Source organism: Embiotoca jacksoni, unplaced genomic scaffold, assembly GCF_022577435.1.
Source record: "Embiotoca jacksoni isolate LCO1_2020_lvr unplaced genomic scaffold, fEmbJac1.0.p SCAF_7, whole genome shotgun sequence".
Taxonomy (NCBI): Eukaryota; Metazoa; Chordata; class Actinopteri; family Embiotocidae; genus Embiotoca; species Embiotoca jacksoni.
The window spans coordinates 20061312-20332336 of NW_027185425.1; the positions used below are offsets into that span (position 1 = coordinate 20061312).

General features: G+C 39.9%; 8 protein-coding genes across 10 annotated transcripts; 5 read left to right on the forward strand and 3 right to left on the reverse strand.

Moving 5' to 3' along the window:
- Positions 1-342: 342 nt before the first annotated feature.
- Positions 343-22149, forward strand: lrrc3b (leucine rich repeat containing 3B). The gene is made up of 2 exons (XM_069176508.1): positions 343-481; positions 15926-22149. The coding sequence occupies exon 2, from the start codon at positions 16063-16065 to the stop codon at positions 16843-16845; it is 783 nt and encodes a 260-aa protein (XP_069032609.1). The 5' UTR covers positions 343-481; positions 15926-16062; the 3' UTR covers positions 16846-22149.
- Positions 22150-56228: 34079 nt separating this feature from the next.
- Positions 56229-84964, forward strand: septin7a (septin 7a). Of its 2 annotated transcripts, XM_069176120.1 has the most exons (13): positions 56229-56318; positions 62589-62695; positions 69763-69863; positions 69954-70088; positions 74815-74932; positions 76864-76956; positions 77138-77234; positions 80210-80261; positions 80758-80883; positions 81269-81289; positions 82529-82664; positions 82753-82898; positions 83866-84964. In XM_069176120.1, the coding sequence occupies exons 1-13, from the start codon at positions 56309-56311 to the stop codon at positions 83900-83902; spliced, it is 1179 nt and encodes a 392-aa protein (XP_069032221.1). In that variant the 5' UTR covers positions 56229-56308; the 3' UTR covers positions 83903-84964. The 2 variants fall into 2 exon arrangements, with proteins under 2 accessions (XP_069032221.1, XP_069032222.1); XM_069176121.1 differs by lacking the exon at positions 81269-81289.
- Positions 84965-93570: 8606 nt separating this feature from the next.
- Positions 93571-121736, forward strand: eepd1 (endonuclease/exonuclease/phosphatase family domain containing 1). The gene is made up of 8 exons (XM_069175841.1): positions 93571-93796; positions 93908-94843; positions 109312-109363; positions 116046-116156; positions 117401-117535; positions 119423-119561; positions 119719-119913; positions 121294-121736. Exons 2-8 carry the CDS (start codon positions 93996-93998, stop codon positions 121482-121484), a joined length of 1671 nt encoding a protein of 556 aa, XP_069031942.1. The 5' UTR covers positions 93571-93796; positions 93908-93995; the 3' UTR covers positions 121485-121736.
- A 5384-nt stretch (positions 121737-127120) lies between these two features.
- On the reverse strand, positions 127121-139693 carry matcap2 (microtubule associated tyrosine carboxypeptidase 2). Its single transcript, XM_069175973.1, has 7 exons — positions 139337-139693; positions 137513-138183; positions 134231-134374; positions 131945-132077; positions 131427-131732; positions 131165-131262; positions 127121-130340 (listed from the first exon to the last, which is right to left on the reverse strand). Exons 1-7 carry the CDS (start codon positions 139359-139361, stop codon positions 130176-130178), a joined length of 1542 nt encoding a protein of 513 aa, XP_069032074.1. The 5' UTR covers positions 139362-139693; the 3' UTR covers positions 127121-130175.
- Positions 139694-145261: 5568 nt separating this feature from the next.
- anln (anillin, actin binding protein) lies at positions 145262-161042 on the forward strand. Its single transcript, XM_069175972.1, has 23 exons — positions 145262-145410; positions 147883-148033; positions 148129-148563; positions 149078-149385; positions 150365-150704; positions 151218-151408; positions 151511-151618; positions 151726-151837; positions 152509-152843; positions 153701-153843; positions 153948-154089; positions 154176-154311; positions 154725-154907; positions 155109-155235; positions 155459-155507; positions 155921-155974; positions 156346-156378; positions 156503-156521; positions 156783-156895; positions 157351-157437; positions 157552-157659; positions 159424-159596; positions 159693-161042. Exons 1-23 carry the CDS (start codon positions 145393-145395, stop codon positions 159805-159807), a joined length of 3480 nt encoding a protein of 1159 aa, XP_069032073.1. The 5' UTR covers positions 145262-145392; the 3' UTR covers positions 159808-161042.
- Positions 161043-166941: 5899 nt separating this feature from the next.
- Positions 166942-184544, forward strand: asns (asparagine synthetase). Its single transcript, XM_069175840.1, has 12 exons — positions 166942-167029; positions 169316-169571; positions 173502-173739; positions 173820-174005; positions 174108-174209; positions 175219-175346; positions 176171-176297; positions 177116-177222; positions 180426-180526; positions 181246-181327; positions 181449-181604; positions 182167-184544. Exons 2-12 carry the CDS (start codon positions 169323-169325, stop codon positions 182374-182376), a joined length of 1686 nt encoding a protein of 561 aa, XP_069031941.1. The 5' UTR covers positions 166942-167029; positions 169316-169322; the 3' UTR covers positions 182377-184544.
- A 390-nt stretch (positions 184545-184934) lies between these two features.
- tac1 (tachykinin precursor 1) lies at positions 184935-189838 on the reverse strand. Of its 2 annotated transcripts, XM_069175842.1 has the most exons (5): positions 189455-189835; positions 187777-187879; positions 187640-187663; positions 185588-185644; positions 184935-185501 (listed from the first exon to the last, which is right to left on the reverse strand). In XM_069175842.1, exons 1-5 carry the CDS (start codon positions 189569-189571, stop codon positions 185455-185457), a joined length of 348 nt encoding a protein of 115 aa, XP_069031943.1. In that variant the 5' UTR covers positions 189572-189835; the 3' UTR covers positions 184935-185454. The 2 variants fall into 2 exon arrangements, with proteins under 2 accessions (XP_069031943.1, XP_069031944.1); XM_069175843.1 differs by lacking the exon at positions 187640-187663 and having other exon boundaries at positions 189455-189838.
- Positions 189839-244352: 54514 nt separating this feature from the next.
- sdhaf3 (succinate dehydrogenase complex assembly factor 3) lies at positions 244353-260004 on the reverse strand. The gene is made up of 2 exons (XM_069176804.1): positions 259670-260004; positions 244353-245268 (listed from the first exon to the last, which is right to left on the reverse strand). The coding sequence occupies exons 1-2, from the start codon at positions 259844-259846 to the stop codon at positions 245074-245076; spliced, it is 372 nt and encodes a 123-aa protein (XP_069032905.1). The 5' UTR covers positions 259847-260004; the 3' UTR covers positions 244353-245073.
- Between the last annotated feature and the right edge of the window lie 11021 nt (positions 260005-271025).

Consider the following 271025-nt stretch of genomic DNA (forward strand, 5'->3'; position numbering starts at 1 on the left):
TACATGAAATTATGACTCTGATTCCTGAGAGTTGATTAAAAAAAACCAATATATAATTGTAAAAGTTTCTTATGTATTAAAAACGATATGTTTGTGTTTGTTATATTTGATTGCTCACTCTGAAAAGACTACAAACGATATGATTTGAATATTCAGTTAAATCTTCCTTCCTGCTGTAAATGGTGGATCACTAGTTGTTGATGTTCAAATTAATCTTAAAACCAATTTACATGATTGATCATTATACTGAAAGCTGGGACCGGAAGTGGGGTTCGTCTTTGCAGAGACTTCACACAGCGAACCCCTCCCTTTTCTCCCCATTCACTCCTGTGCAGTGTTTTATCCAGAGGTAAAAGATGCGAATTCACACTGCGACTCGTACATCCGAGCGGATAGTCCAGCAGGCGGGCTGCCTGCTCACTCTGGCTGCTCAGCTTCACGTGATGAGGAGCTTCTCCCCGGAGCAGTAGAGGACCTGCAGGTGAGGAGACTTGTGTCGCCTGTTGCTCCTGTCTCGGCTGTATCACTGTATGTTTGAGCCGTCTGTCTGCCACGGTTGCTCGTTTCATGAATGTTTGCATGGAAGAACTGTTCTTGATAGATTTCATTTATAATGTTGACAATGAATGATTTTAAATAAGTAGTTATATGCTTGTTAGTTAGTTGTTGGTTTTGTCTAATTGTACAATTATACCACACAAAGCTTTAATTTGGTGTCGGCAGTCCAGGTAGGCTGATGCGTGACGTTTTCACAGGGAACGTCGTGCCAGACGCCATTTTAAAAAAATAGAATTTCATTTTTATTTGTTTTTTATCGAAATACCACAGCATCTTAAATTGATGTCAGTATGTCATTCAAGAGAAGAGAAGCCACGTATTAATGCGGCGTACAAGGAAGCCGCATTTCTTTTTTTGCCGTTTGCATAATTTAAACTTTATTCCAGCTTCATCTGCAATTTCTTGCTATCTTTTCCCAGCAAAACGCACCTCGAAGGGCGGTAGCGGCCAGTGTGAACCATTCATAAAAGTTGAAATAATGTTTAAATAACCGCTGCTGAGTGTGTTCATTGTGTGCCGAATAATAAGGTCTCTCCTATAGATTTAGAATCTGTTTTTAAATCTGCAACTAGTTCAGCCATTGTTTGCCAGGGAAGACTGGCATATTCAATTTCTAAATTATTAAATAGAGTTTTGCGTGACGTTCTTCACATTTCGTCGCGGCCACAGGTTAAACAAATAGTAAGAAGGCTGAAAGGTAATTGTTAGGTTATCTGCTATTGTCTGCTCAGGTCATAGAACCGACAGGATGTGTTGGCAAAGCCTCGTATGTGATGTGACAGCGGAGCTTTCAAAGCATCACATTTATGCGGCAATGAACTAGTTGAGTTAGAGCAGAGGTTTTCCACATGTGAGGCCACAGCTGGATGATGAGGGGTTTCTCGGTGTATCCCTCCAGACTGCAGGTACATCCCGGTCATGGGGTGTTCTTGTTATTCATATCTTGATCGTCTGTTCAGACTATCACATTCACAAGGTGGTGACCAGACACCTGACTGACACGTCGGTATCTTGTAGCCTGCAGAGAGCGTTAACTGAAACTCAGTTAAAATGCCCCCAGAAAGGTCATTCAGCCCCTGACCAGCTACTTTTAGTTGTTGCGTTTCTTGTGGACCTAGTGTACCGATTTTAAAGTCTTATTTTAAAGTGGTTACTCTTAGGTTGGGAGACTCTATTTCAGCAAAGTGGCCTGAATCTGAGAATATTTGTCATATTTGTTCAGTTAATTTTAAATTATATTTTTATGTAAATTTCCCAGGTATGAAATGAGTAGACAGCTTCTTTCGTGCAGCCAGGAATAAAATCAAAATCACAAGTTATTTGCAGGGCTGGGTATCAATACTTTTTTGTTGTCATTGCATTGAGTACTGCTCCAAAATGCCAAGTGAAAAATGCCTATTAGTAATTTATTGATTTGATGTTTACCTATTTAAATCTACATATAGACTTGTTGTTGTTGTCTTTTAGAATCAAATGACACTAAATGAACTCAAAACACAAGATTTAGTTCACTGCATCTCACTGTCACTATATTTAGATGGTCTTTCCTTCAGGGAATTTAATTGTAGCTCAGTAGTGGATTTGGAGTTGATTGATGGGCGGCTTCATGTTGAGGTGACTGATTAACTCTAACAAGTCTATATTGTAGACAAATTTGTGATAAAGACGTAAAGTCGAAATGTCACTCTTGTGCTCAATAATTAAATCAAATTTATGAATGATTTATGTATTTTTGTGAAAGCATCTATTCAGCATGTTGGAAAGTTTATATAATACGAGATTCTGATTAGGATCAGCGTTTACAGACATTAAGCCTGTATTTAAGTTAGTATAGCTTCTTATCGCAAATATTTTCCTTTATCACTGACTAATGAGCAGTTCGAAGCTATCAAGATATCATATTGATAGATATCATATTGGTGCTGATATCGACGCCTTGCCACAAGATTGTTTACAAAATAGTCACATTTTTAACTGTTGTCACCTAAATCCCTGTTTGGGTGAGTTGCTTGTTGTTTTTCATCTTTATACATTAAAATAATCATAGTGAAGTCACAATATTGGCATAAATCATTTATTATAACCAGCTTCAGGGATGAATGTATCAATACCTTAAGTATAATGTACCTTTAAATCCCATCCTTCCTGCTTGTCAGTACATTTCCACACCAGCTGCAGGATGTGGTTCTCTTCTATTACAATCTGCCTCAATAGGTTAAACGATGCAGCTGAAGGTATTTTAATGAGGCCACAATGGTGTAATGTGACTGTTGAATGCATTGATTATTTCACATTTGACCACCACTAGCTGCTTCTCTGGGTACGGTAATTTATGAACTACTCCAAACGCATACTGTGTCCTCATCAGCACAGAAACAGAAATTATGCAAGGAATTTTGATAATCACATTTTTATTTATTTTGGAAGCTTTCTTTATTTTCAGTGATCTTAGTTTATATGTATTCCATCTATTTGGATGTACTCTTGTTTTTTAAAGCTGCATTTCTATTATATTTATTCAAATTTTTTGTTGTGGTTGTGGCCACTCGAGGGCAGCAGAACAAGCTGTAAACGCCACATTGACATCACCATATAAAGCTTACAAAAGTATTTGCTAATAGTTTTGCCAATATGTGCATCTGGCAGACATGGAGCAAAGTTAGCATTCATTTGGTGTCTTCTTTTCACCCCATCAACTTGTGAGGTGTACGTGTATATACCTTAGGGTCGGGCAATATCTACCAAGCTGGAATATGATGTTGACTACTAGCACAGGCTGTCTACCTGATGCTTGTTTTACCAAAGCTTTCTCTGGTTTAGTGTCATTTATTTTATGTTTCAGTTTACCTCATCTACAATTTCACATCAGACTCACAGAAGACCAACGCCCCCTTACACAGTTCATTTATCCACTGCAGCACAGAACCTGACCCTCTTAAATAATCTGAATAGTCTGGACCGACATGATTCAAGCTTGGTGGAGAATCACAAACTCTATAGCGTTAAAACATTTACAATGTTGAGTATGTCGTAAATGTGTAATTGACAGCACATTGAAATGAGGCTCGATTGAGCAAAGGATGTCTCGTCGTGCTAAATGCATGTTGCTTCAACCCCTCCTGCAATCTGGACTCCCACTGGGATGACTGTCAGTGATCGGCACATCGTCCGTCAGCCGAATCCTACATTATAGCAAATTTCCAAAAGCAAATACGTTCAAGAGGAAATGTATTTTAATTTACATCAGACTCACTTCTGGGAATCATATCTGCCTTAGTTCTTAATGGTCAACCATAGGACATCACCAGGTTGTCTTTGTTTTTAGTTTTTTGTTGTTGTTGTTGTTGGTAAGCAGGTAGTGGACAGATGGTTTAACAGAGCTTTTCACTGAAGAGTTCTCTCAAACAATGTTAATGACAGCAGTGAGAAAAAGACGGTAAAATAGTGGGCCGTAAAACCAAAACAATAAGCTCAGAGGTGCTAAAAGATCTGTAAAGAGAGTTGGTTTGACTGGCAAATTACATCTGGTAGTTTGGTTCATTGTTGATATAAAATCATCGATTAGTGCCACTTTAAAGAATAAATTACCTTGGTGTCGTCTACACATTACAAGCTGTGGGTTGATCAACTAGAGTGTAATCCCTTTGAAACCGAAAAGTTGATTGGTTGCGCAATGAACAGTATTTTTCCTTAAATGATACAATTCGTTTTCTTTTTGCATTCTCTTGCTAAAGGTTGAGAAACAGATATCTCCTGATATTTTGACCCTCACTCACAGAGGAGGCTATCTGACCTTTCCCGATCTAACCTGTAAGACCAGTGAAGCAGCTCTGCTGTGAGGTTGTGCAGGTTGTAGTGTGTCAGGTGTGCTAGCCTTGTTTTGTAATGAATGCTGCAGAAAAAGCTGTAGTGTGCAGAGTAAGTGCTCATCCATGCCACAAACATTCTGATTGCAAGCAATTTTGAGGCAGTTGGTAACAGCCCCATTTTCCTCAAATGTGCCTCTTTTGAAAGTAGAGCTATATGTCGGTCATCTATAACTGGGAGTGCATTGGAGAGGACTGAGTAGGAATCCAACCTCTATGCAGGTTTTTAGCAGTTTTAAGTGTTTTTTGATGACATCAATTCAGTTGCAAATTGAAAATTGAATGCAGCAATCCTACTTCCAGCCCAGCTGTCTTGTCATATTTTATGGTATTGTTGTCAAAAATGTCAGGCTTTATGGTTAAAGCTGCATTAAGTCATATTTACTTGGTTTTGAGTATGATTACCTTATTCTGTTTATATGATTAATGTGTTAGCCCATGAACACATCTAATGTAACTTTTATGTTATTGACACAAGGACAGCATTCACTCTCCTTGTACTCAAGCTGTTTTGGTCTCCACCCACCAGCCAGATATTTTGTTTCACTATGATTCCTGCTTAGTTATGAATTTAGTCTCTCTGGTGTTTGGCATTGGGTAGCATGTGCCATTTTTACAGATCTTCTTCACTGAAAATAGTTGCCTGCTGCTGGACTGTGAGAGCACGAGAGTGAAATAAACCAGTAAAGCTGTGAAATAAAAAACAATATTTTCTGAAAGTTTGTCATTACAGGTGATGATGATTTTTCATTTAAAACATCAAAAATGTATGTGCTAGGACCATGTTTGTTGTCATGATTGTCATGGCAGAGGCTGATTCCTTTGAGCTGCAGTTCTTGTAATGGCCACTAGATGCTACCTCCCAAGTACATGTCTGCATTGAAGTTGATTGCAAAACCTGCCAGTTTCTCATTGGAAATACATTTAGAAAATGCACAATTTCCTCCAAAAGAATCTACAAGCATAGATAATACCAGCGTCTCTGAAATTATTTCTTTATTCAGTCACATATCCTAGACTGAAATGTAACTTTAGAATCAGCTCCCAGTAAGAAACAATTTACTTTGCAGGTTAAAAGATAACTATATGTCTAAAACTTTACTAAATGTGATTGGTAAGAGAAAGTTCTTGTAAGACTATATTTCAATATTGTTTTCAAAATGCAGTTGAGGCAGTAGCTAAGGCTCCATTATATTTAAAATGAATTGCTTGTTGGATTCCGTAACAGTTTCTGAAAGTCAGTCACTCAGTTCCTGTTTTCAATGGTTGAATCTGACACGGACAATCTAAGAATTGTTTGAAGTCCAAAAGTCCAAAAACAGGAAGAAGGTTAAAAAACTTGACAGGCAAAAAAAGCTGGAAAGCTACAGCTGGGATAACACGAGACAATCTGACAGAGGGCAAGTGGAAGTAGACTGGTATACACTAGAGACCTTTTTCACAGTAGACATTTGTCTCATAGTAGGGAAAGCACAGGTGTACTAATGAAAGTTCACTTCCATTAACTGTCTTATTACATAATAACAGTGAACCAGCTTGCACAAAAGCAGGATGTGGCCTATGTGGAACGCAGACATAATTGATACTCCTTTGCTTTCCCGAGGGAGAATTTAAAATGTCTTCTGTAAGAAAAAGGTCTGTGATGTGGCCTTTACAATTTCGGAAATCAAAATCTTCTATAAGCCTCGAGTTCACGAGTTGACGTGTTTTTGGACGTTTTCAGAAATGGCAGAGGCCATGGAAATACATTTTTTATTGAATGTCAAGCTAGTAAATTTAGATTTTAGTCATGTAGATTTTGTCTTCATAACATAGATATTAGTCTTCATCTGAGGAAAATGTTGATCTTCCCAATGGTCGCATCTTTTCCCTCTGTGTCTTTGCATTTCCTGCATTACGTTACGCTAAGCATGTTGTTTCAACACATCATATATTATTAAATATAACATAATTTCTCCTTTCACAATAGAAAAATTCAAAAAATGTCCCTCATTGCATCACTGGAAAATGCAATCTGGTTGATTTCATTCAAAATGTATTTGACCCACGCTTTTTAGCCAAGTTTATCCCAGATTGTATCGCCTGACATCTTTTGACTAAAACATTGCCAAATAATTTCTTACTGGAAATATGAACTACCTATATAAACATGTACATTTTTAATCCCTTTTAGGACACCAATTTATCCTCCAAGAACGTATGCAAAGCCCTATTGGGTGTTTCACACCTCCAACAGTCTGAATCTTAAAATCCGGGTCTATCTAGTTTTGATAGAATTATCTAAAAGCAATTAAAACATTTAACTGCATGAGTGTAGTTCTGACATCCCTTGGTAGCCCTTTAATTACTCTCAAAAGCACTGTTCTTTCTCTGTGACAGGGACATTTAATTATTTTTTCCTTGCCAGCCTTGAATCATTTGTCACCGTAATTGACTGGTACATAATCAATGAATAATAGCGAGCAATTTCATAACCCAGGCCATGCATCTTTCAAAAACTGTAGAGAAAAACGTAACTATTGAGGAGGTGTTTCTCTAACCTGACACAGGAAATATCTCAATTGCACATTTACTGGAATTCTGAACTGGAAATTCTGTGTAGGAACAGCAGCTTCTTCTTACCTTTAAAAAAAAAAACCATTCAGTTTTAGTGCAATGAGACCAATCTGTATGTGTAAGACATCCAAGGGAAACTTTGTAGTAATTAAATTGGGCCGTAGATGGAGGATTTCAGATACTGAAATATGGAATAATTTTAAATACAGTAGATGTTTGAGCGTGTGCAGCCTGTATGTGACAAAGGGAGAGACCATATTCAGAAGGTGCCTCAAAGGGGGAAGAAGAGAACAGACCATTCCCTACTTCAAATCCAGAAGTATCTCTCAGGTGGCACAGCCCAGTATTTTTAATATCTAATATAAAAAGCACAGAGAGGGAACAGAGGCTGTAGAGGTTATACTACCTCACCTGCTGGCTTTTGAAGTTTTTCCAGCTGCATCTTTTCTGATCCACAAAGGGTTGGTTGGAGTTTTTATTTACTTTCAGTGGGGTCCAAGATCCTCACTGGGGTTGAGGTCAGGTGACTGTGGAGGAAAGTCTATGACAGTCAGCACTCCTTGGTTTTCTTTGGTTTTCAAGTAATGCTTTAAAACTGTGAGGTGTGTTTGGGCCCATTCTCATTATTAAGCTGCAGTACAAATCCTTTTTCATCTTTTTTTTTTATCTTTGGAGCGTGTCTCTGAAGAATGTAGCACTTCTTCTCCTTGGTCAGGGTGGAGTTCATTTGGTAAAATGGGCCAACAATGTCAGTGAAAATGCTGTATTCTGTTGGGAACTTGAGGCACCGTTATATTTACAACAGATGAACGATTGCTGTGTTCAAATGGAACTGGTGAGCTCTCGGTTGCAACATGGGAAGTCGTGTGCAGCGTACGCTTGGCGTTCAAGTGGTTAAGTCTTAACTAGAAGGCAACGGCAACATGGACGGCGTTTAAAAGCCACAGAAGTTAACAATTTAGCAAGCAAACAGCTGGATAACGTAATGCAGGAATTGCAAAGGCACAGAGGGAAACAATGTGAGCATTGGGAAGATCAACATTTTCCTCTGGCGTGGACAAACTCTACGTGACTAAAATGACAACACATTAACTTAACATCTAATGAAAAATGAATTTCCAGGGCCTTCGTCATTTCCATTAACATCAGCAAACACGTCAACTCGTGAACTTTAGGCTTATGGAAAAAAAAGTTCCGATGTCGTGAATACCACAAGAGGGACTGTTCATATGGACTCTTCTTGTGTACACTGTAAATATGGCCATATTTGAACGCATCATGAGAATCCAAGAACACTGTGCCCGCCCACCTATAGTGGAAACATGATTGCACCCAAAGCATGCCAGTCATACGAGACACGCCCTCAGATATACTGCTGGTCTAATAACTAATTAATTATGGAGTGGACACCACAACTCTGATCAGAAGGAGTGAGGGAAACTGAATTTAATAATTAGCAAATCCTGTAAACACATTTAATGGAAAATGGAGCAAACATATCAAATGTTGAAGCTGAATAAAATTGAATTTTTAATGTAGTGCCGTCTGAAGGCCCAAAGATGACAGCCATCCAACATTAATTTTTGGCCTTGTCCCTTGCATACAAGGACTTCTCTGGACTATCTTTTAATGATATTATGAACCATAGATGATGAAATCCCCAAATTCTTTGCAATTTTACATTGAAGAACATCATTGTTAGATTGTTGCACCATTGGCCCACGCAGTCTTCAACAAAGTGGTGAACCTCTCCTCAGCTTCACTGCTGAGAGACTGTGTCTCTCTGAAATACTCTTTTTATACCCAATAATGTTACCGACCTGACCAGTTGTGAAATGTTCCTCCAGCTGTTTTTTTTTTTTACCATTACACACATTTTCATGTCTTTGTTACCCCTGTCCAAACTTTTTGGAGATGGGTTGCTGGTATCAAATTCAAAATGAACATATATTTTTCATAGAACAATTCAACTTCTGTTTTAGTTTGATATTTTCTATTTGTTCTATTTTTAATTCAATATAGGTTAACATGATCATGCAAATCATTACATTCTGTTTTTATTTACATTTTACATTGTGTCCCAACACTTTGGAAGCAGGGTTATAGCAAATGACACCATAATGAAAAATATTTACTGACTTTGTATTTCATTAGTGGAGTCTATGGAGCCAGAGGCTTTTTGGAGCCACCAATCACCAACTGCCGTGAAGTGCAATGTCACTAAGGCCGCTATGGCCTTAGTGACATTGCACTTCACGGCATTTGCACATTGGCTTTCCTTTTCAGACATGGAAGTTACGTCCATTTTTATATACAATCTATGGTTTTGTCAGAATTAATGACGGCCAGATGATACAGGGCGCAGTCCATCTAAAACAAGTCTGCGGGAGTAAAAAGGGCTCAGCCTTATAGGACACCCGCATCTATTACCGCAATACCAGCCACTGCCAACTTCACTGTCCAGTCCAACAGACAACCAAATTTACTTTTACAAAATGTACCTCAAAGAATTACCTAATAATTTGGAGTGCTCTACTGCTTGTATTGTTTTTTTCCTAATGAAGATAGATCATCAATAACTAGATTTATTTTAGAAAAATTACTTAAAACAGCTGGCCATTGTAGTTTTTAACAAATGTCAAACAGTTGGAAATAGCTTATTTGCTGAGGACTATTTTCAGTTATGGATAAATAAACATTTCTTCCTCTTTAGTATTTAGTAGACTACGATGGTGTATATGTGAAATAAACTACAATGTGTGTGTATATGGTTATAAAGGAACATGTTAATCTGTGTAACACTGGGGCTCACCGGCGTTTTTTTTTTTTTTTTATGTTTTTGTGGACAACAATGAAAGTCAATGGTGCAGTGGAATAACAGACAAAAGTAATAAAATCCGTTCTTTGTTGGTTCGGGTAGGCATACGAGATTAGTTGACAATAAAAAAAATATATTTTCTATCTAACTCCATATTTAGAAACATATATCACAGGGGCATAGTTTGACATAATAAAGGTCTTAAAATTGATGTTATTCTCTTTACAAGCCTCAAGCAATTTTGGACCTTATTCTGGAACAAAGCTGTCGGTTAAACACAAAAATAAGACATCACACAGAAGCATATTCATGTCGTCTGAAAGGCCCTTAAAGCAAATGGCTCTAAATTCAGTTTGACAGCACAATATTTCTTTGACACGCTGGCTGTGTGGCTGTAATGATGTCAGTGTCGATCAGTCCATCACTTTGTTCAAGACTGAAGTGTCTCAACAACTATCCCAAGGATTGTCATGAAGTTCGGTACAGACAGTTTTGGTGTGAACAGGATGAGACCTAAAGACTTTTGTTTTGTCTGCCTCTTGTGCTACCATGAGATTGATGTGTGGTCTTGAGTGAAATGTTTTTACGGCTAATTCAATTCAATTCAATTTTATTTTATTCAAATAGTGCAAGATTCACAACACAGGTTGTCTCAAGGCATGTAACATAGAAAACTCCCTAAAACATAACTTTCACAACATTATAAAGAGAAACCCAACAATTCACACCAGTGATTGCTAAAGGAAAAAACATCCTTTTAACAGGAAGAAACCTCCGACAGTCCTTCCACCACACTAAGCGAGCAAGCAGAATAGAGAGGAAACGAAAAGTAAACAGAACTGTGGGAGAGAGAAGGCATAAAGTTATGAGATACAATGGTGGCACATGAATGCGTGGAGAGTGGAAGAGAGAGGAGATCAGTGCATCATTGAAGGTCCTCCAGCAACCTGGACCTCCAACGTCAGAACTAAGGGATGACTCACGGTCAACTGAGCCAGTCATCACGATAAGCTTTGTCAAATAGGAGTTTGCTGTTTTTGTGTAGAAACACTGCTGCTAGCCGCTGCATTGTCTGTTGGTTGTGACCCCAGTGCTGTGGAAACCAAACAACATGAGCTTTATGTCCTCTACCTCGTCCACACGCACCTCAATTTCTGTGTCAGGAAAATAAGACTTCTTCCGAAGAAGCACCCTTGGCTGATTTTAAATCAGCCAAGGGTGCTTCGCATTGACCATTTATTGTTGAATGTGGACGTATAGGAGGCAGGATATGAGGCTGATCTACGTATGTGTATTTCACCGTGGATTGTGATTTATAAAGGGAGCATTGGGTGCAGATGTGCTCGCGCATGGTTTTATAAATCTAAATATTATTTGGTGTACGCTTTTTTCGGCCTTTGTGTGTACTTACACTTTTAGTATGGATTCTTCGCAGTGTTTTATAAAGGACGCCACTGGCTTCCCATAAGGACCAAACAAACAGCTTTAATAGATTCAACACAAAACCTGTTTCCATACAACAACAGGTTTTTCCTCTCTTGACAGAGCAGCAGCTGGATGAAAAGCTTGATGTAGGCCTCGGAGCTACTGGTCCTCTGCTGCAAAAAAACAAACGATCCCTTGGCTCTCCTCTCATCGGCTGTTGTTAGACACTATTGTTGCTACCTCCACGCCAGCAAATAAATAGGAGTTGCCTCTAAAAGTGGTACAAAACTTTTCAGAACCTACATGTATTAATGCCGTATATATATTTTCGTCATCTTTAAAGCCCCTAAAAAACTCTGCTCTTGCCCCTCCATTTTACAAAGATGAAATTATTATTTAAAAAAATTTTTTTTTTTATCCCCCCCTCTTTTTACTGAATTCCAAATAAACTTAAAGAAATCAAAAAGCTCAAACGACAATAACCTTTCATGAACTAACAAAATGGACATGTAAAAATATTTAAAACTGCATTGATTGCCAGGAAAGAGTCGTGAAGGCCACTGAAAGTTTAGAAGACTGTGGCTGTGGTGCCGTTGTTTCTTTACGCTGTCCTTAGAGCTGCTGCAAGATTGTGACTCACACTGACAATACAAAGTGTATTAGATCATTGCGAGGTAGAATTAGTCATCTTTGTTAACTCATAGTAAATCATAATATTCCCCACCATGAGAAAGGTTAATGGAATGAGTGAAATACTGTATCTACAGATTTGCTGTTCTTCAGACTCAAACTGTGTACGATATATATACCACCATACAAAGTGCCCAAAGTTGATTGGTTCCAAAGTAATTGGACAGATACACATTACGTCAAACACTGTTATTATATTTAATATTAAGTGTAAAGTCCTTTGCAGCAAGTGAGTGCAGTTTTGGGGCCGCAGAGATCAGCAGACTCTTTGTATCATCCTGGTTAGGCTCTCCCAGACCTTCACTGCAGACTGCTTTCACTCCTACTTATTGTCGTTCTCTCTTTGGTTCCTCAGCAAGTGCATTGAAATCGGTGAATGATGATTGATTTTGCCCGTAAGTTTAGGATCTCTGACCTGCTGAAAGATTAAATGTGGTCCAGTGAGTTTTACTGCATTTGGTTGAATTTAAGGTCACAGAAGGCTTCTCTATACCGGTCTCCATTCATCCTATTCATTCTCTGTCAACACTATTTCAGTTTCCTTGGCAGCCATACCTTTACAAGGCATAGCAGAACACCATTGTTTTTGACAGATATACTTTCGTCTTTCCATCCCCTTGGAGGTTTTTGTGAACCGCAGCCGGAACTTTCTGGTTTTGAGTCTACTGATAGTTTTATTATTGTGCCGAATCTCTGGATGGTTGACAATGAAACAAGTCCACCTTCATCCACCCTGCAGAACATCCATGACCTGCTGTGCACTCACCAGGCTTTTTATTCATCATACAAATGCCTTTCTTCTCATCAAGACTTGAACTCTTTACAGCTTTTTCTTTTTTTTTTTTTTAAATTTTCTAGTTTAATCTTGTGTACCTATTTTTTTTTATTATTTTTTTTTTAGATTAAATCCAAGTGTTTTTTTTTTTCTCCAAACCAAATGTGTTTAATATCTCCGATAGACTTTGCCTACTTTTTGTCCTCATTATTATCCTTTGCACTTGTCACCTCTTTACTCTGACAGACAACTCTCTCTCTGTCTGAATAGCAAATCTGTGCCAGGTGTTAGCTCTCTTTTTCTTGAGCTAATATTGAAAATATTGAAACAACACAGGTGCCAAAGTAACATTTAGCCATATTTCCGTACTAGCGAGAAGCTAGTCTAAGCGCACGTCAAAGCATATTTGCAATTTGGTACAGCGCAAGTAACTTTTTTCTATGAACCCGGCTGCACCGAGGTGGTTGAAGCAGCACAACAAGGGGAGTGTTTGTAAAGTTACACCTGTGCAGTTGTGTCACTTTTGAGGTGAAATCATGCTTGCATTTCCGCTAGCTCAAACCAAGTGTAGGTGCCACGCAGCCGACCGGGGGCTATTTTTGTGGCTTTAGTGGACGAGAGCCCACATGAATAGACCTATCCAAAATCTCACTGACAGGTTTGATGGATGTCCTGCATATTTCATCCCACTTCCATACATAGTTAAAACAAGATTTTAATGCAACCTTCCGATCCAGTTAATCTTGTAAAAAATTAAGGGGACTGTTGTTTATTGAATTGGATGTGAATCAGGTCGTTGGCACACATCATGACGCAGGAGCTAATTTTAGCCGTATAATAATAAAAGGCCACTCAGGTTAACTACAAATGAAATGCAATTAAATTACACATGAAGGAGTACCAATTCAAAAACTTTTTCACCTCCTTATTTGGTATAGTAATCCACCCAGCTGTACAAAGCTGTATAGTGAGACACTGTGTCATTTATTACAAAAAGTCAATTGTACACACTCATAGCTTCCGATGCAATTTATTTATTAACCCCACAACATCACTGATTTTACAAGAACATTGGTCCTCATCAGTGTTAATAATACATGAATTGCATTGGGAGCTTTCAGTGCGTTTAATTAACTTGTGCTCACTTCTCATTGTTCCTGCAACTTATTTCAATATATTGGATGAGTTTTCTTTGTTCACTTTGACAATGAATTAGTAGTGAAATGGAAAACTAAGTTTTGAGTTGAATTATCCTGCGCTGGAGGAAGAATCTCAGTCATCAATGTCTATGATATGCAAATTTTAGTCTTGTCCTTTGTCTTGTGTCATTGAACAGCTCCCTACATTTGCAGCAGTTCTCGTAGTACCAGGGAAAGAGACATTTGTAATATTGGCTACCTCTTCCTAACCTAATTTAACATCAGCATCATACTTGTAGCACCATAAATCCAGTGATTACGAGCCTGAACTTTGGCTGGCGGTGGCAGTCTGCTCCTTAGTCAGCCATTATGAAATTGACAATACACTGTGCCACATTACCAACAAGTTGGTCACACCAGCGCTTCCAGTGCACCCTTTGGTTTGTGACCTGCCATTCTGAAGCCTAGAGTTCGGTATTTTGGTCCCGGTGCCATCTTGCTGTTTTGGAGCCAGAAGTGATCATATTTGGACAAGCTGGGATGTAGCGAGTGGTGAATCTGACTGGATCTAACTAGGAACCCGAGGACACTACACTTGCCCACCTATAGCAGAAGCCAGACTGCACCACAGGCCTGTCAACCAAACAAACATCCCCCTAAAAATACAGTTAATTAATGATGAAATTATTTTAAGATGGACCTCCAGAAAACCAAGAAGGAGTGACTTTAGTAAATGACATCATTATGACTTTGGCAAAAGTTCATTGACTTTATAATTCCTGAGAGAAGTTTAATGGGAGTCTCTTGAGCCTGAACCTTCTGGGAACCAACCCTTAGTGGCCTCACTTAGAGGCACTTCCGCATTGCCTCGCTTTTCAGATCTGGAGGCTATGTCCTCTTTAATATGCAGTTTATGATTTCTGCTGCATCTAGATTGATGAAAATAAAGGACTAAAGGTCCAATTACTTTTAAACCCTTGTAGTTTGTGCACTCTGTTTTAAAGGCACTATATCTCCTACACAGTTCTTTACACTGATGTAAACCTTCTCAAATAAAAGCTGTATACTTGGCACTTGAATGTAGTATCTATTATGATATTTAAAATTTTAATATGCCAGATCGTGAGCTAGAGAACTGAATGCCCCCCACCCCTCCACCCCACCACCTTATCTGTACACATGGACACACTTTACATCTGACTATCTATGTTATATAACAGCTGACTCGGATGTGGACACTCTACTGATACCTTTGTCGCAAGATTGAACCAGATTTTTTTTCTGACTACTTCTGGGGAGGAAAACAGTTTTATAATAATGAACATGAATATATAATCACAGTTTGAGATAGTATGGTGAACTTCACAGCAAACAGTTGCTTATTCATACATTTATTTGGATTCATTCTTGTGTCGCTCTGTTGTTCGTCTTGCGACTGCCAACAATTTTAAAAGAACAAATTCTGCAAAACAGGAGTTAAACAAAATGCCTGAAGCTAATTAACATTCAAACTGGAGGTCACATTACATGAAGTCCCCTCATGTATGCCTCTTACTGTACACCTGTTGGTGCTGGCTTTACAGATAAATTTAGAGGGTATATAATTTATATATTTTCACAATTGAAATGGCAACATGCCATAGTTTTGCAGACACCTTCAGCAGGTATGCATCCTCAGGGTAACAAATTCCATAGGATTTTTTTTAAATGCAACTCATCCCAAATCTGTTGAGATACTTCAGTCTGGACCAAAGTGTCTAAAACTGTCATGGAATCAGTTACTACATGGCAATAGATTTCCCTCCCAGATTGTCTGATATGGCAAGACAACTAAGTGTTAGTGAAGAACCCATCATTGAAAAGGCCAGCAAGTAAAGAAGCAGTCTATTTTCCCATGTGAGTACACAACTGACTTTAAAAGTATAGTTTTGCCAGTTGCTGAGCTTGTTGTTCCAACAAAAGCTTCTTTAACCGCATCTGAAAATTGAACAAATACAGGCTCCTGTAAAATTGTCAAGGAGGACTTTTGATGGTGATATCGACAAACAGAACAATTATAAAAATGTCAACTCTTACTTTCTGTGTTATCTCATTCCAGGACACGCCAAAGCATGATAACATCTGTTCACACACTCGTGGAGAGATTGTGAAGACCAGTTGCCACAATGCGATGTGTGTAAAGGACCAGTGGTGGTGTTGTGGCCCGAGGCGGGATGCTGCTGACGGTCAGTCAGTATGACTCTGCTGGACTTGTGGCTGTCGCGCTCAATCCCCATGTGCCTGCTCCTTCAGAGCCTTGTCCTCATGGCCCTGTGTTTCCCCTCGGCCAGCATGTGCCCAAAGGGCTGCATGTGCCTACGCGACCCCCACCTCCATGGTCTCAACGTTACCTGCATTCAGTCCCGCCTCAAAGAGATCCCCCCCAGCCTCCCGGTCGACACCGTCCTGCTGAGGTTGGACCACAACCAGATAGGTGCCGTCCCCGATCAAGCCTTCCATGGACTCCGGCTTTTGAGAGAGCTCAATCTCTCCTACAACGCAGTAGAGACTTTAGGGGAAGGTGCCTTCAGTGGCATAGAGGCAACTTTGCAGGTGCTGGACCTTTCCCACAACCGCATCACTAGCGTACACAAGGATGCCTTTGCCCGGCTGAAGGCCCGCATCATTGTGGACGATAACCCCTGGCATTGTGACTGTGCCCTCCAGCAGGCCATTGGCGGAATGGCACACAACCATGAGGCCGCCGCCCGGGTTCTCTGCAGGAGCTCGGAGCTTCGAGATCAGGAGGGACGACCCTTCTTGGCGGTGGACACTGACCTCTGTAACCTTGCCAAAAGGACCACAGACTACGCTATGCTGGTGACCATGTTTGGTTGGTTTGCCATGGTCATTTCATACGTGGTGTATTATGTACGTCAGAACCAGGAAGACGCCCGACGCCACCTGGAGTACCTCAAGTCTCTCCCCAGCAAGCCCAAGAAACCTGATGAGGGTGATGATATCAGCACTGTTGTCTGACAGCAGTGTCATCATGACTATATCCACCACAAACCTATCAAACACCAAAATGTTGATGTAATGGGACCCACATTTATAGTGTTTACTATTTCAAACTTTTAGGTGATGTGACCATCAAAACCTTTGTATTTTGGAAATGTTGTCATTTGTCGTTATCAGGGTATGTTCATGGCTGAGCGAAGATGAGATGAGAAGGGAGGCCATACCACTATTGTCTTTTCTACAAAAAAAAAAATAAATACTTTGAAAATTTGAATCTCAGGTTTAAATACAGTCATGGTAATCACTTTTTTAAATGGAAATTTGGAATATCTGGGGGATAAAAGTATTTGTAATATACAACACCCTTTATTCCATTTTCCAAAGCCCCCTTTTTGGAATCTCAAAGGAAACAAAGAAAGGTTTACATAAGAATTGAATGAACACTACATGTTTTTTGGGGGATTTTACTTACCCCATGATATCAAGTTTCAATTACAGTATCTGAATTAACAGTTACTGCAAATAAATCTTTAGCATTTTCTGAATCCACGGCCTCCTAATGATACTGCTTTTGGATTTGGTGTATGCCGATCTGGGATATAAAGTCGTCTTTACCACACAAAATTAGGTATCTACATATTACAATTCAGACACAACACATTTTTCACTGAAAGATTTAGTTAATCATTTGGCTATGAAGAATACGGGATTCTAAGGAAGCCCTTTTCTGCCAGGGGAAGAAAAAACAAACTAAACAAGGATTTTATAAAAACATGTCAAAAATGTCGGACTTTTGTGTATGGCACTCTCACTAACTCTCACTGATGGACCACTGCTGACTTTATATCTTGCAAGGCTACACCTTATCCCAGTTTCTGGACTAGAAAAAAAAGAAAAAAATTCATCACCAGATTAACAAAGTCCTAATCGGATTTTTAATTAAAGAATGTTCCGTTACACAATTGGAGAAACAATATTATGAGTGGAGATACCTGTGCAGCTATTGATCACTGATACACTCTGTGGAGGCAAACAGTCCAGTGGGTTTATGTTTTTTCAAAATGCATTGTGGATTTTTGGATATTTGGATCCAATAAAGGATTGATCATAAGCCTATTAAGTTAAATTGGCATGGCAGGTTCTTGGCGGCTATAGAGCACACGACTTCATTGTTGAGGGTTTATAAAGAAACCAAACGTGGCAACGTACCAACTGATGGTGAGTTTTTGTTAAAAAAAACTCGGACACTATTGCAACCACTGCCACAAAAATGAAAAGTTATAAATGTTGTTATTTTTACTAAATTATTTAGTAATGACATAAAACTTTATCTGTGACTTTGATTACACATTATTGATATACTTAATGAAAACAAAAATCACTGATGAATTCATACGTACTAAGATGATGTAAAGCTACAAAACTAGCCACGACATCTTGGTCATGTTTTACAGTCAGTACAGTCCAACTGCCAAAATCCATATTGAAGAAGCTGTGGACGAATCAGAAGGTTAATTTGCTCGCCTGAGCTGATTACTGGTACTCATGAATGTGGATTGTGATATGGAGTCACCGCAGTAAGAATCATACCAGATATAGAATGGAATATGTTTTGTCACTGAAAATGTTAATGAAAGTGAAAAATAATAAGTGGATTCACCCGTGATTCAGAATGTAAAGTGTTCTCCGTTTGGCCTGTGCCCCACTCTTCCATCAAATTCCGTAATCCTGCTCACAAACAAACAAACAAACAAACAAACCACATCCAAAACAAAACCTCCTTGGCAGCGGTAACTAAACTTGTGTGTAAGTGTAGTAACTTTCTAGATTAATTTAATAATTTAGTCCGTCATTTTAACATGAACTATCTCGTTATAAGAAATGATCTATCTAAATAATGAGAAACTGAGAAAATCAGCAATTGGCTGCCATTTCAAACTGCACAGGTCAGACTCGTCATACAGCAAGGCCATTGTGTGCTACTGTACAATAAAGATGAACATTGTCCTAATCTGTAAAATATTGTCCATGAACACACAATCTAGAAAAGTTGTTTTGTTGATATTTTTCAAGAACAGTTTTTCAGTACAGAAAGATTGTTTATTACAAGAAATTGATTAGTCTATGGTAGATTTAGACATTTTTTTTTTTATCAAACTTTAAAAATGTATTTATTATGTCACGCAATGTAATAACTTGAAATATACCCATAAAACTAATCCTGCCATAAGCATCCACACAGGGCTGCATATTTTAAGTATATGCCTGTGTTTGATTGTTTTTTGGGGTTAATTAAACTGCTATAAAATACTTTTGGTCATACCATGCCGAAATCTTGAATTTGAAAATCTGTACACGGGATGCTATGAATAACAATTTGCAATCAGTTTATGATGAGTACAGCATTTTAAGATTCCCCCATTCTGTCTTTATGGATAGACTAAAAACATCACTTTTTCCGAGCTGAGCCGTGCTCTGGAAGAGCCCATCACTTATAAGAAGAAGCCGATGGGGAAATAAGATGTCAGGGCATTTAGATAATGCAGGTAGATTGTGCCTGACCATTTCTGTTACTCGCCTGATCTGACAAGCCAACCTTCAAACCAATCTCACGCTATGATTTGCATCAGGGGGGTGTAACTGTTGGTATGAATGTCTTTCTGAAGCGACTGTCTGAAAATTTGTATCTCCGTATTTAAGTGATATTGCATCTCACCCTTCTCCCTGATGGTGTTTAATCCCCTTATCTTTTCAATGTGGTTGTTTGGAACAACAAATTTTTTTATTTTTTTTTTATTTTTTTATTTTTTTTTTTTTATGCAGCCGCGACAGTACATTGCACAAATATCTTTCTTTCTTGGATATTGTGACCCTTAGAAACAAACTCTTGCCTTTAGAAAAATGACCATTGAAAAGTTACCTCTAAATTTGTCCAAGAGCCTTTTTAGAATTTGGGAGGGCACAACCAGGGTCTTCTTTGCCTTTTTCAAAATATCTGTCAGTTTTGGCTGTTTAACATCAAATATAGAAACATTATTTTGATTGGAAACAAGGAATTCTGCTTAGTTTTAAGTATATTCATGCAAAACAAAACAAAAATATCAAACTAACTTGGTGTGGTTAGCTGCAAGCAAATGCTATCCAACGTATCCACTGGTTTCAAATGTGAATGATGACTATCTGAGCTACTACAACTGGGAGCTACAGTATATGATTGGTAATGAACTCTCATTGATGACGACCCTACATTGTAATGGGTAAGAGATTTTAGGTATTCCAAAACATTTTTAAAAAGGGGCCCTTAAAATGTTACCTGGCATGAGTGAATTCCTTCTTGACCTTGGAAAATGTGTTTGACAAAAATAAAAACAAATCTTCTACAACTTTTCCAGAGGTTTCCAGAAAGATTCAGGACCTGATACCGGATGCAGTCTTTAAACCAGCCACTGTCATTGAAATTAACTTTCATGTTGGACAATTCTGCACCTCACAATTTATGTCCAGTGCCACTGTAGAAAACAGTGTGACCTTTATGTGGCAAGATATGAAGAAATAGTTAGGTTTCTGAAGGCTTCCGACTTTAATGCCGAAATTTAGACTTTGCTTCCTTAGAGCTATCCTAAACTCCTGATCGTAACATTTGACAGATTATTAGTATTCACCCTTTTATTAACCCCAACCAGTAGCTTTATGTATACTTAATAAGCAAGGGTTTTAGTCGGTTAAGACTTCCCATACTCTAATGAGGTTTTGTTTTTTTTGTACCTTTCCTTACCGTAACTATACCATAGTCGCCATGTACAGATAGAGCAGAAAGCAAGAATACCAGGTTTTGCAGAAATGCCTCAATATTCAGTAGTACTGAAGGTACTCCGGTACTCCGGTTACATGATGACAACTAAACTCTCTCCATGACAACTGAACAAATTCCTACAGATAGAGACTGTGAGGTAAGCCTGAACAGTCTGGAGAGAGCAGTCAAAAACATGCTCTTCTGGAATCCAACGTTTCTGGTTCTGGTTTAACATTTGTGGACAGGCTGTTGCTGTGTTGTACTGTGTTTTGGTTCCTTCAGTGTATAAAGTCTACATTTGCTCCTATTGTCTTTTGCCAGCTGTTGTCAATCAGAGTCAGTCTTTGTATATTTGCACTGAGCTGAAGTAAGCACAAGACTAAATGTCAGTTTCAGTGGACTGTTTTTGATGTTTTGTGGTTAGTCGAGTCCTACAGTGTCTCTGGTGTTACTGATAATTGTTACTTCATTCCATTCTTCCAGACTGGTCCCTTTCAAAGGGAGGGCAGATTCTTCAAACGTGGGAATGGCAGTCAATATGATCATCTTGGTCATGACAAATCATCACAAACAACCCTATCTATTCAAGTCACGCTGCCAATGCATGCATCATTTCCCTTTAATAGCACTGTGTACAGTAATGTTCCCGGCAGTGGCTGAAGAGAAAATTGATGCTGTCTTTTCTCAAATGGCTTCCTTCTCATCACAGCCGCTGAAGCTCACTAAAACATAGGACCAGAGAATGCCACTGAAAAGCCAGATAAAAGACGAGATGGATATGTAAAGGTACAGGAAATTAGATGTTCACCAAAATAAATAATGGCTACTTAGATGAAATAAGATGAAAGAAGTCCTGCATATGCTTGGTCACACGGTGGATTGTAGGTGTTGCTGATATTTTGTGTATTTCTTTTTCGGTTCATGTTTTAACTGTTTGTCTCAGAATTTATAGAATAATGGTTGTTAAAATGACGTCTTAGGGGATATGCAATGAGAATATGTAGGTAGAGAATACATGTAAATAGGAATGTTGATGTTTTGTGAAATACTTGAAATCCCTTTAATTAGTTGTTCTTGGATGTGCTACAGCCCTTAGCCTTGTCTTGTCGAGGCAACCTCATAGACTCGTGACAGGATCAGGATAGTCTATAAAATGCATGTACAATGTAATGAAGCACAGTGTAGCCAAGGACCCGAGAGTATTTCTAAGTGCCTGAATACGTATCTCACATTTTATTTTTTTATTTTATGTCTTCTTTTTCCACCTCTGGTCTTAGTTTAAGATTCTCACTGTTTAGTGGATTTGTCGATTACAGTTTTTGCAACTTAGAAAAAAAACAGAATCAACCATGTTGATGTAAAGAGCTGTCAAAATAAACTGAATTTTACTGTACCATCTCACAGTTCTCCGTGCACAGGCAGAGCAGTGTGTGTGATAGACTGACTCACCCAGTGTTAGCACAGACTATCACGGTTATGTTGTAATGGCATGACATACAGAAAATGAAATAAAGGAGGTATGCATTGGTTTATGGTATATTTTCTTTCTCTGCTGCCATACACAATATGCCCAGCTGTGTGCAGTAAATGAGTAAAGCATTACAGTGATTCCAAGAGAATGCAGTGTCTAAATCTTTTCTGTTGCTAACGTTTATCAAAAAGTACCATAAAAAACAAATCTGTGGGTAAGTATCACATGACTAGTGCAATGGCTGATAAGATAATGCTCATCTTATCCAAAATCTAATTATCTAACACTTGTGTGCCCTGAAAAAACAATGAGGCAAATACAGAAAAATAAATGTTAGTCAGGATTGTTTCCAGACAGTGATTCCATTCTGTGGTGTTTTGTTTCTTTGTTAAAATCACCAAATTCCTTGTCCCAAGTGGTTCAAGCATTAGACATTTGCTAATTATATTTCAATTCCTAATCTCACAGTTGCTCAATGACTCTGGCTTTTTCTGCGATTTACTGTCTTTCCAAAACTTGGATGAGGGGGTTTGTATCAGGTTAGCTCCATGAGTTTAATCATTTCCACCCTGGCGGTCCCTGTTGGACCGGGCAGTATCTGTTACAAAGCAACCTGCTGCCATTTTTAGAAGATCACTAAGTCTGGGACATAAGTAAAGAGGTCACCTAGGACTACTATGATTCAAATGGATGCAGCATTGTCGTGCTTCATAACTGTTGCATCAAATGTGATGTAATAGGACTTGAGAATTCCTACAACAAATACGATAACATCAGTGAACCAGTGTTACTGACTCCTCCTTACAAAGCTGTTATCTACACCCTAATTGTTCGTTCTAAATAGAAAGATGCAAAAGTGTCCATTTTTGCTGGTGTTTTTCATATCTCAATATGGCCTGCTGATGGAGAGATAAAGGGCCCTATTTTAGTCCGCCTCGGCGCAGCAGGTCTGTGTGTCTGGGATTTTGGATAGGTATGTTAATGTGCGCTCTTGCCCACTGAAGCCGTGAAAACAGCCCTGTGCTGGTTTTAGACCTGGTTTGAACAGGCGGAGGTGCAATTTTGAAAGGAAAATTACACCGCACTGGCACATCCTTAAAGACAAAACCACCTGTTGCACCATTCCGGCCATCTGACTCCAGCCGGGTTCACCTTCGTCTATGAAAATTGCAAATTAGTGCAAGCACGGAAAAGTTGTCCGACTCTTACTGACTGAAAATATTGATGTTGTTTTGGGTACAAATTTCTAAAACCTAGCTTTTGGTGGAGCCACAAGACAACTATGTTAGTTCCCATTTAGAGAAAAGAAATACAAGAGTAACCACAAGTATGAATGATAGCAATTATTACTTTCCACCTTCCTGCATAATTATTGTATTAGTGTAATGATTCCGTTCATTTAAAATGAGCTACTATTGTTCTACTAATGCACATATGTGACTGTTCTGTATCACTTTGAAAAAGGAGAACAAAAGGGAAAAATGTATAGTATGTTGGCACATTTTGCTTTGATTTGATGGAACATTGTCTTATTACTCAGTAGGGAGAGACTAGGATGTGTTTTAACTTTATTTCAGCAACTTTTAACAACAAACAGAAAAGAAAGACAAATGCTCTTTTCTACTGCTTTACTACTCGGCCAACTCACTCAGCTGTGCAGCTCCAGCACCAACACAAACACTTGGGTCCAGAAATGTACAGCACACCAGTTCAGTAGAAACACAAACATGACCCACCGCCAAAAAGAGGCCGCACTAATACAAATTAGAAATTAACCTGCAATCTAAACCAAATTGAACAAAACACAGACAACCACACCAAGTACCCATTAACCTCGCACATCACGAATAAACTGCTCAGTTGAAACTGATGAAACACAGATGAACAGAGCTCTACGTTCAGTAACTGGACCCAAGTTGCAACTGCTGCAACTTTCACAGACACCTTAATCTGAAAATGATTTAAATTGGTCGTCCCTCCCTTTCAGCTACGTAGCCAAGATGGCGACCGCTGAATGTGAAAAGCGTGATGAGACTTACAGCAGCCTATAAATTTTGGCAATATAAACATGAAACGTATCAGTTTACGTAGACAAAAATTAAGGCATAAAACAACCACAAAAATTCATACATATTTTTGGGGGTATTTGTTACTGTTGATAAAACATTCTGAAAAGGTTACAAACAATATGGTTTTGATGGCTTAATCTGATGAAAATCAACACCAGATGTGCATGTAAATAAAAATTAGATGGGCTTTATTTGCACTAAAATCTCAACGTGACTGTCATAACAACTGATCAGCTCACTGTGATTATATTCAAATCAAACATTTGATGGTTCTTGTAGGCAGATCTTTTTCTTTAAGAAATGAGACTGCTATCCAGATCCTGTCCTTTTTGTTTGCATATTACAAATGGTAAAATATTACTTCATGAATAAAGCATAAGCAGATAGATACGAAGCTAATCAGCGCCGCATTCAAATGAAGACAATGAAAACGAGAGACGTTATTAAAGAGTTTTCAGAAGACCTCAGCTAAGTGGTTCAGTATTTCCTTTTACTGACGTCTCTGCTTCACAGCCTTCAGTCACTTCAAGCAGGAGAAAGGAACCAAACGCACAACTCAGACACAAGGACTTTAAGGCAAACGAAAGAACTTGACTTACAAATAAGTAATGAGGCAAAACAAAGTCCAGGAAACAGGGAAAAGAACATAGTAGGAAAAGCAAAACCCAAAACACGAGAAACGGGATGAGCCCATAACACAAGGAGAATCAGTACCAGGTAGCTTTAACCTAGATGTGGTGATGACTTCGACTTGCTCACTTGATAATCCAGCAACTGGGAGAGACTGAAGGATGTACAGAGATACGACCCTGGTGATTGTATGGTAACAGCAGCTTTTTGGATTATTTTTATTTATTTATTTATTTAATTTTATTTTTTTTTGGGGGGGGGGGGGGGGGGGTTGGGTGCTAATTAAATCTGAAGAGAACATCCTGATTTGATTTGCCTTCTTAAAGTTTTTTCTTTCAGGCTCTGCTTCAGCTTTAACAGGGTCACAATGACACTGACACCAGTCACAGTTTGAGTTGCTTCATGTCTTCTTTTTTTATACCTTTGTGTTCAATGGCCATGACTGGATAGTGCCTGCTATTATTGCACATCACAACACAGTATTGTTTTAGTCAGCAGTTAAGCCAATACAGGGTATAGTAAACTGCATGTAACCATGGCAACAACAGTGAAGCGTCACTCGACATTACCACTCCCCTTATTGGTGAAACAAACCATTCGTTGAACTGACAATGAGAAACATTTGATCACTTTGAAAAGCAATCGTTAATCACGGAGACGGTCTGAGAGGGAGAGATTTAATTATCAATTTATTGTGGACTTGGTCTGTGACATGGAAATGGAAGGGAATTGGTAATATTCATTGTTACACCTGTATTTGACAAGTCATGAAGATGGCTACTTGACTGCATTCAGCCCCACTATGAAAACCTTACCTCTGATCGTCTTATTTTAGGACACTGCCACTTGTCCTTTTACCAGCAACATGATTTTGTTTGGGCATTGGTTTTTGTTATATCTTGTTGTAACTACGAGTTCACGAGTTCCATTTGAATGCAGCACTAGTCTGTGATCTCCTGCCTGTTTTGTCAGTGTGTTGCGTTTCCCTGTTGTGTCCTTGTCCTGTTTGTACCTGCTTGGTTTTGTGTCTCTGTTTGTTCTTTATTGTCTTCGTTATAAATTTTTCCAGCCCAGTCAGGCTCAGTTTGTTTTTGTTTCTGCTGCCGTGCGTTTGTGTCCTCTATTCCTCTGTCAACTCATAACATTATCTTTGGCTAGTTGCTTCTCCCTGTTTCAAGTGTTTTGTTTATAGAGAGCAGAGCTGACCCTCTCGGGACTATGGCTCATAAGCACAAACTGATATCAGACTGGTATCAATCTTCTCACCTTCTCAATCTTCTGAGCGAATGTTAATAGTTTGAGGCAACTTGAAACATTGTTCATAGTTCAAAACAATGCATCAAAACAGTTAAATGTTAAAATTATATTTTACAGAATTCTACACATTGTCGAAATGATTATTCATGAGGAAACAGGACATTTCATTAAATCTTACTTCATCCTCAATCGGAAATTTAATTGAAAACAAGGTTTCCTGCTCCTTGTCACAAAGACACATCTATAGTATAAAATAAAATGAAATTTATTTTAAATTTATGATGTCCAAATTACATCATTTGAACAGAAAAGATCATTCTCTCTGCAGGTTTTGGACACGTTGACCTTCACACCGATGGGGCTATCCACCCTGTTCTCAGATTTAAGCTTCACTTTGGGTAGGACTCACTGCTTTCCCCTGAGGCAAAACTTGTCCACATTGTTTAAAATGTTCTGCTCTTTCTTTGCCTTTATTTTCTCTGAAATTAAGCACATAATCTTTATTCGTCCGCCAGCAAGATAAGGGTTTTGCTGCCAGCTCTCAGGAGAAAACTTCCCTCCTGTGTTTTAATCTTGTTCTGCCTCAAGACAGGAAACAGTGTAAGCTCTTCTATCTTTTTTTAATTGCACTTCAAAGTATTATTTTACATGAGACCCATGTAGAAACTTCATATTTCACCCAAGTACAACAACAGACACTTTCTGCTGGTCTTTTGGGATCACTTTATCTTGAGGTGGCTGTGGCTCACATGGTGGAGTGGGTTAGCCACTAATCAGAAGGTTGGTGGTTGAATCCCCGGCTCCTCCTCCTCCTGTCCACATGCCTAAGTATCCTTTGGGAAGACACTGAACCCCAAGTTGCCGCCGATGGTGTACCATCAGTGTGTGAATGTACTCCTGATGGCAGGCACTTTGCATGGCAGCTCAGTCTCATTAGTGTGTGAATGGGTGAATGTAAAAGCACTTTGAGACAGTAAAGGTGATGAAGTGCGATGCAAGTACAGACCTTTTATCTTCACGTAGACCTTAACTTGGACTTTGAAAGCTTTGCCAGAAAGTAAAAAAATAAATGCAATAAATGACAGGATAAGAAAAAGAAATCAAGGGTGGCTTTTGATGGCTCATACACACTTCCCAAATAATAGTGTTGTTTCCTCCTTTAAATGACCTGACCGTCCATTCAAACATCGACAAGAAACCGCACTTCACAGAATAAAATATGTGAACTATTTTTGGTCTTTTCACCGTGCCTTATGATAACAGATGCCTGTTTGTTCATTACAAGAAAGTCAAAATTTATATATATGTCTAGTTTGTGACAGAAATGTAAACCGACACTGAATGCTCAAATCTGCTTTAATCTGTCTGCCAAGCTGTCAAGTCGATCTCAATCAAACTGACTGACGTCTGTGCTGCTGCAAAGTTAGAAGGACAGCACTCAGTTCTTTCTCATCACTTATTTACACATTGATGTCAATGAATACGCAGCGCTACTGTTGCCATTCCCCTGGGTAAACATGATTTTGATGCAGTCAATTTGCGGTATCATTCTTCAAGTGATAGCGACATCTAATGGCTGCAGAAATTGCAGCGGGAGCAAAGAAGGACATCAGCTGTTACGTTCCCCGATGTTGGCAGAGGGAGGAGGTCAGGGTGGGTGGATGGACTGACTAAACATTAGACTCTAACATAAGAGACAGTTGTTTGTTTTCTGTTTCTAGCCAATCCTCACTGTTTTTTTTTAACCACAAGTGCTCCATTACCTTGCCTGTTTATTAATGTAACCCTGATGACAGAGTAGCATAATTATTTTAACCCAACCTCATGCAAAACCAAATCTTTTAACCAAGAATTGTCACGTTATAAAAGGGTAAGTTATTCTCTTTTTAACAGTGATTGTTAGCAGTTAATGATAAGATGGGTCGTATCATATGATGAGATGGGTCGTGTGTGTTATGCTTCATTGTGGGCAGAGCTCTAACAAATCAGTGTTGCGTGAGGAAGTCCTTTTAAAATGTAGACGGTTTTACAAAGTATCCACACCCAGGGGCGTGCATATGTTACATTACTTCATCACTGCTAGTGTTACACATTTTTATTCATAGTTCTAAAGTTTGGAACAGCAGCAGTGACAGTAAGAGTAAAGCAAGCAGGAATGGCTGAAGAGGTAGTATTAGCATGAATAATAGTCTCTAAAGTTGGAGTCATAGCAGAATTTTGTAATTGAGGTAGCTGCACTAACATCCATCCATTATCTATACCTGTATTTGAACAGGGTCACTGAAGGGCTGGAGCCTGTCCCAGCTAACCTTACATGTTTTGATGGTGGGAAGAACACGCAAACTCCACAGAGAAAGGCCGCCACCCCAGCTAAGGTTGGAACCAGGCCCTAGGAGAGGTTTGAGGTTGTGAGACGGCAGTGGTAACCACTGCACCACCATTCAGCCTTGCACTAACATTTGTAGCAGTAATAGAAGAAAGCTTGATTGAATTTGAGTTTTGCTTTTGGGCTTTCCACCCATGGTTAAAAAAAAAGAATAGTGAAGTAAATTAAGTTTTTGAGAATGGAAATTCTTGAATGGAATAAAATGTCAGCTGTCATCAAAATAATGGAAAAGCCGATAGTAATATTATCTTTTAGAAACATTTGTCGAGTCACCATTACCATTATCCCATTAGACTCATATTTCAAACTATGAGATCATTAAATATATATTATAGAAGTAAGTGTGTATCCTATATTACTGTGTTGCTGAGAAGCCCGACATGCACATTAAGTCACAGTAATTCCCTGACTGTGCAGTGATGTGACACTGAGGTCTGTCTCAGTCAGGTGGTGATAAAACAGTGTCAGGTCCTGTCAGCATGTCACCCCAACAATTCACAGGGCCACCATTCAACAGAATAGTGAGTGACACCAGCTGGCCTGCAGTGATTTCACAGAGGGAGCAGCAGTCCACTGACAAAATGAGACTGATTCTGAACACACATTACATTACATTCAGTATCACTGTGTTTCAGGCTCCCCAGTTTCACAACAGGGGAGATATCGCAGAACACAAGCTCAGTAGGAAAACACTCTGCTGCTGATTCCTTCTTGATTTAATGGAAATTAAAATTATACATAATGAGTATTATTGTGTTTGCCAACTGTGGTGAGCAACAGCGAAATTACAAAGAGAAGAATTGAGATGAAAACATAACGAAAATATACACAGTATGCCGAACAAGCTGCAATATAAAATCTAACAACAGAGGCATTTTTTATGTGCATGAAGCATTACTGAAAAACCATAAATAATCAGAGCACTAAACTCTGAAGTATCTTTATAGTGGACCAGAGAATAAGTGTCATTTAGCATGCAGTTTCGATGATGAAGACGCACTGGGGAAGCGGGTACTTCTGCAAGGGCTTGGTTAGTACTTAATGACACAATTTCGCCAGCTTAATGACAGTGAGGTGAAAGCAGTGAGGGCAGTCTGGAGGCTGCTTCATAACGCAGTGAAACCCGCTCTGCGCCTTGAAGCTGGATTTCCTCTAGACTCTCGAGGTCAGTGTCAACCACTTTCCTCCTGTGGGAGACAACTCTTTGAAGTGATCTCGGTCACTGTATGCTACATTCACTCTACTTTCTAAATGCCAACTATCTCACCCTTTACAAAAGTTATGTACTGTGTGTTCTCTTACCCTGGATTAATGACATTTTCATGGAACAAGTTAGAAGCCTTAATAGTGTTGCTTGTCTTGGTGTGTTGAAACATTCCAGACATGCTGAGTTTTTCACCTGCATGCACAGATTTTCCAGTTTCACAAATTGTCTCTGCAAGAGAATGGACCAAAAAATTATTAGATGAGCAACAACTTTCCCCAGCTGAATGAAGACAAAACTGAGATAATTATCTTTACCACAAAAAAAGGAAGTTCAGAAACTCATTTCAACTGATCAGAAATCTTGCTGTTTTGTCAGAGTTAAACTTTTAACAGCCACTTCAAGTTAACCACAAAGTCTGCCTTCTGTCATCTTAAAAACACATTGAGTTTCAGAGGATTCATATCCACGCAGGATTTAGAGAAACTAATCCAAGCATTCATTTCCAGAAGGTTAGATCACTGTAATAGTCTTTTCTCAGGCCTTACCTTAAAAAACTTGGTTCAACCGGCACCAAATGCAATGCAAGTGTCTATGCTATTTTCAGATTGATATTGTCCGACACATTTTCCCTTCCAGTACCCATGTTGTTGCAACAGCAAAGATACTTGCATCTATTTGTGCTTCCAGGGGAGTTGGTCTTTAAATGAGGGGTGGTCAGGTTTATTGGTCTCTTCAGACAGCAGAACACAACTGCACAATTGTCCAACAAAAACCTGCTCATAAGTCAATGGCTATTATTTTTCTGTTATTTATAGGCACATTATGAAGATGGTAATATGCACCGACATGCGAGGGTGCACAATGCGTTTTAAATCTGCTTGCTGCAAACTAGCCCGCATCCAATAAAGCTGTTTTGCCATAACCACTGGTATCAGAGATATCAGCACAAGATGCCCTTTGGTATCTAAGAAATACACACAAGATACCTTATGTCCTGTTGACGGGGCCGTTTAAGTACATAGAGGGGTACAGTCCACGTTGGGAGGAGGTCAGGGATCTTTGGATGGAACAAATCTAGGACCTTCACCTGAGAGACTAGTATGAGTCCATGAAAAAGTAAACATCAACATGTATTTCTTTGAAGTAAACCAGACCATCATCTTTTCCAAACACTTACCAAGTAGTTTTTCTGCTAAATCCTGACCAAGTAGTTTTGTTGTCCAAACCTATAACCAAACAATGACCATGTCACATTTAACCCCAACCCTGACTTGTTATTTACTGTAACTGTTCTTTGGTGCCTTAACATAAGGCACCTTGTGCGTCTATATAAGACATAAAGGGGATTCACAAGGCGCCATCCCATATGAATGCCATGCTGCCAAATGAGTGTTTGACCGAGCACAATAACAGGCGATAGTGAGTATACTGATATATTTACAGAATTTTAATTAGTATTACTGAGCCACATTTTTGTTTATATGCTATTTTATACATATAATGTATGCGTTGAATTGTATGCATTGGGTTTATGCATCAAATCATGCAGAGGTTATGTAGTCATTTGTGGATTAGTTGCACAGCACCAGGAGTGGTGTTCTAATATTTGAAATTTTCTGATAATTTGGGTCGATTAGATTACATTACATTACATTACATTACATTAGAGTGAATTTGTGAAAACAACTGTGGTGGTAACACGCAGCCTCAGTGCTGACAGGTGTCTGAGATGGGGAGGCCTGGCAAGATTTGCTGCAGTGACTCAGTGACCAGGCTGCTGAGATCCAGACCCTGGAGGGAGGGGGTTGCCCCTAAGAGAAAGATGCAGCCATCATCTCTTCCCAGGCCTGCAGGCTGTCCATTGACTGCAGTTGAGCTAAATCCTCAGATAAATATAGCAATGTCAGGGAGAGACAGTGACAATGAAAAGGACTCAGATGAAGAGCCTAATGTTATTGGATAATTGCAGGAAAAGTGTTCTGAATTAAGTGAAAAACACAATATAGCCATTCAAATAATTTCCACTTTAACTATTGGGTCAAATAAATTGTATGTCAATGTCTCTACAGAGAGCCCCGGATGCAGCCAAAGATGGTCGATGAGTTTAATGAGGAGGTAGATTGTGTAATTAGGGCCAGATGAGAAGGAGAATTCATAAGGACTTACACAAAGACAACCACGGTGTTAAGAGTATCCGATTAATTTACATTAGGCTACATATGTGACAGCAAATGTTACGGACATGAAACCGCCTGTAGAAACAAAAATTTTAAGAACATGCACCACAAAAAGTGTATCTTAGAACATTGTCCCATTTGTTCTTAATGTGTTGTCTCATGCAGACTGGACAACCGCAACCATAAAGTCCTAAAACACAATAATATGCTCCAAATAAATACATTATATTAATCAGATCAAATCTGCTGTGTGTGTGTGTCTTTTTTTATGATTTCACATACAATGACAATTCTCTCCATCCAGTGTTTTGGTAATTCATACAGCAACTTAAAATACAATGTGTTTGTATTGTTATTCAGCTACCTATTTCAATATTTTGGTACTGAGGCTATTGACATTGAAGATGGGTCACATCTATATGCACAATAATATAGTGCAAACATCCTGCTGTGAGACAGTGAAAAAGAAATCTCTCCATAATAATAACTTAACATGACAGGAAAACATGGGTGATTTTAGGAAACAGATCAGACTTTTACGAAGAATGAAATAAAAATATCCCGACAGCTGTGATGGAGCTCAATACTCAGCCTTAACCTGAGGACGGACGCTGTGGAACAATAACTTAACTGTGACGCTGTGACAGTGGACCTGTCTGAAGGGCAGGGAAGTAAAGGATGGTCCAGTGTGTTCTATGCTGACGGAGATACAAAAGGAACCGTTGTAGCTCCTTTCCTAAGCATTTGAGAATATGAACAGCTCTGACTATGGCTGCCACATACTTTGGGGTCATTTCATCCTTTCAGTAAAATTCCCAAGCAAAATTGACTGTTTTAAGGCCTGGAACACTGCTGCGTGATGTCATTTTATTTAGGCGTCCATATTAACAGATTATAGCAGTCACACTGTGTCTCTTGCGTCTCACGCCTCAAAGCTGCGGTGCGTCATCTTTAAAAATACAAGGTGGAACGCCTATTTTTCCCGCACAGATCCCACCTGAAATATACAGGGAAAGGTTCTGTGATTACATTTGTACTGCATAATCATTGCACAAATCTAGTGTCGGCTTAAATTTTATCATGATGACACTTGACAGGTGAAGGGCGGGTTTTCTTCACTGTTCTCTCGCCCTCCCTCTGTGCATCGCTCCTCTGTCTAGGTGTGAGTGCCTGTGTGGGAATCATCACTTGTCTGACCTCAAAAATACCATACTGATGGTGTTTATCAAGGAGAACTCACAGCTTTCTTTAGGAAGCACCGACTGGGGAAAGTGGAGGATTTATCTCCCACAGCAAAATGGCTCAAGTCAACTGCTGCTCTTTGCTAATTACTCACATTGGCTATTGGGTTCAACATGTGGCTTCTTAGTGGGCAAGGATCCATCAATGACTACCATGTTTGTTCAGAGGGACTGGTACATTTACACCAAAATATTGTTATATTACATAAATAAAACTTAGGGTGCTGGAGTTCAGAAACCAGAATGGAACACTTCATTGTTTTTGTGTAGCAGCCTTTATTCAGTGGACACAGTCAAAGTCTTACAGCTTTTAATACTTTCATGGTCACACTGAAAAAAGGGCTCTAAGATTCAGCGAGTGGCTTCAGATTTAGCTTGCCTCCTTCCATCTGACTGCATTTTGAGAGAGAGTATTGTGTTTTGACATGTCAATTATGAAGTCATTGTCTCCGAAGCAGTCTGTCTACAATAATAAATGAAGCAGAGTTCAGAGTCAGAGTGCCCAGTCTACCATACAAAAGGACAAAATGGACCATCTGGAAATGTGTTGATGATGTAATGAAGCGAACAATTTCTCCTCTCATAAATCATTACCTCCTGGTTAGATTACTTTCAGTATGATTCCTTCATAAAACAAATGTTGAGTTTAGGAATGACTTTAAAAACAATGAGAAGACTCAAGTCCTCTGCTCATTTGTAGAATTATCATAATGCATAAGTAAACAGAGATTATAATTTGCTGCTGCTTATTGAGATAGCAACTCATTCTTCTAATGTTGTGCATCTTGGTAAACTGCGGGTGTTCCTATTACTGCTCTAATCTCTATTGTCACGCATAAAATCCTACTGCCTTTTTTAAATGGGAATTTTATCATTTTTACATAAAACTGTTTTTTGCAGCTAATGATGCTAAATTGTCTTAAGTGCATTTAGACTGAAATAACATTGTCTTGTTAGAGCATTACCTTGTCGCTGCAGTAAACCGTTTATGAACCACTGACTTGCACTTTATGAGAAAAAATGTTTTACCTGCCTATTTATGCAATAATCCAATCAGCCAATGATGTGGAAACAGTGCAATCCATAAAATCCTCTAGATTCAGGAGTCAGGAGTTTAAGATTGTGTTCACATCAAACATCAGAATGGAGATACAGTAAAATGGGACCTCAGTGACTTTGATAGTTATATGATTGTTACTAACAGACGGGATGGTTCGAATGTTCCCGAACCTGCAGCTCTCCTGTCTTTTCAACACAACAGTCTCTGATGTTTGACAAATGAACGAATGGTGTGACAAACAAAAATGCATACAGTTCCCATCCAGCTCACAGGAGTAATGTGGGACCCAAACGCACAACATGAGGCAGGGAAAGACAAGCGTTACGAGATAGAGGCAACTGAGCATACATACGGAGAAAGGCAGAGTAAAAAATAAATAAAAATAAAATAAAGACTTCACTGAGTTCTGACTTTACAATCCAGCAAGTGAGGGTGACTGGATCAGAGGAGGTGAGAGGAGGTGAGGTGGGCGTGGCAGGCAGGAGGTCAGGCATAAACAGATGCTGTTTTTAATTGGAACTTGTGAGCTTTTGGTTACAACATGGGAAGTCTGTGAACTGTATGCTATGATATGCATTCAAGTGGTTAAGCCGTCAAAACACTGTTGCTAAGCAACGGCAATATGGATGGCGTCTAGAAGCCACAGAGGCTAAAAATGTAGCAAGGTAACAGGGCTAAAGTAATGATGGAAATGCAAAGGCATAGAGGGAAAAGATGAAGCTGTTGGGAAGATCAACATTTTCCTCAGATGTAGACTAATATCTAAGATATGAAGACAAACTCTACATGATTAAAATCACAATATATTAGTTTTAACATTCAATGAAAGATGAACTTCCATGGTGTCTGCCATCTCATTTACACCTTGTAAATGAGAGAGGTCAGGAGACCGTGCTGAGCAGAAAAGCAGCTCAAATGTACAACACGTCCATCATTGAGGCAGATGGTTTCAACAGCAGAGAACCATGTCAGGTTCCACTCCTGTCAGCTAAGAACAAAGGTCTGAGACTGTAGTGGGCCCAGGCTCATCAAATTGGACTGTTAAAGACTAGAAAACCTCTGGTCTGATGAATTTCCATTTCTGCTGAGGCTGCAGATGTAGTTTGACAATTTGGTGTCAACATCATGAATCCATGGAGACCACCCACGTGTGTCTGCAGTCCAGGGTGCTGCTGGTAGGCTAATCGTGAGGGAATTGTTTTGTTGCCACACATTTTACCTCAATTCATATCAATCATGGTTTCTGCCTTTCAGAGTATTGTTGCACACCATGTGTTTCCCCTTAAAGCTTCAGGTTACCATCTTCCAATGGCTGCTTCCAAGCAAGATGATGAACCAGCTTACAAAGCAAAACCCGTGTGAAACTGGTTTCATGAATAATATTAAGTTCAGTGACCTCCCCAGTCACCAGATCTGAACTCAGACGAGTCCCTGTCAGATGTGGTAGAAGAGGAGATTGACAGCATGAATGTGCAGCCATTCGTCACTGGTAAAATGTTCTCCTCTGGATAAAAAACTGTAAGTTCTTGTTGTATGCTATTGCCACTGAATTTGGCCGTCGCCATCTTGCTTTTTCGGAGCCAGAAGTGGCCATATTCAGATGAGCTGGGGAGGAGTGAGTGGTGGATGTAACTCGATCTGATTGGGACCTTGAGGACACTATTTTTCATAACAGGACAATGACAAAGTGGATCTCAACATCCACTGTGAACTTCGTGATCCAACACATATTGTTTATTCTTTCCCCTCCTTCTGAAAATAAATTGATGCATGCATGGCTCTTGCATGATGATGAAGTGTTTTTGTTCACATCCGTCATGGACTTTTGCATCTTCCTTCCACACAGTAAGACATTTTCTGCCTTATGTAAAGCTGAGGTGAGGTTGCCCCGTGGAAACATCTGTGTCAGGTCTGAGAAGCTGTGGCCACAATAACTCCCACAATGCTTCTGTTTTTACCTCTGCTGCTACAGTAGTTGTTTGTAATGTTACAAACATGCTTTCTCCTGCATAAGGTCACAGCTCTTGTTCTTGAATGCTGTAAAGTACGTAGGCTGATCTGGAGGAGCCTGTGCATGGCACGCCTGTGAAGACAATCTGTTTTTAGTCACTTTCACACCTGATGACTGTCGACGCTCACTTGTTTCTCTCACTCCTTTAACATTCATTTCCTCAACTCCCTTGAGGCTCCAGATAAACTCTGAGGTGCGAAACCTCATTAAGTGAAAAAAAAGAGAAAAACCAGAGAAACACTAGCCTGCTGTTGTATTAACCCGTCACACTTAGAAAAGGAAAACATTACATTTTATGTAAATGCACAATGCATGTGGCAATAAGACACCGTATGAATGAGGGCACTTTCAGAGAATGTGCAGCCAGAAATGTGATGAATCACCTCCTGACCCTTGAGGGATCAAACTGTGAGTGTCTGTGCAGTCTGCAGATGAGTCAGAGGAAGAAACGTGCACTTGCTCCTTTTATGGTTTCACAGTAATCAAAGTAATCTCATTCCACACAAACAGTACAGCAATGAAATCTGATCAAACACGTCTGATTTACATTTCTGAAAAACCCCAGCTAGTCAAGGCCTATGAATGAAGAAAAAAAAACATTGGAACTGTGCAAAAAAGTTTTTAAGAATTTGAATCTTTGACAGCTCTCTAAGGAGTGTTTCCCAATTGGTAAGTCTCCAGCTGATTTATGGACAGAGTAATCAAAGCAGACTTCCACTGAAAGCATCTTTGTTTTACTTGTGCTTTGTGAAAAGTGGATGCCTCATGCTGCTGTGGTGAAAGTTTATTTATTTGCTACTATCTTGAAGAATCTCTGACTTGCAGCCTCTTCTTGTGTAGGACCGTGTAGGTGGTTTCAAAGAAATCCCACTTCATCTGCAGAACTCACTGAGCATACAATGTTTTTTTATGTAGTTTTGACAGTGGAGGAGAGTCATGGGAAAAGTTCCAGGCTCTCTCAAACTTAATAAGATTTATAAAAAAAACAAGCTTTGAAAAAGAGGCTTTGTGAGAGGACCAGGTTTTGACAGTTGCTCTTCCAGTTACCACAACACTCCTGTTTCCATCCCTAACTTAGATGTTTAACTGTGTTAGTCATCAGCTACACTTCAGACCAGCAGTCTCCAGCCTTCCTCTGAGAGCTACTTTAATCAGTGTCTGAGGGCTACTCCTGTTTAGTAACATTTATTCACGTAGCCGAGCTCCACCCAAACCAGCTGAAGAAGCTGCTTTTATGTGAACAATAACAAATTATACAACAAGCAGTTCCGACCCAGCGATCTGATTGGTCCATTGTACATTTGGAGCGTGCTCAAATCAGCATAACAGCACACCCTGCTCATCACCAGAAATATTACTCCGCCTCCTCAATGGAAAAATATAACTGGAATTGAATTTCATATAATATGCAATATAATGTTGTTTTTACTTGTTAAAGGCTGTTAAATCTGACGCATTTGGCAAAATTGTGTCTTTTGGTCCATTTTTGCCGTTCCCAGCACCCGTACTGTAACACCACAGATAGTCGCGCACTCAAAAGCCTCGCTGCGGCTTTTTATTTAACATACAACACGGTGCTAAAATCTGAAAAATACATGACTCCATCGATATCTTTTTACAGCGGATATCTTACTTATAACAAGACGGAGCGAGCTAAGCAGTTTAGTGGTTCTATGTTCTGTATTTATTCAGTTTGAGAAACCATCTCTAGAAAGCAATAAAACGGACTAGATCTCATCTTTGTTGCTAGGTCGTTACTAAGGGTCGAAATCTAGAGTTTTCCCGTCGATTTAGAAACTCCTGCTCCTCCTGAAAGAAACACGTCTAAGTCAAAACCCGGTATAGTATACCTAGTATATGGCTGAAAACTAGAGGTCTTTTACTTTTAGTTTAATTTAATCGAGCAGTCATCTAAACACTTTATAGCTCTAGCCCTGCTGTAGCCAAAAATATTGTACTTATGTTATTTACCTCATTTATGAACACCTGTTTCTTTCCAGCTCAGTGTGAGAGTCTCTGCTGTGTTTCTGTCCTCTGATCTCTGTGTGTCTCATTCAGGGAGGAGCTCCACCTCAACTGCACTGACAGGGTGCAGAGCAGACACAGGTGAAGGGAGTGAGGGGAGACTGTCCACTCGTTAATCGATCGTGTTGATTGAAAGGTTAAAAAATAAATACATTTAAAAAAGCTCAAATGAATTGTCAAATATACATTCATTAATATACCTGAATGGCCTGCTCAATACATAGACCAATAAGTCCATGTTTGAGAAACACTGCATATTGCCGCTGCTTTCAACATTACAAACAGAAGAACTGAGAGAATTACTTGTGCTTGCTTTTATGTGTAACTTGGGCACATTGTTAGCTAATAGCTTGCACAATTAACCTGGAAATCAGTTTGTCTATAAGTTTCGAAGTTGTTTGCATGCTTGCTTACTAATTCAAGGGTTTTCTGTATTTTACTATACTCTATATTCCAACATACTTCAAGAAGACACTTTTTTCTTTGATAGCAGATTTGTACACTCTTCATTCTCTCAACCAGCTTCACGAGGTCGTCACATGGAGCTTTTCCAACAGTCTTGAAGGAGTTCACACAAATGGTGAGCTCCTGTTGGCTGCTTTTCCTTCACTCTGTGGTCCAACTCATCCTGAACCATCTCATTTGTACAAATTGTACATGTCTCCACAAAAGGGTTTAATTTTCACCAAGTACCACCACACTGCTGTTGGAAAGAGGCCATCACCATGTTCACTGTGTGCATGAAACAGAGGGCACAGAAATAGGTTGTTCATTCATATTTAGGTAAAATAACGAAACAAAGGCTTATATGTCTGTGAGAATACATTAAAAAGTAAGTGTACTAACATAGATAGATAGATAGATAGATAGATAGATAGATAGATAGATAGATAGATAGATAGATAGATAGATAGATAGATAGATAGATAGATAGATAGATAGATAGATAGATAGATAGATAGATAGATAGATAGATAGATAGATAGATAGATGAAGATTATGTGTACTACAGTATGTACTCTGTGTGAGACATTCCTCTTCTAGCTGTCTGTGTGTCTAGCTGCATGCGCACATGAGGTTAACATATTCTTTCACTCTACCTGCATGAAGACTCCTTTACTAATCCAGAAAATTAACCATTCCTTCCATTATCTATACACTCTTTATCCTGAACTGCGTCACGTGGGCTGGAGTATATCCCAGCTCACTTTGGGAGAAGGCGGGGTTACACCCTGGACAGGTCACCAGTCCATCACAGGGCCAACAGACAGACAGACGGAAACAAAGACCATTCACACTGTCATTCACACCTAAAGGCAATTTGTAGAACCACCAATTAACCTGAGGTGGATGTTTTTGGATGGTGGGAGGAAGCCAGAGAGAGACAGCCCACGCAGGCACATGGAGAACATGTAAACTCCACACAGAAAGGCCCAGGCCGGGACTCGAACTAGGAACCTTTTCACTGTGAGACGACAACGCTAACCATCTGGACCAGTGTCACCACCCCAGAAAATCATTATGGTGGAAATCACACTTTCTGCGTAAGGGGATCTCACAGATCTTAACAGGTCACTTTAACTGAAATTGACTCATATTCATGTTTTTTCTTTACCAAACATTGTGTGATGTCTTCATCTACTACGCATATCTCCATTGTGTGCATTCCCTGAGGCTCCCTGAGGTAATTCTCTCACATTGCTGTTGGGACCAATACCATGTGGCAACAGATGGGGTAACTCTGAGCTCTGCTTATCACATATGAACAAAGAGAAAAGACAACACACACAGACAATCACCACATGCAGGCGTCCCATCTGTTCTCCTCTCTGCTCATATGCAATTTTTCAGCTCTTTCTGGAGGCTGATAAATGGAGAAGCGGCACAGTAGCTCTAGCTTACGTGTCTCGATAGTAACGTCTAAAAGAAGAAGTATAATTCCAACCTCAGGGCTGGAAATCTTCACTTTTCAGTAATTGGACTTCCCATACTGAAGCACATCAGCCTGCAGATAAAAGAGAGGAGAAAGAAAAGACCATACATTTCCACCACAGTTTTGTGTGAGTTCAACTCTGAATCTCCTAGTCAACATGAAAAGGTTGTGTGTGTAATGGCAACACAGCTGTACTGTGGTGGATGGGAGATGAAGCAGAAACACACTTTCAGATGGAAATAAATAATGACAATGGCTTTTTTTTTTATGTCTAACTCGCAGGAACATCAAAGGGAGGAATGCTTGTGGAATGTTGTGCGAGATGTAATCCGTGCTGACAAATGTATTCATACATGCAGCATGAGTACATGGAATATACAGTATAATATCATTCTAGAACTCGATCTCAGGAACCTTATTGTTTACTAATAATCACAAAACAGCTATGATGTTTTACAATTATGAGCATTACAAGGCAGCACATCTGAATAAATTCATTTTAGTAAAAAGTTTATATTCTGTTGCTTTACATCTTTTTTGTGCAGGAATGTTTATTGCCCTAAGCAACCAAGCATTTGGCCATGTTATCGGATAAGAAAAAAAGATATTTAAAATGAGTCATTCAGGAACTAGTATCAAAAAACTGTAAACATCCCAATCTTTATTCAAGTTGTAGTAAAGAATTAGATGTCAGAGAACCTAAAATCACTCCCACGTTTGGGATGTGAAATATCCTCAATGACCAACAACTTTTGAGTGTACTTTTTTTTGTGCCCGTTTTGGTGCCAGTTAAAGAATATCAGTCTTGTCCCATTTAAATCCTAAAAGGACTTTGCTCACCCATTTATTAATGTCAGTGAGACAGGAAATTAAAGTGTGCAGTTCATTGGGGTCATTTGGTGAGACAGAGATGTACAACTGGGTATCATCAGCAAGAAATTCTAATTAACATCGTGATGGTTAATAAAGTGGTAGCACCCGCACTGAAAACAAAATCGGGCCACAGATGCTTCCTTGAGGAACACCATAGTTATCACTGTGAGCCTACATAGCACTGACAAACAAGTTAACCTACCAGTTAAACAAGACTTACCTCAAAGTAATGCAGTCAGAGACACAGAAGCAGGGTTTAAACAGCTTGGTTGGGGAAGTGGTCTAGAGTGGAAGACGCCATCCTACTGATTACTTCACTTACAACATCTTCTGACATCATATCAAAGGCTGACATATGGAGGCCAGAAGGAGTGAAAGACTTTATTTTGTTTTCCAAAATCATCTTTGAGAAACTGGCTTTTCTTTCTTTTCTGATTGCATTGTTGTATGATGTCAAAGTAAACCTGTATCCAATTTTTTTCAACAATTTCTTTTCAGCTGACAGATTACAGCAGTTATCCATCATCATATATGGATTCATTGTCTTGTCTTTTGCAGGAGCAACTGAATGTAGTGATCTTAATTTATCATCAAAATCATTAAAAGGATCATTGCCCGAACCAGTATAAGACAACGGTGGTAGAGCAGGTTGCTCACTGATCAAAAAGGTGGTGGTTCAATCCTTGGTTCCTCTTGTCCATGTGCTGAAATGTCCATGGGCAAGACACTGAACCTCAAGTTGCTTCTGATGGAAGGAGATCTCCTTGCATGGCAGGTCTGCCGCCATCAGTTAGTGAAAGTGTGAATGGTAAACAGTGTGAAGTGCTTTGCGACTGCAAAGGTCATGAAGTGCTATATAAGTGCAGACCATTTACCATTTGCCAGTGGAGGGCGGAGAAAAATCTGTCCAGAGACTGTTGCAATTAATATATAATAATGTAATTATTGACAGTAATTTAAAGTAAAAAGACACAAAAACAGTCAAGATGGGACCATGGAAATTAATCCATTGTGAGCATCTGTACTTCTAGTGATAACTAAATCCAGAGTATCTCCATGAATGTGCGTGGTATTTTGCACATGCTAGAACATGAAAGTAGAAAATTTTTGGATGGTAATACAACTGTAAAATAGACAAGTGATTGGTCTGTAATTCTGAATTAGTAATTCACTTTTTTTTTTTTTGTCAACTTTTAAAGGAGATTTAAGGAGATTTTTCTATTAGCAACACTATTGTCTTGAAATTAGGTTCATATGTTACTAAATTGTTCTTCCAGTTAGGTCAAAAGCAATTACTGTCTTGAATGTGTTTACAGGAAAATGTTTTTGAGTGAATGAATCAAAACAGGTAAAACTTCTCCAGGATCACCAGGGGGTGGTTGTGGGGGTTGGAGGGTGTACAAAGCACAGCTATCCCATCACACACCAAGATTCAGAGGCCCATCTACGGTTGGATTTAGGGCCTCTTTACACTTGACAAATTTAGGCTGCCTTTTTATAGTCATGAGAGAAACGTGGTAAAATCAACACTCCAAAGCTGTGTTCCTGGATCGCACTGTGATCCTGTGTTACAGCAGACCAGGATCTGTCCATAAGCTTAACCAAGAGCTGCCAGTGTCCAAATATAACCACAAAAAAACAGAATCACTACTAGTGGGTATTTTACTGGTTCCTTTTCAACAAATTAAATGTCCCGCTAGAAAAAATACATAAATTAGAAGAAGTAACATGGTCTTATTATATTAAATCCTATATTAAAATATTATTTCAAATTAAAAATAGCTTGTATAAATAATTGTTGATACAACTGCTCCTGTTGTGCGCAATTGGCACAACCCACAGTAATGCGAACAGAGCAAAAGGAAGCAATGGCTTTGGTAAGCACTCTAAGTTACTTCACACATAAAGAGAGCGCACATGAAATTATATTTCAAAATTTTGGGGAGCAGAGAGAAACTGCAATTCAGGCAAGAAGAAGCGGTGGGGAGCTACGAATTTGATGTCGCAAATAGAAACCCACATTTTTAGTGGCCGTGTCAGAGACCGCCATTGTGTCACAGCTCAGGTTATTTGTGCCAAATGTTTTCTCCCCAGATGTCTCAAAACATCACAAGTGACCTCGGTGTTGACAGTCTGACTCTGAGGCACAAATACACTATGCACACCAACGCGAATGTCAAAACCCCACCTGGTGGTGTTCCTGACCTCACACACCTTCTCCAGTCTTGGACAGTATTGTTCAGTAATACAGATGCTACTGATCAAGCGACATAACGTGGAATACTTATGCACAAAGGTAATTGTTATCCCAGCTTAATGTGCATTACTGCGCTACTTTTAAATGTAATTTCCAGGAGACAGGGTTGCTATCAGTTAACTTTGAGATTCAACTTTGTGAGTTTGTTTTGCTCCTCTACCCTTGGAGTAACCAGCCTCCCTGTACTGTGGACCTTTTGGGCCATTATTAACTGTACTGATGTCTCGAGCACAATGTGGAAAACCCTGTGTTTTGACTGATACACAAGGAGTCACCAACTGCCCTTTTTTTTTCTTATCATCAAGAGAAGAATTAGATTGGAAAAATATAATACATACAGAGATTGACTCTATCCTTCCTGATCCCACCACATCGGCCTCAACGTATGTGATCCCTCACTGGCCTTTTATGTAGCGAAGATATTTACTTGCCAAACAAGGTTGAAGGCTCTGGTGTTGGGGTAATTGGCACACCTATTTATTACAGAACAGTTGTTCGTGTCAACAGCTGCACTCAGTAGAGGTAATTAATTGCTAAATTATTATTATGGACTCCAAAACTAATAATCAATCAAAACTCAATGAGTAAATTCCTGTAGTCTATATGTCAGCAATAGCGATGCAAAAACGCTACCACCCAATTTCCTGAATATACACATTCTTATTAAATGTACCTATATATCAACAAAGCCCGTGAGCAGCAGGCTAATGATTTTAACAATATATTACTGAATGATGCAAATTGTAAGTGATAAATCAAAAGAACATTAGCCTGTGTGCCCTACTGATATCACTTCTGTTCACATGTTCTCTAAATATTTTATGATGGTGTTTGATATTCTTTTTTTTATGCTTTTGATGTCCATGTCCATAAAAGTAACCTGACATATGAAATACCAATTCTCTTAAAGATTCCCAATAAAGACATTGAGATCACATCTTTTTCTTTGGGATAACAGAAAGCCCGACGTGCGGTCTGTGGCCCCTGTGCCTGTCTCTTGAGGGTACGTATATCAAAATGTTGTGTGGCGTGAGATCACTGGTGGCTGCAGGCCTCCAGCTTTCCTTGGTCTGCTCGGGGACGAAGAGCCGCTTTCTTTTCCTTCCTAATGAGCTGCCAGTGGAGATGACAGGCAGCTCCTCCAACAACTCAAATCATTATTCTCTCATACATTCTGGCCACACTGCGCGCCGGTATAGTTCATGCATGAGAGCTTATGCACAGCCGCTTATCGAGCCCCCTGCTACAAAGGGACAGTAAATAGATACAGTGCATAAAATGAGCACAGAGGAAATCAACACGGAATTGGCAGTGACAATTGTTTGCTGCTGAACTGAGAGAGAGTTGATGAAAAACAGGGAGAAGCTCCCATTTGTTTTAACAATATGCCATTTCTAAATAATAGACCAGAAAAAACAAACAGGACATTTGCTCACGTTGAGTCATTTGCCAATATATTAGCACGCTGGGAAGGCATACGATCCCTTCAGTCTCAGCATGTGAGTTCCCACGTCTGAGAATTACAAATGGCTCTCCAGATGATGGAATTACAATTGTGTTAAGATGCAGAATAATAATTCAATTTCCTCAATTTGAAATTAGATTCCTGGAAAGACTAGTAGGAATACAGATAGCTTTTTTACGTGCAGTCATTTCACCTCAGTGAGGATATTAAATCTTATGGCAGTGGTCTCATGCACTTTACATTTCCATTCATGTCGTCACTCAGATTTTGGGCTTTTCAGCAAAATAATGAAGTATGAGGTCAGTGTTGTCTTATGTAACTATGTCATTTTTCACAAAATATTTCAGGCTCATGCTAGTAGTATTATGTTAGCCACACTGACACCGTGTGTGTGTGTTATGCCATAGTCTGGGCACATAGACTGAGCAGCAGGCCAGCGGGAGGGATCTCTGTCTCCAATCACACAATCACAACAAACTACAGGATATTCTGTTGGACATCAGGATACTGTGATGGTGCTGGACTTCTGTTGAATGTATATATATCTGTCTATTTATTTCCAAAGTGGTGAATATGATGCAGTTTGATTTTAACATTTTATAAATACACACATATACACAAACAGTACATGTACCCACATATAGAAATGATGATACGGAGCTCTATTAACAAAAGGAAAGCAAAAATGTCCTTTTTCTGTCACTGTACAACCACAACAGGTTGAAGCTGTGAATGCTGCTAATTGTTGGTATAATTCAAAGAGTCCTAGCATCTATTCTTCAACAGCTTTCACTGTGTACCACAACAGCTCAATCAATAGTACATAGAAATAACAGAGAGCAAGAGATACACAGGTGGCTCATATAAAGCCTTGTGTACATCAGCTGCCAGCTTCATATAATGTGATGTGACAAGCTCATTCTCCCCTTTTGCCACACTCCATTTCATTTGATTTTACAGCCGGCGGCTGTCTTGTACGTATATGCTGCTGAGTGATCCTGTTCAGGCTCAGTGGATTGATTTTACTGCTGCCTTGCGTAGGATGGTTCATGCCTGCTTTGCTTTGATAGTTTATTTTTTCCCCCCAAACACCCAGAATCCTGTGCAGCAATCTGTAGCTCTAAGCAGCCAGTCCTTGTTCCTTTCTTCATTTCAGTGTAATTAAATAAGCTACAGACGAAAATAATGAGATTTTTGCCACACCAGCAGCAACCTGTCAGTCAGTTCCTCTCTGTGGCCCAGAGCGAAACAACTCAACAAGTCGAAGATGGATTGCCATGAACAGTTACACTGACTGACACACCCTCACTCATGCAACTGCATTGTGCCCCTCTCTGATATCAAAGCTGCAATAAAATCATGTATTCTGTTAGACTTCACCCAATTTATAAATCATAAGATATCTTTGTACACTTTACGCCTCTCACATCTTTTATACAGACTCTTCAAGAAGTCGCAAGACCCCTTCACTCTTTGGATGCTTAATGGTGTATATGTAATATTAAATGGATAAATGGTCCCAACTAATCTACATGCAACAACCTATAATATAAAGTAAATACATGTTTTTAGATATTTTTGCAAACTACTAAATTGTGGTGGCGGGGCGTGGTTTGGCTGAGCTGCAGGAGGGCCTGATTGGAGGAGTGGTTCAGGGAACGGTGCCTGGGAGAGGCTTAATTGGCCGCAGCTGAAGTTGATCCCTGATTGTCCCTCTCTGGCTGGATAAAAGGGAGCAGCAGGACACCAGACGAGGGAGAGGACATGGAGTAGCAGGTTGGCTACGAGACAGGGAAGGACACAGAGATTGTGAATGTATATATTGTATGTTGCTGGTGTAATAAAACACCTTGGAGACCAGACTTCAGCTGACTATTGTCGTTCGTGCTGTGAGAACCCACCCGTGGCAAGAAGATGCATGCCACACTGGTGCCCATTGTGGGGCCCAGCGAGGAGATGGACGGACAGCGGAGGGGTATGCCGGCACAGCCGGTCAGCGCCCTAGGTCAGATGCTGGAGGAGATCATAGCCATGCAGAGGAGCCAGGCGGAGGCCAACGGACAGTTCCTGGGGGCGCTGCAGAGCCAGGCGGAGCGGCAGGCCCACGCACTGAAACAGCTCGTTGCACAATCTGCCACTGCCCCGCCGGCGGCGCTGGCAGGAGTGTGGCATGCATCTTCTTGCCACGGGTGGGTTCTCAGCACGAACAACAATAGTCAGCTGAAGTCTGGCGTCCAAGGTGTTTTATTACACCAGCAACATACAATATATATGCATTCACAATCTCTGTGTCCTTTCCTGTCTCGTAGCCAACCTGCTACTCCATGTCCTCTCCCTCGTCTGGTGTCCTGCTGCTCCCTTTTATCCAGCCAGAGAGGGACAATCAGGGATCAACTTCAGCTGCAGCCAATTAAGCCTCTCCCAGGCACCGTTCCCTGAACCACTCCTCCAATCAGGCCCTCCTGCAGCTCAGCCAAACCACGCCCCGCCACCACATACATTTTTCAGACTTTTTTTCTGAGAAATTTATAAAATGTTGTTCACTTTGCATGGTGATTGCTTTAATTATGCTGGGGGTGTGTTTTGAACTTGATTGGAGTTGAATTGAGTTTAACCCTTCTCAGCCAGCAGCTGACAGCAGACAGTTTGTGAGTGAAGTTTAGACAGAAAGAACAGATGTAGAAAATTCCTTTACTAAACGAGTTTATCTACACAGGTTAACCTTCATTGCTAACTGTACAAACCAGCACGTTTTACTATCACAGAACACACGGTGTCAAAATAAACTTTAAATTGTTTGTGGATCACATTGCTTCATGAGATGATCCTTCTAAAACAAAAGAGTTGTAATGCTCATCAGGACTGGACTGGGACAAAAACATTTGCATTTGGCAAATGTACAACAAAACTACTACAGAGCTGAGTAAAAAGTGCCATGAACAAGTGTGCTGTGTACTCAGTCACTCTTTACTGACTCCTGGCAGGATGATCAGAGGTGGATTATGTAACCAAAAAAGTTTGAAGGTGAATGATCAAGAGAGAAGCACCAAACAATATGAACTTACTGTAGAGAGCTAAAACCATAATAGTTACCATAGTGAAAATACATTTAAAGGATAACTTGCCAGTTGTTGGAAAAGCACAAACAAGTTATTTATCTCCTCTGGCCTTGATTCCGGCTGCAGCAACTGTATTAATTAAAATCCTTTGAAACGAGAGCAGGCTGTTTAACTGATAACTAAAGGAGTGTGACTGACAGTCTGCGTCACTGTCTCCTATGATTCTCCCCAAAAAAGTACTTTTATTGTGAAGGAAATCCTGATTTCATTTCAGTTACTTGTTTATCTTGTTGTTTTTTACCCGTTCATTGTTCATCTGTTTTTCTCAGTAAATTTGTTGTGAAGTGCTCTATAAATAAAGTTTATTACTGACATTATCACAAAGTATCCTTAATATGTTTTATGCACTCATTTACTTCAATGTTAAAATAAATAAAAAAAATGCAATTTATTCACCTTTGCAGCATTGAACCCGCTGTGCACCGTAACAACATGATGATCTGTAGCACACACTTGTTCATATAAGAAAACCTTGGAAAAATAAATGTAAATTGCAACTAATGCAAATACCCAATAGATGACACTGTTGACTAGTTTTTGTCCCAGGAGCTGGAACGAGTCTCCAACACCACATGTCCGTGTGTTTGTACGTTTGGAGTCGTGATTATCAAAGAAATCTGTACTCGTCACACAATCGTTGAATTAAAATATGTGTTCTTAATAATGGTATTAATATTCGGATAAATAGCATACCTCTCGTCTTAGGTTGCAAAAACGAGTGGCAATGTAGTTGGTTTCCTACAAGTCTCGCGATATGTTGCAGCCGGTATTCTCGATGGACAGCGTACGTAACTTTGCTCTGACGTTCTGCGTCAATCACGTGCAATTACGTCCGATAATATGCGTATGCGACTCGGTGCTCCCGCTGCGAGCGCTTCATAGAGCCGAGCGGAGCCCGAGAGAGGGAATGTCAAGCGGGGAAACAGTGGTCGTTGAAGCAGACGGAAACAGCGGCATGATGGGTGAGTTTCCTCCCACTTTTACACCTTTTACTGCGCTGTCCCGTTCGTGAAACCAGCTCCAGTCTCACGGTCACTTTTTGAATACTTTGGCTTTTGTTTAGCCGAAAGTTTTCTGTGTACGCGAAACGATGCGCTCGGAAATAAAGTCGGAACCCAGTCGGGACGAATCCCGCAGCGCTGCGTTGGCCTGGCCCCGGTTCACATCCATCTCTTCGGGTTTAACGTCTCTTTGTTTCTCGGCCAGCGGAGCCACACACCTCGGAAGCGGCTGTGGTCTTCCGGTAACGTTGTTGCAGCGTTGGCTTCAACTTCGGGACCGACTGAAGACCTGAAGTGAACCGAGCCGACACCGACCACCATGTGTTACTGTACTGTTCACACATTACGTCATTATCGGGAAAACTGTGGCTAAATGCTGGAAGTGCCTCGCGCTATCGATGTTTTGGTGTTTTCTGCCGAATTGAAACACGCACAACATATTTATCAGTAACGTCACGATAAATGACCCCTGAACGTTACATGGTGTGAGACGGCAATTAAGTTGAACGTTTAAGTTGAAGGTAAAAGCGCGTCTGGGTTTATGAATGAGGTTTGGTTGGAGGAGCACTCGTACGAGGATCAATGCTGCCGCCGCTTCATGCTTCATGTCTGCACGGCATTTCCTGTGTTTTTGTGGTGAGTGAGTTTGTACGTAGGACGCCTGTTGGTCACTGGGGAGGTGTAACGTGGTCCCGTCAACCCCCCCGGACACGTCAGGTACAGGACGGAGACTGGCAGCACGTCTAACCCGAAGTACGATTGAATCGGTGTAAGTGTGCAGAGGACGGAGTCAGTCTGCACTACCTGTCTCACTGATGTCAGGTGCATGTCTCCACTCAGCCACAGAAATACGTCTCCATGAGCAAGCTCATGTGGATCATTTACGCCATGATTAAATCCCCGTGCTTGCTCATTTTTTCGGGTGGGAGACAGACTCTGGTATTGTGACGTGTTTTGTGTTATTTGCCTAAATCCTTCAAACCGAGCCCACTACAGTTGAGCTCATAATCTATTTGAATGTGGTACTTATAGACTTGCTGCTGTTTATCTTTCTGTCCAGAAGAGACCGTATATAGCCCTGAACTCCAGGATGGAGATATAGCTTGCCTTTTACACAATGGGTAATTAAACATCTCTGCCCTCATGGGAATGAAATTGGAGCCAAGTGACATGTTGCGTGTGGTGTTTGCATAGTGACATTGACACAGCACAGATGGGCAGGTCAGGCCCTGTGCCAGACACAGAGTCAGATGGCACGGCAGTCAAATACCAGGGGGAAGTCTGCAGTGACAACGAGTTCAGTCTGGGTTTGTTTAAGTGTTTTCGAGGCACCGTGTCCCAGGGCATTAAAGACGGTTTATTAGTATCCTTTCTCTATATGCTGTAAGAGGCGTGTGCATAATCATTTGGTTATGTTTGTAGTCTGTTTAGTTCTCTTTCTGTGACTATAGATGAAGTCTTCGGTTTCCATTTACTTGCTCTATTGCATGTTACCATGTGTTATTGTCAGGGTAATGCTGGCGGCTTGATCGTATAATCTACAACAGGCTGTAAATTGTATTTAAGTTCATACGCGGGCCTTTTAGATTGGATATTATACCACAGACTCGTGGTTAAGATTCATTTTTAAAAACCATAGGCTAAGACATCATATGAACAATGGATACTTTGGGGATCATTTGCTCACTGCTGCAAACAAGGTGTCTGATCTTAGGCAAATAGAAATGATAATAGAAATCAGAATCAACATGATTTTAACTTTTTAATAAGTCTTATATTTTTATATGTGTGGCACAGTTGTGGCAATTAGAAGATATGTTCAAACAGTACTTCATTATTTTACTGACAGCCAATAATTCTGACACTAAATAAATATAAATGTGATTTTGAAAGCGGTCCTCCCTTCGTCAGGGCTTCAGGCTGCTCGCTAAGGAAACTACTAGAAAAGCTGCATTCATCACATCAGGAAGAGCAGCTAGACAGAGTGGGTGTCTTTTAGCTGCTAGTTTTATACTTTACCTGATGATAAAAAGTGATATGTGGCCCACCGCTTCAACACTATTATGCATGTAAAGGTTTGGTATCTGCCAAAAGAACCCAAGCAGTATTGTGTTGTGTTGTGTGATATGCAAGTAGAACAGCTGCGACATCCCACCAGTCAAACATGTGGCCCGCTCATAATCTGACACTTGAAGGGTGGAGAAAAATGGCATCTTCAAGTAGTGACAAGTCCTTTTATGAATCATGCGTGACAGTGGAGTCGTAGAGGAAGTGGTATCTGCTAGTCTGATGACACAAGTGCTATGAACAAGTAGTCTGACACCAAAGCGGCAAAAACTAGCAATGATGTACTAGAAGCACCATACACAGCTAAAAAACAAGAGGGGAGTACCATCAGCTATATTATCAAATATCTATCTGTACATGGGATTGAAAGGTGACTGCATGTGACAGGAACATGTGGCGTGCAGGTTTGCAGCTGAACTGAGTTCTCATTAAATAGGAACATTTTAATCAACCTGCAAAAGGCACTTAACAGATTTTACACGTTAACATGAGCGTCTGTACTATTCAGCCTGAAAAATAGTTTTTCTGGCTCCGCAGGGACTTTTCTAATATGTTCCTAGCTCAGGCTCTGAATTAGAGATTACAGATTTATATTTGGAAAACAGCTTTCAATAAATAGCCTGTTAACATAGTGTTTGGAAATGTGTAAAAAAGCCAAAAGCATAATCAAAACTTGCTATTGGAATCTCCATCTCTTGTAAAGTAGAACAAATCTAATTGAGGGCATTTGTGAACTGTGTGAATGAAGCCAAGTCGCATCAGCAGAGAGAGTTTGGAAGAGTTACAGTGTGGGATGATGCATGAACTGTGTGAGCTCTCCTGAGGTCGTGGGAAGGAGTTTGTCAGAAAGCTCTGCTCTCTCTCCACTCTGCTGCTAAACTCTAACACTGCCTCCGGGCTGGTTGGACCTCTTTTTAACACGAGCTTCCGGAGGGCTCACCGCATTGTTTCCGCTAATTTAGCAAAGTGCACCGTGCGTTTTACTGTCTGTGACTGCTGCATTGCCTTCCTGCATTGATTTCTGTGACAGTGGTATGTTACTGATTCCACCTTTGTGCTGCTTTACAACAAGTCATTTTGTCCCTTTGAATAACACCTGTCAGTATCAGGCAGGAATTTGTAATAAAACATGTTTTGCCTACTCTTCACATTGTCTTGGTTTTGTGTGGCTGTAATTACCACAAACAAGTCGCTGTTCCAGTTTGGCTCAGAGTTTGCCACCATGTCGTGTCCAAGGGTCGATCAGAAAGATCCAAAACTGCTCCTGTTGCGTGTGAACGGTACGTAGCACCATGACAGTCACGGAGCAGGAGGAAGCGGAGACCTTCTTCAGTGACTATTTGAAGTTTCATGAATTGATCATCATCAGCACTGGTTCAATGTTGCCACGCACATGAAACTTGAGCAGAGAGAGCGCATCAAAGTCTGTCAACATTTTGGGGAACAGAAAGGCGTGCCTGCGGTGATGCAGAACCCGAGCGCCATCTCACCACAGTTCAGGTGTTTTGCAGCAAATGGTTTCCTTTTAGTGAAACGTGTCTGGAGGACTGGTTGCGGGGCCCTGTGCTCCTGTCTGGAGGACTTGTTGAGGGGCCCTGTGCTCCTGTCTGGAGGACTTGTTGAGGGGCCCTGTGCTCGTGTCTGGAGGACTTGTTGAGGGGCCCTGTGCTCCTGTCTGGAGGACTTGTTGAGGGGCCCTGTGCTCCTGTCTGGAGGACTTGTTGAGGGGCCCTGTGCTCCTGTCTGGAGGACTTGTTGAGGGGCCCTGTGCTCCTGTCTGGAGGACTTGTTGAGGGGCCCTGTGCTCCTGTCTGGAGGACTTGTTGAGGGGCCCTGTGCTCCTGTCTGGAGGACTTGTTGAGGGGCCCTGTGCTCCTGTCTGGAGGACTTGTTGAGGGGCCCTGTGCTCCTGTCTGGAGGACTTGTTGAGGGGCCCTGTGCTCCTGTCTGGAGGACTTGTTGAGGGGCCCTGTGCTCCTGTCTGGAGGACTGGTTGCGGGGCCCTGTGCTCCTGTCTGGAGGACTTGTTGAGGGGCCCTGTGCTCCTGTCTGGAGGACTTGTTGAGGGGCCCTGTGCTCCTGTCTGGAGGACTTGTTGAGGGGCCCTGTGCTCCTGTCTGGAGGACTTGTTGAGGGGCCCTGTGCTCCTGTCTGGAGGACTTGTTGAGGGGCCCTGTGCTCCTGTCTGGAGGACTTGTTGAGGGGCCCTGTGCTCCTGTCTGGAGGACTTGTTGAGGGGCCCTGTGCTCCTGTCTGGAGGACTTGTTGAGGGGCCCTGTGCTCCTGTCTGGAGGACTTGTTGAGGGGCCCTGTGCTCCTGTCTGGAGGACTTGTTGAGGGGCCCTGTGCTCCTGTCTGGAGGACTTGTTGAGGGGCCCTGTGCTCCTGTCTGGAGGACTTGTTGAGGGGCCCTGTGCTCCTGTCTGGAGGACTTGTTGAGGGGCCCTGTGCTCCTGTCTGGAGGACTTGTTGAGGGGCCCTGTGCTCCTGTCTGGAGGACTTGTTGAGGGGCCCTGTGCTCGTGTCTGGAGGACTTGTTGAGGGGCCCTGTGCTCCTGTCTGGAGGACTTGTTGAGGGGCCCTGTGCTCCTGTCTGGAGGACTTGTTGAGGGGCCCTGTGCTCCTGTCTGGAGGACTTGTTGAGGGGCCCTGTGCTCCTGTCTGGAGGACTTGTTGAGGGGCCCTGTGCTCGTGTCTGGAGGACTTGTTGAGGGGCCCTGTGCTCGTGTCTGGAGGACTTGTTGAGGGGCCCTGTGCTCCTGTCTGGAGGACTTGTTGAGGGGCCCTGTGCTCCTGTCTGGAGGACTTGTTGAGGGGCCCTGTGCTCCTGTCTGGAGGACTTGTTGAGGGGCCCTGTGCTCCTGTCTGGAGGACTTGTTGAGGGGCCCTGTGCTCGTTTCCGTGGCAAAATTGCAGATGTGCAGAAGCGGCGCTCACAGAGTCGTGTGTACCTGCAGGTGCTGATGATGATCAAGCAGTGAAAGGTGGAATACTTATTCAGGAAGGCTACAGCTTCTTCCTGCTCCGTGCCCCATGCTGATACTTACTGCTCATGAGCAACAGGAACCGTTTCTGAACTTTTTGATCTCATACGTGATACCACTCCTGCAGCTGTTGGCACCTCAGCCACAGGAAGTGATGTGAAAGCACAGAGACAACTTTCAGTGCAACCAAGCACACATTTGAAATACCTTCTTATCACATGCGCAGTGTCTTTGTATTTTCTAGTATGCGTACCCCTTCACAACAGAGATGTGCTTATATTTGCAGCATTGCAAAAAATTTCTGGCTGAATGTCTGACTGCTCTGCTGTTCATCAACTGTCTACTGAACAGGAAGTGATGTGCAGGGCCAAGAGATGGAAGCCAGCCGTGTGTGCGTGTGCGCGTGTGTACGTGTGTGTGTGTGTGTGTGTGTGTGTGTGTGTGTGTGTGTGTGTGTGTGTGTGTGTGTGTGTGTGTGTGTGTGTGTGTGTGTAAATAGTTACAGTGGGATCAGTGTGATGACTGGAGGATGCATCATCTTAAGCATCACATTAACTGGTGACAGCTCCTGTAAACATACAGGAAATCACTTCCTTAGGAGACTGTCCAGTTGCTCTACTGTAGTTTGAGGATTATAAAATGTGCTTTTTATTCACCAAATGTCATTTAAATTGGGTAAACAAGATTATTAATCTGATCAGAAATTGGTTTCCAGCTACCTGACAAATTTTGATGCGTCATATTTTATTATAGTTATATTTCCTCTGTGTCTTCCTGAAAACCTGCAAATAAGGAAGCTAAGCATCGTGGAACCGAAATATATTTCTTCTTCTTTGCTGCAGATTTGAATCAATGTCATTTACTGTATAAGATAGTGCTTTATACAATTCATAAAAGTGTATTTATTTCTCCTTACCTTAGCAGAGGAGCTCATTTCTTCAAACCTCAACTAATGTTTGTACATGTATGGACTGATTGAACATGTCATTATGTGGTGATTGTCATAATTAGGGAAAGCCCTGTATTGTTGGAGCTTTAGTGTCTGTTAACACGCAGATGGAGACTTCTAAAAAAGACTGAAACTTGTGGTCCAGATTCATAACACATCTGTGTTTTATGTCTGTTAAAAGGCTATTCCAGACTTTTGTAGATGTTTCCATGGTGCTTGCAGTAAATCAGGGAGCCATATTGATATGCCTTGTCTTTATGTAAAGCAAATTTGCCAATTTATTCATTACTCTGCCAGAAGGCAGCAAATCTGCCAAACTATGAGAATTTCTGTTTCATTTAGAAATGTGCTTGTACTGATTCCTTTCTCTCGTTCTCTTGTATTTGGATTGGTTCCTGCCTCCCGGACCTCCCTGCTGTTCCCATGTCACTTCGTCTTGACAACCTGTCCTCTTTCCAACACAGCTGTAAGTACTCTGCTTATAAATGCAATTTATTTTGCCTTTTTTATTTTTGAAAATGAAGCCACTTGGATCAAGACACAACTTCAGTAAAAATCCTGATTTAAACTGGGGATTACACCCAGAAAGTGAAAGTCATTTAAAAAATGGTTTTAATTTAAGCCTTTAAAATTTTGAACTATTACAAATAGTTTCAAATACACATTTCAGACGAATCCATCTAATATCCGTTGAGATACTGTATTTTAGTCTGGACCAAAGCGGTGGCCTCTGGGATTAACAGACCAACAGCATCCGAGAGCTAAAGAAGCAGCTGCTTCACTCGGCACCGCTCACATAGACAATCAATAAGACTTTGAAAAAAATCTACACTATGCAAATCTTTATATATTTGGATTTGAAAGTTCTTTTCTGACCTTAGAAAATCTAAACCTATTGTGTACTCACCTGCTATTTTGGAGTTTTCAACACATTTTACACTCTTGAGAAAATGAGAACTACCCATTTACTGCAAAGTTCACTCAAGTAGACCTGGACCTTAAGTCTAGTGTTGATAAATATTATAATGTTGTATTGATAGATACTATTTAGCCTTGTTACACTACACATCCAATCAAAATTAGAGTAAAGCATCATTTGGATGGGATTAACCCTAATGGGGCAGGAGGAAGATAATATACTCCCTGTGGTCCCTGGTAGTTTAAGTCATTGCTCTGGATGGATGTTAACCTTCCCAACACTACAGGATGTGCTCTGTAATAAACATGGACCTTCAGCTGGACAAACCAAAACAGAAAGCAGATTAACAGGAATAACAAAATCAAAAAGCTTAAAAGTCTTAAAAAATGTTCTAAACTAGCAAATGGTACACTGTGACACAACCTGTGTTCGTTTCCCATTATGTTTGTGTTGTCTTTAGAGAAATGTTTCCTCTGTTTATTTTTGCTCTACAGCAACAGAAGAATCTGGAGGGCTATGTGGGCTTTGCGAATCTTCCCAACCAAGTGTACAGAAAATCTGTGAAGAGAGGTTTTGAGTTCACCCTGATGGTTGTGGGTGAGTACTTTTCTGTCTGTGACACAATCATCCATCTGATTGGAACCAGAACCAGAAACTGAAAGTTCACTGTTTTTCTTCTTGCCCACTCAAGAATGTCAGAGTTGTTGGTTCATGTAGATTCTCTCAGTGTAAAAACTCGTATCTCCTATAGATGTTCATGTGTTGAGCAGTATTGAATTTCATACAGATGTCATGGCTGAAAGCACGAACACATGACTGCCCAAATGCATCAGGGATGGTTTTAGTTAAGGAGGAGAAGTTGCATGTAAAACAAGACTCCAGGATGCCATACTTGAAGCAAATGGTTCCAATTCAGCAGGACATTCAGCCTGTGTGTGTCTCTGTCTCTCCGTCTCTCTCGCTCTCTCTCCCTCTCTCTCTCTCTCTCTCTCTCTCTCTCTCTCTCTCTCTCTCTCTCTGTTTTTCTGTTTCTGTCTCTCTGTCTCTCTGGGATTGTGTGGAGGGAGGAGGTTTCCTGTCATTCCATTCATGCAGCCAAAGTCAGAGCCTGAGCAGCTGATTCGAAGGGAGGCGCCCCCATCCAACCCTTCCTTTCTCTCTCGCTACCTGAGCAGGAAGCCGCCACAAACGCCTGCATCATGTCACATCCTGTCACTGGGTTCATGGCTGATAGTGCCTACTTACCTCCGAGACCTAAGAGTCTATCTCCATGGAAATAAGAGCCCCCTCCTCCCTTGTGGTCGCCCTGTCGCTCCCCCTGCTGTGCGACCTCTGGAACGAGTCTGTTATGTGGCAATTTAATGTGCAGCGTGTAATTAGAATAGCTGGGATATTGGTAAATAGTGTGGGCTTCTGCTTCATTATTTTAGTCATAGATGGGAGTGTTTAAAAAAAAAAAAAGTTAGTGGTCATGGAATTTATAGACACATTTTCCAGAAAGAGACAGTATGAAGTCGGCTACAAACAGGTTACTTGTTTTCACAGCATAGTTTGTTAGACATTACAGCATTAGAAAGGAAATTTAAACGTAAGTAGGGCAGAAACGGGCTTCTCACAGCTGCAGGAAAGTATGAACACATCAGGAATTAATACAGGTTTTTATTTTTTTGGTGGCTTTATTGTGGCAATATACCACATATATACCTCACACCCAATGCCCACATTTTATTGAACATCATCTTAGGACATCCAACATAAACTGAAATGTAAATGGACTGACAAAGTTTGTATGATCACATACAAACTCAAAAGATAAAAATAGACTTGTAATCCGGTATTTAATTAGGTTAGATGGAGTTTCACTGAGCCAGATTGATCAGAAACAAAGATTATTGCCGAGTCGGGTTAAACAGGTTGTTCAACATGCATTTATTTGTGTGTTTGGGAAGACTAAGCACATATTTTTGTTTCTCCCAAAAATCCTTTCTTAAAAGTGTAGGCAAAACAAAATAATTTATAATGAGCAACATTTTTTTTTATCAATTAATGAAGAAAATATTTGGCAGATCTACTAATGGTGAAAATAATAATTTGAAGCCCTCTTCACAATCTCACAGAATCTGAACATGAAATCTCTTTGTTTCTTACTCCACCGTCAAATTAACATTTCGTCTCGTGCTATTTGCCAATTTGTATTTTGTGTTGCCCTTTAATTCATGCATTGTTCATGTTTATATATATATTTTTATATATATATTTGTTGATAAATGCTGCGCAACCCTCGAGTGAAGATGAAATACATGACAGGAATGACAAAGTCAAATGTCAGGTGGGAAGTCACTTCTTTGAGGGTCCATAAGGGTGAAAGTACACATCAGTGCTCATGTTGATGTTAGGTGGAGGGGGGAGGGGGGTATATATCTATTGTTAGTGGATGAATGAAAGTGGGCCAGAGCCATTTGTTGGTCAAAGTCAATATTTGGCAGTGATTTCCATGTTGGCAGAAACTGACCTTGATGCCGGCTGCAGCCACAGCTCAGTCTGCTGGGTCCTGGTTGACGGGGAGTTCAATGAGCTCTGTTCTGTCATTTTTGGACAGCATGGCCTGACATTAAGAAGAGGGGGTTGTAGTATGAGGAGACCGGCTGGGGGAAAGTCAACAGATATGTATTTAACTCTTTTGTCAGACTTGTTAAACTTTTCCTGTCGCTGCCTTCATTTGAAGGGAAAGTCCCATTTATAAACACAGTGGTGGAGAGATGATGACTCCTTTCAGGCAACAATGTTGAGCACACAGAATTTCCCTTTCATGAACCTACAGATTACTTCATGTCACCTACATAATAGTAGCCCAGTTTCTTGGAAGCCCTGGCAAATGAATTTTGCTGTCTCCCTCTGAAAAGTCCAACTTTTCCTGCTTCCCCTCCACCAGCCTCTCGCATGCAGTGGGAAGTGCCTTTGAATAAACCCCCACGGTTTACACAGCTGCTGGAAATTTCCTTTAAAGGAAGTGAGCTGGCTGCTGAGTGAAGGGACGGGCCTCGGCTCGGCGGGAATGGCCTTCCATGAGTGGCCCTCCTCTGGTGCTGCAACAGGATGCTCAGTTTAATGACAGCGGTTGGCTTCCTTATTTATCCTGGTTCAGTTATACCTGGCATGAAGGGGTTAAATTAAACTCTTCAATAACCAGGAGTTTCATACATTCAGCCAGTTGGTTGAATAAATTCACAAACCGGTTTCTTTCAAGTTCATGAAGCATGTCACTGTATTTATGCTGCAGCAAACACGCGAGCCCTCAACAGGACACCAGCATTTCACAAAGTTTCCCCACAGTCAGACGCTTTTAAAAGTCTTTTTGTTGTTTGTAGAAACTGAGCTCATCTAAAAATTAGGGGTTGAATTCTCAATCGAGGAGACCCTGATTCAAACTTTAAACACTGAACCACAACTTTTAACCAAAGTAGTCTGTTTCCAAAAAAATCTGTCTCAAAATTACGCAACTGTACCAACAGATTGTGGAAGCATGATGAAAAAGAAGTGCAGAGCTGCACGATGCACGCCCAGTTTCTCCACCTTCGTTTCTCCGCTGTGCTGCTGAATGCACATGAAGTCAACTCAACTGCCTCCAGCAGGGTGAGCAACGCTTTGCTCAAAGTGCTGGCAGGCTTGTAGGAGAGGCGCTCTGAAACTCAATCGTATTTTTAATTACTGCATTATCACGTGGAAGCACACTTTTTAAAAATTTGGTTTAAACCGGATTTCACATCATGCTGCTCATTGTAAATATAATAAGTGACTAAAGTAAAGGTAAACAATTATGACACGGACTGTTGTTCTTCTACACCCTGACTGTCTCCCAAATACCTGAAGCCCTGCTACAAACTGGAAAAGAAGATGTGACTTTGACCAACTCTGGTTCAACTAATTATACAGAATCTATATGCATTCTTTAAAAATATCTTGTCTGCAATGGTTAGCATATAAAAGAGGATAAAATGTAAGATGAAGAAGAGGAAAGTGTCACGTAAACAAGTCTTGAGCTGGACTCAAACTGAGGAGGTTGTTGTTCATGTGCTACAGAAGGTGTACTGCATCTTATACATTGTTCTCAGACGTCTGTCTCGTATGTCTGACTGAAATAAATCCTCTATTCTAATCAATACAGCGGTGACGCTGCACCCTCACAGTCTCAACCTGACGTGTAGTTTTAGGCTTCAGGTCTATTTTTCTACAGTCGTGGTGTAATTGGTTTTGAGTGACCTTCACTCAGCGGCTGAGAGGCTCCTGTGTCGACAGACTCACTAACACTGCTGAACCTGCTGTGTAGACATGGTGACACCATGATGCTCCATCTAAATTCACACTTTAAACTTAACAGTAAACATACAATTTTGTTATGATGAAATTATGATTTAGCATAATATTGTTTTTGCTCTAAAATGAAACATGGTTTTCTTTCATATATCACATCGTGGCCAAGACTAATTTGTCACTTTATTCTGTACAAGTTCAGACAATTCTCTTTCCTGCTTCAAAGTTTGACATGTGAAGATTCTGTAAATATAAGTTAGTTTTTTATTCATCTTCTCTCCTCACACTGACACTCAGACCTGGATCTCACCGGCTCTTTGGTTCTTCTGTTCTTCTCTGAGATTCCATTTATTAAGCTGACACTTTTATCACATTCATTTCACCCACAGTTTACCCATGAGCCTTCAGTACAGCAGAGCTCTCCATTCCCCTTCAGTCTAGAAGAAATGTTTACAGCGGTCTTGTATGTTTCATCACAGTCCAGCTATAATCGCTGAAACCATTCTGTTGCGATTGCAAGATAAATGTGTCTCTACCCTCTTAGGAAAATATTTATGACTCTGAGAGTGCGCTGAGTGAAGGATCCTTTTGTGCGATGTTTTCTTCATCTTGCCGTCCTCCTCCGTCTTGGCTGAGTGTCTGAGTTGTGGCCCCGGCCATTTGTAAAGGTCAGGAGCAGCTCTCTGGCTCCGGTGCCAGGCCAGCATATGACCGCCTGTTCTCTCACACTGAGGCTTTTGTTCAGCAGCTCCTTGTTGCCCTCCACTCACCCCAGTCTTAACAGGCACACTGCTGATGCTATTAGTTTACCACAGTCATGCCCTCCAGCTCCAACGGACCCAAACTGAGCTGTACTCAAATTTGTGTCCATCAATACTTGTCAGAGCCAAGTGGCAACAACCGAAGAACTTTAAAGATCAACACCACTGAGGGTCGCCAGATGTTGTCCCAATACACTCCTATTCACAGAGCATCGACCCCGATCATAAAACAAGAAGTCAATACATTCTTTCCACAAGTCGTCAGTGTCATTAGCTAAATGAATTGCTTCTGGTCAGTGTGCTGGGGGTCATTATGAAAATCATTTTAAATTAGGCCTTAAACAGACGCAGGTGTGTTTGGGGCCGAACTGGTTTGATTGACAGTTCTGAAGTGGCTGTTTGGGGGAGGCAGGCAGAGACGGTGAACTTGGGTCACATGCACATTGTTTTGATTCAGTTGTGATGACTGGTGTTTTTTCATCCTTTTGTCAATGAAATATGATAAACATTTTCCACAGACAGTTCAGCTGTTCATGCACGAGTCATTGTGTTTATACGGGTTTATGCACAGTTGTGCGTGATCAGAATTGTGCAGTAGGTTTAAGCAGTGAAACAAATTCTACTGAAAACACCTGTGAGCTTGTAAATTGATGGGTATAAAAAAATGTGTCTCTTTCTTGTCTGCTCAGCACAACAGCAGCCTGTTTTTCTGTTCATTACAGGTCATGAAATTTCAGCTTTTTAATTAGTGAAAGTCAGGCAATGACTTAGTGGGAACCCTGTAGGTAAATGTTGTTTATTATCTTAATGCTTTCCAATTTAATTTAACTTTCCATGCAATTTTTTGCATTAAGTAGAATGTATACTATGCACCTCACCTATTGGCTATCATGCTTTTTTCAGACAATGCTGGTGGTTAGGAGAAATCATTTCTGCCGAAAGTAAACATCAGGGGCAACGAAAAGTGACGGTACATCACACAACAGAGACCACATCTGTAAGGAGGGACCTCGCTATCGGCCAATATGTAGTAACTAAATTAATGATCAGTCTAGTTACTACATGATGATTAGATGAGAATCATTAATCTCTGTCTTATTCAACGCATCTTATGACACCGGTTGATTGATCACATTTTACCATCAACCTCCAGTGTTTAATAAAGAGCTTTTAAATTCAAATTAAATGTATCTCAGATTGTCAAATCAACAGTGGGCCTGAATGAGAGGATAAAGCAAGCTGAAACTGATGTCCATAACAAAGAGTAAATTATAATGTCAAGTGTTGGATTTCTGCTTGTTGTTTTTGAATATGGAAAAACAACGGTGCTTTTAATTTGAGATTTTCCTGCTTTGTTAGAGTGAAAATAATCATGATGACTGTGTTTTGTTTTAAAATCTTCCTTCCCCTCTCCTCCCCTCCCATGATAGCCTGATTAGATCTTTGAAATGCAGACAGGAAAAGAAATATGGGAGGATATAACTTCCACGTTGTATCTTGTTATCGCTTGCCTGTTAAAAAAAAAAAAAAAAAGGTTATAGGGAGCAACTTCCTGTCCTAAAAGAGTTGTGAATCTGAAACATGTGAAGAATGTCAGACAGGAAAGGACTGCATTAGAAATACAGTTGATAAACATCTGGAAATTGTGTCATGTTGCACCTCAGTCTGGCATGAAAAGGAGGATTAGGAAACAAGTATAGCGTGAAATGCATCTCTCGAGTTGCTTCTCTTCTTCCCTCCCTCCTTCCCTCCCTCCCTCCCTCCCACTCACTCAGACCCTGTCTTTGTCTTGCAGGAGAATCTGGACTGGGGAAGTCGACGCTGATCAACTCGCTCTTTCTGACAGACTTGTACTCCCCTGAGTACCCAGGTCCTTCTCATAGAATCAAAAAAACTGTACAGGTAATTTTCAGTTTTTTTGTTCTTTAGTAATTTGACCCTTTCAAGCTCTGGTGATTTCTCCTTTCTGTTGACCCAGAAACTAAATAGTCCAATAAAGAGCCAAATATTTGTTTCTGTTAACTGAAACCTAATGTCGTCTTCTCCCTTCACTCTGACATTGGCCAGTTCAAGTGTCAGAGCCCGAGGCTGCTGTAACAGGTGTGCCCTCAGCTTTGTTATTCTCTCAGCATTACAGCCATCAACGGAATAGTTGCTGTGTGACATCTTGTTTTGTCAGGCTGCTGCACTGAGTTGTTGCCACACATGTGTTTGTGTTAGAGAGCAAAACCAGTTTATCTGCTTTAACAAAGTGAGTTTGTTTGCCGGAGGCAAAGATGTGTTATAATTCCAAGTAAGTTGACTTTAAATGATTTCCTGTTTAAAAAAAAAAAAAAAAAAAAAAAAACGACATTACATTTGTACACAAGAACCTGCCTGATGGTCCTCAAAATGATATGATGGAGGCTGTTTTGCAATCAGTCAAAAAGGAATATATTTAATCACGTAAGAAATACACCTTTAATATTTATAGAGCAATATTACTTTTACTGTTTACAAATGCTAAAGTATTTTGGCATTAAAACCTACATTTCCTATTAAACCAGGGATTCTAGGAAGAGATAACTATCACCTAGAATATTAGATAAAAGATCAAATATCCTCTGTGTGAATCACTGCTTCCAACACTGGACCAGAACCACTGGAGCAGCAAAGCTCTGCTTGGCCATGCAGACCTGCCAGCTAGTGTAGAGGAAATGTAGAAGAGAAGACACACAACATTTGTGGAACATGAATCCAAAACAGATGGAAAGAAGATGAAACAGATCCACCTTCTATCCAATCGATTAAATCTGCATACATACCCTCCCCTTCTCCTCAGAGTCAGAACTCAGACTCTTCCCACCGATAGCAGTATCGTCTTTGCAGATAACATCCAAAACCCTGCCTGACAATGACATAATAACACATTCCTTATAACCTCAGATCTCATAATCATGTCTCGATGTTTTGTAGGTGATTGTTGTATGCTCCTCTGTAGTGGTCGTAAGATTTACCAGATTTCAGAGAAATACAAGCTAAAGGCTGCAGTTAACTTGTATTATAATTCTACTCATATATTCCAAACCATGAATAAATGTCACAAAGTATTGATTGAGTAAGAAAAATTAGTGATACAATCCACAGAACATAGCTTTTTTATTTTTACACTTTGATTCCATTTTTGTTGGAACTGTAGACATATTGGCAAAATCTAGAATAAAGTTTCAATGGGCAAAGAGCTTTTTTCTAAATTTAAAAACTTCCCAAAATATGCAAATTACTTTCTTTTTCTGACCAACATTTTAAAACCGCCCAAATATTTGCTGATGTAGTGTTTGATTACCAAACAAACTCCATTGCATCCATTATATAACAGGTGTTGGACAAAGCCTGATACCTAATTTGTCAAAAGCAGCTGTTAGTGAGCCCTTATACGGCATTTCAGTATTTCATGTGTCTAAATGATAGTAAATCTTGTACAGATGGTTAATATGTGTACCGCCACACGCCCAAGCAGGAAGACAACTTCCTGGAATGATGCGCTGATAAAACAGGCTAGGCTGGCTGGCTGGCTGGCTGGCTGGCTGGCTGGTTGACTGTTTGACCAAAAGCAGCACTGAGGTCCAGAAGAACAAGTACAGAGACGAGTCCATTATCTGAGGCTATTAGAAGATGGTTAGTAACTTTCACCAGAGCTGTTTCTGTGCTCTGATGACTTTAAAAGCCTGCGGTACATAGCCGGTTACAATAGATAGGTTGATCTGATCTAATATGGAAGTATTAATTAAAGGGAAGACTTCCCTGAGGAGTTTAGTTGGGATGAGATCCAAGAGACGGGTAGATTAAATAATTGCCGTTAGCTCAGAGATCAACAGGAGAGAAATGTTCAAATTACAAATCTGGTCCCATGGTTGCTTCCAGGGCTGCTGTTGCTTAGCAACACATCAGTAACAGGAAGGGTCTGCCCGATTCCTGATAATGACAATTTTATTGGTGAAGAACTTAATGAAGTCATTACTGCTGAGAGCTGAAGGAATAGAGGGCTCAACAGAACTGGGACTCTTTGTCAGCCTGCTACAGTGCTGAAAAGAAACCTGGGGTTGTTCTTGTTGTCCTCTATTAATGATGAATAATATAAAGTTCTGGCCTTACGAAGAGCTTTCTTATATAATATTAGACTCTCCTTCCAGACAGGTGAAATTCTTCTAAATTAGTGGAACTCCATTTCCTTTCCAGCTTTCTAGTCGCTTGCCTAGCAGAGCGTAATTCTGAGTTGTACCATGGAGACAACTTCCTCTGGTTCATTAGTCTCTTCTTCAGAGGGGCGACATCATCTAGAGTTGTAGCAGAGATATTGCAGTGTTTTCTACCAGATGATCCACTAGTGTGGGACTAAGATCAACGTAGATGTCTTCCACTGCTTTAACACACGGCATCAAAGAGGATAAGCATGTAACTGCTTCCTTAAACTTGGCCACGGCATCATCTGACAGACATCTACTGTAGTGGGATTTATTCCCACATGCTGTGTAGTCCATTATTGTAACTTCAAATGTTAATAAGAAGTGGTCCGACAAAACAGGGTTTTGAGGAAATACAATTCAATTTTCAGTTTCCATGCCATACGACAGAACCAGATGGAGGGTGTGGTTACCACGGTGACGGGGTTTATTTACATTCAGAGAAAACCCTATAGAATCTAATAATGAGCTGAAAGTAGAACTGAGGCTGTCGTTGTCCACGTCAACATGAATGTTAAAGTCTCCCACTATCATCACTTTATCTGAACTCAGAGAATTCAGTTAGGAACTCTGAATAAGGACCAGGTGGGCGATAAACAACAACAAATAGAATTGTTTTTGTGTTTTCCAGTTTGGGTGTGAGAGATATAGACTAATGCAGCTTTAAAGTACATTATTGATATATTAGGTATCGTATGATGGCACTGAGGGTCAAAAAACACTACAACAATTTACAAAACGCAATGACAATTCACAAAACACTAAATCATTTTTTTAAATTCATTATCATTTCACAAAACGCAAGACATTTCACAAAGGGTCAAAACATTTTCATGTTGTTTTGACCCTCGGGGCTACTGTAGTATCTGTCCCAAACTCTGGCACTAGTCTGGCACTATACTCAGCCCTACTAACAATAACGTTTTTTTAATGTATTATTCCAATATTACCACTGTATGTGAGAATGATTCCTTACCAGACCTCTGTTTATAGTAGCAAATGTTAAAGCTCTTATAAGCCATCTATAGGTTGACACATTGTCATGATACATTAAGCAATAACAGACATCAAAGCTGCAGGTGCGACTGCCAAGACTGATGCCGCTACCAGGAGTGATTGTAAATGTGCCGCGTGTGGTTTATACCCTCAGTCTTCAAACTTTGATGCTGTTCACAGTGACAGAACTGAGGATAAGGGTTTGGCACTTTCCTCAAATAGAGCTCACTGTTGCATAGTTTCACTTGAGCTTCCTTTTGAAGAGTGAAACATGATACTGTTGGTGTAAACGGGCTCCTCTCGCCTCTCCACAGCCTGTAGGAGGGAGTTAGAAGTGTACAGTTTGGGTTTGTGTACAGAAAATCAGCTGCATGTTAAGGATCTTCCCTTCACCTGTTCCTTCTCATCTACTACTTTGCTCTAAATCTCCTCTAATCCCTTGCAGCACTCTGGTGCTCTGTCTGCCCTCATCCCACTGCTGCTTCCAATCTGTTTACCTGCCCATTACATCTCCTCAGCTCTTATTAAAAGTTTAAATGAGATTTGCTGCGTGCCTGCGTGCGTGCGTGCGTCCGTCCGTCCGTCCGTCCAGACTGACTGTTTGAAGAATCATTGAGGCCTTCAGTCTCATGGCTAAAATATATGCTCAAAAACAAACTGTATTGCTTGTTGTTTATGCTGGCCAGGACTGAGATAATTAATATGGAGAACAGAGGTCTCTTCTCCTTCTCTCTCTCTAGGAACCACAAACTAATTACAGTTCAAATAATTGTGGCCACTTTTTTTTTTTTTTTTCCCAAGCCCAGCTAAGGAATGTGATGAAACCCTGTGGAACGCTGTGTGTAATAGAATCCAGCTCACAAATTAAAAAAGGAGGAAAAAAATAGCGAGATGACCAGAGTGGCTGATGGAGAGGGTGTTAACTGGAGGTGATAAAAGATGGGTCAGATGTCTTTGTTGTTCCTGGTTAATCCCAGAACACAAGACGCAGACTTGGTGATTAGCCAGCAAACTGCCATATGCACCGAGCTCAGTCTTGTCCTGCCTTATAGATCAGAAACTCACTCCTGCTTCAGTGGCATAATACAATTTTTGAAATTCATAAAAGAAACAGCTTAAAAAGATTTCAACTAGAGGTGTGTTTGATATATATGTTGTTGCTCCATCCAGTCCAGTGTGCAAATAACATTTATAATTACCTTTTGACGTACGAGTTATTCTGAGGTAATATTTTTGGCCATGGTGCAATAGGATTGGGTAACAGTATAACTTTGCCTATGTGGGTAGCTATCAGGTCTTTTTAATATACTGGATCCTTAATATAATAGCCAATCGTGGGCAATTGGTGTGTTTAATTCACATTTCAAATTTGTGCATATAAAAAAAATTATTGGCATGTTGATAAAACAAAATGTCAGAGTGCAGTTTGCAAAGTAAGTGCTGAGAAAGCCTCATAATAACAATATTCTGCTTGTCATAGTGATTGACCAATGTGTATGCAGAAGCTCATGCAGTTTAGAGGGGTGGAGCGTAACCAAGGTTATTTCCTTTAGCTACAATTTACAGATTTCCCCTCAAAGCCTTCTGATGTTCTAATATAAGACTGACATTCATTAAAAAACAAGACATTTTAAGTTTTGAGGCCTATGTATGGTAAACACTGATGTGTTTTTGAATTTGAGCTGCAGATAAATACAATCAACAGGCAACTTGGATATGGAAACATAAATTCTGCTTTGTGTATAAACCAATATTGGACTTGCAGGAGACATCTTGTATTCAGTTAAACTTTTGAAATGGAAAATATTCATTGATTCTTTTTCAGTGACAGAGGAAGCATAGATGTCATTTTATTAATTTCAAACTATGTATTTCTTGTTTTCTTTCACGTAAAAAGACATGTTAGGCACAAATTATTATTGTAAGGAGAGTATTTTTATGTATACCATGCCTGAAGGGGATCTTTAATATTGAATGGCATGCAAAAGGTCTTAAAAGTGAATTTCTTTTGTTGAGCTCACTCGTGTTAGTGTCCGTCTGGTCTGCCCAGCCTCCCTGCAGCTCTGGAGATCAGAGGCCAGTAAAGACACAGCCAGCTCAGCTCAGCTCCAGTCCATGACAGAAACCGGTGGGTGGAGGTCACAGGGGTTAAAGTCTGATATGGAAGCTTTGCAGGGGAATATCTTTGCTGCGGCATTTTGTGTTGTAGACTGGCTAAAAGCTGGAGCAAAGTTGTAGCCAGGTAGTGCTGGCTAGGTGTAGTCTGAATGGGACGGATGAAGGAACTGTAAAAAGGGCAATTTTAATCAAATCATTGTGCAGCATTTTCTGATTTTAAATTGCTGTAGTGATGGTGTTGTCTTGTAAACAATTACAAATATTCTTACAGTTGAATTAACAAGATTGAAATGTCAAGTTTATCAGTGATGTACAGAATAAGGGGAGACAGTTGAACTGCAACTTCAAGGACACCTGCCAAAAATACGCAATTGCAGAGTAGGACTGCATTAACAGCCAGTTCATTACAACCAATACAATGTTGATATTTGACGTTTTAAAAAACATTTGATAATGATAAATCAGCCGATATAAATCGGCTTCTCTGTTGGTGCCACTCGGAGACACTCGGCACCAGACTCCTGTTGTGTGTCTGCTCTCTGACTCACTTTGTATTGTTTGCTAAGGTTTGTTGACTTCTTAAACCTGGTTTTGTCGTGTAACCAAGATGTGGTGTGTTGTGAGTGCAGCGCCGCCCCAGTCAGAGAGCACACTAAGGGTGCTGCTTCAGTCCACGGTATTGGCTTAGTTAACTCAAATGTGTCCGACCCTCAGGGAGAGTATTTCACAACTATCACTGTCACTGCTCTCCTAATTTGGATCTCGAATCATCAGCTTAAGAAAAATATATGTTCACGATCAAAGGCTTCTCGAGGCATGTTTTCTGGAGTGTGTGTGGAAACTGCTGTGAACCTGGACTGACCTCAGCCATATGACTGTTTCTCATAGCTTACAGTCTGTGAACTCTCTGAGTCACTGATGTAAGAGAATGACAGACAGACATGATCTGGTTTAGATCTGCTGATTATATCAACCTTTGTCTGCTGATCACGAGTTCTGCCTCCACCCCACGCTGATCCAAGGCCGGCCTCTTTTGGCCCCGCTGAGTGAGCTTTGTTTATTACGTTCTTCCACTGCACCTTCACCATCACCACCCTGTTTCCATCTCCGACTCTGCTCACATTCTAGATGTTGTGTTCCACATACTTCAGGCTGGCTGTGGTTAAAAGGGTTTGCAGATCTGTTTTGGTTCCGGTCTGCTGCCTGTATATTGATATATGTACAAGGAGCTTGTAAAGAAGTACATAGCTGAAGTCACTCGTCATGCCTCCATTTGAAAAGTATTTTACATAACATGTCATCAGTCTAGAATCCCTTCATAATATGTACTTTAGAAGCTCATACTTGACACAAAACATTAAAACCTGCAGAAATAGCTGTGTAGAGTTTACTGGTATGTTTTTGGATGTACCTGTTGTCATTTAGGGGTAGCAACATGGGACATTTCCTTACACAGCACCTAATCTAAACATTTAAATCTGATGGTAAATAGGATTTATTAATATATAGGCTTAAACATTTGACTGTAACTTAAACTGTTTCCAACAAGTAAAGAGACTTTGTTATACAGCCATCTTGTAATTAAATGCACATATCCTGACTGATTTCTGTCGACATTGTTTGTGGTTGCAGGTTGAACAGTCGAAGGTTCTGGTGAAGGAGGGAGGAGTGCATCTTTTGCTCACCATTGTTGACACCCCCGGCTTCGGTGATGCGGTCGACAACAGTAACTGGTGAGCTAAGCCATCTGTCAAGACAAATTATCGGAGACTAAAACTGTCACACTGTGCTTGACATTGATGTGGATGATCTGTGGTCCTCAGCTGGCAGCCGGTCATCGATCACATCGATAGTAAGTTTGAGGATTACCTCAACGCAGAGTCACGGGTCAACAGACGGATGATGCCGGACAACAGAGTACACTGCTGCCTGTATTTCATCGCCCCATCTGGACATGGGTAGGTACCACGGGCATCCTGCTGATCACTCAATTTCTGAAAGGTTTTGAAGCATGTCTTTAAGATAGAAGAACTTTACACACTGGCCTTCAATAGAATACAGCAGTGCATGTCAGGTTTTGTATCAGACAAACATGGCATGAGATGGCAAACATCTGGTTTTGAGTTGAAAACTGCTCATTAACAAGGCTGGAGTAAAAGTAGTTTCAGTCATGGAGGAATGCTGACAGTTTCTAAAGTCACAAAAAGTCCTTAGACGTTATGTTGAGGTTCCTGACTTGACGCATGCGAGATTGACAGCTTAAACTACACTGGAATGCGTTTGATCACTTTGCAGCTGCACTTTTGCAATTTGTTTGCCATATAATAAACAGTGTTGAGAACCGTTAGAGCTGGAATAAAGTGAGACTTTTTCCCACTGCAGTCTTTCAAACAATGACTTATCATATAGTAGCTGCGCACTAAACTTCAACACTTTTATGTCACCAACCAAATTGGTTTGGTAGTCGCTGGCATCAAAAAATGCTTTCGGTCATTTGGTACCAAATGTTGATACCAGCGCTACATCCACACCTCCACCTTTTGATTTAAAAAGCGCTGCCAGTGAGCCACAGCAGTACTTTCCTGAAAACTAAAGATCTATAATATGATGTTGAATATTTTAAAATTTTTAACTTAAATTGGATTTTATAAAATTTCTGTCAAAAGAAGTACTATCAGGTATCGGTAGTGGCATCAATTTTTGTTTGGCCTTATGGTTGGCTGCTTGTAGTATTTCAGTGTAGCTTTTTTGAGCACAGCAGGTACAGACACACTCAACGATGTCCACTGCGATGCGCTCTACAACCCCTGCTGCTGCACACAGTGCAGGTTGGCTCTTTATTAAAGTTTATTAATATCCAATGTGTTGCTTGTCCAAAACGCACCACATTCACCAGTGCACATCCTCGGTTCCCCAGAAATATACACTCCAGGTTTAAAGCAAACATTGGCTTCATTCAGAGTTACCAATTATCAAATTTGTGATCAAAAGAACCTCATTTAGTTTTAGTGGTTAAGAGTCACCAATGAATAGAAGTTATATTTATGAATGATTTGTCCAAGAAAATGTAAGTAGGAGAAAAAGAAAAGAATGCGGGCCTCGGTTACAACCTCCCTGTTGGAGAGACCTGCTGTACTGGATGAAAAATTCCCCAAACTGACCGAAAGACAAGTATTTCAGGCCGAGTCAGCTCTGCCTACAGCCGGCTACCAGGCAGGACTAACATTGGTGTAATCTGCCCTGATCTCACTGACCTGGAGACTTCGTTCCTCTCTGTGTCTTGGCTGTGGCTGCTGACTCCCACATGTCCGGCCACACTGTGCCGCCTACAACCAAAGGTGTTTTTTACAACACGTCGACTGTTGAGCCCGTTGGCCCACACAGACCCAGTGTGGGATACTGACTGCAGCCTTGTTGACTCTCTTGGCAAATGAAAAGCACCACATGGATCCATTCATTTTCAACATCTGCCCTGGCGTAGTGTGTGTGCGTTTATGTGTTTGTATGTGTTACATCAGAATATGAAAATAGCATTTTAACAAGTGCTAAATTCATAGAAAGTCTGAAGGCTGGTTGTGTTTGTTAAAGCTCAGTTTGTCGGGGATATGGAGTAAAGCTGTGAAAAGCCTGTGAAAACATTTGCATAATCTGTTCTGTTGCTCTGAAAGATTAAATCTGATTAGATAGTTTTCATGCTGTAAAAGGCTGTCATTGAACTGGGATTTTTGAAGTTACTCCAGCATGAAGCTGGACAAATGCAGGTGTACTGTAAATGTCCCAATAACCAGACCAACATCACGCACCTCAAAAATCAACTTCATCTTTACTCTTTTGATCACATTGAATTAAATATTTGACCTTTGACCACCAAATTCATCAATAAGTCCAAGTGAATGTTTGCACCAAATTAAAGGAACTTCTCTTAACATGTTCCTGAAAGGAACTACAGGCTGTAAAGGTAAATAGGATATGCGGCGCCAACCCAAAGTAAAGAAAAAATAATCAAAAACTCGGTCATAACTTAATTTAAACTTTAAACCCGTTGAATAACTCTTTCTGTTCTTGGTGTCCTGAAGCTTTCTGCCCTGCACAGTTTATACAGCCAATGATCAGCGGGTGCCAATATATCAATGATCCAATACTATGGTTGGCCACATGGGGCGCATACCAAGCACACAGTCCAATAATTTACATTTTCTCATGGTAAGGAACCTTATTTTGCCTTTTCTATTATTTGGCTCCCACAATATATGTTTGTATGTGTTGAGATTTGGTCTAAGAGCCTTATGTCACACAACAGACATACTGTAAGTTAAGATTTGGTCTAAGAGCCTTGTGTCACATAACAGACATACTGTAAGTTAAGATTTGGTCTAAGAGCCTTGTGTCACATAACAGACATACTGTAAGTTGAGTTTAGTCAACATCGCCTCCCTTAAATCCACCCAAGCCAAACATTTGTTCACAGCTAAAGTCTCAGATGGAAACAATAGTATGATCGTACAGTAACATTAAATAAACTGTTATGAATATGGAAACGGCTTTTTACACTTTCAGCAACTTTGAACTGTCTTTGAAGTCGGGCAGATAAATATTACATGAGCAGACACAGCTCAGAGTTTGGATTGGATGTTCTCTAAACCCCTTCAGTATCAGATGACACCACCTCACTTCATCAGTGAAAAGCTTTAGGCACTAAAAGTGAAGTGAGGATGCTTTCCAAATAAATGTAATTTATTTGTCATTTAGCTTCAAACCGAACTGCAGAAAATCTAAGTCAGATCAGTATTTGGTTTGAGCACGTTGTTCCAACACGTCGGAGAACTTCTCATATCTGTGATTGTTATGGGTAGAGATGAATGTTGTGTTGTCAAACTAAACATATAGCGTTCTGTACAAAGACAATGTCAGAGGAAACCTCGTCCCATGGACTGTTTGAGCTCAAGGACTGACTTTGTTATTGTTGGTGTGAATATTTCAGTCATTACAAAAATGGAACCTTTTTTCCCATTTTTATTTCAGGGCTTAATAGATGGTGATAGTAGAGAGACAACAGGAATCAGTGCAAGAGCCACTCTGTGTCACAGACTTCACCAATTTTTGGCCGCAATCAGACAAATGTACAAGTTCTCCAAAAGAGTGTGAGCAATGCTTGAATTAGTGTTCAATCTTGCTATCACAAAACAGAATTTTATAAGAGGATGAAATATATTTTGTAAGGGTGTAACAATCTGTCAGTCTGGATCGATTTAATGATCAGTAATCTAAAATCATCAATACATCCATCCATTTCATTTTACTTTTTATTTTGAAATTCCCGTGGCTGTGCTGGTGTCTGAGCACCAGGCTGATGATAAAATACAGCCAAGAAAAAGACAAGAATATTTACTCACCTCTTGGGAATAAGTCGACGTGGAAATATTTAGGATTGCAGAGAAAAGACATGTTAACAGACAAATCGCATGATAAATGTCATTACAAGATCAAATAGTCAGGAACCATAAACCATAAATCTCGCCGCAAACTTGGAGAACAGCAGCTTTGTCGAGATGAGGTTTTTGTGAGCTGCTGCGTACTCTGCAGCTGAATTATGAAGTCCCATTGAGATGGCACTTCAGTGAAGCTTGCATACAGTCGCCTCTAAAAACGTTCATGAGATTGAGGTTTACACAAACAAAAAAAATTCTGTCTTGACGGATACACAAATGGGAACTTATGGTTCTTTCAATTGTCTTGTAAAGGATGTAAAAATGTGAAAGCTTAATATCCATAAACAGCTGAGCACCCAGATAAAACCCTGGAAATCCAGGATGAAGAAGCATACTATAGATGTGCATGGTTCATGTTTAGTGTTGAAAGACTGTCAAAGGCTTCATAAGTTAACTGACAACAACAAAAAAACAGTTCAATATAAGAAATATGTCACTTTATAGTTTCAACAGGAGCTCTATTTTTATTATTTTGAATAAAGACAATAGATTGCTTTTCATTTTAATGTCTGGACACTTAACCAATAAAATTGTCAAGTCATATTTTAGATGCTTTTTGTGAATAATAAGTAACTAATTCTGTTAATATAATATTGTCTCATTGTGATTGCAGGCCTCTGAATTGAATCAAATTGAATTGTATCATTGCAGATTAATGTCAGCAAATAACGTGCTTGTCCAAAGAATCGATACAATATTATATTGTGATGATTAATGACATGATTAAGACCTCTGATAGTTTGTACCGACTTCATTAAAAGTGCAACATGCCTCCATCGAGTGTCCAGAAAAATAGAAACCGCTGTATCACACATAGTCTGATGACTGTGCTGCAAGTACAGAGCTGGAGTTGAATGGTTCCTTTAAATATGAAGCAGCTACCGGCCTGTAGAAACCGTCAGTGTGTGTGAGAGACCACAGGACATACCGGACATACAGGACATACAGGACTTACAGGATACAGGACATACTGCTCAGAGCCGTATGAACTGTAGATGCCCTGACGTCAACACAGACACAATCTGAAAAGCAAACAGTCCAAACAGACCGATGTATGCAGCTGTTTGCTCCAACCACATGTGCAGTTTGAGGTCCATCATCCCTCCAACTCTGCCTAAACCACAGCTGCTCACTCCAACCTTAAACCTGCCTCATCACCCCTTTAACCTTCACGTCTCTTTCCTTTCTTCTCCAGACTGAAGCCTCTCGATATTGAATTCATGAAACGGTTACATGAAAAAGTAAACATCATTCCCCTCATCGCCAAAGCTGACACAATGACTCCCGAAGAGTGCCAACAGTTCAAGAAACAGGTGTGTGTGTCTGTGTCGCTTCTTGCCCCAATGCAGGTTTCTGTTTGACGAGCAACTAATAATTGTTTAGTGGGAGTCGACGTTAAAAAATGTGTTGACGCATATAAATGATTCAATGAGCTTGCTTACTTTTTTTTTTTTATTTTTTTTTTATTTTTTTTTTTTTTTATCTTCAATGACGTGTGTGTGTGTGTGTGTGTGTGTGTGTGTGTGTGTGTGTGTGTGTGTGTGTGTGTGTAAGAGAGATGGAGAACTTTTTGCCAGTTCTTTTGGTGAAGACGTACTAAATGAACAAAGGAGGAAGCAGGAGGCTCTTTGTGATCCTATACAGACATTCAGTTCCAGGCGCATAAAGATAATTTAAAAATAAGATCAACAACTGAGCCAAAGGCACTTTCTCAGTTTATGGGGCTCAGATTTTGTAGAATAATTTAATTTCGTCTTTCAGAGCGGAGGGGAAAGCCTCAAATAGGAAAACACTTGATACAGATTGTTGGCACGGATTTAAAGTGGGTCCTTTATCTGTGATCCAAAGGCATAAAGTATTGTTTTGAACATGTTGCCAAAGAATGAGCAGTAAATGTGATCCTAAAAAATTATGTAAAACATCATTGAGACCGAACACACAGATCTCAGGCCCTAAATTAAGAAACCATTGGAAGGTTTTCTGCATCTTAGAAATGACATCAGACCAGGATTTCTGTGTAGGAAACAATGAGATAAGGATCCAAATGTTATATGTTATATATATTCTGAGGTAATAAAGAGCCAATGAAGTATTTTGAATTGCGTTTTCCCAAGCTGAGTTATGTTCCACAGCATATGGGTTTCATTAATTATTTGATGGCTTAAATTTAATGTTTCCCAATAATCTCATCTGATCACAGTTGCTGGGTATCGAATTCTAATATTTGAGTCCTGATGAAAACGTGTGTCTATTACAGAGTACTGAATACTGTCATGTATCTATAACTGGTATTTAAAGCTGGATCAAACTCTTCGAGGGTGTTCAGACCAAAAAAAGCATTGCATTTCAAGAAATTCACCAATGTTCATGGGGGAGTGTTGTTTCAGGGACTGTTGAGACAATAAAGTGTAATCGAGGCAGTTTGAGTTCGAGATTCATGAGTTTTCTCCTCTCAGCGGCTTAATGTGGATTCATGCTCTGTCCAAACCGCATGTCGGCGAGTCAGAAAGCTTCGGAAAGCCCCGACCTGGACACTTTTTAGATATCAGATAGTGAGTGCCTGCGTGGGCCGTTATCTGTAACTTTCCTAAACTGAAGATCTGTCATTCACAACCACTTCACGCTGTGATTGGCCGGCTGTATGGAGGTGGGTGTGATGCCAGGTTCAGTCTCCCCCTCCATCCCCCTCTTTATGAACACCAGCACAGTTCTTATACTGTACAGCTGCTTGTGTTACTCTCTTAAAGGTTTGGCTTATTTTGTCAAATCCAAGTAAAAGTTGCGTAAAAAAATATGTTTAATAATTTGAAGCTTTGTACTCAGTCTGGTGTTTCACACTTTACCCAGCAATAATAAGAACAAATCTAATCCACTGCTTCAATGTTGTATAATTAATGACCGATTAAGTCCCATAACAGAATCCAGGGAGTTGGTATGAAGACCTCTCTTTGTGCTGTTTGCTCTTTCAGGCTGGAATATCTCAGGAACCAGGACGAGTTAAAGTGACGCATGTTTGTTTGAAGTGTATCATGTCATTGTATTACATGCAGTAGATGAGATCTGTATTAATGTAGTAGTGCGTGTGTGTGTGCTGGATAAACGGGTAGAATCCTCTTCCTGTGTGTATTGACTGACCCCCACTGTGACTATTGATGTTTCTGCACATGTTTGTCCTACGTTGATCTCACTTATCTACACCCCTCCACGTGTTGATTCATCACATCACCTTTCCTCTCTGTTGTAGATCATAACCGAAATCCAGGAGCACAAAATCAAAACCTACGAGTTCCCAGAGACAGACGATGAGGAGGAGATGAAGATCGTCAGGAAGATCAAGGTCGGTTCTTCCCTCCATGACGCTTTTGTTGTTGTTGTTGCACCAAACGGTTTTTAATGCCGTGATTGTAATATACTGCATACATGCAGTGCCTCTGTGCAGCACATCTACAGCCTGAGTGTATTTTTAGTTGCAGTGTGTGAGCTATGCAACAGTTGTGCCTCCTCCCTCCTCTCTGCAGGATCGTTTACCCTTGGCTGTAGTCGGTAGTAACACCATTATCGAGGTCAACGGCAAGCGAGTCCGCGGGAGGCAGTACCCCTGGGGTGTGGCTGAAGGTGAGAGGTCAAAGGTCAATTTGTCCCAGCCTGTGAATTGATCACCTAATACGGAATTTTCATCTCACATAAACATGCAAACACGCTAATATTTCCACGTTTTTTGGGGATCGTTGGGCAAGAAACATATTTACATGCCAAACACTACATAACTACCGTTTAACCACAGTACACATAATGTGATGATGGCACCGCATCACACCAAATCACTTTCTTTGAAAGGTTGTCCAATTATTTTTGACCACAAGTGCTATTATGAAGCAACGTTTTGATCAGCAGGTCCTCATTGTCGATATCTTGTACAGGCACATGCACACACATGCAAACATTAGTAGAATCCAACACGTTTAGAGAGCGGCACTGAGAAGGTGAAGTGCATCAAGACATGAAAGACCAAGAAGTCCAACAGGTGACCAAATGGCTGAAAACATCTCGTCACTTAATGGAAAAATCAGTCTGACCACGAGGTCTCGCTCATAGTATCACTTGATACTTGAGTGTCACATGTTTGTCTGCAGATGCAGTTGTCTAGTTGTCATGGAAATGTTGTTGAAGGAAGTATGGAAAGAAACAAAACGATTAACTAAACGTTTTAAGACAAAATAGATGAGATCAACTTTCACCTTCTGACCTTGTAAACCAAGATTAAGAATGTGTTTACAGTCGGATGAGTTGCTGGTGAAGCAGGTTGGTCAAGACATCACAATGTGATTCAGAGGGAAACTGGTTTTTATCTTAAATATTGGCCATGTCTTTATTTTACTTACTGTCTCATTATTCCACTGATTAAATGTTAGCAGCGACACTCCCAAACATGTACAAGTTTTAAAATATTCCCAAAAAATGCAGCTGCTGTGCAGCTTTTAATGAGGAAGTTTAAATGTTGTTCGATCCAGGAAAATACAAAAATAAAAACTCCAGAGTAAAGCAGCAAAAGTTGATCATTAACTGACTGGTTGGTTAACAGAAAATGAATCAACTATCCCAAAAGTTAATTATTACTTTACATTTTTAAAGCAAAAATTAGGGACTAAAATATGAGAATTTACTGCTTCTCAGACAGAAGGATCCAAAAAGGAATCTGATGATGTCACTCTGAGGTCACAGACATTCTTCTCAGGACTTTTCAGTGTGGCGGCTCCTAAATGCCAATAACATGTTTATTGTTGATGAATGTCAAATAATAAACATTATGTCGCTCGTTTATTTAATTTTCAGCCATATATTGTTTCAACTCACCTCGCAACAGAAGTTCCTCTTTGTTCTTCTGCCCGTTAAACTGGAAACTCTAAACGTTAAACTCCAATCATGTTTTACCACGTGAAGAAAACACAAACGCAATCAACACTTATGAAATGACAAACAAAAAAAAACCAGTGAGATATTGAGCCAGCGGTGAGAAACTGCACATTTTTCTGCTCAGCACAGGATATGAGCGTCCTGTTTGACCTGACGCAGGAAGTTGCAGGCACTTTGTGGCGAGAAGTATCAAACATGACAACTTAAAGCGATGAGAAGAACGTGAATGTGGCCGAGCTCAGACGTGTTTACTGTAAGAGATGAATTAGAGGCAGTAAAGGAAACATTCCTGATCATAAAGATCCTTTTGTTGTCACAGTAAACGACAGCGCGGCTGATTGGATGACTTGTAGGAGTGCTACTATGAAACTGGTTTACCGCCAGGGTTTGCCGTCCGCTGGGAGTGAGTTTTGGAATACCAAAAATGTTTTTGGCTCCATGTCAGCATAAATATGGAGACGGGCGCGGTAGAGAGAGAGAGAGACAGAGAGAGAGAAGCCAAGGTCCCTGAGAAACTATGCAGTCACTGTTGCACAGAGAAACCTCAGAGGACTGTGGTGAGCTTCACTCTCTGGGAGAAAACGCAGCATGTGGTGCCACATGCTGGCAGTTTGTGGTACTGCAGCCATCCACACTGAACTTACCTTCTGGAATACTTTGTATATCATATGTAAATATATAATGAGAAGCTTAAGAACATGCATCCTGTTAATATTCATTTTTACTTTCATATTGTCATTATATTACTATTATGCTGCATGTATTTAACTTTTTGTCAGATTAATTTGGATTGTTTTCATTCACTGAGACTTTTTTGTTTTACTGTCTTTTATGCCTCTGCTACAAAAATAGCGCTCCAACCAAGTTTTTATTTTTCATTAGTCTGTCAATTCATTTTCTGACACGAATAATTTTGTCTGTAAAATTTTTAATGGAAAAAAAAATGTTCATCATGTTTTCCAACTCCAAGGTGACTTTTTAAAATATCTTGTTTTGTTGGACCAACTCAGATAATCAGTTTACAGTGAATCTGAAATACTAAACGTCTTCACATTTTAAAGGTGAATATTTAGCCATTTTGCTTAAAAACATAGTTGCCAGTTAAGGAACTAACTTAAAGAATTCATCGGGATTCATTTTTATAGCTCAGTGATGAAACATCGTGGTCAGTCCAACTTATTCAGAAGAGAAAACAAAGACAAGTAGAGAATATTTACCAAAAGTCTCCAAAACGTACCAGAAGTCTCCACCGTAAACATCCATCAGAGTTCACAGACTGACATAGTGGTTGAACTTTGACCTCCTGTACTTACTGTAGGTGTGAGCTCAGACACTTTTCCTCTGGAATTAAAGCTTGTTAGAAACATTACAGGCACTCTCATCTGAAGTTGACATTGTGAAGATAATCTGGTTTAACTGTCGGTCGGTCTGATCCTGTGGCTGCTTGATTGTTGCTCCACTCACATCTCAACAATTACTTTGCTGAAAAGTGCTGTTATAGCTGATAAAACGGTTAGAAAATAAAAACAGGCTGTTAAAACGTGGTGTAAATTATTATCTGCATTGTTTAATAGAATTGTCCGTTACATATGTTTATCATCCCTCCAGGGATCATATTACTTCCATGTGTAACAGTGTCAGGAGCAACAATATAAACTGAATGTCTCTTCTTACAGTGGAAAATGGAGAGCACTGTGACTTTACAATCCTCAGGAATATGCTCATCAGGTGAGTAAAAGCACACATCGTCATGCTGGGATCAGTGTTAGTGCCTTAATGTTCATATTGTCCCACTACCTGTACAATGTTCTCCTGAGGTCCAATATGTTTCACTTTAGACCTGCAGCTCTGCTGATATATCATTTTGGGGTTTCTGTTTATTTTCTTTTTTATTAATTCTCGTGTAAATTTCTTTATCCATAAAAAGCAAATGTGGTGTTTTGTCAAAAGTACTTTTAACAGATAGAAGTCATGTTGTTTTGTATATTTAGAAGTGATTTTACAGTGATGTAGGTCCTAGAGATGAATTGAAGCTGAAAGAAACCTCAGACAGCTGTGATGAAGGGAACATTGCCAAAATGTTAAATGAATAAAGTGACGTGTTTTATTTTGAATTAAAGGTACATAAGTTTATTCTGCTGTTCAAAACGGTGTTAATAAACACTGGAAATATTTAGTGGATGTCACAAAATACTACAATTTGTTTGTTTGTGTTGTTTTCCAGGACCCACATGCAGGACCTGAAGGATGTGACGAACAATGTTCACTATGAAAACTATCGCAGCAGGAAACTGGCTGCTGTCACCTACAACGGTGTGGACAACAACAAGAACAAAGGACAACTGACCAAGTGAGTTCCCCTGAACCGTGACCTCCGCTTCACCTTTCACATCGATAGTGTGAACTGCTGGTTTCATGTTGCTGATGTGGCTGCTGGACACTGAACGGCTCACTCACTGTTTAACTGTGGAGGAGACCGCAGGTCAAAGGTCACCGTCTGCAGCGATTAACCGACAGATTAAAAGTTCGCAAGCTGTCGCTAAAGCAGCCCAAACCTTTAAAGCCGTTCTCGCCCCCCCCAAACCAGGCGGCACTAACCTCCCACTAACTGACCGCCGGTATCACTGGTAGCTAATCGGACTCCTCATCCATCACTGCACTCATCACTGCACTCATTAAGAGCTAATGCATGGTTTACAGCTGCATGCTAAGTGTCTGCATTTGTTTGTTTTTAGACCTGACACGGCTGACGGCATGTAAGTGTTAACTCATCTTCTTCATAATCTTTCTCTAAAGACACTTCTGCTCCTCTTTCTGACCACTTCTCATAGTTTTTACCTGTTTTAACTGCAATGTGTAATTCATTTGTTTGTTTTTCAAACATTTGTGTTAAATGTGGTGATCCTCCTTCGCTATAGTTTTTCATCGTTTCATACCAGAGACAGTAATCCCATCAAAAATGTCTGAAGGTATCTTATAACTGCGTTTCTTGGGAGTCCTGCCCCCTGTGGGCACCGGGGGTATTACAGTTATGACCTGCTTTTACATGATTCATCTCATCAGGCGTTTCTGAGTGTCTTTTAGAAATCCTCTGGCTTTGCTTTTCAATTACATTTTACATTTCTCAACTAATCTTACAGCGAGACATGAAATCTTGGGATCTGAAACTCATTTAGTGGTGATATTACATATATATTTTATATGTATTTATAAGACGAAGAGCCTCCAGTGATGTTGGCAGCTCTGACTCCCTCGGTGACAGACACTCACACCTCTGGCCCGGCTGTGGAAGTCCAGACAAAAATATTCTATTTCTGTTATCCATCTAATTTCTGAGCACCCGTTTGTTTTCAGCTCAGTGAGAGTTTCTGCTCTCTGTGTCTCACTCAGCTCCACCTCTGCTGCAGAGCAGACAGGTGAAGGAGATGGAGATCCAGATCCATTTAATCGATCGCGTTGATAGAACAGGTCCAAAAATATATCAGTAAATCAAATGAAATCAATATACCGCCCAAGTAATTGTATGTATGGGAAACGCTGCATATTGTTCAGACCTTCAGCAAGCTGCTGGTAGCTGGTGAGTGACGGGTTGGAGACCCGTTGTACCGTGTTCACCTTGTAGTCCTGCGTCTCTCTGGGATGTGTAGTTGTGGGAGCTCTGATATCTTCAACCTGGCTTTATTATCATGGGACACAAAGTGAGTCAGATGTTAATGTCATTAGCATCCATTTAGCCACGCTAACAGCCTAGCTACAAAGTCCTAATAAATGGTCTGATTGGTCAATTTGTTTCTGGAAACCTTCATGCTTCCATCAGCTCTCATCCATTCTCAGCTACTGTGAATGAGTTTAACAAGCTAATTCTGCATTCCTACAATGTAAAAGCTTTTCTTCGTCTCCTGAACCCGCCTCTTCCTGTCAGAAAGGCTTTTCTAAATGTCTCTGTGGCCCTTCACACGCTGGCTGTCTGTATGAACCCTGGTTCGTGTCTTCAGGAGTCCTCTAGCCCAGATGGAGGAGGAGCGGCGGGACCATGTGACCAAGATGAGGAAGATGGAACATGAAATGGAACAAGTGTTTGAGATGAAGGTCAAAGAGAAGCTGCAGAAGCTCAAAGACTCGGAGGTGGAGGTAAGCTGAGGAGGCTGGTTTCTTATGTATGTTGTGTTCCTTTGGACGTCCTCAGCTGACCTCTGACTATCCTTCGGTATCCTTGCAGCTCCAGAGGCGTCACGAGCAGATGAGGAAGAACCTGGAGTCCCAGCACAAAGAGCTGGAGGAGAAGCGTCGTCAGCACGAGGAGGAGAAGGCCAGCTGGGAGGCCCAGCAGAGGATTCTGGAGCAGCAGAAACTGGACGCCTCCAGGTAAACTCACCACCGCACACAACACGAAGCTTTACGTGATCCAAAGACACTGAAGATGCTTTTTAAACATACAGTAACTTTCAGCTTGAGTCTCACTTTCCTTACAGAAATCACAAAATGCTAAAAATAGAAACGGAAATGTTCTATTTTGCTTTATTTGTATTTATCTGTAATAATTCTTTGATTCAAAATTCCAGAATTTTAAATAGAATGCCTTCAAATGGAAGCCGAGGCAGTGATCCTCATTTCATAAATGTGACAGCACGGTAATTGGAAGAGGTTTCAACATTCAAGTCTGAATTTAATTTTCCAAATGAAAGTCAAACGCAGCAGCACAAGGTCAAATAAAGTTCATTCAGTCTCTTTCTGCTCTGCACACAACAAGCGGCTGTTTGGAAAAGTATGTTTTTGACTAAATGTGTGCCAGCTGCTCATTTAACAGTGCAGGAGTGTGGATGCTGTCTGTCCACCGTCCACCTGTCCACCATCCACCTGTCCACCTCCAGCTGCAGTTCACATGTAGCCCTCATTTCATATAAAAACGTTGGCAGTGGATGTAACAGATCCAAAAGAAGAGAGAGGTCTCAAACAAAAAGAGCTTCTGTACTTCTGCAGCTTCTGACTCGCTACTCCAAATTATTAAAACATGATTAAAATTCTGTTCAATTGGATCGAAATATGGCTAAGTGCCTTTGAACAATCACATATCAAAGATTTAAAGAATCACCTAAATTTAAAGTCTGGCTTTGGAGAGATTATATTTAAGAAATGCTGTATCAGGTGCTTGTAGAACTGGTGAGTCAGACACAGAACAGATCAACAGGGAGCCAATAAATGATTTGCTGATTCCCCAATACGAGCCGTGATGTGAGGAACAACCCCTGCCAGACTAATCCGACTGCTTTTGGAAAAAGAAAGTAGTTTCTTTGAGATGTTTGACTCGTTTTCTCTCCTCCTGTTTATCTAGGACCTTGGAAAAGAACAAAAAGAAGAAGATATTTTAAGAACTCTGGAGCATCTTCCCAATATTAAAGTGTATTATTATCTGCCAACCTGCCAGCTTTGATTGTCAGAACATCTGTCGATCAACTACATCTGCTGTTTGACCATATTACTGTGTAATAATCAAGTAAAGGCCGGGGGGAGGGGGGGGCAGCACTGTCTGGCTCTGAATCGAACCTCTGCACTGATTCAGTGTACTCTGTTTCTGGGTCACTTCTTATTAAAACAAGTACAGTTACATAGAAAGCACAACTGCTTTTCCTTCTTGATAAAATGAGGCAGCGTTCAGAGTCCAGTCATTATTTCCTCTTTTCTTCTTCTACTTCGGGAATGTTAGATGCTGCACTGTTCTCTTTTGCATCCTTTTAATGCCAAATAAAACCCAGAATAAGAGGTTGGCCTTTGACTTGCTGCACACTGGCAGACAGCATCAGGCTGCAGCTCACCTCAGGCACTGTTTTTTTTTATATATGAATATCTCAGTTCACTTATTTAGGTATCACTTGATTATCTCCCAAGACATGCAACTCCAGCTCCTCCGATGTAAAGTGTCTAACCATGAACTGCAGTGTTAAACTTCAACTGTGTGATATTTTCTTACTTTTTTCTTTTGTATGGACCCTGGTATAGTAATTGTTCCATTTTGTTTTTGAGTATCATAGCCAGAGGTTTCCAGACCTGCTCTTGGAAACCACGTATGTATTCCTGACTTCACTCATGCTGAGTGTAACAAATCAAAGAAAAACTGCTCATGAGGTTCTTCACCATGAATTTAATTGAACTCCTTGTGCAGATTCTGTGTAAAAATGTTTTCCAACAGAACCAGATGTTTGGAGGGCGGATGGACAGACCTGTGTTCGATGGGGATGGATGTGAAAGCTGCAGCTGAGCTGCTTCAGTCAAACAACAGCTGACTGGATCTCTGTAGCTTTCTTTACATCACATCTAGCACTGGTTGTACTGCAGCTCTAATTTGTAATGTCTTGTTTTTATTGTACAAAATCACATAATAAAACTGTGATGGGGAAAAAAAACCGAATCAACAATGCAACTGCCTAATGTGATTAAAACCAGAGGTATTAATGGTTTTCTATCCAGGAACAGCCTCCTCCCTCATTGAAGGCTTTCCACTGACGGTGGAACAAGAACATCTGTGAGATACTTCCACTGATGTTCGGAGAGAAGACGTGTCCCAGTGAAACCACAAGGAGAAGGCCTCCTCTAAACTGTTGCCACACATTTAAGCTCTGCATTAAGATTTCTCTTTATGGAAACTAAGGATTGAAATGAAAGCAATGTCCTCTCACTAAACTACTCACCAATTCGAAGCGGGTTTTTTTAGCATGCAGTGTTTTCATACCATCACTATGTACTGTTGATGTGCAATATTTTCCCACAATGCAAAGCTCAAGGAAATGGATGAGTGGCTTACAGCTAGAGGTGGAAATAACAAATAAATGTGGATAGTGGTAAAAGCTCTAGAAAGCCATCAAAGACAGAAAAAAAACGATTAGATTATTGAAATATATTTTGTGTTTTAAAGCATTTTAGCCATTATTTGATGGGTGCAGTATGAAATAGGGGGAAAGAGAAAACGGGAGAATGACATGCAGTTAAAGGTCTGACTGGCCAGGAATTAAACTCACTGCTGACCTTTGAACCCACGTGGTGTGTCCTGACCACTCAGCTCTGGGGTCATCAAACATGTTGCAGTCTGTTACGTTTATCTTACACTGTCATTATACTTTAATTATATTTTTATATCTGGTGGGGCACATATTGTATAATTTTTACATAATTGTATAGCGCAAGTATAGTAACGCATAGCACATATTGTTTTTAATTTTATTTACTTACATTTGATATTCAGTTAGTTTGCTGTAACCCAAGACCAAAGGTGTTTGGACCAGGGTGTCAATAAACTTTTTAACAATATGACAAAGCATGGGAGCAATAAACAATAACTAGCACTTGAGATCCTTCAAAATGTCTTAAACAAAAACAAACAGGAAATGCATCAGCAAAAAGGTTCAAAAGAGAATGTAGACATTCAAGAGTAACTCAACTTTGAGGCATAACTGGGATTTTAAATGAATTGTGAAGTTTGAATTGTGGCCTGCAGGTGGCAGCACCAACTGCCTCCTGCCGACAGGTTCAGCTTTCCAAGCCTTTAATCAGCCTTATCATATTCTCTCTGAACTTTAACCATGACCCAGCTGTTTTTGTCAGGATACATTTCTAGTTTTGCTGAGCAAAGGACTCGCCATCAGCTTGTGTTGTCATAAACTTTGACCCACTGAAAGGATTTTCCTTTTTACCCTCCTGCACATTGTCATTCTGCCTGAGCAGAGCAGGTTAGAGGCTGTATCAAGAACGCAGTGCAGCTTGGTCTGATGACGCTGAAGGTCTTGGTGGAAAGTAAGCAAAAGGTTTATAACAGTTGGATTCATATCAGTTTTAATACCTTGGGGTTGGTGGTTAGTTTGTTTCAAGCCGGACTCTGAGACAGTCATCGGTTCTTAAAGGAGGTTTTCTTCGGGAGTCGTTGGGTCACAGAGACTAAGGTTAGGTTAGGTTAGGTTAGGTTAGGTTAGGTTAGGTAGTTACTTTATTAATCCCCGAGGGGAAATTTTTTTCGCGACAGCAGCATACAGAAGCAATAAGATAATAATAGAATAATAGAAAAGCAATAAAATACCAGTAAATAGCAGTAAAAATATAAAATGCACAGTATATACAGTACAGTATATATCTATAACAGGACGTTCCTCCGGCAGCTTCTTGAGTTCTTGGAGGGTGCAGTGGTCACTATGAGGCTTCTTAAGTTAGTTCTTCTGGGTCTTTGTTAGTGGGCTTTAGAGGTTCTTCTCAATGTTCTTTAAGTTTGGAGGTCACTGGGAACTTAGTTCTCGGAGTCCTAAAGGTGTTTAAGAGATTAATTTTAGGATCTCAGGGCCAGAGGGTTTTCAGGTGATCCTAAAAGTATCCAAAGAAAAAGTTCTCTGGAAAGGGTTGTAGGGGATTCTTTGCTTGACCTTGGTCGTCACACCTTTCTCTGGTATCTGTCTTTATGCTTAGATAGAACGTCCTCTTCACGTCCTCGTCACGTCCTCGTCACTGAACACACGGTCATATCTACTCATCTTTTGTTTGCCAGCCAAAAGGCTACAGCAGGACTGGAGGATGAACGGGTCTTTGCACAGATTGTTGTTCTTGTCAGCATAGAAAAACCAGACTACATTTAGATCTTTCTGGAGCACTTCCTGCTGAAACCTTATTCACAAGAATAGTGTTGCTAGGTAACAGCTTTGGCCCAGGTTCACTGATTTCAGAAAACACTGCAACTGGAGATGAATGTAAGATCATTTAGGAAGTTAGTCAATCAAAGTATTGCATTTAAATCACATCTTCCCAGAGACAGCAAAGATATTGATCTACAACTTCATGTTCAATACATTTATGTGTCATGTCCACATCAGATGGAGATGGCAGACTTTTAATTTTTAAGAAAAAAAATGTTGAAACCATTTATTGATTTAACCTTAAATGCGTCTTTCCCTGTGGTTTGTTTGAACAAAAGCTGGACCCTTTGAACTCTAAGCTGCTGTGTGCACTTTAAAACACACACTCACACTCACACACACTTACACACACGTGCGCTCTTTCTCTCTTTCTCTCTTTCTCTCTCTCTCTCTCTCTGTATCTCTCTCTCTGTCTCTCTGTCTCTCTGTCTCTCTCTGTCTCTCTGTCTCTCTCTGTCTCTCTCTGCTGTCCTGTAGCATCACGCCACAACCTTACCAGTCTGACAGCTGCTCTGTCCTTATTGATTGGCCGGCCTTCCCCTCAGGTCAACCAAGGGAAGACACTCTGAGCCAATAACAAAGGTGTACACTCAGACCTGGTGTTTCAGCCCACATGACCAGACAGGAAGTGGTCACTCATCTACTTCTGTGTTTGGCCCTAAAAAGAGGCAGGCCCTGCCAGCATTACATGGGTCAGTCTGTCCTGGTATCTGTAATAACTTGCTCTACTTCCCTGATCCTCTATTTGCGTTGTACCTACACTATCGCTGCCCAACTCTACCCTTCATTAGATGAAACTGGGACTTTATGTTGGGTTAATTGTGTTTCTGGGTGAAGTCCTACCCGGAGCAGAATGATTAGACTATTTAGAAATGTGCCACTGACACCAACAACACTCATTCTCATGATGTTTTTTATACACTCACCAAAAGAACACGTTATTCTGGTATTAAATTGAAAGCCATAGAATCGGGAGACGATTAAACTACAACTATTTCTTCAGATTTTTAAGACTTTCATTGCTTTTAAAGTGAATCTGCTAATAGTTGACATATTTACATTTACATTAAGTGTTTCTAAAAACTTATTTTGATCATTTTCACCCTCTAACATCCACATATTCTTATTTATTTAATACCTTTATTCAGGATTTAAACTCTTCCAAATTCAATAATAATGAGACATTAAATTCATTTTTTAAACATATTGGCATGCTGCTGTTTCAGCTGATATCTCAGAGCCAATAATCTAATAAGCTAATAACTAGTTAAACAGGCTAAGAAAAAATAAACTCTCATCAAGTGTCCAAAAATGGAAGCGTTCATCCTCTGGGGAACATGATTACGTTTTGCTAATGTCATTGTAGAGTGCTTCCTGGGTATTATGTATATATATATATATATATATATATATATATATATATATTACATTGTAGCACCAGAGGAAAATTCCCTCATAACTTTGTGACTGTGGACCAAGAATATCCACAGTAAGTTTTCTCTTCATCAAAGTGTTGGATTGTCGAGCTTTTATGATCTGAAGCCACAATTTATTCAACAGGGAGGTTTCCAAAAGTTATTCACGACCCAGTCATCAGTCTCCTCTTTATTTGTGCAACAGCATTCACAGAGGACAAAACAAACACAGCAAGAGGAAACTTGTTTAGTGACTGGTCACTATCAGATCCTCTCCCACCTTTGCACATGTCTAGTGGGGCCAAGATGAGCGACTGAAAGGACCCACAGCATTAGTAATGTTAGACAACAGACAGTAGAAGATACCATCAGAGAACAGGAATCCTAAACAGCACTCAGCTTCTTTGGATTTATATCACTGTGAAATCTAAATGCTCTTAACTGATGTGGAAGATTCAGAATCATTCTTCTTTTCCATTTGACCATTTTAGGCATGTTTAGCCTCCAGTTTTTTAAGCCTTTCTTTGAGTTTTACCGTGGATCATATCTGTGCTTAAGATCTTCTGCTTAATCCATGTTGCGTAAGAGACGAGGTCAGGCAGAGGTGGCAATGTCCAGTATGTACTGGATGCCATGGGGCATCCTGCCTGTGAATAGATCTGTGATGTTAACAGTGGATTATCCTCCGACTACCAAAGAATCCTGTTACACAGCTGACTGTTTGCACCAACTGTCTCCGCCAGTAAAAAGATCCATGTCACTGGTTCCTAATTAAACATTACACCCATTTGAAGGACTAAACAAGGTGCCCTGTGACATACTTTGCATTTGTCATTACATAACTGTCTGAGTAGGACACAGTGCTGACCATGAAACCTTTAATTCAACTAATTATCCTCAATTCATATATCAGGCAAAACTGCTGGTGGCCCAAAGAATGCCTGAAAGATCCCAGGAACCACCTCTAGGACTCCTGTATTCTTCTGAGAAACCACCAAATGTATGTAAAGAACGCCTAGAATCCTCCCAGCAACTTCTCAAAGTCCTCAAAAAGGACTCATGGAGCTTATTTAAGGAACTCTGGAACCACAGAACAGTCTCTGGACCCCTTTCAAAAACTCTTGGAATCCTCCTGTGGGCCCAGAGCTTCCCAAACCCTCTGGAAAAAAAATCCAAAGAACTAATGTATTCAGCACTAATGTACTACAACATTTTAATGATTTACTATATCCCTCATTTAGGTTTGGACATGTCTTAACCCACACAAGAACCTCTGTTAACACATCATGAAATCCTCTCTAGGTTGCTTGGAAAGCCTTGAGAGCCTCAGGATGCTCTAAGAGGGGCTCAAGTGATCGACCCTTCATGAAAACCCCAGAGTCCTTTTGGAGCCCTCATGAATCCATGGAACCCTCATAGGGAACCCTCATAGGGACTTCATAAAACCTCTCACTGGAACCTGTAGAGAACCCATAGACCTGTGACCTCATAGACCTCAGTGATGAGGGCCTGACGAGGGTCCAGTAAAGGGCCGGTGAGGTTTTGATGAGGGTCCGGTGAGGTTTTGATGAGGGTCCGGTGAGGGTCCGGTGAGGTTTTGATGAGGGTCCAGTGAGGCTCCGGTGATGTTTTGATGAAGGTCCGATGAGGTTTTGATGAGGGTCTGATGAGGGTCTGCTGAGGGTCTGATGAGGGGGTCAGGATCTGGTGAGGGTCCGGTGAGGGTCTGATGAGGGGGTCAGGGTCCGGTCAGGGTCCGGTCAGGGTCTGATGAGGGGGTCAGGGTCCGGTCAGGGTCCGGTCAGGGTCTGATGAGGGGGTCAGGGTCCGGTCAGGATCCGGTGAGGGTCTGATGAGGGGGTCAGGGTCCGGTCAGGATCCGGTGAGGGTCCGGTGAGGGTCTGATGAGGGGGTCAGGGTCCGGTCAGGGTCTGATGAGGGGGTCAGGGTCCGGTCAGGATCCGGTGAGGGTCTGATGAGGGGGTCAGGGTCCGGTCAGGATCCGGTGAGGGTCCGGTGAGGGTCTGATGAGGGGGTCAGGGTCCGGTCAGGGTCTGATGAGGGGGTCAGGGTCCGGTCAGGGTCTGGTCAGGGTCTGATGAGGGGGTCAGGGTCCGGTCAGGATCCGATGAGGGGGTCAGGGTCCGGTCAGGGTCCGGTCAGGGTCTGATGAGGGGGTCAGGGTCCAGTCAGGATCTGGTGAGGGTCCGGTGAGGGTCTGGCCCTGGAACCCTTTCAATCCCTCTGGAATCCTCACCATGGGGTCACAAGAACAATCTTGGGCCCACAATCCAAAAGTTCTTTGAAACCAAAGACAAAAATACAAACCCAGACTTCAGGTCCATTGTCATGCTCATAAGAACCTCCACGTGCACGTCAAGAACCATTGTAATCTTCATAAGGACCCTCGTGATCTCACAATGACCCCCATGAATCATTTAGGACTCAGTCAAACCCTTTTTAAACCCTCTGATCTCTAACAACATGAGGAATGTTCTCCTGGGGAACCCCTCCACCAACTGGCCTCTGAATCACACTTATTTGATATGCTGGTGTGGCTTGTTTATAATAGCTGTTACATTAACATACATCAACATGAAATAATGTTGTCTCAGCATTGAAGTCAACAATGGTACACATATTCATCAGAATCAGAGTGGCTTCATATGTAACAGTCTCATTGTGTTCATTATTTCCATTTGGAACGTATGAATTTAAAGCAATCAGACTTGTAATCAGAAAATTAACCTTCCAATCTTTTCATTAGTTTTTTTCAACTCTATTATATTTGAGAGGGAGAAAAAAAAAATCAATTGATGATTACAGGCTTTGTTGATAAAGAATGAAACCAAAGCAAGTGTCTAATCTAAAATTATAATGCAATGCTAATCCAACCAGACAGGATCAGACAGGAAGACCAGAGTGTTAATTACATCCTTGCATTAATGGAGGCCACAGTCGAACATGAAATACTTTGACCACGTGCAGCATCCTGGTCCAGTTCGAGGCTGATGTATCCGATGCACGCTTATTTCAGATTTTCATTTGTACACATACATGTTTTATTTTTTTCACTTCATTCAAATACCTTAAATGCAAGAAAATCTTACATATAACTCCAAAACAGACAACAGGTCATAGTCGGGATCTTTTTATTTCACCAGGTATGTTACACATACAACAAACCTCTTGGTGTGTGCACACTTTTACTGTGTGATAGATGACATGACAAATAAACAGACTGTTTAAATATATTTGAGAGAAACTATGACTTTAAACTAATGAAAGGATAAAAATAAAAAATAAAAAACAATAAACAGAGTAAAGCTGAGAGTCCAAATCTAGAAGAGCCAACATAAAGCTGCTGTTGAATATGTGAATGTGTTCAAATGAACAGAGAAGTTAGAGCAGAGTATTAAGATAGGGGCCAAACCACCACCAAAGTCATGATTTTTTAAGTCATGGATAATAGATTTATGTCTAAAGAAACTGTATGCTACAATTTGACCGTCAGTCTCCCTTTATATATTTAAAATTTGGTGATTTGCTTTACAGTAGTTATGATGTCTGATGCTGCATTGGAAAAATCTGTATCAATGAAGGGTGATAATTTAACCAATAATAAAACATGTTGATACACTATAAAAAAAAAATCCGTTCTTTTTCCTCATTGACAGAAAACATTTGGTTGATACTTGAAGCCACGCCCCCTACTGCTGCAGACGGAGGAAGCATTAAACTAGAAAGAACGATTCTGGTTTCAAAATAAAAGACGGGTTTAGAAATGATTTACTGTAGTTATCTTCAACTGTGGACTCGCAACAAAGAAAAGAAGTGCAGAAAACACATACTTTAATCACATTATAGATATGTCATATCATATTTTGTAGCATTGATCAAAACCAATTCTGGTTGCCTGTTATGGAAAAATCAAATGTGGTGAAACCAAATGTAAATCAAATTTTAATTATTTTTTTTAAATCGACATGGTTTAAATAGAAAATAGATACATTCGAGTTTTACAAAAATAATAAAACAATTCCTAATAAATAGAGAGTATTACTTTTGGGATACAATTAAACAGTCTGGCCTTGAAGTTTACAGAAAACACACATACACAGGTCAACATGTATTCTTTTACTCACACCACCCACTGAAGCACAAACTGGTGCCCTCCACCATTGCGCTTAAAACATACCCACTAGAGCAGAGGGAAAGCAGAAGAAGGAAGAACACATTACTGAGGCCCTCAAAACATGTGGTTGTCCAAACTGGGCATTCACTAAACCCAAGAAAAGGAACAAAACAGACAGCGTGGAAACAGACACCAAACGAAACAGTCCTTCCTTACGTTCCAGGATTGTCTGAAAACCAACCAACACCTGCACACTTCAGTAACACTCATCCACCCCCCAAAAGACAAAACATCCAGGCATAAGCAGAGCAATGTAGGTCCACAGTTCAGCGCAGCAAGGAATCTTCAGACTTGTACATTAAGGAAACAAAACATTTCACAAGTGCAGGGCACAACACAGGAAAGCCAACTTCTCAGGACAGGACTTTGCAGTCCATCTGAACACAAGGGGCACTTATTGGAGAACAACAACACACATTTTGGCCAGGGAGGACGAATAGTTTGAAAGAACATACAAGATACAAGATTGGCTACAGTTTTATATTTTTAACTTTTTAAAAAAAAATTTTTTTTTTTTAATCATTTATCTACACGTTTATTATTTATATAGCCTACAATGCATTACATATTTTTTCATTTCTCGTGTGTTTTTTGGATATTATTATATTATGGATATTTTGCATAAATATGCTAATTATTTGTTGATTTTTATTGGCTCGCGTGAGTCACCGGCACTTCCTACTTTTACTTTGACGACTGAAACGAAGGTTTCCGGTATGGACTTGTGTGACTTGACGCAAGTTGTGAGCAATGGTTTGTATTGATGTGAGCGCAGGCGTCTCCCCGTCAGATGAGTGTGTGGAGGCCGAACTGTGGCCGATCACAGCGCAGCGCCGGAGGGCAAAGTTTACTGTGGAGTCTGTAGATCGAGGTCTTATCTCCCACTCAGGACACACACACACAGGATCCAGCTGCACGGAGAGCAGTGACACGTCGTGCCGGTGGGAGCAGCATGTAGCCCGGCCCGAGGACAGCTGCTGGATGGTTCGTATGCTCAATATCGTCTTATTAAAAAGAAAACAGTGACGATTGCTCGCTGGGATGTTTAAACCTGTGTGACTTTCAACTTCTCTGTTTTCCATGTTTGTGTTTCAGCCTGCTCTCCCTCTTTGTCGGCCCTCTGTCTGCCCCCTACGATAACCCTGCTAAAGTGATCCGAGCCCCCCGGTGACCCGCTGGAGCCATGGGTGGGAGTCTGGGCTGTCATCGCTCCATCCCAAAGGACCCCACAGATTTCAGCTGCGGCAAGCGAAAATTCAGCGCTGCGTGCAACTTCGGCCACATCCTGGTCAACCAGGAGCGGCTGAACATCAACACAGCCACCGAGGAGGAACTCATGACTCTACCGGGAGTCAACCGCACTGTTGCGCAGAATATTGTGGAGTACCGGGACTGTATCGGCGGATATAAAAAGGTGGAGGACCTGGCTCTGGTGAGCGGGATCGGGGCCACCAAACTGGAGGTGATCAAACTGGAAATATGCGTCTCCAGCAGGACCAGTTCATCGCAGCACTCTCCCTCCTCGCTACGCAAAGACCTGGATCACCAGTCCTGCACCGGGATGAACATTAACACCGCCACACCGGCGCAGCTCATGAGCATCCGCGGCATCACGGAGAAGATAGCCAAAAACATCGTTGCCTACCGGGCAGAGCACGGCCCGTTCAAAAGCATCGAGGACCTGGTGAGGGTGAACCACATCAACAGCTCCCTGCTGGACAAAATCCGCTTCCAGGTGTTCGTGGAGCGCTCCAGGGCGCCCTCCACCAACACCAACGGAGGGATAACCTGCACCACCAAATCTCACCCGAGCCCGACCTCATTTAGTCTCAGGAGCGACGACCTGGACCTCCCACCGGGAGGACCGAGCCAGATCATCTCTATGAGGCCGAACGTGGAGCCCCCGCTTGGGTTGCGGGACGGGAAGCCCGTGGTCCGCGTGGCCACCTGGAGCCTGCAGGGCTGCACCTGCGATAAGGCCAACAACCCGGGAGTCAAAGAGGTGGTGTGCATGACCCTGCTGGAGAATGAGTGAGTACAACTTTCACAGCTCATGGCCGCCTCTACTTCTTCATGACACCTGAAGTGGGACAGTGTTTAGGTGGATAGTAATGAACAGAACATAAAAGGGATGTATCACGGTGATAGTCCCAGATGGTTTACTTTAGAGGTGTTGGAGGGCAAAAATCAGGTACTCAAAGTCTTGGAAAGCCACTGTTTAACATAAAAACCTAATTATTCTTAGTTTATTAACAAAGACGAGGAAAAAAAAAGATGTGACTAACGTATTAAACAAAAAATTCTAAATGTATTATCAGGCCATGAGTTCTCAAATCATTTTTTTGCAAATGTACTAAACAACCATCAACATGAATTAAAGTTACTAGAAGAAAAAGTAAATCAACATGTGAAGAATGTAAATGTGTATCTGCTCAGTACAGAGCAGAGACTGCAGATGGAAATCAGATTTTTGCTAAATCTGGTACAGATCATCTCTTTCTGAGATTCATGTATTCTGTACATGGTCCACACTATAAATACTTAAACTTAATATAGTTTCCTTGATAGAAAAAGTTTAAATATAAAAAAGAAAGGGGGTCCACAGTTTGTTACTGGGGCTTCATATTGTTTTTAATATAAACAATCCATAACCTTAATCCAAGAAGTGGTATTTTCAAGTGAAACTATCTTTAGAAAAGTGCATCAGTAGACTGTATAACGTGTGTTTACCTTCGTAAATGTAAGAGAACATTATAAACTCTACCAGAAGTCAACAATCCACAACGATATGAAATGTATCTGAAGAGCAGAATGAGCACCTCGATTTGACGAGTTAAGGTTACTGGTTGGGTTTTTTTTGCACTGAGTGCAACATTGCAGCCGACAGAAGGAGAACAGGTCACAGTGAATTCAGGTTAATTTGACCTGATGAACTCAAAGAGCAGCATCTCAGTGACAGGATGCTCAGTTAGTGAACAATGAGATTAATTAAATGGGATTCTGCATGTATTGTGTGACGATAACCTGCACAGATCACTTTGTGTAAAAAGTCTATTAGCTCAGGCCTGCAGTGGCACAGCAGGAAGTCACAGCTAATATATGGAGATGTATTGTCCTCCTTCATAGAATCTGTTACATCTGTCAGAGACGCTGCCAATTGTAGGGATTACTTTGCCTGAAACAAAAACTGGACTAAAGGCATTTTGATTCCTTTCTGTCTGTACAAAGCAGTGCTGAAATATAATATGAATATGTGGATATCCACCCAGAACAAGCCAGTTATTGTTTTTGTCCTCATGAGATGTTGCATATCATTTCAGTCAGGCACCTGTGCAAGAAAATACATTAAGATTTGACTTCTGCTCTTTTTTATATCCTCAGTCCTCTGGGTACTGTGGAGCCTTGTGCAGCTACATTCAGTTGTCTCCTAACAGATGTCCCTCATTTGATTGAGATGATTCAATCTGTAAAAGAAAGATGCTTCAGTAGCTGCTAGCAGGAACTTTTTAAACCACCCTTTTTTTTTTTTTTTTTTTTACCAATTTGCTGCGTTCTTTCTTTATTTTTGTCCTTAACTTTATTCACAAGAAAAATACTATTGGTTATCAACTAAGTAAAGTAGGGCTGCAACGAATGATTCACGTATTTAAATGTCTTCATTTGTTTGACCAACAGACCAAGATCTTCTATTCACCATCATGTATGACAACACAGGAAAACCACCATTTGAAAAAGTGGAAACAGTGAATTGAAAAAATGACTGGAAGGATTAATTGATCATCCAGATATTTGCCAATTTATTTTGAATGATCTAAGTTCTACAGCAAATCAAATTAACCCTCACCTTTGTAAGACTTATTATTATTATTATTATTATTAAGAGTGTTTTTACATCGGTCACTTTTTGCGGTATCTGATAGAGACAGTTGGAAGTGTGCTGTCCTCCACATTCAACCGTCTCCTCGGTGACAGCACAACAGACCACACTTTGATCTTTAGACACAAGTGGCATACAGTTGGAAGCATACTGACACCTGCCGTTGATGTCGCACTGAGGTATTTGTTGGTCTTAGTTCATTAACTGCTGCCTGCATCGCGCTGCATCCCTGATCTCTCCAAGAACTCTGGTCCTTCGACTGTCTCTGTGACATCGTTTTATTCTCAACAAAATTCCTTACACAGACGATGATAGCGGTATCACCTTTCAGACAGCCTCTTCTCTGATGCTTTCTTTGTGTTGAGGAGAATGTGATTGACTCTGTCTCCGTTTTGCGAACTTCCACTTTCGTAGGTTTTATTTTTGGGGTAAAATGAATGAACAAAGCCGGCAGATATTTCCGCAGGTTATGCATTCAAATGTCGTGTTTGTCATTATGCTCACAACGATCCTCTTTGGAAGCAGCTCCTGCTGTTACAACATCATAAAGTTGTAGAGGGTTTGCCTTTATATCATCCAGTAGGTAGGAAATGGGTGCAGCGAATGGATCATCCGTAACAGTCCACCGCGCCCAGAGCAAACAGCCTGAGGCACAGCGTCAAACGTCCTGTGTGTTTTGATAAGTGCTGTCTGATTAGCTTTGGCGCCATCTTTCTCCGTAGCTGCCTCCCTTCCACTTTCAGTCCAACCCACCAGCCCTATTATAAATTTCCACCACTTCCTTTCCTCATGCCTCGCACTTCCTGTGTTCCCAATGCAACAGCGGACAGTCCTGATGGTGTTACTGTGGGATCATTGTTATGTTGGAACAGTCGGCAGGAGGAGGATGCTGCGGAGGAGATATGATGTGTTTGCATCATGCTCGGGCTCCACTGTGTCAGCAATCACAAGACTCAGGCTGAGTTTACACACTTCCTGGCTTCCCTCCAAGCACAAGCTACTAGAGTTCAATGAACTCCCACTTACTGAAGGATACAGAGCACACTGCGCTGAGCCGCCACAGCCTCCCCGGCCTGTAGATCCAAGCCGACTGAGACTCACTGGACTCAGAACAAATTTGCCCGCTGCTGCTGTCAAATCCTCTTTCTGAGACAGCATGAACAAATGTTCAGGTTTTTTATTTTTGTTTGTTTGTTCTTTGTCAGTATGTGTCTCTTTCCTTGTGACGGTGGACACTCAGTTTTTGAAACATTCTCCTGCATCTAATTTGTCTTGTAGTACAGCTAGAAAATCACAAATAGTTTCATCACACAACTCCCCGAGCGTTGTGCCAAATTATACTTTCTTCACATCGGCTGGACATGGAAATGATTCAATTCTGTTTTCACAGAAAATGTCTTAATTGGCCTTAATTCCAAAGCTCCCAGGATCACAGACACACAAACGCCTTCACCACATTCAGGTGGTGATTCTTGAAGGGTCTGATTAGGATGCCTCCTGGGTGCCTTCTGTTGGAGGTTTTTCTTTAGGGCTGTTCCACTGGTGGGAGACGACTGTAGATCCAGAACGTTTATGAGGAATTAAACATCTCTTCTGTTCTGGAAACATCGTGGATCCTCCAGGAGGAGCTGGAAAACGTTGCTGGAAAGAATTACGTCACGACTAACTTGCTCAACCTGCTGCGGCTGCAACCTGAACCCGGATGAGCTGATCCTCCGGGATCCTCTGGATGTCATATGTGTTGCTTGTAGACTCATATAATGACTTCAACTTTTTCATGACAGTGCTTTGGGATTGGGAAACTGCTACTTCATAAAAACTGAATACATGATGGCAAGTAGGACCACAAAATGTTTTATTGCGCACACATTAAACAAGTAAGATACGTGTAAAATGGGGAACTTTAGTGAGACATTGGATTCTAATTCGCCCAGCTTCAGTTGCTAGTTTGACAAAAGTTTGCTACCAAAACTGAAATAAGGCTAACTTTTGCATTTCCAGACTTGGAGACAAGTGTTTGAAATGATTTGGAAAGCATGAGGAAGCTCCTGCTGCTCAGCCTAATGACTTTTTTTTTTTTTTTTTTTTTTTTTTTTTTTTTTTTTTTAATTATTGCAAGTTTTGACATGAGTCAAGGAGAATTGAGTTTTGCATTCAGATCATGTAGCTGGAATATCAGTGTCACTTTTATGACCAGAACTGACCTTGAGTTGTTTTAACTTTCCTTTTTTCTTATCGAAAGACAAAACGGTCTAATACCATGTTACAGTTGCTTTTGTTTGGGTTATTTTTGAGTAATTGACAGATTGTAATTTTGACACTTTATAGGCTCTCTGATTCATGGAGCACTGAACCTCATCTGCAGTTATACTGACTCAAAGTCAGGTCAAAAAAAAAATCCAGATGAAGAAAACCTTTAAAATGCTCTTCTTCTCCAGCCCGTCACATCTCATATCAGCACCATTTCGTCATGCTGTTAGCAGAGATGGCTGGGATAGCACAGCCTGCTGTGTTTACACTACAGCCAGTAAAGGTAATCATATGATAATGAGTTGTTGGTGATGGTCCTGGTCTTGGTTCATCATATTATCATCTAATCAGATCTGTTTCTGCTATTTATTCAGCTTACCATCACTTTACAGAGAAGCGAATGCTTCTAATACCACCAGAGACAGTCGCAATGTATTCTATTAATACAGGCTCATTTATCGAAAACACACTTCTGATTTCTTAGATCTTGCAGTTCTCTTTTTGAAAAGTCTATTTTATTCTGTTATTTAACTCAAATCAAATGGCATGTTTTTGTTGATACAGCATTCAGACTGTATTATGCAGTGTTTAGTGTTTTCTATCAGTGATTAATCTCCTGGTTCCCCCGGCAAGAACAAGATGTTGGGCCCACCCACGTGTGCATTTCTATTGTTTCCTCAGATACCAAGAAACCAATCGGTGCTCTAGAGCTGAAATTATAATTTGATTAATCAACTAGTTAATAGTTTCAATCACTCACCAGTGCTACTTTCTCAAAGGTGATATTTCCATTTACCGGTACATTATAATAAACTCAACCTCTTGAGTTTTGGACTGTTGGTCAGACAAAAAAAAGCAATAGGAATATGTTGATATGTTGTTTTTCTATTTTATACATTGCACGGTTAATCTATTATAAACAAGGAAAATATTCAAAGCCCACTTTGCCCAACATTTTCTGTGTGATAGTTACTTGACACATCGGAAAACAGAAGTAGAAGGTATTTGATAAAACACAGAATTACAACAAATGAAGTCCATTCAAATCTTAAACAATGAGATGTTAAAGCTACACTTTGACACATGACAGAGGACTTGTCATAAAGAGCTTATTGTGGTGCAGATGTTGGACTAATTTGAGCGAGTAAATCTGGCTGTTGGAGTCCCAGGACCTTTATAGCCAATTCAACAGTTTTATTTGAGATGTATTTGTATAAATCAGTTGTATCACTGTTCTATCAGTAGAAACACAGTTTTGAACAACACAAATTTGCTGTTTTGCCAATTGTCCTTATCGACTCCAGCAACCTTCGGCTTCAACTGGGTAAAACGTGCACTGCCAATGATATATATATATATTTTTTTTTCTTTTTTTTTTTTTTTCTTTCCACAAATCTTAATTTCTTTGTGTAATGTTTATTAACCATTCTTTCATATACTTAAAAGGTGTGATGAAGAAAGAAATAGTGACAAGTGCTACATAAGTTTTATTGGTAGATGTGTTTCCTCTGTTGCTAACCCTGTCCTGGCAAACACACGAGATTTAAACGGATTTTCAGTTTAACTTGTGCTTGTGGTAATAGCTGGTGTTCATTACCTGTGATATTATTTGTTTATCAGATGACAGACAGTGCACATCTATGCTTGTATGTACAGAGTGGCGTTGCAGATTTCCTGTTTACTTCAGTGTACACAGGTCCAGTGTCTGTGCAGCTGAACGATGCACCAACATCTGTGCTCTGACCAGAAGCTCTGGATTATGAGATAGGCAGGCACAGTGTTTGGGAGCAGCAGCACACTCGCCTTTAATCCTCTCACAGACAGACAAGACTATCAGGAAAACACGAAACGTGATGCGCATCGACATTTTCTGTGATGTTAGTGACCTAGACATGACTGAGATTCACGGAGGGAATCCAGAGAGCGTCTGGCCTGCAGGGCGCTGAGGTCATGAGGATGGGGTGCTCTGCGCTGGGCTCACAGGGGTGTCGGGTGCTCATGTGGAAATTTCCACTGGCACAGCATTTGATTGTGGGTGGACAGTGAGTTAGTGGCATTGCCCAGCAGGCTCTGCCAACCAGGCCTCACACAGGCCAGTAAAGTGCTCTCAGCCCGCTTTCTTCTGCTAAACAAAGCTGGATCGGGATTGTTTGTCTCCTGAAGCAGCATTTTAACACTGAACAGCATCTCACACTGACTTACTGTGGTCAGTAGTGTACCTGCCTTTTTCATCTCTTTAAGCTACGAACAGATTATTGACAGTTCGGGCATATAAAGACCTGCGACCTCCGGTGTGTGTGTGTGTGTGTGTGTGTGTGTGTGTGTGTGTGTGTGTGTGTGTGTGTGTGTGTGTGTGTGTGTGTGTGTGTGTGTGTGTGTGTGCGTGTGTGTGGTAACTAACCTTTACTGTCCAGAACAACTCTGCGGTGATGAGGAGGCAGAGATTGTGTTGTAAAGTTACATGAACTGGTCCTGTCTTTCCTCTCCTGAATCAGGGAAAACCGTGCTCAACATTTGGAAAGCTGTTATACTGAAACGTATCTGGATGCTTTATGGCTGATTACAGAAACTTAATTGCGGCTGTCAACACACACTTCACAGTGACTGCAGCTATGTGCTGCTAACAGGGAAGGCTCAGTAACACACGTTCCTGTAAGTTATTTATAAAGTCTCTGCCAAAGCACAACTTCAAGTGTTTTCTCTTTCTGCTACTAAACGGCTAATAAAAACGTGGTTGACAAAGACATTTCTCATTGACCAACGCTTAGTTCACTACATGGGGGCAGCCCGAGTAATTTATGTGTGTTTATTGTTGTGTTTGTTAGTTGCTGAAATCCTGTCATTTTGGCACATTGTGACGCACCAGAGGAACTACAAACTAGAGAGGAACAATAACCGTGAGTGGAAGTTAAAACCGTGAATCCTCTCTGGAGGACTGATATGTACAGTACTGGATTCATCTTCCCTGTCGGCTCTCCATCACACCGTGTGCTCTTTGAGTGTGCTGTGCTGAACTGTGGCGTTCACCCTCGTTCTCATTCAGATCTGGAAAATCCTCAGAGGCGTTATTTATGTTCAAGGTCGTCTCTGTCGCTGCCGCGTGCCACTTGCGGTTATGTAACATCGTCTGCCCTCAGATTTGCCTTAATCTGACAAACGCTCCAGCAGACATCTTGTTTTGCTTCATGCTGCTCTGTTTGTGTCCACACAGCAGGAGCAGATTTAGAGAGCTGTTTGACATCATTGACGGTTTCTGTTGTCACAGCGAGACTGAACGATTCGACTCGCTGCCACAGAATCTCTATGCAAGCATTGTTTGTATTTTTACACTTATGTGTTTGTGCCTCATTTCTTCTCAAGTCGTATTTGTGTGAGGATTATCTCCTGTACACACAGCTGATTCTGCTGACCTCTCAGGGCTTTAAAGTGCAGTCAAAGCACTAGCTCTATCACTGACTCAGCACTCCCCTCTGTGTCCTGATAACACAGCTGAACCTCAGGTCAGCTCAGGGTGGGCTGGCTTTGAGTCCGTGCCAGTGGAAGTGGGAGGATCAGGATCTTAACCAGCAGGAGTGGAGCAGCGTCTCAGAGTGACGGAGAGGAAGGGGGTATTGTCTGTGTGACTGCAGGCCTGTTTGTTCTGAAAACAGAAGGCGACGAAGTTACTGCTTGTGATCTCACCAACGCTGCGTTACATAATGTGAGGCTGCTCGGCCGTCCCGGTTGCGGCAGGATGGCTGAGCCGGAGGCACGGATGGATTTGTGGGAAAACTGGAATGGGGATTATTCATACTGGTGGTGCATTTGTGAATAGAGTGGCAGTACTGTTGTTATGTTAAAAATATCTGTAGGTGTGACAGTTTCACCTTTTCTCCTCTGTCTCAGGATACATTGGATGATGTCCTCTGAATTAGGGATTGGCCTTTCAAGCAAAAATACTAATCGAAAATCGCTCTGAACTATTCAACTATTAATCGATGATTTACTGCCACAACCTCCCGGTCCAATGCCTGCCTGCACACACACACACACACACACACACACACACACACACACACACACACACACACACACACACACACACACACCTAAAGAGAAGGACAGACTGACTGGCGCTCAGTCTGGCGCCGTAAACTCGGGCTCAGCAAATGCTATCCAATTATAAAACCCTCGTGTTGGACAGATGAGAAGCATGTCTTTGCTTTAATCTTCGTGCCGCTCGTCCAACATTAAACTCACTTCGTCTGGCTATTAAATATTGATCATTGGATGGGCCGTTTGCTTGGTGCTTCACGGTGGTGAATTTATATGCTAGTTTCACCAGCTGAGTTTGCACTGCACCTCATCTTCATTTATGTTTTGAAGGAGTTCTACACACTTTTTGATGTCGTCTTTTTATGTTCGTTCTGTTCGCACCCGTGGGCAATGTGTTCTTCTTCTCCTTAAGTTGTTTAAAAGTGGCCAGCAGACAGCTTTTAGGTGAATTATCGCCACCTTCTGACATCCCATCCCGAGTTACTTCTTTGACCAGTGTTAGATGCTGAAATGAAACACAAATCTGCAAAGTTGCAAATTGTATTGTCCTCATGCTATGCAAAAAGGACGCGGCCTCCATGGTGTGTGCGTGACGGCTGACTCGCTGTGTGTGTATTGTCTGCTGCGGTGCTGTTACTGCCAGTCCAATCCTTCTCCATTGACTTCTCCCTGGATAATGGCCATCAGTAATAGAAATGTTTCAGGTCCAACAAGTGAAGAGTTGTAACCAAAAAGCAGGGTTGTGATTTGTGTGTACCCACGTTCAGATTAGCACACTAACAGACAGAGAGAGAGGGAGTGCACCACAAAACCTCTGCCCTTCACCTGCTCAAATATTTCCGTCATAAAGTCTACACTGGGTTACTGCTATGATCGTATAATACTCCCGGGATCACAAATCTTTTCCCGGTCCATTTTTACTGCGAGATGCGTGCTTACTCTCTAGATGACGCACGGCATTGAGACATCACATGAGCATCTCAAGCAGGTTGTGTAGCTGCTGTAACCGGAATGAAAACCAGGATGTGCCACCGACATGCCACTCAGGCAGTGTGTCCCACCCTTCGGCTGTAAAAAAGCAACAGACTGAGCGTGTGTTTTTTTCTTCACATGGGAGTCAGTAACAGGTCACGTTCACATACTGTGAAGGCTCTTCTGGAGTGTTGATGGAGGCCTATTTCTAGCAATTAGCAAAAGAGCCAAATCTAAAAATCATTGGGGAGATTTGGGCCTGATATCTAATTAATACATTATTTTCAGATGGACGGTGAGAAAACTAAAAAGAAGGAGTGACTTTAGCAAACGATGCCAAACTGACGTGGAAAAAAATTTACTGACGCTGTATTTCATAAGGGAAGTTGAATGGGAGTCTATGGAGCCGCAGCCTTTTTGAAGCCTAGAGGTCTAGAGGTCCTCGGTGCTATTGCAGGCTAAGGCACTTCTGCATTGGCCTCATTTTTCATACCTAGAAGCTACATCTACTTGTAGTCTATGAGTCTAGTCAATAAAAAGATGTTCCAATAGTGCAGCTTGTGCTCAGAAATTTCCCAATAAACCTTAAATCTAATTATTTAAACTTGCCAAAATGGCCTGATTTATATACTGCTCATAAAACTTGAAGACAACTTTTTGCCATTCATTGTTGTTTACAACTGACTTTATCTGCTGTCCTGTTAATCAGTTTGATTTGTTGTTACATGCAGCAAAAATCTCAAATAATGTAAATGCTACTGCATAACATATTACCTCATCTGGTCTCAGAATTTCATTTTACTCACTTCAAGCATGCCGCCTTAAAAGATGAACCCTCCAAGTTTTCAGGACAGCATTACCTATACATTTTGGATCCTTCCTACCCTCTTGTCATTTAATATGGGATGAACACATACACTGTAAAAACAAAACAAAAAAGAACTTTGTTGCTGCCATACTGGCAGACTTTAGTCTTTTAATATAATCTAAAGTGTGAGTGAGTTTCTGGAAAACATGAAATCAAAAGTAGTTTACAAAGCACGTATTGAGTAAGAGCAGGTGACATCTATGACAAATTGAAAGTTATGTCTTCTTCAGAGTTGTTGCTTTTAAAGTTGTTTTGCTGGATTTTCCCATTTTTGCGTGACTGCAGCATTAAATCCACCAAATCAGAAACACCGGAATAATGCTGTGCAGCTTTCCACACATCTCGATCCACTTTCACCCAAGCCTCTTCTGTCTTTCTCCACTACCTGTGATCTGCTGAATATGTGTCAACAGCTGCTTTACTTGATTCTAATTCCTGTAACAGTTATTGAGGAAGTGTCCAGGCCAAGAAATAAGATTCCCATAACCAGAAAGAGCCCAAAACGTGGCTGTAGTAAATCAGCTTCCAAAGCCTGATTCCATCAATGAGATGCTGAGATGCTTCGTGGGTTCTGTCAACATCCTTTAGTAATACATCTTTAATAATAGAGTTGTTACCCGAGGGGTCAGCTGTTTCTGGGAAACCTACCAATGAAACTGTAATGAGAATTGTTATCAGTAGATAGAAAGAGCCACACATACCTGCCTATATTCTTCTTCTGTGACATGGTCGTAAGGTGACACGTGTTGATATTTTAGGACACAATGCTGTTTCCAAAGCCCTTAAGCACCTGTTCACTTTCCCGTAAAGTCACACCAGTAATAACACTGCAGCAGTAACATTGTTGCATCACTTTCAACATGGACCAAGCCTGGATGAGTGCAGTCACATAGTTACACACGTCGATGGACGTAGAACGTCGTATGGTGTGCTTACCAATCACAACAGCTGAGGAGCTAATGCTTCAAAAAGTTCAACTTCATCCCAGAGATTATTCAGAAGCAGCAGCTTTGACTGCAAAGAGAAACTGTATATGTAAGTGAATATATTTTGTTCGAAACCTCTCTGCTGCTTGTTCTTTCTACAGATGCACTCGGTGCGTGCGAAGGTCCTCATCTGACTCACATCAAATGGCACAATACCACTGTTGTAACATTAACCCTTCTCCCTGGAGAAACTGAAAGCTGGCGTGCGTGATACTGTTTGGTCGTGTGGTTGGACAAAGGCACATTTTATATCACTTTCGACATGGAGCAATGTAGGATTTATATAGTCACCATGACAACTACACAATATTTTTACATCCCGTTTGTCTTCCAATCACACTACAAATAGTGTTTCTACAATTTTTTCTATTTTTTGGGGGGGGAAAACAACAAAGTGAAAATATGATGTAAAAATGTCCTGAAAATTGGTGTGAGATCAAAGAGCTGCGCTCTTCCTACTGAGAACGAGATAACCAGACAGCTTCAGAAACCCGTAAGCGTCGCATACATGACATAACGTCCTGACTGTCCAATCAACCATCTCAGATGCCAAGTCTTGTGCACATGCCCTCGCTCATTCTCTAATGCTTTGACATGCCTGAATAAAGACCGAAGGACATTAACGTGAGGTCACCTGGAGCGAGGTGATATGGGCAAAATCAAATATGACAACATTTTTGACCAAATACCTCGATATCAATACTGCAAAGATATTATACAGACGACTATTCATACTCTCACACAATACTTACACAATGAGATTTTTGATGAATAAATCATCACATTAATGTGGACCTAATGCTAGTTGATCACCAAGATCCCCCAGCTGCTTTCCATTGGTGCCAACATAACCATGTAGCTTAATGGAACCATAATGTTCTCATACATTTTAGGGAACGTTCTCTATTATCCAGTAATGTCAGATGCGAGATCCTGCATAGTGCCCTCTGCTGTCGGCATGTGTGTCTGGTGTGTGTTGGTCAAACATCAAATGCCATGGTGCTGATGACAGAGGTCTCTGCCATCTTGCCTGTCTGACCTTAATGCTGCGTAACTAAAACAACATGGCGGCCATTCCACAAGTATATACAGAGGTCGTGTCGTGGCTGAATTTGCCCACGTCGACTTCACATGTTGTAACTCCTAATGTTCTCTATGTTTACACTACGCATAAAGCTGGTGCAGGTCTCCGAGCCTCTGTGGAACATGAATATACGTGAATAGGAGTCAGCCTGGAGGAGTAATAGAGCTGCTATAATGCCCAGCTGCAGCAGTAACACTTCACTAATACCAAAGACTGTTATGCAATGTGATTTTCTGTTTGGCTGATTTAGGATTAGTAGGTTAGAAGTGAACGAGGTCAAAGCATTGCCACCAACTTCATTTCATCGTGTTGCACCACAGAGAATCCGTTTCACGTAGGGTATCACAGACTGAGCTGTGTGTGTGTGTGTGTGTGTGTGTGTGTGTGTGTGTGTGTGTGTGTGTGTGTGTTAGAAATATGGTGTGTGTAACTCAATTCAGCAGCAATGTCTCTCTCTGATATAATAAGCAGCTCAGATTAAGCTCTGAAAGATTATGGGTGTCAACTAGCAGGATTTTAGAAAACTATTTGATTTCCTTCCTGCTGCTAAATAAGATTTTCTTCATGTGCGGAGGCTGTGTATAAAAGACGTAAATCCAAATGAAATTCTGGTGAATGCTCTTCTCCTTTCCTGATACTGGATTGCAAAGCAGCTCCTCTTCAGAGCCGAATGAAGGCAGAGGTGAAAGTGCCGGTGCCTCTCTGAATTCTATTGCTTTTTATTATCATGACTGTTAGTCTCAAAAATAATTTTAAAAGTAAACAGATACTTTTTTATTGAGTTGTAAGGTGCCTCCTTCACAGTGCAATAATGTGTTGGCATGTTGAATTCAGGACAGCAGTCCAAAGTGCCTGAGTCAGAGTTTTCTCAGCTCACTGCCAGTATTTAAATAACTGTGAGTCTGACCTGAGGAAACATGCTGTTTATTAACTGGAGAAGCCAGTTTGGGTTGTGCCATTTTGGTGTGTTGTGTCAACACCATTTGACTTTTTGTCCCAGGCAGTGCAGTATATCATTATTGTGTGCATGATAATAGAATGAAGTCCTGCTTTTGGCATATTGTATCATTAGTGTTTGTGTTAAACATACAGTATTAATACAACATCTTATCAAAATGCAACACTTCCATCTTGTTTCCTTTAACACTTACTGTGAGTTCCCTCACTAGGGTGTGATTTAAAAGCACCCTAGTGTTGTTTCCTCAAAGGGCCAGTTGACTGGAATTACAACACACTATTTCTTGAATCCCTTGAATCGTCACAGTGAGAGGTTTATCAGAGGTTTATTCAGAGAAGCAGGAGGCAGTTCCTACAGAATAGTTCCTTTTTATAACAGAAATGTTTATTGCTGTGAGCGCCACAGATGAACATTGTTGTATTTGGGTGGACACAGACAGAGACTGATATCTTAAAGCAAAATAAAACTAGCTCCAACTCTGCATGGTTGGATACCGCTAGAATACGTTTGATGTTTTTGGTGTCCATCGTTGACGCTGAGCATTCATCTGTCGTGTCTCAGCTCTTCCTGTCCTAGATCAAACAGCGTAGGTGGTACTCACACATTTTTTTCCTCCAAGTTTATGAATTTTAATATTGTACAAATACAGTCATGGATGAATTTGTTGGTACATTTAAAAGCTCAGTGACAAACGCTTTATTCCTCCTGGGAAGTAATTACATGAAAAGCAGTTTCCTCGTGTATACCTGCAGCCGGTGGTGGTCTGTTATAGAGTAAAGCAAAGAAAGATAAATTATTCCTTTTTCTATAAAGATTATTCTAAAACTGGCTTAACAGATTTGTTGGTACCCCAAGAAATAATTTGGGAAGAATACGGTTATAGTGATATTTTAAACTAGCTGTTTTTTTTTAAACAGTCTTTAATCTTGTAATGAGTCATTCAAAATGGGAAGAAATGGTTACTCTGCTGTTTTACAGGAAAATGGACCACAGATTGAGCAGAATGATGGTGGTAATGGTAGACAGAGGACAAAGGAAAACATAATTGTGACGGACCAGTCTGGTATGAGCTCATGCTGGTTAATGTTAACAAACACATCTTGCACCTCTACATGGCTAACTTTCACAAGCCTCTTTAGTCCGTTGAAAAAAACAAGTAAAACAAGAACAAACACCTTTCAAGGAGACATGGTTTTGTTTGCTGATTGCAGTCACCCTTCTTCCCCTCAGACAGGTCCTATAATAAGGATGGTTTAAAGTAGGTTTTAGGTAAAAGAGGAAAGTGTCCTGTAATGATCCTGCCACTGGAACAGCAACAGCCTAATTTCAAAACCATTATATAACGATCATTATATTCCCAGCTTTCATACCAACCGTTGACGTACCACTTTATGTATTTGGTGTTTGTGGATGTCACTTGTCACAATGTGAATATGTGAATGTAAAACTCCTGATTTCTCTCGTTGCAGCATCAAGTTACTGGCGGTGCAGGACCTCCTGGAGCGGGAGGCTCTAGATAAGGTAAAGAATGGTTTGAACTACAGCTGTTGGTGCTGATGCTTGCTTTGATTTGCAGGGTTGTACTGTAAATGAGATGACTCACCACTCAGCGTAATGCACTCAGGAATTTCCTGATCATTTATTGTGTTGCTGCTCGGAAAATTGCCCTCCTTCCCTTCGCTCTCTCGTTCTATGTCTCTTTGTCTCGTGTAAATGTCTTCTATTTCTAGGCCCGCATTTAGGTTTGAACTGTGTTAGCGCTCTTCTGTGCCTTCATTACTATAAATAAGGCAGTGGTTGCTATGGGTTGGAGGGTGGCTGCTACATCAGTGTCGGGAACCAGGAGACATTGGATCCATCTTCAATTCAGATTCCTTTTTAAAAATGAGAAATAAATCATTTTGCAAAACTAGTGGCTCAGTTTACCAGACAGGTGGACAGGTGGACAGATGGACAGATGGACAATTAGACAGTTGGACAGGTACACAGGTGGACAGGTAGACAGGTGAACAGGTGGACAACAACTTGTTGGCACCTCATGTACATGAATGAGATCAAATCCTACAAATCCTCCAGACTTTCCAAATGTTACTGGAGGGATGTAGATATTCATACTTTTCAGCCTTGTGCGTAGTTTAGTTTCTTACTTTATTCATCATGAACTGAAAATATAAATACCGGTTCACTCTTTGTGAAATCAGTGGTGCTTGAAAAGTATGACATATGATGGGTATTCTGTGAACTCTTGTAACATGCTAGTAGCGAGAAGATGCAAGCACTAATCACTTACAATAGCTTCCTTAGCTTTTTCCTGTTTTGTCTGCAATGTGCCATTTAGCTCTTCCCCCTGGCATTTCTATTCACTAAAGGGTCACTGAATGCTGCCTTGCCAGATGGTTACTAACTCTTAGAAGCATGTTTAGCTCCCTTGCTTATTGGATATTTAGTTAGTAATGATGTATTTGTACGATTGACTTCTCATAACTGATGACACCCCATTCCTCTAAACAATTACGGTCTGATAGGGGAGTTTCTATAAATAATAACAGCTCCTAAACTACTGCTGGCTTCTAGAAAATCCTGATCGCAGCAATGAATTGATTTCAATGCAAAATGTTGTCTTTGTGTGTGACTGAGCCTGAAGACATGAAATTTTGGGACCCCAATCTGTCAATATGGATGAGACATCAGTGAACACAAAATAGAATCACTAATACATGAAGATCATCATCTCCTCCTCTCACTGAGCAGAGATGTAGGGCGACTGTATTAATGCACAGACATCAGCACATCCGTAAAATATCAGAGTTCAACGGGCCGCTGTGAGCGGTGGCTGCTCCTGTTCAGCCTCCACACTTCTTCACACGGGTAATGTCACTTTCTGTTGTGGCTACCAAATGGATCCTTGGCAGAGAAATGGGAGCTCAGTGGAAAGGGAAGTAGGTCAGCAGCAGAGTATTTTGGACCGCGAGAGGGAGGTGGTGGGAGGATGAGTTACCTCTGGACAAGTGCTAGCCCACATCGCAGCGTTTTCACTGCTGCCAGCCTCCTACACTGATTCTCGGCCTGTTTCCCATCTCTTCTGTCTTATCTTAGTCATTAGGACCCTCTCTGTTCTACCTCTACCACTAAAGTGTTTCTTCTCCTGCTGAGTGAATAAGTAATGTTTTCTATTCCCACTTGGATCTATCGCGTCACTGGGTGCAGTGCAGCTTGCCAAAGTAGCTTTTTTCCTTAAGTGTCACACTTTCAAACTCGGAAAATGTATTTGTTTTTGCCCTTAAAAGGCAAATTTCTAGTGGATTTTGAATGACAGGTAATATATATTCATATCATTCCTGTGATTTGTTTTACGTGTTTCCCCTGATCCAAACTTCGTTTTACAATAAAGCTTCATAGTTTCTCTACAATTTAATCAATCTGGTTAGTTCTACAATAAAGAGCTGCCATACAGTCTGTCAAAGGTTTCTGTTTCAGTGGAGATTTTATTGACACATTATCATTTTGATTATATTTTATAAGATCTTACATACTGCAAGAAAAACAGTCTTTGTAAACTGTAATTACACAATATTTAGTGGCATTAAAATGTCATTCTAAAGATTAGAATGACATCACTTAAGAAATAGCACATACATGCAGTATTAGAAACTGATAACTGTCAACGGTTATTGTAGTCATAATGTAATATTGTACAATTTATTCAATCCCTCCCTTCTTTACCACGTAAAAAAGTTCAACTCAGCTGGAGCCAAACTTTATTTTGTTTGCACCGCTGCACCTCCTGCAATAAGTCTACCTCTATTAATAACTGAGCATGGCATGTATGTTTTTAATGAAAATGGGCTGCATTCCCCCGTAAGGAGCACAAGTTATGTTCGACTATAACTGGAAAAGGGAATGATTAGTTTATGTAATGTGTCACATTAGCCTCTGGGGACTTTTAAATCCCATACGATGGACTTCCTTCACTTGAAGTTGAATTTAGACCTGCAGTATTGCGAAGTCTCCTTTACAGCCATGCATTTACTGCAGTGAAGTACATTTACCCAAATAAAGTACAGTTTTGAGGTATGTACTAAAGTACTTGATGGTTTGTATTGTGATTGAACATTCACTTGTGTGGTCTCCAGGAAGACTATTTGCTAACTTTGTAGTGGCTTAAAATTTAAGTGTAGTTTTTGCAGCCTGCTTATCCCACATAACTGCAACTGAACCGACTCATAACTTACCTGTATATCACTTTGACAAAATACACATTATGATGATTTATGTCATAAGAAAGTGGCTTAACTAACTTACAATGGATCCTCCACTGCTTCCACGTGGTAAATGGCCACTTTGTAAGACAGCATTTCAGAGTAAAATGTTTGCTGGGCATGTGTTGGGATTACTCACACAGTGTGTGCCTGTTTTAGACTGTTGTCCTCACTCTGTTTTGTTGCTAAGGAACCGTCTGTCTGTGTCTCTGTTTTCATCGTCATTATTAGTCACTCTGTTGAAGTCCTCCGTGGTTACTGTCCAAGAGTACAAACAGACTGGGCTAGACTTCTGCTTTGTAAATAGCTCTAAAACATACACGCACTCATTTTTGTTTTGTAGATGCTGGAAACTCCAGACACTGAAATGCCACTTGGTTCAGTGTTGTAGCTCATGAGCAGCTCAGCTCTTCTGCTCATGCTTCAGACAGAGTGGCCATGAGTGGTGTTCACCAGAGGAAAGAAAAGAAACCTCCTTCTTTAGCATCTTTCAGCTCATTGTTTTGGTTTTACCGGCCACAACTTCGTCATCAGTTTCATTTCCAGCTGCGGCAGGAAGCTCTTTTTAATCAACAAGCTCTGAACACTTCCCATGAGCTATCTGTCCAACACCAAACGGCAGACAGATGCAGTTAGTGACTAGCTAGTGAAAAAAGGTGGAGTCAAAGAATCAAATATTTGTCTTGGGTGTTTATTAAAGTAGAGCTGACATCAAGCAAAACATTTTCTTCAAGTCACTAGGTGTCTGACCCATGTACGAACATTTTGGAGACAGGTAGAAATGTTGAAACATGGTGAGATGGTGAATTCAAGTCAGGTTAAAGACCTAAAATGTGATAGGCATTGGCCTACATATAATGATGCATCTCACACATTTAATTTCACTTAATATCACATTTTAGCCCATAGATTTAATTTATCATAAACATTCAAACTAGCTGTGTAGTTTGTACTATTGAGCCTTATATCTTCCATAAGCCCCTTTCAATTGTAAAAGGTAAAGGCAAATTTACTTCCACTCAAGAGGCTTATTTCATCAGCGCTGTCTCACCATCACATTCCCCACCCCTGGAGCTGGACCGACTCTCATGGGACACACAACTGTTGTTACAATGCAGAATGATGCTGGGATGTGGCAGGCGGCAGGATTAAAAAAAAGCTAGACTGCCTTTCCCTGATATTAAGCCTGAATATAGCAAGTGTTTTTCATCACACGTTAATATGGCTAACTGATTAAATTGTCCTAATTGGTAGTAGAAATTTATAATAACATCAAATAGCATTGAAGAATTGTAGAACATCTATATCGTACTTTGACTTCTGTCAGAAAAACTCCTTTTCTACCTCTTTCTCTCTGCTATTAACATTATTCACTGAAGAAGCACTGAGCAGCATGGCTAATTTTATATGCATCGACATTCATAAGGTGCTTTGTTTTGACTATTTATGCTTTAATGTGAGGAATATCCAGCTGATCTAAGGTGGACTGTAATTTATAAAGGGAATCTTACATGCACACAAACACTGTTAATGTGGACCATACACACTGTTTAATAGATGAAGCACCTGGCCTTGTCCAGGTTTCACAGAAGAACTCTCAGCTCTGCCAGGTGATTGCTGGGCTTTCTGCCAGGACCTCAACTGCATGCTGCGCCCACACTTTGGTCCTCACAGGGTGAATTATGAGGGTGTTTTGTGTTTTGGCAAAGTAGTACTTGTGAGCAATTCACCTTTATGCCTTACAGGCTCAGTGGCCCCCGGGGACTGGCACTGAAAGTAAAACCTGCTGAGGGGTTTCTAACCTCTTGTTAGTTTGAAATTGCTCTTGTAACAATACCATGACTTCCTCAGTGATGGGCCAGTGAAAGCAGCATGTACTTCACCCTGAACGTAGTGCTGTGTATCTCACTGCAGCCTGACAGAGCTGTGGTCCCACTAGGTATAAGGCACTAGGCAGCATAATTGAATTGAAATTGAATAGGTGACTGGATTAACTTTGTTACAGTGCTTCATTGTTATAACATTGAACACAATTTTTGAATGAAGTGCAAATTTGCTTGGAATTTAAAGTCCAATACCAACTGAGCTGGATAAGGTGTTGATAACCGCTTTTGTGGCCCGTCCAAAAGATAAAATCAAGTTCTAACACCTTTATATTTAGTTTAGATTTTACTCAGCTGGAAGGTGACCCCACCCGGCTTCTTCCTGCAAACTCAGGCAAGGTCAATAAAAGATAGAGGTTATAACAATAACAAGCATGGCAGTGGAGCCCATCCACCCGGACAGCAGCTCCCCGCCTAACTCATTTCTATATTGAGATCGGTTTAAATTGCGGTTTAATTGAGATAATAAGAATGCATTCTAATACCAGGTGTAGATGTATAATCCCATTGATTACATATCAGTGGTCAGATTCAGATCACATGTTGCTGCTAATGGGGCAAAAGATTCGGTCATCCACGGCCGCACATTATTCACTGTTCATTTTACCTTGCATTTTACTGGACACTTTTATATATAGACTATCATTATAAAAAGTGTGTGAAGGGGGACAAGGACAATAGCGCTGCACAGAGTAACCAACCTACAGAATGATGAAGGAATGCAGCTCCACAGAGCAGATTGCGCGCGCGTGTGTGTGTGTGTGTGTGTGTGTGTGTGTGTGTGTGTGTGTGTGTGTGTGTGTGTGTGTGTGTATGTGTGTGTGTGTGTGTGTGTGTGTGTGTGTGGATGGGGTCCCTTTGACTCCGTCTAGCTGCACACACAGGGGAGTCCTTCCTCCTCCTCCTCCTCCTCCTCCTCCTCCTGAGGCTCTAATTTTAGACACGCTGGCTGTCTGTCAGGTCAGAGCAGCAATCTGAAGCTTTAAGGGCATGTTCATATGTGCAGCTATTCTTTTCTACAGCTTCTGTTATTTCCACACCGAGTTACCTTTGTACGTTCTTCCGGATATTTGACCACTCCTGCATTAGCCGGTTTTCAGTTATGTCGACGTAAGAGGCTTCCTCTTTCTCACTCTATTTCCTCTGTGAGATTAAGCTATCTGAGTTCATTGAACTTTGTATTGTTTCTTCATGACTGTTAGACTGTCGAGCAAAACATGTTTTTGCTGACGACCGTTTAATCCGCCCTCAGGAATGAATAAAAAGCAGAAAAAAATGCCATGCTGGTGTTGAATTATCAGATTAACGAGATATTTTATAAATTATTATTATGCCCGAAGGTGCTGAATTGTTATCTTAACAGGACTGATAATACGTCTCAGAGAGAGCTGCTCTGAAAGCAGTATAACTGTCATCTATAGTTTTACCAAGATGTTCTTATTGTTAATACCAAGAATCCCGTTATTACTTGGTCATGTAAACTGTATTGACTTTTCATGGCACAGGTAAATAAAATCTATTGCACATTTACAGTCTAGCTTCTGTTCCATCACCCACAAGCCTACATGTGTCTCTGCATTGTAATGTGTTATTTTGTTTTTATTATTTTGTGAACAACAATAATAACAAGGTGTAAAATGTATATGAGCCGGCACAAGCGCCCTCGTTATTGATTTGACCAGTGTCGTAGATTTTCAGACTTCATGGAAAACCCGCTAGATATTAAATTCCTTAAGCATGGCTAGCTTAATTTGTAAGATGTTAAATAGTACCCTTCATCAAGTGTGGCTTATGGCTGCAATTTAAGTATTTACTTTATGTTTGTTTACAGTGAGGAACTCTTCATAAATTTAGCTGCTAGCTCCTGTTTATATATTTAGTTAACACTGAATTTCAAGTGATATCTTTCTTTAGGCTAATTTACTGCTGCTGCTTAAATTAAACTCCATAAAAATGGTGGTTCTTCTTCCCAGAGGAGTTTGCAAAACAAACATTATTAAAACCAAGTTTTGTATCTGCACAGTTTTAATGAAATGTCCTTTCTGTTTTTGTGTGTTGCAGTTCTGTGTGGAGTTAAACCAAGGAACGCTGGCCAGCGTACGGAAGTGGAAATGGCCACGGGGGCTTTGGAAAAGTATTGTGTCTGAAAAACCCACCGGACACTCCAGCAAGGTATGGCAGCCATTTTTAATCACACTGATATCTTACTTGATTTCAAAAACAAACACCGAATGTCATAGTACACAAAACTACTGCTGCAACGCTAAATTTAAAGTCAATTCGTCTGCTGTTATGTTCTGCTCTCATGAACCATGAAGTCTCCGGAGTAAAACCAGGTGTGGTGGATACTTGCAGCTCCAGAAGGTTGTTTATTTTGTCCAAATATCTGCTTAGACATCAGGAAGACGCTGAGCACACAGCAGATAGTTGTGTTTGTTCAGAGCGAGCCAGTAGATAAAAACTTGATATAAACTTGAGTGGAGTCAGTGCATGTGACTGCAGTCACATAAACGGATGGTTGAAATAAAAGCAAAGGGATTTTAAACGCCAACTATAAGTACATTCTGACAGCATGACATAACCAGAGGATAGTACAACTAAAAGAGTACTATCAATTATCTCTTCTAATTCTCAGTTAAAGAGTGCATGAGCATATTTGTTCAAATGTCAATCTTTACAATATTCATGATCATAAAGAACATTCATGTACATTTAAAGCTGCAGTAAAATCTACTGATCATGTGCAGGTGGATTTTTAAGCACTTTGATCGATTTTCTAAAACAGCCCATTGAGGAGACTGAGCTTATGCTGTTACTATTATTTTCTGAATATTTATTTATTCATTTATTTGTTTGTTTGATGATTCATTTGTTTGTTTGTTTGTTTGTTTAATCATTTTTGTTGTTTCTTTATGCATTTGTTTGTCCATTTGTTGGTTTAATCATTCGCTTGTTTGTTTATTTGGTTTTGTTTGTTTGTTTATCCATGTGTTTGTTTATTTTGTGTATTAATGTGTGAATGGGTGAATGGAAAACAGTGTAAAAAGCGCTTTGAGACCGATAAGGCGATAAAGCGTTTTACAAGTGCAGAACATTTACCATTTACCTTTTACCATTTACCTTTTACCTTTCCATGTACATCTGTCATCTGTGTGTGAAATGAGGCCTCCTGACCCAGAGTCCTCATGTTACCCAACAGTGCATTACTTCAAGGCTCATACAGTACTGGAGAAATGAATCCTATCAAGCCAACATCAAAGCATCCAGGAAGCATTTGCGTTTCAATAAATGTCTCGAATTCAAAGTTAAGCAACAAGGCTAGAGAGTTCATATTGATGTACTCAGAAATAGTTAAACTTTCACTGTTAATTAGTAAAAGTGCTCAGAACCATTTCCCCACCTTTCTCTGTCTGCAGGGAGTGAGCTACTCTGGTTTTCTGTGGGACATCTCAGCAGGTATTGAACTGAAGGATGCTGTAGCCATGGACTCTCCTGTTGTCAATGGCAACGGGAATCATACATACCCTCGACTCTTCCTGGCTCACTTTTCAGTAAGTAACCATTCATTCAATTACATGAAGTATTTTTGCTCATATATTGTGCAGATATAGACCTTTTAATGAAAGACCAGACAGTGTATTATCCTGTCAGTGTGACTGTCAATCAAAATAATAACCAAGGTTTGCTTTTTTGCTTTTTATGTTGCGACGATAAAAATACCGCACATATATGTGTATATATATATATATATATATATATATATATATATATATATACAAAAAAAATAACTGAGCAAGAAACATAGGAAGTCGAGGGCTTGTACAAAGACCTCACTTGAAATCTCAACATATTTCATGAGCAACTTCATCAATTAGGCTGAATCTGCTTCACTGTTTTACATAGCAAGAGCTCCTGTCTATAGCTCAGCAGTCTGTACAGTTGGCTCTCTTTGCTGTTTGTTACGTAATTTATAAAGGTTGCCAACTCTCACGCTTCTGGAGTGAAACACCGGACTGAAGCTCTGCCTCACTCTCACACTGCCCAAACTAATCTTATGTCAGATAAGTAGAGGCATCAAAGCTTTTCTTTCATATATAAAAACAGTTAGGTTAAACAGGCTTTTTCTGCTCAAGGGACAAAGTCTGAACATCAGGTTGTTTTCATATTTCTGCACCAAACATCGATCCTTAAACAAAAGACACAACTTGTGCTTATAAATTGCCAAAGGCTCACACAAAAACCTCTCTGGAACAGGTTATTAATGAGACTCATCAATAATGGATGTAATCCAGGCTCGTTAACAGGAACAATAGTTGTGTTTGTTGCTTGAGGCTGTTTGTAGGAGTTTAAACAGCAGTAAAATCATATGTTTTATATATTTGAGCATGTGGTACAATAGCAGTGACTTCATTGATAAAACACCTGTATACCTCAGAAAGGTGGGCTGCCACACACAGTCCCAGTTTTTTTAGTTGGACCCTAAACGTTTGTTACACAGGGGTCATCTGCAGGTGGAGCCCTGCTCCATCTCAGCTGTGGGGACATTTTTTATTTCATTTTAATAAAAGTCTATATAAACTCTAACTATATATAGGACATTAAATCTCAAATCATTAAAGTAACTAATGAAATATGGCAACAGTAACCATGACAACACATTTTATTGTATCATATGTTGCTGTAATTAGATACATTATCATCATCCATGAACAGGATTTCCAGTGTTTCCAAAATAAAGTAATACGAAGGTTTTAAGAATAGCACAAACAGCCGATTTGAGCTGATAATTATTATTGAATTATTTGAATACCAAAGCACCAGCACCAAATTACCGCTTTCCAATTGGCTGCTGTTTAACACATTCCCATTGCACAGCTTTATTCCTTCCCGGGAGAGTAATGATGTTCCAACCGTCCAGTTAAATCTCTTATTTCACGGTCTCTGGCATTATTTTTGATGACATAACAGAATAATCATCCACATTAAAATACAGGTAAGACCATTAACCTATACATTAACTGGTAGGAGCAGTAAGGGACCTGGGCAGTGTATAGGGGGCGCTAACCCAAAACAGTTTCAGTACCACTGGTCGAAACTTCGTTAACGTTCATTCTGATTGGAAAAAAAAACAGTTTTAATAAAATATCACAACTCACTGTCAAATTATTAACTTTTCTTGGGACCTTTCGACACAAATTTTTTTTGAGATGTGGGTTCAACTCAGGAAAAAGTTTGTTGTTAATATTCTGTAGCATTATTTCTTAAAACAATCAGAAAAAGCACCTTTAAAAATACAAAACATTTTAAAAACACAACATATTCAAATGTACCTTCTCAAACTGAACAGCATTCAGACACACTCTTCTTCATAACTGAGTCTTTTTTTCTTTAGTTGCCAGTTGGTTGTTACAATTCAAATGACTGACTTCTCCTTCTAGGTTGGTTCGTACGAGCTGACAGTGGTGAACGTCCACATCCAGGCTCTGGCCCCACCGGGGGAGTCCAACGGCAAAAACCACAACTCAGATGAAAACAAGAGTCAGCGCCTCTCCCCCAGCATCCAGGAAACACTCAAAGGTCAGTTCTGTCAGGTTCGACCAGCTGAGCTCAGCTCTTTCACACCACAGATGTGGGCAGGTTCACACGTTTTGATGGATCACAACTCTCAGACAGATCGCCATGTCCTGTACATCTTACATCTGTTCAACCCTGTTTACCATATCTTTCTCTGTAGGTGAGAGGGAGTTGGTAGTATTGGGGGACTTTGGCTCTCCTCCTCAGAGCTCAGAGCTGGACATACTGAGAAAGGAGAAGCTCTGTGCTCTGGTACCATCCACCCAGTTCACCAATATCAGCACCCGCTCCCCACAGGGCACCCACTGCCTGGATAACATCTGGGTCAGCCGCTCCCTCAAGAAGATCTACTCAGGTAGCTGCATAATAACATTGATTTTTGACAGTGGAATTTTAAAATGCCACGTTAGCCCTAACAAGTCAAGTCTCAAGTCTGTTAATAGACACCAAACTATGTTAAATTCAAAGTCAAAATAATTTAAAAAAAATTTACATCAAGTCTTAGTTGAAAAAAATCTGTCAAGTCTCAAGTTTTTTAATTGAGACAAGTTATAACAAAAGAATCTGGGTGAAAAGTTAAGTATTAAGTCATTGGAGAAAAACTGAATTTGAATCGTAAGGCAAAGTAAATTTAGACAAGTCTTCAAGTCAGCTTATCTGACAAAAGTCAAAGTTCAGTCTGGAGTGATATCAGTCAAGTCCATCGGTCAGTTGAGACAAGTTTAGTGCAACTCTGAAGTTTTTACATACAAGTTTAAGTAAATTCTTGAGTCACTGAGTCAAATCAAATGTGAGTCTCAGGTCAAAGTCAATTAAGACAAGTCTAGTTAAGCTATTTGAAAATTCTGTTAAATGAGAGTCTAAATTGTCATAGATTAAAAAAAGGATTAATGTGTAGTCTTATGAAACAAATCAGAGATGAGTCCAAATCAAGTCTTTAGTCATTTAAAATAAAAAAAAAAAGCCCAAATCACTCCTCAAGTCAGAACCAATCAAGATAAGTCTAAAATGAGTGAGTAATGTAAAACAAGTCCAAGTAGGTCTTTTGCTAAAGTCTGTTGAAACAAGTCAATCTAAATCAAGTCTCAAAGTCAAATATAAAATCAAAGTCATTCAATACAAGTGTAAGTTGAGTCTGAAGTTAAACAAATCTGTAATGTGATTGTGTGTCCAGATGCAAGCTTCTAGGATTATGAACAGAAATAACGGGACCAGCAACCTCTGTATTCTGCAGCGTAAAATTATTGTTGTTGTCAAAGGAGGCTGGTGGCTTTAAGGAGAGCTTAGATGAGTATAACAGCATAGTTCCCCATTGTAAATTACTGTCTGTTAAATTGGTAATAATGCTGTAAATATAGCAGACATTTAAACTGATACAGAGTTTTTAAAATACATTTACATTGCTACTGACCTCTTCACAGCTGTGCATGTGAGCTTCTGTGCCCGTACAGCTGCCTGCTTCTCTGAAGTCCCAACCCTTATCTACTGCACAACTTCCAACCTCAGTGAACTAAGTCTCACTTGAACTCGTTGCTCTTGAGATCATTGCAGCAATTTTGAAACAAAGATAGTGATAAAAGAGATTCAGTTGCACTTTGGACTAATTCTTGGCCCCGTGCCAGTTGGATGTCAGCTGTAGCAGCTTCTGTTTGAATCCTTTGGTACATTGTCTGTGTTGCTTGCAGTCCCACATGTTTGCTGACGTTTCCTCTCCCTGTGTCCTTTCTTCTGACAGGCCACTCCGTGGTGTTACGGGAGGGACTAACTAACCCCTGGATCCCAGATAACTGGTCGTGGGGTGGTGTGGCATCAGATCACTGCCCTGTGATGGCTGAGTTTTACGCAGATCCAATTAGTAAGGAGCTGAACCGGCCTGGCATGGCAGTGGTGGACAGGGAAGACATTATGCCCAAACATGAGCGGTGACAACAGACACAGTAGAGACAGCAGCGAGGACATCAGACGGACTTTGACCCCCCTGGATCCTGCTTTGTCTTGGTTTGCTGTGGAGTTTCCTGGTTAATGTGAAGAAGTGCCAAGATTGCCTTTTGGGTTTCAATTTATCAATGTATAATAGTAACTGATAAGTCATCAAGCCATACAAAATGTTCAGACATATGATGTACTTTAAAAAGAAATGTGCCAAACATTTTCTATATGTATATAAAATAAAGAGAAATTGATAGATGTTTCAGCTCTCTGCACTCTTATTAATGGAAATATGTGCATAATCTAATCATAATTATAATCTAAATGAGTGAGCTCTGTAGAGACGCTGCTGTCAGAGGGAGATAAGATCTCAGCTGTGGGACTCATGAAGGCTGCACTCTTAAATTATGTAAGGCGGCCTCTGAGCGCATGTGTGAGCTGCCATCTTCCTCTGTGATGGAAATGAAGTGGCAGGGCGAGGTGCGACCAGAGGACACCACGGCCTCCTCCACTGCTCATTCACCAGCTCCACTAATGAAGGGGGGAAAGGATTTCATTATCTGTTCATTATTCTTTTTATATTAATCAGATATACAGACAAATGAAGAAAACTATCAAATAAACACATGCATCGTATTAATTTCCAACACAGAAAGTGATATTAATAAGTGCATTTATCTGGAAATACATACAGGGTTTGTTTATTTGTGTCCGGAGTTTGTTTGTTTTAAATTTGTATAAAAAACACATGAACCAATGGTGGGTAATTCCAGCTGCTTGGTGAATGCAGACATGTTCGTGGCTCAGTGAGACTGTACTCACACAAAGTGATGCTTTGAGCTAAATGCAGATGTCAGCATGCTCACAATAATCAATAATAAATCTCAAAGTAATTAGGTTTAACTGGTACAGTATTTATTATATTCACAGTTTTGTGAGTTAGCATGCTAACATTTGCAAAATCACAATAAAAACAAATCAAATTTCAGCTGAAGCTGAAGGGAAGCTCGTTACTTTTGTTATAACAGCCCCTAAAAGGCTTATATGAGATCATTTTTGAGGATTACTTTTGCTTTAGCTCACAAAAGGTTCTGTATTATCCCAAAATTAAAAAAAAATAATTTGAATTTCATTCCCTCCAACAAAAGAGAAAGGCTAAGCTCTATATGATATAGTATAATGAACTTAATAATGTATTAGACCACTGCTGGTTGTGATTAGAGTTCGAGTCAGTGTACCCTGAGGTGTGACTGCTCAGGTACTGATCTACTGCATTTAGAGAGAAACTGGTTGAGCTCTGTCACTTACTGCTGCTGAGACAGACTGGAGCTGTGATTATTGATTATGAATGCAGACATGGTTTGTCACTGTAACTGCGACTGTCCATCGCTGTGCTCTGGTCGTTGTGATTATAGCTACGACACATTTGTTGATAACGGTTGAAACGCTGATTTAAAACACACAACCAAATCCACTGTTCAGTTATTTTAGGGTTTGCCATTGGTCAGCAACAGAATAATTGCCTCCTAAGACAATTGGCTAATATCATAGATTGTATATAAAAATAGACTTCGTTTCTGAGTCTAAAAGCAGCAGGTTTTGTGGAAGGGCCTTAGGGTGCAGTACCACCAAGGGCCACTAGGGGCTGACTCCACAAAACTTCAGAGTCCATAGACTCCTATTCTACTTCACGGTGAGTTGCAACCTGGCTAATATTCTCCTGTGAATTAGAATATCTGTATTAGTGCCTTCATTTGTAATGAATGACCCCATGACATTAGTGAAGTGGGAGTATCATAATGGAGTCGCTTTTTACTTCATAAATGTCCACGTGTTGAGATTCAATCAAAACCTGGAAACAGGAATGAGGCTGAACCTAAATGGGATAATACAAGTCATGTTAATAGATCTCATGAAGATGGAGGCACAATGCCAGCAGACAGTTACCTGGGCCAAGAAAAGCTGCAGCGGGGAAATGAGTAATATCACCTAGCATTTGCCAACATTGTTATATACTTTAGCAAGTATTCTTTTGAGGGCCACAACAGCCAGTTCTTCAAGAAATACCTCACACAGCCATTCAGAAATCTGCAGAGAAATTTGAACTAAAGCTGGCTAGATAGACATGAACAGCAAGAATACTGTATATCTAAACAATTTGAAACACGGTTTGAGGAACCTGGCACTGATGGCTATAATACTGACAAAACACCGGCCCTGGATAGCAACAAAATTACTGATTTGTTATGGAGATGTCTAATGGTAGGTGCATGATTTAGTTTTTCCCTCTATTGCCTATAATACATTTATTGTATTTGGAGATTGAGGCACAAGTTTAGATTGTCTGCGCTCATTCATGTAACATGAGGTTTATGGAACAGAATACTGCTGATTTATTAGTCCGGGTGTTAACAACTAGCAGCATGAGTTGTTTTTTGGTAGTTGGACTGCAGATTGGTTTAGAAATCAGGTCATTGCTGGTGTCACCTGTCCCGTCTTCATCGCTCTACTTTCCATATTGTTTTTGGAAAAACCCATTTCTGCATCTGATGCCCTCAGAGTTTACCCATCCCTCTCCGTTACCTACTCCAGCTGCTCTCTGCTCACCTGCCCCCTCACATTTCCCCACATCCTTTTCCCCAACAGACACCTGCACTCAAGCCCTGCTAGCTCAGGACTGCAGCCCTGCTCATCATCTGTTACAGCTCAAGGAGCCCCCTAGTGGATAAATGAGGACATGATGCATCTTCTAGTCTGCACATATTACACACAGTTTAAAGATAATAAATGTTTACTGATATTTTTAACATTCCACATTTGCCAAGACATGTTTTATTAAGTTTGATCAGAAGAATAAATGTGGCCTCTTGTGTCAAGGTAAATATGATGTATTATATGTATTAAGCAGTGGGTGGAAACAAGGTAGAATTAGTTCAATAAAGAAAAAAGAAAAAATATGAATACACATTTAATAGAAAGAAAATTGTGCATGAAAATATGGCTTTAGTCGTCTCAGTATAATTTTGTTGAGTTCATGTAAACTGAAACAAATGGAGCTCTTAAACGACCATCTTGTCCTGACCAACAAGAGCTTCTCCTGCTTTTAAGCAGGTGGGCTTAGTTAGTGTTGTTCCTTTTCTACAAATCTTATGTTCAAGAGAGTCCTCTTTATTGAAACAAAAGTGTAGTTTAGGTGTTGAGAACTGGACACAAAGTAGAACACATTATTGAAGGGCCTAACCGTTTTAATTCATGAGTGTATTAACCAAAATACTGAACTATTGTTTTAAAGCTAAAGATGTCCAACTATTCAGTCAGCAGCACTTTGACTGTTTCTTAAAATCATTGAAGTGCTAAATTATTCACCGTCCTCACGTCCTCAGTTGTGGCTGCAATATGCAGAGTAGCACAGTTACTGGCGCTCAACATAAATGTAACTTAAACAATATTTTACAGTAAATAGTTCTCTGCAAACATCCTTTCGCTCCTTATTATAAGGTATGCAGACATGCTGGCACTTTAGAACCAGGAGCATGAGAGAGGCCCAACACTGATAAGAGATCAGAAAAACAAATATAGACAAGCATGTTAAAGGGAAAGGCTGTAAGACCATCTCCAAGCAGCTCAATGTTGTTATTATTCAAAGAATTCAGTTGAATCAAATATCAAAAGCAAAGTCAAATTTTTGGAACATTAAATAAATAATCATGGAAGTCAATTACTTAGACCATCAGGGTTAGATCTTTTTTCTTTGGGAAGGTACCAGAAAATTCCTCCATGACTGTGGCTCTGTCAGTGGGTTGGAGACTTGATACTATCATTGTAACAACGGGCTACATATCAATATTACATTTCATAACCTTTGACACTGATCAGTTTTGCACATCTGAAAGTCTCAAGATTAAAATAGACTGTGAACTTCCCTTTCACTACCTTTAGTGTCCACTGTGTTCATCAGACCAGAATCAATTCTACGCAGGTGTGTGTGTGTGTGTGTGTGTGTGTGTGTGTGTGTGTGTGTGTGTGTGTGTGTGTGTGTGTGTGTGTGTGTGTGTGTGTGTGTGTGTGTGTACTGACACCCATTGTCCTGCAAGTCACTGTTTGTAGCTGTCAGTCTCCACTCTGTGGCCCTCAGTAGTTTCCAGTTTCACAGTGAAAGCAGATGCTGATGAATGAGGAGTGTGACACGTCTGGAGAGGTCTCAGGGAGGCGTCCAGTGTGTTGGGACAGATTTGGTTACTGCAGTCACTCAGATTACGGGTCAGCGCGTTTAGTTAAAGAGCCTCTCGTCATTGATATCTGACATGTGAGGGGAGCCCCAGTTATTTAGCCTATATTCCGTAAGCATTATTTACTGTACTTCATCAGCTGGCATTAGGCTAATACAAAAACATCTGTTTGGTATTTTTCTCCACCCACTTAAATGTAAAATCTGTAACTTTTCCACACTAGAATGTCTAAAAGCAACTAGATCTATGTTTGATATTTTATTAAATTGCATACTTTACATTGCTAATTGTTTTCAACAGTATTCACTCACGGAAATCTGTGATTCAAATAAAGATAAGAGTGTTTTTCATTAGGTTATCTGTCAATAGCGTCATATCCATCAACACCTCTTATACAACTTCTAGGGAAACCCTGGAAAGACCAGATGATATGTCACAAAGTGAAGAAGGGACTGGAAGAAATAGCCAAGATTAGCTAGACACTCTATTGTATTATACAACAAGTACCTGTGATCCCACTTCATGACATCATCAAACTCTGATCGTCTGATTGTCTTTTGTTGTTGTTTTGACCTCATTTTTACGGCCTCATTTTGATAAAAGCCAAATCAGAATTCTTACATTCACAATATTTTTGGATAATGACCCTTAAAAAGGTGCCCTCCACAAATCTCTAATTATTCATTTTGAATATCCATTATTTTACCAGAAAAAAGAAAACATTACAATCTGTGAAACTGTATATATTTATGGAGCTCAACACTATTTATTCTTTCCTATTCAATCATTTATCTGGTGGCCCTCCCAGATTTACCTCATGATACACTTGAACTTATTTCAACAAGAGGGACATGCATGTATATCCCTCATTAAAGCTACATTACGTTTCTAGAAATAGAGCTAGAAATTTGAAAAAATATTCACCAATGTTGTCTTTATGGTTGGCAGAGGTGTACAAACTAAATTGCTACTCGTCACTTTAATCATAGTTATTAATTAGGACGTACATGAAGCACGGTGATGGCAGACAAAAAACAGATCTATTCGGAGCAATGAGGAGGCTGTAACCTTCTATATATCAAGACATGACATACCACATTTACATCATATTTCTTGATGTGCTAAATTCTCTACATAACATTTACATAAAAGAAATGAATTGTATTTGGCTTTAAGCTCCCTATTTAAACATCGTATTGCTCTGGACTTACTTTGGCTTCAAGTACTTCTGTGAGAAACCTTGAAATTATTATTGGCAAGGCATGAATTTAAGATTTTTTTTTTTTCCCCTGGGCACAAAGCCTTATTGGCCAGACTTCATCATATCTCAAAGACTTTGGTTTAACATAATAGCCCAATAAAATTATTTAAATGCCCTCTGATTATTAATATTGGTAGTAGTATACTATAGGTATTATTGTTACCATTTTTACAATAACAACCAGTTCAACAGTGTTCAAATACAATTTTGAATTAATTTTTTTTTACAACCCTTTCTATACATTTTAAGTGTTCTTGTTGTATTAATATACAGTTGTATAAAGATTGATAGACATAACAAATAATTCCTCAAATGATAATAATACATTTGTGCAAACATGCATAGAAAACAAATGACTTCTGATAACCAAACAGTGTGGTACTGATAATTCCAAACAACTAGTTTGGAAGATATGAAGCACACACCAACTCTTTAAGGGAGTTTACTTTATTGAAAGAAAAAAAAAAAGAAAAAATTAGAAAACATCACATAAAAACGCCATGCTATTGAATTGTACCATTTATCAAAGTTAAACCACAAGGCATTTGTTTTGTTTTTTGAACATAACCAGTCTGTATAAATGATACCAACACAGTAACCACACGTATCAGTGCAATTAAAAAGGTAGATAAAAGGTAAGAAAGTGCAAATAGTCAAACAGGGCTTCAGGGCAGTGAACTTGGACCACTAAGGTTTCATTAAGCATACTGAGGAAAACACCTTCCAAACGTCACAGTATTACAAATGACTTTTACTGGAGGCCTGTGTGTCAGCGCTGATGAAGCATTTACACCAGCATCAGTTCACCTCTGCCTCATGAGAGGCAGCAGTAGTGATCATCATCCACATTTTCCAGTCTGTCTCTTCACCAACGGCTTTAATGTCACGTAGTACGAAATAAAGACGCTAATCTAAAAGAAACAAAGTGCAGGAATCTATTTATCTTCACTAAAGACAGATATGAAACACTAGATGAGTACAGATCAAAGGTACATCAGATCTGTGCGTTTTTAATCGCTTATGCTAAAACTAGAGGATGTTCTATGGCTCAAAATGATGCATGAGCCCCAAAAAACATTAAGCATTCAGGTTTTCTGAAAGAATTTAATCATTATTAGATTAAAAAAAAAAAAAGCCTTTGGAACAGATTTTAGATCAGAGACGACTGATGTACTGGTACAGCTGATATTTTCAACCTGTTTAGTTTATCACCAAAACATCAAGACTGTCACTTCTTTAAAAAAAGAAAAAGAAGTGTGGCCAGCCTGCAATTCGTCAACATTAATCAAATAATTAATCAAATTACTGCAACCCACTTCACAAAATATAAAGCAGCTTGTGTAATTGACAACAACCTCATTGAAGGGGCATTTCCACCGACGCTGACCCTCTTCTGTTCTGGTTCATGAACCTATTTAAACTCTTCTGCATGTTTCCACCAAAAACTAAATAAATAGATAAATAGGAATAGTTGGGCCAGGGACTCTGACCGTCACGACATCAGCCGTGAGAGGTTCTTATTTAAAAAGGTAACTTGTCTGTGAATATCTCATATTTCAACTATACATACTGCCAGTGATGCAAATTCACGACAATTGTTCAATAAAAGGTTTGAATGGATTTGCGTCAACTCATTCCTCCAAAAAATGAAATAATGATGAACTTGTTCTTCTCCCTCAATCAACAAAGGAGATTTTGTCTGTTAGCTGCTGTGACGCTGCTGCCTTCTTACACCAACTCTACAACACACACAAAAACTCCCTCTCTCTCCTGGGAACCTTGTTTCAGTGAGTTTACATCGTTCTTCAGATTCTTGTCTTTGTCATTTCTGTTGTTTCTCATATAACACCGAGTAACTGGACACACACACAAAACACTTTGTGGGTCTGTTCCACTTCTATAAAATGCGATAAAGCTCAGAAAAATCTATCTCCATCCAAAAATAAAGGTTTGAAAAAAATGTATTAACACGCAAATGAATCGCTCAAAAAAACACCCCATGTGTGTAGACATTCTTAGATTCCTAGATTTCCCATCTGTCATGTTAGTTCAGAGAAATAATGTTACTTTCTAAAAACTGTGTTGTGATTATGTGTTCAGCAAAGCTTGCTAGAATAATATAATAATCCAGCTAATGTGCATTTTCCAACTAATACAACAGGAGGCAGCTGTTGAGGTTTCTTCCTGTAGTCAAAGGGTTGTTTCAATCTGGAATAACATGTTACAGTAGTTCTGGTATCTACATATATATATATCGGTTGATAAATAGCTTGTAGATCAGAAACAGCCTCCCCAGTACAGTTTGTACATCTCAATAAGCACTATCAACCGTTCAGTATGCATCCTGATCAAATACTTAGGATCAGTTTCAAGTTTAAGTGTCTTGGTGAGCAGTGAGATCATAATTAAGCTTTCGATGAATGTAGAGCCAGCAGTAATGCGGCGTCGTACCAAACCGAAGGAAGACGTCCTGAGCAGATGCCAAAGTCAATCTCTCGTACATCCCAACGCTCACCGGCTGTCATGAGATTTAAGTAGAGACCAAAAGAATGAGACTCCGGATACAAGTGACCAAAATGAGTTTACTCTGCAGCGTGGCTGGTCTGGTCATACAACCTGACCACAGATAAATGGCAGAAAATAATTCATGTTTGTTTATGTAATGTGTTCTTATTTACAGACAGCGTAGTCATATTTCTAAAGTTTTAGATATTAATATAGGCTTCCAGTTAGGCTCATTGAGGTCGTTGTGAGATACTAAAACTCTTTTGAAGGACACAGATGAAGTCTAGCTACTGAGGAAAATCCTGCCAAGCATGAAGGTGAGTATCCAACCTCAAACCAAAGGGACTGAAAAAAAGAAGTTAAAAGAAGTTGGCACCAAATGCTCAGTAAATGTAACGCAAGTGTAACGTTTGGGCAATCCAGGTCATGTATTGGCAACAAAAATGAACAACTACATCCACCTCTAAAAACAACAATTTGATTTGATTTTTTTGTAACTAACTAGTTACTAGTTCCTTTAACATATAAGCAACATCAGTTCAATGTAACATATCAGTCTAACAAAACTCTACACTACACGCATTACATCATGCTGCACACGTCTCCAACTCTGCACGCTGGTGATGTTGGGGTTGGATGCATGCAGGCCGTGGCCGGCTGTGGTTTTACTCAGGACTGTGCAGTGGAAGAGGACTAAGGTCCGATGATGGTCTTGAGCTCCTCGTCCGTCAGCTGGTTGACCGCCATGATTTTGGTCAGCTGCTCTGCATAGCTCGCCTGGTCCTGCATGAAGTGTGGGATGCGAACGTTCTCCATCTGAGCAATGGCTGTCAGGCGGTCCACGTCTTCAAAGGACACCTGAGCCCACAGAAAAACAGAAGAGATGGACTGAGCAGCAGAAACACGAGTTCAAAAGAGCCTGGTGACAAGTAGGATTGTCTGACTTGTGTTATTGCGTGCAGCTTTCTTGAGAACAGCTGGGGGGAAAAAAATATGATCATATCTAATTTAACTTTACTGACACTCTTTTTTGGTTCTTCTTAGAATATTTGTATTGTAACCCACCAAGTTAGAAGCAGATGGGACTAACGTTTGTCAGGATATGTGAAGGACAAACAGACAGATTCCTTGAATTATATACAGTAAGATAGGTGATGAACATCGGAACATTATAATTTACTAGATCTTTGATTAATTTGATCACTTTTGACATCACGTTGCAGCTGGAATGAGCACCTGGTTTAATCACTGCGTTCAGCTCCTTTGAAGCAGAAGAACATGACGTTCCCTCGTCAGAGTGGTGATATAAGCCTCCTTCAGCTCTGCTTTCCTTTTACTATGTCTGAACTGCAGCCATCCTCTGTGCAGTGTTATTTCATGTGACTGAATGTCACAATGGTACTTTTCTGTTACTGTGATACTAAAAGGAAGACACCACGAACAAATGCACCTGCAGACAAGCAGACTTTGTATAGATCTCCAGATCCCAGTGAAGTGCGTATCACGGCCCCAAAGTAGTAGCAGGGAGAAGTACGAGATTTAGATGAAGTCTGGTAAATCTGTTTAATTCAGGTTGTGAATGACAACATACACCAAACATCTAATGAAGAAGAAGCTCGCCTGCCAATAATCCAGAGATACTGATAATATCACCTCAGACAGAAATGATTAAAATGCCTCACCTTTCCAAGAGCCATCAGCAGTGGGAAGTTGATCTTGTCTCTGTATCTCAGAATCTTCAGGATGCCATCCAGATAGACCTGATCTTTACTGAAGCATCCTGCAATGTGAGAGGTCGGAAAAGAAGACTTTTCAAGTTTGAGAAGTATGAATATGTGTTACATTTTGAAGGTTATTCTAAATGTATCATGTGAACTAATTCAGTGGCTCCATGTGTCAGCAGACTTTCATTTGAATCTTGACTGTCTCTACTAAGACAGTGACCTGGCTGTGCCGTGTCGGTCTGGCCTCTCTTGGCTCGGACGCAGTAGTCCCAGCGGGTATTGGGGTCCTGTACGAAGCGTCCCAGATTGTGGAAGAGCTGAGAGAAGGACATGTGGCTGGCCTGATAGACGGTGTAGTAGAGCAGGGCAGCGCGCCACAGTGTGGGGTCCTTCCTGAACAGGACACTGTGAATGCTGGCCAGGCCCTCCTCTGTGGGGTTCAGAGGTTTCAGGTTGTGTTTCTTTCTGCCCGAGCTGCTGCTCCACGGCTGGTGGCAGTTGTTGATGCCACGGAAGTAATGTGTGCCTGGTGGACAGAGGAGCAATAGATATATATTTGTATTCAAGTTTAAATTCAAAACAGCTTCATTGGTGTCTTTTAGTAAGGACTGGAGGGAATCGTATGGATTCTGATGAACTGCATTACAGTCAAATTCAGTCAAACTTGAATGATTTCCCATTTGGCTGCTGAACCGCAGAAACCTCACGCTAAGAAGTTTGTAAAGTTACTGTACCCACCGATCTCATGCCTCAGCATGCCCTCCAGCCAATGCTCTCGGGCACTGGAGATGTTGACGGTCAGTGTGGGTCTGCTGTTCACCACTGTCATGGAGGCCCTGGACAGGAGGTCATCCGTTACGTGGACGACTATCTATCAACACAGGTAGAAGCATTACAGCAAGAATGAGGAGTGGCGCCATCTTCCTTTATTTACAGCATTATTGTCTCATCACTGTTACAAACATATTTGTGTTTGTGAGGATCAGTGTTACTTTTCTGATGTCTGTTTATTTTATATTGATGTTTCTGGTGTATTTTCCTTTGACCTGTCTCATCTATAAAGTACTTTATAAAAGCTATGCAAGAAAATAACAAACACTTTACAATTCAATTTGGCATAGGACAACGACAACACAAGCTCACCTTCAAAAATCACCACCTAAAAGCAAAGAGAAGTGTCCTCAGCAGGAAATATCTAACAGACCCAAGAACTGTCCACATCTAGATCATGAGATTTCAACGAGATGAGTGACATGAAGGGAAGATACAGGTTTACAGTGAATAGGCCTAAAAGTTAGAGAATCATATTAGCTGTGATGAATTCAGAACTCCAGCTCACAAACATTCATGGACCAAACCGATATATGATGGTGCATTCATGGACCAAACCGATATATGATGGTGCATTCATGGACCAAACCGATATATGATGGTGCATTCATGGTCACGTTTGCCTGGAAAATCATTTGGCTGAATGCCTACTTAATAAAAGAAACACTGCAGTGGCCCAAAAGTTATTGGGGACTATTAAGCATTAGACATGCTAAGTATTACAAACATACCTTTATTTATTATGGTGGTATTATTATTATTAAACTATATTTATTTATTTAAATAAATCATTGTAATAAATATCCAACTTTCACACAGAAGTTACTGTTACACATGATTAAAACAAAACATCTTATAGAGATTTGCATGTTTGACCCCATAAACAATAACTGACCCCTGGTACCACTGGATACAGTTTATTTGCTGCATGGCCGGATATCAGAGGATGACTGGACTCTGGAAGGACATCTCGGCTTGGCAAGATTGCCGCGGTAACTTATCCTGCAAAGTTAACCTGGTTCATAGAAGGTTATATTCGAGATATCGGAGCAAAACATATAAAAGTATCACCTAATGACCAATCAATTCTCTTGAAAATTTGTTATCACCAATCGTAGAAGATCCCGTCGAGCTCGGTGTTCACAGACCGACAAACCTCTGCGTCTTTCTCCGGTGATGTTTATGAGATATAGATTCATTTCAGTGTGTTTTTTACTGACATCATCCTCTAACACTGACTGACTGAAGCACTAAATCTTTACCCTTGTTGTACTAAGATATGACAGTAAACCTACCTACCACTTTGAATTATGTTTTCATTATTATTTCTTATTTAATTATGTCTGAAGGGGAGTTTCCGCTTTGTTGAGTGAGTTGAACTTGCTTCGTAGTACACCCCTCTGGTCATTGTTAACAATGAATACTTTATGAATATATAGAGTTCATACAACTGTATACGTCCACAACAAACTAACGAGCAGCAGGAGGAAAGCAGCAGTGAATTGAGGACACTGCTTTCTATATGGACTGGCTTACTTATCTCCAGCCACTGATATTTGCAACCATACTGGCACTGTTTCTCAGTCATTGCTCACTGGGACACTTAATGAGAAGCTTTTCATACAAATATGATTTCCTATTTCTTGTAGTTACGCTGCAAACTCTGGAAACTCGATATGTTGCTCCGCGAGAAAAATACTCCGACTCAAATGTTCAACCAACGCAGTTCACTCCTTTGTATTTTCTTTCCACTGACTGGTCTGATTAAACCCACTGCCGATCATGAAGGCGGGTGTGTGTATACGTGTTGTGTATTCAGTGGAACATTATTAACATGGTGATGTAACATGCATTTGTTTGGTTACATAAACACATCTAACTGCAGGATGACTTCAGCGAAGTGGCAGGTTTTTGCCAAGGTCTTATATTCCCTGGAGCACATTCACTTTAATGACTCGTCTGCTGCTTTGCAATGATGACGTACAAATCCACCATGACACACTGCGCACGATGAAATACCACACTCCTGCACATTACAGCAACTTCATGACGTTTTCCCTGTGAAACGTGCTCTGCAGTGAGAACGGTTTCAACTGTGTTAATAACTCCACCAGCATAAGAACGTATAAATAAAAAGCAACGCATCTCCTTTCTTCTTTGCTCATCCAGATTCAGAGGTGCCGGTCGTCTTACCTCCCCCGTGCAGCCTTCCTTCTCCATGTATTTCTTGATGCTGTGCGAGATGCGACTCTTGGAGAGGAGGCTGCCGCCTGTAACCTGCTCAAACTTCTCATAGCTGCCATATCTCTGCAGAGCGAGCTCCATGATGTGCACCGCCTGCAAGGGATGAGGAACTCATTGTGTTAAGCCACCGGTGACTGATGACTATCTTTGACACTTGCGTTAGACAGGCAGTACTTGGCAGTCATGTTATGTAACCGGTGGCACCAGGTTGTTTTCTGCTGTCTGCTCACTGACTGGAAGAAGACTTAACAAGAGAGGCTCGGTGAGTTGGGTGGTGCCAGGTCTTTTCTGTGAAGGCCAGAGAGGACGAACTCTTGTGAATCCAGCAGTTCATCCCTCTGAACAAACGTACGTACTTGTTATTCTTGTCAACGAGATATTTTAGAAACACCTCTAGGTCAGTCTTTTAAATTTGGTGCAAATGTTCTCTTGGATTGAACTGATTAGAATTTATTTATTTATGCCTCTAATTCAATCATTCTAATTAGGACAAAATTCAACACAAACATCTATTCAAAGGTCTATTTACTGTAAATTCATAATTTACTGCCAAAACACTTTGTAGTTCATTATTCAACATCATAACTAAGAACAGAAGGAAAAGTTATGACAATATTTAACATTTTGTTGGATACTGAATTGGTGACACTAATGAAACAACACTAACTTGAGACTTTGGTAAATCTATGGGTTTTTCTGCTGTTGGATTGAGGAGGTGTTTGAGGCATTCATATTTTATAATTTGACTTCTTTGGAGCCAAATTCCTCCACGGTCTTCACTACATCTTTACTAAGTCTGGACAAACATGGATGTAAACTGCAACTTCACTGGTTGGTGGAGGCATACAACCGGGTGGTGCTAATTCTAGTTGTTTTTTATGAATTGTTTCATTTGGACACTTTTTCTATTTCAGCCCATTTTGGGCGATCATTTAGAGTAGGACTAAGATGGAGCTTGATGGTTGGTTGTATCCACGTGTGGATTTATTAGTGTCTTTCAGTATTCACTGTAACAATATGGAGTGCTGTGACCTGTGATTTGATTCACCTATAGTTTTTTTGTTCGAAGATTATGTTATTAGCCTCCTTTCTAGGATGAATATACATAACTGTTTAGGCTGACTATAATGAATGTTGTCTGCTATATGCTTTTTTGATGATGGAGAGATTTATTCAGACACTCCAAAGGTGCTCCAACTATAACATCAAGCAAAGAAAAAATAGACAATCAGATATTTATCAAACTACCAGTTAAGCCGGCTTTATATTCTGTCCTAATGTACTTCTGGCATGCTCAAAGAAATTCCTCCCTCCAACACCTTTCCAACGGTGAATTGGGGGGCTGCATCAGACCATTTCTGAAATATTCTCAAACCTACAATCTGACAATTGATGAATTATAATTGATCAAAGTGTCTCATAATCTAGTTCTGACAAACCAAAATCCAGCTGCAAGTCAAACAATTTATTTGGAAGAGAAAACAAGGGCGATCAGTAAAACTAAATTGTGTCATAATCTCTTTTCATTGTTACGCTGGTGACACCCACATTTACCTTCTCCTACAGTTGAATGTGTAGACATTGACCCATACTGGATTTTTTTTTAGGCCATCACTAATATCCATATTACTTAAAACTTTTAAAATCTCTTAGAAAAATACATCAGTTTATAGTAATGGTTTTAAATGCAGTTGTAAAAAAAACACTCTTCATATGGATCATTACTATTAGTATTTTTAAAAGGACTTAAGATTCACCCTCCAAATAAACCAAAAACTTGGAGTCATTTGGTCTAACCCGAGCCCATCTGAGTAAAGGGTTGCTTTGATTACAGTCCAGCTAATAATCTGACCTTAAATGCAGAAACTAATTCTATCTGACAAGGGTGTCATTAATTTTTTTTTAAAAAGAAATATCGATGCCACCAGATTTTGATAGATTTAGTCCTGTTATAGGATTTAGACAGGTTTATATAATGAAGGTTTTTTTTTTTTTAACAAAAGTCTTGCCTCACTTCTTTTAACTTTAAAAGGCTGTTGTCCTGTCTAGCTCTATTTTACAGTCGACATGTACAATGAATTAACTCATGCTGAATTTTATACTGAAATTTACTCTACTGACTCCATTAGTATCCTTCATTTTCCTTGACAAATACCTTAAATACTGTAAGACAAAGGTGATTCAAGTGGCAGTCCAAGAAATTAGAACAAAAAGTAAATGTCACAAACTAGGCCAGACTCTTGGAAAAGAAACATGAGCATCCTGCAGAGGATTATCTTACTGTGTTTCCTTTTGAGCTCACATCCTTTTTACTTGTTTTACTATCTGAAACAGCCTGCAACACAACACCACAGAGCTGCTCCTGTTCCCCTTCACTGGAAATACGTCCGATCTCACACACACTTCACCACATTCATTTGTGGTGAGTTTGGCCGGCTTTTGACCCCCTGAGGAAGTTTTAAACTAGTTCTCCAGTATTTCCTGGGATGTATTTATTTGTTTCCCAAACGAATTGATCCCAGTCATTTCCCAAGCCGGCTCCATCAAATCACCTGATATAACCTGACACTAAACAGCTTTGGCAGCAAGTCTTTGCAATCCCAGCATCCAACTTGACTGCTTTAATGTGGCATGAGCTTGCTGATCTCAAACCAGCCAGCTCAGCACCAACCTCGTGCACTGGGGACGTTGATGTTGTAGTAGTGATAAATGACCTGTCACTGCTCTGGCTCGGACTTTTGTGGGCTTTTGCACTGGCATTGACTGCTTGTGCTTTGCATGCAAGCGAGGAAGTTTCAGCTTTTGGAGTTTCTCTAACCCAGTTTTTACTTTAATACCAAACTTGTCATACTGTCAGAGTCTTTCCGAGACCTAGGATGAGTCTGTTTAATCTGGTCAGCAGCGGGATTGGCCTTATGATCTTCAGTTGCTTCGTTACACATTGTTTTCACCATATATTTTAATGTTTGGACACACTGAGTATGTCAAGTCATCTCAAGTCAAAGGGCTTTAAGTCCAAAACAAGTCACTGGTGTTCATGTCCAGGTTGAGTCTAAAGTCATCAAATTCATGACTGAAGTGTGATTCAAGTCCAAGTCAAGTGACTCCTGTCCACACACCATTACCGATCACAGCCAAAGCCTTCTATTTTGAGACTCTTTCTTATTGCTGTTGGGACTATGTTCCCACATCATGAATCAGTGGGTATTGTAAAATCAAACACAGCCTTACCTGTGTCAGGAAGCAATCTGAGGCGTTGTTATGGCGTGACAGCACAAGTGGAGAAACAGGGTTGCTGTACTCAAACTGTGGATTGTAGTCGAAGTCAGACTTAAAAAACTTGGCCTTCTCTTTCTCAACATTAGACGGCTTGATAGCTGTAAGGATGCAGAGCTTCTTGGCATTTTCCACTTCCTGTGGGTTTGCTGCTTTGTGCAAAGAGGGAAGTTTAGTGCGAGGTGAGTTGGGAGCACACATCTTCCTGACATCTTTGCTGACAGCACGAGGGTTGAGGCCCATCGTGCTGCCCACTACTGCGATGGTCCGTGCAGGCCTAAGGAGACCGGAGCTTCCTGAGAGGACGTGGTTCGTCTGTGCTGGTTTACTGCCACCTTCTGAAGCACGAACTTTTTTGGGAGCAATGCCTGGACGTTTTTTTTTTGTAAATGTGGCGGCGTATTTCACTGTCTTTGGCCTCTTGTGCAAGGCCTGCTTTTGGCTCTTCTTCTCCTCGTCCTCAACCTGCAGCAGGACGTTGTAGCTGTTGGAGCCAGTGCTTAGGAGGTCTTTGAGAACATTGGAAGAAATCTTTTCCAGGTACACTTGGTCTGGACTCACTGCTTTGTCAGCAGAGTTCAAGATGTACTGTTTGGACATTTCTACCTCTGGCCAGTGGAGTCTTTCTGAAAAAAGGAAGAGACCAGTAATCAGCTTCATGTGTACACCCCTTATAGATCACTAGACCGACTAATCCTCTTATCAAGGCAGGATAAAATTAGATCTATTCAGATGCCAAGCGAAAAACAATCAAGGCAATAAATGTAGCTATGATAAATACAATAAATGTAAAGCTTCCAATTACTGTGGTTAACGCAACTCTCCATTGAAAGCTATGTAACAACTGTCTTTTTCCACTTTTCACTTTTCAATCATGCTGATGTGTTCTGACTCGAATGCACATAGCTGGACTTGTCTTGAACTGCTGTTATGTCAGCAGTCTATGGTGATACACGAGTCAGTTTAATAAGTATATATGTATATAATATCCTGCTTTCACAGAGGAAATGATTGTCATCGTGTCTCCAGAGACTGGTGGTGCAGAGTGCAGGTCTCTGCGTTTTCCACTAAGGTAACCTGGGTATCATCCCGGTCAAAGCAGGCTCTCTGTATGGACAGCAGCACTGAGGCAGAATCACAACCACAGACAGGACAGACTAATGACCTCAGCTGCACAGCAATGACTGGAGGAGGGAATCGTACAAATCGGATCTTCATTGGCTTGTTCAGCCATCAAATCAAACACTATTACCCAACATTATTTAATTCAATTTCCTCTAAACTTATAGGTCACTATCACATCATACTGGAAACAACAAAGTAACCAGCCCGGCACTGCATGCAGTAGATCCTGGGTGTGAAGATTTTGGAAAGTTGATTTCAGACATTTTCAAGCCGGATATTAAACATAGAATAAAACGTATTAATATGACAGCAAACAGTCCTGATCTCCATCTCATCCACCACAATCACTCAAAATATATACTGATGGTGAAATGCATCGAGGCAACACTGAGTAAGCCCTCCATCTGAGAGGGCTGCAGTCAGCACCACTACAAAACGATGCAGGAGGCCTATGTAATGCAAGAGAAATAGAAATAATGAATACATTCATTTTCGATTTTTGTTTGAGTCCGTTGCCCTTTTCATACTATTGGATTCATTTCATATTTCAACTTTAGTGACCCACCTTTAATTAATGCTCGTTACATTCAAATACTATCACTACTATCAGGGCATTAGTGTCCCCGATAAGTTATAAGACAAATTCAGCATTACCTGTTACTTTTATTGACTCCAGCATCCTCTGTAAAGGTGTAAAGGTGTTTGGAAACTTCCGACTGCCTCGATGCTGCTCGAGAAATAAACAAATCCTCTCAGCGAAGTCAAACAAGCTAAATTAGCCGGCTAATGTCCAAACAGACGCGCGGCGGTGATGCCGGGTTACCAGGAGCGGCTTGGTGCGCAACTACTATATTATATTATATTATATATCGGTCCATTTTTGTAAAAGCCTGAGCTGACATTAGACGTGCCACCGACACGGAGTTGCAGCCCGAGTGGTCTCTACAGCTCCAGCCAAACGAGCGAAAGTAAGGAGGACACGCGAGCAAGCTGTGTGACAGACTCCGCAGTTACTGATCCGCTGCCATGGTTACGTCGGTAACTACGCACGTCTAAACACGACGCTCGCGGGAAATGAAGTCCTGCTGAGAGAACGCGAGATTTATTTATTGTTTGGTCCTGTTTGGAGATTCTTATATAATTGTGTAATTTAGCACTAGTTCATTTTTAGTTGGATAAGATCTTGACATTTGACGCCAAGATTGTATTCAATCAGGTGCCATCAATTTTGACTGATGGCACCTGATGGCTTTTTTTCCCACCACAAACTTTAAAGAACATGATGACAGTCACAATAAACTAAAAATCGAAGCAAGTTTTTGTGCTGAGACCATTTGTAAAATGACTTATGATAAACTAGTTATACTACTATCAAATTCAAATGTGAAACAAAGAAGGTGGCTTTAAACAATGGCCATACGTATCTTTCACAAGTTAACTTTAAAGAACACAGGTTGATATGCGTGAACAATATTAGTTGAGTCAGGACTTCCAGGGAACTGTGCTTACTTTTCGCAATAATAATCAGTGGCACTTTAATGTCATTATTGACATTCACATTATTAATCTATTCATTTACTGATAGGCTGATTTAAGTCATCTTTGTCCTTGGCCCCGTTTTAACCCATAACTACCACTTATTTTGAATTTTATTGGTTGTATATTCTATCTATCTATCTATCTATCTATCTATCTATCTATCTATCTATCTATCTATCTATCTATCTATCTATCTATCTATCTATCTATCTATTATCTATTATCTATCTATTATCTATCTATCTATCTATCTATCTATCTATCTATCTATCTATCTATCTATCTATCTATCTATCTATCTATCTATATATTATCTATTATCTATCTATCTATCTATTATTTATCTATCTATCTATCTATCTATCTATCTATCTATCTATCTATCTATCTATCTATCTATCTATCTATCTATCTATCTATCTATCTATCTATCTATCTATCTATCTATCTATCTATTATCTATTATCTATCTATTATCTATCTATCTATCTATCTATCTATCTATCTATCTATCTATCTATCTATCTATCTATCTATATATTATCTATTATCTATCTATCTATCTATTATCTATCTATCTATCTATCTATCTATCTATCTATCTATCTATCTATCTATCTATCTATCTATCTATCTATCATCTATCTATCTATCTATCTATCTATCTATCTATCTATCTATCTATCTATCTATCTATCTATCTATCTATCTATCTATCTATCTATCTATCTATCTATCTATCTATCTATCTATCTATCTATCTATCTATCTATCTATCTATCTATCTATTATCTATCTATCTATCTATCTATCTATCTATCTATCTATCTATCTATCTATCTATCTATCTATCTATCTATCTATCTATCTATCTATCTATCTATCTATCTATATATTATCTATTATCTATCTATTATCTATCTATCTATCTATCTATCTATCTATCTATCTATCTATCTATCTATCTATCTATCTATCTATCTATCTATCTATCTATCATCTATCTATCTATCTATCTATCTATCTATCTATCTATTATCTATTATCTATCTATTATCTATCTATCTATCTATCTATCTATCTATCTATCTATCTATCTATCTATCTATCTATCTATCTATCTATCTATCTATTATCTATTATCTATCTATTATCTATCTATCTATCTATCTATCTATCTATCTATCTATCTATCTATCTATCTATCTATCTATCTATATATTATCTATTATCTATCTATCTATCTATTATCTATCTATCTATCTATCTATCTATCTATCTATCTATCTATCTATCTATCTATCATCTATCTATCTATCTATCTATCTATCTATCTATCTATCTATCTATCTATCTATCTATTATCTATTATCTATCTATTATCTATCTATCTATCTATCTATCTATCTATCTATCTATCTATCTATCTATCTATCTATCTATCTATCTATCTATCTATCTATCTATCTATCTATCTATCTATCTATCTATCTATCTATCTATCTATCTATCTATCTATCTATCTATCTATCTATCTATCTATCTATCTATCTATCTATCTATCTATCTATCTATCTATCTATCTATCTATCTATCTATCTATCTATCTATCTATCTATCTATCTATCTATCTATCTATCTATCTATCTATCTATCTATCTATCTATCTATCTATCTATCTATCTATCTATCTATCTATCTATCTATCTATCTATCTATCTATCTATCTATCTATCTATCTATCTATCTATCTATCTATCTATCTATCTATCTATCTATCTATCTATCTATCTATCTATCTATCTATCTATCTATCTATCTATCTATCTATCTATCTATCTATCTATCTATCTATCTATCTATCTATCTATCTATCTATCTATCTATCTATCTATCTATCTATCTATCTATCTATCTATCTATCTATCTATCTATCTATCTATCTATCTATCTATCTATCTATCTATCTATCTATCTATCTATCTATCTATCTATCTATCTATCTATCTATCTATCTATCTATCTATCTATCTATCTATCTATCTATCTATCTATCTATCTATCTATCTATCTATCTATCTATCTATCTATCTATCTATCTATCTATCTATCTATCTATCTATCTATCTATCTATCTATCTATCTATCTATCTATCTATCTATCTATCTATCTATCTATCTATCTATCTATCTATCTATCTATCTATCTATCTATCTATCTATCTATCTATCTATCTATCTATCTATCTATCTATCTATCTATCTATCTATCTATCTATCTATCTATCTATCTATCTATCTATCTATCTATCTATCTATCTATCTATCTATCTATCTATCTATCTATCTATCTATCTATCTATCTATCTATCTATCTATCTATCTATCTATCTATCTATCTATCTATCTATCTATCTATCTATCTATCTATCTATCTATCTATCTATCTATCTATCTATCTATCTATCTATCTATCTATCTATCTATCTATCTATCTATCTATCTATCTATCTATCTATCTATCTATCTATCTATCTATCTATCTATCTATCTATCTATCTATCTATCTATCTATCTATCTATCTATCTATCTATCTATCTATCTATCTATCTATCTATCTATCTATCTATCTATCTATCTATCTATCTATCTATCTATCTATCTATCTATCTATCTATCTATCTATCTATCTATCTATCTATCTATCTATCTATCTATCTATCTATCTATCTATCTATCTATCTATCTATCTATCTATCTATCTATCTATCTATCTATCTATCTATCTATCTATCTATCTATCTATCTATCTATCTATCTATCTATCTATCTATCTATCTATCTATCTATCTATCTATCTATCTATCTATCTATCTATCTATCTATCTATCTATCTATCTATCTATCTATCTATCTATCTATCTATCTATCTATCTATCTATCTATCTATCTATCTATCTATCTATCTATCTATCTATCTATCTATCTATCTATCTATCTATCTATCTATCTATCTATCTATCTATCTATCTATCTATCTATCTATCTATCTATCTATCTATCTATCTATCTATCTATCTATCTATCTATCTATCTATCTATCTATCTATCTATCTATCTATCTATCTATCTATCTATCTATCTATCTATCTATCTATCTATCTATCTATCTATCTATCTATCTATCTATCTATCTATCTATCTATCTATCTATCTATCTATCTATCTATCTATCTATCTATCTATCTATCTATCTATCTATCTATCTATCTATCTATCTATCTATCTATCTATCTATCTATCTATCTATCTATCTATCTATCTATCTATCTATCTATCTATCTATCTATCTATCTATCTATCTATCTATCTATCTATCTATCTATCTATCTATCTATCTATCTATCTATCTATCTATCTATCTATCTATCTATCTATCTATCTATCTATCTATCTATCTATCTATCTATCTATCTATCTATCTATCTATCTATCTATCTATCTATCTATCTATCTATCTATCTATCTATCTATCTATCTATCTATCTATCTATCTATCTATCTATCTATCTATCTATCTATCTATCTATCTATCTATCTATCTATCTATCTATCTATCTATCTATCTATCTATCTATCTATCTATCTATCTATCTATCTATCTATCTATCTATCTATCTATCTATCTATCTATCTATCTATCTATCTATCTATCTATCTATCTATCTATCTATCTATCTATCTATCTATCTATCTATCTATCTATCTATCTATCTATCTATCTATCTATCTATCTATCTATCTATCTATCTATCTATCTATCTATCTATCTATCTATCTATCTATCTATCTATCTATCTATCTATCTATCTATCTATCTATCTATCTATCTATCTATCTATCTATCTATCTATCTATCTATCTATCTATCTATCTATCTATCTATCTATCTATCTATCTATCTATCTATCTATCTATCTATCTATCTATCTATCTATCTATCTATCTATCTATCTATCTATCTATCTATCTATCTATCTATCTATCTATCTATCTATCTATCTATCTATCTATCTATCTATCTATCTATCTATCTATCTATCTATCTATCTATCTATCTATCTATCTATCTATCTATCTATCTATCTATCTATCTATCTATCTATCTATCTATCTATCTATTATCTATTATCTATCTATTATCTATCTATCTATCTATCTATCTATCTATCTATCTATCTATCTATCTATATATTATCTATTATCTATCTATCTATCTATCTATCTATCTATCTATCTATCTATCTATCTATCATCTATCTATCTATCTATCTATCTATCTATCTATCATCTATCTATCATCTATCTATCTATCTATCTATCTATCTATCTATCTATCTATCTATCTATCTATCTATTATCTATTATCTATCTATTATCTATCTATCTATCTATCTATCTATCTATCTATCTATCTATCTATCTATCTATCTATCTATCTATCTATATATTATCTATTATCTATTATCTATCTATCTATCTATCTATCTATCTATCTATCTATCTATCTATCTATCTATCTATCTATCTATCATCTATCTATCTATCTATCTATCTATCTATCTATCTATCTATCTATCTATCTATCTATCTATCTATCTATCTATCTATCTGTGCAGGTTTGAACCACTTGTTTTCAGTGTGTCTGTGCAGATTAGTAGCCATCTCGGTCATGGACTATCTCAGAGTAACAGATGTTATTGTACTTGTTTTCATCATTTGCATACAAAGATGACTGATGAATAATAAAAAAGCAGTTCGGTAGAAGGATGTTTATTATAGTCAACGCTTCTTTTTGTAAAGTGACAACCTACTTTCACATACCAGGGTTTTGATTGGTTGACCAAGCGCGAAGCCCGTTTCCTTGATTCTCATTGGTTCTCAGGCGACTCGTTAAGTGTTGGAGTCTGCGCAGTAGGCGCAGCGGTAAGATTCAAATTTGAACAGAAGTTGTTTTGTGTGTCGAGCGAGAAGAGGAGCCGAGGAGAGGAACGCTGAGTGCCGCTCAGCTCGCATTTGTACGCCCTGTTTGTGTACACGTATCAGTGGACAAGACTTTTAAAATCCTAACTTGTAGAAATATTGCCTTCGTTGATATAAACCGTCCAAAATGGATCCGTTTACTGAGGTGAGTCACCGAGCTAACTTTACTTACTCGCTAACGCAAAGTGTTGTCGAAATAGCTGCGTTAACGTCCCGTGCTCATGCTAACATAACTAACGTAACATCGGCTGTTTTTATCATCTTATTTGAAACGTAAGACACAAGCAACGTCTTTGCCTCCATAATACGTTTAAGTAAGCTGACGTTACCGCACAAAAATGTAGTCACGTGTTAATTCGTTGCGTCATCGGTCGCCAGCAACCACAAATCTATCACAAAAAACATGGAGCTCCTCATTTCATCTCGTCAAGTCAGTCATAAATAAGTAGTTGTCTTAATGTTTGAACCGTCCGTAAATAACTTGGCCGGGCTGATAATTGACAAGATCCTGATATGTACTTATATTTACTGTAAGCTTAATGCAGCGAAAAACAGCACAAACTATGAAAGGTGTCAAGTAAAACTTCTTTGGCTCCTTTTAAGGCAAAGTTTCAGCACTGACAATTTACCAGCTCTCGGTCTCTTTTTACACTCCTGCTGTAGTTGGAAGATATAATTAGAAACGAGTCTGGGTTCTTCTTCCTCCAACAAACTGGCCAATAGAGTTGGACATTTGAAACGCGTGAAGGAGTGGCTCAATCCGGAGGAATGCCGTTGAAAGTGATTCCAGTTTTCCACCCTGCCTCTGAAATAGTGCAGGCAGTGTTGGCCTGCTGCTGGTATGTGTTGTGGCTTGCACAGTTAACGTACAGCACAATAAAGCAGGCTGTGAGAGGCTAAGTGGAGGGGAGGTTGCACTGGAAAAAAGAGGAAGGAAAAAAAGGGTGTGCCAGCCAACAGAAGCCTTTTTCATCTCTGGTGGTGAAGGATTGTTTTGTCTGTCTTAGACTCGTATTCTGCTTGTTGAAGTAGTCCATGCTGAGGGAGAGAGAAACTATGTCGTTTTCCTTTTTGCACATACTTTTTTTTTCTTGGATATCCACCATTTATCTGGGAAGATGCACCATATTTGGCATTTTTGTCAGCCACAGACTAATTGCAAGTTTCACAGCAAAAAAAAGAAAGAAAAGTAGATTTATAAGGAGAGCCATGTCTGACGAAAGTGAGGAGTTGCAGTACCAAAATATACACACAATTAGAGTTTATACAAATGTCCCATCCATTTGTAGCTTCCCTTAAAAGTAGTTGTAAAACTTTGGGAATATATTTTTCTCTTTCTCTCTTCCAGCCTTTTGGTTTTGTCGACACAAAAATGTGTTGGCTCACAAACATTTTCATTGAACACCAATTTCAGTGCCACCGTTTCACCTCAATTTGTTTTAAGTCTGGTTGAAAACAAGCGTCTCAACTGTTCCCTTCAAGTTTCAGATTGTGAAAAATATTTAGGATGTACTTGAATTGATTCTGACATCAACAACAAAGAAACATGTTTTTATCAAATTTAGGGTTTGAAAAATTTTGAGTGAGCAGTTTTTATCATTCTCGACAAATTGAAATATTTACCAGCAGCATCCGCGGCATGTCAGGATATCAGTAGTTGTTGGATTAAAAACTCCTATTGAAAAAATACTTGTGTAAGAGGTCAACATTAATGCTAATGCATGTAGCCAAATACGACCACATCAGAAATCAAAAGTATTTATGGTTGCATTGGAGGAGCGCACTTGGAGACAGAGTGAAAAGCCAGCTGTGATGTTTGAATGTGTGGATATCATTTTTCATACTTTCAGTCTGTCCTGGAAAATATTTATTGTTTTGCACTTTTGGTTGCACTTAACTGTTCATATAAAAGTGATAAAAAATAGCTCCTTGAGTCATGTGTCTCTGCACAGCTGGCCAGTCACAGTATGAAGTAGGTGTGAATGTCACATTGTCGGTTTTATGCAGCCCTCCTAATTTTCTGGTCGGTGCAATAACTGAGATGTCGGTACACCCGGCTGATCTGGAAGAAATACCTTCAACGACTAATGGAGAAAATGTGTCACCTTTTCATGAGAGAAGTTGAATGGGAGATTATGGAGCCAGAGCCTTTTTGGAGATGACCCCGAGTGGCCTTTGGCAGTATTGCACTTTATGACACTTGTGTATTGGCTTCACTTGTCAGACCCAGAAGTCTATTGTTGAAGAACTGCCTTTAACACTTGGCCTTAGTGGCAATCTAGCAGGTTCAGTCCTTCAGTTATTACTGTTGATGTAGCTGAAGAGCAGATATCCTGTATTACTGTAACTGTATAACTTGAATAAAAAGCCTCCTGCTGTGCACATGTGGTCGTAGCAATACAATGCAATCTAAAATATTAGCCTAGCTATGCATTTGTGCTCCTTCTAATATGACATGTTTAGACTGTCGTTTCTAAGTCTTTACTTTGTGGTTTTGTTGGATTCTGCTGTACCTGATACAGTAAACCACTCTGATGTGATGTTTTTATTTTGGTCCATCTTCAATATGTGTACTGCAGTCATCGTAGTAACAAATCAACTCTGTTTGTCAAACAAGAAACTGTTGGAGCGGACCCGAGCTCGAAGAGAAAACCTGCAGAAGAAAATGGCCGAGAGACCAAATGCAGCAAACAGGCAGATGGTCAAAAGGCCCAGAGAGCCACTGGTTGACACCAACAGTGTGATCAGTGAGTCTGTTATGGATAAAGGTATGACCACGTTTGTTGAATTGCTGTCCTGTCAGTTTAGCCACCGAGTTGCAGCCCCTTGTAGTTGCTTATATTTCTCCATCACTTTCTTTCAGTTCCACAGGTATCCTCCAAGCCTTGCCCCTCAAAGCGCAGGTGCTCTGGGGAAACCGTCCAGCCCTCCACCGGCGAGGAAAACCAGGAGCCAATGGTGATACAAGTTGTGGCTCCTATGCTCTCAGATCCTCCCACAGACAAGAAACCCCCGGTGGGCCCTGCCAGCGTCCGACTTTCCTCCTCCAAGGAAAAGACTTCCACCGCGCCTGATGTCCAGTTTCAGCCAAAGCAGCTGAAAGCTGATCAACCAGAGCCGGAGAAGGTGTGTGTCCCTCCTGCTGCTGATCCTCTCAGCAGTAGGAAAGCACATATGGAAGCTGCCAGTTCAGCCCTGCAGAGCAACAAGGAAGACTTGGTTGAAGGTCCGTCTCTATCTGCTGATGGCATGAAATCACGCCTGCAGAAGCTCGCGGAGCAGAGAAAGTGTTGGGATGGTATGTGAATTGTGTGCTTAGATTGTCAAATGAAAATATTTTAAATTGCTTTTTAATGTTCAACGTGGAACCAAATAGGGAACCAAAATAACAAAACACAGTTTTAGCATCTACGATATCCGACTGACAAGGATTTAAATGCAATACAACTAACAGTAACAGGATTTTTGTTATAAATGTTTCCTAAATGCTGTAAAAGTCAGTATCTTTTTAAGCTCGGTCCCAGTATACAGTTGTTGGGTCAATTTGTATGTATTAGGTCGTTAATAAAAATAACTGGGGGAGCGTGTGGTGATCTACCAGTCACACCATCGCTGGTATCGTAGCCAGAAAGAGTCAGATGTCAAAGGAAGAAACGGATGATGTGCTGGAAGGAAAATGTTCCCACTTTCCACCTCAGCTTTTCTCTGTACTTTTAATTAGATTTTTGCATTGCAGGTTTCCTGATTTCACAGGATTAGGGGACTGTGGCATAGTTTGTCTGACCAAATGATACATGTTCCGACTTTTACAGGCACTTCTGGTGCAGTTGAGGACTGCACTCCTCTGTCCTCGATGAAGACACGAGACGTCCCACCTGCCGTCCCCACGTTTTCCTCAGAAACTCCAGTAGGGAGGAGAGGCAGACTGGCTAATCTGGCTGCCACCATCGGATCCTGGGAAGACGATCTTAACCATGCTAACATCCCAAAGGAGAAGCCTGCTACCACATCTGGCCCCAAATATACTGCCAGAGATGCCACAGTGACTTCCAGTAGTAAACTGAGTGCTACAGCGACAACTTCAACTGCAAACAGCAAGTCCACGTCCAACTCTAATCAGGTAGGTTTACTAAGTTTTGTCTTCTTCTACAGCAGAATGGTTTGTATCGCTGTACAATCTTTTCTTCAGGCTTATTCAACCTGCAAGACAAATATGGCCCTTGGCATTTTTGTCTATGGCCTGCAAGAGGTTGCCCTCATGATAAATAAGTCCAAGGTATGAATCGGGGAGATAATTTAATACCGACAAATCCGGATGGAACTCTCCAACATACTGAAGGCGTGGAGGTATACGTGATTACTTTTAAAGACGTAATGAAGCATTTTTTCAACGAGCTGTTAAGCATACTAACAAATTTATCCACGGATGTATGATCAGTCTATAGTTTTGAATCACCTAATTAATGCTAACTTGTGAAAATGTATAGCCTAAAGCTTTTTTTTTTTTTTTTAAATTTAAATTTTTAATAGGCCAATTTACTGTTAGTCTGGATACTGTTTTGCTGTTTTCACTTAAAAAAAATAAAAAATAATAATAATAATGGTTATTGACATAAGGTGATATAAGCACCTTCTGTCTGCTTGGAATTGTTTTTGATAATCTCATGAACAGAGTCTTAGTTAATCTGATTGATACTGTTTCACTATCTTCATCTAATTATGTCTGTGGATATGGAGCTGTTAATAAAACACCTCGTATCTCCTTGGTGTTTTCGATGTAATGTTTTGCACTTTTCTATCAAGTCTTGTAACTACAGCCTGACAATTGTTTTGTATGAACTTGCTTCTGTCTGGAATGGATCAAATTAAAGGATCTGCATCACTAGTTTATTCCTTGTGGGAATATATCTGTTCACATTACAGGGCAAGAGTTATTTTTCGCCAATAATTGACAAAATATTCTGTGTGGCTCTCGAGACCAACGATGTTTTCATATCTTGCTGTTGATGTTTACTAGCCAGCCACCAGGGAACCCCAATTAGTGATATTTTGAATATTCTTTATGAATAAATGGACGTGCTATTTCTGTGTCTTTTCAGCAGGCTGTTTATTCTCCAGTAAAGTCCAGCCGAGTGTTTCTCCCGAGCCCTCAGAAGGCTGACATCCCTGCATCAAAACCTACACCTCAGTCAGTGACGAGTGTTCAGAAGATCTCAGAGGGGAAGATCTCCATCCAGGAAACAGCCCTCCAAGCCAATCCCCAGAAGGCCGGTTCCTCCTGCTCCTCCTCATCATCAGTGCCTCAAAGTCCCCTCAGGAAGCAGCCCCTCTCCAAGGGTCTCAACCTCACTTCCAGCCCCCAAAAGCCAGAGCTTCGTGCCAAGCCCACCATTGCTGGCCCATCGGTGCCCCAGGGAAAGGCCACGACTGGAACTCCTGGTAAGTCAGGTTGCAGTTCATTTTTCAGTTATTTTACAAAACTGGATATCTAGTAGTAATTTCATGATAGTTTATCGAAGTTTTTTTTTTTTTTTTTTTTTTTTTTTTTTTTTTTTTTTTTTTTAAGTAAATGTGGCAAAACTATCAGTAGATAATGTGCCGAGCTGTGCATTTTTTGAAAAAAGTAGTATTTTGTATCGAATGCTTTATATTAGTGAAGAAACAACAGAGAAAATTGATCCACCCAAAAACACAGGGAACTGAACATCTTGTACACAACTGCATGATGGGGAAGGAAAAAAAAAGCCCCATGTTTTAATTTATTTGCAATAAAAGCGTTCCTACATTGCAGCTTTGTTCATCAATGATCCTTAATATTGTTTAAATACAACCGTTTATTTTTTTAGACATATAAACAAAGTGGTACTGCTACATATATATGTTAAGTGTACAATGTTGAACTCATTTCCCTCCAAATGAAAAAGTATATTTTCTCTCCTCTGTTCTGAACAGTCGTAAAATCTTTCCTGGGGCGTTTTGAAGAGCGATGCCAGCAGCGCAACAACCAAAGTTCCCCCGCTGGAGTCACCACGCAGGCCAAGACTCCCACCGGAACACCAAACACCAAACTGGTACAGGACAGACTCCGAGCCGCCCAGGCTGCCAACACAACCACTGCTGGTCTCACTCAGAGACAGAAGCTGGTAGGTTCATGTTACAGATGCTGTAGTGTGTCCTCTTATTGTTGTGGTCCTTTTAACATCAAAATAGCAAAATCAGATTAACAGAAATCTCCCTCATTTCAGGAGCGAGAGTCTGAGCTGGCTCAAATTCGCAGCCGCTTCCAAAAAGGGATCAGTATGTGGAAAAACAAAGAGGAGGGGGAAGAAACTAAGACAAACACAGACGATAAGGTTCAACAACAACCATTTAACACACAAATGACAAAGTGATGTCACAATATATAGTCCCGTTTCCCATCATATACTAGATTGTAATGAACAAATAATCTGCTTTTTAGGAACAGCATGAGAAGCCTGTGGAGTGTGAGGAAGCGTCATGTGAGCCGAAGGATGAACCTTCAGCCTTGTCTGATGAGAGAGCTGATAAACTCACCAAATACACTCCTCCAGGTACGCCGTGATATTCACAACCAGCAGGCCTTCCTTACTGCATGATTTACATCTTGGTCATAACTTGCCATTTTCAGCGTGTAGATGGCTGCTTTAAGGTTGTTGTAGTTGTTTCCTGTTGCCATGATGATTTTGCAAACAGTAAATCACAGATAGTGGAAAGAGATGAAAATGCCGACTGAAGTAGTGAAAAGCAGGTTCATGCCAATATTCTACATGTGATTTAGCTGAAAGGTTTGGACAGGCTGACTAACCAAACTCAGTCCTTCTAAATCAGAGTTTACAGTCTACCTAAACATGTACTGAAGTCTATATATCCACCTGTACAAAGCATATTTCAGCATCTTTTAAATAACCCACTACCAATAAGCCTGTCGTAGCTACATTAGGAGCAGGTCCTCCTCCACAGAGCCCATCCTGTTTGAGTGACCCGTTTAACTCAACCCAAAGACGGTGAACCTTTTGCGTTCTTGGTGGACACCGTGGATTATCTTTGTTCAGAAGTATCTGGAACCTCACCATTAAATTTATTCCGGACACTTGTTTGTAGTTTCCACCATTGTGTGACAATGTAATTGCCAATATGAGCTTTAGTTGTGATGTCCACATGAAATCCTTGAATGTCAAAGTAGTAAAAGACAACGGCTCATAACACTGATTATGTCAAGCAGCAGGTCATGGGTTGATGGTCTCCCCTCCGGCCTCAACGTCCAGCCCCCTGAGGGAGGTCGCCCATCCTGTACAAAAGATGACTAATGACGACAAAGAAAAGGAGGTTGTCAAGGAGACGGAAATGAACGTGGACCTGTCCATCAACTCTGCAGTCATCAACGAGCTGTTCGATGGAGTTCTGGAGCAGAGTGAAGCTCTGAATGATGATGATGAGGAGGAGGAGGAAGATCAGGACGGGGAGGAAGATGCTTTGAATATCTCCTCCATGTCCCTCCTCACTCCGCTGGCAGAGACTGTGGCTGCCGTGGTGAACAGTCCAGACAGGAGAATGATGGTAGGCTGACATCACGCTTCTTTTAGGGAAGGTTCATGATTTTCAAATTGGAATGAAATCATAAAAGGGTCGAACTGTTTATGCAACTATTGCCTCGTCTTAAAAAAATATATATTTTCCCTTGTTTTTTTACCAGCAGTTTGTCAACTGCCATTTAATAACAAAAGAAGAACATTTAACTCCTAGAGATTGTTTAAAACATCCACAGTCAATCCACACAGCCTCCCCCTGCAGTCACTTCCTCTACCCGTCTAACCTGCCGTCACCACGCTCACTGACAGATGATTTTTACTGAACCAAAATAGTTTTCATGTTGCTCCATGGGGAAAGAATCTACAGTTTTTGCATTGATTGATTGATTGATCTTTTCTTCCCTCTACCCTGCCACGAATCAAACAGGAGAGGTCACAGACTGCAGCCTTGGTTCCATATCGTACTTCAAATGGCCAGAAAAATCCTCTGTTGATCCATTACTCTAGAAATTAGCAAATAATCATGATAAAAACATACAATAGAAATTGATTACTGTGGAATTCTGTAAACTTAGTTACTACGAAGTGTCTCAAATGTGTGGTGCTGTCGGATGAGCTGCTCCAGTACAAACAGGAGAAACACTGCTTCAGCTGTCAAAGGGCTCGCTGTGTGAAACTCCTTCAACATATACATGCGGTGCGATGTAAACCGTTCCAGGTATCATCTAGCGTATCATCAGTACCACCGCTCCACACGGTCGGTCTGTCCACAGATCAACCATCACTGGCTTTGTCACCAGACCAAATCTGTTTGATGCAAACGACAGACTTGAAACGCAGCGATGAACTGCTTAACGACGACCTTTTCTTCATGTCTTTGTGCAGACGTCAACTCCGGCCAGCTCCTTCATTGTGAAGAACAACACTCCAGATCCCAAACCTAGCAAGTTCCAGAGAGCCAACATTTTACGGACCTCTTCCTCAGTTAGTGTGGAGGCCTCGGACGAGGACCACAAACTGCTCTATAGGTAAGTGCTCCTATGTAGCACGCAAATGCACTGAAGTCCCCTGTTCTTAATGTCTCATTGGATGTACGGTGTAATATGAAGCTGTCTGTTGTTGCGTGCGTCAGCGTCGACGCATACAGATCCACCAGGGTGAAGGAGACGGAGAGACCAAATGTCAAGCAGGTTATTGTGAGAAATAAGGATGTTTCTCAAAGAGCAGAGGAGCCAGCAGGATCCAGTCTCTTCAGCGTCAAACAGAAGATGAAGGTTTGGAATAAAAACATTTCCTTTACATTTATACCAGAGTCGTTGCCCGTCTGGAAAGTGTCAGTAAAGTGTTTCTCTGTTTGTAGTTTCTGAGCGGTGAGCTGAACCTCCAGCAGACGGTTATCCATCAGGCCAGCCAGGCGCTCAACTGCTGCACAGACGAAGAACACGGCAAAGGATCTCCGGTGGAGGCGGAGGCAGAGAGGCTGCTGCTGGTGGCAAGTGAGTTCATCCACACTTCTTAAAGCTTTAACAAATATTATTATTATTATAATATTAATATTTCCTGCTGATGCCTTACTGTCATTTTTGTTGTTGTTATTATTGTAATTAAACATATTGTTTTCTTTTTTCTTTGTTTGGTCTTATAATCAACAAAAATTGTATCACCAACACGCAGCAATTTGAAAGTGAAGAATGAATCATCTTATAAGATTTGAGATCACAAATATAATAGATGCTAGAGCTTAAAGTGCTAATCCGTTCAAGATGTTTGTTTAGGCTGTTTAAGTTGAGTTACAGACGTCTACCGTGTACAAACACTGAAGCCTCAATACAACCTCACTCTCGGGGATTTGGCGACTCCTTGTGGTAGCATCAAGGACTTGACTCTCTTACCTTTTTAACATCCTTAGCGGAGAGGAGGGAAGCGTTGAAGGCAGAGTTGGACCATCTGAAAGGAGACCCAACAGGACAGAAGAAGGCTCCTTCAGTTTCAGAGCCTCCTGGCATGTCAGCCTCCAAAGGCTCCGTCACCCTGCAGGAGCTCCGCCTGCCGCTCAAGGCCGACTTTGTCTGCTCCACTGCCAACAAACCAGGTAGAAGCGCAGTTTACAATTTAAATAGCACCATGTTTAATGTTTTGTCAGTAATGCAAATCATTTTATTCTTCTTGTTGTGCTTTCAATAGACTGCTATTGGTTTTCAAACCGATAAAACAAGTGTTTGTAATGGAGACTTTCCTCTGAATTTATTTCCCTCATGTTGCCTGATATCATTCTGTCCTTCGATTATTTCAGAGTCAACCAAACATTCCTTCTTCATCATGATTCGAGCTGGAGCAGAGCACACTGTGGCCACTCCGTTAGCCAGCACACACCGTGGCCTGAGTGGAGACACCCTCACCTTCCCCACCAAGTTCACCTTGTAAGTCAAACACCGTCGGTACCAAAGGACCCGCTGTTGTTTCTGATCCCGTCCCTGTTGTCCTGCTCAGTCGGGATGTTTCATCTGGTTTGTTAAATCTACATCCTCATTTAAATGTGCCCGTTCCATTTAGTCTTGCTTTCAATAACTCGAGTAACTCTTGTTTCTAATGATCATTTAATTTGAATGGTGAACTTGACAAGAAATACTTCTTCAATTTCAGATCTGACGTCTCCAGTAACTTTGAAGTTGATATAGAGGTGTACTGTTTGGTAAGTGTCCCATAATGGTGTCGTAACAGGGCAGAAATAGTGTTGCTGCATTCATATCTGAGCCACCGTGGCAAAAACATACATCTTTAGCTCACGTAAACCATCCTTCAGAATCGAATTTTAAACTGTAATTTCTGTGGAAAGATGCTGATTTCATCATCTAATTTTTGGTGGATTGTAAATCAATGTAGAAATACTGAAATCGGATGTTTTTGCTATTGAGGTTGCATTTGAATTAAACAATTTACATTTTCAAACAATTTTTTTTTTTTTTTTTTTTTTTTTTTTTTTTAAAGGGACAACCTTAATGTTTACTGACTTGTAAAATATTTCTTGTTTGAATGTTAAATCTTTCTTTTTCATGTTGGATTGGTATCGACAAACTCTGACTGATTCACATCGATCTCTTTTAGGTTCAGAAACGGGAGGATTGCAGTGAGAAGAAGAAGAAACCCAGCAAGTCAAAGGTAAATCCACACGTTTATTATTTTCACCAAATATAAAACACATTGTCAGTAAATGATGGGCCGTGCTTAAAGCGTGTGTGTGTGTGTCCAGATAATGTGGAGACAGGTTCATGAGGTCAACTGTTTGTGTATGTCGGTATGAGCAGTTTTTGTATCCGCACCTCGGTGGTGGGTGAGCACTGTGGCAGGCCGGCGGCAAACATCTCTACTGCAACCGTTTCTCTGCACAAGTTCGGGTGTTCGTATCATCGAGTGAAGAAGAATGTTTACTGACGAGCAACACGTGTCCTCCGGGTTTATTGTGTTCTCACCTGCCCATTACCTTTTAAAGCAAACATTAAAATGGTTTATTTTTGCTTCTATATTTCAAGGCTATCACTCCAAAGAGATTCCTCGCTATCAGTGTAAGTATTTTAAAATTGTTTTCTTTTGCCCAATCAAACCTTTTTTCCTGAGAAATTCATGACAAAAGGAACTCGTTCTGTCAGAAACTTGTTTATTCATTTGTTCTTTTATCTTCTCTTCCAGAAAAGTGCACAGACACCAGGTATGTTACACTTTAGAGTCAATCTATATGATTTAGTGCTTTTAACAAGGACTATCAAAACTGAAGCAGCAGACTCCTTCTTGATTTTTATTCACTAGCAAACTTGCCAATAGTTTTGCATTAAATATAGTGACTCCTTTACCCGGCAACCTCAGGGTCTTTTTCTCAGACTTGACAATCATCCAGCTGTTCTCGGGCTGATTTGTACTGCTTGATGTGTAAAGATTATTTCTCTATATATTTCATTCTCTCTTCCTGTAGTTTTGGCCAGTCCAGGAGGACCCAATGCCGTTCGCACCAGTAACTTCGTCCTGGTCGGATCACACAAACTCACTCTGCTCTCTGTTGGGAAGAACAAGTTTTCTTTGGAGAAGGTACAGAAACCATTAATGCCAGATACTCCTTTCAGGTTGTTGTTTTTTTTCAAATTCTCACTTCGAGGTCTTCTACATTTGATATGTGGCTGGCCGTTGAAGATATAACATCCTTGACAATAAATGTCTTGCTTGTTTGTATGTGCAGACGCTTTCGAGACTGATGTTTTTCTTTTAGATCAAATATGAAGGAAGTGAAAGAGAAGTGCTCTGTTGCATGTTTCCTGACAAGGTTACTACTTACCCTGTTGTCTTTCTTTGGTTGTGTTTGTGTGGGAATGGGTGAGACAGTGTTGAAGTGATCACAGATCTGTTTTCACGTGGGAACTCTTTTGTGCCTTTCAGCAACCAGATTTTTGCTTTGTAACCGTTTATGATGTATCTTGTTTACTTTAATATTTCTGAAACGACTGATGTCCGACCTGTTCATTAACTGACTGTACTTGGGATTCAAGGTACCCTTCTTGTGTCCTCTGGAGGGCCACGTCTATCTCAAGATGCAGTGTGAAGTGGGCTCGAAGGTGGAGGAGAAGGGCTTCCTGGTGAGTGCATGTCGATCAAAACACCACCACAGATGAACTAATGCAGAGGCAGGCCCTGATTTGCTGATGATATATTTTTGAAAGTGTTATGGACTTGTTTTTGTTTCACCATAGACGATGTTTGAAGATGTAAGTGGATTTGGAGCTTGGCACAGAAGATGGTGTGTGCTCTCAGGATACTGCATCTCCTACTGGACCTACCCAGATGATGAAAAGCGGAAGGTAACCTTAACAAAGCTGTCGCCATACAGTTGCCTTGTTCATTCAGTTATGGGCTGACGGTTCTTGCATGTGTGGATATTAGATTTTGTTTGTAATATTACTCGATGCTGAAAGATATTTATATGTAGCATGTTTGCCTTAAATGGGACCGTTTAGACTCCATGAGGGTATTTTTCCAGTCAGTGGTAGTTGCTTGGAGTCTTGTCATGATCAGATGTGAGTAGTCGGCTGCTGCTGAGATGGTGCAAGGATTTACTTTTCAGGTAAAGTTGTTTACCTTGTTGACATGTTGGTGAGCTGGTCACAAACCTGACAGTATAAAGGCCAGTTCACCCTGTGACTGTAGGTTCTGTTTGGACCTGCAGTCGAACTGATCCGCTGTCCAAATCATGCAGAATCTCCTCGTGTTTCTTTAAGATTCTGGTGGTTTCAATGTAAATCAGAGTTGTTGTTTTTTGGGGTTTTTTTTATGACTGAGCCTTTATATAGATTTATTCTACTGCCAGGAGTGCAAAAAAGTTTAACATTTTAATGTAATATTGAACATTTAACAAAAATAACTCGATGTGGATTATTTTCTTCTTTTACTTGCTGCTCTGCAAGCATGCAATGTCACAGCAACACATTTTTGTCTGTCTTTCTCGTAGCACTACACCTCACAGAAGCAGTTGTTTAAGGTTATACTCCCTCTTGTGGTAGGAAACATGAAATAAGTCTCGTCTTCATCTGGATCATTTGGAGCACAGTGGCATATGCAGCTCTTCGGAGTCATTTTGTATACATTCATCATTTTTTATTGTCCTGTTAATGAGGGGTTGTTACACTTGTATATTAGATGAACCAGTCACAACCCAGTAGTAACAGCTGATGGATTGATTGATTAGACCGGGCTCATGTTGAAAACAGCTTTTATTGTCCTGCTTAAAAACATGCAGCTGGCCGCTTCGCTCCGATCAACAGTGTTCTACCTCTTTACCCGAAAAATAGGTTTCTGGGTTTTAGCTGTATGTTTAATATAATATTCCTGCTGAATGATTAAATGTGCTACGATGAGTTTGAATGTTTTTGGCTGAATGTGATCTCAGGATGCTGCTGTATACCTCTGGACAGGTATTAACTGAGAGACTACAGTGGACTCGTCAATGAATGCCAGAGTTTCAGTTCCACTGGCAGCCACACATTAATAATCCATAAGAGAAGCACCACTATGTCTGACAGCTGAGGAGGTGTTTGGCCCAACGAGCTGTTTTCTTTAGCTTCTCCACACTTTCAATCAGTTTTGATAGAATCAGATTTTTTTATTTCATCAACCCAAAGAACATTTTTACAAAAATCTTCTTTATCTTTTCAAATTTTTTTTAATTTTTTTTTGTGAACTGTAGCATAACCTGTTTTTCGGTCTTACCAGGAGGTTGATTCACTGCTGTTGATTTGAATGTGTCTGATGGACCTTTGCTGTGTTTGAGCCTCATTCGTATCCTCCGCTCTCGTGGACACCTCTTTACTTCATCGTGACAAACACCTCCATCTCCGTCTCGATGGCAACTGTCCATTAACTCTGCGATTAGCGTGAGCAGGTTGGTTGTGGGCGACCTTTGTACCGAGCAGGACCGCAGCGACGTTGTGCATCTCTCACTGGGTTTAAAAGGGAATGTGATATTTTTCAGTGGCGTGTGAAGTGAAAAAAAGAGACACAACTGTCTTTCTATATCGAGATTAGCTGATAAAGACACCGACCGTCCTGACATGTTCTTCTTCTGTTAGAATCCCATCGGTCGCATCAACCTGGCGAACTGCACCAGTAAGACGGTGGCACCGGCCAACAGAGAGTTTTGTGCCCGACCAAACACATTTGAGCTCATCACAGTCCGACCTCAGAGAGAAAATGACAAAGAGACACTCGTCAGTCAGTGCAAGAACACCATGTGTGTCACCAAGTAAGTTTCTACCGCTTATACTTGCGCATATTAATACACGTACACGCCCTGCGCACCTGTTAAAGGTTGTTCTGCATCGCTCGTTTTTCTGTGCAGAAACTGGCTGAGTGCCGACACGAAGGACGAGAGGAATCTGTGGATGAAGAAACTGAACCAGATTGTGGTTGACCTGCGGATGTGGCAACCAGAAGCCTCTTCCATGCAGCTGTAATCCCCCTGCTCTCCGGCTATCTTTTCAGTGACACATGCAATTACTAAGTGCAATACAGGATCACAATTGTTAGACATTTTTACTTGTGGATATTCGACAGGAGATGAGTGACCAAACCCGTAAGTTACAGATCAGAGGACGTGAATAAAGCCATACATACGAGACATTTCAGGACAGTATTTTGTGCAGGAGTTTGGGTTTGGCACTATTTTATACATTTCTAACCTGGGTTGATACTCCTATATTTTTGAGTTTTGTCGAGTTGCCACCTTTTTATGTCAATACCAATATTTAATGTGCATGACGAACAACGCTAGTCTTGAAATAAGTTGCTTTCAGTGCTGAAATCAATATATAAATGGTGTTGAAGATGTATACTATATTGAAGCACCACACTTTTATCACATTTTATCCTGCATGAGAGTACTGAACAGCACTGACTCTTCTGGTAAGTTTGTACTTTGTGTGTTAGCTTTTATAATTTGTGGCAAGACTTTTAGATTCTTTAAGGCCGTGCGTGGAATTTTCAGACCATTTCTGCCATATTTTGTTATATTTGCAATGTTTTGTCTTTGTTTTTGTAAATGTTTTAGTGTGGAAGGTTTGGGTTGATTGGGGAAAAGTCTGTCACATATTCTGCACTTGATTGTGACCAATGCCAATTTAAAACCAGTACTGTTACTCCATTGTGAAAATCTGACAACTACACTATTTATTTTCTTGTTGCATGCATGCATATGCATAACATGACCGTTCAATATCTTGTAAACACATGGCTCATCGACACAAAGGAAGCCGTTTTGTTGGGTGTCTCTGGCTCTGATGTGTTGTACCTGCTTCATGCTTCAGAGCCTTGAAAAGAAGTCGGCCTGCTGTTATATCATCTGAAATATATGATGTTACAGCAGATGGAAAACAATTTAGACCACATATTTGGCCACGTAATGCCCCCCTCGTTATGTCTACAGAGTGTGTAACAGACTTTAGGTGTTGGTGACTGTCTTTTAATTTGTCTACATTTTTTAATCTTGCTGCCAATGATTACAAATTGAAAAAACCCTCCAGAAAATGTCCTGTTGTTTTGTTATTTTCATCATGAGTGGGCGGGAAATATACCAGTGCTGTAATCAGCTCAAACAGACCAAAATGACCAAGGTTACGGAGTCTTTCTTTAAAAAAATAATTTGAATGTAACATTAAAAGGAATCGAGAATTGTTTTGAGAACTGTTATCTATTTAAATGTCATGCTATGCTACTATTTACTATAAAATGAAGGTATAGATTTCTGCCTTTGTTTATTGTTAACTATAAAGCTAAAGAGCCTTCAAAACCCTGTGAATCACAAAAAAGACGTTATTAGTCAGGTGTTCCTGGACCTGTCCTGCATTTTAAAGTTAAAGTGGCCACGCTCCTGTTGGTGTGCTGCTTGTGATGAGAAGTTGGCCTTCGCTCATAACCTCAACCCTGGTGGCAGTGCTCTGGGGAACATGTGATGGTGTACGACCCTCTTTAAATGTAGTGCAGATGGTTTGTGAGCAGGTCTATTTCTAAACAAATCACACAACAGAAAGGAGTTTAGATGAAGATCTACAACTGTTAAAAACTACAATGCAGCCTGTTTTTAAAGCTGCAACTCAAAATGAACAGTATTGGATAGTTTACTAACAAATTCACATCAGGCTAAGTTAAGAAACTTTTAACAGAGCGGTGTTGGACCATGTTTCTGCTGCACCGACGTACCGATGACCCTGCAGGCTCTAAAGATGATGCAGTAAAAGGTGATTTCTGTTTGTTAAATCTTTATTAGCCTGCAGCCCACTATGACTGGATAATGTGAATCTTAACGGCATTCACGAGTCCCCATTTAGTTCGTTTAATGCACACAATGAAAATACAGATGCATGTGTTCTACATTATTCAGCTAATTGACAGGTGGCAGTTAATCACCAAAATTACTGCAATGTGTCAGAAATGTATTGTTTTAATATGCAGTTATGTCACATTATAGCCAAACAGACTGTTGGTACCTGAAATACCTACAGAGGGGGATTCAGACACTCTTCCCTCTGGACCTCCTGCCTTCAATATGCTATAAGGATCAGGGGTATCGTTGAACATCATCTGAAACCCCTTCTTAATCAGAAGACACCTTTTTTACAGAAGACATTGGGACTTGACACAGTTGGTAATGTGCAGGTGTCATAATTATGGCTCAGTTCCAGACAAATGGACGGATAGATGGGTGGATCGAAAAGACAAAGAAATACAATAAACAAGTCAAATTTGAACCCATCAATAAATAAGTAGATAAATAAAATAAAATGTACATATGAGATTATTATTGCACTAAGTAAAACACAGTTCCTTAATACCCTGGAGGTCCTGACAGCTAATGCACAGTTCAACAGAATGTGAAGAGAGCAGCACAGTACACACTACTGCCACGACGACCTTCTTTTCTAACCAGCCCGGTGTCCTTGTCAGCCATGCTGCCACCCCAGCAGACTGCAGCATAAAGAAGGACACTGGTAGAATATATACAGTATTTAACTGCAGACATCAAAGGACCCAAGTCTGCTCAAGGAAAACAGCTTCTCAGCCCCTTTTCTGTAGATGGCATCTGTGTTCAGTGACCAGTCCAGTTTGTTATCCAGATGCACAAGTATTTGCAGGTCTGTACTGCCTCAAAGTTCTCCCCTCAGATGGTGATTGGCTGAAGGGGGCTGAGACCTGCTAAAATCCACAATCGTCTCCTTCGTCTTTGAGCTGTTCAGAAGGAGACACTTTTTGTCTCTCCAGTCAGTGAAGGCCCTCGTCAGGCCCCCGTGTTCCCCTTCATGCCCACTCTTAATACACGCCGCAATAGCAGTGTCATCAGAACATGTCTGGGTGTGGCAGGACTCTGAGTCGTACTTAAAGTCGGGAACAGGAATGGTGCTAGGACAGTTTCCTGAGGACTCGGAGCCCCAGCGCTGCTTACTAATGACCCACAGACACGGCTCACCTGCCTGACAAACTGGTCGTCCTGTCAGGTCTGAGATCCAGGAAGTGAAGGACGGATCCGCACCCATCTATTCAAGTATGTCTTCAAGTATGGAGGGCTGAAAGGTGACAACGTGTCCCAGAGAGCAATGACCGAATACTTTTGCCTTCACACAGGTGGAGGAGACACATCTGGAGGAGCATCTGCCTGAGATGAGAATTTCTAATCACATCATAATACCATTGTTTGCTGTTGTTGTTGCACTCTCTTCTGTATGGAGAAGTAACTGGAGAGGTTGTGTAGAGTTGTGTATGTCCTGTGGGTGACTTACCTCGGGGTTTCTTTGACAGGTTTACATTTGAGGATCGGCGGAGGGAGAAGTTACAAGCTGTGGTACAACTATCTCCAAGAGCACTGCAGCCTATGTTGTGTTTATGGTTGAGATCATATTACAGAATCATGCAAGAGCTCGGTAGATGTGAACAGATTATTATATGGATCTGTCAGTGGCCACTGTTCAGATAATGGAACTATCTGGTCTGATAAATGCATCCAATTTAAGCTTCACAAAAGGACATTGAAGCCATGGAAATCTTTCTGATTGAAATATGTGATTTTTCGGGAGTTTATTTGCAAACAGCGGGATAATAAAGAACCAGAAAAGATTAAATAGAAGGGAACTGAAGTTTATTAAACATACTAATAATAGAAAATTGGTGAAACTTCACTTCAAACTGAAATGTTTCAGGTTTGTTACAACAGTGTTAAAGAGGTGAAGACACGGCAATGTTAAATACTGTTTTATGTGTTTCAACCTAAAAAAAATTGTGAACAAGTTGCGTTCAAAGACAATTCAAAATGTTATCTTGATTACATGTGGCCTGTTGGGTAAAGCCTTGTGCTGGTTTGTTAGTTAGATGTGTCCATTTATTTAACATCTTAGGTAGTTGATTGAAATCATTGCAGCTTATTGAAATGGTGTGTTGTGTAAACTTTAGTCTTGTTTAATTTAAATATGTTCATTTAATTAACTTTTGTGGTTCTTTGAACTTAAACATCCGTTTTAACACAACTAATGTGACCTCTTGTGTAAAGTTTTTGTTGTTTATTTCTTTAGTTTGAAGAGTCAGTTCCTCTCTGAACATGAACAAGCTAAAGTTGCTCCTCTCAGAGCAACCAGTTGGTACAAAGACAACAGATGAGGCGGCTCTCGGTTGCTTTGTAAGATTATAAGTAAGCAGGGAACTGACTTCAATGATAATCTTCACTATAATAAAAAGTAACAACTTACCTTAACTTCAAATAAATTAAAATACTAAAGTTTCCATCAACATAACATCACAAGTCGGTCCAGTTTCCATATTAACTGCTGAGGGATAATGGAGTTGAATGCTGAACTAAAGTCTACGAACAACATTCTCACGTAGGAGTCACTGGTGTCCAGGTGGGCGAGGGCTGAGTGGAGGAGGGAGGACACGGCATCCTCGGTGGACCGGTTGGCTCCATATGCACATGGATATGGTCCAGAGATGGAGGGAGGGGGGGTTTTATTTGCTGCATGACTCGTCTTTCAAAGCACTTCATGATGGTGGAGGTTAGTGCAACAGGGCAGAATTCATTAAAGCAGGATGGGGATGACTTCTTGGGCACAGGTATAATGGTGGTGGCTTTGAAGCACGTGGGGACGACAGGCTGGCTCAGAGAGGTGTGAAAGATGTCTGTCAGGACACCCTGAGCTCCTCCTCACATTCTTTCATGAGGGTCACATCATCATCATCATCATCATCATTTTTGGAAGCACAGTCTTAAGTTCTGCGCGGGTTGAAATCCCCGGCGAGAATGAGAAGTCCGTCTGGGTGAGCTGTCTGGTTCACTGATGGCCTGATACAGTTCACCGAGTGCCTCATTTCTGTCCTTGTTGGTGAGGTTGTGGGGGAATGTACACATCGACCACCAGAAAGACTGTGAATTCCCTCTGGAGGTAGAACGGTCTGCATTTTACGAACATACACTCCACCGGCGGTGAACAGTGTCCACAGACAGCCACAGCATCCCGACACCAAGTGTCGTTCATGTCGACAGCTGCTTCCTTTCACACCGCTCACGGAGCCTCCTCTTCGGGTCGGGAGCAGCAGTCGAGGCCGGTGGACAGGCGATATGAATAACTATGTTTAATACAAAAATCAAATCAACCATAAATTAACAACCAAAGAAATAAAGAATGTGGGTCCAAACTGCACTCTCAGGGAGGCTGGTGGAAAGTAAGATGTACAACAATTAAGCACCAGTGCGAACAAACTAATTGGAGCTAAACCAAACTGTTCAACAGCACTACAATATGCTGAAACTTAAAGAAACTCAAACAAAACATGCATAAAGACTGCCACCATTTTGTTCTCCGTGGCAGCCCAAATACAGCCACACTGGAAGGAAATGAAACAGAGAAACAGCCCAAACAATTTTGTATTAGAACAAACTAAAACCTAACAAATGGTGGAAAAAGAGCAGTGGCTGGCTTCTCTTAGAAGTATCTGGTAAAAGAACTTCCAGGCCTGAAACAAAGTCCTTCCCCTCGGTTGGAAACATGCAGGTACCTGGAGGCAAAATCACCACCAAAGGAAGGCCGGCCTCAGCTTGAGCTCAGGGTGCAGGAAAGAGGCCCAGGTGAGCTTCCTGCCTCCTTTCACAGCCTCTGTCCTCCCTTCATAGCCTCTGTCCTCACTGTCCTCCCTTCACAGCCTCTGTCCTCCCTTCACAGCCTCTGTCCTCCCTTCATAGCCTCTGTCCTCCCTTCACAGCCTCTGTCCTCCCTTCATAGCCTCTGTCCTCCCTTCACAGCCTCTGTCCTCCCTTCACAGCCTCTGTCCTCCCTTCATAGCCTCTGTCCTCACTGTCCTCCCTTCATAGCCTCTGTCCTCCCTTCACAGCCTCTGTCCTCCCTTCATAGCCTCTGTCCTCCCTTCACAGCCTCTGTCCTCCCTTCATAGCCTCTGTCCTCCCTTCACAGCCTCTGTCCTCCCTTCATAGCCTCTGTCCTCCCTTCACAGCCTCTGTCCTCCCTTCATAGCCTCTGTCCTCCCTTCACAGCCTCTGTCCTCCCTTCACAGCCTCTGTCCTCCCTTCATAGCCTCTGTCCTCACTGTCCTCCCTTCATAGCCTCTGTCCTCCCTTCACAGCCTCTGTCCTCCCTTCATAGCCTCTGTCCTCCCTTCACAGCCTCTGTCCTCCCTTCATAGCCTCTGTCCTCCCTTCACAGCCTCTGTCCTCCCTTCATAGCCTCTGTCCTCCCTCTGTCCTCCCTTCACAGCCTCTGTCCTCCCTTCCTTCCTGGGTCCTAGTGCCAGACTGGTATCTGCCTGTTCACACGTGTAGTGTGAACTTGGAAAGGGAGAAAGTACAGACAGGTGGACATGACCTTTAAAATGAAACTCTGCACAAAAGCTGATGCTATAAATGTGCAAAAAAGGGGTTTAATGGGGAACTTATAGTAAAAGAGATACACTCCACTTTTCATTTTAAGTTCACTTTAAAGCCCACTTAAAAACAACAACAAAAAACATCTTTGGGCAGCAGGATCAGCTGACACAAGGTTAAACATATAGGTGAGCTGCTAAACCAAGTCAAACTACTATTTTGTGACATACTTTATATGGAGACAAGCCACCTCTGTGTGATGCAATAAGACGGACTGTTGCATGCAGACACGCGGTTAACAGTGTAAACTGCCGATATTCAAATAATCTGTGCAAATAGCCTTCAAAATAAAAGTTCTTTCACCATATCTTTGTAAACTTTTTCTAGGGTATGAGCAAAAACAAAGACCTTACAATTTAATTTCAAGTGAAATGTAACATGTATATATACTCATTGCACTGGGACAAGTTTCCATTTAAAAAAACAAACAAACATTGCTTGCTTGCACATGGCTGTAGCGAGCTGCAGCACAAACACGATCAGATAATTATGTTCATTAAATACACTGCTTCTGTATGTCTACCGAGCATTGTTGACAGCTGCGTTTTTATTATTTTCTCTCGATTTTTACAAGACATCTTTATTAATGGCTCCATTGCTATTGCTCCCGGGTTAGTGCACTTTTATTCTGAAAAGTAATTTCAGTTCCGGTTACGGACTGATCGTGTCGCTCGTCTTCGCTTTACTTGCACATCGGTTGCATCAGTTCAGTCAAGAGTCATTCATACGGTCTTCGTCGGTACGGGAATCATTTAAAGAACACGGTAGGTGGATTAACTCCAACTACATGTCTCTGTCCTAAATTATTTGACATTCTCGTGAGGGGACCGACATGGTGTCTCTCTCTTGGCTATAGTTAGTAGCAAAATGTGGCTTGAAAGACTCTCATTTTAAAGTTTCCCTGAACATATGTTAACCTAAAAGTACCCACGTGTTTAACGGACGACCACTTCTTAATGAGTGAAGGTGTAAATGAAAGTTCGGTGTGAGTTTTAACCGCCATGTGCATCAGAGCTCAGAGGAAATGTGGCAGGATGTGCCACTCACGTTGCTAACCTCGACGCCCTGAAAGGGTGGATGATGGTGGGAATAAAGGTTGCACCAGTCAGACATTAAATCAAAAAGCGACACGTGGTCTATGCCGATTAAAATAATATAACGTAATCATGAATGAGAACTGCCTAACTGCGTTGTGAGTTGATAGCTATTACTTCTAGCGAAGCTAATTCTTGAATTAGTCGGATTTTGAATGGAGTATGGTGTAAAGTGCCCTCGTGGTTAGAGCACCGACACTAATGTTAGTCAGATGAACTGCACTGAACAGCTCTTACTACATCTGAGTGCTCTTCAACGGGCCACTGTGAATTAGTCTGAGCTTTGTACTTTGACTCGGCTATTTTATTGTTGGGTATTAATGTTTGATCTTTTGTTAATAAGCCCATTATTGGTGAAATCAAACACTTCTGCAGAACATCTTTAGAAACGATGACACAAAATGTTTAAGTCGCCTAAATAAAACAACAATTATTAACTTCATCCAGCGGCACAGTCAGTAGTTATCTAATCTATCAGCACATGCTTCACATGCTTCACATGCATCAGATGAATTGCGCCTCGCCGCCAGCAGCGGGGCGGAGACGAACAGCTGCAGTCAGCTCGGCCACTTCTGAGCAGCTTCAGTCTGAACTAGACTGAACAGGAAGTCACAGACAAACTCCTCCTAATAAAAGGGTTTCAAACTCGCATGTCACTTTTTATGTAGTCTCATATTGTTTTATTTATGACACAGGAGACCATTAATATATTGCACACGTAATCTGTGATCTTTGTTTACGGTTCAACCTCCAGTTTACATGAATTCTCATGTAAATCAGCATCTTATCAGTTAGTAGCTGTAGATAAATCAGATGAGCTGACAGGTCCCTCTGAAATGACATAAAGAAACCTAAAACATGAATGAATAGTAAAATCCTGGAAAAAAAAAATACAAGACAACTTTCATTACTCACAAGACAGTCACATCTGTACAGATGTTATTGTTCAGAATTCTCACATCCCATTTACCAGATGTTTTTTTTAGTTGTTAAATACTTTAGTTATAGAAATAAGTCAAATGTTAAACAATAGACTAAACTGTGATATATTGTGTGCAGTTTATTGATCAATAATTTGAATGTATTGATCCTCTCTGACTGATAAACGTCACCATCATCTACTACATTTATTCTGTTCACAGAATAAACCTTCAAAATCAGACAAATGCCATCTGAATCTCTCCTTTTAAACAAAAATAAAAGGTTTTGTAAAATGTCATATTTTTGAGGGAATATTTAAACCAATCAGTTGTGAGATCAGCTGAGAGCCAGCCGTTTCCCATCATGCCTTGATGCTGCACAGTTGAAGGGGAGCAACTGTGGCGTCTGGCTCCAAAAACTGCAGCCACTTGATTCCGGGACTTTATCGTTGCCAACGTTTAGGCGGGCGCAAAATCGAGTAGAAAAAAACGAAACAAAAAACAAAGCTGAACAGAACTGGCATGTATTCCACGGCGGACATCGGTGGTCAAGTCTGCGCAGGCCTGGCTCATCCTAAATACGCCTAATTACATCAACAGTGCTGCCTTCATGGAGAGTGGGAATTTTGCCAAACCTGGTGGCCGGATTATTAACCGCACTGTAATACAGAACAGGGTGTCTTGAGTTAGACTAATGCAACTGTGATGGATCCTGTTAAAATGTCAGCCGCCTCTGTCTTTGCACAACGTCAGTGTTTATAAAAGCTCATTGTGGCGCTCCTTCATCAAACTGTATTCTAGTTGCCAGTCATGTTCTTCATTTTAATATCAGTATTTTTGGAAATCTAAAGCTATCGAACAGTTCAGGATTTTTATGAAAATGTATGTTTTTGACAAATGATGCAAAGAAGTAGTTCTTGGCACTGGACTCCATGTACCTTGTACATATCTACACTTCAGATTCTTTTATTGTATACTTCTAACTTGGATACTAATCGATGATCTCTGCCTCTTTTTTCCTATGAATCCTCCACAGCTTTGAAATGTGCGGTATTTGGGCTTTGTTTGGGAGTGATGAGTGCCTGTCAGTTCAGTGCACCAGTGCCATGAAGATCGCCCACAGAGGCCCCGACGCCTTCCGCTTCGAGAACGTCAACGGCTTCACCAACTGCTGCTTTGGCTTCCACCGGCTGGCCATCGTGGACCAGCTCTATGGGATGCAGCCTTTGCGCATCAAGAAGTTTCCTTTCTTGTGGCTCTGCTACAATGGAGAGATTTACAACCACCACACAGTAAGACATGAAACAAACTATTCTAATCTTTACCCCAAGAAGTTGTCCTTTCACCAAACACTGTGCCCGCTGGTGGCAAGCGTTTCTCTCGACTTGGGTGCCCCACCCAGATAGATTCTCTCTTTGTCTTTGTCTCGCTCTGTGTCTTTGTCTCGCTCTCTGCATTATTACATCATTCACAACCAATTATTACAACCGTGTTTTCAGAAAAGTTGGGACACTGTAGAAAATGTAAATAAAAACAGAATGCAAGCATTTGCAAATCATGTGAACCCATATTTGACTGACAACATTTCAAATGTTGAAACTGAAAAATGTTGTTTTCTGAAAAATATTAACTTATTTTGAATTCGATGCCAGAAACACATCTCAAAAAAGTTGGGACAAGGGCACGTTTCCCACTGTGTTGCATCACTTCTTCTTTTTACAACACTGTGAATGTTTGGGAGTTGAGGAGACCAGTTTCTGGAGTTTTGGAAGTAAAATGTGGTCCCATTCTTACCTGATATAAGATTTCAGCAGATCTACAGTTCGGGATCTCTTCTTTGGAGAGTTTTAACCTTCATTTGTGGACGCAGCGATGAACTGTGTTCACAGACGATGGTTTTCACAAGTGTTCCTGAGCCCATGCAGTGATTTCCACTCCAGAATAGTGCGTTTTTAATGCAGTGCTGCCTGAAGGCCCGAAGATCACCACCATCCAATATTGGTTTCCAGCCTTGTCCCTTGTGTTCAGAGATTTCTCCAGATTCTCTGAATCTTTTAATGATATTATGAACCGTAGACGATGAAATCCACTAATTCTTTGTGGTTTTACGTTGAGGAACATTATTCTTCGATTTTGCACCATTTTCCCACACAGTCTTTTACAAAGTGGTGAAAATCTCCCCATCTGCACTGCTGAGACTCCGCCTCTCTGAAATGCTTTTTTTTTTATACTCAATCATGTTACTGATCTGTTGCCAATTCATCTAATTAGGTGAGACGTTCCACCACGTGTTTTTTTTTAGTTTTTTTTTTTAGCTGTACACAACTTCTCATTTATTAACCCTGTCCCAACTTTTTGGAGAAGTGTTGCTGGCATCAAATTCAAAATGAGCATATTTTTTTCAAAAAACAATAAAATTATATATTGTCTTTGGTCTATTAGCAATTAAAAATGGGTCTATGGGATTTGCAAATCATTGCGTTCTGTTTTTATTTCCATTTTCCACAGCGTCCCAACTTTTTTGGAAACATGGTTGTATAATAATGTGTATAATATGATTCATCTCATTCTACCATTGCCATCTGATAATGATCCAGTGTTTTGCTGCGTAGTCAGATGTCTCTACGCAGCTCATTTTTTCATTGCAGCCACCATTAATCTGACTGATTTATTGTTGTGACTTGATTTCAAACTTGCACTGATTCCTCTCTCTGAATGATGATCTCGGATACTCGTCATTTTTTTACTTTTTATTAACTCACCATGTTTGACAGCAGTTCTCAGCTAATTGACAGATTTTCTTCCAGCTTCACTTCTGCAGGAAAGTTGTCGTGAGTGTCTATGAACTGTTTTTTCACTCATGATTGTTTTTACTCTTTGGAAGCAAAACATGTTTGACAATCTGCAGGTTAAATTAGGCTAACCACACACTTTTACTGCTGATTGACTCTGAAAGACGAACTATAAACAGACTTGAAACTCCTGCTCACCTACCAACATTAATGCTGGGAACAACCTGCAATGAACACCAAGCAGTCAATTATTAGACAACACCCTCTTTTTCAGACCTTCCAGTCTGGTGTGGTCTCTCACCCCAGTGGAAGACATCCGTCTCTCAGCAGAGCTCCGGGATCGGCTCATTTCGTTGTCACAGTGGAAAAGCACATTATGTGACTGCTTGTGCCCAAACGACCTTGAAGATTAAATCTGTGATGCCAACATCTGCTCCAAGTCTCACCGTCCAAAATGTCATTTTAGATAATGGTGAAAACAAAGACGAGAAATGTATAAAAGACAAAAAGACAGGAAGTGAAGAGACTGTTTGATCAGACTGACTACTGCTAAAACATGTCTAGTGCAGAATAGCGTCGCAACGGTCTTTCACAGTATGATGGCAATCTCCGAAAATATCATGGGATATGGTATTTCACAATTATTTTTGTTGTTATTATTATTAAATTTGAAGAGTAAAAAGTCTCCCTTTTGTTAGTTTTCGTCACGGAGCCCTTGATGTTAAAAAGCAACGTCACCCCAGCAAGAAGTGCTGAGATGCTTTTTCACACCTTGATGTAGCGTTCCACTTTATACGGGAGATTCAAGCATCACAGTCTCACCATGACACATTACGAGTGTCCTCAGTTCAGTGTCAAGCTGTCCGACAGCTGTTGAGACATCAACCTGCCGGTGATGCAGGACGAAAAGTCAGTTTGGCTGAAAGGTGTTTTATTGGAACCTTTTGGTGTACAATAGTGAGGTTAAACAATAGTGAGTTAAACAATAGTGAGTTAAACAATAGTCAGGTTGAACAATAGTGAGGTTAAACAATAGTGAGGTTAAACAATAGTGAGTTAAACAATAGTGAGTTAAACAACAGAGAGGTTAAACAATAGTGAGTTAAACAACAGAGAGGTTAAACAATAGCGAGGTTAAACAATAGTGAGTTAAACAATAGTGAGTTAAACAATAGTGAGTTAAACAATAGTGAGTTAAACAACAGAGAGGTTAAACAGTAGTGAGTTAAACAACAGAGAGGTTAAACAGTAGTGAGGCTAAACAATAAGGAGGTTAAACAGTAGTGAGGTTAAACAATAGTGAGTTAAACAGTAGTGAGGTTAAACAATAAGGAGGTTAAACGGAAAGGAAACAGGGATTTTTTTTGGGGGGTCAGTTGGTGAGAAATCTTGCATTGCCAGACCGTCTCCTCTCTGAAAGGTCTTGTTGAATCTGCTATCATTCAAAGACAAACCAACAAAACCTGTGACTCTGCGATGTTTAGAAATTCTTTGACGTGTTAGAAATGTAAAAGAACGACCTCAATTGTGACGAGATGACTGATACTCTTTTGAAACCTTTCGCTGATCAAACAGGATAGTGTTAAAATATTTTAAACAGCGAGGTCAACCACATGTCGTTGCTACTCATTAGAAACAGCAACAGGGAAAGAGAGGAAGGAAAGAAGTCAAATGCAGCTGTTGGATTGTGGCACAGCTGTCGCAGGACTGTCAGACTGCCAGTGGACTCAAACCAACAGGCACATATTGAGGTTTTGGTGTTCTAGCAGGGAAGTCAAATTCAACAAGTTTTGTTAGACATTTTATCTTAACAACCAGTTGATTGATTGCCATTAAATTTAGTACAGGGAATCATTGGTTTTCTGTTAGATGACTTTCATGTTGCACCACCATCCAGTCACACTATCAGTTTGTCCTTTTGGTTTATTATCATATACTTGTAAGACTAATTAAAAACACTAATGTCCCACAAGCCTTAGCTGTCCATCAAGTTTAGTGCTAATTAGCAGATGGTGACATTATAAAATGGGAACAGAGATGGTGAAGATGGTAGACATCACGCCTTCTAAACATTAGCTGACGTTGTCATTGTGAGCATGACGACAGCCTCAGAGCTGCTCATGTGGTTTGTCCTGCCAATATCAGCATGTTGTTGTATTTCATATTACTCCATAATATATATGAATCTACATTCAAATTGGAGGGACTTTAAATGTTTGAATTTTTTTTTACAGTTCAAAATCTGAAAAAAAAAGAAAAAAAGAAATGACTTAAGGAACGTCAAAAATGATGAGATGACCTTTGGTCTCCGTGAGAATACGATGTGGAGAAAACGCTGCACACACCAGCATGACGTGAAACTTGTCTGTAGCCGTGTTTCTCGTGATGAAGTGGTCTGACGTATTTTGTCTGTGCTGTTTGTTCTTTCAGCTGAAGAAGCAGTTTGAGTTTGATTTCCAGACTAACGTGGACGGTGAGGTTTTGCTCCATCTGTATGAACGCTTTGGCATCAAGAAGATGGCTTCTCTCCTGGATGGTGTCTTTGCTTTCATTCTGCTCGACACCGCAAACAGAAAAGTCCATCTGGGAAGAGATACATACGGCGTCCGGCCTTTGTTCAAATTCCTGACGGACGATGGATTCCTGGCAGTCTGCTCGGAGGCCAAAGGTAATGGTTATTCCCACCTTTGTGAATCTGACTATTTTATAAGCTTGTTAATATTGCTGAACTTATTATTCTCTTCACAGGCCTGACAGACATCACCCATGCAATGGCCACCCCTGCCAACATCATCCCGTTTCTCCCCGGGCACTTTGAGGTCTTTGATTTGAACTCAAACGGCAAAATTCAGTCTCTTCAGATGGAGGAGTTTCACTGCTGCACACAGGAGCCGGCTCATGCGGAATATGACACTGTGGAACGAGTGCCTACAAGTAAGAAAATGGTTACCACTTTATTCACTGTTTACCACTTTATTCACTGTTTACACTTGGAGAGCTTGTTGTCAGACATGAAAAAAATGTATGTCCACGCAGGTTTTGACGAGGAAACTGTGAAAAGCAACATCAGAAACCTGTTTGAAAATGCGGTGAGGAAACGTCTCATGGCTCACAGGAGAATCGGTTGTCTTCTGTCAGGTAACTTCTGCCATCTACACATAAAACCAGCTTCTGTGGTGTTTCATTAAACAGTGACGTGACTTATACAGCAACGCCTTGTTTGGTTGGTACAGCTTGGATGACTGATGAAGTTAAAGGCAAGTTTTAGGCAGAAGCAGATCATTAAGGGCAAGCTAACTGCCCGTGTGAAAGGATTATTTTATCCAAACATAACAACATATAATATTCGCTCAATTAGAAATGACGTGATTTATTCATTTAATTGCTCATTCCTACTGGCAAATATGTTAATGTGCTGTATGTAAAATTTTGGGATTTACTATTGAAAATCAGTTGTTTTTTTTATTGCCAATTATTGTTTTTAGGAAAATATGTGCTCAATTTTGAATTTAATGCCAGCAACACGTTTCAAACAGTTGGCACCGGTGCATGTTTACCCGTGTTACATCACCTCTTCTTTTAACAACACAAAAGCAGTGATCAGGGCTGAAACACGATCGATGTGCAAGATATCCAGAAAGTTGCTCACATCCAGGCGGAGAGATGCAAAGTTTCCAACAACTAAGCTGGAAGTTCATGTGTCGGTGCTCCAGTAGGAAAGCAGCCTGCAGTCCACATACACAATCAACTAAATTATACAAACATGGCTTAACATTTAAAAGTGACCATGAACCAGCTGATAGTTTTGGGTGCGTTCAATAATTCAATGTAAAATGGTCACAGCTTCATGTTCAGACACTCAGTTTGAGTTTCATATCAGTCAGAGCCCCGTTCAGCATGAAGCAGTATAGATAACAGATGGACGGACGGACGGAGCGCTCAGCCGGGGGGGGGGGGGGGGGGGCTGCAGGTAAACTACTGCACAGCTACAATACTGTCAAAGAAAAAGTCCTGTTTAAAATGCTGCTGCTGTTTGCTACTCAAGAATGTTCATTTATAAAGCGTACATGACGTGGTGGTGTTTTGGTTGTGAGGGAAACACCGTGCATCGCATCAATGATGCTCCTTCATGTTGTGTGATCATCAGGTGGTTTAGACTCCAGTTTGGTTGCTGCTACGCTGGTGAAACTGGCACAAGAGGAGAAGCTGAAGTATCCCATCCAAACATTTTCCATCGGGTCAGATGACAGTCCGGACATCATCGCTGCTCGCAAGGTCAGTTCTTCAGGTCATGTAACGCATGCCTTCATGGTAATGCTGAGAGTCTGGGGTTAGTTATACTGGAATGGGACTTCACATTTTTATTTTCCCTGCATTTCATGACATGAAGTGTTTATGGCTTGCTGTGTTTTTATTCCTCAGTGTTGTCGATATGTTCATCGTTCCCATTCTTGTGAACACGATGTCTCAGGAGTGCCTTTACAAAATATTTTCATGTACATCATTTAAGAATTCAACAGCTAATTATGACATCATTTCAAACAAATATACAATAGGATGAAATGAAGTGATGACATTTTAAACCTGAAACTTCTAATGTCAACTTCACTGTGACATCAAACTGTTCTGCTGTAACTCAGGACCAGAAGGGGAGGATGGGGCTGCATTCCACATTTGGTTGGATACTGAATCAGTGACATTAATCTTGGTGACTGTACAGATCTTCTGTGCTGTTTGAAGCTCCCACGATTTCATTCTTTATTAGCCAAGCATGTGAACATGTACAAGGAATTGGACGCCGTGTTTGTTTCTGTCAATGACTTTACACACTAATGCAGTAAACCTAAAGCAGAACAAAAGCAACACAGCGTAAAGTCAAATCAACTTTATTTATATATTTGTAAGAACAAACTTAATACCTTTTATTAAATTCCTTTCATGTCTTCCCATTCTGATGAGGGTTGTAGCTGTGCATCACTTGCATGCAACAGGAGCAGTCTTTGAACTTACCGATCCATCCTAGTATGACTTAGCAGGTTGGTGGAGGCAGGAACTGAGAGGCAGCAGTCGGAGTCATCCGTTGGTTTGAACTTTGTCAGGTGGCAGCCCACATCGGCAGTGAACACCACGAAGTGAACTTCACGGCAGAGGAAGGCATCCAAGCTGTGGAGGAAGTCATTTTCCACCTGGAGACCTACGACATCACCACTATACGCGCCTCTGTTGGTGAGAACTGCAGGAAATCTATTGCATAAAGAAACGACAAAAATAGGGTGAAAACAATTATGGAAAATTGCAATTGTGGCCAATGGAAAATGTTTTATTAATAATTTGAACAAGTAATTTGGATTAAGTTAATTATGAAGTTGTGTTTCTTTTTTCACTTGCATACCAAGTGCTATACGTAACATTCAGTGCTTGAATAAAAGCATTTATACCTTTTACAGTATGTTCAGCTCAGATTCTACAGCGGTAGTTTAGGGTTTTAGTGCCAATTTGTACTTGCAGTATTTTGCTTAAAAAAAACTGCATTACACTCTGGGTTTAAATCCATGATTGTAATATTTACAGACAACTAATTCTGAAAAGTCAGGAAGAAGTTCAGGCACATGGTATTATACAATAATACTTGCCAAACGTTGTAAAACAATACGAGGCTTTTTCTTTTGGCTTGGAAGTTGTTTGTATTAGACATTTCATTATCATCCAGACTGTCTGAAAATTGGAGTTCTGTACAGTTTTGCTGACTGATGTGTTAACTGATGTGACAAATATATGTCGGAGAATGCTGCATCGGCAAATTCCTTTTCCTCCTGACTGGCTTGTTTGAATTGCCGTTAAATCCAGTGAGATTAGTTCAGAGAGGCCAGGTTTGGTAACATCTCATCTGTTTTCACGCTTTGAAACATACAATTGAGCATACAGCCACCTTTCGGCGAGTCCTTTCATTCGCTGTCGTCTTTGGGACGAAGTGTCGTGGTGGGTTTGTATCAGGGTGTGCTCTTTCTTTTCTCATGAACTACAATCTCTTTCTTCCACTGCAGGTATGTTCCTGATTTCAAAGTACATCAGGGAGAAGACGGACAGTGTGGTGATCTTCTCTGGAGAAGGGTCTGATGAGCTGACTCAGGGATACATCTACTTCCACAAGGCAGGTGCTGCAGTAACCGCTCCCTCTCACACTGGAGGGTAACCGGGCACATTTTAGGACCGATTACCCCTTTTGACAATCGCAGACGCATTCCTAATTCGAGGCTGGTCTGCTGCGATTATCTTCCCAAATGGTCTTGTTGTGCAAGGCGTTTACAGACATCATCTTCAAGTATTCCCAATTTTAAACTCCTGTACTGTAAAAGGAACATTGAGGGAATATTCAGCAGAATAACAGTAAGCTGACCGGGAAGCGTCACCATCCCGACAAGCCTAGAGCACAGTAATACTTCTAGAGAACAGCATCTCTGTGGCAGACTGTGTAAAAATGACAACATTTATAATGATCAGAGCCCCCCCCCCTCTCCCTGAGTAATAAAAAAATACACATTTACAAATCACATATAAGCCATGCTGATTTTTTTCTTCTCAGCTGACACTTCATCCACAGTTTTTTTTTTACTCCTTTTTCATTTTTGGGTGCAAAACATTAGTCTGGTGTTATAGTCTGCTCACATGAGGTGTACCCAGCCACTCTGAAAGGAAACCTTTCAGAGTCTGGTGGAGAACGTCCTCCTCTGCCCCTGCAGCAGGTGGTGGAGAGGGTGGTCAGGATGATCCAATATGGATAATAGTTTCCTCAGCGTCCTCCTCTCCACCACCTTTTCCAGGCTGTCCAGTTTGTAGCCAAAGATGGAGCCGGCCTTCTTAACCAGTTTGTTAAGTCTGTTGGTGTCTCCGGCTCCAATGCTGCCCCCCCCCCCCCCCCCACACACACCCACACACCCCCACCCACACACCTCTCCCCCCAAATATTGCATCTGCTGACTTGGCTGCAGCTCTCTCTTAACCCAGCTACGTGATATGCTGAATCAGCAGGTCTGTGCGGGCTTTGCATTCTGCCTGAGATGAGGCGAGGATCAACCAGTCATCCAAGTATGTCAGTGTCCTCACGCGTCTCCCCTCTCTGAGGACTCGCTGCTGTCTCGACACATTTGGAGCAGCTGCACGATGCTCTGGACCATCCGAACAGTGGACGAGTGGACACACTGTTCCTCTCCTGCTGTAAAGCGCAGACATTTCCTGAGTCGTTGCAGAATAGGAACGTGGAAATATGCGTCCATCAAATCTATGGATGTCCTAGGACGCCTAGCTGGATACATTTCAACATCGGTTTGATGGGAACTAGAAAATAAGAAGAGAAAAATCCCTTCTCTGCCTCCAACTGAAGAACTGTTGTTATTGCGCTCATGATTCAGGAGCGAGATATCTGCAAGATTACAAAAGTGGAGGTTGTCGGGAAAACTGAAATGCCCAACCGCTCCTCAGTGTTCTGTCCAGGTGGGAGAGGTCCGCATATATCATATATGGGTCATATAATTAGAACAAATAAAAAGATTTGTACTTAGCTCGGTGCAACTTTTCACTCAAAGAAAAAACGGAGCTGTTTAATCTGTAGAATACTGATTCATGGATCGTCAGCGATGCAATTTCAGTTTTAAAAGTGAAAAGGTTACGCTGCCTTTCGTTCTTCCTGTCATCAATAAAGGACAGCCATCTTGTTTGATTTACTTTTATTGGAATTGTCAAAGTGCGTGTGGGCCTGGTGTTGGTGTTCGCTGAGCTCCACATGGCAGCCAGTCGATTGTCCCGTACAGAGTGAGCTCAGGAAGGCACATTAAAACCACAATTACCACATTGTACAAGATTCAAAAAAAATCACACCATGTCTGCCAGTTTTAATGAGGAAATATGCAAGAAATTTTGATTTAAAACATCAGAAATGATCCACAGGATGTCACAAAACATCAACGCTGCTATTTCTTTCTGTGTTTCGTTCCAGAGACATGTCCTCGGGGTAGCATGCTAACCGCTAGTCCGGCCCATCCTGTCCTCTAATACCACTTTGTACCACAAGATGGTGCAGTGACTCACTGCAGCTTCCAGTCAGGGAGTCCAACATATGGAAGAAGTGGTTTATTCTAATGCCATAACAGAAGTAGAACATAAGTTAGCATTAATGCTGCTCTCCACCACTGGAGACGCTCAATCTGCAATGTTCCTTCTAGTTTGGTGAGTAAACAGCTGTTAAAGGCAGCTGGCAGTATAACATCAGGATGTTCTGACTCAGGCACACTGAGACAAACCACTGAGCTGAGGGCCAACTGCCTGAAACTACAGTGACTTACTATCACATCCAAACATCCAAAATGAAATCCAATTCTTACAAATGACATATAAAGATGAACTCCGCCGGCTGATAAACAACAACTGGTGCACTGCAACAGCGTTGTAGGTGGAACGAGTATGTCGACACTGTTCGGATCCCAGGAAGTACTCCACTGTCTTCACTGTCCTGTATGTGATTGAGGTGCCACATGACAATAAGAAGTTGAAGCCAAAACTGTGATGGCCAACATTTCAAAGTTGAAGAACACAAAAAGAAACAAGAGTAAAGTTCAGTTATTTGACTGAAGTCTGCTCTGCGGCAGTAAAACCATGTTGGGAAAATCATTTTACTTATTTAAGAAGTGGAAGTCACTAAACGTCCTGAAGGGAGCGTGTATACGACAGCAGCTGGAAATCGTGTCTTTGCTGACCCCAGTGGATACATGTCTTACTTTGCTGCAGTGATGGAGAGCAACACTTTAGGGTTTTTTGCTACATTTGCCTTTATTTGAAAGCACATTGTAACATGCAACTTATGGCTTGTGGTGAATTAATTTTGGGGATGCAGTCACATTTGGACTCCGTGGACTTGAGAGCATATAGGCAGAACATGTCTTACTAAAAACTGAAATTAAATCTTAATTAAATATTACATTTTTGCATTAAAAAAAAAAAAAAATCTCATTTGAATCACAATTTGAACTAGTAGTGTTTAACTTGAATAATTGCATTGAGAAAGAGATTTTTTGGGGGAAAATTAATTTCCATAGACTTAAAACTAAATGTTAAATTCTGAAATTGAATTCTTGGTAATACAAGACTGAATATCAGCCTGAACCAAGTCACCTGTCTTCAACCTGGAAAACGTAACGCTGCCAAGTGCAGACTTGTGTCATGTGAGGAGCGATACAGGAATGCCGTGAGGTCAGACCTGTTAAGATTGATCGAGAAAGACCGACGTGTCATACCGTCATCGGATTAACATGAAAAGATTGTTTCAAAACAGAAGGTGACAGAAGTGTTTTCCTCCTCCAGGCTCCAAGTCCGAAAGTAGCGGCCGAGGACAGCATTCGTCTGATGAAGGAGCTTTACCTGTTTGATGTTCTCCGTGCTGATCGCACCACCGCTGCACACGGGTAACACCCCCCCCCCCCCCCCCACACCACCGCAGCCATCTCCTAAACATCAGGCTGGAAACACTCCAAAAGCAAAATATGCCCTCCATCATGGCCATACGACATAAATCAGTAAAAGACATGTAGACCGTTCACTGCTAGAAAATGTTCTCTGCAAATTTGACCTGCAGTTACTTTGGATTTTTTTGTGGGATTCAACCATTTTAAATATTAATTGTCACTCAATAATTTCGTGTTGATGAAAATAACAAAATGAACACTCCTGCCTTTCTCATTCTGATCTGTTCCATGAATGCATTACTTTTTGATTTGATTCAATAAGGCAGTTAATTAATTGGGCAGAACAACACAGACATGATGACCTCCGATCAGAAATGACACGAATGAATGTTGTGTGACAGCTGTCAGAAATGACAGTTTTCAGTAGCTTCCATCTTTAATTTGACCAATGGAAAAAAAAAAGTCTTCATGAAGAGACTCAACAGTAAAGTTAATAACTCATTATAATTAGAGCAACATGTTTAATATTGCGCCTGCAGTATCAGTCTGCAGAAATAAAGATCAAACAAGGTAACACTTATTATTATTATGTAAATAAATGACAGTTGATAACAATGGAGAGATGCTTGGATAGATTACTGTGATCTTTTGATTAATTATGGTCTTTGTCATCCATTTCTTTTGTGTCTGCTCATCTGGTGATTCTTTCTATTTTTCAGTCTGGAGCTCAGAGTGCCTTTCCTGGACCACAGATTCACGGCATACTACCTCTCCCTGCCAGAGGAGATGAGGATCCCGAAGGTCAGCTGATCTGTGCAGCTACCGTAGCCTTAATCTCACTGTAGAAAACATAACGTGATCTCTGGAGGACGTGTTCATGCATTGCTTGGTAATATAAGTTTTATATGTCTTGTGAAAGCAGCATGACGTGGAGAAGTACCTTTTGAGGGACTCCTTCAAAGGTCTCAACTTGATCCCTGATGACATCCTGTGGAGGCGCAAAGAAGCCTTCAGTGATGGCATGATGTCTCTGAAGAAGTCCTGGTACACCTGCCTGCAGGAGCATCTGGAGTCCATGGTACGGGTGATGTAGGAGCGGGACCGAAAAGTACATTTGAAATGGTCTTTATTAATGTAGAGCCTTTTTAACTTCACGCTCTACAAAGCACCTTACAATGTTTTCCATTTACCCATTCACACACACACACACACACACACACACACACACACACACACACACACACACTTATTTACATTTAGTTGTACTGTAAGGTGAAGTTCTTCCATACTGGCTTCAATCCCCCCCCCCCCCCCCCCCCCCCCCCCCGAGGTTGTTGCTGCTGGTATTGATCCAGTTGGTTTAATTCCAAACCTCAACATATAAAAAAGGACATAATTTATGTCTCACTGATGCCCACAGTTATTACATCCTTACACCCATATGGCTAAGAATGATGTGGGTAGGTCTGCAGGCAGTCTGTGGACTCTCTGCAGGTAAAAAGTCAAATATTGTTTTTAATACATACTTATCCAGCTCGTATAGAAAACTATTTTATGTGCGGCCCCGAGGAGTCCAAGCCTGCGGGCTGAAACAGTCGGTGCTGCCGTCTCCCAGATTGTGAGCTGCCGTGTGTTCTCAGGTGAACGATGACCAGATGGAGAAGGCTCACAAGACGTTCCCTCACAACCCTCCACGCACCAAAGAGGCCTACTACTTCAGACAGGTGTTTGAGAAGAACTACCCGGGCCGAGCTGAGTGGCTCCCCCACTACTGGATGCCAAGATGGATCAACGCCACCGACCCATCAGCCCGGACCCTCTCCATCTATAAAGCTGAAAAAGACCAGTGATTGATCAAAACATCAAAACATCTGGGTGCCTGCGTGTGTCCGTTAGCAATAATTCAAACTGTTCTAAATGTTTGAAACTTGCATTTCCTTTTTTTAGTTTCCCATTTTAACGTTCCTCTCTTGACATTGATTAATCCTCCAGAAACTCACCTCTGTTCATCTGAATTACATGTTTATAAGGTTTCCCCAAGAAAATGTTGATCTTATGTCTAAAGTGGCTTAGATGTACAGCAACTCTACAATTTTGCCTTCGTTCAGTATGTGTGGATGTAGTAATATGCACCCCCCCCCCCCCCCCCCCCACACACACACACACACACACACACACACACCTCACACACACACTCAAAGCAACTTGACAGGATTGGCTCCTTAGATATGTGACACATGAAATTCTGGCCGTGTTATTGTTATTGCTGCCCATATTTATGTCTTCATAGACACGTTAACAATGTAGTTTTCACTGGAGAGGGTGTGTGGGTCTGTGATGGGGGTCTGTAATGGGGTGTGTGTGTCTGTAATGGGGTGTGTGTGTCTGTAATGGGGTGTGTGTGTCTGTAATGGGGTGTGTGTGTCTGTAATGGGGTGTGTGGGTCTGTAATGGTGTGTGTGTCTAATGGGGGGTCTGTAATGGGGTGTGTGTGTGTGTGTGTGTGTGTGTGTGTAATGGGGTGTGTGTGTGTGTGTGTAGTAATGGAGTTTGTCAGACAGGAGATGGCGCTGTACTTTGGGAGTTCTGGTCACTTATAAAAGAATAGTACAGTTGTCTTCTTACTGTCCACAGCTGCCTGTAGCGTCAAATCCTCGTCCCCATTTGAAAGCACCAAGGCTGATGCATGTACACCAGCTGCAGCTTGGTGGGACTTACCAAAGGCGCTTTCAAAATATGTCAATGAAAGTCTCTGCTTTTGTATGGAATATAAAAATCAAACCTTGATGTTAAGCGGTGGAGTGGAAAGTGCAGGCCGGCAGCTTCATCCCTATTTGCTGCATATGTTCAGCACGAGGACTGGAAGAGAATACACTTTGAGTTAAAACAGGGCTGGGTTGTGTTAACAGCTATATTGATGTATTATAGGCATATCTGTTTCATGAATGAGACAGAAGACTAAAAAGCGCACATAAAAGCATGTCAGATTATGACTTCCTGGAATCACATGAAGAGGCAGAGAGCAAAATAACACGTTGAAGCAACCGGTTTGTCATTGTTTGGGCTGAGTTTGTCTTGATAAAGATTCTGTTCATGCCCTCTTTATTCATAATGGATTTCTTATTAGAAGCCACGCTTGAACTGCTGCTTTCAATATGGGATGAACTCCTTCTCTGGACCCAGTGCCTAGTCCACAGATACAACAAACACCAATTAATGCAGTTCAAGCCACCAATTTGCAATATTATTCATAAAACCTGTGGCCCCCCCCCCCCCAAAAAAGTTGAAAACGCTGGATGCTGCGATTCAATCTTTGTCAGTGAAATCAAGTCAATAGTTCTGAAGTCTGTTTGAGACTAATGAGAGAAATAGAAAAGCTGCACGCAGTTAAACATCAAAACAAACCGCATGTCGGCTGATTGGCAAAAACAGTCCGATCCGGTTTCCGGTGAAGTGGTCTGATCATGAGAATTAGGCGACGAGTCTCATCGGAAATGAGTCCGTGGCTCTTTAAGATAAGACTCACCAAACATGTTAAAACCCTGGCGGAAGTGATCATGTATGTTACGGCTGCTTTGTGACTGCAGATACAAACACGTGCAGGGAGCTGGAGGAGGTCGAGGCTGCAGATCGTTGTTTTTACAGCGAAATCTGACAAACTCCATCAAAGTCCATAAATGAATACTCGTGTAGTAGTTTCGATCAGACTGATGTGTCTGATGTTTTATTTAATGGACCAGGAGACCGATGATCGATCAGTTAACACGTCATCATCATCACCTGCATGGAGTTTGGTATCCTGCCATGATGGTCAACGGTCCTGTTGCGCAGGCTTTTCTGATGTCAAAATAAATCACTCATTTTTATTTTTAAGGGGCACAAAACTGATTGTGGGCTGCTGTGTTGATGCTGTCTGCTGCTTCAGCTCTGCTCTGGAGATGTTGGGCGATGACCGAGTCTGCAAACCGTTTATTGTTGGGAGTTTGGTGATCAACAAATAAAGTGAATTTCCAGATAATTGACTGTATTTCTTCACCCCTGGTTCAGTTTTTAGGATGTGAGATTGAACTGCGTGAAGGGAACCGTACTGCAACATTAAGAACAAATATATTATTAGTAGCTCAAAAGAGTTTATTGCCAGACTTTTGTATCGGGCTGCATTATATTTTCAGTTGTGTAGTTTTGTTCTCTCCAGAACTGAACCATTACCTGTTTCTCACTTTCTAGAAATAGCGTTATTATGCTACATGCTCACTGCAACTAAACCAGATTCACCTCCCATGCGCTGTTGCAGTACCTCTGTTTGACCACTAGAGTCCACCCTTCCTTCACACGTAAAGATTCACTGAGCAGCACCAGGTTCTTTTTTTTTTTTTCTCACAAGGAATTCACGACTTGCAAACTGAAGTTCAACGAGTAAAGAAAATCATTTTAATACTTGTCAAATCACTAAAACACAACGGTAACCTGTCATATCACCATATTTGCGGGTGGAGAACATGACAGCTCTTCTAAAAGTCACCAGAAAGCCAAAATGAGGACATGCCCCAAAATATTGAATTCATAGAACAATCAGTTGCAATTGAAGAGTTATGAGGCACTGTGCAGTGACTTTGGCCGTGCAGTTTCCACCGTGGGGTATAGCTTTGCTTTGATGGTCCACAACAACATTTGTCTTTGTGGAAAACGCTGATAGAAACACCGGAACATCTAAAATGACAGTTTTCCCTTCTCTCGGCCCGGTCTTCCTTCTGCTGGGACAAACGAAAGTGGAACAGGTGCAGCACTGCTACATCACTACAATATGGAAACAGAATCATTTTATTGAACTAACAGCTATAAACAGTTTGGAGAAAACAAAGCCAGTGGCGGGTATCCTTCTAGTGGGTGAGGACTGGTGAGATGAGAAGCAGGCAGGTGACGAGTGCTCAGCGGCGCTTGTCGTACGTCTGTATTGTGTTCCACTCGAAGGACTCTGCAGAGACAAGAAGTCTTACTTTACAAACCATTCTGGGATCTTACAAAGAAAGTAAAAAAAGAATTTCCTAAAATTGAACTTACCCGGGTCCTCTTGGCTTCTTTTTCCCATCAGTCCAACAAAAGAGTTGACTTTATGTCCTTTAGAGGGAAGATATTTATATTTGAGAATCAGAGGAAAGTAGCATTGGCCTAAATTGAGATTTAACCAATCAACTTGGGGCGCGGAGCGTCGTCCAATTAGGAATTAGTGATTTAGTCTAACCATGTGTAATCTGCGTGTCATTCTGGGATGCAAACTCTTCTCCAGGTCTTCTAAACAGCCACATTTACACAAACGATAGCACGGATATAACCAGGCAACGCATGGGACCCAAACGCAACTCCAGTCCGACACTGGGACCTGTCAGGTTTGCAGAGATGTAAATGTGATCAGCAGCTGGATCACAGACTGACTGGGGCCCCTGTCAATCACAGTAATGGACTGTAATATGATCATGAGGAAAGGGGGGGGGGGGGCTGGAGGGGCGGCAGTTTTTGATTGGGGTGTTATAAAACTAGAGAGCCCTGAGGGGAAAACACTCCATTACAAATATCAATATGTGCATTACGCTGATGAGTTAAGTAATGAACGCCCCGGTCAGTCGGAAGTGCAGAAATAACGTAAAGCCTTGTTTCCTTATTTACATCTCTCATCTATATCTTTACATCTCCAAGTGTAGAAGGCATCTTTGTTGTATGTGCAGGGGGAGATGTGGAACTCCCTCTGTCCATCACAAGCATAAACAATCCAATTTGACCCTCATATGTCCTTGATGCATCGGTCCCAGTCCTCTCCCTCTCTCTAACGATGACGGACTTATAGTTGTGTCTGCATAAGAAGAATAAATTAAACATATATTTACTTATGTGTTGAATCACTGAGTGGGTGACTAATTCAGAAGAAGGAAAAAAAAAGAGCCTGACAGAGAAAAAGGGAAAATCCCCTCCTCCTCGTTTCTTTAGCGTCTGCGCTCTTTATCTCGTCCCTCTTCGTCACACACAGACGTCTTCACTGGACCAACTTTCTTACTGACAAATGAATGTGTTCAAAAGAAGAGAAAAACACTCTGACGTCCAGTAATCTGGGGTGCCTGTCAATGAATGAAACCCTGTGAAACTGTTAGCTCTTCCCTCGGCCGCTCTTTCTTCACCGCTGACATCAAGAATCTGCTCAGTTTGTAAAACCGGGGGCGAAATATGAGAGAATTTGCCTTCTTCCCCCCCTGCGCTGTCTTTTTGGAACAAAAAGCATCCAATTGGCCTGAAAGCTTCCACATTCATCCGGTGTATTCAGCCCCCACGACACCTGCGCCCCCCATACAGAATTCTTACTGCTTTTAATGTCAGTCAAAGTGCTAATCTTACAGGAAGCCCACAAGTTCATCTGGTCTTCAGGAACACCGCAGGCCGACGTCACGGTCAGGACACTTATGTGCTTTGTGACGAAGCTTTTTCAGGAAACTCACTGGGGTTTTAGAGGGTCTATTTTACTGACCAAGACACAGAAGCGGAGACGTAGCTGTCGCTTAGTTCCCTGACGTCATGTCCTCTGTATTTTTGTATTTGTTTTGTTTTCTTGTGTTTGAATTTGATGACTTCTAAGCCAACAAAAAATGTAAGTGTGACAAGGGCTGTGCAATAAACTTGCAGAAAATATAACTGAATTCATAAATATATATATTAAACCTTGTGTTTGGTATCTTGGGAGTCACAGCCTCCCCAGTATTTCTAAAAACATGGCAATTGCTCTGCACAGGACAATTTTAAAGAACCATTGAAGAGCCTTCAGTGTAGCACAACTCCTGCAGTAAAGCATGGCGGGTACCGGGCGGTGTTCACCGAGCTGCGATGACGGATCCAGACGTGAAAGTATGAGGTAATGAAGACAACTATTTCCTGGAGGATGAAGAGGTGACAGTAATGATCATGTTGTATCATCACTTCTCTTTTTGTTCCAGTAAGTTTGAAGGATTTCTACTCAGTTTGAATGACATGCAAGCTGCATGGACACCACAAGCTGCGGGGAGACGGAGGCACCGACTTTGAGGTAAGAAAAGGAAAATGAAGAAACTGATATGACTCGACTGTACTTACGTTTGCGGGTGATCTGTCCATTTGCTGTGGGGGTGTGGGGGTGGGGGACAAAAAAAAAAAAGCAAGCGGGTTGTTCGAACAAACGATCAGTCTACAAAAGAAAAGGAAAACTGTACAGTACCGAGAACAAATCTTACCCATAGAGCGCTTCCCCATCAGTCCAATGAACTGATGTGGCCGCGGCTTTCTCCTCATCCTCAGGAGCATTTCTGTCAATTGGTCATTTGAAAGCCAGCCGTCCTAGTGGGGGGAAATCTCAATGACTGTTCATGGAGACAGCAAACTGGGGTGTGGCACAGCGGATTACTGTATAGTTCCTTTATCAAGTATATCTATCTGTATATATCACCTCGTACCAAAACTGCCTTATAAATGTTTGTATCTGGACGATGTTATAAAACTGTACCTGAATGTGGCTGTTATATACGATATTTTCAATTCTACTCGCTTTCTTCACACTAATGAGGGAAAAGGACCTAATTCTGTTTGGTATGAATGCCATTATCCTAAAACATCCTGAAACACATCTGAAAAGCCCTCATCCACCCCACACCCTCCTACACACACATATACGCCACACTGAGTAATAATTCATACACGGCTTGAATTTGGAACTTTTATTCCATCTCAGGATATATTTTGAACATATGCATTAGTCAGACGAAGATGTGGACCTGGGGGGCACTAATGTCTTACACACTAAGCTGTAATGATTTATTGTGGACTCATTCATCTTCAAAATGGCCTCAGCCTACATTTTAGGCTACTGGAGGAGCGGTTTGGCACGCCTCCAGCTCGCAATGTCAAACGCAGGACGTGTGTTTCATGTCAATGGAGCTAGTTTGACCTCCAGCTCCTACTACAGTATACGCTGCACTTAAGGCTTTATTTAATTTCCGATTGGCTGGCTGCGCTGAGCACTGCAACCATCTCTATCTTCATGCTGAGTATTACTGAGCCCTAACATCTCATTTCCTCTAAGTGTATTGAGATGGTTTCACATCATCTTGTTCTCAGACTTTTCTCAGATTGATTGGCTGTATTCTGTGTATCTGAAGATACTGGAAACATTCATTAAACTTGGTTCAATGTGCTGTAAACAGATGGGATCATCTCACACTGCCATGTATTCCTAGTTTCAGCCTGCAGCCTTCAATCCATTCACATGCAGTGTGGACTGTTTTTTTTTCATTAAGAGATCTGGATCAATTCATCTTTCTGGCTATGGCACTGTGTAATCTACTCTTCAGTCTACTTAGTTGGTGCAAATTATTAATGTGCCATTCCAAATTATGGACAGTGGAGGGAACAAGGAAGAGTAAAAAGAACCTACACCCCACCAAACCCACTTCTTTAAAACAGTCAGAAAGCATCTGGATGAATGTCAAATTGAAAACGTGCACTTTATCCCATATTATCTTATTATTATGTGTTGGCAGGTTTGATAGTAAATAGAACAGTGCAGGATTTAATTTACTGAAGTGAAATGGACCTCTACATGAATTAAACAAATGGCAAAACATACATTTGGTTTTAGCTGAATGCTTGTAACAAATGGCCCGCTATTGATTTGATTTTGGGATTTAATTAACTTTAGTGGCCTAAATTGACGTCTCTGTAATAAATCATAAACATATATATATATTTTTTTTTTTTTAAAAACCATACTTTGAGTTTCATCACACTGATTTACCTCATTTTAGCCTTCTTAATTTTTCTACTCTAGTTGCAGAGAAAGAACAATTCTTACCATTTCATGCCCGGTGCAAAACCTACAAATAGGTTGATTAAAGAACTTTTACTGGAGGTAAGTACCTGAATTTGATTACTGCTTGTCCAGTAGTCGGTCTCTTCTTTTGGTTCGTTTTCTTCGCAAAAAACTTGGGCGACGGCGAAAAAAGCCATCAGAACTGGTAAAAGCAGAAACTTCATGATGTCGCTGCTGTTTTTCGACGCAGTAAAATTCACTCAGACTGATATTACACGAAAACAACTGTCGACAGTAGAAGCTGTAAAAGAAACGAGGAACTGAAGCACGTTCGAGGCGCGAGCAGTCGTTGTACTGTGCGTGTGCTCACAATGCAACAGTTAGTCCATAGCGCGCGTGTGAGTCAGAGCGCGCTGTCGGGCTGTCTCCAAAAGCTGTCCGCGCGCTCAGTCGATGCAGCAACTTCTTGGCTCGTGTGCCCTCCTGTCCAAAGCACCTCACACATGCGCCCCTATATACCAGTCTGAGCAGTGTTGCTTAGTAACGCCATTACAGTAGTGGGATTACTCGTGCCTCGTCACGAGTATCCAACATGATGTAGTTATAGTTAACAATAAAAGCACCGTGGTCTTCTGGAGCTATAAACTGTGTGCGTTACCAGATATTCTCCACCATAACTCTGTTGTTGTAATTTGATTTAATCAGCAATACAGAAAGTCATTGTGACGCCATAATCTGCGACTCATTAATACTCATACCTTATAAATGAATCACATTGTAAACCCCACTGAGATGTCTTGTTGAATGGGCATCATGGAGCCTAAGGATTGATTTGTTTTAAGCTTACCAACGCTTTATTTTGTTGTAGCTTTCTAAACGTAGATACAGATGTAATAAACTTGTATCCACACTCAGATGACAACGTAACTCTCACGTAAGCGTATGATGACGCACTTAGCTTTGCTTCGTTTTTACACAACTGCATTAAAGTTTGTAACTATATATTCTTATATTGAATATACCTACTTACTTGTTTTTATATTGATTTTGGGGACAGGCTACCTTGGTGTCCCATATTTACTGTATTCCCACAGTTCCATGAGGACACTGTATTGAAACGTCTCATGAAAGCCTGGATGAAAAGGAGCAGGAGTGTGACCGACCTGGAGCTGCCACTGATTTCCATTAGAAACGCTGCTGGGTTTTTTTGAGAGTCATATGTTCAGCATGAACAGAGGACTACACTTACACTAAGTTCAGTGTCAGGCACCTGAAGGAGTGCTTTATTTGCTCAAGTGCCTTTATTCCATAAACAATAGGTTCATTTCATTTAACCATATGCTATTTGGCAAATGCAAATATTTTTGCTCTGCTCAGTTAGTCAATGGTGCAACAAAAAACTGTGATTAAACCATTTTACACAAACAGGAGTACTTTTAAGGTTTTTTTTTTTGTAGATTTTGTTATTTTTCTGATAATTAACATGACCATGATTCCATTTTTCATTTGGCCTGGTTGTAGAAAGTGAGAGATTTTTGTTGAACTTTGTGATGAAGGCAAAGGGACTGTGGTTAGGTTTGCAGTATATTCACTAACTATCCCTGCTGAGCAGGGCTCTGTGGTCACAGAGCCACTCAGGACTGGAATTTAATCATCCTCACAACTGTGACAGCTCATCCAATTAACAGAAGGAAGGGGGAGGTGAGGAGAGAGAGCTGGAGAGAGAGAGAGAGAGAGAGAGGTGGTGATGCTGTTGAAACCATGGGAGGGAGTTACCGAAGAGGGGGAGGTTCAAGAACGAAGAAAAGAGGAGGGGAAAAGAGCCGTGCACCCAGATAAACAGATAGGCAGATTACATGGGGAGATGTGGACTAATAGGACATCAGTCCACTGAGACTGAGCAGTGTCTGCAACTGTTACTGCTGCCTATCTGCTGGATTGTGTAGTAGGTCACAGTAGATGCTCCTCTTAACTTCAGCAAGGGATCCAGCAGCAATTGGAGCACTGACATGCTGATATGATGCATGAATATATTAGAGCATAAGTTAATTTTGTGCATGGAATGAATCCAAAGCAGATCATTTGGAAAGGACGACTGAGTCAAAGCAACACTGTGCCAGTAGTTAATGCATGAGTGACACGAAGGAGAAAGTCCCTGCTGTAAACAGGGATCCTACCCAACAACCAATTTATATTTCAATTTAAAATAACTTAGAAGATGCTAAATCAAAAGAGAGTTCTTAAAATATTACTATTTAATGATCTTCCATGAAAATTTCCATTGAAGAAAAAATTATTTCTGTTATTTTTGGTTAAACTGCAACACTTGCCAATTATGTAACATATTATAAGACACTGTCAAAGATGAAAGACACAACTGTAAATACTGTCTGGCAATTAATGTGGTAATAATTTAATCTTGTTACATTGATACATATTCCAACACTATGAGACTTAACACAAAAAAAAAAAAATCGGAAAGTTCACCCTTGTTCACTCTTTGCAAATAAAGATGCTGTGATAATTCTAATGGGCCGACACATGTTGATTATCTCTGTGGATGTCACGCTCATCACATAAATCTCAACATGAGCGCATGCAGGGTTTTTTTTAATTTCAGCACGAGAACTGATGGCAGTAAAAGATATGAGGTAAAACAAGAGCTCTGTCTTATAAAACCTGCCTCATAAAAGGTTACAGTGCTCTGACCTGAAGGATATGGCAGGTTGCTTGTAATTCCCTCCCAGTAGAACCTAAAGGAGCATTTCAGTGCCTCACGAATAGCATTTACATTACAGAAAATATTTGTATGACGGTGTCAGATCTGCCACTTCAAAAGTTAACCTTTGGTTTAGTCAATAACACTACTTCCATTTTGATTTTGTATGAGAAAATGAATCACATAATTTCAATCAGTAGTTGCATTGTGGGGAGGGTTACTTTTGAAATGTAACAAGTTAAAGATTACTAGTGACCTTCTTAAATATGGAATAAGTGATTTAACTCTTTTAATTACAGTTGAACTTCAGCAAAATAGAGTAACATTGTATTTATTAATTATTTTTCTTGCCAGAATTTTTAACTGGACAATAAAGCTGAAAAGTCCTAAAAACTAAATGCAGGCCTTGTAAACCTCACAACAGTACTCAACACTGATTACTGTCAAAAGTTCCCAATAGAAAATTCCCAGTATGTAGACCACAACTGACTGCAGTAAAGGAAACATTTTTCCATAACCTCAAACCAAATCTATATTCTGTTTTTTTGTTTGGCACTAGTTTCTACATGACTCTTTTTAAATACCTCTCCAATGGCCAACCGCCGGCATTGTTGCTCGGAGCAGCGAAAGCAAGCAAAGCAACAGAATGAATGCTACATTCTACTTTCAGATTTTTATTGTAAGCTTTTAAATACTATATTAAGATGTAACCTCCTGACCAACATTTTGAATAGTAACTATAATTTGACTAGATATTTTTTCTTCAGTAAATGTAACTGATTACAGTTACATTTATTTTGTAATTTTGTGATTAAACCAGTGGTCCCCCACTTGTTTGACCTGTGAAAAAAAGATGCCTTTTTAAGGTTTCTTGTTACGTTTCAGATGTTTATAAACTTCCCACATGGTTCCATTAAAATAACTGTCTGAACCCTACATTATCAAATGTGTTTGTTTAAATTGCTAATATAAGAGAAATGTCTCAAATATATATATATATCAATTTCTCTTGAGGATTTTTGTAATTTTTTTTGTAATTTTTTATCATCTTTGTTCTTCTCTCCTATCCCATAATTCATTTGACAATCCCTTTTGTTTATCCTGTGACCCTTCGGAGGGGCTCAACCTCAAGTTTGTGAACCACTGGACTATAAATATACTTGACTAAAGAAAAGTATGGAGTAGTTAGGTAGCACAGTATAATGCTATAGAAGATAAATCAATCTATTAATGTCATAAAGAATAACGTATCAGTTACAGAAACATGTTACTGTGGAAATAGTAATAATTATATTGGGATACTTTCTTTACAGTTCACTGATTTTATTTATTTACATTAAGTAAGATTTGAATGCAGGACCCCCTCCCCCCACACACACACACCCACACACACACACACACACACACTCCTGTCACCTCCCTGCTGGGTACCTTTAAATAAAGGCAACAGTGCCGTGACCAATATTGGCATCAACTTTCCGCCTTTACTTCTGAGAGTGAACGGTTATTATTTGCACTGTAATAAGCAGCGCTTGAAAACACAGCAGGTCTTATCTTAGTTAAGATATTAAGATATGACTATTGTAAAATTCTATATGAAAATACACATTTGTGTAATTTCCTCTATGTATTCTCATGTTGAACATTCATGATAAAAAAATGAAGGTACATTATTTTTCTTTCCTGTTTTATCAACTTTTGTACCACTTGTAATCTGAAGAGTGGATTCATTCATTGTTAGTCAGAGATCTGTGTCTACCAGTATTTACCTGCAGGTGCAGTAACAGTTGGCTCCACAATAACAGATTCTGTACTGGTAAGTATAGTATAAATTTCAGCACTGGTCACATGTCAGGAAACCATGAACATAACACATTTCTAGTTTATGACAACACAAACAATGTTGTTTTCTTGAGGAAAAACTCAAAAGTCCCCGACCACTCCAGTAGGTGAAAGACAGATTAAATAAAGGGACAATTATTGTGGTTTTAAGTCCATATGACATGTATTTTGTTATCAGTTGAAAACGTCTGCAGTCCAATATTTCTAACTAAAGTATGTCCTCACTATAAGCAAGCCGACTGAACAAGCATTAGGAAAGTAAACTGAATGCTTGTTTCAAGCACTTGATGGCTGCACTGTTTTACACAGTTTTAGGCTTATTCTCACTCAGCAGTTGCACACACTGTTAATAATAATAATATTTTATTATTTACTTTATTTGTATAGCACCTTTCATACAAGAAATCCAGCTCACTGTGCTTTACAGTAAACAAATGACATGCTTCACATCAAAACAGATATAGAGGAACATTAAAACATGTTAAAATTCAATTATAAAATTAACAAAAATAAATAAAATACACAAGAACAGATATAATTGATAAAATAAAGTAGAGTCATAAATATAGAATAAAGCAAATGCATTTTCAAGGCGCAGTATAGCGCAGGTGTGGCAAGTGCAAAAGAGCCTCAGACGTAGCTAGTTAAAGGCTAAAGTAAAGACATGTTTTCAGCTTCCATTTAAAAGTATTAATTGAGCTAGCTTCCTTTATAGCTATAGGTTGTGTGTTCCCCATCCTCGAAGCAGAACAAAAGCATAACATGACAAAAGCCGCATTCCTCATTTTCTTTTGGCTGTTGCTGGGAAACTCCACAAAGCCAGCAGCAAATGATTGCAGGCACATAGTTAACCAGAGATTTAGCAATTTAACATTTTTCTGAGCCCATTAAAAGCTTTGCATGTGTGGAGGAGGACCTTAAAATCAATCCTTTATGTTACAGGTAGCCAGTGCAAAGCAACGAGAACGGGACTGATGTGCTCTCTCCTCTTGATCCTGGTTTATAGCTGAGCTGCAGAGTTATAAATGAGCTGAAGTCTCTCTATTGTTTTCCTTGGAAGAACTGTAAACAATGCATTACAGTAGACCAGTCAGCTAGAAAAGAAAGCATGACTCAGGTTTTAAGCATCTGTCTGATTTATATATGGGTGTACCTTGGCTATATTCTCAGGTGAAAAGATTAGGTTCTTGTCACCTTGCTAATGTAGGCCTTGAAAGTTAGATCTAAGTCTAAGATAACACCAAGACTTCCATCCATCCATCCATCCATCCATCCATCCATTATCTATACCCGCTTTATCCTGAACAGGGTCACGGGGCGGCTGCAGCCTATCGCAGCTCACTTTGGGCGAAGGCAGGGTTCACCTCTCCACAGGGCCGACACTTATAGGCAGACAGAAACAAAGATCATTCACGTCTGTCTAATTTGTAGAATCACCATTAACTTGACCGTCTTTGACGGTGGGAGGAAGCCGGAGTACCCGAAAAGAGAACCCACACAGGCACAGGGAGAACGTGCAAACTTAAACATTGTCTCCTGCATTTGACATTTATAAAACTATTCACATTTTAGTGATGATCAGTATAATTAGTCTCCTGTCGGTGGCCTCTCAGTACTTTGATTAAATGAACCAGTGAAGTGCTTTACTCCTGTGGTTTGCACACTGGGTTGCAGGGGACCTCCCAGCAAAAGATGAATCACATTTCAACAGTATTTCATTTCCTTGATGTTGATTGAATTACATCCCAATGAAAACAAATATCAGTCAGATTTAACCTGGTATAGGAGCACAACATGTGAGTGTGTGTGGTTCACTGGATTGTAGTGATCAAATTTGTGCCCTGCTGCTGGTGGGGCCAAAGTGGGTTAGGATACTGCACTTGTGAAATGTTCTATGGCCTGCAAAAGGCTGCCGGGCAATTATGTGATATAATGAATAAAACTAAGTTATAAATCTGAGATACTTTAAGATATCTGTAAGCAAGTTGGAGTTTGTATGTTTATTTCTAAACAATCTATGTGGGTAACCTTGGCAACAGGATAACGTGAGGGCCGGCAGGATCACGGAAACTCCATGTTTGTGTTCGTTAGTGACATATGTGCTGGGATTGACTGCAGCAGGATTACACCTGCTCCTCATCTGCAGAAGAGAAACATATGTGAGCTAAACTAACAGCTTTAAAATGTCTCTTTCTAAACTAAAGAGACGTATAGTTAATTTTCAGGTGAGTCAAATGAATTTGATAGAATCTTCAACAGGCCCATTTACTGTTGGACTGATGGATACTGTTCTGCTGTGTTCATCTTGCATTTAACATTTCTACTGTTTTAAATCGGTTTTAAAAGGACCTTATGACTGCTTGTATTGTTTTAATATCACTTATTGTTCAAATCTGATGAACCTGTCAGAAAAAAAAAATCCCTCATAACTCTTTAGTGTTTTATATGTAATTTTTTTACACTTATGTATTTATCCCACGAACCATGTGTTTCCAATGTTTGTGTATGACTGGCCAAGTGAAAGAAAAGGGTTGCATGTGTCGACTTTAATCTTATGTTACTGTCAGGGTTATTTGTAGCCATTAATTTACAAAATACTCTGTGTGGTCTCCAAACCCCAGTGATCTTCCTATTTGGCTCGCTTGCTATTGAAGTTGAATAGCTCTGGCCTGGAGATTTTGAAAACTAGATTTCAATGAAGTTTTCACTATTTTTCACATTGCTGACATTGTTGGACCCGATCTGAAACAGAACTGTGGAAAACCTACCCAATGTCAAAGAACAAACATTTATTTATAGAATCAGACTTAAAAGCTCCAGACTGGGTCAAAAGGCAGTCAAACGTGTATCAAAAAGAACCAGAGGATAATTGCAGCAATGAGACAAAACATTAGGACCACTCAGGGGAGGATAAAACTCATTGTCTTGTAACATCAGTGTGTGTCCAGTGAACGCTTGGCTGTTGTAGCCAATAGGTTGGACTCAGGAATTGGAGCGGTGTAACCTTGTGCAATATTTGGAGCAGGTTTGATTGTTGGGAAATAATTATAAGTGATAATTATAAATATTCATTAATTATTAATACTGGTTAATACAAGGGCACCACCTTAGCATCATGGACCAATAACCAAACTGTAAATTTAGTGTTAAAAGGTGTGTGTGTTTTCACTTTTAAGTGTCCATACCTGAATCAGCACTGACCTCCAGATCCAGCTGTTATTACAATACATTTGTAATAACGCTTAAAGTTTAAAATACATATTAACATTAGTAAATTGAATGGATGATAAATATAATCCTTGGTTAACAAATTCACTGATAACAGCAACATCAATAAATCTAAAAAAATAAATGTCTGTTAATAAACCTTTAATCAATCAAACTCATCCAACCTACAGTCATGTCCTGTCAACATGTACAAGCAAACATTTTGGCACCTATGTCTCGCTGTGTGTGTGTGTGTGTGTGTGTGTGTGTGTGTGTGTGTGTGTGTGTGTGTGTGTGTGTGTGTGTGTGTGTGTGTGTGTGAATAGCGGATATGCCCGTGTGGGTACATACAAGATGACGGACGTAAGTATTTGCATACAGTCAAGGTAGCAGGTCGATGATGATTTTATTAGCTGGTGTGTAGCAGTACTGAGATAAATCGCATGGAAAGATGGCTAATTTGTGGCACCCATGGCCTTCCATGATAAACTGTACTAACACGCCATCTGTGGTTTGATTGTAAAAAAGAAAGAAAGAAAAATAGCAAGTGTCCAGCACGCAGTGGGCTTCAGGCGCTGCGTAAAGCATGGTAATTATACTTTTATTAGGCAGGAACACACCTGTCTGAGTCACAGCCCTGGTCGTCTAACAGATGAAAATATAATATAGATTACTGGCTTCAATGCAGTGGTGGAGGATCAAACGAGATGTGCTCAGAGCAATACACACTGTATATCACTACAACAAAACACAATAACTACAGGACCCTTTGATTTATGGTTTGGTTTGGCTTATGACATAAAGCTTCATAAAATCCGAATACAACACCTGTGTCTACCCAGACAAAAGAAGCTTCTTCCTTGATGTCGCTTTAAATAAGCGTTGTGTGCATGAAAGTCCGTTCTGTGTAGCAGTGGAGTTTCTCCTTGGGCTCAAAGGTCATAATGGGCCGTGATGCTGCTCCGTCTGCAGGTTAAATGGCGGCTTACCCTCGTTGTGGCAGTGGGGGAAACAGCGATGTCAACTGTGGGCAAAAAGGGAATAGTTCTCCGTCCGGCAGCAGTTATTCCTCGACTCTCGTGAAGAAACAATGATTCCTGTCGTCCTTTGGCAGCTTCTGTGTCAGTTACATCCTCAACAGTCTGTTACTCGCCAGCGAATAAGGACTGTGGCCGAGGCTGAGGGAAAAAACAAAGCCAGAACATTTGCTGGATGTCTGCTGTGACCTCTGTTGGAATTGGTCCCCTGAGCTCCATCTGGATACTCACACTTGGGGGGGAGGCCGGCGTGAAGGGAATATTGATAACTGACTGTCGTAGATAAAGAAAACTACTTTCATCACAGACATTGATCATTTCATTTGCTGCACAGGATAGGTATCAATTGCTTCTCTTTGAATGTGTCTTTAAGAGGAAAACACTCTGTGGTATTTTAAAACAGAAATTGACAAAAAGGTGATGAGGAAAACTGAAGAGCAAATATGTTGTGTATGAGCACACTAATCATGATCCTGCCTTCAGAGGAACATTCAAAAATGATGATGGTTAAACTAATGTACAACAATATCTCTTGGTGAAACTAGGTTACTTGGTGAGAACAGTCGCAACGAGTTTATGCTGACTTGAGTTGACAAAACTAAACTACTAAATTGTTGCCGTCTTTCCTGTAACTCTGTTGTCATTTCCGACCTGTCAATCCCACCTGCCCTGCTTTCCAGCCAGCTGCATTACCTAATTTACCATGCCTTCTGCTTATCTGCTTCCACCTGACTCATTAATTTCTCAGTATACACAACATACTTCCAGTCCACCAATTACACTTTTCCAGACTGTCCCTATACGAGTTGAGTCTTAGCTTTCCAGCATTACCTGTTTGTGTTCTCCCTGTTCTTTGATTCTGCTTGAAAACCAGGACATGCCTGCTCCCTCTGCTTCATTTGCCGGCCAGGTTCCCTTTAACTGTTTTGGTCCTGGTAAACTTGTTTCCACTTTTTCATGTGGGGTTTAGTGTTGTCCTTTTGCGTTTACATATTTAGATATTCTACCATCCACTCAAAAATGTAACACTTAATTCACATCTACACACTTCTTCTTAAGTCTCACTGCATATCTGCAGATTCTTCACTCTTACATTTGCATGAGATTTAGCAGCAATCATATACTGTCCCCAAACACCCAAAAACACGCTCATAAGCCGTGACATTTGTGTGACTGATGTGATGCAAAGTGAAGTGGCTGTGCTTGGCCATCAAGAGCTAGGTGAGGGGTTTATTTCAAGAATGAGAGGCGTTTGAACAAATCAATGCCCAATTATCATTTGTACTTCACATCGTCAACTTCAGTTAGCTATTGTTACCCGTTGAATGTCAAGTGCTCTGACAGAACAGAGGCATGAATGCTGCGGTGGGGGAATGAAATATGTGGGTCTTCCTGAAGTGGTAAAAACAATTACAACAACTTCTTTTTACCTCTATCACAAGTGGATACACACATAAATCAGAGTGGACATAAAAAAGGATTTCATGTTTGAAGGTTGTGAAGACCTTTTAACTTCCTGGATGCTGCAAGAATGAGTCACACAATGTGACATCTGTAGGAATCCAGTTTGCCACACAACACAGACACACACACACACACACACACACACACACACACACACACACACACACACACACACACACACACACACACACACACACACACACACACACACACACACACACACGCGCGCGCGCACGCCCGCTCGCGCGGGACACGTCAGCTGTACTTGGCAGCTCTGCGGGAAACTCTCATTGCTGACACAAGACCAGAAAGATGCTCCTGGGTTTGTCCTGTTTATGAATGCAGCTACAGGCCTTCATTAAACTTCATCTAAATGTTTCCATTTCTGTGGGTTTAAATGAGGTTTGCAGAAGGCCGTGTCAATTTATTGATCTCATGTTTTACCGTACTGCACATTTGACTGTTTTATTGTTTTGGGTTGCAAGTTGAAATTCATCATTCTCTGCGCTGGGGTCTGAACAAACAGCACTGTTGACAGGTGATTGTGTCCATTCCTCAAATTCTCTGCGTAAGAACCGAGTCTCTGAAATCATCATACCAATATTTCTGGATAAAAACTGCAATGATGAGAATAAACATAATGACAATGAAAAAGGATGTACAAAAATCGTAATCAGTTTAAGTTGATATAATGTCAGCACAAAGCAAAGCAAATCAATTTAAAGTTTTAAAGCCCAGTCTGTGATATATGTTTCCAGACCCACAAAAACACATCAAAACTTGCTAAATATTTCCATCATTTACTTCAGTTTAAAACACCCAATTTTCTGTTTACGGCAACAACATTTAACTCTGCAGGCACCCTGACCAGCCAAAATGGCCAAATGAAGCTGACTTTCTGCTTGGTCACACAGTGTGTTCCAACACACCAACAAGCTGGAGGTCATGCTATCCATCTTTCATAGCCTGTTAGTTATTATTCTACAACAAATAATAACCCCACCCACATACCCGCAACCGTATAGGTAGTGAAGATTAAAGGAAAGCTTAGAACACATTGTCTTGTTAAATGGATAAGGAGAGGCACTGGGTTGGGGGCTTGTCGGGTAGTTTGAATGTAGCTGTATTGTTTTAAAGTGCTTGGTTTTTGGGTTGCATTGTACAACCCTGTTTCAAAAGAAGTTGGGACGCTGTGTTAAATGTAAATAAAACAGAATGCAATCATTTGCATTCCACTGACCACTGTGCCTGAGGTGAAAGATAATTTTTCTCAAGTGGCCATACATTTTGTTGGACTTTTGCCTAAAACTAGGAAAGGTAATGAGTTTTTGTTGACCATAATGGATGTTGCTATTTGTTTGCCTGAAACTATTTCACAAAGGAACATTAAAGCTAGAAGGCCCTAGGAGGCTTCTTCTCTAAATTTTAGTTACCAAAACAGGTGCAACATGACTGGGGAACTGATTTTCCCTGGAGTCGTTCAGGATGTTATGTCTGAGCATTGCTTTTCACAGTTAGTCTCATCCACATATCATCCCCATTCCCAAGAAGCCTTGCAACAAACCTATCATCATCATAGAGATATTAAATATGAAAGACCTACAGTATTCCATTTCCTGGAGATTTGTATGTTGCCTTTCCATTTTTGCAATGAAAAATTCTATGAGTGAATCTACTGGATTCACCCCTTCTGAACAGTTTTTTGGCCATGAGGTTAGGGGTCCCCTGAAGCTATTCAAAGAAGATTTACTTCAGCTTAAGCCAGGTGAAACAATGCTGCAGCATGTTACTTAGTTTAAAGATTGGTTTTGGTCCACTAGTGAGGTGACCAGGAATAATCTTCACTTAGCTCAGAAATTTCCAGTTCGATTGTACAGCTGTTGAGGGGCACTTTTCCGTTGGGGACCAGGTACTTGCTTTAGTGTCACAGCAAGCATCTGTTCTGAGTGCCTTATTCTGGGGCCCCAATACAGCAGGTCTGGCCATAATATGGATTACTGTAATAGTTAAATAGAAATATTCACTGTATACCAAGACTATCTCAACACAACACAACTGAGTCTAAAATGTATTAAGAAGACAAGAAATTCCACCAGTTAACTTGTCAAAGCTCACCTGTTAACTGAAAAATATTCAACCTGACGACCTCATGAAACTGGTTAAAATATGCCCATAGTGTGCAAAGCTGTCATCATGGTAAATACTGGATACTTTGAAGAATCAAAAATAGGATTTTTTTTTTTTGTCTTATTTTGATTGTGACATAATTATTTGTGTGATATTTCAGTTTGATGCCATTAGTTTCATTCTACTATGTAGAAAATACTTAGAATAAAGAAAAACCTTTTAATGAGTTTGATTGCCACTGAATATCAGCCTATTTCACATAGAAATCAAAACTAGGCATCAAGGTAAAATTAATCTATGCAGCGTGACTCAAAGTCTCTTGTGAATTTCCAGCAAGTCTGAATGACAGCACCAGAGGGAAGTCACTCGGTTGTTTCTACAAGTAATGACGTAAAGGACAAAGCCCAGACATTATCAATCACACTCAGACAGGGAAATACGCAGGCATTCTCCTGGCACTATCTACACCACAGAAGAGGAAAGGGAGGGTGTGGCCCTAATTCACCACTCTGTTCCTATAACAGTATTTGACAATCACTTATCTTTATCCTTCTGTAAAAGAAGCCAATGAAGCAGTTTTACCTCCTGACGCATTTCTCAGTATCTAACCCTATCAGGTCAGGATGAAATACAGGCTGCATACCAAGAAGACTGTGTGTGGGTAATTAATTCAATAATACTGCTGCAGCTGGCTACAAGGCTCTCCAGAATAAATGGTTTTGCTCCATGCTGCCAAAGCATTTATAAAATTGTCATCTACAGTAGGATTTGAATTAACTTTTTAGATTGGGAGTGTCCTGCTTACTCACATTTTATCCATCTCTTACTATATTCATTCACAAAGTCTGCATACTTGGCAGCTGGATGGATGGATGGATGGGTGGATGGATGGGTGAATGGGTGGATGGATGGGGTGAATGGATGGATGGATGGATGGATGGATGAATGGGTGGATGGATGGATGAATGGGTGGATGGATGGGGTGAATGGATGGATGGATGGATGGATGGATGGATGAATGGATGGATGGATGGATGGATGGATGGATGGATGGATGGATGGATGGATGGATGGATGGATGGATGGATGGATGGATGGATGGATGGATGGATGGATGGGTGAATGAATGGATGGATGGATGGATGGATGGATGGATGGGGTGGATGGATGGATGGATGGATGGATGGATGGGGTGAATGAATGGATGGATGGATGGGGTGAATGAATGGATGGATGGATGGATGGGTGAATGGATGGATGGATGGATGGATGGATGGATGGATGGATGGATGGATGGATGGATGGATGGGTGAATGGATGGATGGATGGATGGATGGATGGATGGATGGATGGATGGATGGATGGATGGAATGGATGGATGAATGGATGGTTGGAGGGGGTGGATGGATGGGGTGGATGGATGGGGTGGATGGATGGATGCATGGAAGGATGTAACTTTATCATACTTCAACTACGAACTTTGTTTTTGTTCTGGTTGGCTGGATGTCTGTTCAATAAATCCATCTTGACCAATAGATTTTCATGTATGTCACATATTCTTCACCTGTGACACCACTTATAACACCTCATGGCAATTTCCCCTCGGCCCCTCTGCTCTCTCATCTCTCAGGCTGAATTTACACCAAATCAAATCAGGAGATACTAGAAAATCAGCAGTTCTCCCATTCATTCAAACGGGTAGTGTGTTTGTGCTGTGTTGCATACTGAAGGTGAGTATGTGGTAGCACCCAAAGCACTCCTCAGCGTAGACTGCCTCTCCACAAGTGGCCTCAGTTTCTTTAATTCATTTTTCATTTTTGTAAGACTGGCAGTTTGAATTTTAGATTTCTTTTAATGCTAACAATAATAAAGGAAAGAAAGAAAAAATATTGAATTCCCTAATTGGGTTCTGTGGTTCTCCTTTTGTGAATAATCTTCCCTCCCTAGCAGCTGCAGTCCCTCCTAAATTCATTATTTTGTTACTTCAATGAAACTTTTGGGTTACTTTATAAACACGACTGTCTTGCTTCAGTAATGAGTCTGTGGATCGTCTGCAATTTTCCAGAATCATATTTAAGATCTGTGTAAAAAGTCTTTGTTGGGGCACATGTCCCACATGGTGGCTAATACAATCCCATTTTTCAAAAAAGTTGGGATGCTGGGAAAAGGAAAATAAAAACTGAATGTCATGATTTTGAAATCACATAAACCCATATTTAATGGAATATAGAAACAAGACGGCATGTAAAATGTTGTTTTTAAGCTGTGGTCATAGGGGTCACAAGGGGTGCAAAAAAAATAAAATAAAAATGCAATGCATAAAATAAACTGAACCAGACTAAAAATTTTGACAAAAGGCAACCAGATATCACTTGGTGGTGGCCAGTCATGTAAGCTGCTAATCAGACTGGATGCTGGCCACTGTACACAGCTTCACAATTTAATAAATATATCATCAATACTGTAGGAAAGCAATTGTTCCAATGTTAAACTCCTCTGGCAGCAGGATAAGAGACAAAATAGACCTAGGAAGGGGGTCAATGATGCTGGAAGAGTGTGAGAGCTGAAGGAAAATATACTATTATACGCAGAATGAAAAAAATTATGATAACTTGTTCTGGAACAGTTACACATCCACACAATCTTATATGAAGGTGCCCCATTGCCTGATTTGGTGTGTTCACAGCCTTAGACAACGTATACACCTGCAATGCAGCTCTTGGTGCCACATTCCTGTGTTTGTTTCTGACCTGGTGCTTCCACATGTGACGGCCACAGTACAGCTAGTTCATTAGTTTTTGATGTTTTCCTCCAATAAACTTTTGACCTGCCAGATCTCTGCCAGCTCTTCTTTTATTTTTTTGTTACCAGAAAGAATCTGATTCAGCTGAGCACACCTGAACTGTACAGAAAGTAGCAGCTCAAATAATTACTCTGACCTGAACCGATCAGGTCCTGAAGATTGAATTAGCCATCAAACGCACTAAATGTTCAGACATGACGTGAAAATAGCCTACGACGTGACTTTCTAACAGATGGCCCATTACGCTTCGGTAAGCCAAGACGTCTCATGTCTCATTTTGTTAAATGCCTTTTGCTTAAACCACTCTCTCCTCATCTTTATGTTTGTGTTGTGCAAATTTACTTGGATATATTCGTGAAGCAAGTGCTCATATAGACCAGGGAAGTGAGATCCAATTACAAGTGGTTGCATGGGATGGATGTGGAGACACATGAAATGCCAGGTGTGAACAAGCTGGCAACTTGTGATCCGAAAACACCAGAATGGATCAGGATGGATTGATAATGCCAGGTGAAAACAGGGTCAAGGTTTCGACACTTTCACACCTCTCTTTTTCTCCACTGTCTCTTCTCCACCATCCCTTCCCCCGCAATTACCAGAAACTGCAGACTGTCAGACAATCTCATCACATCTGAACAAGTTAAGAAACAACTTACAAAGCAGGTCCAGCTAGAATCAAATGCTCTCAACAGCTCTGTGGGGTCCGAATATACATATTAAACATTGATACTATAATAAAGACTTCTGGCTTTGTTTCTGAACCAAGGAAGTCCCAGCACTTTGAATGACTACAGGCCTTTTGCACTGACTTTCCATATAATGAAGACTTTGCACCTGTTTCTGCTTGTGCTGGCCCGGCTAAAACCTGTCGTGAACACTTCTTTGAGGGCACTATGTAAAACCTGATGGAACTGTCCTGGCTCCATATCTGTTCAAACTTTACACTACAGACTTTAAAAATAACAGAAGGTCATGCCACATACAAAAAGTGCTCAAACAGTGTAATTGTTAAATGTGGGACAGGGGGAGAGGATGGTGAGTGCAGAGATGCGATTGAAGACAGGGACCATTTACAATGTAATGTGTGTAAAACTAAAAAGTTGTTGTTGGACTTCAGAAGGAAGAAGACCTCATTAAACCTTGACTCCATCTGAGGGATGGATATTGGTATGGTACAGTTCTATGATTACATTACATTTCATTTAGCTGACACTTTTATCCAAAGCGACTTACAATAAGTGCATTTCAACCATGAGGGTACAAAACACAGAACAACAGGAATAAAAAAAATACAATTTCTTCAAGAAAGCCAAACTACAAAGTTCTATCAGTAAGTGTCATTTTAAGTTCTACTAAAGTTCTACTATTCAAGGTAAAGTCTGAAGAGGTGTGTTTTTAGTTTACGGTGGAAGATGTTCAGAGTTTCTGCTGTCCTGATGTCGTTGGGGAGCTCATTCCACCATTTAGGAGCCAGGACAGCAAACAGTCATGATTTTGTAGAGTGTTTAGCTCAGTGAGGAGCAACAAGCTGATTGGTAGAAGCAGAGCGGAGGGAGCGGGCTGAGATGTAAGGTTGGACCATGTCCTGGATGATACCTAAGAGTGTTCCTTGATAATAAATGGACTGGACAAGCAATACGAAGCACATCCACAAGAAGGACGTGAGACAACTTTACTTTCTTAGAAGATTGACATCAATCAACGTGTGATGAGGAATGTTGTCCTCATGCAGGTGAACTGTAACGAGAACTGTTGTTGAATGCAGCTGAAGGCCTGACTCCTCTCTCAGCTTCAGCGACATCAGAGTCACAGGATATAAGGCTACTGCTGTCTTTTGTTCTCCATCTTGTCTCCTGTGGAAAGATATGCAGGTATGTAGTTGCAATGATCACTCTTTATGCCAAAGTGGAAACGGCATACTTAATATGTCCCCGCTTCGTCTGACAGTGTCTGGGATTATTTTTGGAAACCCCATTATTGTTTGGCCATCTTGACCACACACTGGTCCTTTGTTGTTCCTTTTTTTGTGGTAAACCAACTGGGCTGTATATTCATTTAATTATCAATAATTTTGGTATTTAGTCCTTTTCTTTAAGGGAACCAGTGTGTCATGTTGTTGGGAGGCTATACACTAGTTTTGAATTGTAGAAACGAATGAATCTATTTTACTGTAGTAATAATCAAATCAGTATGTGCTATCTTGGTCAATTATGAACAAAATACAAATGATTATTCTGCGCTAAATTTGAATTTAACACGTTATATGCACCAGAAATTAGTTGACAGCTTTCTGTCCTTCCTCTTTGCGGACATCCACCCACCCATCATTGCAAGTACAGAACTGCTTTTTATTTTTCCTTTTGGTAAAGAAGGATATGTGCAACTTGCCCTTTTCTTTATGCATCTACAGGCCAAGGCTTCTCTCTGGGGTATTTTGCCTTGAATACTGAAGAGATTTCTTCCAATACTTGATTAAAGACACTTTCTGGTTCCAGAGCAGTTCTTGTCAAGGGATTATGTTCACATTTAATAAAAAAAAAAAAAATACTATTTGCAAAAGGCCACAAGAAGACTGGAGTTCCAGAGGTGTCATTCCTGAGGTTGTTTGGTAGTTTGAAGCTTAGCCTGCAACTCTCAATCAGTGAGCATTATATGAACAATTTCAATGTTAATGCTCATATGTTTTAAGCTGTAATTATATTTTATGTCTGAAATTGTTTCCTGTTATTTAAAAACAAACAAACAGTAATGTCTCGTTGTTTCATCATTCCCGATCGACTTTTGCCAGATCAGGACATTGTCATACACATGCTAAATAGATTATCCAGAACAGTTATCCAGTTAACTATAAAAAACAGATTAGTTAAGTATGTTAAACAGAAATTATTTAAAGAGGCAAACATATGGATGAGAATATTGTAGTCGTACTATGTGCATAGTGTTCATATCAGCATTTATCAAAAATAGATTTGAAAATACTATATGCAAATATGTACTTCCTGTGTGAAGGCCCTTTAACTTTTAGCAGCGGGTGACCTGACGCTGCTCTCTGATTGAGTCTTTTACATTTTCCAAAGACACTTCAACTTTTGTTGGTGGTCTGTTAGTATTGTTTTTATTTTTTTGACCTCGTGTCACTGGACAATTTCTGATGCTGTTTCTCATCCACACCTTCCATTACCTCTTTCTCCTGACTCTTGATTTGCTCAGCAGCTCGTTAGTTGGCTCTGGAAAAGCCAGATAAAATAGAACTGCTGAGTTTCATCTTAAATTAGCAGTCAAAATGAAAGTAAATTAGACAAATTTCTGATCAATTTCGGTTATTTCCCACCCAATTCCGGTTTTAGCATGGCCACTTCTGGATTAAGCCCCGTCCTCTCAGAGTGCAGATACGAATACAGATACTTTAGTTGGTTCAGCAGATACAGATGCAGATAATGGCATACTCACTCGTCCTTAATTTAAAGCTTTAGAAAAGCTGTCATAACCTTGTCCAATCTATTCCTCACCACAACTTTAAAATAGGTGAATGGTCCCTCTCCCATTGAGCCCGGAAGATGAAGTGCCAATGATTTCCAAAACCCACATTTTTATTCATCAGACCACAGGACAGTTTTACACTTCACTTCTATCTTAAATAAGCTCGGGCCCAGAGGAGGTGTCAGCGTTTCTCGATCATGCTTATATATGGTTTGCACTGTAAAGTTTTAACCAGCATTTGTGGATGCAGCAACAAAATATTCACAGACAATGGTTAAAGTTGTAGTTGTTACCTCAACAGGCAAGGTGATGTGAGCTCCCCCAGTCTGTGCAGGTTGATGGCAGAGATCCTTTCTTGGGTGGAGCACCATCTTGGATCTTAGGGGACCCTCAATGCGTTGGCAGAAAGGATGTCCAAGGAGGGCCCGCTCGAGTATGAGTTGGGCCTCTCCCCAGTAACAGCCGCGCTGATATGGCAGCACTTCGACTGACCTGTGGGGGACCTATTCCCGTAAAGCTAAAACAGTTTGTGCCCCTTCTGGTTCTCTTTGGGGGCAAGATATGCTCCTTCTGCAGGGGTGGTTGCATTTGCTCATGCTGAGTGGTACCACTACTGTACAAGTTCCCACCACTGAGGCTGATGGTGCCTCTTCTTCACATAATCCTGATACAGTGCCTTTTGATGATTGTGGGGGCGCCATAGACCCTGATCATCAGATTGGTATGTGGTTGGCCATAGCGAAGTTATGGCCAGACCTGAAACTTCCCACAGCCCTGGTTCAAGCGGAAGGGTCCATTCATGCACGTCCCGTTCTGGGATGGAAAACCCCTTTGTGTATGGAATTCAAGGGTGTGTTCCCTTGTAGATGAATTCAACTTTTAATTTGTAAGATCACAAGACATACCATAAGTAGTTCAACAGAAAAACTATTTTCAACTTTAAAAGATATGCAGCTATAGGCAAAAGAAGAATAGGCTACCAAGTGCTTCATTAACCTGTTTAATAGTCCTTGACATGTGACTTCTTTTTACTCAGCAGAAAAGCCAAATAATTCTCGTCACCTTCACAGCGTAACATTTGATGTTGGAAAGATTTAAGCTTTCCAGGACAATTAAAGATACATTATTTGTAATAGTGTCTAATTGGTTCAGTTTTTACCTTGTGAATATTGTCAATGAATTACTGTCACACCTGTGAACTCAAATTGTAATGATGCTTTAGTGCTTACGTATGAATAATTGTTCCCAGGTGGAATTTTACCGCTGTGTATTAGTAATCGTCAGACTTTTTAAATGTAGCTTATTCAAATTGAACACGAGTGGTCAAGAATAAAGTTTAAAAAGAGAAATCGTACATTTTTAATCAGGTCTTCAGTTCAAAATTCTTGAGGGAAGAAAAGAAGTGTCCAATGAAATGATTCATGCTTGACTAGCACTCCTGTCATTTGCTTTTTTTTATAAGTGCATGAATAAAAACTGAGTTGCACTATAATGGGCCTCCTTTGTTCTTAGAAGCTGCTCACTCCTCAGAAACTTGCATTTTTAATGTAGTTGTTTTTGGATAAGCAATCAGGTCCCAACCAAACAAGCCTAGAGTAGAATTGTATTTGGTGTAATACGTATATTGGTCAGATTCACTTTGTTTGATTTCGGTGGAAGTAGCTGCATAAGTTTGGTGATGATTCATGTGTGATTTCCGTGATTTGTCTCATAATCCAATGTCAGTTTCTAAGTTTCCAATTCTCTCTTCCAATATCTCTCTTGGTAATACAACGTAATTTAAAAAATAATTTTCTCTGTAAATTGAAATTGCATCAGCTGTCAGCTCTTCATCCCATTTCAGATGCACTTAGGCGTCCCTCTGTCTCTGAATTTGACATTTCTGTGAACTAAGAACAATAGTTTGGTTGGTGTTTTTCTACAGTCTATAATGTGAAAAAGTATCATAGATATCAAAGTAATTCATTACAGCCTCAAACAAAGTAGGTTCACACAAAGTAGATTATTTAACAGTTAACTGCACTTAAGGTGCTCAATATTTACAAGTGTAGAATATCTATGAAAGTTACAAGAATATGGGTGATATTTACAATTAAAGACTTCTCTTTACATGTCTAAATCAGAATTGTTCTTCTTAGTTAATCTAGTACCACAAATTCGACATAAAACATTCATACATAAAAGCTAAAGGTGACTCCTTCTTGGCAGCAGTGGAGTTGACCAATGGCTCTCAGCTTGGATATAATTGGCTGCAGCAACACGCTGGTCCAATCTGGCAGTGGACCTAGAGGAAGCCAAGATGGCGTGGTGTGGAGAGTTGGTAGATATAGGTAGAGCAGCTCCTCATAGTGTGTGTATATTTATGTAGCTTCTAGTGTAACAGTGCTGCAGTGAACATCACTGTACTGTCAGATGCACAGAGCACAGCGCAATGGAGACACTGTGGTGGCACTAACATCTCTTGGGCCTCGGGCCCTTGGTACCTACGAGAATGATGATAGAAGGATAAGAGGGAGATGGTGGGGCACGGAAAATGACAGCAAACAGATGCGAAGGATGAGCCGGTATTTATAGACGCATGTCAGGAAGGGGAGAGTTTGAAGTGTGGTCCTGCAACTGAAATTCATCAAATTATCTCCAATAGTAACATTAACATGGTAAACAAGGCTGCAAAAGCTAATTTATATACTGTACATTAAGACTTATCAGAGATGGCCTACCATTGCTGCAAATAGTTTTATGCACTCTATGACCTTCTCACAAACAATTAATTTGAACTGACCAACCACAAGACTCTTTTACAAACACACCCACACACACAGACACTGTGTACTCCTGGCATCAGCAATTTGACCTGGGTAATCACATCACTAGTGGCCAGCTTCAAGCACAGTTTACACCTGGCATGGCATCATCATGAAAATATGAAGTAGCCTACAAAGACACAGGAACATGAACAGAAGCTAGAGGAGTTGAAGCAAAAGGCATTTAACAAAATGAGACATCCTTACTCACTAAAGCCTCATTTTAATGCTCTATTAGAAAATATGAAGTATTTCATGTTTGTAAATGTCTGAACATAGTTCAGTGAGTTTTTAATTCACAACTTGAATCATTAGGACCCTATCTGTTGATAACAAACAAACCTGCTAAAATGTGACAATAGCACGTGGAAGCATCGGGTCAGATGTGAACACAGGAACGTGGCGCCGACAACTGCATTTGTTTTTATTGCTTATTCAGAACATATCAGCTGAATAAGCGGTCTTCATATGTGGCCCAGGATGCACTTCGTATATACTTTTAATTCATAAGAAAAAAAAAGGGCTTTAGGTATAAACTGTGTAAAGTCTGCTTATATTCCAAAGTCAAAATAATCAAAATAGGGGAAAGCACTAAGTAGTAGGCGGAGAGGTCTGACATCACATCTGAATAGCTCCATAAATGCTTCCAGAACATCAACATCTACAGTAAATGGCAATGACCTCCACCACTCTGATCTTTACCCAAGTGGGCGATTGCTGACAGTGATACGGAAAATGGAGTGGAAAGGAACATTTCTCAACTTCAATAACAAAACAGCAGCTTTTCCTCTGGGTCTGCCACATCATCTAGATTTAAACAGCTCACTACTGTCAGTGCGTATTCAAGGCTGCGCTCCTTCCATCAGTGTAACCTTGAAGGGTGCTCTGCTTCCACACTCCTAATGTCAATACTACACAGTACCCAAATAAGAAAAACATACACACTTGTCATTTTACAAAGTCCGCGCAGCCTCGATCCCTGTTCTCATAAATAGAACAAGGTGACTGTATCCAGAACAAAAACACATTCATCCAGGGACGCTTCAAAAGGTCACGTCTTCAAACAGAAGTATATTCAGTTTAGGATACATGCAGAATAAGGCTGTAGTAATTTGACCAAACCATTCAAAAATAGACAAAATCAATGATGCAACATAGTCTAACTCATGGCCAAACAAACTGAGTACTGGAAATATTTCTTAATCTCATGAAAAGTTAATACCTGCACAACCATTAGATGACTTAAATACTTTTCACCTTAAGATCATCAACAGGATGTGATAAATTGACTTATCAGTCCACAGAGGCAATGTTCAGTTTTGTTAAAATATGCATAATGAATGGCTCTTTATCCAAGGAAGCGACTTTTCACAGGACATTCATATTTATATAAAACAGGAGCAGACACCCCAATAAAATTTGTCATTATTTAGAACTGGAAATGGTGAACTCCATGAATGCTGATCTTTACTGGTCATCACAAAATATAGAATTTTATTTTGAGTTAACAAACTACTTGCATTTGTTGTACATCATTTGAGTAGATTGTGACCGGGCCACCAAACAGGGCCTCGGACGACAAGAACCCAACAACACCACCCACAGAATATCCTCATGTGCAAGCTCTTTAAGAAAGAGGGAGCAGACACACGTTTCTAGTTTCAAATGGAACTCTTTATTGAAAAGTGAGTAAATGCATGGTTGCTCCAATTAGAGCAAAAACATTTAAAGCCAAGTTAAGAGTTTCCTTATTCCAAAAAGGTGTTTTAATATCACTATTACACTGCTCACATTAACAGCACATGGGAGAGTGCCAGAGATGCTTACAGGACGGTGGAGTGAAAAGTTAGTTCCCCGAGTGCTTCACCACCACCAGTATGGATAACACAGGTACACAGTTGCTTGCACTCACACTGCAAGGCAATAACACAAAGGTTAAGGAGACACAGTAATCATGGCATGCAGGAGATAACCCAGGTTAAAAAAAAAAGGAGACTTCCACGGAGCGACCAATCACCTCCGAAGATATAGCAGCCCAACCTTCCTGTTACTTGGCAACAGAATCAGCAACCTGCAACAGTTGGTTTACAAAATAACAATCGAGAACTCTCCCTCTGAGGATGAGGAATGAATGTACTTGGCCCAGATAGTGCTTGAGCACGCACCCACACACACGAATACAAAACAATGATCGAGAAGGCCAGTTATTTTAAATGGGCCAGAACCAAAATGAAATGAATCAAGTAGGCGATCACGCGATAATGCACACTCCGCTGCATACTGCTCCTCACCCAGCCCTCTGGTCCAGTCTTCGTACCTGAGCCTGCCCACCCACTCTTTCACTCACCTGCCAACACATTCAGCCTCTCCCTGACTCCCATGTTCAGCATTCACTTAACAGTTGTGCAGTAAAATCCTTTACTTTCACTATTGAGTCATGTTCTGCTTTTGGGTCCTCATCTCCATTACACATACACTATTGTTAAATATTGTTGGAACATATGTGGGAACAAATTACGTCATGGCTAGGAATTCCAGTAAATTACATGCAGATCTTAAGTCCCTGTGCTACACAATTGAGCCTGGGAAGACGTTTTACTATTTATGGCCCTATTCCAACTCTTACCAACGTTTTAGTCGACTCTCCAATCTCCACCTTTTAAAACCTCCGTTCTGCTGCAGGATATGACTTCATCTTAAACTTTGATTACTTTTGGACTAATTCAAGCCTGTACAGAGCAGACTGTGTACATCCCAACAGAAGGGACATAAATCAGTCTCCTACTACCACATCCACTTCTAATATCGTGGCTCCTGCCACTAGGTGCTCTGACAATGTCTCCCAAGCTTCTGCAAGCTCCTTCAAAATGGTAATGGTAAATGTCAGATCGCTACTAAAAAAAAGCCTTCATTGTGAATGATATCACAAGCGCTCATAGGCTTGATTGTAATCTCACTGAAACTTGGCTTGACAAACTGGTAACAAAGAACTGATAGAGGCTTCACCATCTAACTTTTCATTTTCACAGTGTAGCAGGTCTAACAATAAAGGTGGTGTTGCTGAAATCTATTCAGATACTTTATCATGTAAAAGGGTTGTAGTCTTTTCATCTAAATTTGATGAACTTTTATCTAAAATCACAATTGAGTGTGATTCCCTATCTCTGGAGATTTTAACATTCATATTGATAGCGTCGCTGACCGTTTTGTGAACTAGTTTACTGTTATACTATCAACTTTTGAGTTTAAACAGAACACTGCCGAGCCTACTCATAACCAGCGTCACACTTTTGACCTGGTTATTTCCAAAGGGATTGCTATAACGATAAGTGCTCTCAAGATGTTGGGATTTCAGATAACTTTTGCATTTTTTTGATGTTGCTCGGATGACCAAACATGTACCTAAATTAAAATTTGTCAAAAAAAATGCACCAATTGTGCAGAAACAGTTGATATACTAATTTTGCAAGGAGTAGTGGGTCACATTATGGCTTTAATCTGTCTTCTTTGTCTTTGTGTGACAGTTTGGTCAACAGTTTTAAGTATTCAGTAACACAAATTATGAATTGCATTATATCTAGTTAGTTTCTGGTAAAACCAAAGCACCCTGGAGGACTGTGGAAAGAGATATGGCACTAAAAAGAACCTGCTGCAAATCTGAGGCCAATAAGACCACATCACAGGTTGATTATAATATATATAAGGACCTGCTTCGTAAATATACCAAAGACATCAAGGAGTATTACTTCTCTCAAATTATTGCAGAAAACCAAATAAATTCAACAATTTTCTTTTTTACTTATTTGAAAAAGATGACTCTTGAGCCTTTTGTTTTTGAAAAAAAAAAAAAAGTTTGAATAGATCACTCCTATTTTATCCTCTCACCACTGACTCAGTAAAACAAAGGATTGATTTTACAATACTTCTAGTTGTTTTTAAATCTATAAATGGCCTACATCCCTCCTAAGTTGCTCACTGAGTAGACCAGGATACATTCTAAATCTGCTTATGGTGCCTTCAGTGATTATGGTCATACCCTCTGGAATTCTTTAACACATGAACTAAGGTCTGTGACCACAGTGTCTTCTTTCACAACCAGACTAAAAACATTTTTTTGCAGGCTTCAATTTAGGTTTAAATTGTGTTGCTGTTGAGTAAAACTTGTTTTAAAATAGTATTATTATTGTTATTTTCCACCAAAAATTCCTTCCTATGTTGTGTTTTTATCATATATGTTTTTATGTGATCTTATATGTTTTTGGTAATACTGTCCTGTCTTGTATGTTTATATTTTCTGTATTCCTTTTTGGCATGTTGCTTGATGCACATTGAGTCTATGCCTGTTGTACGAAATATGCTGTATTGGACTTTCAGACGTCTTGTTTTTGTAGACAAAGGTGCCAAAAATAGCAGGGGATTCATGTATGTTTTCTTGCCATAGCAATTATCCTGTTGTGGAGAGAATGTGACTCGTAAGAGCTCTTAGTGTCAGCACACAATGTACCAAAGGCTGTAATTGTAATAAATTTAGTGTAGCTCCGCAGCAGAAATTGCAGTAGGACTATCTACGGTCTCAATCCGATCTCTAAGACAGGAATACAATAGTGCAAGATCTGTTTGCCTTTACAAAAGCTGTAGAAATGTGTCGAGATCTTTTTTGTCCATAACGACAGTTTCATATTTTCATGTGGCACAAAAAGCAGCTTACCAATTTGTATGTATTAAACAGTATGTGATTAACAACAAAAACTGAGGTGCATTGCAAAGACAAGTGCGTCATTTAGCTTGTGTGCAGAGGGATGAGGAAACTCAGTACACATTACCTAAAGGCTGAAATTATGGGAGCATCCAGGGCAATTGGGTTTAACAATGTCAGAATTAATTTCCGAATTTTGTGGAGGGTGCAAACCCCAAATGTAAAATGTTTTTAAAGGTAAGAGGGATTTAGGTTAATAGGCTATAAAATAGACTAAAACTGTTCAAATCTACTTTAAACCCTCTCCATCCTGGAGGTCCCTTATACCAGACTGTATCTGTTAATAAAAACATAACCCCTCACTATTTTTAGAAAGTTGACAAGCGTGGCAAATCTGGCCCCTGGTACTAAGGCAACTAATTGTTATGATTCATTTGTGTTTCATACAATTTTGAAGTTGAAGTTGAGATGTTTTACTAAAACTGCCCATCTTTGAGAGTTTTGAAATTTCACTCTGGTCTGCTCATGGTGACAGAGAGATTTGTTGTATTTTAAAAGTTCAAAGGCCAAAATGAAGTGTAAGAGACTTGATCTCTGAAATATTGCGTTGTGCCTATCACAAGGCTGTGTTTTAATAACAGACACGGCCTAGTCATGGTACAGGGACCTCCAGAGTGGAAAGGGTTAAGGGGATACCATTCTACCATTCAGTAGCCTGGTTCCACGAGCCTCTTGCTCACAGCTTTAGTCTTAACTGTGATAATAGCCTGGAAACCCTGTTCGCATCAACGTTCACACAACCACTGTACTGGGTGGACTAATCAGCGACCAGTGTTGGTGGTAAAGTACAATGATGTTGAAATCAAGCGTTATTTTTTGTACATGTAGTGGCAGTGGTGGTAGAGTTTTGCGGCATTTTGTGGTCAATGCCAATTGGTTAAAAGCTGCTCCGAGGGTTTTAAAATGAACTTGTTGTCTACGCCTAGTAGGATGCAATGATTGGAACAAATTTCCTATGGCGGGTAGCGAGACCCATATACTCATGCAGTGAATTTAAGCGTGGTAACAGCAGTTGGAGCGCAAATGCAATTTTTTCCAAGGACCCACTTTTGGATTAATCCAACTCTGCTAATGGCAAAAAATGCGCTTTTATTTTAATTTTATGGCACATTAACTGTTGTAGAAGTAATCTCCTCTTCCATGATGTTTCTACTTTCCAATTCAATTCAACTCAATTTTATTTATATAGTGCCAAATCACAACACAGGTTATTTCATGACACTTAACACATTAAAGTCCTTACAGCAGATCTTTACAACATTATAAAGAGGAACCAACAATTCAACAATTCCCAAATAAGCTAAGAGGGAAAAAACCAGAACCTGCTTCAACCGGTTGGAGTGAGAAGAGAGCAGAGAGAGAAAAGGACAGCAGAGAGATCCAAGACATGAACTGTTGGTGGGGACGACAATCACAGAACACCAATCCATCAGAAAGGCACCAAAGCCTTTCCTTAGTGAAATAGAATACGCAACATTAAATCATAATCAACAACATTTATTTGACATTACACTATAGATGGTATAGTATAGATGTGATGCTGACTGACTTGCCTGCACAGGAACAAAAGACTTTCAAAGGTACAATTCCACTGACTGTCAAGTACTTAAAAAATAAAATCATACTCTATTTTTTGTTTTGCATAATCATCATTTAGACTAAACTATTGGTCAATATTAATGTGCTGAATCTAAGGTCAATGGAAGCACGAGCACTTTACTTGCCACATAAACTCTTATCCTGACGTCACGTAAATAACTTACATCTGGTGAATGTATTGTGCATTTATTTAATCTAAACACGAAGGCAACACTTTATTGTGACTTCTGTGATTGATTGTATTTAACGAGGTGCAGGTGGTCTTTATTGATTATGGCTCATGAGCTCATATTTAAGAGATGCCAGAGCTAATTTAATAATTTCAATAAATACAGTTTAAATTGTACTGAATCTAATTAAAAGAAAAAAAATTGTTCATGAGTTGTTTTTAGACTGAGCCTAAGCTTGAGAGAATATCATGATGTCTACCAAATCAGGTTTGTTTTTCTATGTTCTGCTTGTCACGTACACCAGGTGATGGTTAACCATCCATGGATGATGAATCTATGATTTAATTGCCATCATAATAAGCCACCAAATGATAAATCCATAATTGACAAGGACAGTAATTTCCGTTGTTAAGTAATAAACATTTGTGGACAATAGATAACCAGAAACTGACATCCCCTCTCCCCCCTGTACTCTTTTATAAATAATTTTGCAGGATCCAAACTCAACTATAAACTCAGCCTGTATTTGAATAGTAAACCTCTGTTGCTACCTTCTGCTCCCTTCATTAAAAAGTAGCTGCACAGGTCAGGAAATGAACTTTTTTTTAGTCAACATAGAGGAGGAAATGCTCTGGGAGCCAACATCAATATATGTCTGTGGTCCCCACTGAAGGCCCACTGCTTACACCATTCACACACAACAGTTTATTAAGGGAAAATCCTTTTCCTAATAATACTCTTAAATGGGAGTCACCTCATCAAACATGGTTACTGTATAATATGCCAGTTAAACACTAAAATAATTCCTACAAATAAAACCAATAAAAACCCAAACCTGAAGAGGATTTCAAACTGTGTTCAGTTGTATTTTAGCTCAGGGTGAAAAAAATCAGCCCTCAAAATCATTTGAATGAGACCAGATCAGGCGATGTGCTGCAGCCTCAAAGAACCAAGAATGCATTGCAGGTGGGTTTTTTGCAAACTGAGCATCATCCAGTTTTTATACTGTTTACCTTGAGACCTCCATGTCATAGGATACTTCTTCAACTCCCTGTTATATATAGGGAGTTGATGAAGTTTGAAGTTGATGAAGACTTTGCTGGGTTTATAAAGAGGCAACTGTATGTGTTAGCAGTAACAATTTTTTAAGATGGTGATATGCTTTGCAAAAACAATGTCGGACTCCGTAGTTTTCTCTGGACCCCTTCCTAACCGGACCAGTGATGATATGTTCAGCCGTACGTCTTCACTTCACCGCTGGTTGTCGAGGTGGTGTCCCGCTAACAATGTGGGCTTCATTGACAATTGGAATAGTTTCTGGGGAAAACCTGGTCTGATCCGGAGAGACGGCATCCATCCTACTTTGGATGGTGCAGCTCTTCTTTCTAGAAACATGGCCATGTCTCTTAACATCCCTAAAACCTGACATCCAGGGTGTTAGGATGTCCAAATTACTCATTAAAAACCTGCAGTTGATCCAAAATGCTGCAGCAAGAGTACTGACGGGATTTAGCAAGAGAGATCATATTTCTTCAGTTTTATCTTCTCTTCACTGGCTTCCTGTGAAATCAAGAATAGAATTTAAAATTCTCTTGATGACTTACAAAGCTCTACATGACCAGGCTCCATCATATCTTAGAGATCTTATAGAACCATATAATCCCAGCAGAACACTTCTCTCTCAGTACGCTGGTCTACTTGTGGTTCCTGGACTTTCCAGAAGTAGAATGGGAGGCGGAGCTTCAGTTTTCAGGCTCCTCCCCTGTGGAACCAACCAGCTCCCAGTTTGTGTTGGAGGAGCAGAAACCCTCTCTAGCTTTAAGATTAGACTCAAAACGTTCCTTTGTGATAAAGCCTATAGTTAGGACTGGCTCAGGTAGACCTGAACCAACCCTTAGTTATGCTGTTATAGGCCGAGGCTGCTGGGGGACCTCGTTACATGCTGAGCTTCTTTTCTTTCCTCCTACTCTTTAACTGACTCATACCTCACCATCCTTTTCTCTCCCATAGCTTTTTTTTTTTTATTATCTGTTGTCTCCATTCAGTTCCTTCGCTCGTGTAGTTTCTGTTCTTTCTTTTGCAGATGTCCCGTCATGGAGCTGCATGTCTCTGCTCTGTGATTGTCGTCTCCACCAACAGTTCTTCTCTTCTATCTCTATTCTGTCCTTTTCTCTCTCTGCTCTCCTCTCACTCCAACCGGTCGAGGCAGATGTTCTCCACCTCTGATCCTGGTTCTGTTAACAGATGTTCTCCACCTCTGATCCTGGTTCTGTCGGAGGTTTCTTCCTGTTCAGAGGGAGTTTTCCTTCCCTCTGTTGGAGGTTTTTCTCCCTTAAAGAGGAGTTTTTTCCCTCCTAGCTTATGTGGGAATTGTTGAATTGTTGAATTGTTGGTTTCTCTCTATAATATTGTGAAGTCTTGTTGTGAGGACTTTAATGTGTTAAGTGCCATGAAATAACCTGTGTTGTGACTTGGTACGATATAAATAAAATTGAATTGAATTGAATTATAATGTGTTTATAGTGCAGCCCCAATGTGGTAAAAGGATTATAATGACATAATTCAACATTTACATTTGAAAATGCAAGAAAACATAACAAAGCAAGTAAAAATAATCCTTTTTAAAGTATACCCTGAAGCTTAAAGTATTTGTGTTTAAGATGATGTCATTCCCTTTTTCTATAAAAAACAAAAAACAACCTTGTTGTTTAGCATTACTAAGTCGTCTTAGGAAATCTTCATTTTGAAGTGTACTTTTTTACAAGTGTTTCTCAGTTATTCATTCAATAGCGGAATGCTTAACTTCCTACATCGGTTTTCTCTGGGTGTTCTGGCTTTCTCACAGTCCAAAGACGTACATGATAGGCTGTTCCAAATTGGCCGTAGATGTGAATGTGAGTGTCGATGGTTATCTGTCCAGGGTGTACGCTGCCCAAAGTCGCCCAAAGTCGCCTTGGATAGGCTGCAGCTCTAGTGACCTTCTACAGGAAGAAGATGCAGATACAGGGACAGATTATGACTGGAAAGAAAAGGTTGCCCCATATCAGACTGAATGTTGAAATTCAATGTATTTGCAAAAATGATACCTGGTTTTCTACTAATGCTCTTTTGAAGCCGTGTGATACAATTAGTTACAACTTTATTCAAACCATCAGTTTTGCTGCTTCGAAACAGCAGGTATCTACAAATAAATCCTTTCACTAGGACATCTTTACATCTATTTACATCACAAATGAACTTCCTCCGCAGAGTAGGTACATAATTATACATTTTTTGTATAAATTTCTATTCTGATTTGGTATGACTGTTCACATAACGCTCTGGTGCGGATCGGAACTCATCTTGACAGACCTCAGCTGCACACTTCCAATAACATGAACACGTTAATTATAACTGTTTCTAAAAAACTTGAGGCACTGTGCAAACTGTAAATAAAAACAAAATGTGATCATTAGTAAATCATGTAAACCAGTATTTAAGACAACATATCAAATATTGAAACTGAGATTTTATTGGTTTTTGAATACTGTGTGCTTATTTTGAATTTGATTTAAAAACAAAAAGCTCATACAGGGTCAGCAAAAACTGGAAAAGTTTTGTCATACTAAAAAAAACAACACCTAGTTAAACAGCTCACAACTTATGAGATGGATTGGAAACAGGTCAGGAATATGATTAAATATTATTATTATTTTTTTTTTTTTAAATTTCACCACTCTGTGGAAGACTGGGAAATAGTGCGATAATCTAAGAAAAATGTTCCTCAATGTAAAATTGCAAATACTGTACTTTGGGGGTTTCATCATCGACGGTTCATAAAATCATTAAAAGATTCAGAGAATCTGGAGAAATCTTTGTAGGCAAGGGACAAGGCTGAAAACCCAGACTGGGTGGCTCTCAGGCAGCACTGCATTAAAATAAGACTCAAATCTGTTGTCAAAATAATTGCATTAGCTCAGAAACACTTCTGAAAAACATTGTCTTCAGGGAAGGCCTTGCTTATTTCCCTATTTCATGAGGGAAATATGTATAGAATATTTGATTATAACTGCCTGCCTGAAGTACTGCCAGGCTTTAATTGTGTGTGGTAAACTGAGATGTCATACATTCATTAATCATTATTAGTTTGTGTATTTAGCAAGTGCAGCTCATTGCAAATCTCAATACCATATCCTGGTTCCAGAAATCTGGACAAACCCCTGTCCCAGTTTTGGGAACTTGTATCGGCTGGAGTTTTCCAATAGAAGACAACATCATGCATGTAAATTACAAAATTTGGCTGCACCAGATATTCATCCATCCATCACTAAATTGCAATGAAAGTTCTTTATGACCACCAGCTAGTTTACAGCCAGTTACTTATTATATCAAGTTGCATCAGTAAAAGTTAACAGTCTAAGCAAGTACACACTTTAAGTACACACAATACACACAATATCCTTGGTAAATAGGTATTAGTTGCTATTTATTTTTATTGAATTGGTTGAATAGTATAAATATGGTTAAAACCAAATATAAGCTCAAAAACAACACCAATCAGCCATAACATTAAAACTACTGCCAGGTGAAGCATTAAGTACAATACATTATAATGATAAGTTCCAGTGTTGTATGGAGAGCAGTGATTATTATTTTTTCCCACCCATTTAAATTAATTGAGTTGACAAAATATGAGGAACATCTCTCTGTATAACCCGCTGCACATCAACAGCACTTCAAACTGCTACCTCCAAAATGACCATTAAATTAAATCAACACCCCTCTTAATCCGTTTAAATAACAACTAAACGATACACTCCTCATGAGAGGAAGACTAATTGCTCGGCTGTTGTATTATACTTCATGCTTCACCTGTCACTAATGTTGTGGCTGATTGGTGTATATTCTACTGTGCATGTAAACATATTTACTGACAGGTTTGACAGACAATTGTACTGTAATCTGTCACCACAAAAATTTCGTGGGACACTATTTATAAATTCTTGGTGCCTTTATCAAACATCTGTTCCACAGAGTCATGTGGTGTCAATGTAAAAAATGTATTCATTCCTTTTTTCCTGAAGCAGGAAAAGCAGAGTTGTATATTCATCAGTCAGGTGGAAAGGGATTTGAATTTCCAAACCTGGCTGCTCTCCACTCAATGTGCAGTTTGCTGTTATAAAGTCATTCCCAGACAGAAAGTCCAAGTATCTGCTATTGTATTGTGGAGCTGTACATCGGTGTAAAATGCCAAATCTTGCTTTCCAATCTCTGCTCAGACGTGTAGATCACTGACATTAAAGGGTCAGATTAACTGCTTTTCCTGAGATCCAAAACAGTTATTGGGAATCTTATTATCCAATTTCAGACTTTGTTGGTGTCTTGTGGGATAGATGATCGAATGTGACCTTTGCATGGACTCCTCCAGAGCTAATCCATTGTGTGGACCCACAGCACCTGTGGGAATTGATCAATTATCAGAGCGATGTAAAAGGGGCCTTCTTCTGTCACAGATGTGTTCACGCTGCTGGAATATGGAACGTAGAAGATCAATGGGGAGATGCTGCTTTGAATCCTGTATTGGTTATTATTCCAGATAAAAAATAAAAAGACTGATTTAGAACCAGTTAGCAGACTATTTACTACTACTATACATGAGTTATATATTATCTTTTGAAATGTATTTTTGCTCATTTCTCCAGTTAGCTAATGTGGATCAAGTATTTAAAAGTTATGAGCACACTTAGTCTGACACACCAAAACACATTGGGACCTATTTTTGTTCCCGACGCATGTCGAGGCGCAGCGGTAGTTTGGGGTGCTTTTTTTTTTGGCTTGTGGATTAACGGGTATGTTTTTCTTTATCATTTTAGTTTAGTATCTATGTCCCCGCTTGGGAAAACAAAAGGCCAAGTCTGAATTGCAGAAACAGCGCCAAAATCCCATCAGGCTTTGCTGCTCTTACCGAGGTGCTAATGGCACACTCAGTTCTAAGTTAGCGCTTATCTGATCTGTTTGGGTTTATTTTGAGTTGTACTTCATAAATTATCAGTTTGGGTAATGGATCAAATGAGTATGTGAATATGACAGAGACCTACGGGCACAGTGGCTGCTATTTAGCAAAGGTTACATATTCTTGTCTGAATTCTTGTCAGCTACAATAATGTTGTTTATGGCCTGGGTCTGATCATCATCTATCCATCCATATGCATGCTTTCCCCCAGAATCGTGCTCCAGCTTCTCCAGGGGATCCAGAGGTCTCCCAAATTAGTAAAATCATTTGACTTGTTTTGGGTCTGCCCCAATGTCTCCTTTCAGCTGCATGTGAAACTCCTCAACTGTGTGTTTGAATGTTTGTCTCTGTAAAATATCAGAAAACTATTCTAAAAACTACTGAAAACTCAAACCACTTAAGCAGAGCAGTAAAGACACAATGCTATATTTTTCTATGGAAAGCAGCGTCCTTTCATCACTGCTACCTCCTTCACAATGAAACCAATAAACTGACCTGAAGCTTCCTTCATTTAATGTTTGCTGTGTGACAGCATGATCTCTTGAAGATCCTTCAGGGAATTTGTGATGAAACTCTCCACACTCATACTTTTGACCAATGGTGTGAATGAGTAAGAGATGTGTGATAACACAATATTCTAACTGGACAGAGAAAAAAAGCCAAATCTAACATGCCGCATCATTGTTAGGCTCTAAAACTTGAAAATAGTGTGTTGTGGTGTGTGTCAGTATGTGAACTTATATTGAATGTGATGCTGCCTGGCGCTCTGGTGCAGCGCGTCACTGTGGAAAGCTGGCGGAAACATGCCCAGATGAAATGTCATGCCTTTTCATGAAGATGTCACTCAGAAGACTGACTCTATTCTCCCCGCTGCCTCTTCGCATTAGGCTCCTGATTACTGTTAGACTGACTGACCCTTCCTACCATTCATTCTCTTTGCATTTGAGAAACACAAATACAGTATTAAAGCCCTTCTTTGTCTCACATTGGGGATAAGAGATTGTTCATCAACCAGTAGTAATGAGACCTGTGTAAGCAGGATAGGATCTTACAATAAGGAAGGACCAACTTTACCACCTGATCACAATCACGCCTTTATAGAAATCTGACACAGGAAGCTTTTTAAATAATCATGAGGTGTATGAGTTGAAACCTCATACAAGTCTGACCATAAACAAATGTTTTATTTAAAATGTCCTCACTGCATTGAGCTCCATCTGCATTGTCTAAAACAAAAAGGGTTTTGACATTTGGCTTATTAACAGTATGATGTATATTTTTCAATCACAAAGTGTGATATAATGCTTCAGAAACAACATCATGTGAAGTGTGATTTATCTTTGACAAGTACATGTCTGTGTTATGGGGCAGTAGGACATTAGTTGGATCATTCAGCAAGGCTGCATAAACATGTAGCTGTTGATGAGTAATCTGTAGCATTACCACCTGTCTATTATTTAGTGAACATCATATTACTCTCTTTAAAGTTGCGTTTAGAGTAATTACATTTGTAGCATTTTCAGATTTGCCAGTTGTTTCAATAAAAAATAATTTCGCTTGTCATCTACCAAAGTGAAACCATTTTATAGAGCCGACTACAGGCATACTGACCTTGTTTTGACACAACTAAACTGATTTTCTATGCTAATGACAAAATAAACCTCACTGATCTTATTTACATTCTTCACCAGATAGCCAGAGGCTGGTAAAGGCTGCTCATTTGGACTCAAACTCTGAAGTAAGATACCACACTTGTACTGTTTTGCTTGTTTGCGTGAACCGAGCAAATCGTTCTGGGTCTCATCTCTCCCAAGCATTGACTCAGGCCCGGGTTTATTTTTATTTATGCCGGCTTGTGTGTTGGTGAGTGTGTGTTCACTACGTTTTGATGTCAATTTAGAATCTGATGTTAATCTATTTCATTGTTGATTGTTTTGTTTGCCTATTGAAAAGGACACAATTTTGTGTTTTGTGTGTTTATTTTTGATAACGTTATAAAAGTATATTAATCATTTCTTATTTCTAACAGATTTGAGTGGGATGTTGATTATTCCTTTTGCTGAAGTTATTTAAACTTAAGTAAGTTTGATGCACTTATTTCATGGTAAGAGTTTAAATGCTTCAGGGTTTATTCAAGGTGTATCGATGTCCTAAGTTCATTTCAATTTCCAACTTGACATTTATTTCTAAAATCCTTGAAAAAGTTGTTGCACATCAACTTTGTGATCATTTACAAAGGAATGATCTGTTTGAAGATTTTCAGTCAGGCTTTAGAGTTCATCATAGCACAGAAACAGCTCTGGTGAAAGTTACGACCTTTTATTAGCCTCAGATAATGGACTCGTCTCTGTACTTGTTCTTCTGGATCTCAGCGCTGCTTTTGATACGATTGATCATACGATCTTATTACAGAGATTAGAAGACGTTATGAGGATTAAAGGAACTGCATCAGACTGGTTCAAATCCTACTTATCAGATAGATTCCAGTTTGTCCATGTCAACAATGAATCTTCCAGACAAACAAGAGTTAGTTATGGAGTTCCACAAGGCTCAGTGTTAGGCCCAATACTTTTTACTTTGTACATGCTTCCATTAGGAGATGTCATCAGGAAGCACTGCATCAACTTCCATTGTTATGCAGATGACACTCAGCTATATCTTTCTATAAAACCAGATGAAACTAATCAGTTAGTAAAACTTGAAGCCTGTCTAAAAGACATAAAGGCCTGGATGACCAAAAACTTCCTGCTTCTAAATTCAGACAAAACAGAAGTTATTGTACTTGGTCCTAAACACCTCAGAAACTCTTTCTGTAATCACTTAGTTACTCTAGATGATGTTGTCTTGGTCTCCAGCAAAACCTTGGAGTCATCTTTGATGAGGATTTGTCCTTTAGACACCATATAAAGCAAATCTCCAGAACTGCCTTCTTTCATCTACGTAATATTAATAAAATCAGGAAAATCCTTCTTCAGCGTGATGCAGAAAAACTCATTCATGTGTTTGTTACTTCTAGGCTAGATTATTATAATTCCTTGTTGTTAGAACGTCCAAATTACTCATTAAAAGCCTGCAGTTGATCCAAAATGCTGCAGCAAGAGTACTGACGGGATTTAGCAAGAGAGATCATATTTCTTCAGTTTTATCTTCTCTTCACTGGCTTCCTGTGAAATCAAGAATAGAATTTAAAAATTCTATTGATGACTTACAAAGCTCTACATGACCAGGCTCCATCATATCTTAGAGATCTTATAGAACCATATAATCCCAGCAGAGCACTTCTCTCTCAGTACGCTGGTCTACTTGTGGTTTCTAGAGTTTCCAGAAGTAGAATGGGAGGCGGAGCTTCAGTTTTCAGGCTCCTCCCCTGTGGAACCAACCAGCTCCCAGTTTGTGTTGGAGGGGCAGAAACCCTCTCTAGCTTTAAGATTAGACTCAAAACGTTCCTTTTTGATAAAGCCTATAGTTAGGGCTGACTCAGGTAGACCTGAACCAACTCTTAGTTATGCTGTTATAGGCCGAGGCTGCTGGGGGACTTCGTTACATGCTGAGCTTCTTTTCTTTCCTCCTACTCTTTAACTGACTCATACCTCACCATCTTTTTCTCTCCCATAGTTTCTTCTGATCGTCTGTTGTCTCCATTCAGTTCCTTCACTCGTGTAGTTTCTGTTCTTTCTTTTCCAGATGTCCCGTCATGGAGCTGCATGTCTCTGCTCTGTGATTGTCGTCTCCACCAACAGTTCTTCTCTTCTATCTCTATTCTGTCCTTTTCTCTCTCTGCTCTCCTCTCACTCCAACCGGTCGAGGCAGATGTTCTCCACCTCTGATCCTGGTTCTGTTAACAGATGTTCTCCACCTCTGATCCTGGTTCTGTCGGAGGTTTCTTCCTGTTCAGAAGGAGTTTTTCTTCCCTCTGTTGGAGGTTTTTCTCCCTTAAAGAGGAGGTTTTTTTCCCTCCTAGCTTATGTGGGAATTGTTGAATTGTTGGGTTTCTCTGTATAATATTGTAAAGTTCAACTGTAAGGACTTTAGTGTGTTAAGTGCCATGAAATAACCTGTGTTGTGATTTGGCACGATATAAATAAAATTGAATTGAATAAGTTGTGTTACCAAAAAGGTGATAGAAAGTTCAAAAAATACTGAAAGCTTTAGAAAAAAATAAAAAAAAATAAAAGTCATTGAATAAATGACAAACATACAGAAAAGAAATCTGAAGACCGACATTGAAAAGCAAATAATATTGCAAAAAAAAAAAAATCTAAATATTGATTTTGTTTATATAAAATCCTATTTTCTATGCCTAACTGTATTGTCACTGTTCCAACCCTTATTCACTTTAACCATCAATAGATAGTAAAGATCAAATGGTTCACCACAAATTATAAACTCATGAGTTACTAATTCTTGGTTAGTTTTGATGCTGCAGAGTTTGGTTCAGTGGCCAAAATGTTTGCTTCTAATTTATCATGATTAATAAATCTTAATCATTGATGATATACTCATCTTAGTTAATGCTTTAATTAATGTGTTGTTCATACATGACATTGTGAATAAAAGACTTTTGACTAATGTTGCAGGATTTAATCCATGAATCCTTGATAATTCACACGCCCTTCAGTGAAGTATTCCATTTACTTTTTATAATCTTCAAACGTGTGTGGAGTTGATCTTTAAGTACAATTAAGGACAGCATATTTTTACTTGGCAGGGTTTACCACCCAATAAAAATATATTGGTAAATATAATATCACACTCTTTGGTGGAAGTGTCTCTCTGGCACTTCAATTTATGCCTAGTTGTTGCTTTGATGTACAAGTATGTCCTTGGGGGGACATGCAGGAGACATGTCAAAATATGATATGTCAAAATGATAAAAATGTTGGTTTGAAAATGTGTTTTTTTACTAAACAGATGCCATCTGTGATAAACATGGTCCTATTCCTTAAGGCATCAATATCAAAGTGTAGATGGGTGCATCATGAGTCTTTGGTATTTCTTTTGCCAGATGCTATCAGAGTCTCGTTGGTAAACAGTATGATTTACTTTAAGTGAAGATTAAAAAACAGGTACAAATTACTATCTATTTCAGGGGTCTCCACCAGGAGCTCTCAGAGGAAAAAAGGTTGAGACCCTTGATGTAGTGTGAAACAAAGAAATACTGTCTCACATGGTATGGGATATTTATTCACAAGAACTGTTAGGATGAAAGTGTGTCAAATGTGTCATGTCGACAAGCAATTGAGAAATGAATTGCGACGTATAGTGATAATAAAGACAGCAAGTGTGTAATTGCTAATCCAAGCTGTATATTTTGATGAGGGTGGGGTTTCTTATAGTTTTCCATGTGAATATTATGAGGAAGAGATATTCACAATGATAAAATCCTAAAAATACCTCTGAAACAGGCAGCAGATTTTATCCATTGTGTCAAATGTAAAAAGAAAAAGAAAAAAAAATCCTCAGTAATTGACTGAATAATTTATGTTTTTCCGCAGCCCCCTATTCATTTTTATGAAGGCACAGGGTAATTTTCAGGAAGGAAAAGAATGAGAAGAAAGGAGTTTTATCACTGTCTGCAGAAGTATTTTCATGGTGATTATGATGATTTAACTGCAAATGTAGAAAATTCTAGCAGAGTAGCTCAGAAAACATATAACAGAATATGCATTATCACATTATTTAAACACTGATTGGGAACAGAATTTGTTCTCTAGGTTTAAGGGGGAAAAAGATGGTTGTAAATAGAGGGAGTCACCAAAATAGCCTTTCATCATCTCCTGACTCTGCGTCAATATCGTATGTGACAGAACACACACCACTCAGGAGCTCAGGAGCAAAAACAAAAATGCTACTCCAGATGGCAATTTTTTTTCTTATCTTATGTATAGACATAAAAAACGTTGGTAATCCTATATGTGCAAAACTCAATATTCTAGAGGGGAAAAAACATGTCACTGATTCACACAACATATTTGCGGGTTGATATTTGATAATTACCATTTCCACACATAGTCATGTGACACAGTAAGATTAATAACAGGTAATCAGGAAGTGATAAGCGTTTACCGGTCTCTGTATGTGCTTTGTTGGAAGCAAATTGGTGTGGTGGCCTCCCTCTCATGGAGGGTGATGCGTTTCATCCATCACAGAGAACTCAAAAAACTAACAGTAATGTTCATAGCAGGTTCAGTCAGATTGTAAATGGCTCTTGCTCTTGCTATCCTGTTGTTTGTGCTTCGCTTGCATGACTGCTCGTCTGTATCGCAGATGCTTGCCATGTTTATAGCAATTTTTCAGCCTGTTAAACAAACTGAAATAGGTAGTTTTTGTCATATAATTACAGTTCAGTATTCACCTCTGAAGTTGATGCCAAAACAAAGCAACACTGTAACAATACCATATTAAATGTCTTAATTCTTCTTCATTATTGCAAAACCTATACAAGTACGTTTTTCATGGATCCCAAATAGATAGCATCCTATATGTGGCTCAGATGTCATGTATTGAATTGTATCGTATGTTGTTGTATTTGTACTATATGTTTGAATATGTGATTCAGTATTTTGCTATTGCTATCTATAAAACAATTAAAATTAAAATTGTAAATTAATTTGATAATTGTTACATTGTATATTGTTAAATTTAATAATTAACAATTCAATAATTGTTTAAATAGGGTTGATTATACATGACAAATTTAACAATAAACCATATTATCATTTATAGCATGTCTGGTTCAGCTGTGATGATGATGCTGGTACTTCAGACATTTCGCAAAAGCGCCTTCTGTGAGAGCTGACATTGAGTGAAATAAGTCACTTTTTAACTGGTTGAAGTTTCTTTCTTGAAAACAGAGTGGACATTTTCAAGTGACCTTGCTGAGAACCAGTGCTGGTTACAGTATCAATTCAGTGTGATTGTTGCTTTTAGAAAATGTTGAAATGTTTTAGGTTCAAAAGTTTCAGGCCTCCCATTGTGCCCCTTCAGGTGTTCCCAAGATGGAGTATTACAAAGTAGATGATGATGATGGATAAGAGAAACAGGAAGTGGGAAAAAGCCTCCCTTGTGACTGTCCATGAGAGGCATCTACTCATTTTTATCTTGTGCAAAAATATTGCTAAATGTACATTAGCATGTTTGTATAGAAGTACAGAGTATGTGGTTTATGATGAGCATTTTAGTTTGATGTACATTGACTGACTGTATTTGTTGTCTCTGTGAAGTGGTTAGTCCTTCTAAGATCTGACCTGATCTGACTGGTCTCTTCCACGGGGTCATGACCAGAACTGGCTCTATGAGGGTTCTCCTCCTCAAGCTCCACAGGATCAGCTCTCTTCCCTTATTTCAGTCACCTGCTGCTGTATTCATGAAATTGGTGCTGAAAGCATTTCCACCATTACTACTGACGGTAGAGATCTTTCTCCAGCTGCTGGTTCCTGGAAGCCTGAGAGTGGATGAGTGACTTAACCAGAGCTCACCACTTGTTAAGATGAATATAGCAGCTGGAATAAAGCAGGAGGCTTGAGGCAGACTTTGAAATGCAGACCAGCCAGCTGTTTATTTACCAAAAATGAAACACAGAAAAACACAACATGGTCAACAATAAAACAGTGTGGACTGGGTGGCATGAGATCCCAGTAGCAGCACTCCTAATCTTAACTGGAAGCCTTTTATAGGCTGATACTGTAGCAAGACATCCTCTTCAGCACATAGAGTATCAGGTCATCCTGAAGTCACAAGAACTTACGATGCAGGACACCACAGGTCTACAGATAAACTCCCAAAAGCTTTCACGTCATAAAACTCACCAGGCTGAATAAACACGTTCTCCCCTTTCGGCTGGAGTTTGACTCTCTCATGGTGTGAACTAAATGACCTCTGACCCTTCCATCAGCCCCACAAGGTGAAATTACCCAGAAAACTAATGTCTGCTGCTGGTGGAACATTGTTACAACTCCACAATTACAAAGTTAGTATTCAAGCTCAAGCTATAATGTACACACATCCCATCATGATTTTCATATTTTATTCTGGGTTGTTTTTTTTCATGCAAATTAATAACACTTGTACAATTTGAACATATCATCGATGTTTATAAACCCTGCTTATATAGGGCCTTGTTTATCTGGATACTCTCTGCCTGTCTTTAGGTACTCATATTGGCTAACAATTTAAACTTGTATTAAGTAATTGTGTAACTGATTTCAACTAGTGTTTAACTTTAGTGATGGTGGATGAATAATTCACTTTTATTCTTAGCCGTACCAAAAATAATAATTAGCCCTTTTCTTAAAGGAAGCATTCTCCCTCTTTTCAGAGTAGGCCAACATCACACCTCATTAACTTCATGCTTTTTCTCTCCCATAGTTTCTTCTTATTATCTGTTGTCTCCATTCAGTTCCTTCACTCGTGTAGTTTCTGTTCTTTCTTTTCCAGATGTCCCGTCATGGAGCTGCATGTCTCTGCTCTGTGATTGTCGTCTCCACCAACAGTCCTTCTCTTGTATCTCTATGCTGTCCTTTTCTCTCTCTGCTCTCCTTTCACTCCAACCGGTCGAGGCAGATGTTCTCCACCTCTGAGTCTGGTTCTGTTAACAGATGTTCTCCACCTCTGATCCTGGTTCTGTCGGAGGTTTCTTCCTGTTCAGAGGGAGTTTTTCTTCCCTCTGTTGGAGGTTTTTCTCCCTTAAAGAGGAGTTTTTCCCTCCTAGTTTATGTGCTTATTCCGCTGCAAGGACTTTAATGTGTTAAGTGCCATGAAATAACCTTTGTTTTGATTTGGCGTTGTATAAATAAAATATAATGTAATTTAAATAAATGCATAATCTCTAATTTACGTCATGAACTAGCTTTGTTTTTAATAACCTAACTATTATTTGTGCCCACCATCACTCCGCTAGTTTAGAAATCCTGTTCCTGACATCCATGATCCATACTCTACAAAAAATATTCATATAGTTTATTCTTGGTGTAAATATTGTTCATTAAATGTCATTATAGATTATTTCTGTTAAACAGCAAGTGGTGCCTCGAATATAAATCTAATCTGCTACATTACAAACAAAATGCCCACAGGCCATACCATTCCCCAGGACAGACTTTACATACATCAAAATATTTAATGATTACATGATGGTTAACTAAGATGGCAAAGCAGAGCAGCTGTGGCAGTGTTTATTCTAAAACAAGATTTAACAAGAATACATTTGGTACAATGGCTAAAGAAACCTTTCTAAATTACCATACATTAAAGTTACAAGTTCCCCGTGTTGTTCTCTTTAACGGTACCTATGGCAATCAGTGTTAAAGGCAGCTATGTTTTTGGACTTCCGTGTGGTGTTTACATCGCATTACAACAGAGAGCCTGTTGCATTAGCTCCGTCTACCCTCTCTGGTGGAACAACCATCGCTGAGTGATGGAAAATGAGTCATTAATTGTGCGCCACTGATTTCACAGGAATGTCACCACGGACACCCAGCTTGTTCAGTTCTTAATACGGCAAATACAAAGGTTGATCAGTGAGCCAAAGGCTCAGGATCATCATTGTGTTACCTCATGTATATTCATATATGCAATAGTGACTACATGATAGTGAGATCATTATTTAAATAAAGACAAGGTAGCCCTAGTTTTCTGGGTACTGAGCCAGTGCCAGTCAATTCAGGGTTTGACATAACAAGTGACCAGGGGCCAGTAAAAGTGTATGCAGGGAAAGTTGGTTTGCCACTCAACAATGTCAGCCTGCTTCATATGATGTCGTTGAAATGCATCAAGATTTTCTAAAATACACAACATCAAATGGGTGAGCAGACATTTGTATGCTTTCCTTCTTATCAACCTATTTTTTGAACTTTCCTGAATGCAGTGTTATTTGACTAAAAGTGAATCACTACACAGTTCAGAGTTTTGGGGCCTTTTCGTGCCAGTGGGGACAAAATGTTACGTTGAAGCCTGCAATTTATTTGACAGCAGGTGGGCTCAGGCCTACAGTCTACTAAGCATGTGACCTGCTTGTGAATGAATGTTAGATTATTGATCAAACAACCTGGAAACTTTCAAAAATCATGCAGTTTGCTAAATAAACCTTATCTGAACATAACATGCACCAATTATTTCTCGCATGTCAACACTATGACCATAATATGATATCCTTGTTTCTTATATCACATTTTCTTCATAAAAATTAAGACTTTTTTCTTGTATTATTCTCACTTTTTTCTTATGAAACAACTTTATAGTTGAAACATTGCAACCTTTTTTTTAAAAACTTTTTTTTTCTTGAAATATTACAGCTTTTTTGATATGCCAAACATGACAGCTTTTTTCTTTATATAAAAGTGTTTCCGAAATATAAACCTTTTTTCTATATATTAAACTCCTCAAAAGATTACAGTATTTAATTATTAATAAAACATTTCAAAACTATTCTTAAAATATTACACTTTTCAATTAATATAACAACTGCTTATTCTAGAAATGGGTTTTTCAAACCATGTGTATGTGTAATTTTAATGAGGAAGATACTGTATGTTCCCTCACGTTCGGTCTTTAATTGTCAATGGATGCGTATGTGCTATTCCTGCTGCCCTATTTTCTTGGTCCCTTCCCAGGCTGTTGAATACGCTTCATTTACTGTTTCAACATCACTCTAGGCCTGCATGTTCAATGATCTTTTTCCTTGTTTTCTTCAAACCAATTAGTCCCTGTTCCTTAATATCCCTGTAATTCTGCCATTCTGCCTTTCAGACCTTCTACCTTGGAATCCTCTTGCTCCTCATCACCACCTCATCCTTACTGATTTTCAGGAAGTCTCAAATGAAGTTTCCATCAGCCATCCACTAACTTTGCTCCACTACCAACAGCGTCTAGATTCCTCCTCTCTTCTCTTCTAACGTCATTTGAAACATAAGTCATTTGAGTTGCTTCTCATTGTATAAGTGTATAAGTGCCAAAATAATATTACTCCAAACTTTTAACTTCAGTAAATATTGTTTTCTCTTTTTACTTCCAAATGATCTTGAACATACAGTATCTCTAATGGCATCTGTGGTACACACAGACTAAAAGAGACAGCAGCTCGCTCAACAGATTTCGGATATACTAATTCAAAGGGATGTTTTTTCCGTTAGAAATTACTTTTAATCTCAAAACAGATGACTTTTTGTCAGATTTTTTCTCAAAAGATTATAATATTTTATGATCAAATAAAAAAAGGATATAGCTTTGTTCATAAAATAGCAAAACAAACCTGTCATTAGTTATATGTTTTTTTTTACTTCCAAATAATCTGGAACTAACAGTGTCTTTAATATGAGTAATTATGGGCTGAGTCGTAGAATTGTTGAGGGGGAGGTGAAACACGTAGAAACACGTAGAAACACAGGCACAGCGCTGCTGTTCAGCCAACATCAGGTTTGTTTTTCTGTACAGGGAAGCAGGATGAGTCACTGCTGAACATATGGACCTGTGATCCTTCAGTAGATTATGTACAAACAGCATCGGTCTGTGCTACTGAAAAAGTGGCCCAGCTATGACACATAACTTGAATACTATTTTAATCAACACTTGCTTTTCAAGGTGATGTTAAAAGTCTCAAATGTATGTCTGCCCTAAGCACACTAGGCTATCAGCCAAAACAGTCAAAGTTGCCACATTGCTCATCATCTGTTGTCAACTTTTATTCTGACACCTCATTTTTATCATAGTCTGCATTTTAAATTAAAATTAGGAATGAAAATGTGTATTATTTCTAATGTGTGCAATGCTAAATGATGTGAAATTCAAATACAGTTGTGGGTAATGGATGTGGTAAAACTGATGGCATGAAAGCCCCCAGAATTCAATGCATTTTTGATTTGATATAGATTATTATTATTATTATTAGAGGTTTATGCATGATTTATCAGTAGGAGCCTAATCAGTATTTTAACATTTGAATTAAGGCAGTAGCCAATATTATGACTATAATTTTTACTGTGAGCTGTGTTGGTCCCCATCGTGCCTCTCTAACCTATTGAAGTGTGGACTCTACAAGACCTCTAAAGGTTATCTGTTTTATCAGGCACCAAGACATTCAGCAGCTCATTCAAGTCCTGGAAGGTGGCTGAAGCCTCCGTGGATCTCACTTGTTTTTCCAGCACATCCTACAGATGCTCAATTGGATAGAGATCTGGGAAACTTGAAGACCAAATCAACATCTTTAAAACTTTTCTTGTTCTTTAAACCATTCCTGAACAAGTTTAGCTGTGTGGCAGGGCGCATTACCCTGCAGAAAGATGCCACTGACATCTGGGAGTACTGCTGCCATGAAGGGGTGTATGTGGTACATGTCAAAGTTACATCCAGGATGTAGGTTTCCTAGCCAAACACTGTCCGGAGCATCACACTTCATCAACTGGCTTACCTTTTTTCCATAGTGCATCCTACTGCCATCTCCTGTCCAAGTAAACAACGTGCATCTACAGCCATCTATATCATGTCAAAGAGATTCATCAAGCAAGACCATCTTCCTCCATATTGCTCCATTGTCCAGTTCTGACGCTCACATGCACCTTGTAGCCTCTCTCAGTGGTGAGCAGGAGTCAGTCTGGGCACCACTCTGTAGCTACGTGGCCTCACATGCAGCAAGTAGCGATGCAATTTGTTCTGACACCTTTTTCAGCAATGTGTGCTACAGTAGCTCTTCTCTGGGATTGGACCACATGAATCAGCCTTGGGTGTATCTGACCCTGTTGTTAGTTCACCAGCTATTCTTCGTTGGGAAACTGTTGGTATTCACCAACCACTGCATACTCTTTAACTGACTCATACCTCACCATCTTTTTCTCTCCCATAGTTTCTTCTTATTGTCTGTTGTCTCCATTCAGTTCCTTCGCTCGCGTAGTTTCTGTTCTTTCTTTTGCAGATGTCCCGTCATGGAGCTGCATGTCTCTGCTCTGTGATTGTCGTCTCCACCAACAGTTCTTCTCTTCTATCTCTATGCTGTCCTTTTCTCTCTCTGCTCTCCTCTCACTCCAACCGGTCGAGGCAGATGTTCTCCACCTCTGATCCTGGTTCTGTTAACAGATGTTCTCCACCTCTGATCCTGGTTCTGTTAACAGATGTTCTCCACCTCTGATCCTGGTTCTGTCGGAGGTTTCTTCCTGTTCAGAGGGAGTTTTTCTTCCCTCTGTTGGAGGTTTTTCTCCCTTAAAGAGGAGTTTTTTTTCCCTCCTAGCTTATGTGGGAATTGTTGAATTGTTGGGTTTCTCTGTATGATATTGTAAAGTCTTGCTGTAAGGACTTTAATGTGTTAAGTGCCATGAAATAACCTGTGTTGTGATTTGGTGCTATATAAATAAAGTTGAATTGAATTGAATTGAATTGAATTGAATTGAATTGAATTGAATTGAATTGAATTGAATTGAATTGAATTGAATTGAATTGAATTGAATTGAATTGAATTGAATTGAATTGAATTGAATTGAATTGAATTGCATACCAGGAACACCCCACAAGACCAGCCGTTTTAGAGATGCTCTGCCATGTTGGCCCTTATCAAAGTTGCTCAGATTCTTGGACTTGTCCATTTTCCATGCTTCAATGACTATTAAGTTCCTGCATAATGTAACCCATCCTTTAACAGGTGCCACTGTAACAGCATAATCAATGTTGTTCACTTCAACTGTCAGTGGTTTGAATGTGACTGATCCTTATAGTTTAATAAATTAGTCATTTAGAATCTTCCTTATACTGTAATCATAGCTAAAATGGGCCAGAATTGAAAGTTATTTTTGCTATAGCGCAATCTCATTTTAGCTATTTTAGCACCCCTGGCCAGACACGCAGTGTTCCCCTCAGGGAACTGATCCTTTTATAGTCAAAGAAAAGTAAACATATTTTAGTTTCATTCAACTCAGTTTGTCACTTAAAACATTTCCTTGAGTCTGTTTCTCATATTGTGTACTGGTTTTAATCCTATTATTGGATTATATTGTATGGAGCATAAGGACCCTGATTAATTAGCCCCCTGTAGTGAGTCCAGACCACATTTATATCTTATTTTATGTCACAAATATTCAAAGGAAAAGAGAATCCAAATGCATGACACAGGAAATTGGCAGGTTTGAAGCAAATTGCAAATTTAACTGACGTATTGTAAATCCACAGTAAAACAAAAAACAAAATGACAGGCAGAAAAGAAAAAAGTTCAGAAACTGGCAAAAGTAACCAAATGGACTCAGATGTGTCACAATCTGACACAGAAATGGGGGAGAGGCAAAACGACAGAGTGCCAATGGGCTAACAAAACATCTAAAGAGGTAGATCATTTTAAAATAACAGGAAACCCAATAAACTAAAAGACAGAACCATGACACTTTCCTGTTTTCCTGCTCAGTTTTTATTCTATTTTGTTGTATTTTGCATTTGCATTTTTTCTGTTAACTTGTTACAGAGTACAGTATAGAATTTGGTCATAGAGTATTTGCTTTTTGATGTTGCACTAAATAAAAAGCAACATGCATCGTAAAACAGCAAGAGAATATGAATTTGACTATTTTCAAGCATTCACATTAATAAATTACATGCAGGGCATCTAAACCAACTGTGCATACGGTAGTTTGACAAGGATCAGTGAAACAACCTTTACTTTAAATTGAAATGGAATGCTTTTCAACATATTATGAAAAACCTTATATTAACTGTATAAAGGACAGAAGCACAACAGCTTCGATAGCTGTCACACATAATTCAATTATTTCTCTTTGTTCTGTCACATTATTGACTCACCTCTGTGGTGTTTGTTCTCCAACTCCACTAATTTCACACTAATGACACAGTGTTTGCCAATGATAACTGATTAATCCTTAGCTGCCAGATGTGGATCTGGCCCTCTTTAGATAACCCCATTGGGTTCCTGCTGGCCCCTATATTTCTGCTTTAAAGGACTATGTAATATTCTATTTATATGCCTAATACATGTAATAGAATATTCTACACAGGACAAAATGATAAATACAAAAACAAAATAAAAGAAATGAAGTGAATTCATAGGAGCTAATAACTTTCCTGCAGGCTTTAAAAAAAAAAAAAAAAAAAAATCCAAACAGGATTTTGTTGGTAAAAATAAAATCACCGTACCTTGATCCCGTTCATAAAGCATGGAATGGGTTTAACCTCAACCCCAAACTGAGATAGACAGTGATAAGCCATAACATGACAGGTGAAGCATTGATTTTAAAAGACCAGCCCAGCAATACATCTTCATTTCATAAAGATTAGAATGTTCAATTATGAATTGATGGGATTAAGAGGCTGATTTATTTAAATGGGAGGGACATAATATTAGGAAACCCCCTCAATCCATTCTAAGTAGACAAATGAAACGACTCTTTTGGATTCTTGTTGAAGTTCTTGTTGAATGATGACTCAGATAATCTGTCTTGAATGTGTGTCACATTCTAAATATACTTGGCAGATGATTAAAAGAACCGTCTGTTTATCACCTTCTATGACGAGCCATCTTCAACCAATCAGATCAGTGTTATTTTCTAACAAATAGCTGCTTCTCGCGGTCATATAGCACCTAAGCCTGAAAAAGTAACTGCCAGGCGAGGTGAGGCTACATCTTGTCCCTTAGGTGCAGAGAGGGGAACTGCCACAATGACAGTGTGTCTTTCACACTTTCTCAAGAATGCTCTGATTTAATAACTATGAGTCAAGACCTGCAAGACATGAAAGAAACAAACTGGCAGCCTTCAGAGATGTGTCTGAAAAGTGGTTGCCATACCTCTACAACTCTGGGCCTTCAGTAACAGCAGATGAGTAAAAGGTTCCACAGGTAAATTATTTTTTTCATATGTATAATGTAAGTAATCACTGTTAATTTCAGTTTTTGCATTGCTGCAATAACATTGATTTATATGATCATTTTCTACAACACTGATACTGATAACTAATAATACTCTCATTTTTCAAAAGATCTCAGTCCTTTCTGGCAGTAGATGGCCAGCAAGCTGTCATAGTACGGTGGCCTGTGACACACAATCCATCTATGCTTGGAAGGTGCAGGTTTACCCAGCGAAGCTGATCAGTGTAAGAGAAGAGTCAGGAGATGCAGGTTGGACTTGATCTGACAGATGGACTGAAGGGATATCTGTTATAAACTCAGCCAGCAGCTGAAGCCGTGGTTGCCCCGGTAAGAAAGAACAAGCCTGACCTACCCCCCTTCTCACCAAAGTTTGCCTTCACCCTCACAACCAGTCCAGAGTCGCCTTTATTTTTCCTTGTGGATGACATTTTCCACTGAGGTCAAGGAAGGATGAGAAAGACAATTGATGAGGATGTGTAATGAGTTTTTCAAACAATGCTGGTTAATTTTCATCTTTTAGGGAAATTGATGGTTATCTGTATGACCTGAGTGCTGTGTGGCTGTATTCAGGCACAATGATACTTTGAGCTGTGCTAACATGCTAATGACAGCACGAACATGCTCTATGTTTCACAAGTATAATGTTTACAATGTTCACCGACTAAGTTTAGCATGTTAGTGATACTAATTAAAAAAAGTAAGGGGATCAAAGAAGTGATTTGTGTAGATAATCCGTGGACTATAAATGTCTGTACAAAATGTAAATGTAAAATTATTTCACAGGATAAATAAAAAATGTACATACTGGTGTCACTGATTACTGAAGTCTGAAATTTGAGATCCTTTGGGAACAACAAATTGCACTACAAAGTTTTATTGGAGTCCACTCATTGAAGCCACTGTATACCCAGAATGCATTGTAGTCTTTGGCCATTTACTCAACAAAGTGCACAACAGAGGTCTTAGTAAACATTTTGAGGTAATGTCTGAGTAGTTTTAATCATTTATTCCTCAATGTGTTTATAGGTCAAGGGTGTTCCTGCCCCCCCTACCCCCACCCCCTTTACACTTACCTTTCCACCAACCTTCAACTGCACTTGGTGGCATAACGGTGCTGCTTATTATTCAATGCCATGGGTTAGTGATGCTGGTCATGTTAAACAATTACTGAAAGCACCGCCTTGCTTATTATCCCTCAATTAATTACAGACCTTTCACAGCTGAAATGAATTACTCATTTCATTAAGAGATTAGATTGGATTGTTAAAAGTGAATTTATATATCATACCATGAAATATAGTATATCACAAATACTAATTAAAAGTTGCAGCATTTGTAATTTACACACTTGAGCTGAAAAGGCATTGATGCAACGTTAGGGATGGTGGGACCTCCTTCTTGTGGGTAAACATCATTGTCATAATGTGTTTTTAAATCGGTTTAATCTGTAAAGTAGAATTTGATGCATTATTCCTCCTAGTTTAATGGTCTGAAGACATGTAGATCATTTAATACTAAATGCTTAATATAAATGCTTAATAATAAATGCTTATTTTGAATTTTATTCCACGTTTCAAACAACACATTTTAAACAAGTTGGGATGCTCTTTTTATAACCCAACCACACTACTGACCTGTTGCCACTAAAGCTAATTAGTTGTGATATGTTCGACCAGATGTTCATTTTAGCATCACACACATCTTTTCCAGTCTTCTGTTGACCTTGTCCCAACATTTGATATTTTTTGCTGCCATCCAATTTAAAATGGGCATATATGTTTTATAGAAGAACAGAATTTTTTGGTTTCAACATTTGTTGTTTTTTTGTTCTATTTTCTATTAAATATTGGTTTGCAAGATTTGTGAATCATTGCATTCTGTTTTTACTTACATATACACAGCATCCCAACTTTTCCAGAAACAGGGTTGTATTATAAACGCCTCTTTCTCTGGGCCCACCAACACGTCATCTCAGGGCACTATATAGAAAATTCCTTACAACATGATAGACAGGAAACCAACAGTTAGACAATTCCCACATGAGCGACAGCTGGGAGGAAAAAACTGATTTGTCTCAAATGGCCTGGGCTTATAGCAGCTAAGTAGGGCATGGTTCAAGGCCACCTGAGCCAGTCCTAACTATTGGCTTTGTCAAATAGGAACATTTTAAACCTAGAAGTAGAAAGGATGTGTGCTTCCTGAACTGCAGCAGGGAGCTGGCTCCTCAGGAAAGAAGCTTGAAAGCTCTTGCTGTGTTGCTGTGACATACTTCCCTTAGTACACTGACAAATACTGTTCTTACATGTTGGGACTCTATTTTCAGAGGGTATTGTTGTCTCAAATCACACACTGCTGTTGTGCACCAACTGGAAATAACCTCAGCATGTTAATACATCACCCACCTACAGCTTGAATTATTTTACCCAGATATTAACATGTTTAAAACACTTAGTTTTGATTGCTCACTAATTGCTTCTGTCCAGCAGCCGTATTGAAGAAAACTCTTTTTCAGTGTTCTGTACGGAGCTCCAGGGTGGCCATAGTATAGAAATACTAAATTGAGGCCACGAGATATTTAATCGAGGCCACGATTTACTATGTCGTGCGCACAAAGTATCCTTTTGTTCCCACGTTTTAATTCATTCGTTTGCATGACAGGCTTTCTCCTCTCAGCATGAAATGCACTGCAACTGCTTCAAGTGTCAGTTGACCATCTATAAAGTCGATAGCATCCTCAAAGTTAGCATATTATATATGACCCCCCCATACACATGCACACAAACAGACATACACACCCACATTTTTTGCTGAACAAAATACAAAGTACATTATTATTATAATTGTATGTTATATGACTATCCTGACACTTTTTCTCAGTATAGCTCAACAATAACAATCAATACAGCAACTTTGATCAAATAAATAAACTTGTTCTGGGGCTGTTCTGTAAATAGTTTTGTTATAAATGATAAATTTAGCAATTTCTGATTAACCCATATCAATCTCAGGTTTACAGTTACTACCCACCCACTTCCGGTCTCAGGCCCACAGATACAGATCATGGTGGAAGGGGCAGCGGCCCATGACCTCCGGCTCTCCTGCCTCTGCTCTCGCTCCACATTCTGAACGGTGCATTAGTTCATTAGCATGAGCTGTCAGGACTTCCCTGATTTTAAGGGACTGTGTTTTACTCGGTACACTTTTTATTTTATGTATTCATCTACTTATTTATTGATGGGTTGATTTTTCTTTGTTAATCCTTTTGTTCTTGTCCCACAATAGACTTGTCACCCAGATTTTTTTTTTTGTGAGTTGCTGGGATAAATAATAAAATCTCTCTCTCTCTCTCTCTCTCTCTCTCTCTCTCTCTCTCTCTCTCTCTCTCTCTCTATATATATATATATATATATATATATATATATATATATATATATCACTTACAATATAGTGTAATTAATTTTCACACATTCATTGTGCAATGGTCTGCCCACTGTCCTCTCCGTATTTAGCAGCTACACGTGAGCTGCTTTTATCCTGGATTAGGTGTTTAACTTCTTCATATTTGTCTAATATTATAGTTAGCCTGTACACTTGTCCTGGTCTATGATTGGCCAGATGCTGCAAACCCCACCCAATTTATGTGGTGTGAATAGCTGGATTAAGAAATCCTGGGTTAATACCCATCTATGTGTGACCATTTAGTATGATTACATTTATAAGGATTACTTAAAACAGATAACAGAAAGCTATTCTGGGTATGTTGAACAGGGCTCTGGCTTTATGGCTACAATCATGCAACCTAAACCCGTCCGAGGTGGTTAGCGTTAGTTGGAGCTCGGAGTAAGGAAAAAAATGCCAACTGGTGCTGAGAATATGTGGGAACACCTTCAGGACAGTTGGCAAAACTCAAATTGACAACCTCATGTAGCTGGTTGAGAAAAAAGTGTGCCAAACTGCCATAAAAAAAAAAAAAAAAAAAAAAAATACTACTATTATAAAGAATCTTCAATTGCAAATGAACATTGCTTTATTTACAGTGTTTTGTTATCATTATGTAAATTATCATCCTTTATATAATTCTATGTTATTTCATAGTTAAATGTAACTCTTACACCAAAAAAATAGTAAAAAAAAAAAAGAGAAAAAATTAGATGAGTGTTTGTCCAGTGTATTGACTGCTTCTTGTTAGAAACTGCAAATTGTTCCTCTGATGTCCACAGAGACACCAAGTGGTTACACCTCCCACTTTATAAATAGAGGGCTGGACAGGAGACTTCCTCCTCCTTTGTTCTCCAAACTTTAATATAATTGTTCAATTCTGTCAGCACCACAAAGGACATGAGTTTCACCTTGGTTGTGTGTTTGTAGGTGTTGTCATGTGTCTTTTGAGCATTCTTCAATCTAAGTATTTATTTGGATTTTGGAGTACTTAAAATTGACAAACCTAAGTTTATGAAAATTCTGTGTTTGTAAAATTATTTTATTGATAAAGCACATTTGGCCTGATCTTTATTTGAAATGTATGGTATGTAAATTTGCAAATCTAGAACATGTTTTAAAGGCCGGATTTATTATGTGTTTAGCAAGACATTGTTCTAATTTCTCTTTCCTTGTTTGTCCAGAACCGTGGCAATCAACATATTATCATACTATCACACTAGCAATAAATAACTTCATGATAATAAATGGACATCTGATGCAACCCTTGTTTCCTGGTGGTTTGTGGCTCCAGTTCGAACGTGAAATCCCTCACACTACTTTCCATTATTAATATAAAAATATTGATTATGGATATTTTACATTACTGTCAATACGTAATCTTGTCTTGGTGTATCTTGCTTTAACTTAAAGCTATTTAATTCAGAATTGTGTCATGTCAAATTAAATGTATTATTGGAATGTTATAGATCCGACATATTGTCCCTTTGGAACCTTTTCTAAAACGTAACTTGGGTGTTGATTCAGATGAGATGAAAGTGCACACTGCCATCAGGTACACATCCAAAAGGGGCTTCGGTAAGTTGATTGGATAAAATTACTAAACTCTTCTTAAACTTACCAGTTTAACAAAAAAACTCCACTGCATTGGAGAAAAGAATCCTATTTCTACAGCTATAAAGGAGGGATTCACACAAAAATAATGTATGTCAGGCTGTAACAAGAAAAGATTTTCATTTTTAATTAAAACATTTTTTAAAGGACAACAAAACGTTGACAACGGAGACATCAGAAGGAGGCAGGGTTTAGAGCAGCATTGTATTTGGGCAGAAAGGCTCTTGTACATGTGTACTGTGCATGACTGATTTATTTATGGAGAAATTACCATTATGTCTGAACTCAGAGGGGAACAATTGGTGCATCAACAGTCGGTCAGCTTTTATAACAGCCCTCCCTAACACCACATTGTTCCCCCTCAACACAGCTTTTTTGTCCGTGTGCATTCAACATATTTCCACATACATAATGATGGCTTTACCCCAAACAATGGCAACATCACCACTGAAGCTGAAGGAGGCGTTGGTAATGTGAACTAGGTGCATCTGCTGAGGAGACACATCTCTGGATCTTTCTTTCACAACTATGAGCTCACAAATGTATTCAAGTAAAACAACAAAAAAAAGGTTGACAAAGGAAACTATGTGACACATTAATGCCCCTGCAGAGGACAATGAATATCCTCTTTTTATTGTCACAGTAAAAGCATAGGGGACACAACACAAGCACTTCAACATAATCAAACATTTTTAAAAGCCTCTACTTGACCTTTGAGGACCATTCTGTATGTGAAGCACTCCAGAGTGATACATTAGTGGTCTGAATTCATCAGAGCACCTTCCGGTTTCCTCTGTCCAAACACATCTCTGTGGTCAGCTACTTCACTTGCTGTCCTCTTGGATGTCAAACTGTGTGTTGGGTTTGGTGGATTCCAGCATTAGTTCGTACAGCTGGCCAATCTGTTCCTCTTGGAAGTCACTGAGATTCCCTTCTGACAGGTTGGTTCCAAATTTCACTGAACCGAGATGCTCCCCCGCTGACTGCAGTACCTGAGTCTGTACGGTGTCCTTGTAGTTCTGCAAAGGTGGGAAGAAAACAGAAACAGACACAGACATAATTAGCAGCAGCATTTAGCACCTGGTCTTCCACCCCATTTCAACTTGCAGTCATTAAACACATCATGCTGTGTGACAATCACAACTTGTGGTTCAAGATGCAAATGTAGAGTATAGAAGTCTGTTCTTAAAGTAACATCCTGCAGTCACATTCATGTATGCAAAGCGAAACTAACACTGAATCTCCCCTACTAATGACTGGCCATGCAAGTCTGGTATACTGCAACTTATTCCTATGAGCCATAAAGCTATACTTTCGTTCAAAAACTATTAAAATGCACCAATGACTGTCCTTAATCACACCCTGCAGTTTACGTTGACTCAATCCCAAACACACCTTCCTGCTTCCACAAATACTCACGAGAACACCATGGGCTGCAATTTAATAATCCAAGCACGTGGTCTGAAGCACAAATGTGAGTCCAACTTCACTTTTGCAAGTTCAATGCCAGATAATCTGAGTGCAAACTAAGGCTTAAAGTGGTTTAAAGTGTTTTTTCTTAGTATCTTAACTTTGGTTTGTTTTGGAACACATGAAATAAACCAATCAGAGTGCCTTTGCGAGTCAGGTGGGTCGCCCCACCCATAAGACCTCCCACCCCCCTCCAAAAAGAAAAAAAATACAAAAGTACTTGCAAGAACTATGTCCAATGTCTACTATTTACTTACATAGTTTCTGTGCCCCCGTTTCATTTCAGCTCAGTGTGAGTCCCTCATTCATTTTTCTTGTACTGAAGGTGGCTGTAATTTGTCTGTTTCTATAAGCTGCTGTGTGTCTAGCAGAGCAGAGAGACGACTCGGGGCCTTTAGGCTTTTCTGATGCTTTAAAAACATAAATCAATTCAACTTGGAACCTATTTTCATACCTTTTGCCATCATTTAATTTGGGGTTAGAATGAATAGTATTTACCACAGTAACTGATTTTATTGGCCAATACTGGCCTATCAGAGATATATTAGTGTTGGTGTGTATGCTATCCAATATGAATACTTTTGTTTTTCACAAAACATAAAGCAGAAAAAAATGCTTGGGGGATTATTCTTTTTTTTTTAAATTATTTATTTATTATTATTAAATTACCAGTGAATTTCACTGTTTAAATGCACTGATATAATTTTGAACAATAGAGTTGATCATTGAACTGAACGATATACCGCTTTTATTACGTCATTGTCATAAATGTTCAATAACCCTATTTTCTTCCATTTATCGATATCAGAATATTTTTGCTATCTAATATTGGCATGAGCCCAAAAACATCCAGCATCAGTCACCCGACTGAAATCAGGGAACATAACGACGTTCCTACTTCTATGCTCCCAGGAGATTTTGGCAGTATGAAGTACATTGACAACAACAGTTCACAACAGAGGGTGAAATAGTATTTCTAGTATTGTTGTGTTTTGATTTTATAACATTGTTTCCAAAAACTTGGGATGAGTGACGTCTTAGTGACTCGCGCTGCGGTCTCTTTGGTTTCTGTCGTTATTGTGTTGAGTGGGAGACGTGAGCGTCTCAAATGAGATCAATCACAAACACCATCCTTGCCTGATATAATTTGTAGTGTTTCATTAACGTGCCGTCATTCAGCGTGTATTACTGCATTACTGAGGCTGACATTGTCCTTATCAACTTTAATGCTAAAGTCACCCGCAACAATCACTTTGTCTCTGCTAAGAACTCAATCAGGTACAAAGTCAGCGAAATCTGTTGGTAAATGACAGGTGGACGATAAACAACAACAAATAGAAATATTTTTTGTCCTTTATATTTCAGTGGGAGAGACTAAAAGTACGAGTTGTAAATGAGTTATACCTAAGTCTCGGTCTGGGTCTCGGGTTGATTGTTAAGCTTGAATGGAAGATTGCGGCCCCCTAAAAAAAAAAATCATTCAGCGTTCTATAATATTGTCAGACTACCTGTTATTTTATTGAGTTTTAGACATAAATATAACTGTTGTTCCAACACAATATCATAGCTAAACCTAAAATGTTTGATTTAACAATAAAAAAGGGAAATTCATGTCCTCGTAACTTCCTTTCATGTCCACTTCCCACGCCTGGACAAGTTCTAAAAGCTTGCTACTGGCCGACTGGAAAAAGCCAAGCTCTTCATTTTTTCCCAAACAAGGTAAGTATTGTTACAGTTACACATTTTATTTGGGACTCTTAACGCGAGCACACTGTTTTGATACCGTTATGATGACCAACACACTCTGCCCAACAGCTGTGTTGACTGTCAGTAGACACACAGGTTTGACACTTTACGAGTTATCTTTTTTGTAAATCTGCTTATTTCTGACAGACAAGTAGTTTGTCCACAACCAGTTAGTAAAAGGGAGTAAATTCATGCTTAAAATAGTTTTAAATCCTGTCATTTATTTGTTCTGGCACATATTCTTTGTAATGCACCTCTAGCCAAATCAGAACAAGGCATGTATTCATTTTAAGATAACTAATGTTATTACAAGGGAGCATAATGGACGGGATGAAACAACTATTCATGTAACTTTATCATTTCCATTGTCTACTGTCTATAAGTTTTGTTGCAAAGTACATCATCTGTAGAAAAATGTTTGTGTTTGAGGTCCTGTATAGACCAGGGGTCTGCAACCTTTTGTTTTCTGAGAGCTCCTTGATCTACTGTGAAGAGAAGCTGGCGACGGGCTCTGGGAGCTTGCTACCTGGCCGGCCTCACGCCATCTACCGAGGCCTGCTGAGCTGCTGCGTGGCTTGTTTTTCATGGTGCGACGCAGCGATTCCAATTCAGGAAGCTTCTTCTCCAATGCTGTTAAAAGGCAAGATATATTACGAGTACCATCATCACTGAAGGAGGCAGAGGAATAACTGAGCATCCGGCACACTGAGCAGGAAAGAGAAGGAGAAGCAGATTGAGTGAGAGAAGCTAACTGCTCAGCTGGCGGACTTGAAATAACAACGTTAACATTACATTTGGAATCACAGGTTCTGTGAAATTTGGATCTGAATATCTCTTCATTTCAACAGTATCAATGTAAAAGTTAAGGACCTGATAATATCCGACACTCAACCGTGGCACATTTTTACCAAATAATGTCTTTTAAAATGAGATCAGAATTAAACCAAAGAAAGAGCTGCGATGGTTATGATCCTCTCACTGGAAGTAAAAGCACATTTCTAAGTCTCAGTCTATTACAAGTGTACAAATCCTTGAACAGATAAATCGTTTTCATGTTTACTGTGCAGTAAAGCCAAGTTTAGCTTTAATTTACTGCTATCACTGCAGACCAATCTTCTTGCAGTAGATTGAACTGTCCAGCTAACCTCATCAGCTGCATCGAGTCAAGCTGCCAGTGTTGTCAATGAATCATCACAGAAGCAGCTCCACGGCCAGCTCCCGCTCCTAAACGACATCTATCATCTCAGAAGAGAGCACACAGTTGATGTCTGATGTTTGCCCATTCACAAAGCATCTTGGTTTTTTGGAACACTCACTGTGAGCAATAACAAGCCATTTATCTGAGAGGCTTCTTCCTGCACATAATGTAATTATGTTGAATACTTGCCAAAGGGGGGAACATCCTCTCTGCAGCAGGAGGGAGAGTTTAAAGCAATAACACAACAGTTTTGATCATACTTTTTACTTTTACATTCAAGAACTCGTTTGAAAAGTCAGCATGAATTGTGGGTACTTTCTCATGTTGCCTCTGGTTCCAGTCACTGAAGAAGTTGTGTTCAGGTTTTGGGTAATAACGTTCCCAGACCACCCCCAGGGTGTCTGACAGTGAGGGGACCGTATTGTGTCACTTCCTGTTACAAACGCTGTTGTCTCGTCCCATATTTCTCTCTGCTATTCCAGCTTCTACCCCCTGATTGAGCTGTACTGAACCTCTCTACACCTCGTCTGCCTTCGAATTAAAGCACACGCTGGCTCTACTTGAGTAGTTGTGCAGCTACATCTCTTGCCAACCTTCACTTTAGCTAGCTTAGCAGTGAGCGACCGCTTCTTTTCTCCCTCTGCTTCTCCTTCCTTGTCCAGCTCGGTGAGTCAGATGTTCAGTTACTCCTCTGCCTCCTTTAGTGAAAACGGTACGTGTAATAATTGTAGTCTTTGTAGGGTTTTGGATGCGAGGGTCACTGAATTGGAATCACTAGCCGTAGCAGCTAACCAGGCCCCGGTAGGTGGTGTGGAGCGACCCGCCCGAACAGCCGGGAAAACGTGGCGTCTGGGTGGCGGTCGGGAGGCCGAGTACAAAGCAGAACCCATCCAGAAGAAGAGGTTGGAATTTGGACGCAATTTGACGACAAACAATAACCCCAGTTCTTTTTTCCAGCACTGTAGCCAGGCTGCCCAAGATTCACAGCTCTGTTGACCCTTTTATTCCTTTACCTCTGAGTAATAATTACTTTATCAACTTCTTTACAAGTAAAATTGTTACCATTGGGGGAAAATTCAGTCACTATCACAGATATGTTGTCAAGCACAGCAGCCCTAGAAATGTCCACAGGACGTGATTTATACCTACAACATGTCTCTCCTGTTGAGCTCACTGAGCTAACTACAATAATGACTTCATCGATGTCATCATCCTGTCTCTTAGATCCCATCCTGTCTCTTAGATCCCATCCTGTCTCTTAGATCCCATCCTGTCTCTTAGATCCCATCCTGTCTCTTAGATCCCATCCCGTCTCTTAGATCCCATCCTGTCTCTTAGATCCCATCCTGTCTCTTAGATCCCATCCCGTCTCTTAGATCCCATCCCAACACGACTGCTCAAGGATGTTAACACTTCTATATGAGCTCAGATCAACTCATCTCTCTCAACATGTTATATACCACAGCTTTTTAAAGTTTCTGTGGTTAAACTTTACTTACAACCCTGTTTTCCAAAAAGTTGGGATGTTGTGTAAAATGTAAATAAAACAGAATACAATGATTTGTAAATCATGTAAACCCATATTTAATTTCAAATAGACCAAAGTCTTATTGTTTTATGAAAATATATGCTTATTAATATATGCCGTGCAGCGCATGTGGAATTGCCATAATGCCAAAATAGAGGACCATAATGTTGTTTACCTTGCCTTAGATGTTCATCTTGCCTTTATACTTTTTGTTTGAACAGTGCCTCTTCCAAAACGGCCTTGTCCCGAAGTGCATACGTTGGAATTCCTTCCAACTGCATCCAAAGTTGCTCAAAACTTCAATTTCAAATTTGAAAAGCTCCACAGAGCACGAGTTGTGTTGGTCGGCCTACGCTGCCGTCATGAGAAAACACTCTCCGTAAGGAGGCATTGGAACAGGAAGGCCAAAGAGAAAAGATGGAAAAGTCACAGTATTAAGTTCATATAAGTTCATTCATGTCCAATTTCCCACTTATGTGAAGCATCCACTGCATCAAAGAGATCGGAGCATGTGAACTTGCCAAGCCTGCAACACTCTTCTGTTATGTTGCAACCAGTTAGTTAATGTTGCACTCAACTAACCTTTCAAGCTGGATGACCTGCAGCTACAGCTCACGACTCTGACCGTCCTTCTTTTCCCCGCCGGCTCGCTCCTACCTCGTTAACATATCTTCACTCAGCTGACTGCTTTCAGTGAGAATACAATGCAAGGCTGAATGCATGTTTCGATGTGGACTGTTTGCATAAATCACCCAACGTCCCACCGTTAGTTTATTTAATTAAACAATTTTATTAAAATGAATATCTTTATGTAATTTTTTAAGACTAGCCTGACATTTTTTCTCACTATAGGTCAATAAGAAATACAGCAACTTTTATAAAACAAAAAAACAAAAAAAACTTGTTCTGTAATTAGTTCTCTTTCTCTTGTGATCAAAAACATGATCTTTGAACTGAACCTAGCTCGGGTACTCTCTGTTTTTTGAGGCCATAAACAAGTTGTCTTTTGTGAGATAGACATTTTGTGGGAGTATGTGTGTGTATTTATATTTTTGGGAAATAGTTTTTGCTTCAATTTACTACACACTGATTCACTGTTGTTGCCGACCTGCAAGTTACTCTTTAATCATTGTTTAATTATCTGATAACAGTTTGTCATTTTTTCATACATTTTTGGTGTCATTTTTATTCTGGATAAAATCATATTTTTTGCAAGTATGAGCAGGTCCTCATTGGCTTTCATTACAATATTCCCTCATCTTTTCCTTCCACAACATGTTTTTTTTTCTGTGCGTGAGCCTGTTTGGCCCTCTGAAGCTGATTTATTAGGAGTACAGTACTCCTATGGGTGCCTTTAAAATAAATGAATTACACACTGGACACTCAAGCCCTGTAATCTCATTTGAAGTCTTGCTCCTCATCTGTTCCCAGTCCTTTGTGCTTTTCAGAGGAAGCTGAGATGGAGCGGAAATTCACCTTCTTTTGACTGAATAAACAGAGAGATGGCAAAGAGGTTGTTTGGGCTCTGATCATTACATAACAGAATTTGGTGTGTTTTCAACAGCTGTGAAATACAATTGCACCTGCCAGTAGACTCACTGCATGTGTAACTTTAACCCTCCACACGAGAAGGAGGAGGTTTATAACCAGGATTTACCCCTAAAGTCACCCCCATTGGGCACCTAGTGTCTGGTATCTATAGCCTTATGTACTATAAACGAATATGAAGAAAATTATTGTTTTATTATTTTATTAATTCAGAGGTACTGTGTGACTCTAAGCAAATACACGAAATACATAGTGCTTTGTCATGTATGCGGTTAGTGTATGACTGAAGTACATGAGACGTGGTAATGGTAAGTTTGATTGGGCCAGATGAAGAACAGCCTCTTATTTCTATGGAGCTAATAGGATCCTCATCAATAAATGAATTCAGTTCATTTCTGTCAAACTGACAAACCCTGCTTACCACCCGTTTCTTGATTTATTTAGTAAGGAAAAAAAAGGAAACGGGGATCGGACGAGGGATGGGAATTATAAGCTAAAGTGCTATTTGATATCGAACACCCTCACCCGGGCGAGAGAGAGAGAGAGAGAGAGAGACATAGAGACAGAGAGAGAGAGAGACAGAAAGAGAAAGAGACAGAGAGACACAGAGACAGAAAGAGAGAGAGAGAGACAGAAAGAGAAAGAGACAGAGAGACACAGAGACAGAAAGAGAGAGAGACAGAAAGAGAGAGAGAGACAGAGAGAGACAGAAAGAGAGACAGAGACAGAGCGAGAGAGACAGAGAGACACAGAGAGAGAGAGAGAGGCAGAGAGAGACAGAAAGAGAGGCAGAGAGAGACAGAAAGAGAGAGAGAGAGACAGAAAGAGAAAGAGACAGAGAGACACAGAGACAGAAAGAGAGAGAGACAGAAAGAGAGAGAGAGACAGAGAGAGACAGAAAGAGAGACAGAGACAGAGCGAGAGAGACAGAGAGACACAGAGAGAGCGAGAGAGAGAGAGAGAGACAGACAGAGAGGCAGAGAGAGAGAGAGACAGAGACAGAGAGACACACAGAGAGACAGAGAGACAGAAGGAGAAATAAACTCCTTAACACCACCAACACAGGCTCAACAAATGTTATCAAATGTAATAATAATGATAACACAATAATAATAGTTTGGTGCTAATTGGGGTTAATTCATATTTAGTAAATAAATAACAGGACCTTCTAAATAATAAAAAAAAAAAACAATGTAGTTTTCAAATCACACTTTAACACAATTCAGCACATTTCAATGATTCATTAATTGTATTTTACTCCGTTTTCACTGAATAAAATCAGCTGTTATAAACATGTAGAATTCAATTCAACTTTCAGGAAATTCAAAGATGCAGAAAATATATTTTACACATAACTCACATATTTGACACATATTTCAGGAGTTGCAGTCCTTCATTTGCCTGAAAGGTAAAACCTTTTTAATTATTACTGGTTGGCCTCACTATTCAAAGTCTGCTAAATGTCTTTAATATTAGCTGTTAGCAATTTAATCACTGTTTTTATAGATATCCCCTTTTAAAGCGAGTTTTCACTGACATCAGGTTAAAACATAATGTCCTGTTAAGGTACCAGATAACGTACCAGTTCCCCTGGTGTCTCGTGTGCTTCCTCCCGTCCCCCACCTTAATAAGTAAGCTAGCAAGTCGCCCAACTTAATGAGACCAACATGGAGACGAAGACTAAAGTACGTACAAGTTAGATTTACTGCGTTCTGTGTTCTTTAAGTAAAATATATGTTTTTATTAAGTAACATGGTGTAAAAAGTCAAATATTAAAGTTTCATGAGAAAAGTAAAGCTTTTATCTTATTGCATTTTGATATTGTGTTGTTGTTGTTGTTATTTGTTACTGTCATTGAGGGTTTGTGTTTTCTAAGGGTGCTCCGATCAGGACTATTGAGGCTCATCGGATTCAGTATCTGCTGATATCGATTACAGGATCTCTTTGAAACTTTTTATTTATCGTGTAGCATTATTTATTTATTCAACTATTCTTAACAACACTGTACGTTAGATATAAAAATTACCAGATATTTGAGTATCATCAATTGACAAATGCGTATTTAGTGGAAGACAACTTGTGTCTCTCTTAGAGACAAAACTTAAAGCATAGCAGCCTCGGCTTGATTTCTGGGAACAGGTTATGAAGAGAGAGAAAGAGGGAGGATAGAGATTAGTATCATTTATACGTCATTAAAGGCATTCAGACCTCAAAGTTGACTTCTTAAGCATTGTTGCATTCGTCTTTATAAATTCAATTTAAATCCTCCGTTGTAGTGTGTTTTCAAAAGGTGGCAGCAGCTCACGCTGGCAGATTACACCAAGTTGTGTTTTTGAATCCTGATTTAAGGTCAATAATGTCAGAAAAAGGCCACGAGCTGCTCTGTTTGTTTGCAACCACAAATTGAACATATTCACGAGGAAACAAAAACAACCAGAATATTCTTTCTTTATGAATTCTTGGCTGATTATGTTTCGACCACTGACAGTCTGTCTCAGGAAGAAGGAGGAGAAGCAGAAGAGGCATGAAGAGGAAGTGTTTGTGACCTTTCACATGTAGCTTTGACTTACAAATGAATATTCAATCCACTTCATCAAAAATATCCAGATATATATCCTATATCGCCACTCAGCCAAAATATATCGGGATATGACTTTTGGTCCATATCGCCGAGCCCTACAAACAACCAAAACCTAAATGTATATCACTGTTGTACGTATTGTGTAATCACCAGAAGATTGTACCCCACTTCTCCTCACCCTGACATTCAAATACTGCAGCAGGACCGCAGCCGTCCTTCATCACAGCAACAGGCTTCAACGGTGGGTCATTTAAACTGTAACTTCTCAACACTGCTGACTACAGTGAAAGCAAAACTTATAGATACTACTATAATTATTACTATACTATTACTATAGTTACTTAACTTAATGTTAGCGAATTAGCACAAATTCAAATTCACCGCCAAAGGGTCGAACATTGTTACAAGTCCATCATGACAAATTCATTATTTGAGCTCATGGAAGTTTCCACACATCCAATCATGGTCTCAGATTAATTTTGTGTTTATTCTTCATGAAAATAGTCCATCTTCAGGTAAATTAAACATTGTTAATGTTTAGAAGTCCTGCTTGTGTAGTTAATCTGCATACTCCCTGTCTGTAGTCAATAATACCAACTCGTATCAAGTGTTTTGTGCAACTGACATCAGCAAGTGTTTATATTTTAGTAATGGTGGGTGAATAATGAACTCTTTTACTCTTCGCGGTATCAAATACAAACCGTTTTCACAAAAGTTGGGACATTGTATAAAATGTAAATAAAAACAATGCGATAATTTGCAAATAATGTAAACCCATATGTAATTGAAGATAAAAACCAAAGCAACATATCAAATGTTTAAAATGAGAAATTGTATTGTTTTATTAAGAATATATGCTCATTTTGTTTTCTCAAAGGAGAGACGTGGCCCAAAATTCATAACAGTGAAAAATTTTGATAATTATCGCTGCACAATGGCTGCAAATAGAAAGATTTCCAATGTTTTCTTTGACTAACTTGTATTATTTAAATCTCACAAATACTTGAATATGGACCTGCAACACAAAAAAAGTTGCAAAGAAAAAAAAAGTTGATCAGTGAAGACTTTGTAAATCTCTAAAAATTAAAAAAGGGTCAATCAGACCAAAAGTCTGAGATACTTGTTTTCATGACGTTTTACAAAATTCCACCTGCTAATTTAAGAGAAGATGGTTCGCCCCGAAGTTATTGACAGTGGGTTAACACAACCTGACCTTGAAATATCACTATCACCCAAAAATTTCAGGTTATTTTCTGGGGCTAACAACAAATCTGTCAATGCCATTTTAGAGTAATATTTATAGAATAAGCAACAATCTACAATAATACTATCTTTTTTTACACTTTCTTTGATTTACTCTAAGATATACCAAAGGTATACATGACACAATTACTTTTAATTTCATTAATTAAGGAACGAAGCATTTCTTTTATGAGCTGTTTAGGGTACCGAAGCAGTAGATTTGACTTGATCTGATTTGAAACCGGATGAAACTACATTCCGCCCACAAATAGCCGTAACCTGACTGCAACAGAGGAACGTCAATCAAACAGACACGGCCCCAAAGGCTTGTTTCCAATTTTAATGACAGGATTATTTTCAGAAGGGCCGCCAGAAAACTAATAAGAGGAGATGTCTTGAGTTAGCAACACCAAAACAACTTTTGAATTGTATTGACTTTGAATTTCATGAGACAAGTTGAATGGGAGTTTATGGAGCCGAGGCTTTTTGGAGCCGACCTCTGGTGGTTCTCGGTGGTATTGCAGCTTAAGGCACTTCCGCATCGGCCTAATTTTTCAAACCCGGAAGCTACGTCCACTTTTATATACAGTCTATGGTGCCAGCACAGCAGTTAAGTCAATTCCCCATTCAGAGACTAAAGATGGCTTTTACACCATTTCACACTGTAGACAACCCTGTGTCTTTTGTTTGGTCAGATGACACAGCCATTAGATAGAGACCTTAGTGTCATTTACCTGAACATTTCCTGCCCAATTTAGATCTGGATGCCTCTCTGTGCTTTTGGACAAACAAAGTCCCATTTGAAATACAGCCAAAGCAGTGTGAGTACAACTAAAAACACTTTCGTCCCCTGGTTAGGACCAATTCTAATGGGCTCTGGTTTTGAAAACAATACATACAGATATAGTGAAGCATAATAAAAGTGACCGATACACCTCTCAGGATTCCAGCTGCAATCACCATCTACTTTGTTAGAGAAATTACAAGCAGATGGGTGATTTAGCATTTCCTAGGAGTATACAATTATGCTGGAAAACATTGGCTTTCCTCTGCAGGGTAGGTTTTCTGAGGTTGGTTTTAGAGTTAAATGAATGGCTATTTAAAATGTGCCAGCTATTGTGGTCTAAATCAAGTATAGTACAATAAGAAGAAACTTAGGTTTGGTTTTGGATTCAAACTGGAAAATACGAAATTGTAATAACATTATTAACTTTTCCTTAGATAACATATAAAACTGTTCCTCCCGGAAATCGCAATTTTGTGATCCAATTATAAAGAACATTTGCTTTATCAACAAAAAAAGCTCCTCATTTGCAGTTTAAGGTATAGCAAGAATCTTCAATCTCTCCTCTCATCATCAAAACAAACCACATGTTGATTGACCGACAAAAGGTCAAATTGTCAGAGATAAGGTTTATGGGAAATGCAGTCGAATTATGTGACTTAGGTCACAATTCGTCACACTTCTGTGTGTCAGTCTAATCATGCAGTATCTGTTTTATACAGCCTTACAGTTGTGTGAGATTGCATTTTGTTTGTTTGTGTGAATAATATTTAAAAAGTATTTCAAGAATTTATTTCTCACTAAAGAGGCCTATGTATTCTACACTGCAGTTATATATTGATTTGTTAAGTTATGTCATTTCTGTGACTTAGAAGTATTTTTTAACTGGAGTCTATGGTTCTTTAAATTCTAAAAATTCTAAAATATGAGAACTAAAACATTTTTAGATGTTTGATACAATATTTATGTGATGTGCAGTATAATGACATAATACTCCACACCACCAGAAACAAAAACTAGGTTACAATACTTAATAATAAAAATAACATTGAAGACAAAAGAGCTATGATATCGATATCGCCAGGTATCCAAATTCAGGATGTGATACATCGTCATTATATTTAAGGAGTCTACGCTGCATTGCGATCTGCATTACAATGCAGAAAATGGATGTATCAAGTAAAGCAGACATTAATTGCGCTGTGATGGATCACCAAGCTCTTTTGGGACTCAGCTGACAAGTTGATTTTCATTATACTTAGTCAGAAAACTAAAACACACTCCCACTGTTACCAAAGTGTTCATCACATGATGGTCCAGAGAATTGTCAGTGTTTTCTCTGGGAGAACACCAAATAAGGGATGGCTGGGCCTTATTGGCATTTTATCAAATTCAAAGTATTTGACAGAAATGTGAATACTTAAAAACTCAAATCCTTTATTGCATATTATTAAATTCATAACATTTACATTATTTTAGACTGAGTACAGTGCTTCCTTGAAATAAAAGAGCAGGTTGTCATCTTAATCGCCTATTACAGAAAATGGCTTTGGTTGCCAGTTTCAAAGTTTAAATTACAAATTGTAATTTATCAGTGAAACACTTCTGTTACTCTGAGGAAACACAGGGTCAAAGAGGACTCAACGTCATGTAGTATTAAGGACATATGAAGTATTATATCAATTGTGAAAAACTGCCACTTGTTGGCCAGAGCAAACAGCAATCCCACATGAGACTGTCCTGGCTTCACTCATCACTTCAACGCAGGGCAGACGGGCAACGTGAACCTGATTCACCTTTCGCTTGGTGTGAATTCAGAGTCTCACTTTCCCACAAACCTCTCCCTGACTGTCTGAAAACATTCCTGTCAGGTTAAGACTTGATCTATCACCTCCAGACTGCCTTTGGTTTGACAATAGCACAAGTTTCAGCAATTACGGCACCTCCACAGTGGACGGGAAGTTCAACTGGGTGATTATATTAGCATCCACTCACAGCAGTCCATCATTGCAGCCGTTTACTGAGACTGCTCTGCCATCATGTGGTGATGGACTGACATAAAACACAATGAATAAGCCCTCAAAAGTAACATGACTGATGAGGATGAAGCCAATTATGTTGGGTGCTGACCCTTTTATCTGATATAAAGATCATCTTCACTAACATCTGAAAAACAAACAGACCTCTATGAAAAGATTTCAGTGTTCCACATGGCAAATGTGTCTCGCTCACCGAGTGTGACCTCTGTCTTCTCAAGGGAAACCCTGGAAACCACAGAGGACACTGAGGTCATGAACATAGCATTTTGGGAGGGTTTATCAGCATTTATGTCATTTATATTTGGTCAGTTTATAAGCTGACCAAATAGGGATGTTGCTCGCTTACTAGCGTAGCTGTGGTTATAATTTAAGACAGCCTTAGACCTGCTTTGTTTGGAATATATAATCTTATAAAAACGTGTTTTAAAGTTAAAAATGAGGGCTGTAGGGTCCAGTACCAGCCCTCAAGGTCAGCACTTCCTGAAGGCTCCATTTTTGCAGCGCACCAGTTGTTGTTCATCATTTATAGCATGCTGGTAGGGTCAGCATTGACAGTAGATTCATCTTGTACAAGTGTTTACTCAAATAACCCCTTTCAGTCGGCCTTCCTGCAGCCAGAACCTGAGACTTCTCTGCTCACAGTGAACGTAAGCACCAAGCCTCCACTTACTCCGTCTCGGTACAATTCCCATTTAGTTTTTTCCAAACAAGACGGCAGCGTCCTCACTGCTGCTTTGTGCAGTTCTCAAAATGAAATTGCACTGCTGGCTTTAAAAGGTGTGATACTTGTGTTAGTGGGCATTTTTTGTATTTTACAGTTTTACCATAGTGCACTTCAGCCATTTGTGTCATTTACTTTTTTTTTTTTTTTTTTTTTAGAAAATAAGACATTTTTAAGTGTTGACATTTTTCAAAACAAATGACAAAGATTCAATTCATGCATATCTCTTGTTTTCTTGGCTGTGCTGGAAAAGTACCAAACTGTGAACCTTGAATTGTGTTATCCGTTTCAGCCCTCGTATTATTGTTGTTAGACACAAAGAGCAGAAACGAGGCTTTGTTTGTTTTGAGATGATGATTTGACAATGATGGAAATCATCTTTCGCTGCATTTATTGTTTTACCTCAGCCCACCAAATGTAAAATACCCTTTACCCACTAATCAGGCGAGCCAGAAATGCCTAAAGTAGTAAGTAGGTAAGTAAACTAAACGTATTCTCATGTAATTAGATTATAGTTTAATTTCCGGGGGTGTTGTTTGACAGGCTTTGGGTGATTGTCTTACCTGCCACTCTGTCATGAAGCTCTTCGCCTCTTCGGGAGATGCACCTTTATTTCTCCTGAACTCGTCTTTCACATACTGGTCACCGAGGGCTCTTAAATCTATCGGCAGGAACCGGTGGAGGATTAAAATCCTCTTGTACAGAGAGCGGACTTTGGAAACATGACCAGACGTCGCCATGAGATCTACTAACGATGATTGTTTCTGACAGGACGAGCTAAAAACGTCTAACAGCTGTCCTCTAACCCCCAAACAGTGAAACGCATAATGGTTTTGGGGTAGAGACACGCAACAGCATTGGCAAGGATAAGTTATTCAACTCATGTCCTTGTTTATCCCGGAAGTAAATCTTCTTCTAGTTGATGAACCGGCTAACAGACGCATTAGCGCCCCCTGTGTCCAGAATAGTTCACAACACCCTACTGACTGTCGGGAGATCTCTGCAGCGGGTCGTGAGCTCGTTGGCAGACTGAAAAGAACACTTCCGGACACAACATAGGTCCACAGCCATACAGAAAACGGCACTGCGTAAGTTTCCTTTTTGCCTTTTTTTTTTCTCCCCTTCTTCTTCTAGGGTTTTTGTTTTTATATAACTGCCACCTACTGGACTGGAGTGCACAGCTGAAGATTGGCAGGAAACAGACTAACCCCAAACAACAACAAAAAACTAAAATCTTTTAATCAAACCTGTTTCATTAACAAACTCGATCACATGCTGGTATACTTTCCCCACTTTTTCCCAAAATGTTTTCCAGAGTGCACCCTTATTTTTCTGCCTTTGGAGCTAAGATAAGTTTGTTCTCTTAGTTATTATCCTATATTTATGGGAGTCTATTCAATTCCATCCGAGTATTCTTGCCACACTTTTTGTGTGTATTTATTTATGGGATTTTTGACTTCACTCTTATTAAGTGAGACGTCTATGTCTATTGTCTGTGATATAAGTGATTGCATATCCAAACTATCAACTTCTATCCCAAGTTGGTAAGGAACCAAATGTGAGTAAACTCTCTGACCCCGATAATGCAACCAATCCAGTTTTTACCCTCAGTGAATCTTGTGAAACTGTCCACAAAAACAACTACTTTTCCTTGTCCTATTTCCCATAGTTCTGACCCCAAACCTTGTAACCTTTTAGTCAAGCAATATAACTGTATTGCAGTTTTATGCATAAATTAAGCATCTTTCTGTGACAGAGCCATTTATGATGAACAGTGTGTCTTGTGAAATTCTCAGCGTTAAAACAACTTTCTCCTTCAAATTATTCTACTTCTCATAGTTTTGCCTCCAACTGTTGTTTGGAACTGCTTAGTTTAGAAGGACGAGCATAAACACAGAGATATAAGCATGCAATAATAGTATATGTTGAAAACCGCTGTGTTACTTTAATGTCTTCACTGTGCTCCTAATATTCTTAGTGTCCTTCTAAATGGGAGCAAATCTATTTCTTGGGGGGGAAAGAGCGTTAGGCTCACAGCCCTGTTAGTTTTATTTTCTGAAATTATTTTTAGACCTCTGACATTAGAGTTTATGAAGTGCACTATAAACCAAAGACGACCAATTACATGTTTAAATTCCTTTATTTACACAGGTTTAATTACAATGTCATGATGTTTCACACTCTAGATAGCGAGCGAGTCAACTCAGAGATTGTCAGATGAAGTCAATTCTCAGCTAAATTGCTTGAAAACCTGCCGGTGGATGGTGCAAGATGATGCTTGTAATTCATAAGGACTAATTTATACCTTTTATCAGATTATAAATACTATGGTTGTTATGTCGGGTTTTGGTTTACGGCACAGAGGCAAGGAGAGAGAAAAAGATGAAGTCAGCACAAAGAGAGATATTTGGAAAGAGAGCAAGAGAGGGCAAAAGCCAGGTGACATGTCTTGACTACATTGTCATAATGCAATGGCAGTTTCTGTTTTGCCCACATTCATTACAATGATTTCACATATCTGAGCAGTGTATAGATAACAGTTATCAAATGCCGATCATCCTGAAGCTCCTAAATTTATTTTAATCATAAATATTTAACATCAGAAAATATGTAATTTTCTGGCTGAATACAATATGTTTGCAAAGAGGGGCTCATCTCCCTAAAGGTCCGACCCTAGTTCCATCCGAGGCTTTGGAGAATTCTATCAGGGGGAATGGGTTGGGTAACACTTACACCCCACCTACAATAGGGGTACACTAATTAACCGTCAGGCCTTAATAAGCATTAACTAACAGTTAATTATTAGTTAGCTAATGGTTAAATACCTATTTATTAAGGTTATTCATGTTAACTAAGGTATCAATTTATGTCGTCTTAACAGTTACTAAAGATAATATTGGCATTAGTAAATAGAGCATTATACAATAAGCATTAACTAAAACCTAAAAAACACTTAGTCGCTGTGTCTACAATTATTCATTAACGGTGTTCTTGTAAACTAAGGTATTAATTTATACATAATTTAATAGTTTATAAAGACTATTGGCATTAGTACATATTACTACCAGTTAAGAATTTGCACTAAGTAACTGTGAACAAATGTCCCTTTTTAAACATTTATTAGGGTTTAAATGTTGGTATAGACCTTAGAAGGTGCTAACTTACGTTATACAACACGTAGTTTTAACCCAGCGATCTGATTGGTCAACCTTAACATTTGGAACGTGCTCAAATCATCATATCATCACACCAAGGTCATCACTAGAAATATCACTCTGCCTCCTCAAGGGGAATATAGAATTGGAATTGAATTTCATATAATATGCAATATAATGTTGTTTTTACTTTTTATAGGCCTATCAAATGACCTATTTGGTGAAATCGGGTCTCTTATGGTCCTTTTTTGTCGCTCCGAGCACCCGTACCGTAACACTACATATGGTCATGCACTTACAATCCTAGCGGCGGCTAGCTGGACCGGTTTGGTTTTAACACACGACAATGTACTGACATTTTAAAAATACATGACTCCATCGATATCTTTTTTCGGCGAATATCTTACTTAAAACAACTGATCCTCTCTTTTCCCCGATCTGAAACACAGGTAGCAGCATGAATCTCTGCCTGTCTGACTGACATCTCTCAGTGGATGTCCTCACACCACCAGAAAATCAACCTCCACAAGACCGAACTGCTCTTCCTTCCAGGGAAAGACTCTCCCACCCTCGACCTGAATACTGCCTTCAACAACTCTGTTATCCCGACCCTGACTGCCAGGAACCTCGGAGACACTTGACAGTCAACTCTCTCTTACTGCCAACATCACTGCAACAACACGTTCCTGTAGATACATGCTGCACAACATCAGGAGAATACGTCCTCTTCTCACTCAGAAGGCGGTGCAGGTTCTAGTCCAGGTTCTGGTCCAGGTTCTGGTCCAGGCTCTGGTCCAAGTTCTGGTCCAGGTTCTGGTCATCTCACGTCTGGACTACTGTAACTCCCTCCTGGCAGGTCTACCTGTTAGTACCATCTGACCTCTGCAGCTCATCCAGAATGCCGCAGCTCGACTGGTCTTTAACCTCCTAAATTCACTCACACTACTCCGCTCCTCCTCCTCCTCCTCCTCCTCCTCCTCCTCCTCCTCCTCCTCCTTCGCTCCCTTCACTGGTTACCAGTAGCCGCCCACATCCGTTTCCAAACATTGGTACTTGCGTACTGTGCTGTGAACAGATCAGGTCCAGTCTACATCCAGGACATGGTCCAACCCTACATCCCAGCCCGCTCCCTCCGCTCTGCTTCTACCAATCAGCTTGTTGCTCCTCACTGAGATAAACACTCTACAAAATCATGACTGTTTGCTGTCCTGGCTCCTAAATGGTAGAATGAGCTCCCCAACGACATCAGGACAGCAGAAACTCTGTACATCTTCCACCGTAAACTAAAAACACATCTCTTCAGACTTTACCTTGAATAGTAGAACTTTAGTAGAACTTAAAATGACACTTACTGATAGAACTTTGTAGTTTGGCTTTCTTGAAGAAATTGTATTTTCTTGATTCTTGTTTTTCTGGGTTTTGTACCCTCATGGTTGAAATGCACTTATTGTAAGTCGCTTTGGATAAAAGCGTCAGCTAAATAAAATGTATTGTAATGTAAGGAAGGCTACAAGCCCGGACGGCATCAGCTCCAGGCTGCTCAGGAACTGTGCAGATCAGCTCTGCGAGGTGCTGCTGCACATTTTCAACATGAACCTCAGCCTGGAGAGTCCTGGTCCTCTGGAGAACCTCCTCAGCCTGGAGAGTCCCGGTCCTCTGGAGAACCTCCTCAGCCTGGAGAGTCCCGGTCCTCTGGAGAACCTCCTGTGGGGTTCCAGTCCCAAAGACTGCACACTCCAAGGAGCTAATTCACTTCAGACCTGTAGCCTTAACCTCCCACCTGATGAAGATGATGGAGAGGATCATTGTCTACTACCTCAGACCCCTGGCGAGCACCTCACTGGACCCCCTGCAGTTTGCCTACAAAGCAGGTGTTGGTGTGGAGGATGCGGTGATCTACCTGCTGTAGCTATCCCTCTCTCACCTGGAGAACACTGGCAGCATGATGAGGGTCATGTTCTTTGACTTCTCCAGCGCGTTCAACACCATACAGCCATCACTGCTGGGGGGGGAGGGGAGCTGGAGGGAGCTGGAGTGGACGGGCGCCTGACTGCATGGACCATCGACTACCTCACCAACAGACCACAGTATGAGACTTCACAACTGTGTCTGATGTTGTCTGCAGCACGGGGGTCCCGCAGGGCACGGTGCTCCCCCCCTTCCTGTTTTCCCTGTACACCTCAGACTTCAAGTACAACTCTGATTGCTGCCACATCCACAAGTTTTTAGCATTTTTTTTGTCATACGCTTAATTTATTATCCCACAATTGGACATAAAACTGCTGTTTTTTTTTAGCTCTCAGCAGCCACTTCTAGTTTGTGATTGATCTAAATAATATTTATTTTTCTGCATCAGAAAAATGATGTGATTTTCATAGTCGAGTGCTGATTCAATTCAGTTCAATTTAATTTGTATTGTTGTTGTGCCAAATCAAAACATGATTGATCTCAGGGAACTTTACATAATGAAGCTCTTCCAACTGAACCCCTACATTATAGAGAGGAACCCAACAATTCCCACATGATTGACAGTTGGAAGGAAAAACCTTCCTTTTAACAAAAATAAATCTGATGAATTTCATTGAAACCTGAAACATCATGTGTTGATAACACGCTAGCCGTTTACAGCTATAACTGTTACGATATGGTGTTGTCGGACCCAGACACAGTAGGAGGAGGTTTTCTTTCGACCCAGGAAGTTCTTTATTCTCACCAAAACACTGACGCACAGCAGGCAGAGAATACACAATATACAAGTCCGTATGGGGCCCAATGTTCAGCGAGGAGACCAGTCTCCTCTCCTCACTGCTCTCCTCCGGAGCCAGAAACAGGCTTCGTCGCGGATCGCGGCTGGCAGGCAGACGGACAGGTACGGAGCGTGGGCGGCTTCACTGGGGAGTCCCGAGGCTTCTCCACAGCGAGCGGGATGCTGGATCGACTGTGTGACGTCCGAGACTCTACACAGCATGGCCAAACCTTCGACAGCTGATCTCCGAGGAACGAACTGGAAGGTTTCTTCGTACAGGTGATACCCGAGGCTCGACACTGGACGACAGGAAACAGACGGGGAGTCAGAACCGGGAATCTCAGGCAAGGAGACAGACAGACTTACGGGACGGGATGTCGGGTAGGTGAGACTGATCGGAGAATATATACCAGCTGGTGGTGATCACTGGAGATGAGGCACAGCTGTGCTGGTGGAGAGAGGCGTGGTGGTGGGCGGAGCTCGGAGGAGGGCACTGAGAGGAACACAAAACAAAACACAAGCACAATAACAAACAGACAGGGAAATGACAGCACACATGAGGAGAGATGATCGGGAAACAAATAGAGGGAAACACACTAGGATCAGACAGGAATCCTCACAATAGCAATGCTACTTCATGTCCCCTCCTGCCTTTGGCATGAGCTGATTATGGATCTGAATGTACAGACTTGAAGAGAGCCCCCCCCCCCCCCCGCCTCCTCCATAGAAACAACACACAGAGACCAAAAGACACACAAAACAGATAAAAACTTGCTGATGTGTTGTGTGTCTGTTTGTGCTTTTAAATGTGAGACTTTGTTCCTGCACAGATGAAGCTCTGAGTCTGTATTTGATAACAGTTCAGGTCCAGTTTGATATTGACAGGGTGGATTAGAAAGGGCCATCGGGACAGTCATAGACTCAGTCAAGAGAAAACTAATTCACATGTGTTTGTGAGGACTCTCGTGTGTCTCCCCGATCACCTCTCCTCATGTGTGCTGTTGTTCCCCTGTCTGTTTGTTATTGTTTTGCCATGTGCTTGTGTTTTGTTCTATGTCCCTCAGCAGTACCCTCCTCCAAGTTCCACCCACTGCCTTGCCTCTCTCTGTAGGCACAGCTGTGCCTCATCTCCCGTGATCACCTCCAGCAGACATAAATACCCCGGTCTTTCTCCTGGCAAGTGTCAGTCCGTCCGTCCACCTACCTGGTATTCCGTCCCCGTAAGCCTGTTGGTGTCACTCAGTGTCGTTCCGGTTCTGACACCCTGTTTGTCTCAGCTTACCTGCCGTCCAGTGTAGAAGCCACGGGTTCTCACCTGCACGAAGAAGACATCCAGATCGTTCCTCGGTGATCATCTGCTGATGTCTTGGTAATCCTGTGTCGATCCTCGGGCATCACACAGTCGACCCTGCCACCCGTTCCTGTGTCAGGACTTTAGGGATTCCACGCAGTCGATCCAGCCAGCTGCCCCTTGTGTCTGACCTCAGGATACCACACAAAGTGATCCAGCCCGCCATTTTTGTGTCGGATCTCGGGATTCAACACAGCGAAGCCACGCCCACTCAGCGTGCTCTCTGCCTGCCGTGATCGCAACACTGATGTGGACCGGTGATCTCCAAGGGTCGACTTGAAATGTGAGAACTGAATTTAGAGAATTGAATTCTCCGTGAGGTTTAAATGCAGTTTCTTAGCAAATTAATTCAAATTCAGAATTAAACATCGTTTCCATTTTATTGAAATTCAGTTTCAAAGTAAAATTTTTATTTCAAGTTGAACAATTAAAATTCAAATGTTGAAAGCAATTCAAGTTTCGAATAAAATGCAAAGATAAATGATTCATATTAAGTTTCTAATGACACATATTTCTGTCCGTACACAAAGTCCTTGTTAGTCTGAAGCATCCACCGAATAAAATGGTCTGTTATTGTTAGAATATTTTGAACTGTTTTAATCCGTTTCAGTCTGTTTGAGAATGTTTGTGTTTCAGACTGTTTTCTTATGTTTCCAACGGTTTTAAACTGTTTCAGACTGTTTTATAATGTTTTAATCCATTTCAGAATATTCTGACTGTTTTAGAATGTTTTGAACTGTTTTAACCATCCAAGAATGTTTCAGTCTGTTTTTTGACATTTCTGAGCCGTTTTAAATTGTCCCAGAATATTCAGACTGTTTTGATTTTTTTTTTTAACCTTTTTTAAGAATGTTTCAGATTGTTTTAGAATGTTTTGAGCTCTTTTTTTTTTTTAAACAGTTCCAGAATATTTTATAATGTTTCAAATTATTTTAGACAGTTTCATAATGGTTTTTTTTTAAGACCGATTCAGACTCTTTTAAAATGCTTTGAAAAGTTGTATTCTGTTCCATGTGTCCCAGTGACAGACGCAGAATGCTGAGAGCGGAAAAAGAGGGAGGCCTCCAGGGTCCCACCAGGTTTGCAGTGTCTCGTGTAGACAGTATGTTGTCCATGTTTGAGCTCTTCCTGGCAGATTCCATCCTGAATGTAGTGCAGGACGTGACGAACAAGGAGGAGAGGTGAGTATACGGCTTACAGCAATGGAGGGACATTGATCTGCAGGTCTACTTGGGCCTGTTGATCCTGGCAGGAGTCGTCGGATCCAACAAAGAGGCGACTGCTAGTTTGTGGGATGCCGAGTCTGGGAGGACAACAATGACCCTGAAAGTGTTCCATATGATTTCTCGTATCATAAAATTCGATGATCGGGACACCAGACCAGCTCGCTGGGTAAGAGATGAAATCTCAGCCATTGGTGAGGTTTGGGACATGTAGGTGTATCAGCTGCAGCTCATGTATCATCCAGGTGCAGATGTCACAGTGGATGAGCGCCTAGTCCCATTTAGAGACGCTGGGGGTTCAAACAATACATGCCCAGCAAACCCACAAAATATGGACTCGAAATCTGGGTTGCATGTGATGCCCGGACCAGATATCCATGGAATATGCAAATTTATACCAGCAAACCAGTGGATGGACAGATGGAAAGGAATCAGGTCCAGTGTATTGTCCTGGAGATGACAGAGGGCCTCAGGGGAAGCACCATCACCTGCAACAACCTCTTCAATGGACCAGACCTGGAACCGGGGGAAAAGGACCAGGAGGAACTGGGTAAACAGCTGGTGACACCTCTCATCAGAAGGAGAAAAGTTCTTCCCCGCACGCCAGCCTCTGCCAGCGCGGTTCTGGACATTCAACAGGATAAACCCTCTACATCAACAGCAGCTCCCCCCAACCCAGCTTCCCCTTCACCCAGCTGCTTCTTCCATGAGGAACAGGTGCAAATCCTGTCCTGCCAAGCATGACTGGAAAACCACCATCAGGTTCCAGAAGTTCATGGAAGTTTATTGCTTTCCTGTATCTATGAACGCTGCTTTAGCGAAAACATTTCCCCTTGGGGATTAATAAGGTATCTATCTCTCTATCATACATATACAAAATAAACACAGTCACAACGAGACACTGCCACTCATGTAAATCAAGACACATTTACACTCACTCACATTGCATACATGTGCCAGTGAGGCACGCACACGCTATTCTTTTTTTGGAGTTATGAAAAGTTTAAATTTTTTGAATTCTGAATTGTTGATAATTGTTAATAGAATATAATTGCCTTTTGAAATTGAATTGTTGCTGTTCTATTTTTTTGTAAATAAATTCATCTTTTACTTCTAAATATGGTGGCAAATATTTGTCATATACCAGTCTGTGATCATCTACAGTAACTCAATTTGTACTTTTCTTTTTCAAAAAGAAGGTATAATTTCGTATAAATGAGGAGTATTTGAGCATAAATTCCAATTAGAAGTATTGAGTTGAGACTAACAAAATGTGGCACAGAATTGGGTGATTATTTATATTTTATGCTTTATAAACTATTAAACCAGACCAAAATTTGAAATGGTTTCAAAACAAATTTTCGCCAAAACTATGCACCAGACAGTGATATTCCATCCTCTGATCTTATTTATTGTAAAAATAATACACAATTTTGGCTTCTTTTTTTACTCGAATGTATGATGATTTCATAAAAATGAGGTGTATTGACAAAAAAAAAAAAAGTGTAAACACAATGAAGTTGGCTGATGAGGTTTGACAAAAAATGTTATGAATTTTCCATTATGCCTTCAGCACTCAAACCAGACAGGGTCAAATTTGACCTGCGAGGACAGCAGGTGTGACTTTCTGCTGCTATTTGCTGCCATTGGAAAATATGAAATGGTTTCAAAAAAAATTTCCTGACTAAAATATGACACACCCATCTGTGATGATCCTTCAAGAAATGAAAATTTTATTTTCAAGATATTAAAAATAATTCAATATTCACTATCTTTTACTCAAAATGTTTTTTTTTTTAAAATGTCATAAAGATTAGGTCTATTAAACATAAACACAAAAAAGTCAGATTTTTTTTAATTTATGGAAGACACCATAATGGATACTGTTTAATTTCCAAGTCATTTTAAAGAAATTGTGAATTCTTCTTTTTTGTGGAATAGTACTGTTCTGTTACAGTTAAATTAGTGCATTAGACATCTTGTGAGTTTTCTAAAGAATTTCTGTCGTTTTTTTGTGGTTACGTTAAGAATTAGAAGATGTCATGTGATCAGTAATTAGGAAGTAAGGAAGCACTAAGAGGTTATATTTTTTGTCACATCCAGCACCATCCGCACACATCATATGTCTCATGGTGGCATCGTGGGTATGTATTGTGTTGTTTTGTTCTCATCTATAACTACACAACATTATTTTTGAACACTATTAAATTTCGTGAAGTTTATGATAGAAGTTTGCTGAATTTGTGTTTCTAATGGCCGAACTGTTCTTAGGCCAGTGAGAGTTCATGAAAGTTACAAATAGATAAACAAACAGAGGACTGAATACATATTAAAAGTTTGATGCAATAAATTATGTTTAAAGTTAAAATCTAAATTAATACATAAAGCTTGTCAAACCTTAATTCATGTTAGATATTGCATTAATGTATCTACATTGCGTGCATCTGCACATGTTAAAGCAAGCAGAGAATGTATTGTGTTTTTTGTATGTTTTAGTTTCACCCTTCGAGGCAGACAATTTTCAGAGTTTGGATGTTTGGATGCCGTTTATCTGGCTGTCAAGAGATATACAGTACAGTACAACAAGAACACAGGTACAAACACACATCTCCACATCTGTACATCCCAGCATAGCTAGACCTAAACTCTACCTGAGATACAGTCTAATCAGCCAGAATAACTCAAAATGAATGCAAGCTAGAACGGCCGTCTGTGATTCGAGACTCGTCTCTCTCGTGAATTTGGAAAGTCACAAATGTACATCTGATCACTTGTTTTTAAAATCATGCATTTCTGCTCTAACCCGTCAACTTTTTACTCTTCTGTCATTTGTCAACTCCAAACAGAACTGCTTGACTTGCTCCCTTACTGCATGTCTGGAGGTGATGAGAGGTGTTGCTCTGTGCAACAGGAATGTGTCCACAATCTGTAGAGTTACTCACTCAAGGTTTGAATTACTGAAGGTTTACATGTGTAAAATCTCATGCTCCACATCACTCGCAAAGAAATGTCCAAGCAGATCTACAGCAGTGAAGATCACATCTTTCAAATGTGCAATTTAACATACGGTGTCCATTTTGCGTCTTTGCCTGCATCATATGTAATATTGGGTGTTTCTGGTTCAAGGTGCAAAATACTGAGAGGAGAAATGCAAATAGAACAATTTATCAGGAGATAACAGAACAAGAGAAGTAATTATTGTGTATTTCAGTACGACTGAAAGGAACGTATTAATCAGGTGTACAAATCTGGAGAGACGGCTGCTCTTATTGAGGTGAGAAGGAGACGTAGAGAAACGAAAGAAAACGTAGAGAACGTGGTTTTACAACCGTGGAAACATTTTGGAGATGACAGAGGGCAAAATGATTCAGACATATCGTTTGTCCAGCGATGACATTTCTGAGTTATTGAATGAACTGAATGATGATTGACAGCCAACAACAA

Coding starts and splice junctions, on each gene's coding strand:
- lrrc3b (XM_069176508.1), top strand. CDS start 16,063: ATGACTCTGCTGGACTTGTGGCTGTCGCGCTCAATCCCCATGTGCCTG.
- septin7a (XM_069176120.1), top strand. Junction 80,262..80,757: donor CTCAGGAATATGCTCATCAG/GTGAGTAAAAGC, acceptor GTTGTTTTCCAG/GACCCACATGCAGGACCTGA. Junction 80,884..81,268: donor AACAAAGGACAACTGACCAA/GTGAGTTCCCCT, acceptor GTTTGTTTTTAG/ACCTGACACGGCTGACGGCA.
- eepd1 (XM_069175841.1), top strand. CDS start 93,996: ATGGGTGGGAGTCTGGGCTGTCATCGCTCCATCCCAAAGGACCCCACA. Junction 119,562..119,718: donor CATCCAGGAAACACTCAAAG/GTCAGTTCTGTC, acceptor CTTTCTCTGTAG/GTGAGAGGGAGTTGGTAGTA. Junction 119,914..121,293: donor CCTCAAGAAGATCTACTCAG/GTAGCTGCATAA, acceptor TTCTTCTGACAG/GCCACTCCGTGGTGTTACGG.
- matcap2 (XM_069175973.1), bottom strand. CDS start 139,361: ATGCTGGAGTCAATAAAAGTAACAG. Junction 138,184..139,336: donor GGAGTCAATAAAAGTAACAG/GTAATGCTGAAT, acceptor TCCTTTTTTCAG/AAAGACTCCACTGGCCAGAG. Junction 131,263..131,426: donor GACCGACACGGCACAGCCAG/GTCACTGTCTTA, acceptor CTCACATTGCAG/GATGCTTCAGTAAAGATCAG.
- anln (XM_069175972.1), top strand. Junction 150,705..151,217: donor GGCCACGACTGGAACTCCTG/GTAAGTCAGGTT, acceptor TGTTCTGAACAG/TCGTAAAATCTTTCCTGGGG. Junction 155,975..156,345: donor AGAAACCCAGCAAGTCAAAG/GTAAATCCACAC, acceptor CTATATTTCAAG/GCTATCACTCCAAAGAGATT.
- asns (XM_069175840.1), top strand. CDS start 169,323: ATGTGCGGTATTTGGGCTTTGTTTGGGAGTGATGAGTGCCTGTCAGTT. Junction 176,298..177,115: donor CACTATACGCGCCTCTGTTG/GTGAGAACTGCA, acceptor CTTCCACTGCAG/GTATGTTCCTGATTTCAAAG. Junction 177,223..180,425: donor GATACATCTACTTCCACAAG/GCAGGTGCTGCA, acceptor TTCCTCCTCCAG/GCTCCAAGTCCGAAAGTAGC.
- tac1 (XM_069175842.1), bottom strand. CDS start 189,571: ATGAAGTTTCTGCTTTTACCAGTTCTGATGGCTTTTTTCGCCGTCGCC. Junction 187,880..189,454: donor CAAGCAGTAATCAAATTCAG/GTACTTACCTCC, acceptor TCCCCCCACTAG/GACGGCTGGCTTTCAAATGA. Junction 187,664..187,776: donor GATGGGGAAGCGCTCTATGG/GTAAGATTTGTT, acceptor ACACCCCCACAG/CAAATGGACAGATCACCCGC.
- sdhaf3 (XM_069176804.1), bottom strand. CDS start 259,846: ATGGCGACGTCTGGTCATGTTTCCAAAGTCCGCTCTCTGTACAAGAGG. Junction 245,269..259,669: donor GCTTCATGACAGAGTGGCAG/GTAAGACAATCA, acceptor CCACCTTTGCAG/AACTACAAGGACACCGTACA.